The sequence below is a fragment of the Adiantum capillus-veneris genome, chromosome 13 (assembly GCF_014529385.1).
Source record: "Adiantum capillus-veneris isolate H3 chromosome 13, ASM1452938v2, whole genome shotgun sequence".
Taxonomy (NCBI): Eukaryota; Viridiplantae; Streptophyta; class Polypodiopsida; order Polypodiales; family Pteridaceae; genus Adiantum; species Adiantum capillus-veneris.
This window is the reverse complement of record NC_140943.1, coordinates 120,306,683-120,595,040: the sequence shown is the minus strand read 5'-3', so window position 1 is coordinate 120,595,040 and position 288,358 is coordinate 120,306,683. Positions and strand designations below refer to the sequence as shown.

The 288,358-nt window shown below is 43.4% G+C and overlaps 4 protein-coding genes across 6 annotated transcripts; 1 reads left to right on the top strand and 3 right to left on the bottom strand.

Moving 5' to 3' along the window:
• Nucleotides 1–37,746: 37,746 nt before the first annotated feature.
• Nucleotides 37,747–86,594, top strand: LOC147444767 (uncharacterized). 3 transcript variants are annotated; one of them, XM_086527297.1, is made up of 12 exons: nt 37,747–38,104; nt 38,181–38,268; nt 77,944–78,043; nt 78,136–78,209; nt 78,290–78,361; nt 78,443–78,523; nt 78,611–78,732; nt 78,909–78,981; nt 80,078–80,136; nt 80,246–80,593; nt 86,027–86,114; nt 86,195–86,594. In XM_086527297.1, exons 1-12 carry the CDS (start codon nt 38,025–38,027, stop codon nt 86,402–86,404), a joined length of 1,395 nt encoding a protein of 464 aa, XP_086383423.1. In that variant the 5' UTR covers nt 37,747–38,024; the 3' UTR covers nt 86,405–86,594. The 3 variants fall into 3 exon arrangements, with proteins under 3 accessions (XP_086383423.1, XP_086383422.1, XP_086383425.1); XM_086527296.1 differs by having other exon boundaries at nt 37,749–38,104; nt 86,024–86,114; XM_086527299.1 differs by lacking the exon at nt 77,944–78,043 and having other exon boundaries at nt 38,055–38,104; nt 78,079–78,209; nt 86,024–86,114.
• A 2,504-nt stretch (nt 86,595–89,098) lies between these two features.
• LOC147444766 (uncharacterized) lies at nt 89,099–90,586 on the bottom strand. Its single transcript, XM_086527940.1, has 2 exons — nt 90,282–90,586; nt 89,099–89,735 (listed from the first exon to the last, which is right to left on the bottom strand). The coding sequence occupies exons 1-2, from the start codon at nt 90,288–90,290 to the stop codon at nt 89,262–89,264; spliced, it is 483 nt and encodes a 160-aa protein (XP_086384066.1). The 5' UTR covers nt 90,291–90,586; the 3' UTR covers nt 89,099–89,261.
• Nucleotides 90,587–146,394: 55,808 nt separating this feature from the next.
• On the bottom strand, nt 146,395–266,343 carry LOC147444764 (nifU-like protein 5, mitochondrial). The gene is made up of 6 exons (XM_086527295.1): nt 266,078–266,343; nt 243,764–243,938; nt 243,246–243,421; nt 205,960–206,063; nt 147,335–147,446; nt 146,395–146,838 (listed from the first exon to the last, which is right to left on the bottom strand). Exons 1-6 carry the CDS (start codon nt 266,225–266,227, stop codon nt 146,770–146,772), a joined length of 786 nt encoding a protein of 261 aa, XP_086383421.1. The 5' UTR covers nt 266,228–266,343; the 3' UTR covers nt 146,395–146,769.
• On the bottom strand, nt 233,512–234,588 carry LOC147444765 (uncharacterized). Its single transcript, XM_086527939.1, has 2 exons — nt 234,368–234,588; nt 233,512–234,278 (listed from the first exon to the last, which is right to left on the bottom strand). The coding sequence occupies exons 1-2, from the start codon at nt 234,554–234,556 to the stop codon at nt 233,835–233,837; spliced, it is 633 nt and encodes a 210-aa protein (XP_086384065.1). The 5' UTR covers nt 234,557–234,588; the 3' UTR covers nt 233,512–233,834.
• Nucleotides 266,344–288,358: the final 22,015 nt, after the last annotated feature.

Sequence of the window (288,358 nt, the reverse complement as noted above, 5' to 3'; positions counted from 1 at the left end):
TCAGTCCTCACTTGGAAACTTCAGAAGCACAAACCAAATGGTGGATGTTTTGCGGCATAACAAGGGTGACAGTTTGGGGTCGAGATCACTTTCACAATAATGTTTTCTTAGCTATGGTTATTAAAGCTATGGATTTGGGACCTCAAAATTACTTCGTATTGAGGTCAATACATCATGGGTTCTTTGATCATGTCTTTTTTCCTGCACATTCCTTCCTCACCACAAGATATTTCTTTAAAAGGATCCCTAACTCCGAGCAAGATTTTCCAAGCAATCTCTAAACCGAGCAAAAGAGCAAGCTACAATAGCAAAAAATCAAGGAGCTCTCTTAATTTTTAGCACACAAACCAAGGGAGCAGGTAGAGGTGTTATTTTTCCCATGATTTCAATATTCTGTTGTAGCTTATATATTACATAATCACTTATATATATTACACAATCACTAATAAGTAGATACGAAGCTAGCAATGCCCAAAATTGAAATTTTGTGACATATCAATAGAAAGATATATAGTGCTATTATAATGTATGCAACTTTAGGACGATTGTCTATGAGTTGCAAGTCCTCTAATATGCAGGTCTAATGAGCTAGTGATGGCTGTAAAATAGAAATCTTTGCTATGAACTATAATAGCATAAGGACTAAAATAAACAATTTTAAAGATACTAGCAAGTTTGCACAAGCATGAGTCTTAAAAACACTTTTAATTGTGTCCATTCCAGAAACCTCTTTCTCAATTCTAGACCAATTTGAATTGTGTAAAGCTAGAAACCTCTTTCTTAGAGTAGTGGTAGAATGCTCCCATAAAAAAGAATAACTTTTCCTATTTTAGGTGTAGTTACAAATGTACGGCCCATGGAAAATAGCTATAAAGAAAAAACTTAGTATTAAAACACAAGGCTAGATCCACACTAACAAAAACAAAACGGCTTTGACAAATTTTTCTATAAAAAAGAGCTCCTCATTCTCTTAGTTTTTCTATTTTTTTCAACATCATAACTTTCTACTGGATTGGCACAACTAGGTTTGGTATGGGCGCAAGATTGTTGCCTCTACTAATAGGGTGAGTAATTTTGTCACAAGAAGCCATTATTCCTCCCCCTACTATTCCCCACATTGTGAAGTATGGCAACATCATGTGCTTCTATTGTCTTGTCTTTGCTTAGCTAGCTAGGTTTGACATTGGAGGTAGGGAGAATATTGGCCTTTGTAGCCCTCGTACACAAATGCCAGATGTTTGCAAACTTAGCTAGGTGCATTTGTGTGCAAGGGCTAGAAAGGCCGATAGTCCTCCTACCTCCAATGTCACGCCTCAATTGGGTCCATGTTTGGGAAAGGTCTGCCTCATCTTAACCTTGAGCAGATTGAAAATCAAGATTACTAGACTACAAACATTTGAAAAGGGAATAAAAATCGATAAAATATATATAAAATAGCTCCAAAATCCTATAAATTTGTAAATTTTTACTTGTACTTCTGGTTTGCATGTTTATAAGGAGGAAGTTGAATGGTTTAACCAAAAGAGAACAACCGACTTTCTTGAACATGACTCTCTCAACAAAAAATTGCATGGACACATACCGATAACAGTGTTTTCAGATGGTGTCCCAGCCAGGGCTTGCTAAAAACACACTTTTGTAATTGAAGAAATAAGGACATACTAAAAACTAATCGACTCCTAGGTCAAAATTTGAAGCATTTCTTAGTTTTCTCATTCTTCAAACCATGCTCAAAATCTAGCTAGAATGTTGTAATTCCAACTCGTAGGTGTCTACTTTTAGCTTGAACTTTCCTCCAATTTGGAGGTTGATCAAGGACTCAAGATGCACAACTTGACCATGTGTGTAGAGTAGGTAAACAATCTTTGATTTGCATCAAGCTTTCGTTTGATGCCTTCATCATATTTGCAGGAGTAGTTCATCCATAGGCTAGTTGCAAAGAGAGGGGACCATCACAGTGATTGTGGGGCACCCCCCTTATTTGTTGTGATGTAGCCATGCACATAGTGCTTTCCCATCTGCTAACACTAGCAAGAGACACCATCTGCTAGGAGATATAGCTATGGACTCAATTTGTATCCCTTTGGATTCTTCCGTCTCTTACGACCTATGCTCCTTAGGATTCTTCACCCTTTGTGCCAATTGTGCCCCTTTGGATTGTTTATTCTTTGCCCTGTGCCCCTTAGGATTCACCACTTGCACCACCTTCATGAAGCTAGTGTATATTCTTCATGAAGCTTGATATCATTCCAAAACCATAACACCTCCTACCTTCAAAGCTCACCGTTTTTGAGATTGTGTTATCATGATCACTATGGGAATAAATAATCTGCATGATAGTGTAAATCTTTCAAAATCTTCTAGGTGGATCCACATTTGGCATACATCTTGGCAAGTCACCAGCATATTGTTGCGCTTCTTTGAGTGTCATGTTGGACTCTCTCTCTCTCTCTCTCTCTCTCTCTCTCTCTCTCTCTCTCTCTCTCTCTCTCTCTCTCTCTCTCTCTCTCTCTCTCTCTCTCTCTCTCTCTCTCTCTCTCTAGCACCATGTGTCGGTGTGCGCCCTTAAAGTCAGCTCAAGGCACATGAGAAAACACACGCACACACGTACACACACTCAATTTCTCCCTCCCTCTCTCTGCGTCTCTTTTTTTAAAAACAAATCGCACCAATACTTATATAAGCAAGACAAAAAGTTCTTGAACAATCAAAGTACAAAGTCACCCATGATTCCAATTTCCAACACCAAGAGGTCGTGATCTGTCAAAGGCAGCTTCCTCAACTTAGGAATGCCTGATGATAGTAGCTCGTTGCGGCAACAAAGGCCACAAAATCCAGACGTTTTGGGTCTGCTAAAGGATTGTGGCCCATGTTTCTCCTCAAAGTCGTCCTTGAGAGCCTGCCAACCTTGTGGAGTCCTACGCCCACATATGATTGAGTGTTTGTGTTCCAATAGTGCAGACACAAACTGACGTAGCATTTGACACACCGTGGATTGCCCAACACCATAATGGTTTGCCATGTTGTGCAGTGGACCCCCTACACCCAACAAATGTAGCGATATTGCCATCTTCTTGCGCACAGACAAGGAACGTGTTGGAACAGCTTCTCAAATTTGTTGAGGGATTGCTCCTTGTTGCAACTCCTTCGACACTAGAGCACAAACATGGTAGAAGCAAGCTCTCGGAACTCTTAGGGTCTCCTCAAACCTCAGGTCATCCCCCTCTCTGAAGCGGAAGAATGTGTGCCAAAAGTGGTTGCTACGTGGCTTCGCATGCCATATTCCAACCGATGCGTTCTTTCAACATCACATGCCATGGACACAAGCTGTGATGCAATTAATGCAATACATTGCCACATATGCTAGATCCTCCTCCATTAAGTCAATTGCTTCATGGCTTAATTACTACAAGGAAAAGACGATGGAATTCCGCGTAGAAAGCCAATGCTGCAGTGCTAGGTTCACTTCCACGAGTGTCAAGCCCAAGGTGCTGACAGTTATAGGTTCATGCATTGTAGCTGGCTTGGATGAAAGTCACTATGCGGCCAAGGCATGTTCAGTATGGGGCAGTGTATTGCCACATGCATCCGGCCAGGAAAGGTGCAGAGATCTGCAAAGAGAAGAATAGTGGGAGGTAATAATTGTAGGCTGTTGAAGGAAAGGGAGATGTAGTATAGTAGAGTTTTGGGCACACAAAAAAGGGAGTTGATGCAGGTGAGTGACTTCAAGGAAGGAGAGATGTAGGTGCATGAGTTTTGTGCACATAGACACAAACAATGGCGAGAGAGAGCCACCCAAAGAGGTGCAAGAAGGTGCAGGCATGCTCAGGAGAGTGGAGTTCCTTTCTGAATGACTGTGGCTGGGATTTCTTCTATCTGAATTCGTAGTAGCTGCCTACGTCTAGGTTGTTGCAAGTGCCACAGCCAATGGCGGGGCTTTTCACCGCTCAATGGGAAGCCGCTCTAACTCTAACTCCTTTAGAATCGCTTCTGACAGGGCTCTACACCGCCGCTATCACGTGTGCTCTCTCTCTCTCTCTCTCTCTCTCTCTCTCTCTCTCTCTCTCTCTCTCTCTCTCTCTCTCTCTCTCTCTCTCTCTCTCTCTCTCTCTCTATCTCTCTCTCTCTCTCTCTCTCTCTCTCTCTCTCTCTCTCTCTCTCTCTCTCTCTCTCTCTCTCTCTCTCTCTCTCTAGCACCGCGCGCCGACGCACGTACTTTGCAACAATTCAAGGCAGTGCAGCGGCAGTGCTCGAAAAAATCTTTTTTCCAAAAACTTGGCAGACCTACAGGCTTCGTATGTGGAACAACAGAGATGAAATTTAAATTGATAAAATTTGAAAATTTTACACCGAATGACACTATTTTTTTCAAAATTTTGTAGGTTTTCTCATCTTCAAATATAAAATTTAGAGGTAAATTTCAAAATTTGTAGGTGGGATTACACTAAACCTAGGTTTTTTCGAGCACTGATTCAAGGCAAGGTTCTCTCTCTCTCTCTCTCTCTCTCTCTCTCTCTCTCTCTCTCTCTCTCTCTCTCTCTCTCTCTCTCTCTCTCTCTCTCTCTCTCTCTCTCTCTCTCTCTCTCTCTCTCTCTCTCTCTCTCTCTCTCTCTCGTTGGCACTTTACGACAGTTCAAGGGAAGGTTCAACTCTCCTCGTCGGATAGATATTTAAGGTCTCTTGGGATAGTTTCCTACGACGTTAAAATTCTCTTCTTCTCACAGGGGGGCGGGCGGGGGGGAAGGGGGGGCGCTAATAAATAAAGGAAAATGGAATAACTTTTCAATCACCCAACTATGGTAGATTGGTTATGCCATTTCCCACTTGAATAACAAGTATTGAGTTCAACTCTCCTCATCGGATAGATATTTAAGGTCTCTTGGGATAGTTTCCTGCGATGTTGAATTTCTCTTCTTCTTCTCTCTCTTTTTAGGCAAAACCATCTCCATTCAAAATTCGAGAAAAATTCCGCCAGTAACCTTTGCCTCTCAAAACTGACAAAGTTAGAATCTCCATAGAGAAACTAGTAAAATTTTGTTGATTTGCATGAGCAGCAATGTTTTAGAAAAATGTGTCTCAGCTTAATATCGTATCGTTTTCAATTTCAAAAATTCCGGTTGAGAGCAAGAGGAAAAGGAGATGTTCCGCCCCAAAATAGAGAAAAATAGTACAAAAAACCAAAAAGATAACCTAATTTGTTAAAATTTCCTCTTGGAATGAACTTTGTATGTTTGGAGAAATGTTTTTTTCCTGAATACTGATGACCAGCTATAAGCCTAAATATGGTGCCTATGGCCATTAAGTCCCTAATAGCTTTGCGAGAAAGTGACCCATTCACCCTTAATCGATCTGAGAGGATAGATGGAGTAATAAGTTTGTACTTTGAAACCTCAAAAAGAAGCTTATCATAAGTAACCTCATTAAAAAAAACCATAATATTCTGGATCTTCTCCTTTTGCTTTCCCTTGCTCCATTTCTTCTTCTTCTGCTTGCCCAATGCCGCCTCATCCGTTCTTTCTCTCTCTCTACCACTGCACCCCGGCGTGCATCCTTAAAGTTACTTTAGATGGTGCAGTTTAGATGGTAGTCAAGTGTTGTGGCAAAAAGTTTTCGAATACAAACCACCACAACAGCCTCTCTCTCTCTCTCTCTCTCTCTCTCTCTCTCTCTCTCTCTCTCTCTCTCTCTCTCTCTCTCTCTCTCTCTCTCTAGCACCACACGCCAACGTGCACCCTTGAAGGCAGTTAGATGGTAGGTAGGTGTCACAATAGAAACACTGCCGAATACAACCGTCGGGGACGAGAGCCTCTCTCTCTCTCTCTCTCTCTCTCTCTCTCTCTCTCTCTCTCTCTCTCTCTCTCTCTCTCTCTCTCTCTCTCTCTCTCTCTCTCTCTCTCTCTCTCTCTCTCTCTCTCTGGCCCCCCCCCCCATGCGCCGACATGCACCATTGAAGGCAATTTAGATGGAATCCATGTGTCATGACAGAAACGCGACCGAATACAAACCGCTGGGGAAGATGAGTTGCAAGACGGGTGTGCTGGGAAGTTGGCAACACATGTGGAGGCCGCGAAAAGGCGTGCGTGGAAGGAGAGTCGATTTCAGACGAGGTTCCCTATCCTTGCATTCCACCAGTGTTCGAGTAAATCCATTGAGGAAATTTAACCTACATATTTTGAAACTTAACTAAATTTTCTTAAACTTTTCAAGTGGATTTTCTCCTTCTCTATTATAAGGCTAAGTTGAGGCACACTTTTCTCGAACACTACATTCCACCCTCCTGTTCACACTACTCGCTTGGACTATAGGTTGCTCGGAAAACTTTGCTCGGTGTTTGGTAAAACTCGTTTCTTTATCCCTATTTTAGCTTGCCGCTTAGAGGTCATTTTGGCATATCACCTCATGCCAATGAGACGGATGGTATGATAACACACCAAATTTTTCTCTGATTTCTCTTGACATATACAATTAAATTTGTTCTAGGTTTTAGTTCCTAAGAGAATTTCAAAAGTAACTAAATTTATTTATATATTTATTTTACAATTGCATATAGTGATCCGAGTTAAAGATTTAAAGACTAACAATAATTTTTCTATTATATTATTTATAAAAAACACTCGTATTACAAAAGCTATTACTTGAGTGACACAAAACGTAACAAGACGGAGCTTTCATTTATCGATTTCATTAACTAGGAAAAATTAATTGGATCACAAAAAGGAGAAATTACATTACAAAAGGTGAGGAAATTGAGGAATGATATGTTCCTAGGCCTCATGGAAAGAATCTTTAGTGGGAAATCCCTTCCATTGCACCAAAAGCTCATGAACCACTCTCTGTAGCAGCTTGGGCTCCATGTCTAAGATTTGTTCTAGCTCCATCCTCAAACTCTCCCTTAGTCTCGACAATGGGGAATTATAGCATCCAAGGTAGCAAAAACATTGGATTGTTCATCTATCTCATCCTTTACTGAAATAAAGTTTATTGTTGCTAATCTAGGTGGGTTTACGTTTGGCCCTTGAGTATGAAATAGAGTTGTCGGGGGGTTTTTCTTGGTTAAATTTCTTCCTCTGTCTCCAAGGTTTTTAAATTTCTCCCCTTGATTGGGGCATTTCTGAAAGTGAAGAGGGGTAGCCAAAAAACTAGGGTTATTTTCTTGTGGAAATTTGGCCTTCTTACGGCCTAAATTTGTCTCTCAGTGTGGTTGGAAGGGCATTCATATAAAGAAAAGGGTTGATTGGGGTAAGAAGAGAGTTCATGATTCCTAGTTTTTGGGGTCACTCCCTTAAAAATACTTTTGTATTTTGACTTGGCCCGGATTAGAGCATCCACCAATGAGACTTCAGGAGCCAAATCTTCTCCCAGCTCAATGATGAAGCAACTCAGTGTTTGTTCCGCTATCATAAGAGGAGCATATCGTGAAAGTTGTACAAACTCTTCATAGTAAGCTTCAACATACCTGTTCCCCAGCTTGCAAGAAAGAAACGCATTTATCTTAGTGGTGGAGTAGTCTAGGGGAAGATATCATCCCTTGAGATGATGCTTTCACTTATTCCAACTCTAGGTCACCTCTGCTACTTCATTAGGAAGAGAATGGGATCTAGGAGGGCCTCTTTATTTTCCATGAGCATATGGAGGTTATTAACATTTTCACGAGGTGTATGCCATGTGTGCAAGAATGGTGGGTGTGTAAGAGTGGTCAAAGGATGCCTCCCCCCCCCCCCAAAAAAAAAGGAGATGGACAATTTTATGATTTTTTGCCTTCCATAACTCCCACATATGATCTCTGATTTGAACCGAGATCATAGATCTACAATCTATGGATTGATCTCTTTCCATAGATATGCTACATGATATGGTTTTACCTACCATATTTTAAACTCCACTTTTTTGGGAAAATTTTGAATTCAAATAAACTAGTCGTTTTGCCTGTTTCAATTCAAAAGTTATCCTTTGATTACTTTCTTAAAACTAAAGGTTTGACTTTCTTAAACTACCAAATAAAGAGGCCCTCCTAGACCCCTTCTCTTCCTAATGTGGCAAGATTGGCACTTGAGCTTCCACCATGTTTCTTTTGGTCCTTCTAGCTTGGCTCTCCCCATTAGCCTGTAAGCTACTAAATTGTAACCAACAAGAGCAAAGTAGTCTTCCATCTGAATTATCCATTATTTTATTGAGTAAGCACATCACCATCCGTGTCCAAAAATGGACGTGGTTTCACAGATATGAGTAGGGTCCTAAGATTCTTCTCACACTCGAGATCCTCTACGAGGGCTACACCAAGCGGCATTTTATTTGGTACAGGGTCAACTTGAGGTGCTGGTGGTGATCGTTTATCAACAAGAAGGTCATCTCTTAGGAGTTTACGAGGCACATTTTATGGCCATGGCAAAAAAAAACACTTTCTCTTAGCGATAGGTTTATATGTATATATAAATGTTCCATCTTGCGTACACAAAATTGAATTACCATTAATTTGAAAGGAAGGTTTATGCCTTCCTTGTCTATGAAAATAGTGGACCTACTAGCCAATGATGCTCTCAACTCATTACCCATGGGCCAAGTCTCGAGTTGCAATCTCTTAGTGAGGAAATTAGATTTTGAACTTACATTGCTAAGTCTTTTTTTTTCTCCTTTAAAATCTTAATTTCAAAATGGTCTTATTAATTTTGATTTTGTTGCAAAATCTCACTAGTCTAAGTACTTTCAAGGGAGCTTCTCTTGCTCTACCTTGCACTAAAACTTGTTTACTGTCATAATAACTAATATCTAATTCTCCTAAATGATTTTCTCATGTTAAACTGATCATTTAATATGGGGAAGTGCCAGGGGAGAAAAAGCTAGAATATTGGTTAAGCTGGCAGACCGGCCACAATAGGGATCCAAAGGGGGGGCCATCTGCAAAAGAGCAATGTGCAACAATGGGCTTAAAAGACCCTAAGGTTCAGCCCATTAAGACTTCCAAAATGCTAAGGTTCCAAAATTCAAAGGTTGTGTCCAATGGTCAAAAGCTTAGGAAATTGGATGCTTTGTGTGTGCTCAAAAGTCTTCATGCATCCCTACATAGGAGGGGGCGAGCCCTAGAAGTAGGAGATGAGAGACAAACTCACACACACTCACACAAGCTCCTTTTACACAAAGGGAATGAGGGATACATGTCAGCTCCCTAGCCCAGATGCCCACAAGGTGTACTCAAATCCTATTGGATGGCCTTGGAGGTGGACCAATGAGAATTAGGCTAGAGTAAATCTAGTTTAATTAATTTAAAAACACTTAATAAAAGAACCTATAGGAATTAATCTCTCTTGAAGACTATTGGACAGTCTCCCAAGGGGTCCAATGAGCATTCAGCAGCCCAATGGCTTGCCTGATTCCTATTGGCCAGGAGGCAAAGGGGTCCAATGAGAGTTTATTTGAATTAATTAGTTACTTAAAGCTCTCACCAAAAGGGGAAAGGGGGACACATGTCAAAACGCTATCACTTATGCTACTTAATTCTTATTGGCTAAACCTGGGGAGGTCCAATGAGGTGCTAGCAAGAGAAATTAGCAAGAGGGGTCGACCAAGAGAGAGAGGGGGCTGAATTTTACAAGGCATTATCGCCTACACACATTACACTAGCTCATGTGTGGAGTAAGAAGACTCTCTCTCTCCTTGTCAAGCTTTAATGGAAAGCTTATCACCTACTGTGAAAAGGGAGGCCTACACCAACAACTCTTGGCTTTGTGATGCAAATCCAACCAAGAGCCAAGCTTCAATGCATGCTCATCTCCTCTACCATGCTAATTACTAAGATAAGCTATGCTAATATGAGTGATTATGTGAGGAAATGTACATCTTTCTCATAAGAATACTCCTTCTTCCTCTCAATCTACTCTCATACCCTGCTAGCTCTCACCATCTTTGAAGGTGTGTGAGGTCTTGGGTCTGAGACTGTGAGGGAAGTGATGTTGTGTTTGATAAGTGTTTTGCTTAGTGTATGAAGTTTCCATATTCATTGCACTAGCTAGTATTGAAGGAGCACAAAAAATTGTATTGTAAAATGTCTCTCTTGATGGGAGAAACCATAATACAAAGCCTTTTGGAGGGGGGACGGGCTCCATGTAAATCCGGTCCTCAACTGTTTTCAATAGCTTAATTTCTCTCTCTTTTGAAGTATTGTTCATGCTATCTAACTAGGTGTTATGCTTTTTGTTGCTCTGTCCACCCAAGCACTCTTGTTATTCTCATTAGGAATCTATTCTAATGAAATGCTCACTATGTTCATGCTAATTTCCGTTACACACAAGTTACTAGGCCATTAAATGTTACATTGGTATCAGAGCACAAGGTTTCTCTTTTCTTGCTCAAGAAGGGAGGTCCTCAAGCTAGCTATAAATGGTTGGTATTATTAATTGCATGTGAGTAAGTAGAATATGGATTTTTCAGCCTTGTAGTGCGTCTACCTTCGTGCAGATAACAGGGCATCACCGTCGAGAGCTATGGTCTTAATAGTGGAGTCCTACAGGGCTTGCCTACAGCTTAACCACTATTGAGCTATTAGAAGCTTGACAGGAGCAGGTGTTGTGTTGGTGTTGAATGACCCTCTCTTCTATTCCTTGCAATTAATGGTATTCGAGCCACGCGTACAGTAGCTTGAGTGCTTTTTCTAAAGGGGTAAAGAGGAGTAGCAACTAGGGCTTTAAGTGCCAGAGTACACCTTAAAAGTTTACACCTAAAATGGGGTTAGAATGGCTGACAATAGTAAAGAGAGTGAAATTAATGTTGATAACTTTGATTTTGCTAATGAGCATGCTACTAATGATGCTTCTATGCTTGTTAACTACCTTGTTTCTAGGCTTCAACAATCAATGGGAAATCCCTCCCTCCAAAGTGAAGTGCAACGGAACTTCGTGCTCATGGGATTCTCCAAGCTCCCCACCATGATGAGAGAGCACCTAGGAAGCCTCCTTGCGAGACTTCCAAAAGAGGCCTCTCTCCGATTCAGGAAGAAGAAGAGGAACCATATGAAGGGCTCAAAAATTTTCTCCTTGATGATGCATCTCCTTCCCAAAGGAGAACTCAAGAGCCTCCATTGAAGGAACGAGAAAGAAATGAGTCTCCTACCACCTCGATGGAGATGGCTCCACGAAGACGGCAGACTAAATGCTCTCCATCACCTCCAAAACGGAGAAGACCATCACACACTTCTCCACACTATACTTCAAAGAGGGATGACAAAAAGCAAGAGAAGAAAAAGGGGAGAAAGAGGACACCCTCTTCTCCATCTTCTTCATCCTCTTCCTCTTATGAAAGTGATGGTGAAGACAAACAAGACCAAGGCAAGAAAAAGGCGAGAAAGCGGTCACCCTCTTCTCCATCTTCCTCAAATTCTTCATCTTCTGAAGAAAGTGATGGTGCAACCTTTGAACCATCAAAAAGGAAGAGGCCATAGGAAATCCTATGCCGCGTGGAAGAGGTCGTCCAAGCTCAAGAAGTTTAAGGAGGGAGGAAAGAGCATCTCTTTCCTTACCTACGATGGCACCTTTGGTGCTACGGACAAAGTCTGCTACGCCATGTAGCGATGCATTTTCAAAAGTCCGCCAGGCAATGGTGGTCTAGCCTACGGGCCAACGGTGAAGCTCCACGAACATGGAAAGCTTTAAGAGCTTCCATTATGAATCAGTTTTCGGCCACCGATGCCAAAGATAAAGTACTCACCGAATGGAGAAGCTTGAAGCTCTCTCCCTACGAATCCATTCACAAATATGTAGACACATTTTGGGACCTACATCTCAAAGCCATTGTCTTCAAAAAGATGGACTTTGGAGAGCAAAAGCAACAATTTTTTGCGGGCTTAACTGAAGAAATGGTAGAGTATGTCAACTCCCAAAGGCCACGCACCATATCCATGGTTATACATCATACTATGGTGGCTTCTCGAATCAATTTCCAAACAGGGGCTAAGAGGAATTCTAAGCCCACGGTAAACAAGGGTTCCAATGAGCCTAAGGGGAAGGAAAATGTCCAAAAGTCTCCTAAGGGTAATTCCAACAAAGCTAAGGAGAAGGGAGTTTACAAAGGCAAAAACAAACTCTCTCCCAAGCTTGAGCGTTATCGCAAGGATAACCGTTGTTTCAAGTGCGGGAGCAAGGGCATGCGTACCGCGCTTGTCCCCAAAAGAACACCCGCCATGAACCTCCTAGAGCTACCTTAGTTGAAATCCAAGAGGAGGAAACTCACCACAAAGGATCTCCTCTATGCCATGCTTGGGGAAAGGTAAGAGAACATGATGCTTTTATTCTCTTTGACCCTGGTTCTACTCACAATTTCACATCCACAAAGTTGGCCACCAAGCTAGGCATACAAGCTTACGAGATGGGAGATGTCCTACCCACAGACGGTGCTTTCAAGGGGCAAGAAGCTTCAGTCACTCCCTTAATTGGAAAATTGAGGCTCCATGTCCAAAGTTATGTGGACAAAGAGGACTTCTTTATCTCTCCTCTCAAGCATGAGGATGTAATCCTAGGGGCACCATGGTTTGATTGCCTGGCTACCAATGTTAAATTCCCTGAAAGAAAAATCTACTTTAGGTTCAGGGAAAAAGATATGTACATAGATGCTAAGGAAATAGGTAACATCATACCCATTGTACATACACACACTTTCAATAAGTCAATAAAGAGCTCTATTTCTGTGTACATGATTTTTGTTAAAGATGCTCAAAATGAACCTAATGCTTTAGCAAAAGAAAATAAAAGCAACCACAAGGAATTAGAGTCATCCAATTTTCTCAAGGGGTTTCAAGATGTCTTTATTGGTGACATCCCTTGTGAACTACCTCCTAAACGAGGCAATGATGACCATGCAATTGAATTTCTTCCAGGAAGTTCACCGCCTAACAAACCTCCTTATAGAGTTTCTCAAGCTCAACAAGAGAAGATTATGCGGCAAGTGCATGAGTTAGTTGAGAAGGGCATGGTTAGGCCTAGCTCATCTCCATTTCGCTCACCTGTGTTATTAGTGCAAAAGAAAGACGACACATATCGTATGTGTGTCGACTATAGAGCACTAAATAGGATCACTATCAAGAATAGATTTCCCGTTCCATGGGTAGAAGACCTATTTGATAAGCTACAAGGATCGACCTAAAAAGTGGCTACTATCAAATAAGGATAGTTGATCAAGACATTGTAAAGATCGCATTTCGCACTACATTTGGTCTTTACAAATACATTGTCATGCCTTTTGGCTTGACCAATGCACCAGCCACATTCAACCGCTTGATGGACAAGCTATTCAGGCCTCACCGAACCTTTACTGAAGTGTTATTTGATGTTATCATCATCTACTCTAATTCATCAGACAAACACAAGCAACACCTCTAGGTAATATTTCAAGTTCTAAGAGAGAATAAACTTTATGTTAATCGAAAGAAAAGTGAATTTTTCTTGCAAGAAATTCAGTATTTAGGTCACATTATCTCTCAAGATGGCATCCAAATGGATCCATCAAAGTTAGAGGTTATAAAAGGATGGCCTAAACCAAGGAATCTTCATGAACTAAGAAGCTTTATAGGTATGTGTGCATACTATAGACACTTCATAGAAAAGTTCTCACAAATTGTAGGACCATTACATGACCTAACAAAGAAAAACGTTAGGTATACATGGTCTGCCAAGGAGAACAATGCTATTGAAAAGCTTATCTCGTAACCTGTGCTTACACGATCGGATCTCTCAAAGCCATTTGAGGTCCAATGTGACGCTTGTGGTGATTGCCTTGGAGTTGTTTTGCTCCAAGAAGGGCATGCCATAGCCTATGAAAGTCGGAGGCTCGACCCTATTGAGCAAGATCTAGGCATATATGAAAAGGAGCTCCTCACAGTTCTACATGCCTTACACTCATGGAAGCACTATTTATTGGGGACTCCTTTCATTTTGCGAACGGATCACCAAAGTCTTAAGTACTTCATGACGCAGACCAAGCTCTCCCACAAACAAATGAGGTGGGCAAATTTTCTTTTGCAATTTCATTTTCATATTGCTCACATTGCTGGAAAGCATAATCAAGTAGCCGATGCACTCTCAAGATGGCCGAGAGTGAATGCAATTTCCATAGCAACTCACAATGATCTATCTTCTATGATAGATGAGTATGCTATTGATCCCAATTTTAGAGATGTGATTTCAGCCCTTGCATTAGGGAAGAAAGAGGAACCATTTACTTTACAAGATGGTTATCTTCTCTATGGCAAGATACTATGCATTACTAACTCACTCCATGAGAAAGTAATGTATGAATCTCATGCTCCTCCTTATGCGGGGCGTAGAGGGATTCAGTCTACCCTAAAGGGAATTGAAATATATTTCTATTGGCCTACCATGAAAGCAAACATACAAGAGTATGTTTCTAAATGTGTGGTATGCCAAAAGACGAAGTTTGATAGAGGGAAGCAACATGGATTGCTTCAACCTTTGCCAATCCCTAATTCACCATGGGAGAGCATATCCATGGATTTTATCTTTGGATTGCCTAATTCTATCCATAGGAATATGGAAGATAGTAGACACGTTCAGTAAACAAGCTCATTTTATACCTGTCAAAAAGACTATCAAAGCCCATCAAATGGCAACCCTCTTCATTTCACAAATTTTCAAGTACCATGGCTTGCCAATGTCCATAGTGTTGATCCTAGAATGACTAGTAATTTCTGGAAGGGTCTCTTTGAGAATTTAGGGACAAGGCTAAACTTCTCTTTGGCCTATCATCCACAAATGGATGGCCAAAGTGAAATAGCTAACCTAAAAATTCTTGATCTACTAAAAGCCTATGTAACGGAAGTAGATCAAATATCCCAATGGGATAAGTACTTACCCTTAGTGGAGTATGCTTACAATAACATTGTACATACTTCCACGGGAAAAGCACCTTTTGAGGTAATTGAGGGAAGATCAAAAAGTCCCTTGCTATTTAAGGTACATGGGAAGATCTTTGCTGCAGATGAGTATAGTCGAGACCTATAAGAATCTTTCCAAAAGATTAAGGATGCTATCTCTATCTCACAGCAAAGGCAAAAGGTTGCTGCTGACAAGCACAAAAGAGCCCAAGCCTTTAAAGAAAATGATTGGGTCTTATTAAAATTTCCCAAGGCTCGATTAAGGCACACGATGGGAAAGAATCCTATGGGACACCAAAAGTAGTATGCTAAGCTAGCAAAAAGGTACTATGGTCCCTTCCAGATTCTTAGGCCAATCAATGAGATGGCCTATCAACCCAAGTTTCCCAGCCATTGTCTCATACACAATCCTTTCCATGTGAGCCTACTAAATCTTACAAAGAGAGCCACCTCAAGAACCAACTATTGAAGACCCACTGAAGATTGAGGACCAAGAAGAGGTGCTGCAGCCCGAGTCCATTCTCCGACATGAAGACAAGGTACTAAGAGACGGTAAGATTATCCGACAATATCTTATTAAGTTTAAGAATTATCCTTTTGAAGATGCTAGATGGATGCAAGGCATACAATTAAAGAATAACCTAAACCTTGTCAATGCTTACAATGCTTCCCTAGAGTAAGCAAATGTACAAATGTTTAAAATGAACAAAGTTTTTGTCTTATAAAACTCTCTTTTTCTTTATTGTGCACAAAAATGAAGTAGTATGCATGCTTAGATCAAGTTTGCAGAGACGACGTCTCCCGAACACCAAGTAGAGCTTGTCACTCTACTATGGAAGATTGATAGGACTAATGTGCAGATATGCTTGCGGCAGCCTCAGGCTCTCAAGCGCCAAATGGACTAGTCATCGATTCTAGAACGATGTCGTAGGGTAACATAGGGATCCTCTACCCGCTAGGAAAAAGGACTAATGAATATGCTTTATCTTCTCTACCCCATAGTCGAGGACGACTATGATTTCAAGAGAGAGGTAATGTCATAATAACTAATCTCTAATTCTCCTAAATGATTTTCTCATGTTAAACTGATCATTTAATATGGGGAAGTGCCAGGGGCGAAAAAGCTAGAATATTGGTTAAGTTGGCAGACCGGCCATAGTAGGGATCCAAAGGAGGGAAAATAGGGATCCAAAGGGGGGGCCATCTGCAAAAGAGCAATGTGCAACAATGGGCTTAAAAGACCCTAAGGTTCAGCCCATTAAGACTTCCAAAATGCTAAGGTTCCAAAATTCAAAGGTTGTGTCCAATGGTCAAAAACTTAGGAAATTGGATGCTTTGTGTGTGCTCAAAAGTCTTCATGCATCCCTACATAGGAGGGGGCGAGCCCTAGAAGTAGGAGATGAGAGAGAAACTCACACACACTCACACAAGCTCCTTTTACACAAAGGGAATGAGGGACACATGTCAGCTCCCTAGCTCAGATGCCCACAAGGTGTACTCAAATCCTATTGGATGGCCTTGGAGGTGGACCAATGAGAATTAGGCTAGAGTAAATCTAGTTTAATTAATTTAAAAACACTTAATAAAAGAACCTATAGGAATTAAACTCTCTTGAAGACTATTGGACAGTCTCCCAAGGGGTCCAATGAGCATTCAGCAGGCCAGGAGGCAAAGGGGTCCCATGAGAGTTTAGTTGAATTAATTAATTACCTAAAGGTCTCACAAAAGGGGAAAGGGAGACACATGTCAGAAGGCTATCACTTATGCTGCTTAATTCTTATTGGCTAAGCCTAGGGAGGTCCAATGAGGTGCTAGCAAGAGCAATTAGCAAGAGGGGTCGACCAAGAGAGAGAGGGGGCTGAATTTTACAAGGCATTATCACATACACACATTACACTAGCTCATGTGTGGAGTAAGAAGACTCTCTCTCTCTCTCTCCTTCTCAAGCTTTAATGGAAAGCTCATCACCTACTCCAAGCTTGTGAGAAGGGAGGCCTACACCAATAACTCTTGGCTTTGTGATGCAAATCCAACCAAGAGCCAAGCTTCAATGCATGCTCATCTCCTCCACCATACTAATTACTAAGCTAAGCTATGCTAATATGAGTGATTATGTGAGGAGATGTACATCTTTCTCGTAAGAATACTCCTTCTTCCTCTCAATCTACTCTCATACCCCGTTAGCTCTGACCATCTTCGAAGGTGTGTGAGGTCTTGGGTCTGAGACCGTGAGGGAATTGATGTTGTGTTTGATAAGTGTTTTGCTTAGTGTATGAAGTTTCCATATTCATTGCACTAGCTAGTATTGAAGGAACACGAACAATTGTATTGTAAAATGTCTCTCTTGATGGGAGAAACCATAATACAAAGCCTTTTGGAGGGGGGACCGACTCCATGTAAATCCGGTCCTCAAATGTTGTCCATAGCTTAATTTCTCTCTCTTTTGAAGTATTGTTCATGCTATCTAACTAGGTGTTATGCTTTTTGTAGCTCTCTCCACACAAGCACTCTTGTTATTCTCATTAGGAAGCTATTCTAATGAAATGCTCACTATGTTCATGCTATTTTCCGCTACACACAAGTTACTAGGCCATTAAATGTTACATTTACCATTTGCACTTTGATAAGAAATAGTCTCTTTTACACAAAAGATGAGGTGGAAAAATATTCTAGCATGGTCTTATTTTCTCTGCTAGAGTTTCTACTTCTATTTCCTCTTGCATAATTTTGAGAACTTCTTCTTCTCCAAAGTTTCTTGCCATTTTCTATTTTTGTTTACTTTTGCACAATGTTTTTAAGAACTTCTCTTTCTTGATAGTTCCATGCCATTTTTTGTCCGTACCTCACTCTCTTCCTACAAAAGCTCTAGTAAAATCTTTATATGGCCAAGGATTGCTACAAAGGAGGCATGGAAGACCCTACAAAATAGTAAAAAGAACATGTTGCAAACCATAAACAGACAAATTTGCATACTTGACAAATCCCACAACGCAATCCATACTATACGCAAACAGAGAGAGACAAGGAGCAAGAGAGAGTAGAAGAGCACGTGCAAATGCACCTCCCGGAGCGGAGTGCTACATCGGCACAGGGAGAGAGGAGAGGGAGGAGGAGAGAAGAATAATGCAGACATTGGGTTCAATCTCCCCCCGTGCAAGAGTGAGCATTTTCCTCTTGCACGTAGTTACTTATAGATTTCTAAATTCTCAAAGCGAGTACAAACTGGCCGACCAAAAGCTGAGCACTCTAGTAGTGTGTGGTACTCTGACTCTCGAACTTGCAGTGAGCATAATGTGCACAATCAATTTGACTCTTCTCCATTTCCCCAACGCCCTGTCTCGCATCGAAGGAAATGGGAGCTAAGTCAAATGGTTGCGATAGTGCATATCATCGCGACAAGGGGATAGGCTCAAGCATGTAAGTGTGAGTACGGTTTCCTCTTTCAGCGAGATGAAGAACATGGTTTAGTAAATGGTGGCAATATGGGTGGTGTAATGTATGAAGCGTGACCCATCGGATTTCTCCCAAGCCGTAATGCATTGGCGTTGTAGAAAAGCTTCATTCACTTGGGAGTGAATTGAAGCATCATGTAGCAAGTGTAATGCATCCCACCTCCCAAGTCACTTCGTTATGTCTTGCATCCATCCCGTGCTCAAGATCTTGCTTTTATGCGTCTTTTGAACGTTTTTGCTTGCATCCCATGCAATTGTAGAAAGTCAATGTGGGGTTTTCATGCATCTTTATCATGTCCTCAACAACCCTTTCCATGCCCATAACCTCAATTGGAAGAGATCCCAAGTCAAGAAGTAGGAGCACATATGGTGTTTGTGTCTTAACTTGGAGAAAGTTTGTAAGAAAACGCTTTTGGACATTCTCAAACTCCTTCCAAGTAGACTTTGAGATGCTCCCACCCCACACTTCAACTCCATAAAGAAGAACCGGTGTCACCAATGCATCAAAAATATACTTCTTGAGAACCCAACACTTAATGTTTCCTTCATTACACATGTTCTCAAATGCATAATATGCTCTCTTTCCCGCTTCCAAACGACGCATAGCACATTCATGCCACTTGTGATTGGACGGAACCTCAAGGCCAAGGTACTTAAAGCTCTCAACAACTTCAAGTTTCTCATTGTTGTACACAATGCATGTCTTCTCCTTATGGTTGGTTTTCACAAGCATAACCTTTGTTTTGGATTCATTCACAATCAGCCCACTATGCAAGCAAAAGTTCCCAAGGACAACCATAAGCTTTTGTGCATCTTCTAAAGCGTGCTAGAAGCACTACATTATCCGCATACAACAAAAGCATGAGTATTGCATTGCAAATAGTGACCTCTTCAATGCCTTCTTCTTGTATAAAGTCAAGTACCATTTGTTCCAATTGATTGATGCATAGACCAAAGAGAGTTGGTGACAACGGACATCCTTCTTTAACCCCAATAGTGCTTACAAAAATTTCTTAAATTTCTCTTCCCATGCGCAATTGGCAAATGACCTTCTCATAGATTTGAGAAATTGCAAGCATAAACTCACTTGGCACTTGGAGTTATTCCATCCTTCTGCAAAAATTGTTATGTGGAATCATATCAAAGGCTTTCTTAAAGTCCACAAAACAACAATACAATCGCTTGCCTTTCAACCGACTTTCCTCCACGATAACATGAAGAGTGACAAGATGATCAATGGTGCTATGGCATTGACAAAAACCTGCTTGTCCCTTTGCACGCTTGTCATTCTGTTCATCCCAATCACTCAATTTCATCTCCATTATGCACCCAAACAACTTTGCCATAAGAGACCCAATCATTATAGTCAGGTAGTTATTTACATTCTTTACATCCCCTCCTTTATGGAAAGGCTTAACCCAATTAGTACTCCAATCACAAGGCATACCATGTTGAAGTGCAAGGTTGAACATATCACACATCCACTTATGGGTAAAATCTCCCGTCCATTTGATCATATCCGGCTTGATACCTTGAAGATATCCTGCTTTGCGAGTGGCCAACTTTTCAAGCCCACCGCATATGTCTTCAATAGTAAAAAAAGAGGGCATACATGGGAGTAAACCATAGAATGGCATTTTTTCAGCATTTGCTTGCTCATATAATTGCCTACAATGTGTGTACATATCCGCAATACTATAGTTACCAAAATTCTCAACCCGCTTGTCTCTCAAGTTTCTCCAAAATCTTCCACATGAATGTGCCTTTTCTTGGACTTGAAAAAGTTGTTGCTTTACTTCCCATCTTCTTCTCTTCTTTTGAATCAATGCCTTGTATGTATGAAAATGACTTTGATAGTTATCTTTGTTTGTAGTTGCATCAAGATTTATCAAGGACTTTCAAGCATCTTGACATTCTTTATCAAACCACCTTTTGCGTGATCTATCTTTGTTGATACCATGGAGATGCTTTATGGCAAAGCATTCTTCAGCACAAGAACAAATAACTTTCTTGAAAGCTTCCTCCAATGGTGCATCATATTGAAGCTTTATCATCCATAACTTTTTCTCAACCATTTCAATGTACATTGGTGCCCGTTTGAAATCCATACATAGTGATAATTTCTCTTCCCTTTGACTGAGATTATCATGCTCAGTTGCTTCTCCACATGAAAGATCAATACATAAGGTCCGATGGTCAGATTTGGGGGTCCATTGGCCAAACATAAAACTCTTTATGTGATACATGATGGTTTTGGAGAGTAGCATATAGTCAATCACATTGTCCCCATTATGTTTCCTACATGTAAATCCATTGTTTCCACTCCACAAAGATACACCATTGGCAATGAGTATACCCATGCTATTACATGTGTAAAAGTAACTTTCTATAGTGATCCGACTCTTTCTCATCCATTGAAGTACAATCATACAAGTGAACTTCCTCCAACTGCCTTGAAATGTATGGCATATCAAATTGTTGAGTATCATGTTGCAATGTTTTTGTGCGAGCATTCATATCCCCAAATACAATAACATCACCGTTGTCTTTGAAATAAGCAATGTCCTCTTCTAAATAAAAAAATGGCCAATCTCTATGTGTGCAGGCATAAAAGGGGAATGTAGCAATCAATTATGATGAGGAATGTAGCAATCAGCTACAAAAATGGGTACTCTTTTTGGTGTCATAATTTTCAGCCATACATAACATTTGTACTTCTCATCTTTCACAATTGATACAAAATCTTCCAATCCTTTCTTAACCACCATGCATGCTATCCCTCCTTGCCCTCTTTGTTGCTTGAGATTCTTTGACCACATCTACATTGTAATCCTCCAAGTCGTTTATCCTTTGTGTATCATGCTTCCAAGTTTCAACAAGAAGTACAACATCGGCTTTGCTTATTAGTTCATCAATGCCAATCCCTGCATTCCATGGGTATCCATTACAACTCCAAAAGCATATTTTCAATTGTAACTCGGTCTCATAGGTCACACATCCCTATTTGCTCGAGGGACTTGCCTCCTTCTTGGGCACATTTTCTTCGTGAGAGATCTCCTTGTTTTTCTTATTCTTTTCCTCATATGCCTTGCGATGCATGTATTGTTGCTTAATAGTGTGATCTTCACATACAAAACATTTGTATCCCTCAAATAGATCCAACTATCATCAAGGATAATCTTTCGTTTGGTCTCATCTGGCATGGTGCATACAATTGGCCGTTCTCCCAAGTGAGGAACTCCTTGCTTTCCCACTCTATGTGCTCCATAGGCCATAACTCCGGACATGCCAAAGTGGGTTTTGAAGAAATCTTCGATAACAATGGTAAGAGAAGGAGGTGTTTATAACTTCTCTTTGGGAATTCCAAGAATAACAATGTTCTTGGAACGTCGCTCCCGTTCCTTCAACTCCTCCACATCCACATTCTCAACATTCTTTGTTTGAACCATAGCTTGCATGAGTGAGGTCAAGAACCACATTGTTACCACATACATCAGCCCAAGACTTGTTTGTGCATATATTTTTCATGTCGCATACATCCTGGCTCATGGTGTTAAATTTCTCCTCTTTCAATACATGGTCATGCTCTACTTTGCTCATGTGCTCCTTCAAAGTATTCAAGTCCACAAGAGAGCGTTTACATTCCTTGACTTCCTCTTCAAGTTGCATCAAACGTATTGTTTGCATCTCAAGTGTCCTCTTGAGATTCTAATTCTCAACCATAAGTACCCTTAGTGTGCCATTCTCCATTGCAAGTGCCCATAAGTCTTCGCCTTGTTTATTTGTGGTCTCTTGCAACGATAACAAGTATGCCATGATCATGGTTTTTGATGTCGTTGGTTGGGTGGTTGTGTTGCTATCTCCACACTTAGGAGATTTTGGATCATTTTTCACAATGATTGTGGACCTTTTTGAAGAACAAGAACCCTTGCGACGAGTGCCAGAAGACATTGTATGTAAAATAAGAGATGAGAATCAACTTTCTTGAACCTGTTCACTTCAGAAATGCCAAATCGGAGTTTGGATGAAGAAGTTATGATCAAAAGAGTGAACTGTTGTCTACTAGGTCAAAAAACGACTGCGTTTTTTGTTGAAGGAGAAGAGGAGAGAGAGAGAGAGAGAGAGAGAGAGAGAGAGAGAGAGAGAGTCTAAAGCTTCACAAGTTTCCTACACATAGAAATGGAGAGAGAATGCTCTAGCCAAACAACCCAAAAATCGACACGGTTGAATTCTAGGTTAAAGGAGCCAGTTTAGAGATACCCAAATTGGGCAAGGAATTTTGATCACTCACCTGAATCATTTTGAGCTTGGAGGGACTCAATCAAAAGCTCTATGCAATAGGTATTCGCAGTCTAAACGCCATCACAAATGTCTAATGGACGAAAAAGATTGTGCAGTTTTTTCATTTATGTGTAACAAAAATGTGTGTCAATGGGACAATCTCTTAGGGGGGGTTAGAGTCACTACAACACGTTGGAAAGGGGGTACACACCCAGAACACCAACCAAATGCCTCTCTATATCCATTAGATTCACCTTCCAAATCCATTGGATTCACCTTCAAAATCCACAAAGTTTCACTTGTATATACTTGTTTTCCCGCACCAATACATGTATATACGATTTACAAGAAGCTCGAGCACCTCTCACACATCCATGCCTCTATCCCATACTACTGATCATGCAAAAACCTCTCTCTCTCTCTCTCTCTCTCTCTCTCTCTCTCTCTCTCTCTCTCTCTCTCTCTCTCTCTCTCTCCTGGCTTATACAAACATCAGTTTGGGGCTGCACTCAACCGCACCACAACCGGAAACACAAGCACTACACACGAGTAAAAGAAGGGAGGGGGAGCGGGGAATCAACACCAAAAGAGGGGGGGAAGGTGAATTTCTTCTTGCAAAGCACTTACAAAGGTTCCATAACTTACATAGAGCAAAATCTCTCTCACCTTCTCTCTCTCCACTCACTTGGCAAAAGGCCCTTACAATGTTTTAAAAAAACTCTTATATGGAGGTACACTTCCCAAAAAACAAAAGGAGTGGGTTTTTTCACCCATGCAGCTCTAGGAGCTCACTTTTTTTAATTAAGCCCTAATTTGATCTCCATTTCACACTTTGGATAGGGAGCCAACACCTCATCACCCTCTCTCTCTTCTTTCACCACTTGAGAACCCTCCCTTTGAGTCCATTTTGGTTGTCATGGCGCCTTTGATAACCCATTTGTGCACGCTTGCCTTCAATAAAAGTGTTGGCGCCTTTTGAGGCCCACGGGAACCCTGTTATATCAGATTTCCCAACATCATCTTTCTCGCATGAGCAGTGCCGCCTAGTGGTCGCCACCACTGCCACAGTGTGCCACCCAATGCCAACAAATGTCGACAAGCGCTCACAAATATTTCCCAAGGGCTGCAGGGAGACGGACGCCATAGCCATGAGCTCCTCAAGCTCCAAGGCCCATGGCTTGTGATGCTTATAGGGGTACCTCCTTGTAGGCTATAAACCATCCTCCTTTCTCTGCCAATTGCGCATATGGGACTAAGCCCAGAACCATGTGGCGCTGCCTGGGGTGGCCACCCCCCTAGGTCCCAAAATTTCAAAAAGATTTTCTAAAAAAACTCCAAAACACCCCATTTTTTGGTCAAATTCATCTACCTACCATTCATTGCCCAGTTGTCCGATGCCCGGGTCGTGAAATGCCATCCAAAGCTGTTGACTCCGACTCCAAAGCCTTTTCTCGGATTTTGGTTTTGCCAGGCCCTCCAACCGAGGCCGTAAAAACTGAAAAAGTCATCTGGCAGCACATTGCCATCTCTTGGCACAGCTTCCAACTGCAATATCTCGGCCTTCGAGATCCTGTTTGACGAGCCGTCAATTCAAGCTAACTCCATACAATGCACTTGACATTCTAGAACCTTGCCATAGTCGAAAAACTTTGAGCAGTCACATTTCCCAAAGCGGGCAAATCGGCCCATAGCTGACCCCCGACAAATATTTAGTTGGCCATAACTTTCTCTCTAGAGCTTCGATTGATAATCCAAGAAGATCGGCACGTTCCATAACTCGAGCTCTTTAATCCTTTTTGTTCACATCAACTCTGGTTCTCTATCCCCATCTGTTGTGTCCATCGAGGATCTTCAAACCTTCTAACTTTGAACTTTGATATCTTTCACACCGCTCTGTTTGACGAGCCGTTTGGACGGGCTTTTAAAGCACTTGGAACACTACATTCGCAAGCATTAGAGTGGCCCTTTTGACACTTGGACCTGCTTTCCCAATTAGTCTTTACCGAGCCTTCTTGGCCCAAAAAACCACATTATGCATACATTTCCACTAGCCTTTTCCTACCTAGGCCTTGTACACTAGCTTAAACACTCGGCCCCACACGTGTAGGCACCCTTTGCGCACTACTTCACATCGCTTTTAGCTCCGACCAACTTTGCATGCACCAATGTCACACGGATATCGATGACTATACCGATGGAAATAAATGGCTTATAAAATTCCAAATAATTGGTATGCACGTTTATATAGGCATCAATATCATATTGTCATTATAAACATTGGTATACAAAGCATTGATATATGTGCTAAAATATACCGATGCACATATCGACACCTATACAGAGGTACATACCAACACCTATATAAATGCATATACCGAGCCAAAACTTGCACCAAAAAAAAAAAGCAAAGAGGGATGGCAATTGGTGTTGCATGTACTGTAGCACAAAAACCATCCCTCTCTACTCCAAGGAAAGAGTGCAAAAGAAACCGCACTCCACCTTCATTTTTCCTGAAAATCGAGTAGATGTGTGAGTACATATTGACAATGTAACCATTACCATAATTAAGATTTTGGAACTGTAACCATGACTAGATTCACAAACCATAACAAAACAAGACTCGCAAATCATAACCATCACAAAAATCAAAAACCATAACCATGACCATAACAAGACTCACAAAACATAACCATCATAAAAATCACAAACCATAACCCTAACAAGACTCGCAAACCATAACCATAACCTTAAGCGGATTCCAAAACCATAACCATTCCATGAAGCAGATTCCACAACATAACCATAACCAAATTTTGAAACCATAACCATAATCTTAAGCAGGTTCCAAAACCATAATCATAACCAAATTCTCAAACCATAACCATAAACTTAAGCGGATTCCAAAACCATAATCATAACCAAATTCTCAAACCATAACCATAACCTTAAGCAGATTCCAAAACCATATCCATAACCAAATTCTCAAACCATAACCATAACCTCAAGTGGATTCCAAAATCATAAACATAACTAAAATCTCAAACCATAACCATAACCATAACCTTAAGCAGATTCCAAAACCATAACCATAACCTTAAGCAGATTTAAAAACCATAACCATAACCAAATTCTTAAACCATAACCATAACTTTAAGCAGATTTCAAAACCATAAACATAACCAAATCCTCAACCATAACCATAACCTTAACATGATTTCAAAACCATAACCAAATTCAAAACCTTACCCAAAACCATAACATGATTAAAACCATAAAAATAACCATAACAATGTTCATAATCATAACCAAAAGGATAACTGAACATACATGAATATATTTAGAACCATAACTGACGTCAAAGTATACATGAACCAAAATCGTAAATAGAACTAATTATACATCAACTATACTTGATGAAAACATATACATAAACCATACTCATCAAGGTAATTCCTCCCAGTTAATGGCCTCTCCCTCATCCTGAAGCTGGCAAAGAAGAGCTGATAATCCACGCTTGAATCTTCTCTTCTCTATGTGTTGGAGGACGCTTCATGGCAAGATCCTGTAATATAAACACTTAACCATAAGATAAACATTAGAAAAACATATGTACATATGCTATTTATATAGTGTATGATACTTACAAACTCATGTTGAAGAGTCTTGTAGCCTCCACTCCCAAGATAAGAAGATCCTACAAACTTCAGGCATACTTTGGCTGCATCTTACTACTACTGAAACCTGTCTGGATGCTCCTGCATCTCTCGCATGATCCCTATCCACTCCTCTGTGCCCAACCATGCTTTCATGGTGCATGAGGTGTCCATTGGAATCAAATGGAAGTCTACGCTAAGGGGACCACAAGAAGACTTTTGCTGCCAAAAAGATACCCTATTTTGATGAATTTTCTACATACAATTCCAATCCGAATTGGAAAAAGTATATATAAAACAGGGTCGTAGCTTATAAGCTGATTTTTTTGTTCCTATTTTTATTTTTTTATTTGGAGCCATGATTGAGGAGATATGCTAAAAATGGTGGACCCCAGTTTGCCCACATCATGCAGGGGCAAACCATTTCAAACTTTGTCAGTCCCTGTTCAAACTAGCTCTTCTCTTTCTTGTGTAACCCTTGGGGGTTCCCTTCACCTATAAAAGAGGACCTCTTCTTCCTTGAAAACCATTCATTAGGGAGTGAGAGGATTAATGCCTAATTGTACTTAGCCATAAACATAAGCCTAAGCCTACACTTGCTTCTTGAGCAAGACTAGTTAATCGTGTAAGAAATCTTTGGAAGATCAACTCTAATCAAAGAAGGAATTGAACTTAGTGCATCAATTAAGGCTTGAAGTCTTCCCTCTTCTTTTGAAAGGCCCAGGGAACTATTGTCTCCATTGGTAGCCGGCCCTTGGCCCGGTCTGTGACCTTCCTTGGGTTTGCCCTTGGCATTACATTACTCCCCCCTTAGAGAAGCGTTTTTGTCCTTGAAAACAAAAGTGGTGATATCTTTATAAGTAACACCAATGTTTTTCACGGTGGCATGCTTCATGGATCCAACTGTTCGTTTGATCGAAACACGTATCAGTAGGAGGTTCAATGAAACCAAGAGTAACATTTTGATTTTCCACATTGTTGTCCCTTTTGCAACCGCCTTGTGTAACCGGCTCTTATATAACATAGTGTGTAGACTCCATTTAGAACGCACATGAGCATGCTAAACGAGTTATCACAACAACAAAGATGTACCCGAAAGAGTACCTCTTTCACTTTCCATGAAAGTAACTGGCTGACGTAACTTATCAGCAAAATATAATTCCTTGACTTGTTCTCAATTTTCATTAGTAAAAAACCCCACCATGACTAGTGTTCAAGGTTAAGAACATGAATTATACATGAAGAGACTAAACATAGTCGCAAACATGCTTTTAACTTACGGTAAGCAAACTCCAACTAGAGCAATAAATGCTTACTAATTGGATTGGTTGGTGCTAATGCACGCACTGTGCATATCCATTAGCACAAGATTACACTTTGTAATATGCCTATCCCCTTGGATAACGGACAGTACTGAGGTGTTTTTTCCCACAGTTTACAGAAAATCTTCCCAGATGACTGGTAAACGGGGATCACAATGTCGTAAAATATTCCTAAGGAATCAACAATAACATTCATAACTATCTTGGTTAACTTGAAAGATCCACAAGCACCCAAACCAAGCCATGACCTCTATTGGTGATTGGTAGATCCAAACATAACCTCATAGAGATATTGCACATAGAGTGCAAAATGCTTCATAGCACTAATGTGATGAATATGCATGCCACTTCAAATCAGCCTTTGCTAAACGTTAGGGCCCACAACACCTAGGGTACATGCATTTAGCAAAAAAATAGATCCAAACCCGTATATCCATGATCATCCTTTCCAATACTAATGGCGAATGTGATGCTCCTAGCACACATTAAAGAGGAATGTAAATAGTTCTGAAAAGAAACTAAATACTTTCTGCTGCAATCGTTTGCAAGCCTTGATAAAACGTTTGAACCATAATAGAAGGTGAAACATTAATCACGTCTAGGTACAAACAATGAAACCTTTTCATTAACAAATCATAGCCTTTCTATATGCGTAAACAACCATCCATTAATGTTAGTAGCACTTGTATGTTTAACAAGTCATTCTGAGTATCCGACAATTTTTGGCCACTGAAATTGTTCCTGATGCGACGTGTTGAAAACGGTCTTATAAACAGATTTGACTAGCATCGAGGGACTTTGTCACTCATGACACATAATTGGAATAGCAGGCACCAATGTCAGTCCCAGAGACTCATATTCTCCACATGTGGAATATGTCTCAAGTAAGGATGTCTGAAAAAAGAACATCCTTCAAGTACAAGATGTACTTGGGTGTGGAGGTAGCTGTAAACACGCATGCGACGTGCATGAGAGAGACCCTCATTATCCATGCTCCACACTGGCTAAACCCAACTCCCTGAGTTCCTAGACCATGTTGTATCCCATGTGACAACATGTGCCAAAGCAAACCCTACAAGTGGGTCTATAACTGCGGAATGCAAAAATTTATTGTGGACACTACAACCCAAATTTCTTTGCTCTTACGTGACCTTGTCATCTCGCTGAAGAGCAAAAATGGATGAAAACATAGAAGTTTATTCATCCAACTTGAAAAAGTCAAGCAAAGCATATGCAAAAATGGAAATAAATCAAATCATATGTGTGCCTAGAGGTTGAACAGAGTGTTCACTTACTTGTAGTCAAAGGCACCTGCCTAAATTTCCCACTTGCAAAGGCCTGGGAGCTCGAACTGAAAATTAGTGATGTGCAAGTAGTATTGCACATGTAACCTTGGGTGTTGCCTTTGCAACCCAAACCCCTCGGTTAAAATTGACATTGTCAAACCGCGTGGTTAGACTTTGTAGGAAAAACTGCTCAACTAGCATCCAACAGTATCTGAATTCACTTTGAAAGTTGAAATTATCCAATACCCTTGGCAGCTTATGGACTTCTTTCCTTGAAAGTGCAAGTGCGATGGTTCCAAGAATTGGCCATCAACACTTAATAAGTGATTTAGTAATCACGAGTGGGGTCTTTTCCCAAAATTACTCATATAAACACTCTTCTAGTGCTAAGATAGAAGATCCATTGAAGTTGGAATCTTTTTCACAACTAGATCTTTTTCGGAACCAAAAAAATCCATAATCTTGGGTTTTTATGAACAGCCGTGCTATCTGAAATGATGGCTTCATCTATACACCTTGGAAGAGATAAGCTCTTACGAGTTTAAGATATTCAAAAACTCAACTTTATCTTCACACTTAAAGGCGTAGCGCTAAATAATGCCCTAAAAATCACTAATGGCAAGACTCTTACTTGTCCATTAGAATCGATGGGTACTCAACGAAATAGAATTGTTTGATCTTGAAAGCAATCACTGATGGATTACAAACAGATGGCGCTTAGCCCTTCCGAAAGAGGTGGTAATAGATGGTGCTTAGCCCTTCCTTGGCGCTTAGCCCCTCCTATTACCGTATTGACATAGAAAGATGTCAATAAAAGCATGCCTAGTTTCACCTTTCCTACAAAGAAGTTGGAAAGAGAGAGAAAGAGAGAATGTTGGGCTGAAGAAAAATCCTTATGCGAATGTGGTGTATGCCCCTTGCACATGATCCAGTGCAGACCATGTCTGTGCCTTAGCTTATCCTATAAGCGTACAAAATGTACTTGTATTGCCCTCGTAGAGAGAGGTATTGTAAGTCACATCTTAACCGACTTACCTTGTATGTGATCGTGACTGTAGCAGGGTGCATATGTATGGCACTTTGCCTATGAATAAACATAAACACAAAATGTTTTAAAATATCAATAATTGAGCACGTCCTTGATAGAGTATCTAGTGCTATAGCGGAAGCGTATGCAATGATGGGTGTTGTATGGCTATCATACTAGTATGCCATGCATACAAAGCTAAAAATAGAATAATAAGCCTTGGCGTTAATGACAGTCTCAACCATGTGAACCTTTGTTATATATACCTGGCACGATTACACTGGTGTGGATACATCACAGTACGTCGTTGAGTAATTTGTGAGCTTATATCCACGTAGTGTTGAAGATGTGAGCCATTATCATTGATCTAAAGTCAATCGATAATACCTTTGCACATACGAGAATTTGTGCTTCACATGAGGTCTGGCAAAGCATGTTGCTTTGTACAACGGCTTCGTATGGAGTCTACCTAAGCACTTTGCTTTGCAGAGCAGAGAGGTCTTTTGCAAAGTGAAAAGTAAAAAAAACAAAACAAACATAACTTGACATTTACTAACCTTGTCACCCACTTGTGGCCAGGCTTTTGGTAATTCGCTCAAATCTGGCTCATAGACTTTAACATTTAATGGCCTAGTAACTTGTGTGTAGCGGAAAATAGCATGAACATAGTGAGCATTTCATTAGAATAGCTTCCTAATGAGAATAACAAGAGTGCTTGTGTGGAGAGAGCAACAAAAAGCATAACACCTAGTTAGATAACATGAACAATACTTCAAAAGAGAGAGAAATTAAGCTATTGACAATAGTTGAGGACCAGATTTACATGGAGCCGGTCCCCCCTCCAAAAGGTTTTGTATTATGGTTTCTCCCATCAAGAGAGACATTGTACAATACAATTCTTTGTGTTCCTTCAAGACTAGCTAGTGCAATGAAGATGGAAACTTCATGCACTAAGCAAAACACTTATCAAACACAACATCAATTCCCACACAGTCTCAGACCCAAGACCTCACACACCTTCGAAGATGGTGAGAGCTAGCGGGGTATGAGAGTAGATTGAGAGGAAGAAGGAGTATTCTTATGACAAAGATGTACATCTCCTCACATAATCACTCATATTAGCATAGCTTAGCTTAGTAATTAGCATGGTAGAGGAGATGAGCATGCATTGAAGCTTGGCTCTTGGTTGGATTTGCATCACAAAGCCAAGAGTTGTTGGTGTAGGCCTCCCTTCTCACAAGCTTGGAGTAGGTGATAAGCTTTACATTAAAGCTTGAGAAGGAGAGAGAGAGAGTCTTCTTACTCCACACATGAGCTAGTGTAACGTGTGTATGTGATAATGCCTTGTAAAATCCACCCCCCTCTCTCTCTTGGTCGACCCCTCTTGCTAATTGCTCTTGCTAGCACCTCATTGGACCTCCCTAGGCTTAGCCAATAAGAATTAAGCAGCATAAGTGATAGCCTTTTGACATGTGTCTCCCTTTCCCCTTTTGTGAGAGCTTTAGGTAAGTAATTAATTCAACTAAACTCTCATTGGACCCCTTTGCCTCCTGGCCAATAGGAATCAGGCAAGCCATTGGGCTGTTGAATGCCCTTGGGAGACTGTCCAATAGTCTTCTAGAGAGCTTAATTCCCATTGGTTCTTTTATTAAGTGTTTTTAAATTAATTAAACTAGATTTACTCTAGCGTAATTCTCACTGGTCCACCTCCAAGGCCATCCAATAGGATTTGAGTACACCTTGTGGGCATCTGGGCTAGGGAGTTGACATGTGTCCCTCTTTCCCCTTGTGTACAAAGGGAGCTTGTGTGTGTGTGTGTGTGTGTGTGTGTGTGTGTGTGAGAGAGAGAGAGAGAGAGAGAGAGAGAGAGAGAGAGTTTCTCTCTCATCCCATATTTCTTGGGCTCGCACCCTCCTATGTAGGGATTGACAAAGACTTTTGGGACACACACAAAGCATCCAATTTTCCCTAATATTGACCTTTGGACACAACCTTTGAATTTTGGAACCTTAGCATTTTGGAAGTCTTAATGGGCTGAACCTTAGGGTCTTTTAAGCCCATTGTTACACATAGCTCTTTTGCAGATGGCCCCCCCTTTGGATCCCTATTTTCCCTCCTTTGGATTCCTACTGTGGCCGGTCTGCTAACTTAACCAATATTCTAGCTTTTTCTCCCCTGGCACTTCCCCATATTAAATGATCAGTTTAACATGAGAAAATCATTTAGGAGAATTAAATATTGAGTAAAGGTACTAAGTGCTCGCCAAAGAAACTATCCGCAGATAAAGAGAGAGTTATGGGGTATGGTTACGACCTTGAAAAATAGGAAAGAGTACCTAATTGGTGCATGTGTGGTTGTAAAAATAGATATTCTACCACTTCTTGGGATGATTACAAGCTGTTCAACGCCAGACATTGCTATGTTGTGGTGGATTGCCTACATTAAGTCCTTAGATCCCAAGTTTAAGCACATTGCAGGTAAAGACAATACAATGGCATATATGCTATCAAGGGCAAGGTATGAAGATCAGTCACACATGATTAATGAGGGAGATGATGTGGGCACAAAGTTCTATTCTATCTCTCATGTCAAAGGTAACAATGTCTGTATGTCTATTCCACTTGAATTGTTCTTGAAAGAGCTTTATGAAGGTGATTGGCTTCTTAATGGAAGCTAATTGAGTACTCTAACAAAACAAGACGATTGGTCTAAATAAGAATTCAATAGGATACACTAGAAAGCATATGGGTACTTTTTGAGGGATGGTTACTTGTGGAAGCATCATAAACAAAAGGGTGTTACACCACAAAGGGTTGTATGTAAAAAAGAGACTCAAGTAAAGTTTATGCAAGAGAGTCTATGAGCTGGACACAGGGGTGTGTGGGTAATCTTCTCCAAGTTGAAAGAAAAATAATTGTGGAAGGGTATGTATAAAGATGTATCTCAATTTGTAGAGTCATGTGTAACTTGTCAAATGTATTCAAATGTGCGGCATCGTGATGGGCTACACCCTACATATCCACTATCCATGAACTATAAATGGGTTGTGGATCTAGTCATGATGCATTTAGAACTCTGGCATATGAGATACTTAGTTCTTGCACAAGTGGACCTAACTAACCAGGTTGAAGGATGAGCATTAAGAGAAAAAACCATAGAAGATGTATGCAAAATTCTTCTTGATGAAGTGATTTGCAATTATGGTTGTGTGGGAAAGATCTTGCAGACAGAGGTGAACTGGATGCCAAGGAAGCAAGAGAGTTCTTTTCCAGATTAGGAATCAAGGTTTTCCTTACTACAGCTTACAACCCTGACGGCAATGGAAAGAGTGAAAGAGGGCATCCTCATATCAACAGATTTGGCCAAGGCTTGCGAAGGAAGAGTTGGTGAGTGGCCAAAATATGCTTTATGGATTGATCGTACAACACATAGCTTAGTAATTGGCTATTTGCCTACGGAACTGATGTATGGTCAAAAGCCAGTGATGCCAATTGAAGATACGATTCCCACATGGAATGTACTACCTTGGCAAGAGGGGCTTAGCAGGGAAGATCTCCTTGCATTGCATATAAGGCAACTAGAGAGAAGACCAGGAGACATTGAGGTTGTAAAAGAGTGACTAAAAAATGCAAGGATAAAGAACAAGGACTACTTTGATAAGCAACATTGGATTAGGAGCAAAGCAATTGACAAAGGTGACTGGGTTTTATTGTATGATAGTAACCTTGATAACCAGCACACAATCATGCGTAAGTTCTTGAAAATATGACTTGGACCGCATGTTGTAAAGCATATGCATGAAAATGCTACTTACATCTTGTCTGAACTAGATGGTACATAAGTAAAGGTTCCCATCGCACTGAAAAGGATCAGAGTGTTTAAGAGAAGAGGAGACAGTGATCCAGAAGATGTTGAAGAGGAAGAGAAAAACACATGAGAAGATCAAAGTCAAGATGAAGCATTGGAATTTATCAATGAAGATGAAAATATGGAAGATCTACAAGAGAATTGAAGCTGTAGAAAATCAAATGTGGCACATACTAGAGGATGTGCATGTTTAGAGGGGGTGGATGTCGTGCTGTGACATGTACATAGTGGGAACGAATGCTAAGAGATTTATTTTGGAATCTATCAATGAAGATGAAAATATGGAAGATCTACAAGAGGATTGAAGCTGCAGAAAATCAAATGTGACACATACTAGAGGATGTGCATGTTTAGAGTGGGTGGATGTCGTGCTGTGGCCTGTACATAGTGGGAACGAATGCTAGGAGATTTATTTTGTGACTTTTAGATACATAAGTATATTTTCCATAATGTACATATGCATATCTAAGTATAAAAAGCTTTCTATCTCATCCTATTATTTATCTCAAGGATAACATATTCTTACTTTACTATTACTAAAGTATTATGGAGAAAAGCGTCAATAAATGCGTCTCTTTAACTTGGAACGAAAAACATTGATTCTTTGTTTCTACTATCCCATTATCGTCTTATCTAGGGTAATTTTCAACATATATATTTTTTAATCTATTTTTCTCACATTCTTTTTTTAATAGCTACTAGGAAGGAATCATATCATAGTGGAACACTAGCTTGCATGATTTTCAAAGATACACCTATTTTAATGCCTTATTGCAAGGATGCTTACAAAACTTTGTCAAGGAACAATGTCATGCTTTCATATTGCATGAGGTGTCCATTGGAATCAAATGGAAGTCTTCACTAAGGGGACCACAAGAAGACTTTTGCTGCCAGAAAGATGTCCTATTTTGATAAAAAATTTACACATGGTTCCAATCCGAATTGAAAAAAGTATATAAAATGGGGGTCGTAGCTTATGAGCTGAATTTTCCGTCCCTATTCTTATTTTTTTAATTGGAGCCACGATTGAGGAGATATGCTCAAAATGGTGGACCCTAGCCTGTCCACATCATGCAGGAACAATCTGTTTCAAACTTTGCCAGTTCCTGTTCACACTGACTCCTCTCTTTCTTGTGTAACCCTTGGGGGTTCCCTTCACCTATAAAAGGGGACCTCTTCTTCCTTGAAAACCATTCATTAGGGAGTGAAAGGATTAATGCCTAATTGTGCTTAGCCATAAACATAAGCCTAAGCCTACGCCTGCTTCTTGAGGAAGACTAGCCAATCTTGTAAGCAATCTTTGGAAGATCAAATCTAATCAAAGTAGAACTTGAACTTGGTGCATCAATCAAGGCTTGAAGTCTTCCCTCTGCTTCTCTCTCCATCAAAATGGCAAATAACTCCCGAAGGGTTTGTCAAGTAAGATGTGTTTTACTTTGAGGTTTTGTTGGTTTCTTTTACGTCTCTAATCAAACCTATATCTCTAACTTTATCTCCTTCTCTAACCAAATCTCTCTCTCTCTCTCTCTCTCTCTCTCGCTCTCTCTCTCTCTCAAAAGAAGCATCAAGGGGCTCTGTAGGTATATCGGCGGAGAGCTGGATATTAGCCTCAAGCTATTATTGGATATATAGAACACCAGTTCCAACCAATAATAGCTTGAGGCTAATATCTAGCTCTCTCTCTCTCTCTCTCTCTCTCTATATATATATATATATATATATATATATATATATATATATATATATATATATATATATATAGAACACCAGTTCCAACCAATAATAGCTTGAGGCTAATATCCAGCTCTCCGTCGATATACCTACAGAGCCCCTTGATGCTTCTTTTGAGAGAGAGAGAGAGAGAGAGAGAGGAGAGAGAGAGAGAGAGAGAGAGAGAGAGAGAGCTGCTCTGTATGTATATCAGCGGAGAGCTGGATATTAGCCTCAAGCTATTATTGGTTGGAACTGGTGTTCTATGTGTGTGTGTGTGTGTGTATATATATATATATATATATATATATATATATATATAGAGAGAGAGAGAGAGAGAGAGAGAGAGGAGAGATGTGAGAGAGAGAGAGAGAAAGAGAGAGAACACGTGTGCTACTATTACAGAAGGTTAAACCATGAAGGTTCAAGCAAAACAATCGTAGCTGTCGTCATCATCTCTTGTGTACAATGCAACTCTTGACTGCCTCTTGCATGTAACCTCCGTGCCTTACTCTTTTTGCCTGCCATCTCTCTCCCTATTGCTGAGAGTACAGAAATAGAATGGCGCTTTTGTTCCGTTCCCTTCAACATAATTGCCCTTTCACTCGTGAAAGGCATCCAAGCCCCTACTCCTCGCTGCTCCTCTGCATGCACTGAGTGTGCCTTCCTCTCTTCACTTGCCATCTCTCTCCCTATTGCTGAGAGTACACACACATACTGGCGTTTTTGTTCCCTTCCCTTGAGCATAATTATAGCCCCTTCACTCGTCAAAGGCATCCAAGCCCTTGCCCCTGGTTTCTTCTCTGTGTGTGCGCCTTGTGCTCCGTCTGACCCTCCCTTCTCTCCTAGCACCACCATATCCCCTCCACTTCAAAGCCATGCCAACTCCTCCCTGGGCCAACATGCAACAACCGAGGCATACACCCTCCATTTAGCAATCTGCATGGCCAAATTAGGAGTAGCCCAGGTACACAAAACGACACACACATTGATATGGAGCACATGTACTTTTAGCTAGTTGGACATGTTTTCTGGTTCACGGTTGTAGCAAACAATGAGAAATCTTAATCACAAACTGCGACAACAATGCTAGTGTGTGTGTGCATGGACTAAGAGAACACACTGTCAATGAAATCCTTTTTTACTTGCCTCGTCGCCGCTAGTACAGATGACAATTATCAATGAACAGAGAACAACACACTTACCTAACCCATCACTACCACAAATGGCATCTCTCTCTTGGTGTCTCTCCTCCACGTGCCATATCCCTCTTTCTCCTCAAAGGTCTCAAAAGGATCTACGCAATCCTCTGGCCAGATTTGGCCAAATGAAGTAGGTGCAGAAAAAGACATGTACACCTACATCAGTGAGACGTGAATAGATTAGCTTTTCTTTGTAATGAATGTCTTTTGTTTCCAACATCCAATCAAACAAGTGAAAGCGTTACGATGGCTTTCTAAAACAATAAGAAAGTGATAAAATGATTAGGTCGAGATTAACTAGAATTATATAAGGTGAAGCAATGTTAAGGAATGTCTCTTTTATTAAGACGCAAAGAATCAAACAAAAAATAACATTTTTTTTTAAATTTGTAAGATTTTTTAAACTAAGTTTTGACATCATTACACGGTTTTTCTTCTCTTTATCATGGTTTGCTCATATATATATATATATATACACACACACACACACACACATGTGTGTGTGTGTGTATGTGTATATATATATGTGTGTGTGTGTGTATGTATATATAGAACTTATTAGAATTATGCAAGGTGAAGCTTCACTTGATCATTTTATTATACATATATAATATATTTACTTATATTATATATGTAAATGAGTTTTTTTATTATATATGTGTATGTGTGTATATATATGTGTGTGTGTGTGTAGAACTTACTAGAATTATGCAAGATGAAGCTTCACTTTATCATTATAAAAGAATAGAACGCAAGAGAAATCAAGCCATGTGAGGAAGTGAAATGAAAAAATAAAAATATACATTTAATACTTTAAAAACAAAATAACATTTAAGGTAAGTTTCAATCATCACTGAAAACATTGAAAGTATGTGTAACCCAACACTTCTCTAAAGCTTCTTTTAAAAAATAAAAAATAGTCCATTTTAAAAAATTATCTCACTTTTTCATTAGCAAAAAGAGAAGGCATCACTAAGACCTCACCCCTTTGGGACAGGCAAAAAAAGTACGTTATTTATTAAGGGTTTATTTTGAAATAGTCTCAAAATTGGTTGTGTCGAGATCGTTTGCGATGCCTTCAGCGCACTGGGAGGTTTCAAGATCGAATCTGGCTGTGTTTTCCGCTGAAAAGCGCTGGTGAGAAGCAGCTTTCGTCCGGGGGGAAGACCGCCCATGCTCGGTCGCTCCTCTTCTCTTCAACGAACGATTTGCTGCCAGCTCTGCGATTCGCCCTCTTCCCGGCAGTCTGAACCTCGATTGCCAAACCAGAGAGAGAGAGAGAGAGAGAGAGAGAGAGAGAGAGAGAGATAGATGATCAATCACAAGTAACGCGAAGCTTTTGAGGTTTCATGGCTAGAAGAGTGTGCCCATGTGGCATATGTGAAAATGTCAACCGCCCAGCTGCATGTGCTGCGTGCATCAATTCTAGGTTGCGACCTCTGCAAATTTGTGTTTTTTCCAGGTTGTATTGTATTGTGCTAATATGAGTCTGATCCTTGTTCCAGGCTGCTAGAAAGATACAAGCTCGTAAAAAGATTTGCGAGACGTCGCGATGTCTTGCGTATCCAGGTTGAGGCACGCCTGAAGGCTAAGGTATGATTCTAGCTCCTTTTGATTTCAGAAAGAGGCCAGAAATATGTATCATGTCATTCTAGGCACCAAGGCTCCGAGTTGAGGGCTAGGTGTCCTAGGGCTTCTTGTAAAAGAAAATGGAGACTTAAGGTTTAAGTTCAAGGGAATAATTGATAAAGGAGAAGTTTCAAAGTGAAAGTGATATACGTGTATCACTTTAAAAATGACACGAATGATGATAGACCAATTGCCATAATTAAAATTTGATAGGTATAAACGTTTTAATGTGTGTGTGTGTGTGCGAGAGAGAGAGAGAGAGAGAGAGAGAGAGAGAGAGAGAGAGAGAGAGAGAGAGAGAGAGGCCCTATGGCGCAAACTTTGCATACAAGAGAGTACAAGCTCTACACAATTTGTCAAAGTGGGGGCGTTCCCCTCCCCCCCAAGTGTGCTACCAGTCAGGTCCAACCTCTCTCAATACCCCCTAGACACTAGTAGAGAGCCACAAAGAAGCCCTCACTCACTAGATTTGGACGAGAACCTAGAAGATGACCTCCAAAACTCTAATAGACGAGCCTTGTACTTGTCTAAACTTTGAATACTCACGTCACTCCAATTGTCTTCTTGTGGGATGGACCTCCCAAGTATCATTGTCTTCAATAGAAGACATCTCGGCTATGATAGCCTCTCTCTAATGAGAGTGAGACATTGCCTCCTGTAGAGTATATTGCTCAGCCACTTGCAACATCAAAGCATAATTCCCATGCTGTGAACTTGCGATTCACATGACAAGTTGAAACATGCTTATTAATGGTAGAATCTGAGAGACTAGAATCTTGAAGTAGACCATGAGCCCTTCATGAGGAATATCACATGTTTACGTGGCTCGTGAGTAATACTTCTCATACAATATCTAAACTGTCTTTTAAGAGGAAAGCATCTACTACTTCTTTACCTAACTCTAAAGAGAAGCCCAAGTTTAAGAAGGGCAACTGCAAGCATCATTGCAAGATGCAAGTATTCAAATCTTATGACAAAGATGTCAAGCTTGACAATTACATTGGATGGAGGGATGTCTCCAAGCCTTTGTTTTTCATAAGGTATATGTATATTCGTGATGTGCAAGGGAATACGGAAATGGATAAAGGGAAGCGTCAACTTCTTAAGGGCTTAGGGATCTCATTGAGTACCAATCCTTTATGATCCTGGATCTACAACCACCTTCTCTCTCTTGATAGTGTAGAGCATCGTGCCTTACACCGGATCATCTAGGCAATTCGATCACATCTAGATTTGCATTGACTACCAATGCAACTCTTGTGCAAGGACAACTCAATCTTCGGATTGGCGAGTACAAGGATTGAGAATCATTTTCTGATGGCCCCTATCGAAGGATGTGACATTATCTTGGGTATGCTATGGCATTTTTGGATCCACTTGGTCCAAGATTATTTCAAGATTGGCTATTTTCTATTAAGAAGGAAATGAAGAAGTGCGTTTTTGCTTACTTGATTTTTGCATGAGAGGAAAAGGTCTAAAGCAAGTTCACTCTCAAGTCTTGATAAAAGTCGTTTATTGAAAGGTACATTGGCTGTTTCATTGTGTCATGTGCACATCTAACCCTATGTGCATGTGGACAAGCTAACTCCTATTTCTAGGTTTTAGGACAGCCTAGGAAATGTTCTGGCACCCTTTTGAGCCTGTACGCATCTTGTTAAAATCACAAATGCCCGAACATTGCATGGCCAATGTGAAACGGCCGTTGGCCGAGTTTCACCCCAGTCAAGAAGGGCAGGTCGTCACGAGATGGTCGGGCTAGTTGGCACTGAAATTCGAGTAGTAAAAGGTTGTCTAGGCTCAATTCAAAGTCATTTAGGCCCCTCGGCAAGACTTGTAAGTTAGTGGGTACTAGGAAATTAAACCAAAGGGAGTCAAATGGACACTTGACAGGTGTGGGAGCTTGAGGGCTACCCACAAAAGTGATCGGCACGCGAATCGGAGCACAAAATAGAGAATTACAGCTTGCTGTAATTTTTTGCAGGTTTAGGGTTTTGGCTAGTTTTGATGCCTACAGGTCCCAGGAGCTTTGGGGAAGCTAGGGAATCACCGAACAGTTGTTTTGGTGCAAATTGGAGGCGGAAAACAGAGATTTCAGCGTGCTGTAATTTCTTGCCAAGTTTTGCAAAGTCTTCTAAAGTGCGTGGAAAGTCACTGTTTACTTGGGATTTTGTCCGTGGAGACTTCTACTGTGGTTATGCTACCAAAATCGCATGAAGAGTAGGGGAATTTCAGCTCGATAAAAGCGGGACAGCTTGTAGAAGTTTACTGGTTTTTCTCTAAGTGTAATAAGAATAAAGAAATACCGAAAGGGACACCAGTCTTTGGGGCCAACACGGTGTCATTGTCTGCTTGGGAGCGCTCTAGGTGCCAAGGTGTGGTTTGTTTGAAGTGTTAAATTCCAGTCATAGGCTTATCAGTGAAGTTCCTTTGTGTCGTAAAGTTAGACAGAGTAATGATCGGGTGAAAGCTAAAGTCTACCTCCCTACGGACCGTTTCATGCCACGTAGACAAGCTTCTGCTACAGTCTAGCGTCAGTCTTAGCTTATGACCTAGATTGGCAATTGTGAGCCTCTAGCAAGACGTGCATGTCCAGGCCGGTCATAGTTGCATATTCTCATTTGCACAATTAAGTCACTTAGCATATAGGCATATGAACAGTCACTTAAGTCATTTATTAATAAGTGACTTTGACATGACATTTATTAAAAGTAGGTAGGACAAATGGCTAAGAGACCTGTAAAAGAAGCCCTATGGGCGCGAGAGAAGACAAAAGAGGCAGAAGATGAAGTGGGATTGACAGCCTCCTCTTCTCAGCAGTACCCAACAGCCATCAATGTTTTCAACCAGCCTTGGCGTTTTTCCTCGGCCTCTCCCATGAGTGTTTTTTAGCCCTAAACACCCTGAATTCAGTGATCAGCCCTTGCAGATCAGCAACGTTTTCAGATCAGCCAGCAGGACCAACGTTTTCAGTTTTTCAGCCATCGTCGTTCTCGACGATAGCAGATGAGCCCACAACCCCGTTTTTTCCATCGTCGTCGTCGTAGTACCAAGCATCTCTAGTAGTACCCGTTAGCACTTCAACAACACCGCAACACAAGCACCCCTCATCGTCGTGCACGTAGTCGTCGTCGTCGTCGTCGACGTAGTACCCCAACATCTAGCACCCCTTGTGTTTTGGCTTGGCTCTTGCCTAGCCTATGGTAGGGATCATCAGAACCTCCATGTCCATAGCACCCAAGTACCTTCGTACCCAAAGTACCCCGCAGTACCAAGTATTAAGTACCCGCAGTATCCAACACCAAGTAGCCGCAGTACCCAACGCTTAGCTTCTCAAGTACCAAGCCTTCATTGTAGTACCAAGTATCTCCAACATTACCCATTAGCTCCTCAACAACACTGCATCACAAGTATCCCTCATTGTCGTTGTCGTCGACGTAGTACCCCAACATCTAGCACCCCTTGCGTTTGGGCCTGGTTCCTGCCTAGGTCAATGTAGGGATCTTAGCAATACCAAGCATTTGTATCAAGTACCCATTAGCATCTCAACATCTAGCATCATTGTATCAGCATTTGTGCAAGTAATAAAGCAAGTACTTGCTTTGGCAACTGTCACGAGGACATGGCAGCTGTTAACTATGTCACGAGGACGTGGCAACTGCTAACCTTAGTGGGTTTCTTTCCAATGATTTTTGTTTAAATTTTGAGACCCTCTTTTTGAAGTAGCAAACGATCGGACATTGTATGGCCAATGTGAACGGTAGTTTCACCTGCAGACGGGAAGTGGTCGGCACTGGAATTCGTATAGTAAGAGGATGTCTAGGCTCAGACCAAGATCATGTAGTTCCTCACGTAGCACTTAGCAAGTTGGTGGATACTAGGAAGTGAACTCAATAAATGTCACGTGACACATCCAACCCTATGTGCCCGTGGACAAGCTACAACATGATCAGGGTTCAGTCAGTTTAGATTAGAAGTGATCTGGCACTTTTGTGAGTCTATTCGTAGACCGTGCATGCCTAGTCACTTAGTGTAGATGCATATCCTCTGGTTGCACACAGCATGATAATCAATATTCCCTTCAGAATCCATCAGGGGAATTTTCCAGTGCATTTAGCCTATTTTCCCTATTTTTGGTATTTTTCACTTATTATTTTTAAGTGCAAAAGTAGGTAGGGCAATTTTGCTAAGTTTGTATATAAGCAAACCCAAGTTAGCTCTAAATGGCAGAAGAGGCAACAGGAGCTCCCGCTCAATAGGCACCTTCTCAGCAAGAACCCCAGCAGATCCCTGGCGTTTGTGTTTTCTTCACCGTCAAGACCTCACATATCCTAGCATTTTGGATCGCCATCACCTCCTCGCTATTCCCTAGCGTTCTCAGCCCTGAACATCGCCGGCAACCCCAGATCACCTCAGCGTTTTACTAACGCTACAGTAGATGCCCAGCGTTTTGGTTTTCAGCCACAATTGCAGCAGAGGAGCAGCGTTTTCAGCAAGCATTAGAAGCAGCAGATTCAGCCCTAAATGATTGCAGAAGATCTCCATTTTCAGCCCATGAAAACGCAGCCAAAACAGTCATTTTCAGCCACCCAAAACAGCCCAAAGATTAGCAGATTTTCAGCAGTTAGAAGACCACAGATTTCAGCCCTAAAGTCGTCGTCGTCATCACCGTCGTCGTCATCGGCATAGTCCCAGGTTGCATCAGTCCATGGCATCGTCATTATACCACTTTGTGCAATCAATAAGTAGACCACTCTCGCCGACGAGAGTGAGGCCTTCGGAGGAGGGTTTTACAAACTCTCGGGTGTCGTATCTCTCTTCTCTCTTTCTCTCAGTCTCATACACTTGCACGCATAGTGTCCATGCACTTTGTTTGTGATCATAGCACTTTCTCATTAAGAACGGAAGGCTCTCCCTTCCATAAGAACTAAAAGGAACCTTGACACAGTTCGGAGCACTCATCTTGAGCAAAGCGCAAACAATCATTCCGCTGCACCTAACATTGGTATCAGAGCTTTGGCAGTGTTCTGTATCACTCAAGGAAAGAACCACAAGAATCACAAGCATTTTTTTTGCTTATTGCGGTCGCACGAACCCAAGTTCGCTTGGGCGTGTCGATTCCTAATCGTGTTTGTTGAAGAGTGACAGGAATCCCAAGAAAGAAGGGCTTGTCCCCTTGTGTCTCTTTTCACTCATTGAGAGCGCGGACCGTGCACTTAGCCGCCGGCCAATCGACATGAGGTCGGAAAAAGCAACCTTGGTGTGAGCACAAGGCCGCCAAGGGGTGCGCCCGCGGAAAAGAGGAGAACTCGGGTGAAGAGAAGATCCTTCTCCAACGCGGTTTGCAAGCGAAAGAAGACCTCAAGAACTCAAGAACCCAAGAACCCAAGTTCCTCGTGAACTTAAGAACCCAAGATCCGCAAGAACCCAAGTTCCTCGTGAACTTAAGAACCAAGAGGGTCCAAGACCCCAAGAACCCACAAGAATCCACGACTTCAGAATGGTCATCACTCGAAGCGGAGTGGATACTTCGTTTGGAAGTGATGAGCATGAGAGAGGCGACGAAGAGTTTTCTCCACCAAGAGACTTTTCCAACCCTCCCCCTTCCACATCTACGACAAGGATTGCACTAACTCCTATGGAGGCTTTCGACAAGAGGACGATGGATAGGAAGTTAGAAAGCGAAGCATGAATCGCAGCCCTCGAGCATTAGTACCAAGAACGAATGGCAGCCATAGCGCGTGAGAGCGAGCAAGCACGCTTGGAAGCCAAAGCAAGAGAAGCAAAATTTGATCGTGAGAACAAAGAAAGAGCAGCAATATTTGATCGCGAGAACAAAGAAAGAGAAGAAAGTTTTGCTCGCAAGAACAAAACAAGAATGCAAGAGTTCTTCGACTCTTTTCTCAAGTTAAGGCACAGATGCAAGAGAATTAGGAAAAGGAGACTCTCTCAGTCTCTTCTTCTCCAAAGCATGATCCACAGGATTTGCATGATTGTGTGAAGCATGATGATAATTTGAATGAAGTGATGAGCATGATGATTTGGATGACACTGACAAGCATGATGATTTGCATGATCAAGATGTGATTTCTCACAAGCATGATGAGTTGCATGAAGATGATGTGATTGTTCACAAGGATGATGTGTTAGTGGATGCTTTTTCTAGCGAAGCTAACCTCGTTGTAGATTCGATCAATCACGAAGAATCGATCTTGGCTTTCGAGTCGAGGTCCAAAGAAACCCCCCTAGGACGATTCGACCATTCAGGAAGAACCGATCTTGGCTCTCGAGCCTAGATCTCAAGAACCTTCACAGTAAGTATTATGTGTTCGCATGATTAGTTCGTACGCAGTGATTGAGTGTTTCATTCGTGATCTTTTCCTGTATTTTAGTCGATGTCTTTATGTGATTACTTGTCCTAGGTATGACATATTGTACGTTGAGCACGTTTCCATCATGAATGAGCACGAATGTATGTGGATTTTTCATGAAAAGCTAAGAAGTATGCAAGTAAGAAAGTCACATTCCATGTCTTCCTTGGCATGACACAGTTGCAGAAAGAGCACATGAATGTATGAGCATCAAGCATAGGCATTTCCATTATGAATTGCCACATTTGATTGATTTAGATCAGGAAAGAAAGATTGGATCTCATTGTTTGCGTGTATGGGATGAACGGTTTGGCACTCCGTCTATTTGTTCATCTAGATTGCATGCACAGTCTTTGAGGAAGACACGATTTTTTCCACTCACTTTACATGGAATAGGTATGTTCATGTTTTTGTGTTGGAAGTGGTTTCAGGAATTTTCGGCCATGGAGATTCTTGAAGAAGAAAGAAGCAGGACTCTAAACGAAGTTGAACCATCGAAGGAACTACAAAAGACTTTGTGTCGCTTTCGGCGCGGCCCAAAGAAGCAAGCGTTGCAGACCTTTATGAAGTTCAAGTACCACACAACCTACACATCAGAGTGGGCCGGCGAAGAGTCCCTTCCAGGATTCCGGATGCTCTTGGCGGTCTCCCTCGACGCCATAGAGTTTGGTACCAGTACCTCACTTTGAAAAGGAGGGGATGTCACGTGACACATCCAACCCTATGTGTCCGTGGACAAGCTACAACATGATCAGGGTTCAGTCAGTCTAGATTAGAAGTGATCTGGCACTTTTGTGAGTCTATTCGTAGACCGTGCATGCCCAGTCACTTAGTGTAGATGCATATCCTTTGGTTGCACACAGCATGATCATCAATATTCCCTTCAGAATCCATCAGATTCCATCAGGGGAATTTTCCAGTGCATTTAGCCTATTTTCCCTATTTTTGGTATTTTTCACTTACTATTTTTAAGTGACTTTCCAACAAAAGTAGGTAGGGCAATTTTGCTAAGTTTGTATATAAGCAAACCCAAGCCAGCATTAAATGGCAGAAGAGGCAACAAGAGCTCCCGCTCAACAGGCACCTTCTCAGCAAGAACTCCATCAGATCCCTGGCGTTTGTGTTTTCTTCACCGTCAAGACCTCACATATCCTAGCGTTTTGGATCGCAATCACCTCCTCGCTATTCCCTGGCGTTTTCAGCCTTGAACATCGCCGGCAATCCCAGATCACCTCAGCGTTTTACTAACGCTACAGCAGGTGCTTAGCGTTTTTGGTTTTCAGCCACAATCGCAGCAGAGGAGCAGCGTTTTCAGCAAGCATTAGAAGCAGCAGATTCAGCCCTAAATGATTGCAAAAGATCTCCATTTTTAGCCCATGAAAACGCAGCCAAAAATTTTCAGCCACCCAAAACAGCCCAAAGATTAGCAGATTTTCAGCAGGTAGAAGACCACAGATTTCAGCCCTAAAGTCGTCGTCGTCATCACCGTCGTCGTCATCGGCATAGTCCCAGGTTGCATCAATCCATTGCATCGTCATTGTACCGCTTTGTGCAATCAATAAGTAGACCACTCTCGCCGACGAGAGTGGGACCTTCGGAGGAGGGTTTTACAAACTCTCGGGTGTCGTATCTTTCTTCTCTCTCTCTCTTAGTCTCATACACTTGCACGCACAGTGTGCATGCACTTTGTTTGTGATCATAGCACTTTGTCATTAAGAACGGAAGGCTCTCCCTTCCATAAGAACTAAAAGGAACCTTGAGCACAGTTCGGAGCACTCATCTTGAGCAAAGCGCAAACAATCATTCCACTGCACCTAACAATAAAGGCATAAAGTTAAGGTGGGATCACCAACAGATAGTATCCGACAGTTGGGCCACATTGCACTTTTGGATGCGGTCCCAATGAGGATAGATGGTCAGATGACCAGTGGGAGCCCAACGGAAGCATCTCCTAAAAATTAGGGAACTGCTATTTTGCGCCGTGAAATGTGTTTGCGTCATTACCTTTGATATTACCAGGGGAACATTTTACAACTCTGCCGCGAAGTCAATTGCGCAACCAGTCGGGATATGTTTAGGCAGCAACCCCGAAACGGGCAAAAGCTTGTAATCGTGCCAAGTGGCAAAATTTCATGCACTTTGCCTCATTCAGAAAAATGGGCGCTGAAATTTAAGCTGAGAGAGGCCTCACTTTGCATTTTGTCAAAGGTTAAGAGCTATGGAGTGCTTTCTTTCCCTCTCATGTACAGTGTGGTGCTAGGAGTGATGCCCTGCACACTACACACTGCTCTCTCCCCCCCCTACGTGCAGTTATGTGATGCCCCACAAGAGGGCTCTTCATTTGACTAATGTACAGCTGCTGAGGCAAGAGCCTCCTTGAGCAGGAACAGGGGTAGCTAGCTGCTACTCCAAAGCAGGCACCGGTGAGGGTCATAACCTCACCGTACAGGCGCGTTTTCAATGCTGTGTATGCGCTGTAAATTGACTGTTTTTCAGCCATACGGACGCCAGAACCATTGGGAATAGTGCCCCACTGGCAGAGGACAATTAGGAGACTGTTTGGGGCTGAAAACAGGGCAAAAACCAGTAAATGCAGCGTGCTGAATTTACTGTTTGTGGGCAGGAATCAGAGAAGTTTATGCGAGTGGAAGTGAGTTCCAGCAGGGGAATTGGTTTTGCGCAAGTTTCGGGGTTGTTATGCTGCCGAAATTTGGCCAAAACCGGTGGTATCTAGCTCGATACAGATAAAGGATTCCCATGACTCTTCTTTGTAATTTACCCTCCTAAAGAATAAAGAAATACCAAAAGGGGCGCCAATTTTGGGGCCTAGAGGTTGTCGGCGTCTGCTCGAGGCATTCTAGCTTCTGAGCGATGTGTGTGCTTAAGTGTTAATTCCCGTCGCAGGTGTCCTTTGCACGTTCTCTGTGTGTGTGTGTCTAAAGTAAAGAATTTCGGGTGAGAGCCAAAGCCTATCGCTGTCACAAAGTGATGATGTGGCGGACAGCAGAAACCCTAATTTCTGCCAGAAACCCTAAAATTCCTGCAAACCCTAATTTTTGCCAAAAACCCTAAATTTCGGAAATCGCGGAGGCAGATTATTAAAAAAAAATTTAATAATAATATTATTATTTTTTTTGGAAAATGATGAGCTACGCGAATTTTGCTTTTGCTTTTTTTTATAAAAAAAGAGAAAAGACTCTCTAAGAGAGAGAGAGAACTGATGCTTTTGATTTTGAAAGCTTTTGGGGCTCTGCTTTTGGGCATCCCTTGTAACCTTTAAATTAGTGGTGAGGGCCTCACTTCTCAGAGCATCTGGACGCAGAGTCTGAGAGTGAAACCCTAACCGCTCTCTTGTACTTTGATGATTGATTAATACAAAAAGAAATACCGAAAGGGGCGCCAGTCTTTGGAGCCAATATCTCTAGGCACGGAACTCCGCCGGGCCAGTGCAAATCTATTGTGATCTGTGAATTGTTTTGAAGTGGTTATTTGGTGCTGTCGCGGTTGATTCTTGACTTGGAGTGTCCAAGTCTGCTACAGTGGTATCAGAGCACGGCCGATTTCTCTTCTACGGGAAATCCGATCTCCGAATTTTTTTTCAGCGGCACCTATGGCTTCAGGCAATGATCAGTCGACTCCCTCTGCATCTGGAGATGCGGGCTGGGATCACAACGAAGATTCAGGCAGAGAGTATGGCCCGCCTTGTCCTACTTAGGCGGAGCGGCGAGAGATAGAGCGTCGCCAGTTGATCAGCGATGCAACAATGATGATGCTCAATTTTGCCAAGGACCCGAAGATGGCAAAATATATGAACCAGACCTCTTTGGAAGAGGTACAGATGGAGTGGCAGAGAACCACAACACCACTCCCGAAACCCGCTCTCAAGAAACCTTCTGCCTCCAAGAAATATACGGAGAAGGAACTGGAGAACGTGGTTGATGCACGGATTGCTCAGCTTTTTGACACGCAAAAGAAAGCCAAAAAGCACGGCAAAAAGCAGAAGAAAGGCACTGACTTCCCGGGATATTTGGGTCGTCGGTCGACATTTGACAGGCAAAGAAATTGAAGAAGCGCGTCAAGTTTGAAGACCTACCCAGTTCTTCTTCTTCTTCTTCTGACAGTTCTTCTAGCTCCTCGGATTCGAGCGAAGAAGACAGAAAAGGTAAAAAGCGAGGCAAGAAGCAACGCTTTGGAAAGGGCAAGAGAAAGGCAAAGAAGGCTAAATCTCGCCCAGAGACTCACAGTTCTACTGAGGACTCGTCTACAGACAGCTCAGGTTCCGATGACGGAAAGTTTTATGCGAACAAGAAGAATTTTTACAAAGCCAACCAGTATGACTTTCTCGAAGATAAAAGCAAGAAAGTCCGAGAGTTTAAGGAAGGTGGCCACTCGATCAAGTTTGATACTTTTCAGGATACTCAGATGCTTCGAAGGCTTTGTCTTTTATACAGCAGTTTGACATCGCTTTCGCGGGAGGACGCTATTAGAGCACTCCAAGATTCGGAGAGCTGCCTCTTACTTTAAGGGGAATGCCCGTACTTGGTGGTCCACGCTTCTATTAAGCAAGACTGTGCGAGTTACATGGCTGAAATTCAAGAGGCTTTTTATTTCTTCTTGGTTGACTCAAGAGTTTGAGCGAGATATACGAGCTGCTTGGAACCATCTCCGGATGACCAAGAGCGATACAGTGAATTCTTATTGTGAAAGATTCTGGAGCTCTTTTCTACCCGCCTCTTCATTTAAGAAGATCTCGTTCAGAGAACAGATTGAGCGGTTTACCTTGGGTCTACCTACAGAGATCCGAGACCACTGCTTGGAACAGAAGTCAGCTTCTATTCAGGAGTTGATGAGTCATGCGAAGCGGGGCTTTGCAATTTACTCTGGCAGTCTGACCTACCCCACAGATGAGGCCATGACACAACGAGCCGAACAGACTTCTGGGAATGAAAGTAGAATGAAAAAGAGCAACCCAAAGTAAAAAAAAAAAAGGATGCACGACCCAAGCTTACTCCTGAGGAGAGAGCTCGCTTCATCAGAGAGGGGAAGTGCTTTGGATGCAGGGAACATGGACATATTTCCGCAAAGTGCCCTGATAAGGCACAGAAAGAACAGAATGATAAAGACGACGACAGGTCTGAGAGTTCGAGAGCAGCTGAGGAATGTGGCAGAAAAGGCAGATAGAAAAGCAGAACTGGTACCACATGGCGTGGGACCTGCACCGAATCTAATGAATGAAAGTACAAACTTTGCCGCTTTCGGGGCAAAGCGAAGGATCAGGAAGCTCTTTTGAAGGAGCCAAGGCAAAATTCTTTTCACTTGGAATTGGCGGCTTGATTTGGAACTACGCCCGACAGATTGGCGCCACAGGCGGAGGTAGTTCGACTGGCACCCGGATGGGATGTTGCCATTACACCGAGCATTGGCAAACTTCGTTTGCAATGACAGGGGTGTTCAGGGCACGTGAGTGACGTTCTACTCGGGATCCCTTGGTACCACAAGAACTACGCCGTGGTTGACTACCGGGCCGAGAAAGCGACTTTGATAAATGAAGGGCTTAGAGATTGTACTTGATGAACTTCAGTTTTCTTACTCATTCTTTTGGGAGAACTGAATGATGGATAAAGGTTGAATATGTTTTGACCTGAAGAAAAGAACGCCAAGATTTTTTTTTTCTTCACGCTCATGCCGATTGCTTTTGAGAGGGCTTGAAGATCATACCATTGATCTGATATCTGGAAGCACGCCACCGAATCGGCCACCTTATCGTGTGAGCCGAGTACAGAATGAAAAGATTTTGAACTCAGTGAAAGACCTCTTGGAAAAGGGTCTTGTCCAGCCTAGTACTTCACCGTATTGCTCTCCAGTGTTTTTGGTTTTGAAGAAAGACGGATCTTGGAGAATGTGCATCGATTATAGCACTCTCAACGAAATCACCATCAAGAACAGATTTTCCGATTCCTAGGATCGATGATATACTCGACAGGTTACAGGGATCCTCGTGCTTTAGCAGGATTGACTTGAAGAGTGGATATCATCAGATTAGGATAGCACCAAGAGATGTCTACAAGACAGCTTTTCGGACGACTTTTGGGTTATTTGAGTTTTTGGTGATGCCTTTTGGCTTAACCAATGCTCCTGCGACATTTAACCGGATGATGAACAGGATTTTTCGAGAGTACAGGTTGTTTGTTGGCACTTTCTTTGACGACATCATTGTTTTCTCCAAGAATGAGGCAGAACACAGAGATCATCTGCTTCAAGTCTTTCAGGCATTACGAGATCACACGTTAGTGATTAATGCAAAGAAAAGTGAATTTTTCCTACTAGAGATACACTTTTTGGGACACATTGTGTCAGCAGCAGGAGTGCGAATGGACCCGTCCAAGATAGAGACTATCCGTGATTGGCCCGATTTGAGGAATGTCCATGAAGTTAGAAGCTTCTTGGGACTGTGTTCGTACTACAGGCGGTTCATACGAAAGTTTGCAGAGGTTGCTTCCCCTTTGCATACCTTGACACAGAAAGGAGTACCTTTTTCATGGGGACCCACAGAGGTGACTGCCTTTCAGACATTGAAAGAGAAATTCACTACAGGACCAGATTTGACTTTGCCGGACTTGCAGAAGTCATTTGAAGTATTTTGTGATGCTTGTGGTTGTAGTCTGGGTGTGGTCTTGATGCAAGAAGGCCATGTCATAGCTTACGAGAGTCGTTTGTTCTCTAGGTCGGAGATGACAGCACAGATTTATGAGAAAGAGCTTTTAGCGGTTATCCATGCTCTTACTCAGTGGCGGCATTACCTACTCGAAGCGGATTTTATTGTCTTTACAGACCATCAGAGTTTGCGCTACTTCTTGTTACAGAAACAGCTTTCGGAAAAGCAGATGCGGTGGGCAAACATCTTGTCACAGTTCCACTTCAAGATTGTCCATGTGCAGGGACAAAAGAATGTGGTGGCAGATGCTTTGTCTCGGAAACCGTTGGTTCTGGCTATTTCCGCGATACATCATAGGAGCTTCGAGGATATGGTCGATCAGTGTGCCACAGATACAGATTTTGCAGATATTTTCACACGGATACGGGATGGGGAGACAATAGCTGGATACTCCCTTCGGGAAGGCTACTTGATGAAAAAGACTATGTTGTGCGTTACACAGCTGTTGAGGGAAAAGGTTATGACTGATTGCCACTGTCCACCTTTTACGGGTCACCGCGGCATTGCTACCACCATGAAAGGGGTAGAGAGAGATTTCTTTTGGCGGAGACTGAAGAAGGATGTGGAAGAGTTTGTGCGCAGTTGCTTGGTATGCCAGAAGGTCAAGTTTGACAGGCATAAGGCACAGGGATTGTTACAGCCTTTACCCATACCCACCCGCCCCTGGGAAAATATTGAAATGGATTTCATTTTTTTTAATCTCCCGAGAATACAGAATGATCACGATGATTTTCCGATTACATGGCACGTCTGAGACGATTCTCTCCGACATAGACCCCAGATTTATGAGTTGGTTTTGGAAGGCAATTTGGGAGAACATTGGCACGTAGTTGCAGTTCTCGTCATCGTTCCACTTGCAGACTGACGGGCAATTTGAGATTGCCAATTCAATGATTTTAGATTTATTGAAGTCTTGTATCTCGCGTCAGAAGACTCAATGGGAAAAGAACTTACCTTTGGTGGAATTTGCCTACAATAACATGATACACTCTTCGACGGGGAAGACGCCATGAGAGATTGTTGAAACTGCTGCGAATGTTCCATCCTTCCTGAGCACGAAAGATTAGAAATTTGAAGCGGATGAATATTCGCGAGATTTGGATACGGCTTTTACCAAGGTTCGCGAGACTTTACAGGAGTCTCAAGAACGACAGAAAAAGGCAGCGGATCGCCATCGTCGCGACTGGAAACTGAAGGAGGATGATTGGGTGCTCTTACTTTTGAGAAGACACGCCTAAGAAAGAAACAGGGAAAGGAGAGGCTTTTTCCAAAGCTTAGTATGTGATACTACGGACCTTTCCAGATTACTGACAAGATAAATGATGTCTCCTTCCGATTGAAATTGCGAGATACTTGGAGGATTCACAATGCATTGCATGTGAGTCTCTTGAACCCTGTTAAGGGTGATGTGCCTGATGATGGGGAGCCTGATGAGCAACCCAAAGTGGAAGAAAACGAGGAGATCCTTGTTCCTGAACAGATTTTGGCACATAATGATATGAAGAAAGGTAAAGTCCGAAGGCGGTTCTTGGTTAAGTTCAAGAACTTTCCTGCATTTGATGCGAAGTGGATGGAGGAGGAGGACCTAGCAGATACTCCTCGGATTGTGAAACTTTACCTCGATGTTTTGGTTTAGCATAGTCTACTCCAAACGGAACCCAGAATTCAGCTTGGCCGGAGATCTAGTGCAGTGGGATGCACAAGAGGGGAGTCACTCCACTCCTTTGTCAACAGATGCCTCGATTTTGATACTAAAGTCACTGATGTCTCTTTGAGCTTCAGGGATACTGAGAGCTGACAGTATTCTGCTGGATGACTTTATGAAATGGAATTCCTGATTATGATACTGATTTGTTCTTGACTTCTTGTGAGTGCATGAACTGATAGCCGAAATGACTGCAGCATTTTGGTCTGATTGATCTCGAATAGACATGGTTGCAATAGGGGTTAGTCAATCGGACATCGATGAGGTCCCGATTGGACCTAGATGTGATTGCTAGCTACATTGCCGATAAATCATGGTCTAAGATCCGAATGAATGTTGAATGTCATGTGATGTCCTGTGATGTCTGGTGATGTCCTGTGATGTCGTGTGATGTGACTGTCGATTTTGTACATGTGCTAGATGTGTGTTCCTAGTACGTAGGTACTAACAATCAGTGTCTGCTAAGACGGTTTATGGCTTTTGTCGGTTTTGCAGGCGTAATCGTGGTCGATTACAATGCTTTCAAGAGGGGGGTATGTCACAAAGTGATGACGTGGCGGACAGCAGAAACCCTAAAATTCTTGCAAACCCTAATTTTTGCCAAAAACCCTAAATTCCGGAAATCGCGGAGGCGGATTATTATTATTATTATTTTTTTTTTGGAAAATGATGAGCGACGCGAATTTTGCTTTTGCTTTTTTTTATAAAAAAAGAGAAAAGACTCTCTAAGAGAGAGAGAGAACTGATGCTTTTGATTTTGAAAGCTTTTGGGGATCTGCTTTTGGGCATCCCTTGTAACCTTTAAATTAGTGGTGAGGGCCTCACTTCTCAGAGCATCTGGATGCAGAGTCTGAGAGTGAAACCCTAACCGCTCTCTTGTACTTTGATGATTGATTAATACAAAAAGAAATACCGAAAGGGGCGCCAGTCTTTGGGGCCAATATCTCTAGGCACGGAACTCCGCCGGGTCAGTGCAAATCTATTGTGATCTGTGAATTGTTTTGAAGTGGTTATTTGGTGCTGTCGCGGTTGATTCTTGACTTGGAGTGTCCAAGTCTGCTACAATCGCCCTACGGGCCGGTTTCAAGGTTCCGTTGCCGGGACATCAATCACCTTTTCCTCAAAGAGTGAGCCTTGGTTGTTTTGGGTAAAGACGCAGAGTACATGAACGCGGGATTACCTTATGGCAGACAAAGGGAAGGGCATTATGGAAGAGGGTTCCTCTTTGAAGAACAGACAGGAAGTTCTTATGGTCTTCGAGATTGACGAGAGCTCACGGCCACGTCAGACTGTACCTCCTGTTAATGTGAATGTCCCTCCAGTAGTACAAGGCTTTATGACTGGGCAACTTGAGGATGATGCGTTCATGACTCAATTAGTTGCCGCGATGAATGTCTTTTCGCAACTGGTGTAGAATCCAAGGTTTATGAAGTTCTTGCAAGCGCCACCAGTGCAACAACAAAATAGGCAACCTACATCGCGTACAGAGCTTGTTGAGGCTCAAGCCTAAGTACTTCATGCGACTCAGCAGGATAGGGAACACTCGCATGTTGCGGAGTCGGGGGCTCCAAAACAGGTTCCTCCCGTGCTTGAACAGGTGGTTAGAACGCCTATTCCACAGGTTATACTAGTTCAGCCCGCCACCTTTCAGAGCCCACATGCTGTCTTGAATGGACAGGGAACTGGATACGAGGCAATGCACCCAGTTTTTCCACCACCCGCGGTACATCCTGGGTATTTCGGGGGTGGATCAGTGTTCCAAAGTATGGTTGGTTATGTGTTCCTAATTGGACTATTTTCTTATTTTTAATGATTAATTTCTTTTTTTAGGATATTTTATTATGTGCACTAAGAACTGTTAAAAGATTGTAGCTACAGGAACTGCCATCAGGAACGGACAACTCTGATGTGTCATTTGATGGGTGACGGTAAACATCGCGAAGGAGTTTCCGTAAGTTCGGTGGAAAGGGCCGGGTTATGAGTGCCCTTGATGCGTCACATGATGGGTGACGGGTGCATTAATAAGGGGGCATCCCGTAGGTTAAGGAGGAAATCCGAACTAAGTAAGAAAATACGCGTAAGAACGCAAGCACAAGAATAAAGATGGGTTCAATGAAGCTTTTTACGAAAAGCAGGAACAATCGTGGGAAGGCAGACGCTTTCCCGCGAGGAATCTATGTTTGCATTGCATTCGTGCATGTGGTTGCATCCATGGACACTTGGGAAGTGTTGTGAAATGCATTGGTTTTAACTTATAAGGTTTTATTGAGTTTTTGGGCAGGTTCAGACCAATTTTAAAATATGCCGGCCGTCCACTTAATAAGTGGGCAGCCACTTAGAAGATAAAGCAACAAAACCAGCCAGCGAATTCTCTCTCCCTATTTCGGGTAGAACAGCGCACCAAAAAAAAAAAAAAAAAAAACCCGACCGCGATCTCTACGCGAGCAGCTATTCGTGCCGTGGCCAGGGAGCTATAAAAGCACCACATGCCCTCACTCAAAGGGAGGTACCAACATCAGCAAGAGAAGACTCTGTCGCAAGAGATTGCGAGACTACGAAGCACGGAAGTCGCTTTTCCCGCGCAAGAGCGACAGGTATCTATTGTGGATTCGCTATACGAATTGTTGTCGCGTGTTTGTGTGGTTTGTTTTGCAGGAATCTCCCGTCTTACGGGAAGGTCCTTCACGGGAAGTACGGCTTCACGCCTAAGTCCCTTACGGGAAAGTACGGCTTCGCGCCTAAGTCTCTTACGGGAAGGAACGGCCTTGTGCCCAAGCTCTTTACGGGAAAGCACGACCTTCGGGTCTAAGATTACAAAAACGGAGGGGTTTCCTCGGGTTCTCGTGCTTGTATACGAATTCTTCCTGAATAAAAGAATTCTCTTAACGGGGGGGGGACCAGCCCATCTTCTGGTCCCCAATACTGTGTCGATCTTCTCCCTTCTCTCACATTTGCAAAGTATTTTAATTTTCAGATTTTCAAGTGCTCGTGTACGCTCTCGTTTTGTGACAGTGGTATTAGAGCTCGGACTCCTCTCTTTCTCTGCAAAGAAGGACGATTCCGGGAAGAACAGGAAGAACCATGTCGAGCCAAGGGAGAAGCGTTGAAGAGGAGCTTCAACAAGTGCAAGCTCAGCTTGCGGAGTTGCAACAAATTTTACTGTTGCCAGACGTCCAAAAGCTTTTGGGCGGAATGAAGAAAACGAATGGAACTGATGCAACCAAGCATCCAGACAACACTGTTGGCGTGAGACCACAGGAGGCAAGAGAAGAAGAACGTGTCGAGGTGCACAAAGGATCTTCGGATCGGAATGAACGGCCTACTCCAAGGAAAGGCCAGGAAAAAGCGCTCTCTTTGCTAGACGAGAGCAAGGACATCTCTATCTCAGCTCCATCTTACTCTCCTGATTATACTTCTCTACTTCTCGATCATCTCGTCAGAAGGAGGAAGCCGCTACTACTACTACTCTTCATCAACCTAAAGATAAGCCTCGATTCAAGAAGCATGGTCGCAAGTCTCAACATCGCATGAGAGTCTTCAAATCGGGCGACAAGGATGTTGGGTTAAAGGCCTAAATAACCCCTTTTTGTACATTTTTATACTTTGTCCATGTTCATATTGAACCTGGACACATTTTTTAAAGGTCACTTATAATAAAAGTGAGAAAACCCAAAACTCACTTATTGAGTTTTCCCCAAAAACGTGAGTCCTCTCTCTTCTGCTAGCGCTTCCTCTCCTGTTGGCCTTCGCCTCCCTTCTCTGCACACACATTGCACTTCCTCGTGTGCTCTTTCACTTGCACATACCGTCGCGCGCTCATTAACTGGTATCAGAGCCCGATTAGGGTTTGCCCACAAACCTGCAAACGTTGAATTTCAGCCAAGAAGGTCAACTTTCTCGCGAGATTTTGCAATTTCGTCGCCAAAGGACTCGTCCCCGGACACGAGAGAGCTCCCGGTAACCCAAATTGACCTAAAACAGGCTGAAATTAGGTCAAAAACAGGAAATTACAGGTTATGACAGCGAAAATACAGGTTTTGCAAATGATGTATTAAGGTGTTAGAATACTTTTGCTAAGTCCCCGCTACCCGAAAACCCTGAAATTGCCAAAAAACAAGCCTTAAAACAAGTGTTTTAAGCAAATTTCAGATTTACGCAGGTTTTTGCAAGTGTTTTTATGGTGCGATTACATTAGGGAAAGTGTAAATTGATGCAATCTACGCGCGTTTGACAAATGTTGTCTATGTATGACCATTTGTGGCTTAATTTCATGCAATTTTGATGCTACAAATTGAGGCTTTTGTGCTTACATGCTTCTAAAGGCTGTGTATTAGCCTTATGTATGTCTTCTGAGGCTAAAAACAACTAAATTTGTTGTTTTCGAGCACAAATTCGCTCGTTGAAATTTCTTGTGGATAAATTTCAGAAATTGAATTTTGTGCCCAAATCGACCTATTTTGCCCCAAATTGCTCCTGTGACCATTTGGAGCTGTAGTGCACATATCTGTGAGGCTATACTCTGATTTTTACGCATTTTGCCCAAAAATTCAGCGTATTATCTCTCTTATTTCGTGCAACTATGGCCTCATCTTCTTCGGATGTGAAGAACCTCTTCGAGATTAGGAGGTTCGATGGTACAGGTTTTGATCTTTGGAAAGATAGGATTCAGGGAATCCTATTTCTTAAGGATTGCGAAGGGGCACTTGAACAGGTGAAGCCGCAGAATACGACGGATGAAGCATGGGTTAGCATGAACAGGAAGGCCGTTACATACATTAAAATGGCCATGACCGATGAGACCGTCATTGATGTGAAAGGTCTCACGACTGCTTTTGATGTGTGGAGAAGTTGAAGGGAATGTATGAAAATACAACGCCTGTCAACCAGGTGCACTTGATGCGAAAACTTGTTGGCATGCAACTAGATGAGTCCAAGAGCGCGGCAGAGCACTTGTCATTATTCGCAGGTACTTTGTCGCAGCTACAGGATTCTGGCTTGCCTCCTTTTGATGATAAGCTGAAAGCTATCTTCTTGCTTATGACCTTACCTGAGTCATGGGAAACTTTGGTGGTTTCGTTGTCCAATAACCCCAATTTGACCTTTGATGCTGTTAGGGGTTCTATCTTGAATGAAGAAATCAGGAGGAAAGCAAGTGGAGAGGGAGGCAACTCTGCCAACATGGTTAGAGGCAGGACATAAAAGAAGAATGCTTATGTACAAAGGAGTAAGAGTAAGAGTAAAGAAAGGGGAAATGCAAGCAAAGGCAAGGGTGATGTGACTTGCTATCAATGTGGCAGGAAAGGTCACAAGAAACCCGATTGCAGGTACTATAAAGCTTAGAAAGGAAAAAGAACGGTGGAGACAAAAAGAAAGAGAAGAAGGAAGTCAAGGCAGATGCACAGGATAGCTCAAAGGACAAAGAGAAGGCCAATGCGGCTTCTAGTGTCGTGATTGAGGAGCTGTCAGATGTAGAGGACATCTTGTGTGCCACTTTGTCAGATGATGATGCTTATGACTTTGATGCCTCTCTAAATGTTCATTCGCTGGACATGCAGATCACCAAGAGTGATCCTATCGATGCTTTGTTGACTGTCAATGATGCATTGTCCCAGACTTGGATTGTTGATTCCGGTGCTTCATTTCATGTGACTCCTATCAAGGAGTGTTTCTCTACTTTTGATGCGGGCAAGCGTGACCATGTATACCTTGGAAACAATCATGCATGTTCCATTGAGGGTATTGGCACTGTGCATCTCTCCATAGATGGCACAAATGAGCTTGCCTTGCATGATGTTCGATATGTGCCGGGAATCAAGAAGAGTTTGCTTTCTGTTGGTCAGATGGATATGCATGGTTACAACATCTTGTTTGAGAGAGGATCATGGAAAATGACCAAAGGCTCAAGGCTGATTGTAAAGGGCACAAAGAAAGGGACACTTTACTGCATGCATGGAAAGGCAATGTTGGGCAAGTTTATTGCATTGGTTGAAATTAACTCTCACATGGAGTTGTGACACAAGAGGCTTGGCCATATGAGCCAAAAGGGCCTTTCTAAGCTTTGTACTTTGAACAAGCTTGATGCTAAAGGCACAAAGCTTGACTTTTGTAATGAATGTCAATATGGCAAGCAAGTAAAGCGTTCTTATTACTCTGGTGTCTCTCGTAAATCTTGTGTGCTTGATCTTGTACATTCCGATGTATGTAGCATGCCTACTAAGTCTATGGGTGGTGCATTTTATTTTGTCTCCTTTGTTGATGATCATTCTAGGAAAATTTGGGTTTATTTGCTTAAGTCTAAGGATGAAGCCTTTGCTACGTTTAAGAGATTTCATGCATTTGTGACCACCCAAACAGGTAGAAAGCTAAAATGCTTGCGTACAGACAATGGGGGGGAGTACACAAGTGCTGAATTTAACAAGTTTTGTGAAAATTTGGGCATTAAGAGGGAGCTTACTGTACCATACAACCCCTCTTCTAATGGTGTGGCTGAAAGATTCAATAGGACACTTTGTGAGAGGGTGAGATGCATGCTGTCCACATCTAATCTTTCTCATGGATTTTGGGGAGAAGCTTTGAAAACTGCAGTGCATATATGCAATCGATCCCCTCACATGTCTTTGAAAGGTGACATCCCTGAAGAGGTTTGGTCTGGCAAGCCTGCTTCATATGATCACTTATGCATTTTTGGTTGCGAAGCTTTTGTGCATGTTAGACCTAAGTTGAGGAGTAAACTAGATGCCAAGTCCATTAAAGGCCTCTTCATGGGATATGGTGAAGAAGGCGAAATGGATTACAGGATTTGGTTACCTCAGCTCAAAAGGGTAGTACGCAGCCGGGATGTTGTTTTTAATGAGGCAAGGCTGCTTCAAAACAATTGTGCCTCAAAGCATGACCATAAAAGGGTGAAATTTCAGCATGACCAGCCACCTGTTAGGCCTATTTTTGACCCTCAGGATGCACCACAAATGGCTGAAAATGTAGATGATCCAGTGGTGTTTGAGCCAGATGATGTTGGACAGCAAATTGAGGCTCCTGAAGGGCATTTGCAGCCAAGAAACAATGCTAAAAATGGTGCTGAAAATGATGTACAGCAGCCCATTGTTGATGATTTTGTAGTGCCACCTGATGTAAACCCATTGCCGGATAATGTGGATCATTGGGTGAGGCGGTCTACTCGTGTCACACCGGCAATCTGACTGGGAGAAATATTTGCCTCTTGTCGAGTATGCGTATAACTATACCATACACTCATCGACGGGGAAAGCACCTTTTGAGATTCTCTATGGTAAGCCTGTCACGAGGACGTGGCAACTGCTAACCTTAGTTGTTGGTTTCTTTCCAATGATTTTTGTTTACTTTTTGAGACCCTCTTTTTGAAGTTGCAAATGGTCGGACATTGTATGGCCAATGTGAACGGTAGTTTCACCCGCAGACAGGAAGTTGGTCGGCACTAGAATTAGTATAGTAAGAGGATGTCTAGGCTCAGAGCAAGATCATGTAGGTACCTTTGCCGCACTTAGCAAGTTGGTGGATACTAAAGGCATAAAGTCAAGGTGGGATCACCAACAGAAAGTATCCGACAGTTGGGCCACATTGCACTTTTGGATGCGGTCCCAATGAGGATAGATGGTCAGATGACCATAGGAGCCCAACGGAATCATTTCCTAAAATTTAGGGAACTGCTATTTTGGGCCGTGAAATGTGTACGCGTCATTACCTTCGGTATGACCAGGGGAACATTTTATTACTCTGCTGCAAAGTCAATTGATGCACCAGTTGAGAGATTTTTAAGCAGGAAGCCCAATGCGGGGAAATTGCATGTATGAGTGCCAAGTGGCACTTTTTGGTCAATTTACCAAGTTTGGGAGAAAAGAACTCGTAACTGACTTTCTGGAGCAGTTTTGGAAGCTGTTAACTCTGATTATCAGCCATTTCTCTCCATTTTTGAGCTTCCCATGACTTTATCTAGGACCGAGGAGCTCATTTTCAGCATTGGAAAGCATCAAATGCGTGTTTACAGGGCTGTTTTGCTGCGTTTTCAACGATACGCAGGTTTTGGCAGCCATGGAAATCTTTCCCTTTTTGCATCTATTTGTTCACAGATGCATTACAGGTCAAGGGCAGCAGAGGGGACGCTCGATTTATCATGGGAGGATGCTTCATTGAGAACCTCTCATAGGTTAAGAGCACTGGAGTGCTTCTGTTCCCTCTTATGTACAGTGTGGTGCCAGGAGTGATGCCCTGCACGCTACACACTGCTCTCTCTCTCCCCTACGTGCAGTTATGTGATGCCCCACAAGAGGGCTACTCATTTGACTGATGTACAGTTGTGTGGGTTCATGCTTTTGTGCTGAGGCAAGAGCCTCCTTGAGCAGGAACAGGGGTAGCTAGCTCCTACTCCAAAGCAGGCACCGGTGAGGGTCATAACCTCATCGTACAGGTGCATTTTCAGCGCTGTGTATGCGCTGTAAATTGTCTGTTTTTCAGCCATACGGACGCTAGGACCATTGGGAATGGTGCCCCACTGGCAGAGAACAGTTAGGGGACTGTTTGGGGCTGAAAACAGGGCAAAAACCAGTAAATACAACGTGCTGAATTTACTGTTTTTGGGCAGGAATCAGAGGGTACAAGCGAGTTCTAGCAGGGGAATCGGTTTCGTGCAAGTTTTGGGGCTGTTATGGTGTCGAAATTTGGCCAAATCAGATGGTATCTAGGTGGATACACGTGAAGGATTCCCAGGACCTTACTTTGTAACTTACCCTCTTAAAGAATAAAGAAATACCGAAAGGGGCGCCAATTTTGGGGCCTACAGGTTATCGGTGTCTTCTCGGAGCATTCTAGCTTCCGAGCCGTGTGTGTTCTTAAGTGTTAATTCCCGTTGCAGGTTCTCTTCGCAAAGTGCTCTGTGTGGGTTTAAAGTAAAGAATTTAGGGTGAAAGCCAACGCCTACTGTCCCACCACGGGCCGGTTTCATGGTTCTATCGCCGGGATATCAATCACTTTTTCCTCAAAAAGTGAGCTTTGATTGTTTTGTGTAAAGACACAGAGTGCATGAACGCGGGATTACATTATGGCCGACAAAGGGAGGGCATTATGGAAGAGGGTTCCTCTTCACAGGACAGACAAGAAATTCCGCATGTTCGCCTTGCCAAAAAGTGGTCAAATTAGGACTGATTTTCTGTTGCGTTTTTAGGGTTTGCAAGTATGAACCAAGATGAGATAGGGAGAGGTCTCATGGTGTCACAAGGCAGGCACCACGTGCCAATAGAAAAGAACAGACTGAACAGACTTTTAGCACTTCAATAACAACTGTTCAATAACAATTGAACTGTGAGAGAGAGAGAGAGAGAGAGAGAGAGAGAGAGAGAGAGAGAGAGAGAGAGAGAGAGAGAGAGAGAGAGAGAGAGAGAGACGACACGCGACACGGAGTAGCGAAATTCCACCCCAGAGAGTATTGGCCCCAAACCTTGGCGCCCCTTTCGGTATTTCTTTATATTATTGCTGATTCGCAAAGTACAACAGCCGGGGAGCACCTCCTCTGCAATCTACGCGCTGAAGAGTGCCAGAGAGGGCCCCCAAGGCTCATATTTAAAGGCCCAAAGCCTAAAAGCATCAAATATGAAAAGCTGACCCCAAAAATTCACTTTCCTAAAATTTCAGGATTTCCCTAAAAATCCGCCGCGAATTCTGGGACGTCCGTACAGGTGCCACATCATCATATTTTGATGTGCAAAGTCTTTTGAGTGTGTTCTGCTTTATTTTTATTGCCTTTATGCCACTTGGGACCCCATCAGACGGGATCCCCATAAGTTGGTAGGACTTCTTCTTCTGTTGCTTGTTCTTCTTAGGGTTTCTAGAATTAGGGTTTGCAGGTTTTAGGGTTAGGGTTTCTGGCAAAAATTAGGGTTAGGGTTTCTGCTCTCATCTGTAAGTTGGCTCCATTCTTTAGGCTTTGACACGTCAGCAGTTTGTTACACATGGTGGTAGGTTGGCCACTAGATATCCTGCGGGAGTGATGTGGGTCTGCCAGGTGACACGCTGCTTGCCGATTCTTTGAGGTGATTGCTTGGATTCTATAACGCATTGATAAATCATCTTGAAATTTGAGCTTACTTGGTCGTGGGTAGTACGTTACAGTGTTGCGGGATTATGCTCGTTTGCAGAGGCAAGAGCCTCTTGCACAAGTAAAAAGTTAAGGCACAGGTTGCAAGATGCTATGTGGTGAAGTTCAAGAACTATCCACCTATGGATGGAAAGTGGATGGAAGAGCATGAATTGTCAGAGTCACCAAATGTATTGCAGCTTTACCTTGAGGCCTTTGGGTTACAGCCTACGTATGCCCCAACCCAATGTCTGCAAAGCAGGGGTAATGATAGAGCTAGCACATCAAATGTACTCATGGATTCAGTGCAACAACAGTGTACAGTTTGACAAAAGTATGAAGGTCTCATTAAGTCATTTGTACATATGTTTTGACAGTCTTTCTTGCGGATGATAAAAGAGTGCTAACAACACAAGATCATCAGTGGCATGTATTTATGGTATGCAATCGAGGACGATTGCGGTTTCAAGAAGGGGGTATGTCACGAGGACGTGGCAACTACTAACCTTAGTTGTTGGTTTCTTTCCAATGATTTTTGTTTACTCTTTGAGACCCTCTTTTTGAAGTTGCAAATGGTCGGACATTGTATGGCCAATGTGAACGGTAGTTTCACCCGCAGACAGGAAGTTGGTCGGCACTAGAATTCGTATAGTAAGAGGATGTCTAGGCTCAGAGCAAGATCATGTAGGTACCTCTGCCGCACTTAGCAAGTTGGTGGATACTAAAGACATAAAGTCAAGGTGGGATCACCAACAGAAAGTATCCGACAGTTGGGCCACATTGCACTTTTGGATGCGGTCTCAATGAGGATAGATGGTCAGATGACCACAGGAGCCCAACGGAATCATTTCCTAAAATTTAGGGAACTGCTATTTTGGGCCGTGAAATGTGTTCGCGTCATTACCTTCGGTATGACCAGGGGAACATTTTATTACTCTGTTGCAAAGTCAATTGATGCACCAGTTGAGAGATTTTTAAGCAGGAAGCCCAATGCGGAGAAATTGCATATATGAGTGCCAAGTGGCACTTTTTGGTCAATTTACCAAGTTTGGGAGAAGAGAACTCGTAACTGACTTTCTGGAGCAGTTTTGGAGGCTGTTAACTCTGATTATCAGCCATTTCTCTCCATTTTTGAGCTTCCCATGACTTTTTCTAGGACCGAGGAGCTCATTTTCAGCATTGGAAGGCATTAGATGCGTGTTTACAGGGTTGTTTTGGTGCGTTTTCAACGATACGCAGGTTTTGGCAGCCATGGAAATCTTTCCCTTTTTGCATCTATTTGTTCACAGATGCATTACAGGTCAAGGGCAGCAAAGGGGGCGCTCGATTTATGATGGGAGGATGCTTCATTGAGAACCTGTCACAGGTTAAGAGCTATGGAGTGCTTCCTTTCCCTCTTATGTACAGTGTGGTGCTAGGAGTGATGCCCTGCACGCTACACAATGCTCTCTCTCTCTCCCCTACGTGCAGTTATGTGATGCCCCACAAGAGGGCTACTCATTTGACTGATGTACAGTTGTGTGTGCTTTTGTGCTGAGGCAAGAGCCTCCTTGAGCAGGAACAGGGGTAGCTAGCTGCTACTCCAAAGCAGGCACCGGTGAGGGTCATAACCTCACCGTACAGATGCATTTTCAGCGCTGTGTATGTGCTGTAAATTGTCTGTTTTTCAGCCATACGGACGCGAGGACCATTGGGAATCGTGCCCCACTGGCAGAGAACAGTTAGGGGACTGTTTGGGGCTGAAAACAGGTCAAAAACCAGTAAATACAACGTGCTGAATTTACTGTTTTTGGGCAGGAATCAGAGGGTATACGCCAGTACAAGCGAGTTCTAGCAGGGGAATCGGTTTCGTGCAAGTTTTGGGGTTGTTATGTTGCCGAAATTTGCCCAAATCAGATGGTATCTAGGTGGATACACGTGAAGGATTCCCAGGACCTTACTTTGTAATTTACCCTCTTAAAGAATAAAGAAATACCGAAAGGGGTGCCAATTTTGGGGCCTACAGGTTGTCGGCGTCTGCTCGGGGCATTCTAGCTTCCGAGCCGTGTGTGTTCTTAAGTGTTAATTAGTGTTAATTTTCGTTGCAGGTTCTCTTCGCAAAGTGCTCTGTGTGGGTTTAAAGTAAAGAATTTAGGGTGAAAGCCAACGCCTACCGCCCTACAGGCCAGTTTCAAAGCCTTTGCTTCCACCCATCCTTTTAACTAAGGATAAGATCTTTGCAGCAGATGAGTTTGTTTGGGATTTGGACACCGCCTATGGGCAAGTTAGGAGAGCTATTCTACGCTCTCAGGAAAAGCATAAGAAAGCTGCAGACAAGCACAAAAGGAATCTAGACTTAACAGTCGGACAGTTAGTCTTACTCAAGTTTGAGAAGGCAAGACTTAAGAAACAAGCGTCTCATAAGGGGAAGGTGTTAAAACTTTCTACCCGTTACTATGGGCCATTTAAGATCACTGAGCGAGTGAATGATGTCACCTTCCGATTAGAGCTACCGCTTAATTGGAAGATCCATAATGCTTTCCATGTCAGTTTACTCCGGTCGTATGTGGGACCGCCTCCAAGCCAGCCTAGTGCTGAGGAACCTCTTGAGGTTGAGGAAACAGAAGAAATGCTCCAACCGGAGCAGATAGTAAGTCATCAAGAGCGGCCTCTCAAATCCGAAAAGATAACATGGAAGTATTTGGTTAAGTTTAAGAACTACTTGAATCTAGATGCTCAGTGGATGACGCAAGAGGAATGAGCAGCTTATCCCGAGATACTGGGGGTATATGTCCAAGCACTACAGTTGAGGTCAACTGTTTAGAAGCCAGAGGGATGTTGCTAATTGGACTATTTTCTTATTTTTAATGATTAATTTCTTTTTTTAGGATATTTTATTATGTGCACTAAGAACTGTTAAAAGATTGTAGCTACAGGAACTGCCATCAAGAACGGACAACTCTGATGTGTCATTTGATGGGTGACGGTAAACATCGCGAAGGAGTTTCCGTAAGTTCGGTGGGAAGGGCCGGGTTACGAGTGCCCCTGATGCGTCACATGACGGGTGACGGGTGCATCAGTAAGGGGGCATCCCGTAGGCTAAGGAGGAAATCCGAACTGAGTAAGAAAATATGCGTAAGAACGCAAGCACAAGAATAAAGATGGGTTCAATGAAGCTTTTTACGAAAAGCAGGAACAATCGCGGGAAGGCAGACGCTTTCCCGCGAGAAATCTATGTTTGCATTGCATTCGTGCATGTGGTTGCATCCAGGGATGCCTGGGAAGTGTTGTGAAATGCATTGGTTTTAACTTATAAGGTTTTATTGAGTTTTTGGGCAGGTTCAGACCAATTTTAAAATATGCCGGCCGCCCACTTAATAAGTGGGCAGCCACTTAGAAGATAAAGCAACAAAACCAGCCAGCGAATTCTCTCTCCCTATTCGGGTAGAACAGCGCAAGAAAAAGAAAAAAAAGAAAAGAAAAAAAATTGGCCGCGATCTCTACGCGAGCAGCTATTCGTGTCGTGGCCAGGGAGCTATAAAAGCACCACATGCCCTCACTCAAAGGGAGGTACCAACATCTTCAAGAGAAGACTCTGTCGCAAGAGATCGCGAGACTACGAAGCGCGGAAGTCGCTTTTCCCGCGCAAGAGCGACAGGTATCTATTGTGGATTCGCCATACGAATTGTTGTCGCGTGTTTGTGTGGTTTGTTTTGCAGGAATCTCCCGTCTTATGGGAAGGCTGTTCACGGGAAGTACGGCTTCACGCCTAAGTCCCTTACGGGAAAGTACGGCTTCGCGCCTAAGTCCCTTACGGGAAGGAACGGCCTTGTGCCCAAGCCCTTTACGGGAAAGCACGACCTTCGGGTCTAAGATTACAGAGCGGAGGGGTTTCCTCGGGTTCTCGTGCTTGTATACGAATTCTCCCTGAATAAAAGAATACTCTTAACGGGGGGGGACCGGCCCATCTTCTGGTCCCCAATATTGTGTCGATCTTCTCTCTTCTCTCACATTTGCAAAGTATTTTAATTTTCAGATTTTCAAGTGCTCGTGTACGCTCCCGTTTTGTGACATTATGCGCCTAGAAGTCAGCCGTACATGCTAGGAAGAGTGTTTGGGGGTATGCAAGGTATGATGCCAAACCCTATGTATGGTAGTATCGGCATGCAGCAAGGTTTTCAGTGCAACCAGGGCCAGTTTGGGGTGCCACATGGTTATTTTGGCATGGCTGGTTTTTCTGGACAACAGCTAGATATCGCACCTCTGTCGCAAAATGTGAATGGCCAAGATGTGCCGATCAGCTGATTCAGAGGATAAAGAAGACCAGAAAGGCAAGAAGCCTAAACCCACGGTAGGTTTGGTGCCAGACATGGTGGGTGACAGGCCCAGTACAGATGCCAGTGAGTTATGCAGGACATGGGGTAAAGTTAGGGATCAAACGGCACTTATCTTCTTTGATCTAGGTGCCAAAGCCAACTTTATCTCACCAGAGTTAGCTATGAAGCTGGGCATCGGAGCTGAAAAGATGGGGTACACAGCACAGGTAGGGTTGGCATGTCCTGGCCACTCAGAGTGTGTTACTGCCATTATTGGAAAGCTGCGTCTGCATATTCAGTCGTATGTGGACACAGAAGAGTTCTATGTCATGCCGCTGGCAGGTTGTGACGCCTTGTTGGGGATCCTGTGGATGTTCCGAGTGCATGGAGTCTTGGATGCCTACAATAAAAAGATCACTATATAGCATAGGAGCAAAACTCACATCTGGGATGTAAAGCTTAAAGGAGAGTCAGTCCCTATTGTATCTGCTTCTGCTATCACTTCTGTAATAAAGGATCATCTTTCTGTGTACTTGATTTTTGCACGTGATGTCTCAGATAGTGATCAATCAAATTTATCTGTGTTAGATAAAGAAAGGTCAGCATTTTTGCAAAAGTTTAGTGACTGTTTTTTTGATTCATTACCGTCGCAATTGCTGCCAGAGAGACCTGAGGACCATCGGATAGATTTGGTGCGAGGGTGTAGCCCACCAAATAGACCTAGGTCCCTACAGGGTTAGTGCGGCGCAGCAGAAAGAGATTATGGGCCAAGTTGAGGAGTTATTAGAGAAGGGGCTGATTCAGCCTAGTTCTTCACCATTTTGCTCCCCTGTGCTCTTAGTGCAGAAGAAGGATGGCTCATGGCGCATGTGTATTGATTACCATGCGTTGAATAAGAATACCATCAAGAATAGGTTTCCTATTCCTCGAATTGATGATATTCTTGATCGTTTAGACGGTGCTGCAGTTTTCAGCAGGATAGACCTTAAGAGTGGGTACCATTAGATTCGTACAAGGCAAGAGGATGTGCACAAGACTGCGTTTAGAACGACATTTGGTCTTTATGAGTTTCTAGTGATGCCGTTTGGGCTAACAAATGCTCCTGCCACATTCAACAGAATGATGGATCGGATTTTCCGCTCACATCAGCAGTTTGTTGGGACATTCTTCGATGACATGATAGTGTATTCAAAGAATGAAGAGGAGCATAGGCGTCACCTGACCATTGTGTTCGAAGAGCTGCGCAGCCACAGGTTACTTGTCAATCCTAAGAAAAGTGAATTCTTCTTGGAAGAGATCCACTTTCTTGGCCACACAGTCTCAAAGGATGGTGTTAGAATGGATCCCGCAAAGGTCGAAGCTATTAAGACATGGCCAGACTTGAAGACTGTGCACGATGTCAGAAGCTTCTTGGGATTGTGGCCCTACTATAGAAGGTTTATCAGAAATTTTGCAGAGATAGCATCACCTCTTCACGCTTTGCAAAAGAAAAAGTTCATCAGATGGACCCAAAAAGAGATTTCAGCTTTTAGTCTCTTAATGGAAAAGTTGACTTTAGATCCAGTAATTGTTTTGCCAGATCTCAGGAAGTCATTTGTGGTCCAGTGTGACGTGTGTGGCAGTAGCATTAGAGTAGTGCTAATGCAAGATGGACGGGTAGTAGCTTATGAAAGACGAATTTTGCAAGGGCCAGAGAGGACTATGCAAGTCTATGAGAAAGAGCTCTTGGCTGTGGTTCATGCGCTTTCTAGCTGGAAGCACTACCTTTTAGGTGCTAATTTTGTTGTCCAAACAGATTATCAGACCTTGCGATACTTCTTGACACAATCAAAGTTATTTGAAAAGCATATGCGATGGGCAAATATTCTTTCCATGTTCCACTTCCAGATTATGCATGTGGAAGGCAAGAAGAATGTTGTGGCTGATGCGTTATCAAGGAAGCCACAAATTTCAGCTGTGTCAATTCCTTATCATGATGAGTTAGATGACACGAAGGAACAATATGCTACTGATGAAGATTTTGCAAGGATCTTTGAACAGTTGCAAGAGAGGCAACATCACGAGCACTGCCTCCTCAGAGATGGTTTTATGATGATGCATGGCAGACTTTGTGTCACTAGGCCATTGCGACATAAGGTCATGGAAGAGAGTCATGTCCCACCGTATGCAGGGCATCGTGGTATTGATGCGACAGTTAGGGTGGTAGAGACATTCTTCTATTGACCTACCTTGAGGAGAGATGTGGATACCTTTGTGCGAGCATGCATAGTTTGCCAAAAGGTCAAGTTTGACAGGCAAAAGGTACCGGGGCTGTTGCAACCACTGTCGATTCCGGATAAGCCGTGGGAAAGCATTGCTATGGACTTTATCTTTGATCTTCCAAGAACGCCAACAGGGAATGAGGGTATATGGACCATTATCTGCAGGTTCAGTAAGCAGGCCCATTTTATCCCTGTCAGGAAGAAGATAAAATATGATCAGATGGCACGCTTGTTCATGTACAATGTATTTAGGTACCATGGTATGCCACAATCAATTTTGTTCTGGAGAGGATTGTTTGAGAACATGGGTACTACGCTCAAGTGGTCTTCGTTTCATCCACAAAGTGATGGACAGTCAGAAGAGGCTAATTCTACTGTCGTAGATCTGCTGAAATGCTATGTGTCAGATAATAAGGGCAAGTGGGAACAGTATTTGCCTATGCTTGAATATGCATACAATAATACGGTGCATTCGTCTACTGGCAAAGCACCTTTTGAGATTGTTGAAGGCGGCAAAAAGGTTCCTCCCATTTTGCATACAAAGGACAAAATCTTTGAGGCAGATCGATATGTTGAGAACATGGATGAGATGTATAAGAAAATTAAAGTTGCCTTGGAAAAGACTCAGGCAAAGTAGAAAAAAGTTGCTGATTGTCACCGTCGTGAATTGCTGTTATCACCTGGTGATTGGGTTCTGTTAAGGTTCGAAAAGGCAAAGTTAAAGAAGATGAAGGGCAAGGAACGGCTGTTTCCTAAGCTTAGTATGCGTTACTATGGGTCTTTTCAAGTGCTTGACAAGATCAATGATATGGCTTACAGGCTGAAATTGCGTGATGCATGGAAGATTCATAATGCGTTTCACGTGAGTCTTCCAAGACCCTTCGTGGGTGATGTGCCAGATGAGGATCAGCCAGAAGTTGAGGAACTTGATGAGATCCTGGTACCTGAGCAAGTTTTGGCACATAAGGACATAAAAGCTAAAGGACAAGTTGTAAGACTTTATTTGGTGAAGTTCAAGAACTATCCGCCTATGGATGCAAAGTGGATGGAAGAGGATGAACTGTTAGAGTCACCAAATGTGTTGCAGCTTTACCTTGAGGCCTTTGGGTTACAACCTACTTATGCCCCAACCCAAAGTGTGCAAAGGAGGGGTAATGATAGAGCTAGCACATCAAATGTACATATGAATTCAATGTAATAGATGGAAATGACAAAAGTATGAAGGTCTCATTAAGTCATTTGTATCCATGTGTGTGACCTTTCTTGCGGATACATGCGATGATAAAAGAGTGTTCATAGCACAAGATCATCAGTGGCGTGTATTTATGGTATGCAATCAAGGACGTTTGCTACTGACTTTTACCGTGAGTTACTATCTGCAGAGCCTCAGTCAGAGCGTCAGGATGCATGTAGGAAGCAGGTGTGGGCAAAGATGCCTTGCCTTGTGACTGAGGAGATGCGTCAGAGACTTGAGCTTCCACTTCAGCTTGAGGAGTTGCACATGGCTCTTAGTGCACTCCCCCGTGGTAGCTGTCTAGGTGAGAATGGCTTGACTCCCAGTTTTTTCTTGGAGTACTGCGACTTTCTTTGGCTGGCAGAGTAGTAGTGGCCAACCAGGTGTTGTTGGCGACTATGTGGTACATCACTTCTTGCTGGATCTTCTCGAGTCCTTGTATTAGCTAGGTAGAGTGGCGGATCAAGATCTTCCTTTGGTTAGGACGTGACACTCAAATAGCCTTAGCCAAAGTGGCTTGGCAGGTCATCACTCTTCCTTGTTCACAGGGAGGGCTTGGGATCATTGACCCAGCACAGTAGAACAGAGCCCTTCTTGGGAAGTTCATAGTCCGAGGACTTCTTCCAGGTGAGGAGCCCTGGAAGGAGTTCTTTCTACAACGGCTTCGTGCTAGGGTGCCTCAGGCGGGAGGCCCCTGGCGACCTTCGATCAGATGGATCTTCACAGAGATGCGCAGAGTTGGCTTCAGTAGGAGATTGGAGGACCGCTTTGCTGTGAGTTTGCTTCGATCTTGGGAGCATTTGCGGCGAGGCCTGGAGCAGCGACAGCCTACTTGCACGGAGGAGCGCCTACGATAACCCCTTATCTGGAACCCCATGGTTAGCACTCAGAGAGGCCACTTGGTTGGTAGTCGGCCTCATGTTTCCTGGGGTCCCATGGCAGCGGGTCCAGCACGCTCTTAGGTGACTGGTTAGAGTTTTCAGGCTTGTCAGAGGAGTTGCAGGGTTTCCAGCTACAAGGCATGAGAGAGGTGCAGAGCATGTGCCGGGACATCTCAGAGGCAGTTCCAGCTAAGTGGCTCACACCTCTCGAGCCAGTAGCACCCAGGTGGATGGAAGCCTTCACACGACTGGAGGTTCTCATCTCAGTTCGGGCTTGCTCCGAGACTGTTCCCTCCCTTTTTTTCGAGTTACAGGGTGAGGGATGCTTACAACGAGTTGCAGTAGAGGCCCGACAGGTGGCAGAGTGTTGTTTTTAGAGGATCCGAGTGGTGGGCATCTGTGGGAGGACTTGTGTCATCGATCCAAACCCAGCAGCTCTTGAGACTGGACACTGGAGACTGTGGGCTTGGGAGTGTTGTCCATTGGCACGAGTACAGTGGGATCCTGGAGAGTGGCTTCGGAGGGTTCCTTTCTCTTTTGCAGACCACCCAGGTGTCCCTTTCTTTCAGTACACTGTTCGGCTGGGACGGCACATACTAGCAACACAAAGAGAGGCTCGCCCCGCTGCAGCACCTCATTGGCAGGAGGAAGGTCTCACAGCTGAGTTCTTGGCAGCCTTTTGGGAGAGGTTGTGGGACTCCAGACAGTCGAGGCGAGTCACCTTGTTTCAGTGGTTGGTCGCACACAGAGCTACAACAGTTGGGAGTTGGCTAGTGCATAGTGGTCTATCGGCCGCATGGGCAGCTTGTGACCATCTTGTGGAGAGTCAGCGTCACTGTCTTTGGGACTGTCCTTTGGCACAGCAGGTGTGGCTTCGTGTTCGTCGGTTGACGCCTGCTCTTTTCACCGCTCGACAATACACTTGGGGAGCAGTTGCTTGGTCCACCCTCACGGGCGCGACATTTCAGTTTGAGCTATCTTCCACCAGCAAGATGATAGTGATGCAGGGAGGGCGACCTACACTCCAGCCTGCCACAGAGCTTACTCCACAGGAGTGGTGCAATGAGAGAGAGGAGTGTTGGGAGCTCATCAGTGGCCTGACCCTCTGGTTCATCTGGCGGGCCCGTTGCTTCCGCATCTTTGAGGCTCGCCCTGTGCCACCAGAAGAGACTTCGTGATCTTTGGCTAGAACTGATCTCTCAGAGGATAGCTCGAGAGACTCCCAGGCAGCTCCGACCGCATGCAGGAGCGCAGAGAGGCTTTCCTTCGACTCTGGCGTCATGGGCCTTTTTACACCATGGTCCAGGGTGTACTCAATTGGCACTACCGACCACTTGTGTGGCTCTTCCCTCCTCCCATCTCTTGATTTAGCCTCTTTGTACATTTGATGTTTTTTCATTGGGAGAGTCTCCCCATCATGCTTGTTTTAGCCCTCTCTCGCAGAGGTGGTTGTAGCCCTATGGGCAGTTTCATTAACTAATAGAAGGATCTTTTTCTCGGAAAAAAAAAAAGTTAAAGGACAGGTTGCAAGACGCTATTTGGTGAAGTTTAAGAACTATCCGCCTATGGATGCAAAGTGGATGGAAGAGCATGAACTGTCAGAGTCACCAAATGTATTGCAGCTTTACCTTGAAGCCTTTGGGTTACAACCTACTTATGCACCAACCCAATGAGTGCAAAGGAGGGATAATGATAGAGCTAGCACATCAAATGTACATATGAATTCAGCGTAATAGATGGAGATGGCAAAAGTATGAAGGTCTCATTAAGTCATTTGTATCTATGTGTTACCATCTTTCTTGCGGATACATGCGATGATTAAAGAGTGCTAACAACACAAGATCATCAATGGCGTGTATTTATGGTATGCACTCGAGGACGTTTGCGATTTCAACAGGGGGGTATGTCACGAGGATGTGGCAGCTGTTAACTATGTCACTAGGACGTGGCAACTGCTAACCTTAGTTGTTGGTTTCTTTCGAATGATTTTTGTTTTATTTTTGAGACCCTCTTTTTAAAGTAGCAAACGATCGGACATGGTATGGCCAATGTGAACGGTAGTTTCACCCGCAGACGGGAAGTGGTCGGCACTGGAATTTGTATAGTAAGAGGATGTCTAGGCTCAGAGCAAGATCATGTAGGTCCCCTGTTCGCACTTACCAAGTTGGTGGATACTAGGAAGTGAGCTCAATAAAGGCATAAAGTCAAGGTGGGATCACCAACAGAAAGTATCCGACAGTTGGGCCACATTGCACTTTTGGATGCGGTCCCAATGAGGATAGATGGTCAGATGACCAACGGGAGCCCAACGGAAGCATCTCCTAAAAATTAGGGAACTGCTATTTTGGGCCGTGAAATGTGTTCGCGTCATTACCTTCGGTATGACGAGGGGAACACTTTACAACTCTGCCGCGAAGTCAACTGGGCAACCACTCGGGAGATTTTTAGGCGGCAACCTCGAAACGGGCAAAAGCTTGTAATCGCGCCAAGTGGCAAAATTTCATGCACTTGCCTCATTCAGAAAAATGGGCGCTGAAATTTAAGCTGGGAGAGGCCTCACTTTGCATTTTGTCACAGGTTAAGAGCTATGGAGTGCTTTCTTTCCCTCTCATGTACAGTGTGGTGCTAGGAGTGATGCCCTGCACACTACACACTGCTCTCTCTCCCCCCTACGTGCAGTTATGTGATGCCCCACAAGATGGCTCTTCATTTGATTGATGTACAACTGTGTGGGTTCATGCTTTTGTGCTGAGGCAAGGGCCTCCTTGAGCAGGAACAGGGGTAGCTAGGTGCTACTCCAAAGTAGGCACTCGGTGAGGGTCATAACCTCACCGTACAGGTGCGTTTTCAGCGCTGTGTATGCGCTGTAAATTGACTGTTTTTCAGCCATACAGACGCCAGAACCATTGGGAATAGTGCCCCACTGGCAGAGGACAGTTAGGGGACTGTTTGGGGCTGAAAACAGGGCAAAAACCAGTAAATGCAGCGTGCTGAATTTACTGTTTTTGGGCAGGAATCAGAGGGTTTATGCCAGTGGAAGTGAGTTCCAGCAGGGAAATTGGTTTCGTGCAAGTTTCGAGGTTGTTATTCTGCCGAAATTTGGCCAAAACAGGTGGTATCTAGCTCGATACAGATAAAGGATTCCCAGGACTCTTCTTTGTAATTTACCCCTCCTAAAGAATAAAGAAATACCGAAAGGGGCGCCAATTTTGGGGCCTACAGGTTGTCGGTGTCTGCTCGGGGCATTCTAGCTTCCGAGCCGTGTGTTCGCTTAAGTGTTAATTCCCGTCGCAGGTTTTCTGTCTAAAGTAAAGAATTTCAGGTGAAAGCCAAAGCCTACCGCCCTGCGGGCCGGTTTTAGCAACAGAGCAAGGGGGCCCTTGAGGGTGGTTGGAACCCAACATGCAGAGTCGTGTGTGTGTGTGTGTGTGTGTGTGTGTGTGTGTGTGTGTGTGTGTGTGTGTGTATGTGTATGTGTCTCTCTCTCTCATTCAGTTCTTTCAAGTGAAGTAAAGTAACCTTGTGTTTGTGTGGAGTACTAGATCGAAGCCTAATATTTAAACACTTCCGTTGCACCTGATAGTTTTTTACAGTTTTCTCAGATTTATGGGTCGTGACTCGTGGGGATTTGGGTTTCATTTAGTTCAGTTCAGTTCTTTCAAATGAAGTAAAAGTAACCTTGTGTTTTGTGGAGTACTGGATCTGAGCTAAATCCTTAATCACTTCCGTTGCACGTGACAGTTTTCTCAGATTTATGGGTCGTGACTCGTGGGGTATTAGGATTTGGATCGGGCTTGTTATTTGACCCCTTATATAGGGAGAGGGGGATTGATTTTGAGATCTTGTAGCACTCATGTGGAGCCTCGTACTCTCGAGTTTGCGAAGCTGTGCCCCGTAGGGTTGTCCGCACTCCCTCCATCTTCTCTCTCTCTCTCTCTCTCTCTCTCTCTCTCTCTCTCTCTCTCTCTCTCTCTCTCGCGCGCGCGCGCGTCAGATAGATATGTAAGGTCTCTTGGAATAGTTTCCTACGACGTTAAAATACTCTTCTTCTTCTCTCTCGGCCAAAAAGGTGGCTGTATACAGTGTACAAAAGAGACGATTGGAGATGCTCAATGGCCTATCACCCAGAGGATGTGCAAAACAAAGATAACAATGTGAGGCTACGTGTGCATCAAGGTGGCCTGTATGAGGAATGCAAAATGAACCATTGGGGAGGTGCATAATGCCATGTGATGTGACCATGGTCGAGGTTGGAAAGAACTGAAGATCTCGCCCATGTCTAAAGAAATATCTACACCTCTCCGCTGCCTTGAAGGAGCCTTCTGAAGTATCCCATTGGTTGCGAAAAGTATGTATCAGCTCAGTCCAAATAGCCGTCACAGTGGTGGATGTAGGAGAAGAGTGTGAGCCTAGAATGTGAGCACAACGAGCCTTCCACATGGTATGTATGTTGATGAGGTGTCTGATTACATTGACAGAGAGGGTGATAGAGGTGCCCAACTGGCAGGGACGTGGATCCCATTGTTGTTATATGCTGATGATATTGTGTTGATCTCTGACTCACCAGAGGGTATGCAACGACAGTTGGATGCATTACACAGTTTTGCAGAGGATAGTGGATTGTCTGTAAACCTTGGTAAAACCAAGGTTATGGTGTTTAACACCACACCACACCACACCACAGTGGATCAGGAGATCAACACCGACTTTCACATATAGTCAGGAGATTGTAGAGTATACAGATGCATACACTTACCTTTGTGCACAACTTGTGGGATACTACTAGAGACAGATATGCTAGACTGGCCCTTGAGTCTTCCAGACAGTTAGTTCTTCAGGGGGACACTTCATGCTGGTATGCACAATTGACATCATGGTTTCATATGCATGGCTTCGCCATGGACAGGGTGCCCCCTTTCTAGTACTCTCTTCAGACACTCTCGATGTCTCTTGCAAGTGTGGAGATTACTAGACTCATTCGTCAGGACCTGATCCAGATGGATACCAAGAGGACATGATAGAGCCGCCACAGGAGTTGGGCACGAAGATGGCTTTCTATAGAGAGCATCTTCTCCACCTCACAGGAGATGGGTTTGTGATTCGACCCAGCTACATGGATACACATATGTCTCATGGTTTGCGGTGTGCCATTGGTCAGATATGCACATCCTCACATCAGCTTGAGATTGAGACTGGTAGATTCAGAGGGATACCAGCAGACAATAGGATATGCTGCTTATGCCAGCTAGAGGCAGAGACAGAGCTACATTACATATGTCATTGCACAATGTACTATGAGATTCGGGGCGGTTTCCACTGCTTATTGAGAGAGGGTTTCGGTCCTTTCTCTAGGGTCATGAGTTATGAGGATCAGAGATGTCTTGGGCTATATCTACTTGAGTTACACAGATATAGAGACACTTTACTGGGGAGAGCTAGAGAGAGACAGTCCCAGAGACGGATTACAGATTTCTTTTCACTAGATATGGGACAGCCAGAGGAGCAGCCATCACTGCAGAGCTCGGCCCACACTCATTCGACCACTACCGGCACTCTCATCGACCGAGCACTGAAGCTACGAAGATCTAGATGGCCACGATTGAGGAGAGGGGCTACACAGCATCGACGGAGACTACAACAGAGGATTCGAGCCATACTCTCTCAACATCTAGAGTGCAGATGAGGATGAATTCTAGTAGTAGTAGTATTTTTGTTCTAGTCTTTTTGTACCCAGACATGATATCAGATTCACAATTTTGTAACAGTTTGGTCTCATAGGTCATTTTGGCCTTTTGAAGAGGTTAATATAACATTTCATTTCATTTCATCTCTCTCTCTCTCTCTCTCTCTCTCTCTCTCTCTCTCTCTCCAGGCTTTGTGAAGTGGGGCACTTCAGCTGGATGCCTCTAGGGTATGGAAGGCATGTCCTCTATGGGGCAGATGGCTTGGATGCAGTGTTTCCTGAAAATATAGTAAATGCGAGGAGGCTTCTTTGTTCCAACGTGTTTTGAAATATTTTGCACAACTCAAAATTAAACTAGTTGTTTGTGACTGCTAACTACAAATTACCTATATCAGCATGAAGCTGATCAACAGCATCATTGGAGCCTCATTCATAATGATCGCATCTCTAAACTGAAGGAGAAATTGAGAGATTGTGAGAATGAACTTAAAAAAGGTATGGTTTCAGAGGCTGTTTTGTGCGCTTTTCAGGATAAAGACTGGGGCTTAGCAGTTTGATTTGCTTAATGCTTTGGTTCTGCTACTCAGGTAAAGAAGAGCTAAGCAAGAAACAGCAGGTTTTAGATGCACAATCACATAATCTTGCTATAGCATCAGCACAGGTTTGAAGTCTTTTTGGCTAGTTTATTAGTTTTTGACTGCAAAGCTATCTCCTGCACTGACCATTTTTCTGAAACTGCAGTTGGCCAAGAAGCAGGTGGAGCAGCTGGGACAACATCAATCAGATGTTGCTCGTACCCATAGTTTGCAATTAGTTATGTCTGCAAAGCTATTGTTGCTGTTGTAATATGACCTTTGGCTCACTTCTTGACTCTTGAACGATTTCTTTTCGCAGGCAAACATAAACACGGAGCTCCAGCAAAGGAGAAGATCATTCTTTCGTCAACTTTGCAAAATTTTTCCACTCAAAGTCATGGTAATTCCTTGTATTACTTACAAAGAGCCAGTATTCGTTTATTTGATTTATCTGTCTGTGTTGATTCGTTGCATTCATTTTGCATAGTCCTCTTCCAGTGTGGGAGGCAACTTGAGCACCACACAGCTATGGACAATTTGTGGGGCTCGACTACCAATACGAGATGATCCTCAGTCAGTCACTAAAGAAGACCTGGGATCGTCACTAGGGTAATTTTGATGCTTGTTTACTTAACAAATGGCATAACTTTTAACAGTTTGTTGGACTTTGCATTCTGTTCATGTTAATTAGTATTGCACTTGGTGATGAACTGCAGTGTTTTCTTGTTCATAATAATAGCCTTGGGTGGAAAAATGATTATTTGTCAAAAATTTTCCTTTTGCAGATACATGCTCCAGCTTGTATACCTTGCAGCCCACTATCTTTGTGCTCCTCTTCTACACGAAGGGCGTTTCAGAGTATGGTCTACTATGTTCTCTTTATTAGGAGTCCTATCTGGCATCCAAATTGATGAATATTGTATAACTGAGGATCTAAAGATAGTAACTTTTTCTAAGCCTGATGAATTTTGTTTGATTGTCCTTTGCACTTCGTGCGTGCAAGGCATTATGGCATACACACACTGCGCTTTTTTTTTCTCTTGGCTGCACAAGCAAGCTCTCCTTGCAAGCTATGTAGTAACTACCTTTTCCAGTGGTGCTGTGATCAACTGGCACAACTTCTTTGGTTTTTTGGTAGGAGTTGAGTAGTGCCAATGGGGTGTGCATGGGACCAACCTTGCAGATACTTCGGTTTTCATGTGGGCATTGATGTATCACCAGCAGTTTGAGTCGGTCTTAATAGTCTATTTGGAGGAAGCTTTGCCATTGGTCCTCTTATGCATTTGTCACCGGTAGGCAGAGTTTTGACGTTCAGTCAGGTTCTTTTAGCGACAACCTGATTTACTGCCTCCTGTTGGACTTTGCATTGACGAGTTGTCACGAATACGTCGTTTAGTGCGCAACTTACTCAGGGGTTGTTCTAGCTCACTAGTTGTTCTAGCTCACTAGTGTACCATTATTATGTCCCGAGAGGAGGGTGGACTGTGCACTATCGCTGTAGAGATCCAGAGTAGTGTGTTGCTTTCAAGGCTCATAGTCCAAGGTGTGTTTCCTGGGGCGAAGCCTTGGAACCGTTTTACATGTACCATACATTATGCTGCACAATTCCGGAATTTGGCTCTTTAGATATCACAGGCCTTGACGGCATGGTCAATGACGTTTGCGAGATTTCCGAATGGCTGTCGCCAGTTATTGTAGGTCAATGTCTTGGCAGATTCACCTGCAAGCTGTGTGGCATAAAATGACCTGACATACTTACGGTTTTTGAATGCGAGCTATTTGTACGTCTGTCATGTCTGACATCATTTTCTAGTCGCTGTTAGCAACAAAGTTCTATGTGTATTTCTTGCTGGCACACACTGTGGCCTTTGCTTCTGTTTTGTGCTATGATTCAATCAAACTATTATTGCTGGAAGAGTCGGTCTAAATCCTGTTTGTTTCCTTCTCATGTCAGGGTTCATTTTCAAGCAATTGGCAGCGATCCTCATATTGGGATGCCAGCTGCTCAAAGAGGCAAGTTTGGTGATTTTTGAGTGTGCATCTTACTCATGTTGAGGTGGAGAAAGTCAAGTAATTTTCCTGTTTTTTAAAATAAAATTCTGGTTTTGTATGTCATCAACAGTGGAGAATACCCTTTGTTTATTCTGGCAAATGGCAGTAGTTCATCAAACGAACATACTTTTTCTGATAAAGGAACCAGTATCATGGGGTTTTCAACTATTGAAAGCATTGGAGAAGATAGGCCTGGAGATGGCTATGATAACAGCCCAAGATACGGAAGTAGCTCTGTGCAAAATCTAGAGATGCATACTGCAGTTCAGAAAGGAATCAAGCTTTTGAAGAGGAGCGTTGTGTGTGTAACGTCTTATGGATTCAATGAGCTTTTACCTGCGTCACCATCTAATATGACCACGTTTCAAGCATTTGCTGAACTAATGAACCTTCTGTCTTCGAAAGATGTCAAGCTAAGGTATGCTCTTACATGTCAACTTTTGAAGATCCGGTCTTTGGATTTGTTGTGTATTAGAAATTTACAAAATGCAGTTTTGTCTCAGGAGTAAGTTTTGCACTGTTGTCTCATGACCTTCTTGTTTATGATTTTTCTGTCAAGAGTTCAGTAATGGCACAAATGTTTTGGGCATTTCTTTTTTTTCCGAGAAAAAGATCCTTCTATTAGTTAATGAAACTGCCCATAGGGCTACAACCACCTCTGTAAGAGAGGGCTACAACAATCATGATGGGGAGACTCTCCCAATGAAAAAACAGCATATGTACAATGAGGCTAAATCAAGAGATGGGAGGAGGGAAAAGCCACACAGGTGGACGGTAGTGCCATCTGAGCACACCCTGACACAAACTGCTGACGTGTCAAAGCCCTGAAGAAGGGAGCCAACTTGCAGATGTCGGCCGAGGGGCCTAAACCCTAAGAAGAACAAGTAACAGAAGAAGAAGTCCTCCCAACTTATGGGGACCCTATCCAATGGGGCCCCAAGTGACATAAAGGAATTAAGAAGCAGGACCCACACACAAACAGAGAAAGATTTGCGTAGCAATTGATGACGTGGCAGCTATATAGAGAATCCGAAAATTGCGTTGACATGATGACGTGGCAGTCTGTACGGATTTCCGTGTTTTGCGTTGACTGCTGACGTGGCAGTTGTACGGAATTCCGTGATTTATGTTGACAGCTTTTTGGCATTGCTTTTTGTCACGTGCACATAATACTATGTGTACGTGGACAAGCTACTTCATAACATGGGCTTGGTTCAGTTTAGTTAGATTAGGAAGTGATCTGACACTTTTGTGAGTTTGTTCGCAGACCGTGCATGTCCAGACACTTAGATTAGATGCATATCCTCTGGTTGCACACAGCATGATCATCAGATTTCCATCAGAACCCATCAGGAGCATTTTTATAGTGCATAGACCTATTTTAGCCAATTTTCACTTATTACTTTTAAGTGACTTTTGTTGGGAACTAGGTAGGGCAAATTTACCAAGCATGTATATAAGTAAACCTAGCGCTAGCACTTTCTGGCAGAAGAGGCAGCAGGAACTCGGTTCAATAGGCACCTTCTCTGCAAGACCCCCACCAGGCCTAGCGTTTTTGCATCAGAAGCAAGGACCTAGCGTTTTCATCACACAGACCAGCCTTGGCGTTTTTGCATAGCAAATCAGCCCTGGCAATAGCAACACAGCAGGTTCCCTAGCGTTAGCAGATTTCCACCGCAGCAGACAGTTTGCAGCCCTAGCGTTTTTGCATCAGCATAACACTTCAGCGTTTTGCATATTCACCGCGACGGAACCCTAAGAAGCATCAGCGTTTTCAGTTTTCAGCAGTCAAACTCCGCACTAATTCTCCCGAACCTCGCAGATCTCACCTTCCCGCAGCAGATCCTTGCCACACGGTCAGATCCAGCGCAGTTTGCTGATTCAGCCCAGAAAACGCAGATTTCAGCATCTGCGGTTTTAGCATGTCGTCGTCGCATTGTCATCGACACAGAGTCAGAATTCAGCAGATAAAGATTTGCAGATTTCAGCCATTAGCATTTTCAGATTTCAGCCTGTCTCGTCGTCGTCCTCATCGTCGTCGACATCGTCGACAAGTCCATTGCATTGTAGAGATTTGTGCAATCAATAGTAGACCGCTCTCGCCATAGAGAGTGGGGCCTTCGGAGGAGGGTTTTGACAACTTTCTGGTGTCGTATTCTTCTCTCTCTATCTCTCAGTCTCAACACCTTCATTTACAGTGTTCACCACTTTGTTTGTGTCCATTGCACTCTCTCATTAAAGGAACGGAAGGCTCTCCCTTCCGTAAGGAAAAGGAACCCTTGAGCACAGTTTGGAGCACTCATCTTGAGCAAAGTTCAACATTCACTTCCGTTGCACCTTACACTTTTGGACCAAAAGCTTTTGAGTTTGAAGGCTTTCCATGTAAAACTGCTTTTGGGGCCTAGGGCCTTTAAATATGGGCTCATTCTTTAGCATGCTTCCTGGAGAAGGTGCAGAGTCTGGAGTATCGGCTTGTACTGTGTTGATGCAATATAAAGCAATACCGAAAGTGGCGCCAAGGTTTGGCCAATACTCTCTGGGGTGGAATTCCGCCACTTCGTGTCGCGTGTCGTCTCTTTTCAGTTGTTATTGAAGTACTAAAAGTCTGTTTAGTCTGTTCTTTTCTATTGGCAGGTGGTGCCCGTCTTGTGACAGTGGTAGGAGAGCATCAGGCGTATGCTTTTCTGAAAGCATACCGGTCCCACCAAAGAGCAGACAGAGCAAGATCGCACTTCCAAAGCTCATTGGAAATTTTAGGTTCGTGCTTCGGCCCCGGACTTATTAGTCACTCCCACCCTTACTTCATTGTGCATCGGGCACGCTCCCATCTTCACCGCTCATGTCTTACAGGGCATAAGCCATAAAGATCACTTGTAAGAGAAGGATCCAAGATTTGTTTTGAGTCATTGTTTTTCTCAAAAGCAGTGCCATGTAGATGTTGATGTCTATAGCTACCAAGCAGCACACTCCAAGGACTTCGCAAGCTTTCAAGAAAATTTTTGCCCGAAGTTATATGGTTTCTGACATCTTCCTTTGGAGTGCAACTTCTGGTAGAGTGGGGTATCCAAAAATGCTTGCCATGGAGACCCTAACAGATTATAACTTGAAATTTCTCGACATCTCCTAGTAGATGTCTCTTCTCGAGCAGATGAACTTGGAGGTTTAGTGCGATTGCTATCTTGGGACTACCATTGCCTCCAAAGAAACACTGTTTGTCCAAGAGCTGATGGACCCTGTTGGGCTTGGCTACGACCCTATGGAATGAACCTAACCCTAATTTTTTGGTGCAGATTTCAGGATGGAAAGTCAGTTGACTTTTCGAGCTCGACTGATATCGAGATTGCTTTTTAAGTTTGACTCTGTCCACAATGGCCTGTTGCAAAGAATTTGCAATAGTCATACATACCCTACTCTGGATACCTCCAGGTCCACATGCAGCTGACCAGAAAGCCTCATATCGTCCACGCAAAAGCTGACCACAACGCCTAATGCGGCTCTCACACAGATGATGCTCTTGTAGCATAAGAAGGTCAATCTCTCGTCCCACAGGACATCGCTGAAGCTCCTGACGTAGTCGGCCCCTCTGACGTTGAAACTGGGGCCCACCTAATCCCTGTACGTTCCATGAGACGATCCTCATGGGGAGCGAGAGAGAACTGATGCTGCCGCAATAGCTAACCGTGCTATCTTCGAGGCAGGGTTGGATGGGGAGTAATCCGCATCCGAGCGTCCTCGAGATAGGCGTGACTGCAAAGAGTGTCTAGCCCAAGCCGAAGTAGACTGAGCCGTGCGTAAAGCAACCTCCTCTGTCCAGGAGTCCTCATGTATGTGTACATAGCATGGCGGGCTGTGTGTGTCAGCAAAAAATTGAACCACAATGTGTCTACATCCTGCTGCGTATGGAGGAGTCACAACAAACTTGGCCAATGCCCAAGGCTATCCCTCTCTCGCCAAGCGACTCGTGGCAAAGGCGCTGCCAAGAGATCTCCTAGCAATCGAGGAAGGCCTGCCCCTGGGACGGCTGCGGGACTGGAGCAGGAGGAGGTGAGGGAGCAGGGGGAGAGGGGGATGGGCAAAGTTAGGAGGGCGAGATGGAGAGGTAGAGGGAGGAGGGGCTGTCGAGGGTGAGGCTGAGATGGAAGCTGGAGCAGGGACCTCGTCCTGCTGAAGAGGGTCGAATCGGTTTCCCGTGGGAACCCACTGCTGTTGGGCAGGAGCCTGAGGACCACTTTGAGTGCCAGGTTGGCGCGGTGGCCCTTGTCGACGTCCACCATGAACCTGCTGCTAGCCCTCCTCCGCTTGAGCCCCAGGCTCGGAGGGTGGCTCTACCTGCGTACTCTGTGACTTTGCCTGCTGTTGCTAGCCAGCCCTTGAGGGCTGGGGTTGGGCCTGTGGTGTAGGTTGGGGTCTCCTCCGTGGACAAGCCTTCGCAAGATGGCCCATCTGCCGACAAATGAAACACTGATTCGGGAGGCCCGAATACTCCACGCTTTGTCGAAACCAACCCCCACTCACCTGAGGAAGTAGGATGACCTTCAGGAGAGTGTGGATGTCCCTAACCGTACTGAGGAATGCCGGCCGCCTTGGCAGCTACTGAGGCTGCCGTGCGAGGTGTCTCCAGGACAATCCCAATCTCTGAGCCTATCCTGGACAAAAGTGGTAGGTACTCCCTCCTCAAACCAGGAAAGCAGATGGAGATGGGAAGGTCTGCCTCTTCTACCAGAACATCTGAAGCTGGGTCAAAACCATGTCTCCACTATTGAAAGTGGGCTCGAACTGCTCGGATGGTCAAGGGGCTCATCACGATGACCTTGGACGCCATCTCGGATGTGTCAAACTCTATTTGATAGTAGCCGCGTTCGAGGAACTGAACGTCCAAGTGTGAGAAGGCGGACCTGGAGAAGATCACGCAGCTCTCCTCTGTTGGGTATGGTGCCGAGAATGACGAAAGTTGCCTGCAGGCGTTCCACCTCTGCGACTAGGCTTGCTTGCTGTGTCGGTGAGAGAGCAAGTCGAATGGTGGGCTTAGCGGGGTTGGGCGAGGGGACTTCATTGGAGTCCCTTTGTGGCGGAGCTTGAGCCTCCATCTGTGTCTGCTGTGAAGAAAAGGCGGAGAAGCGTCGACGAATGGGGAAACTCCTGCTGGACCGAGCACGTCGAGGGTGTTGGCGAGGCCCGACAAGCAGGAATGGAGAGGCGACGTGCTAAAGGCAGTGTGCAGGTGGGCGGGGCAGTGGGCAGGGCAGCGGCGGGGGGCGCCGGGCGACGGGTGGGGTTGGGTAGCGGGCGGGGCTGGGCAGCGGGCAGGGCAGAGCACGCAGGGAGCGGGCTGGGGGGCTGTGCGCAGGAGGTGAGGGCGGAGGGGCTATGCGAGGGCAGGGGGGGGGGCAGCAGCAGCGAGCCATTTTTCCTCCTGAACCTGTAACATGAGTTTTCACTAACACACCGTTTTGGGCATTTCTTCTGTTTATACGATTGTAAACAAAAAAGCAAATAAGAAACAAGCTTATGTTTGTCTACTGATTGTACATATCTGTCGTTTCTCCCCTTTTTCGATGACAATCCTATTACTGTTATGAATGACTTCATTTAGCAATGTTATTGTAGATGTTATTATCTTTGAATGACCCCTATTGCAGTACATTTCTGTCGCTTTTCCCCTTTTATTCATGACAATCCTATTACTGTTATTGATGGCTTCATTTAGCAATGTTTTTGTAACTGTTTCGATCTTTGTATGAACCCTATCATACTCAGATATTTCTGACCTTATGAAGGGATGCATGTCACTAGCCAAGCTTTGCATCTTACACAATGCGGGTTGGCTAAGTTACTTATGTTATGGCAGAAGTTCGCAACACCATATTAGCAGTCTTGCTGATAGTGCTCTATCAACGGTGAGCATGATGGACATTCGAAGAGAGGGCAAGGACTGCAGAGTATACCCTTCACTCTCTAGTATCTTTCCGTTTATTAGAGAAGTAAATGGAATCACTTACTCTTTTCTCTTGACATTCAGGAGTTTAAGGTTGTCATTGGAGGGAGCTCAAACATCAACAGCAGCTTTTATTGCATTGGAAGGGACCTTGATCACACAGAAGGTAAAGTTATGGAGAGTGTTCTTGATGAGTGGGATATGGTTGAGCACATCACACTCCCGCCACCTCCATCCCACTCAGAAGATGTTGAGCATTGGACACGAGCTATGTTCGTTGATGCCAAAAAGTAAAGAGTAGCTTGGCTAGTAGTGTGTATAAAGATGTCGATTTTGGAGGGCTCAAAGTAAAGCTGATTGTGTATTGACTTCTGGCCTGCTTGTATTTTTTGTAAATTAATGAGAGATTGATGTATACGGATTTTTCTCATGTAAAAAGTTCTCAGCATTTAAGATGATAAAAATGGGTAACCGTTTTCTGTTCCGCGGGCAACCTGTGTTGCATGCGTGCAAGAGTTCTCGGAGTGTGAGTTTATAAATGGCCAGCCATCTTCTTTCATTAGAAAGTTGAGGACTAGCATGCATGCGTGCATACGCATATGCCCATGTATGCATATCGATTGTGCTTTTACAGACCATAAAGAGCCCTAGAAAAACACTCCTTGTACTAAACATGGGCTTTAAAAGACAATAAAGAGCCCTGGAGACACTCTTTGTACCAAACATGGGCATATTAATTGGTGCTTTAAGAGACTATAAAGAGCCCAATAGACAGTGCTTGCAAATAAGAGATCCTAATGACTCAGCAGATCCTCCAGAGTTTCACAACTTCTATTGCTTACGTTTCGACTGCTGATGTGTGGGAGCTGGTGCTGGGGCAGTGGTTTTTCATTATGTGTGCAGAAATGGCTGCCATCTGACGGCTATGGAAGGACCCCCAAACTCGACGGCTTGCGACAAATTGTCTGAGACAATAAGAGCACTGAGGATATTAGAGAAATCATCTGCAGAAACAAAATCAACCATTGAGATTCATGGGCAGAGACCTCAAAAGTCAGGGGTCGGGGGGCGGGCTGTCCAACTGCCTGTTCCTGCCGAGGGCTACAGGTGGATTTGAGAGCAAGGTGAAGCGTTGGTGTATGTGAAGAGGAGGAGAGTATCTACTAAGATGGACCCATCAAGTGATAACCTGATGCTTCAAACAAAGCATACTACGCAACAATGACCTTCCATTCGATCATGTGAACTTGCAAAATCAATTTTTAATGGCAATGATAACCTGATGCTTCATACAAAGCACACTACGCAACAAATAACCTTCCATTTGATCATGTGAACTTGCAAAATCAATCTTTAATGGCACGGCCTTCTGGTAGAGAAGGGGGATGTATGCTTACGCACGCACACACACATGGAGTAAATGGATGATGGAGCTTTAAAGCGTAAACTTGCACCTTCCTACCATACAATCCTTGTGAGTCCGTTTGAGAGATCATGAGCACAATTATACTACGGAGGGGAAAGCAATGGGAGGTGCATCCCTACCTATGTGTAACCTAGATAGAATATCTCAAATGAAATTTTTACAAAAATGACCCTAGAAATATTTTCGATAGTTCCATTTAATAGCTTTATGCCATCATAAAACATATAGAAGGATTTGGATCGGAACTACAAACATACAGCCTTTCCTTGGTTCCAAACCTCGCCTCCTAGTGGTTTTTGTGATTTCAAAGTTTTGGGAAGGGCTTTGATTGAAGTGCGTTCCAAAATGGGAATGAAACATAACACTCTTAAGCAAGAGGAGGCAATGCATTGATAGGAGGAGAATGCATATCGCTGATGTCCAAAGAATGATAACCCTTCTCAAGAGCACAACCTCTTGTTTCTTAGAAAGATTGATGAAAAAAATAGCTCCACATTCACTTGTTCAAAAAGAAATCCTACTTTTAGTAAATTTTGTTGTCATGCTCAAAATATATAGGTAATTGTGATTTGATGGGAGCATCAAGTGATATAGCATCAATAGCCTTAAGTGAGATGAGTAAACATATAAATTCCGAGTGTATAGTAGCTTCAATCATAAGACAAATGAGAAAAGAGTTTAGGAATATGCATTTTATAGGAGGAGAGACAACCCTTGTCCTAGGCCTCGTGTGTAGTATGTCTGACGTAGCCATCCTATGAGGACATGCCACATAGTCATAAGCTCAAGTCTCCCATTGGAGTGTGTAGAAGGTGGGACAATCATGACACTATGAATTGCTATTATAGAGCTTGAGGACCAAGAAACCTAAATGCTTCCAACTTGCTAAGAAGTGTAAGTGGGTAGGAAGGTCCAAGGCATTGTTGAGAGCACAACCACCTTTAATCCTGCGATTCCATTGACATATGTGGATGTTAAGGAAGATGAGCTAGGTAAGGAAATAGTGCTACTATGAATTATCTTATGAATTTCAAGTATTCATTGGATTTAATATATAATCCTAGATGATTGTTAGCATTGGATATGCCATTTGGAGTTGTACTATTTTGGACATGGAATATCCTATGGATTTTAAATAATCATTGGATTTTAAATAATCATTGGCCAAATGAATGAGATGACCGAGGTTTATGCCAAAAACAAAGGTGTTTTTGGATTTGATTACAACTATAATGCTCAAATTTCTTCAAAATCAAGGTCCAATGAAATTATAACTGATAATTTTACACTACAACCGACACATGTGAGCACTCTTATAAGAAATCATAGCTAAATATGTCAAATCTTGTAGATTCAGTATGGTGGTTAGTGTTCTCTCTCTCTCTCTCTCTCTCTCTCTCTCTCTCTCTCTCTCTCTCTCTCTCTCTCTCTCTCTCTAGCTTTTCTCATCTTAGTTTACACAGCCACATCTAAGCACTAGAGTTTGTAAAAACTTCAAAAAAAAGGTAGAGTTTGCAAAAAAACACCACACAAGAGAAAATGTTATGACCAACTTGATGGCATTTTGTGTTAACTTTGATGGTTCACTTTTGTTTATCGAATGAAGAAAGAATTATCTCTCCTTGTAACAATGCCGCTAGATGTGATGATATAAAAAATCAAGTGGTAGAAGCAATCGGCGATGTCAAAATGGTGAGCTATTGGCACCACTCAAAGAAAGAAGAACTACGTGACTAAATAGAGGGGTAAGCGAGACGTGGAGACACGAGGAGTGTCAACCTGCCTTAATTGACAATAAGGGATGACGTTATGCTTGTTGAGTGAAGTGTATTCACATGAATGAGGAGTGGGAGAACAACCTTGGGGGCCATGATGCAACTTAGATGCATCAACGTTGTCCCATTCATCCACATTGTCTCTATGGTCACTATGGTTGTTGCAAAGCTCCATATCACAATTTGCGACATGATATGATGCATTGTAAATAGGACCTGACTTGGACTTATTGCAAGGACATAGATTGAGGTGGCGTGGACACATATGTTGTGGCATCTTCTGAGAGGAAGGGTGTGATCCATTCATGGTATGGGAGTGACCATCTCTTTTTTTGAATCGACGCCAAAAGAAGAAGGCCCTTTTCCTTATGGAGAAAGCTTCATTCATGTCCATGTCTTTTACTCGTGTCTCTCGACGAAGGCCCTAAAACATCAAGGTGATAAGATGTCAAAAACTATCTTACCAAAACCCCGAGGGATTCATTAGTAACAATAAGGGGATGTCAAGTGCGCATATACAATGCCCCTTCTTCACCCCTAAATATGGGACCATGCTTTATAAAATGCACCTTTTCTTCCTTGTTTAAACCCACTCCCTTACACTCACATGTTACCATACGGTACCTAATAGTGAATCCTCGAGGTACCTAAGAGAGTGGAAAAACAGTATACAAACAAGGAAAATGGAGCTTCAACTTTTAAAAGCCTGCACAAACATGATCACTCAAAGAATCTACATAACCATATTTGAAATGAATGCTTTGCTACTTAAATAGGGTTCTAGCTGGCAATGCATATTGTGGTGTGTATTAGTGGACATAATGATGCCTAAATAAGCCACAATGCAGCCAAAGGCTTGGCCTAAGATGTTTTAATGTTCAAATTTGTTATGAGGAGAAAGTCCAAGAGCAATAGCTCAAGAATGGCCTCACTCTACACAAGCCTTGAAGAGCTCACATAGAGAGTATACCTGCTGCATTGGTCGGCTCTATCTCGTCGCCGCCGCCGCCGCCGCTGCCATCCTGCAAGAGAGCATAAGCCTGTAGCACGGGTGCATGGAGAGGTAGGTGAGGGGAGAGGGCAACAGTAGTGATCAGGGGAATGATTACGATGTGAGTGAGGGGTAAATAAGGAAGATGATAAATTGTAATGGAGAGTTTTTGTGTGTGTGTGTGAGAGAGAGAGAGAGAGAGAGAGAGAGAGAGAGAGAGAGAGAGAACTGTGGTGGGGCTGAGGCGTGCAGGGGGGGCGGGGCGGCCTTCTTATGAGACCTGTAGCTCGCTGGCTTTTTGTGGGTGGGTGGTGGTGATGCAGGTCACGAGGGGGTCTGGCTGGCTGTCCCGACAGATTATTGGCGACAAGGCGTGGACGGGGGGGAGACTGGAGGAGTGCTATGAAAAGCTGCGCAGGAGGACAAGAAGAAGGAACATGCTCTTCTCTTTTCTCTCTCTCTCGTTGTGTATGTATTTTGTCAGGAACACACATGCTACAGCAGACGAAAGGCAAAGGAGCGGAGTTGGGTACGACTCACGAGAGAGAGAGAGAGAGAGAGAGAGAGAGAGAGAGAGAGAAAGGGGGGGGGGGGGGGGGGGGGGGGGGGGAGGAGGAGGAGAGAGAGAGAAAGAGTAGCATGCTCGAGTACCATATAGCGGGACCAGTAAAATCCCAAGGGTCCACCAACACACTTAAAAATGAGACCGTTTTTAGCCAACGGCTTGTACCTTTCCTATCTACAGTAGGTATCCTAATACATCTGCAATAGGTAGCAATGTAGCATTGTGCTACATTGCATCGCAATCCGCAACATGTAGAAGAAACTCCACTTCCACGGCTACAATCAGAAATGCTGAACCCAGCCGCTCGGTGTCCTTTGCACACATTGGTGGCTAGGTTTTCACCTCCTTTCTTCTTTACTAGTGCCGGCTCTCCCTATGGCTTAAGGATATTAGTGGCATGAAGGGAAAAGGTTTCTTTTATAATGGTCCTACTAAAAGAAATTGAAAAGTTTTTAAAGCAAACTCAAACTTGGGCTCACCTAGAAAGAGAGGGAGAAAAGTAAGGAGTGAATTCTTATTCGTTATCTTCCTTGATAGTTCCTTAATACAAGGAAAAATGTTGATATTTGTAGCTCTTCTACTTTTAGGGAGGTTGTCCCCTTCAAATTCCTAAGTTTTTTTACATATTGTGTGACTTTAAATGAGCAAAACTTTTTAAATCACACTAATCCTCTTGGTGCATAGATGGACCCAGCTCTTAGCAACGTTCTGCAAATTTAGAGCCCGCCTGTGAAAATGCTCGTTGCCTAGCTTTTGCTTTGGTGCTGGGAATAGCTTAGCCTATGTTGGGATTACTAATGCTCACCTTCACCATTGTCCATAGGCTAAAGATTAACAACCTAACAATTTTTCATTTTCTGCCTTAGGATTACATTGATTGTCATCATGGTTAGAACCTTGACTTTTTTTTCTGGACGAACAAATATAGACCATAATGCTAATTTTCCATTCCTTGATTTTTTTGTCCAATAAGACTTATCATCTGTCATTCACTCTGCTATGTTGACTCATGAGGGGTTGATGTATCATGGGAATTTTGGAAAGTGGCATACAACCTCTCCATTATCAATTGAAGAACCATGGGACCAAGACACTTGATATTCCAGCTTTGTCCTTTAGGAAAGAGAGCACTTCTACAAAGCGGGCTTTCGACTATGTAAGCCCAAACAATTCAAGTAATGGATGAGTAGAGTAGAGCCTTGTCTGTTTTTTGTTCCATGTGTACTTGCACATATATAACTCTTTTCTCTGTAGCTTGTGAGCCTTTCTACCTCCTCTATTTAAGAAGGAACCGCCAAATTGAGTCGAATTTTAAGAAATCCTAGCTCTTTTTGGTAATACCTATGAGAAGATCAACCTAGTACTTATGCCACAAAGACCACAAACTCTTGATAAGGTCTAAGATTTTAGCTTTCACCTTAAAGTGACTAACAAGCATGCTAAGTAGAGGAATATCCTCCCAAGTAGGGGCCCTTGTTTGTCAACTCTCCCTGAAAAAATCTTTCTGGAGAAGATAGCCCAATCACTATTAGGCTCAAAGAAGAATTTCACCATCCACTTGGCAATCAACTTATCTCCTTGGCTAGAAATGTCTAGGATGTTTAAACCTCCTTCTTCTTTGGGTGAATGCACGATTTGATGGTACCAAAAGTGGTGTTGTTGACACTCCTTTGGAGGGTGATTCAAGGAAACTGTAGGGACAAATCACTATGTAAGGAAAAAAGGAACATCTGACATGGAGCTGTAACTATCTCCACCCATCCCTCCCTCTCTCTCTCTCTCTAGAGCGTTTTCTGCTTGCATGCACTCTCTCTTGCTCTTTCCTTTGCCTCTGTAGCAATAGCACAACCTTGCTCCAACGCATGTTACATAGCTCTCTCTCTCTCTCTCTCTCTCTCTCTCTCTATGGTGCAGCTTCCATCCAAAGCAGTTGGTTTCCAACCAAAGATATGCAATTACAGGTCATATCATCAAACCTCTCAATGTAGTTAGCAACCTCACTCACATACATGCCAAATAGTGTAGGACATAGTGGGCAGCTGTGTTTCACCCCAATAGTGGAGTGAATCAAATAAAAAATCCCCTATGGAGTGCGTACATTCCCCAACCACTGACTTGTGTAGAGCCATGATCCCCCAAATCAACTCTTATGGTACCACTATGGCCGGTGGGCGAGACCTCATGGAAAGCGCGTAAACCCATATCTACCCCTTGCTGACCATCAACGATCCCACATTGAGATGGATCCAATGGTGCATCAAAACAGCACGGAGGTGCCTCTTCGTGAGAGTTATCGCGAGGACGACTTTTTATTAACGCAATCAAAAGAAAATTATATATCGGCAATGGTGTGGGCGGTCCTTGAAAGGGTTGGTTGAGACCCCATTGGGTGTGGTTCTCCTCTTCTCTCTCTCTCTTTCTCCCTCTATACATGTCTACTGCTCTCTTTCATTCCGTCTCTTCACGAAAAGTAAAAGGAACCATCATTCATGATAAAAGCAATCAATAAAGCAAAGAAATAAGTAAAGATTTGTGGAAGTGTAAAGCCTCTCTCGTTTTCTTTGATAAGCGACAAAATTTCTCTAGAGAAATCAATGCTAAATCTTGCTTTGATTTGTCAGTCTCATTCTTTTTCTTCTTCCAACAAATACAATATGTGTACCTCTTCTTCTTACAGTAATGACACTTAATGTCTGGGTTAGATTCAACCTCCCTTCCAAGGAGATCAAGAACAACATGATCAAAATTCAGAATGTCATGATGAAGGGCCAATTGATCCAATTTGCGCCACTCAACACAAAGGCTTGAGAAAAATGAGAGAGTATTGGGATAAACACAGCAAAGAGAGCATTGAGAGAAGTTAAAGAGTATGAGGGCTCAATCGACATACATTGATGACACACTAAAGAAGAAGACATGCAAAAGTATGGCAAAGTGTTACACACAAAAAAAAAATCTTTAAGGAGCTCCTACAACACCCTAAATTTAGGACAGTACAACATGATGGATTGAAGTTCGATCAAGGATTTATAATGAACATTCTAAGTAAATTATCCTTTGCAAAAAGACCCAAATTAAACAATGAACTCTTCTTGAAGTAATCAATACTCTTGGGCATGCTTAATGGAGGACTTGTAGGTGATAGTGGAGCACATAGATGTCTAAGCATGGCAAAGGTAGCACAATATTTTTTTGAACTTTTTTGGTTGCTTCCCATGCAATTGTAGGAAGTCGATGTGAGGGGTTTTGACACATTTTTATCATGTATCCCACCTTTATTGCATGAGGAAGACCAAAAAGTCTCATTCTGCCAAATTTTTGCAAAACTCATTTTCTACAAAAATAGGATGTGTGGGAGAAGAAAAAGGTTGTTTTGGACATTTTTGCTCAAGTTACTTTTGCAAGATATTCAAAGTTTTTGTAATCTGCTATTTTTAGGCTATGAGCATAACAGAGAAGGAGAGAGAGAGAGAGAGAGAGAGAGAGAGAGAGAGAGAGAGAGAGAGAGAGAGAGAGAGAGAGAGAGAGATCTAAGAGAGCCTTTTTGTGTATGCTCCACCATAGCCCATCACTTGGGAAAATAAGTAAGCTTTCATTGCATCATATCGGGTGCTGTCTCCCCCCATCCCTTCTTCTTTTCTATCGTGCAACAATGTCAATGTGTGTAGGCATATGTGAGTCCCCATAGCCAATTGGTGTGTGGAGAGAGAGAGAGAGAGAGAGAGAGAGAGAGAGAGAGAGAGAGAGTTATGTGTGTGGTTGAGAATTGAGAAGCAATTACGCCGATTGGAATGCAGTAAGCTGTAATTTTGTGTATGATTGTGTGCTTGGGTGTGTGCAGATGAGTGTTGTGAAATTTTACTATTTGATGTGTTTTTTTGAGAGGATCGAGGTGTTGTGATTGCACCAGATCTATAGAGAGGCATATGTGTGTAATTGGGTCCGTTTTCTCTTTTCCCCTTCCAACAGTGCCGAAGAAGTCGATGCCGAGAAAAATGGCTAGATGTTGATGCCGATTTTTGCCGTCGGACTGAAACACCTTGTTGATGTTAAGCACCAATGCAAAACGTCGAGAAATCCGATGCACTCTCTTCTTGGGGTAAATCCCCATGTGTTCGGTTAGGCCAGGCGACCCACTATACTTATTCATTATGTACATAATAGAATAAGGGGGCTCACATATTGAGAGTGAGTTTTAGCCCCTGCAACCACAAGGTCTTCTCTTCTCCTCTCTTCTCCATTGTTGCACACACTCACACACGCTCCCGTTCGTGCACTTCAATTGGTATCAGAGCTTGTGGCGATTGCGGAGAGCACGACGATATTGTGGCGGAGATTGCAGTGAAGCTACAAAAATTTCAGCATTGTTTTGCAACAAAATTTTGTCTAAGAAAAAGATCAATTTTCAGCTTCATCCCCTTCCTACTATCCAGAAACGTCGTGATCTACAACTTTCTAGTTGAAAGTTTTTCCAAATTCAGCACTGATTTTGTTGTACGTTTGGCAGACTGCTTGCACGCCTAGGATACACAACTGCAAATTTTTACAAATCTATTTTGACTTGTAAAAACAACCCATTTCAAGCCCATTCTCCTTACATGACCATTTTTTTGAGATTTACAACTTTGCAGAAGGAAGTTTTTGCAAATTCCAAACGGTTTGAAAGGTATGGAGTGACCGACTACATGGTGTTCGGAAAGTTGAAGATTATGTATGCCTATTGTGGTGATTTGCTCCATTCGAAGAGCTTGGATTGAGCTTTGTCATTCTTTTGTTTTGCGCATTGATGTTTTGCTCTCAGTGAAGAGAGTGTGGGTTGAGATTTTCAACAAATTTATACACATACATTAAGAACACTTTGTGGATGTATGCATTCTTGTGGACTCTCAAGATTCGAAAGTGGATTCATCACAGGTTATGTACATTAACTTGTGCAATTGAGCAAATTTTGAAAAGTGTGAGGCACGGATTTGGAAAGAGTTTTGCAAGCATTTTTGACATGATTGTGAGCTGAATTTTTGGATGATTCGGATGCTCATTTGATACACATTTGGTGCATCCTTGATGCTGGTTTATATGGCCATGTAAAAGCACATGATGTGTGCTTTTCGACGGATGACATTCTTCGCCTTGCAATGGCATATGTGGGCTGATTTTTCACTGTTTTGAGCATCAATTTGTGCCATATTTTGGTTGGTTTGAATCCAAGTTTATGCTAGTATATGTCTCGCTTGTAGAGTGCAGTTGATGCACATTGTATTTCGGATTACAGGATTGTGTTCCAGGTTTAGAGAGTCGAGACTTTGGGAAAACTCATGTACGCTTGAGTGCGGATTTTGCGCATGATTTGCTCATGGTTTTGAGCATGTCTATGGCATGTATGGTTATTATGGTTAGATAGCCAAATATTACTGAAACTCTGTCGGATTTTTTTTGCGAGTTTATTTGTTTATGCGCATGGTTTGCAGTCGTGTTTGATTACATTTGGCACTCAGTGGTTGCTTTGCCATAGTGTTTTGACATCGCAATGTGAGAGTGTTTGCTCACTAGATTATGCCATTTGACATGCATAAGGTAATCTCTTCAGGAGGGAGATTTTTAATGATAGATTCATCGGTTACCACATAGTGCTCTTGGATTAGAGCGGGGTTTTTGACATCATTTGAGCAGTTTTGCTTACTTTTTTTGTTATATTGATCGCCATATTTGTTGACAGTTCTTTTAGACAACTCCAGATTTGGTTGTATTTTGACAATGCTTGGTGTATGAGTTAGCCAGACTTTGGCTACTTGCTGTGACACGTACATAGTGGGAACGAATGCTACAAGATCTATCTTGCAACTTTTTAGATACATAAGTATATTTTCTATAATGTACATATACATCTCCAAGTATAAAATAAGATTTCTATCTCATCCTATTATTTATCTCAAGGGTAACATATTCTTACTCATGTTAGAAAGTACCATGGGAAAAAACGTCAATAGCTCCGCCTCTTTAACTTGGGGCAAAATTCATTGGTTCTTTCTTTCTACTGTCTCAATATCATCTCACACCCTAGCTAGATCCTATATCTAGGAAAACTTCCAATATATATATATTCTATGTATTTTTCATATATTTCATATATTTCTTTTTAATAGCTACTAAGAAAAAATCAAATCCTAGTGGTACACTAGCTTGCAAATCCTAGTGGGACACTAGCTTGCATGATTTTCAAAGATACACCTATTTTGATTTATGTTTGCAAGGATGCTTACAAAACTTTGTTAAGGAGCAATGACATTCTTTCATATTGCATGAGGTGTCCATTGGAATCAAATGAAATTCTAAGCTAAGGGGACCACAAGAAGACTTTTGTTGCCAGAAATGTACCATATTTTGATGATTTTCTTTACACAAGGTTCCAATCCAAATTGAAAAAAGTATATAAAATAGGAGTCGTAGCTTATGAGCTGAAATTTTTGCTCCTATTTTTACTTTTTTATTTGGAGCCACGGTTGAGGAGATATGATCAAAATGGTGAACCCCAGTCTGCCCACATCATGCAGGGACAACCCATTTCAAACTTTGCTAGTTCATGTTCACAATGGATCTTCTCTTTCTTGTGTAACCCTTGGGGGTTCTCTTCACCTATAAAAGGGGAACTCTTCTTCCTTGAAATTCATTCATGAGGGAGTGAGAGGATTGATGCCTAATGGTACTTAGCCATAAACATAAAAATAAGCCTAAGCCTACACGTGGTATTAGAGGAAGACTAGCCAATCTTGTAAGATATCCTTGGAAGATCAACTCTAATCAAAGAAGGTCTTAAACTTGGTGCATCATTCAAGGCTTGAAGTCGTCCCTCTTCTTATCTCTTCATCATAATGGTGAATAACTCCCAAAGAGTTTGTCAAGTAAGATGTGTTTTACTTTGATATTTTGTTGGTTTCTTGTTGTTTTCTTTTCCATCTCTAATCCAACATATATCTCTAATTTCATCTCCCTCCCTAACCAAATCTATCTCTCTCACTCTTAGAAAGTCAGTCTCCCTACAAATTCTAGGTTCTCCTTGCTACAGGTACATCTCTCCCCGCAATATCCTTATTGCCAACAATAGGACTTGGGAGGGAATTTCTCTTTCCTTCACTTCTCTCCTAGATGAATAATCCACATAATGTGAATTTTATCGCTTCCACCCTGTGCGATCTATTACAATTAACGTATAAATTAGTTGTAAAATACATTTTCAACAACGTATAGTGTTTCTCTTTGGCCCAGAAAGGTTCAATGAAATACTTCTTTCACCAGATCCCATCATACTAACCTTATAGACTATAACTTTTCTTTTGACGTAAGTGTAGTTATCTTGTTTGTACACACAATTAATCCTAATCACTAGACAAAACATATATATTATGGTAAGCACAAAATTACAATTCGTAGCCTATTTGATCGACAAATATTGAATGCCATTAATTCATCTATTAGCCCTTTCATATTACCCATGATACGATATAACCATAGCCTTGACGTTTTCATCTTTGTGTTGTTTTGATATTCTCTTTTGTGTCCTTTCTTTGTGTGTGCGAGTGCAAGAGAGAAAGAGTGGAGTTTCTTTGATTGCACTTCCTTCTAAACCCTAGACTTCATGGCATCTATGGTATAACTCCTTCATAAAGTCTTTGGAGTTCTCTCACAAACTCTCACAACCAAAAGCCCGACGCTTTTCTGGCTAAACCGCAAACTTCTTGACATATCATTTTTTGGTGAACCCAATGTGAAACTGCCAGGGTGAGAGTTTGTGGGTAACCATGGGTGATCATGTGGAGCAACATGGTATGCATTTTGATCCAGTAACAATGCAAATGTTTCAAGAATTTGCGATGTTCATGCACAACATGCCACTGAAAGAAGGGAGATTTCAACAACCAAAGCCATACAAGCGGTCATCAACAGAATGGATCAGTTCAATGGAAAAGATGTAACAAGTACTTGCACGAGTATGTGAAGGAGATGGAGCTGCATCGCATGTCAGAAGGTGTGATGATTCAAAGCCTTTGAGCTATTTTTTGCTCCAAAAATTAGGGAACATGTTAGGGCAATTAAAGATGGGCATGGGAGAAACTGGGAAGAACTCAAAGTAGCTTTAAAGGAGGAATATTTCATGGAGGACTCTGAGAGAGTGACCAAAAGGACATTCTTAGAATGCATAGTTAAGCCAAAGCAAGGACTATCAATAACAAAGCTACTTAGGGAATTTGAGTGGCGCTATGCACAACTCACAAGGATAGAAAAGGACACACTAGATGTAGAGAAGACAGATCTGTTCTTACAAGCTACAAGTAAAGAGTTTCAAGAAAATTTGGAGCTTCTTCTTGAAGATAAAGATGCTAAGAAAGGACTAAAGACTAACTGGAATGAAGATGAAGGTGTTGTCTCACTACTTGCCAAACGACAAAGAAGAAGGGACAAGATGGTAGTAAACACTACAAGTCCTTCCACTTCAACTTCTGACAAAATGGTAAAGCCTAATTTTATAGCTCCTAAGTTTGATGAGTCTATGTTAGATGAGCTTGTGAAGGGAATGCGTGACTTGAAGGTGAAGCTTACAAAGCTTGAAGAAAAAGACCAACCATCAGTGCCACTTCCTAGGCAAAGACAACAACCCAAAGAAGGTTTTGTTAATAGATGTATTTGGTGTGATAGTACAGACCATGTAAGAAGGGAATGTGATAGTTTTAGTGATTCTTTTACAAAAGATGTTGTCTTTTTTAAGGATTGTAAAATACAATTAAGAGAGACAAGTCTACCCTTGAGAGCTAACTTTGGGAAGGGGGAATGCAAACCTTAGTCGAAGATATGGCAACTAACCCTGCCACCTCTTTAGTTGAGGCAACTACTTATGGAGTAAAAATTGAACATCTTAGTGATGAAGAGGTGAGTGACCATCATGGTCGACTTTGGCAAATTGTCATGCAATTAGCTAAAAAGGAAAATATTACAAAAGAGATTCTACATGAATCAGGTGATTGCATACGTCTAGAAACAAGATGGAGTGATCCCGCGGATTTAATGTCTATCCATGCCTACATTACAAAATGCGAAATCCATGAAGCCATTGTAGAAGAAAAGCGTAGGTGTGAAAATGGTGATGAAGGGCCTTCAAAAAGAGCTACAAGAAGTGGAGGGAGGAATGATGCAGCATCTTTGCAAGCACCACCAACACAAGAGGCACCTTCACCAGAAGTGACCATGGAGGAATCTACAATAGGAAAGAAAAAGGAGCCAACAAAAGGTAAGCCAAAAGGACCAGCGTACAAACTACAATCTGACATTGAGCTTGCTACAGACTTGAAGAAAGTTCTAGAGGAGAGGATTTTGAATAGCAAGGTTGATTTTACTTTGGGGGAGGTGCTTGGCATAGCCAAGCGTGAATTCCATGAAGAAATTATTGACATCATCAAGAGAAAGAAGCAAACACTTGGAGAGCCTATTCGCCCACAACTGAAGGCGATATTGTGAAGACACAAGGAGTATAGGTGCATGCTAAAGAAGGCGATGAAGCTATGGTTGAATGCTACCAGTCTTCTTGGAATGTAAGTTAAGTGAAATTTGCTAATGATGGGGAAGAGTCTCAAAGTATTCCTAGGAGCCACTATTCTAGAAGCCATTGGGCATTGGCTACTATAAAGACATTGATCAAGGTAGGTGATCTTGAAGAACCATTTTTTGCCTTAATTGACCATGGTTTTTAAATAAATATAATGTCAAAAAGTGGCCAATGGACACAAAACATGGCTGGATGGTCAGAGTGGAAAACAATTCTTTAGATAAATTGTATGCATCATGTCCGAGTGTAAAGGTGACAATAGGTGTGATGTAAAGGTTGAGCAAAACTTCTTTATACAGGACACATCTTCATATCATCTTATCCTTGGACAACCCTACATTGTGGGAGTTCGAATGGAAACAAATGTAATGGATGATGGTTCAGCTTATGCTAGGATGCGAAGCAAAGATGGTAAACGTGCTATTCAATTTCTCACAGTTTGTGTGAACCATGAAAGAAACCATGACAACCTCAGAGATCATCCTCTACCAAAGGTGAGCAAAGAGTTTCATGACCATAAGGAAATGATGGGTTTTGGCCAAGTACATTGTGAAGCGGGATTACAGTGGTACATAAAGAAAAAGGGTCTCGCCTGATCCAAAAATAAGTGAAACTTTTGAAATGGGCTCCTTGGTAACAAACAATGGATCAGTATGTTTTACAAAACTTGAAGATTTGAAGAGATGTGAGAGGCAATATGTACATACTGTACAGATAGGCATGAAAGAGAGTGGGTGGTTATAGCCTACTGAAAATGTTTTGGGTTTGTATGAGAAAGTTTCTTTTGTAGATACTATGGGTGAACTTGATGCTATAGATTTTGCATTTGAGCCACATGAGATAGGATGTGTTGATCCTTCTATCGTAGCTCCTATGGTAATTTTTATAATACCTCATGTGCCTTGGAATCTACGGCCTATTATGGTTCCAAAGGCTCATTTGCCAAAGTTAGTAGAGCTATTGAGCGAAAAGATCAAAATGGGGATTTTGGAGCTTTGTTGTGCTCCATACACAAATAGGTGGTTCACAGTTCCAAAGAAGAATGGTGCTCTACGCTTCATCCAAGATATGCAACCAGTGAACAAGGCGACAATTAGAAATGTAGGTACAGGTCTAATTGTGGATGAGTTTGCAAAGGCGTTTGGAGGGAGGGCAATCTACTCGATGGGGGATCTCTACTCAGGGTATGATCAATTTCAGCTTGCAATTGAAATCAAAGACTTGACAACCATGAGGACACCTTTGGGTTTGGTAAGGATGTGTACCTTGCCGTAGGGAACAACCAACTCGGTTGCACATATGATGAATGGGATGAATAAGGTCTTACGTGACTTTGTTTCTCAAATCACAATGCCTTTCATTGACAATTTGCCTATCAAAGGATGTGAAGAAGGTGGGAAAGATGAAGATTTGGAGATCAAGAGGTGCCACAGGTTTGTGAAAAATCACATAAATGATTGTGATAAAATTCTATCTAGGTTGGAGGAAGTGAATCTTACTTTGTCAGGGAAAAAGTCTATGTTTGGTGTCAATGAAGTGCTCATTGTGGGACACATGTGCGGGCCACATGGTACGAAACCTTGTCCAACAAAAGTAGATGTCATCCAAAGAATGAAAGAAATATGCACTCGCATCACTGAGGTTAGAAGGTTTTTGGGAGCATGTGTCTTTTATGTTATTTGGATTCCACATTATGCACATGTAGCTGATCCTCTTAATCAATTGCTTAGAAAGAATCAAAAGTTTAAATGGACAGAAGCACATGTAAAATCCATGAAAAAGCTAAAAGAGTTGCTCCAGTCAACACCAACTTTGAGAAAGGTAGACTATGAGTGTCAAAGGCCAGTAATTGTGACAGTAGACACCAGTCCTATAGGGATTGGATGGGCAATAGGGCAGGATGATGAACAAGGACATAGGTATGTGGTGAGATTTGGAGCAAAGGTACTAAGTGCTTGCCAAAGAAACTATCCACAGATAAAGAGAGAGTTATGGGACCTATGATTACAGCCTTGAAAAATGGGAAAGAGTACCTAATTTGTGCATGTGTGGTTGTAGAAATAGATTTTCTACCACTTCTTGGGATGATTACAAGCTGCTCAATGCCAGACATTGCTATGTTGCAGTGGATTGCCTACATTAAGTCCTTAAATCCCGAGTTTAAGCACACTGAAGGTAAAGACAATACAATGGCACATATTCTATCAAGGGTAAGGTATGAAGATGAGTAACAGATGATTGACGAGGGAGATGATGTAGGCACAAATTTTTATTCTATCTCATGTCAAAGGTAACAATGTTTGCATGACTAATCCACTTGAATTGTTCTTGAAAGATCTTTATGAAGGTGATTGGCTTCTTAATGGAAGCTACTTGAGTACTCTAGCAAAACAGGATGATTGGTCTGAACAATAATTCAAGAGGATACGCAAGAAAGCATATGGGTACTTTTTGAGGGATGGTTACTTGTGGAAGCATCCTAAAAAAAAGGGTGCTACACCACAAAGGGTTATATGTAAAAAAGAGACTCAAGTAAAACTCATGCAAGAGTTTCATGAGAGTCTATGGGCTGGACACAGAGGTGTGTGGGCAACCTTCTCCAAGTTTAAAGAAAAATATTGGTGGAAGGGTATGTATAAAGATGTATCTCAATATGTAGAGTGTGTGTAACTTGTCAAATGTATTCAGATGTCCGACATCAAGATGAATTGCACCCTACATATCCACTAGCCATGCACTATAAATGGGTTGTGGATCTAGTCACAATGCCTTTAGCAGATAAGATACTTAGTTCTTGCATGAGAGGACCTAAGTAACCAAATTTAAGGGTGAGAATTAAGAGCTAAAACCATAGAAGCTGTATGAAAATTCCTTCTTGATGAGGTGATTTGATGTTATGGTTGTGTGGAAAAGATCACTGCAGAAAGAGGTGAATTGGATGCCGAGGAAGTAAGGGAGTTCTTTTCCATATTAGGAATCAAGATTTCTCTTACTACAACTTACAAACCTGAAGGCAATGGAAAGAGTGAAAGAGGGCATCCTACTATCATCAAAGATTTAGCCAAAGCTTGTGAAGGAAGAGTTGGTGAGTGGCCAAAATTGTTGCCATATGCTTTATGGGCTAATCGTACAACACATAGCTCAGTAACTGGCTGTATGCCTATGGAGCTAATGTATGGTCAAAAGCCAGTGATTTTGATAGAAGTTACAATTCCCACATGGAATGTACTACCTTGGCAAGAGGGGCTTAGCAGAGAAGATCTCCTTGCATTGCACATGAGGCAACTAGAGAGAAGACATAGGGACATTGAGGCTGCAAAAGAACGACTCAAAAATCCAAGGTTGAAAAACAAGGACTACTTTGATAAGCGACATCGGCTTAGAAACAAAGCAATTGACAAAGGTGGCTAGGTTTTAGTGTATGATAGTAGCCTTGATAACCAACACACAATCATGCGTAAGTTCTCAAAAAGATGGTTTGGACTGTATGTTGTAATGCATGTGCATGAAAATGCTACTTACAGCTTGTTTGAATTAGATGGTACAGAAGCAAGGTTCCCATTGCAAGAAAAAGGATCAAAATATTTAAGAGAAGAGAAGACAATGATCCAGAAGATATTGAGGAAGGGGAAGAGCAAGCCACAAGTGAAGATAAAGCATTGGAAGCTATCAATGAAGATGAAATCATAGAAGATCTACAAGGGAATTGAAACTGCAGAAAATCATATGTGGCACATACCAGAGGATGTGCAGGTTTAGAGGGGGTGGATGTCGTGTTGTGACACGTATATAGTGGGAACGAATGCTACAAGATCTATCTTGCAACTTTTTAGATACATAAGTATATTTTCTATAATGTAAATATGCATCTCTAAGTATAATAATAAGCTTTCTATCTCATCCTATTATTTATCTCAAGGATAACATATTCTTACTCATGTTCGAAAGTACCGTGGGAAAAAGCATCAATAGCTCCATCTCTTTAGCTTGGGGCAAAATTCATTGGTTCTTTCTTTCTACTATCTCATTATCTTCTCACACCCTAGCTAGATGCTATGTCTAGGGTAACTTCCAATATATATATACATTCTATGTATTTTTCATATATTTTTTATACTTCTTTTTAATAGCTACTAGGAAGGAATCAAATCTTAGTGGGACACTAGCTTGCATGATTTTCAAAGATACACCTATTTTAATGCATTATTGCAAGGATGCTTACAAAACTTTGTCAAGGAGCAATGTCATTCTTTCATATTGCATGAGGTGTCCATTGGAATCAAATTAAAATCTAGGCTAAGGGGACCACAAGAAGACTTTTGTTGCCAAAAATGTATCCTATTTTGATGATTTTTTAACACAAGGTTCCAATCCAAATTGGAAAAAGTATTTAAAATGGGGACCGTAGCTTATGAGCCAAATATTTTGCCTCTATTTTTACTTTTTTATTTGGAGCCACGGTTGAGGAGATATGGTCAAAATGGCCTGATTTTTCCAATGAAAGGAGTCTTTTGATGTTTTTTTTTTTAAATTTTGACTTCAATTGATGTCCCAAATGACATCTAATAGTTTAGAGACTTATCACCTTTGATTTGATTGATATAATTTTTTTGATTGTTTTGTGCACATTCAACCATACATAGTTGTTTTTGCACTGATAAGGAGCATACCTGTGAAATTTGGTGGGGTATGGGTGTCCTAGGTGGCTGTAGCAAGCAAAAATCTAGCAAAAAGCTCAAGGTAAACAAACTCTCTCTCTACCTCTCTCTCTCTCTCTCTGTGACTATGACTTAGTGCAAATGAGGTCTAATTTGCCCATTTTTTCCTATATGTGCTTGACTTACCTCGAGTGCCATCCATTGCCAGGTTGGTTTTTTGGTGGTTGGTGTCTTTTTTTATTTTGATTTGGGAATCCATTTATACTTGAGTTGGTTTGATGAAGAGTCAATCTTGATGGAAATGGGATCGTGCTACCTAGGGTGGATGAAAGAGAAACATAGTGCAAGTGTGTGAGTGTGTGTGTACTCATATGCATTATTGTCATGCCACAACAGCGCTTGCATTTTCACATAAAGTTTTTGTGTCTACCCTGCGGTTTTTGACTAGGTACTAGTCTTTTGATGATTTGATCAACTTTTTTGTACTTTTTGCTATGGTGCCTTTCAAAAAAGTTGTTTGAGATGATTTCATAAGCATCAAGAAAAATGTAGAATGAAATGTTGTTTTGTATCTCACTCACATCTCTTTATGCCTATCAAGAGTAGATTTAGCAAGTCCCCAACTTCAAGCCTCTACCAAGCATTAAACCCCGTGTCTAGTTGCTTGACTTCTAAGGTGTAACTGGAATGGATCTAAAGACAAGAAGGCTATGTCTATGACTAGGTCACTTGCCACCTAAGGATCACTTTCCCTGGCAATGGCACCAATGTTAGCAGGTCGTCGCAATCGAACATTTGCAACATAATTGTCTGGCACTAACATACTATCAATACTCAGGGAAGCGACTTGGATGGGGCATAGAGACTCTTTGAGGGTGTTAACCTCAAGAAGTGAACCTACAAAGAGAAGCTATCTATAGCACTTGAAAATCTATCACTCTCTACTAATGCAATTTGCTTATGTTCTGTCTCACCACTCTAGGTTGTCACATCATTTCGGCACTTGAACGAACTCAAATGCAACAAAACTTTGGGAGAAGGTATAAGAGGTCTAGGGGCACTATCCTACCAAGTATGGTTGCAATACAACAAGGTACCAAAATCACGATCCATCATGATCAAGGTCCTAAAAACTATGATAGAGCTATCCAAAAAGGTCACCCTATGGTCGAAACGTCCAAAAACAGCCATTTATTCACTCAAAACATCAGATTTATTTTGCTGACCAATAGTCACGAAGCATAGAAAAATTGAGAATGATTACATTTAACTTAAAGATCACAAGACAAGGAACACAATGCGTTTTTTGGAATCAAATTTGGAATACTAGAGCTTGAGAAAAATCAATTACAAGGTGCTTTTGAGTAGCCTTTCTCAGTTGTATGCTCAATAACTCTCCCCAAACTTTAGATAATGATACAAAGGGTGTGTTCAAACTTAAAATTTTGAACTTTATACCTAGGGCTCTTTTGGCCAGTGGCCGACTTACTAGGCTTAAAACTCAAAATCAGAGATTACAACTCGAATTTTACAAAGATATGGCTCAGTAATCATCCAACGCAATAATCATAGTTCCTCTTTTTACAAGGTTTTGTTGGAAAAATAATAAGATTACAAAAATGATGGCTTGGACAAGATGTGGCTGAATAGGAGGGTGCCTAATGGGCCCAGTACTATAACGGATAACAAAAAAGGAATGTTTTCATGAATCAGTTGGTTGCCCTTGGCTAGTAGGGCCATTGTGGATAGAATAGTTTAAAAATGATGACATTTAATTTCAAGGATTTTTTTTTGTAAAGTGATAGAAAAAGGAGACTTATCAAATTAGAGAATGATATGCACATAGACACACTCGACAAGCCATGTAAGGAGTCTTGCTCCAATCTAGTGGCTTATCTCTTGGATAGCTTTGAAGGCTAGGGAGAGAAATGGCACAATTTTCAATGTGTGGCATATGATATCAAGGGAAAAATTAAAAGAACTTATTGGCTTGCAAAAATAATTATCAATGAGCATGGTGTGAAATCTTATACCTGTGTGAGGTAGGGGATACCAGTTGGGGAAAATGCAAAAAAGTGACCATTAATATGTAGGAAGTGGGAAATAATAGAAAGTTGAAGGGTGTGTTTGGCGTTCATGAGTGGAGTTAGTTTTTAGAAAAAATGTTGCATTACAATATCATGGAGCAGCCTACATGGGGATCAAAAGCGTTTAAAAGTAGCACACATGCAACGTTGAAAAGCAACAAATGTGCATCACTTGAAGGTAGGCAATGAACCTGTAGCACTAAAAGACAATGGACATACAATGCTTGAAGGTAGTGGACCTATAACACTAAAAGGTAGAGGACCTACAATGCTGCAAGGTAGCCAACTTGCAGTGCTTCATCAAAATAGACAATGGATTTGGGTTGATTGTGCATTGTAGTGTAGCCCACATAAAAGGTAGTGGACCTATAGCACTAAAAGGTAGCGGACCTACAATGCTTGAAGGTAGGCAGTGAACCTACAATGCTGTAAGGTAGCCAACTTGCAGTGCTTGATCAAAATAGACAATGGATTTGGGTTGATTGTGCATTGTAGTGTAGCCCACATAGGAAACGAATTGTAGGCCTATGCAATAGGAGAGGACTTAGGCTATAAAACAACAGAGGAGGCAGTCTACACAACAAGAGAGGAGGCATCCCATGCAATAGGAGATTTCGGGGGTAGTAATAGAGGTAGTTGGGCATGACGTGGTTTCGATTGACATTTGTGTGAGTAGGTAAAGATAATTGTTGTATGGAAATCACTTGTTTTCATTGCAAAGGTATATGTAAGAGAAAGTGATGTTGATTATGCACGTCGTTATTGTACTCGCTAAGTGCATTATGATGTTAGGGTTATTGTGTGCTGGCAAGGATGAATCATCTCGCACGAGAAATAGAAGCGACTCCCTCCACTTCAAGGAGAGTTCGAGGGAGCCCAAGGCTCTCACAAGAAGAGAGGATTGCTCAAACGTAGCATAAAAAACCTAAGAAAATGCTAGAATTGTGCGTAACATTATCTACAAGCGGGGACAATATAGTTGTCTCTTTATACCCAAGGGTAAAAGCTTTTCTTGAGGAGGAAGAAAATGTTGGCATGTGCTCAATTGAGCATAGTGGAGTTGTCTTCCATCTCCACTTCCAGATCATTGAATGGAGCATGTCAACATCCATTGTGGCCATGAACAAAAAAATAATATAGTAAATAGGATGGGATACTAACAAGGCCTATCAATGGAAACATTATACGTTGTACACTTAGGTAGAAGAACATGCATACCTTCTGTGGATGGATCAACCGCATTATGGAAGCTTCTCCCACAATGTTACACCAGACGATATCAACAAGGGCATTGAATTGTATACATATTATGGGGCTGACATACTTAAATAGGATTTGTTTGACGTATATAATTATTTTTTATCGTGCACTTATGTATTGGAAGTTTCACTTGCAACACCCAATTGGTAATAACTTCCTCTTGACACTTCACCACACACTCAGATCCAAAAAGTATTATCCATCTTCATCTTAAGGATAACACCTTTCCAAGGTTGCGACATGCCCCTGAAGAAAATTTGAGCACTATGACAGTGCGTGATTTTTCCATCCACAACATATCAAGATGTGGTTGAAATTTGCAAATACATAATCTCCACTTGATTGGTTTCTGAGAGGATGGCAAGAAACACATAGGTTTGTTCATCTTTCTTTGTACTCATCCCAACCAAGAACTGCCTCTAAAATTGTTAATTGCTTTTGTCGTCCTTGCTTCTGTGTGTGTAGGAATCATGTAGATTTATCAAAGCCCCAACAAGGGGTTCTTATCAACACCACACTTGGAGAAGTGCACGCAACTGGCTCACCATCAGATGCCTGTCAAATTTTGGATGCAGACATTGGAGACTCAAATGGCAAGGAAACTATTGTCGTGCAAGATAGAGACAACAAAAACAACGAGGAAATAGGCATTGAATTCATTCCTCTTGTTACTAGGAGAGGAATTATTACTATTGCTAGTTAGAATGATGTACATAAGTTGTTATGAAGTGCTGTTAAAATGTGTTGTCTGATTTTCTACTACTTGTTCTAATACCCTTCCTGTTGTTGGCAGCTCTGATGGAGTCCATTAGCCCTTGCAAAAAATGAAGAGACACAACCTCCAAACGTGGAAGGTCTAGAGAAGGATGCAACAATGGAAAGGCTTTGGGAGATACTGTTACAAATGTGGTTCTAACTATGTGAGAATGTCGTTGAGGACTCTACGTCCCTCCACACATTCATCAACAATTCCATAGATAGCATTAAAACCATGATAAGTGAATATGAAGTTCATATAATAGACATCCAAGTATTCCAGCTCGAGTAGCAAGTGCATAGTTTGCAAAAGAAAATTGCAACTTTTAAGGTTCAACTGAATAGACTAAATGCTATTTTAACTTGTTTGAATAATATGAGTCCTAAAATTCATCATTGACATATTGTGCAATTTTAGTTTCCCCGTCTGTGTATTTTTTGTCATACTTTCATTTTGTTTCCAATTTTAATACTATTTGTGTACCCAAATTGTGATATCCTATTACTAGTGGTCGAATTTCCCTTCCCCTCCATCTTTCACGTTGTTTTTACTACATTTTTTAGATGTTGAGGAATCTTGATACAAATGAATTCTATTTACTTTGTGCCAATAGGAGTGAGTAGGGAAGAAGGGAAAAATATGAGGTAGAAAATATGTACAGAATTAATAATTACCAAATAAAAAGAAGGAAAGAAATTATATTACCAAAAGTCACCATGAATTTTTAAGATAGCCAAAAAAGATAAAATTTAACAACCTTTGGTGCAATCTATGCGTCATTTCATACATGCGATGAATTTGCAACTATTGGCGACGAGGGTTTGCTAAAGAGTGGTAATAGTTGTGTTGTGTCATATGCAGAAAGAGAAAAAAAGATAAGTACGACTACATAAGTGCATTGTTAGTCATACAAAAAGCATAAATTTGTGAATTCTTTACACAATGAGTGATTTTCTAGTAGAAGAAGAGTCAAAATTTTAGAGTTGGATCATCAATTGGGTGTCAAGATGTTTTTACTTGGTAATAAGGTAGAAACTAGTCCTTGTAGGTGTTAGCAGGTCGTCGCGACGTGCGTCTATAGCATAACTATCTAGCACTAACATAATGTCAATACTCAGGGAAGTGACTCAGATGGGGCACCGAGACTCTTTGGGGTTGTCAATCTCAAGAAGTGAACCTTAACAAGCAAGCACACCAACTCAACAAGCAAATCAATGACTCAATGATCGAAAAATCTACCTATGTCCTTTCTCACCACTCTAGGTCATCATGCCATTTTGGCACTCGAACGGACTCGAAATGCAATGAAACTTTAGGAGGAGGTCTAAGAAACCTAGGGGCACTATCCTACCAAGTCTGGTTGCAATCCGACAAGGTACAAAAATCATGATCCATCATGAAAAAGGTCCTAAAAATTGTAACAGATTAGTCCAAAACGGTCGCCCTATGGTCTAGGAACACTCTCCTATGGTCAAAACGACTAAAAATAGTGATTTAAGCACTGGAGTCGTCAAGAACACAACAACAAGTGGCAAATATCACAAGGCCTTGCCAACCATGTTGCATGGCGCCAATGCAGAGTGTGACAAGGGTCTAAATGGATTCTATGCATGTGACTACGCGTGAACGTACGGTCCAACTCTTGACATCTTTTAAAAAAAAGTTTGGTGCATCCATTAAAAAAATAATAGTATCTTTCCAAGTTAGTGTAAAAAGGGCCCTTTTAAAATGGGCCCTTATAAATATTGCATGCTCTCATAAATCACTCATTTCTTAAGCACAAGTGAGCTCTTACCATACCTAATGGTGCACCCCAAACAAACCGCAAACAAGCATCCTCCCGCCAACAGAAGCACCCTCCAAGGATGTGAGAAGCCGGCATGGCTTAAAGGCACAAGAAAACGGCCACGAACACCTGCCGTTCCAGGCACTCTTCTAGCAGTGGACATGGTAGTGGGCCCAGGAGACATCGAGGGCAAAAGGGACTTCACTTGCTCAACAACAAACGCCTCGACGTAGAATAAAGCAACGCGCCCAGTGTTGGCGAGAAGAGCATGCCCAACAAGCACCAAGGACTGATAGGAAGGACGAGCCATGCCACAATTCGCAAGCAGGACCATCCAGAGCTCGGGTGGTCCATACAAGTACTAAATCAGAGACAGAGCCACCATGGTAATGAGCTGATATACCGTGCACACACCGGGTGCCCATTGGGGGGAAGACATTGCCTCATGGCTAGGGAGCTCTCCCCACATCACAAGATCGGGAGGCAAGGGAAGAGGATGACTTTGAAGAGGCTACAGATCCAGCCCCAAAGCATGTAAATAGGTGCAAATCAAAGTTTTTCAAGAAGCCAAAACACGGCCAACCAGATAATGTGCAAGTGCCCCCAAGACAACCTCAACGGCGTCGAAAAATAGCAAGGCATTTGCAGAAATCTGACACTACAAAAGACTATGGAGCGTTTAATTCAACGCGCCCCCTTTGCTCGCACGGTCAAGGAGGTGCTTCAAAGCTATGGAAATCACTATAGGATGCAAGTAATAGTGCTGGAGGCTATTCAAGAAGCTGCAAAGGCCCACATCATATCGGTGTTGGAAGATACCAACCAATGCGCCATACATGCAAAGAGAATGACAATACAACCAAAGGATATGCAGCTTGCCCACTGATTGCGACGGGACTTCGAGCATTAGCCGAAGTTACACGTCCTTTTTTTATTGAGCACCCTTCTCTTTGTAATCACTGACAAAATGATTATGAGTTGTCTACTGTCTCCATAGTCATTTGGATTTTTGGACCATCCATCTGTTTTAAGTTAAGTGTTTCTGGCCATGAAGAGGTAAATCTAAATCAAATATCACTAGTTTTGGTAACCTAAGGGGCAAACAAGGCTAGAAAATGCAAAAAAAGGGTGGCTACAAGGGCGCGCAGGTGAGCCATCCAACAGTTTTGGATAGCTCACGTGCACGCCCTTGTGGCCACCCTTTTTTTTTGCATTTCCTAGGTTTGTTTGCCACTTAGGTTACCAAAACTATTGATATATAGTGAAACCGGTTGTTTATGTAGTATATGTAGTATGATACTAGATTTTTATATTGTCCAATGTGATTTGGTCTTTTGGTGGAGGGAACTAGAAAGTTGAGTTGAAGGAAGGCATAATGTGCTTGAAAAGTTTAATCTCATGTTTATCTCACCTTTTCCATGTTCCTGGGGGGCAAACAAGGCCATAAAATGCAAAAAAAGAGGTGGCCACAAGGGCGCGTAGGACAACCATTCAAAAATGTTGAATGAGCCATTTGCGTGCCCTTGTGGCCACCCCTTTTTTTGCATTTTCTCGTCTTGTCTGCCCCTATGATACCAAAAAATAGTTTAGATTAAGTGAAAACAAATCTTAATGCAACATGACAGTACAAATTCCACTTCTTTTCACTCAAATGTGTTTTGTATTGTCCATAGAGTTAAGATAAGTTGAAAGCAGATATCACATGCATCCCACTTCTGCTGTGTTGTTACTTTAAGCAAATAAGACACAACTTATTGAAACACATCACCAATTTCAGCAACATACAAGATTGAGAGATCACATTGAAAAGAATGTACAAGATAGAGAAACCGTTCAAAGTATATTTTATTACTTCTAAAAAGTTGATTTTACATCATACATCTGAGGAGGTCATAATTTTCTTGACCATTTCTTGGCGCCTCTCTTGCGCGTAAGGAAACTCCCCAATCAGGAGGGACTGCGCTATCACCTTAGGGTCAGTTGAGCCAACGGAAGGATGTATCCCTATCTAGGCAAGCCCATGGAAGCCAGTGCCAAATGTTGTGAACACAAGGGATCTACGCACTAGGAACACAAGATGGGTAGTCTGAGCAATGGTGCACAAACACAAAACCTTGCTAAGAGCTTTCAACGACCACATCATCAAATGGACTTGGGGAGTCAATTCATTATGTACAATGGCAACATTGCCAGGGAGGAGTTGTCCTAGGTAATGTGCAAGGAAAGATTGAGGTCCAAAGCCTGTCCTCCTGCCACCCGTCCTTGACGCAAACTCATCAACCTCCAAGACGTCCTATCATAAACTAGTCAAGGTTAAGAAAAAAGACAATGAAGGGTGAAAAAAATAACATAAAAATTAGGATAGAGTTTACCTCCTGCTCCTTGTCATCCTCCTCCTTGTTGCCCTTTCCACCCAAGTCAATTCTCCCTTGCACCACACCTACGAGCTTTGGATCATAAGAGTGGGGGTTATGCAGTGGAGTAGGCATCCTAGCGGCCTCAACCTTGGTTTGCGCGGCCTGGAATTCTTCTTCATCCACCTGCAACTTCTCTGCTGCCAATACCTCCACACAAACAAGTGCAATAGTGTCGGTAATAGAGTCCCCAAGTGGCAAGAGCTTGCTGTCAAGGGCATCTGGTGCACTGTCTAAGGGAAATTTGGCACTAGTGCATAGCACGCTCAAGCATTCATCCATGCGCAGAACAAATGCTTTCTCTAAGGCATGCATAAACACATACTCCTCCCCATCCGCTACCACTGAGGAGAAGTCGCTGGTTTCTACCTCTGGGATAGCCTCATCCGTCAATGATAGTGGCACTAGAGTGTCACTAGGGCTAGTCACAACGATGGATTTCTCAACCACCTCCTTGAGCCCCCTTGGGTACTCAAGCCAAAGTGTCTGTCCTTCTGCTGACACGGAATATTTTATGATGTGCTCCTCCATGAACACTAAAATCTCGACGAATGTACCCATATGAAGGGAAATTGTGGCGTCAAGGTCGGGGAGACGAGTAAAGAAAGTGTGGAGGTCCAACTCCCCTTTGTAATTGGTGTCCTCGAGGAAGAGGATGCAGAGAGTGTGGAGGCATCCATGTCTAGCTTGGGATGCAAACAGAGAGTGGAGGAGCTCAAGTGTTGCGAAAGTGAAAAGTGTGAATGAGTTATGCAACCCTCCTTTTATAATGGTCCCTTTTTTAAAGAAGGCACTTTCACCAAAAAATGCACTTTCATCTCAATGTAAAAAATTATATTAAAAGTCATAATTCGTTGAAGCAAATCGTGTTGATTACATCGGGGATTGTTTCCAAAACTACTAGAGTTACAAAGCTATAAGAGCGATAGCATAGTTCCATCCATGCCCAAGTCCTCCTCGACCTTCAATTTGTCTTCCATTCTCTTCCCAATTTGTGGACATTCATTACAATAAGTAGCCAATGATCTCCAACCTATGATATATTGAAAATGTGGTGGAAGGATTCTCACCTTGTGACCTTGCAAACAAAATTGCGCTTAACCAAATGTTCTCGCACATTACTGAGAGTCCAATGTTTGTTCACTTGGACAACCTCCAAAGCTTCATTGGGCATCCTCACTGCAATGTCAAAGCTTGCAATAGTGTCGTCTACACTCTGTAAGGGAGTCCACACTCCAAGCTTGCACATCCAACGATCATAGTGAAATTGTTATATACAAGGAGGTGCAGGATTTTAAATAGAACATCCTAATACCTGAAGCTCCAACCTTAAAATGGTACCTATCCCCATTGTGCATGCCCTCCACAAAACCCCAGTCCTCTTCAAAAAGCCTTCCTAATTCTTCATAATGCACATCTTTACATACAAGCATATTGTGGTAGTCTCCATAAATCCAAACTCCTTAAAAATGTGCATGAAACAATGAATAGGCAAACACCAACTCAAGCCCACAGACCTAGAAGCTTTAGAGTATTTCAAAGAGTTTTGGACATCTATTATTATCTTTTCCTTGAAAGATGCTACCGACCATAAATCTGGCTATGGCCATTCCATACTTAATAAGGAAGATACTTTGATGGGTTCAAGCTTTCCAAACTCTTGTGTAGAAGTAGGCATAATATAAGAGTGAGAATAGAAGAAAATCCTTCTTTGAACCAGTTTGGTTGGGCAAAGATGTGAGAATTTTTTTGCTCCAATGTCTGCATGTATAACATTGAATGTGCCGGAGAGACTATGTAGTGGCTACTCCTCCACCAACTTGGATGGAAATATGACTATAAATGCATGGCAAATCTTAAGTATGAATCCACAAAAAGATTACACTGTGATTTCACACCTAGCTTTGTATTCTCAAAACATATACATACAATGTGTTGGAAATCGAGGCGGTTGTTGCAATAGCATGCTTGACATTGAGAAAACATGTTGCACAATGGCTACAGTCCCCTTGTCTTTGCGGTTCTTGAATCCAAGGAGCTTTCCTTTCCAATGATGATCCAAGTTTGCACAATTTCGCACACGGTGAGGGCCAATAACAGATGGTTGCATGTATACCCAAGCACCTTTGGTGAACTCTTGTGGCACCCACTTATCATCTATACCTCTTGTGTTGTGGCATGCAAGTGTTGTGACCTCATCATTTGGCCGCCTTTGCGGAGTAGAGCTGGCCATGGTTGAACAAAGACAATTAGGAGGAGGAGCAGGACCTTCCTTGTTACTACAATGTAGGTGGGAGTAAGTGATAGGAGAAGGTGGATAACCCTTGCTTGGTGTGGCAATGGGAGGTGGTAGGGGAAGAGAGAGGAGCTTTCTTGCTGCAGCAATGGAGATGGTGTAGAGAGAGAGTGTTGGAGTAGAGGGTGAGTGTGATGGTTGCAACCAAATAGGGGTTGGAAAAGGGGTCTAGAGAGAGAAAATCACTTTTTAGATGAGGACTAGTTTTGGGGGGGCTTTGGATAGTAAAAAGTGATATTTCAAAAGTTTTTGAAAAAAAAAACGAATTTTAGAGTTTTTTGGTGCACGTTTTGACTTTTTGAGTTCAAAAAATGTTTTTTTGACTATAAAATAGGTTTAGGGAGGTTTTAAGAAGATAAGATTTGAGTTTTGAAATTTTTGAAAAATTTCTAAATTTTGGGATTTTTTCAAAACCGGATAAAAAAGGAGGGAAGTTGGAGGTTCCATATGGCCCACCGCACTCCCCCCCGCCCCGCCCCGCCCCGCCCCGTTAGGCTCCCCACCTTTTTACTAGGCAAGAGGCCATTAAGAAGTGTAAGACTACTTTGTCCCCCTACTTTTTTGAGGTCATAGAGTGTGTCCACCACCTCTTCTCATTGGCTGGCCTCTAATTAACCTTAATCCCAAAGGGCCCCTAGAGGGTTCATATTTTCCTAATGGGATGTTGGCAATCCATGGTGTTTGAAAATCTGAGATATGAAGAGGGTTGTCATTTGGTGTGCGTTAATAGTATTTTTGACAGGAATAAATTGTGCGTTCTTGCTAAAACTATTGACTATTGTCCATATTCCTGTATTCCCATGGATAGACTTGCATAATACAAAGATAAATTCCATGGATATACTCTCCCATAGTGAATTAAGGATTGGTAATGGCCGGAGTAATCCAGGTTGCTTCCCTTTATCATACTTGGTCTTTTGGCATACCACACATTTTGAAACATACTCTTGTATGCCCAATTTCATGGTGGGCCAATAAAAATACGTCTCCACTCCTCGAAGAGTAGGTTGAATCTCTCTATGCCCCGTATAGGAAGGAGCATGTGATTCATATATCACTTTCTCACGAAGGGAGTGAGTAACACCTAGCCTGTTGCCATGGAGAAGATAACCATCCTGCAAGGTGAATGGTTCATCTTTCATCCCTAAGGCAAGGGATGACATTATGTATTTAAAATCATGGTCAGTAGCGTACTCATCTATCATGGAAGATAGATCATTGTGAGTTGCTATAGACACCACATTTTGCCTCGCTCGTCGATAGTGCATCGACCACTTGATTATGCTTACCAGCAATATGAGCAATATGAAAATTGCATTGCAAAATAAAATTTGCTCACCCCATTTGTTTGTCGGAGAGCTTGGTTTCCGTCATGAAGTACTTAAGACTTTGGTGGTCTGTTCGTAAGATGAATGGAGTGCCCAGTAGATAGTGCTTCCAAGTGTCGAGGGCATGTAGGACAGCTAGTAGCTCCTTCTCATAGATTCCCAATACTCGCTTGTCTTAGAATCGAGTCTTCGACTCTCATATGATATGGCATGCCATTGGACCTCAAATGGTTTTGAGAGATCAGGTAGTGTAAGTACAGGTTGAGAGGCGAGATTTTCAAAAGCACTTTTCTCTTTAGCAGTCCATATGTACTTAATATTTTTCTTGGTCAAGTCATGTAGTGGTCCTACTATTTGGGAGAATTTAGCTATGAAGCATCTATAGTATGCACACATACCAATAAAGATTTGTAGCTCATGTAGATTCCTTGGATTAGGCCATTCTTTTATTACCTCAAGCTTGATTGGATCCATATGGATACCATCTTGAGAGATAATATGACGTAAATATTGAATCTCTTGGAGCAAAAATTCACTCTTCTTTTGGTTAATGAAAACTCATAGATTGGAAAACTACATGGAGATGTTGCTTATGCTCCTCCAAATATTTGGAGTAGAGGATAATATCGTCGAAGAACACTCCAGTGAACTTACGATAGGGTCTAAATATTTTCTCCATTAGGCGGTTGAACTTGGATGGAGAATTTTTCAAACCAAAAGGCATGACAAGATATTCATAAAGACCAAATGTTGTACGGTACATGGTCTTTACGATATCTTCATTCACTATCCTTATTTGATGATAGCCACTTTTAAGGTCAATCCTACTGAAGTAGGTCAAACCTTGTAGCTTATCAAAAAGATCTTCTACCCACGGTACGGGAAATTTGGTTTTGATAGTGATACAATTTAGTGCTCGATAGTCCACAAACATGTGGTATGTATTGGTGAACAAAAGGGAGAGAAGCTAGGCCTCACCATCCACTTGTCTACCAGCTCATGCACTTGCTTCATAATCTCCTCTTGTTAAGCTTGAGAAACTCTATAAGGAGGCTCATTAGGCGGTGAGCTCCCAGGTAGAAGCTCTATATTATGGTCATCATCCCCTCGTTTTGGAGGTAACTCCATAGAGATATCATCGATAAATACATCTTGGAATCCATTTAGAAAATTAGACAAGTCTAATTCTTTTTTATTCCTACCACTTTGTTTCGTTAAAACATTAGTATCCTTTAGAGACTCTTTGACAAAAATCATGTAGAAGGAAACCGAGCTTTTCATTGACTTATCAAAAGCAGGAGAGTTTACAAGTGGTATAGTACGAGCGGGCTCATTAGCATCTATATACATGAAACTTCATGTTGGCAGCCATGCGGTTGAACCATGGTGCCCCTAGGATAGCATCCTCATGTTGGAGAGGAGAGATGAAAAAGTCTTCTTTGTCGACGTAGATTTGGACATGAAGCCTCAACTTCCCAATCAAGGGAGTAACAGAGGCTTGCTGTCCCTTGAAATCCCCATTGGCAATTACAATATCTCCCATCTTGAAATATTGTATTCCCAGCTTTGTGGCCAACTCCGTTGATATGCAGTTGTGAGTAGATCCAAGATCAAATAAGATGAAGGCAACATGCTCCCTGACCTTCCCCCAAGCATATCAAAGGGATGAATTATCCCAAGCATACTCAACATGTAACACTCTCTTACAATGCGTACGCGTGCATGTGCGTGTGCGTGCACGTGTGTGTGTGTGTGTGTGTGTGTGTGTGTGTGTGTGTGTGTGTGTGTGTGAGAGAGAGAGAGAGAGAGAGAGAGAGAGAGAGAGAGAGAGATAAACTACATGCACGTATTCACTTGATACTTTAAGTCCTTCCATTCATCTCCAAAGATTCAAACTAATCAAAGGGCTTATTAAAAACTAGCGGCATATTCCATGTGTCCTCCATTAGGTTTTTAAACTAGAAGTGTAGTAGATCAAAGAGTAAATTAGAAAACCCTCAACTGGCTTAAGAGGTTCGAAATAAAACCAAAAGCATCCCATTTTGCTCTAGTATGCTATCATAAAGGGTTCAAATCCAGATCAGACCCAAAAAGGAGCTAGCAATCCTTTAAAATCCAATCAATCCTTGATCTATTTTGGCTTGTTCAATCAAATTATGTAAAAATAAGGCATCTATGAGTGCCAATTTGTAGTCATAATAAGAACAAAGAGGAGAACCAATATTTTACAATTTTTAGTCATAATAAGAACCAAGAGGAGAACCAATATTTTACAAAAACATACAATTTAAATGAAGCTCACAACCCTATATTACAAAAATCATCATTAGGTAATATACCCTCCAAAACATTACGTGCTTTTATTCGATACTCTTCGTATCCTTTCACTTTGGTGAAAAGAACTAGCAAGATAAGACCAAGGTTAAGACCCACTTTAGCTAAGGCTCTCCTATAGTATTGAATCTCCCACTATGCATACTGGGTACAATCTTTTGAGGAGCTTTATTAGATGGTATCTCCACAGATGCCGTTGTCGAGAAATTTGCGGTCTTGCCAGGAAAGCACCGGGCTTATGGCTGTGAGAGTTTGTGAGAGAACTCAAAAACAACTATAAGAAGGAGTTAAACCATAGATGCCATGAAGATTAGGGTTTGGAAGGAAGTGCAATCAAAGAAACCCACTCTTCCTCTCTTGCACTCACACACACAAAAAAAGAACACAAAAGAGTGTCAAAACAACACAAAAATGAAAACATCGAGATTATGATCATATCGTATCATGGGTAGGATAAAAGGGTTAATGGATGAGTGAATGATATTTAATCTTTGTTGTCCAAATAAGCTACGGATTGCTCTTTGGAACTGTAGCTTTGTGCTTACTATAATGTATATGTTTTGTCTAGCGATGGGGATTAGTTGTAAGTACAAATCCTCTTGATTCATAATAAAATAACCACACTCACATCAAAAGAGAAGTTATAGTCAATAATAGGTAGTATGATGGGATCTGGTGAGAGAAGTATTTCGTTGAGCCTTTCAGGACCAAATAGAAACACTATGCGTTGCTGAAAGTGAATCTTTTGACTAATCCAAATGTTGACCCTAATAGATTGCACAGAATGGAAATGAAAGAAATCGCCTCTATGTGGATTATGGTTATTCATCGATGATATACTTAGTATGTTCAAAGATAAAGGTGTGAAGGAAGTGAAAGGAGAAGAAGAAGAGAGTTTCTCTCCCAAGCCCTATTGTTGCCCTTAGGCAATAAGGATACTGCGGGGAGAGAAGTACCTGTAGCAAGGAGATTCTAGAGTTTGTGGAAGAGAATGAGAACCTTAAGAGAGAGAGGTGCTTGTGAAAGATGAAGATATGGTTACTAACCTTGTGCACATAATTGTTTCCCGCAAGAAGGTTGTGCCTGTTACATTGACAAGATTGTTGCTTGAATACCTTCCAATGAAACAATTAGGACACAGCAAGAGAGATGAAAGGAGGAGTAAAGATAGAATTAGAGATAGATCTAAGTGTGGTGGTGGTATTAAAGATAGATAATGAGAGATAGAGATAGAGTTAGAGACAAGTATTAGACTAGATATGCAAATGAAAGAAAAACTAGCAACATATATCTTACATGAGAGCAATCGTCACCACCTTAATGGAGAGAGAAGATGAGGAAAGACTTCAGCCTTTCTTCAAGGGAAAGTATGGCACTAAGATGAGTGTGTCACTATGGAATTGAGCTATTCTCACTCACTCCTAAATTGCCCCCAATGAAGAGAAGGTTGTCCTTTTTATAGGTGAGGGAGCCATGTTTTACATAATCACTTGATTAGGCTAAAGAATTAGCCCAAATCAAATGTTCTTTGGATATTTCTTAAAATGGGCAATATTAGGACTCAAAATATCATGAAATTCAACATTTTTGGTCGTTGAGGCTCCATGTGGGTGCATGATGTATGTGGGCCCCACCTAGGCATCTTCTGTGTGGCTCCGGCAGGGGGTCCCAACTTGTGTGTCTTGTCCTTCAAGGCATCTTTGAGGTGTCACATTCACATGCTTGTGTCTTTTATCCTCCAAATATCTTATTTTATGGAAAAATATCAAGATTACCCCTTTTCACTTGATTCACTTGTTTACCATCTCTTCTTGCAGTGTAGTTGTGAGAGGATTTTTCACTCTTTTCCCTGTAACTTTTGACCTGTAACTCGGATTGACATGCTTCAAAATGCAAAATTGGCCTACTAAAAGAGCTTGACTTGGTTTTGGCCGTTTCTCCACGCACTTAGGTCGGGATTTTCAAATTGGGATGGTCCAAGAAGCTTTGGATCTTCCTTTTCATAAAGTCTTCTAGTAGGCCCTTCCCTCTTGTATGTATCCAAGAAGGTATGCATTATTGAAGGGTTATATTATTAAATAAATGTGAAAAGAAGAAAATTAATTTATATATGGTAGGGTATAGCTGAGATATTAGAAGAAATATACAAATGCTTTTCTCCCAGACAAAAAGATGCACAATCATTGATACTTTTCTTGCAGTACTTTCTAATAGTAATGTATATTTATATTACTTCAAAGGTAAATACTGAGGTATGGTAGAAAGATTTTATTTATGCACATGAGTATTATATGAAGTATACTTATGCGTCAAAAAGTCACAAGATAAATCTTTTAATGCCCGTTCCCACTATATACGTGCCACAGCACGACACCGTCTAAAAACTGGAGGAAAAGGCAAATTGTAACGATGTGTAGGAAAAAAAGGACGTGATAGGAGAGAGGGATAGATGCCATGTGTGTGGGGGAAGACGTAGACAGAGAGAATTTTTTTTTGGGACGCAGGCAGAGAATGATTTTCTTTCCGCATGGACACGAGGGCATAGACAATCAACATTGTTTTTCTTGAGGCGCAGACAAGAGACGGATTTTTTTCTGCATGAAGAGATGGACAATCAACATTGCGATTTCTTCTCCCTGGTGATTGTCATTTTGCAAGAAGAGCGCACACACGTTCACGAGGGAAGGCTGGGTATGGGAGAGCGCAAGTTGAGAGCGAGAGGCCAGCGGAGCTGACGGGCCAACAAAGCAAGAGAGTTGGAGAGACTGAAATTCCGGGTGTGGTGCTGGCACAATGGTGACGTGCAGCAAGCTTGGGCAAATCCAAACTAGGTGGACTGTGTGCGCCCTCATGAGCAAGGCATGTGTGTTGAGTGATGTGCGTGTGCTGCCCAAGGGAAAGATGCAAGGCGCAGATCGAGGCCGGGCAAGGGCTACTTGTGTGTTGGGTGGCATCCGTGCGATGCCCAAGGGGGACATGCATGGAAGGCGCATATATATGCAAGCAAGAAGAGGTGCAGGCAGGGAAAGGCGGATGAGTTGGGAGTAGCCTTTTTTGGCAGAGCGTGTAGCAAGAGAACTAGGACATGTGTGATGGCCAGCAAGAGGGTGGAGCTGCAATGTAGGTCGACGGTGGCATGTAGCATGGACGCCTTGGTGAACTCCAGCTGCAAGGCAACATTCCATAATCTATGAGGATGCGAAATAGAACAAAGAAACTGGAAAGGCACCGCAGTAAGGGCAAGGGGGAGATGGAGCACGGCGCAAACTGCAACGATGGCGAGGGGCGAGGGTTGCGCAAAGGCGATGATGGCGACAGGGTAACTTTTCCTTTGAAATTCTCAAATTCCTAGATTCTTGGGAATCTCCATCACAAATTAATGAGTTTTGGAAAAGTTGACCCAGTATGTGCCTATAGTATTGAATCTCCCATTATCTAAGAGTAACCAAAAGACATCTAAGCCAGATAGAACCAAATGTTAAAAACATTCAAAGCTTAGTAAAAGCCAATTTGCTTACCAAATAAGGTGCTACTAAATAGAAAAAGATTAACCTAAAATGTAGCAGCGTCATTAGTACTCCCCATTTGTAGGCACCACAATTTCACTCTCTCCCTCTAACTTATTTGTGAAGCAACTAGATACACACTCTCTCCTTAAGTGTAGTTGTAAACGCTCAATATATATAAGCGAGCTACATGCAAGTAACGAAGGCTAAGTGAGGGTGAAAGACTCTCACCTTTATATAGGGAGATGGGTTGAAGAGTGCAAACTACAAGTGACCATTCCATCCAGAAAATTGAAGTATCTGTTATAGAAATTTTTATATGATCTCTCTTATTTATTTGATTTGAAAAGCCTTTAAATTTTTTGTGGACTTCTTTACTATTTTTAAGGAGGTGTGCACACATTACAATTTACCATTAGAAGAGAATCAAAGCAAGAGTGCAATTATTAGAAGATAAGAGTGAGATTTCAAAAAAGAAGAGATAGTCCATGGTAATCTTCTTTGTTTTATTACCTTCATTGAGGAGTTCTTACTTTGAGTTCTATTCATGTAATAAAGTTTGGTTTCTATTTTAGGATGTGAGTGTTGTTGATGCAAACTAATTGTCTTCTCCCATCAAAAGAGCAAGGTTGTGATATGTACTTTAAAGACGTTTTCTAGATCCTTAAAATAATATTAAGATCTTTTGTTTTGTTTTTTTAACGATTAATCCTTTTCTTCTTTCAGGCACAATCACTGCCTAAAATTGATCAAGAGACGATCATAATGAAGTGGCTGGTAGCAAAGGCGGTGGAAGAGACTTATCGTCTCTTGAAAACCATTTACATGACCATGCATAAGATGCTTGGTTTTTTGTTTAGAAAATTGAGTGAACTTAACACCACAATTATGTGTGGAGATATGGTCACTTGGTTATTTAAAGAATGCATAGAGTATAGAAATGTCTATAACATTCGATATTTAACTTCAAATAATGTCAATGTTAGACTTGATTAGTGACACTATGCATGGACTTTTTATAGCTAGTATATTTGATCCACCGAGTTTATATTGTTTTCACAATGTTTGAGCTCTCTCTCTCTCTCTCTCTCTCTATATATATATATATATTAATTGGGATAAACAAAGTTATTTTTTATTCAATTTATTGCTATATTGTATTTTTTTTTCTAAATTAGACTAGGAGTGAAAAATAGTAATTAAGAGAATTCTCTAGGTGGGATCTAACTCGCAATTTCTCACTGTGTGGTCATTGACTTACCAGAAACTTGCCATGTGAAAAATGTGCACTTGGTATATGGTGAGTCACTTACCATATAGTGAGAGATTTGCTACTTGAATATCTAGTAAATTCTCACACTTGCTATTTTGCACTCTTGTTTGTTTAAGCTAGCAAACATCTAGCTTTATTATAATTTTATCTACATTGGACTGGTTTCAAAGCTCCTAGTGGGAGTTTGGGGATCAAATTCCTTATTTGTTGCTCCCTAGTCATTACATAGTGCTCAAAGTTGATGGGGTGCTACCCTTTGATGCTACTTTTGGGAGTGTGAACCAACGACCAACGAATCTGCGTAAAAAAAACAACGCGGTTGAAGAACTGTGATGAAAAATGAGGCAGCACTTGAAGGAGCAATGTTACAATCCACCTATCTTCTGGATCTACATATGAAGAACGATGGGGTCAAAGAGCCTTTGGCAATGTGCACTATGGTATGAAGCTCTCGGCCCTAGGATTCTTGCACATGGTGTGGCTGCCATGTTATTTGGTGAGGCTCCCTAAAATGTGTTCTCCGCCATGGAATCTTGTGGCGATGTTGCATATTGAAATGAGCGCTAAGACATGGCTCTTCATGAGCTCTACAATGCTCACTCTCAAATGAGAGTCCGGCCATCACAGTCCACTAGCTGAACTTATTTTAAATCAGTCCCCCTATACATCTTTAGATCATCCACCACCATAACAAATTAATGATAATACGTACGAGAAGTCATATGTGTGAACCATATGTTGAGGGCATAGATCCCCATGACCAACCAACATGCAAAGAGAAAAACTAGGTAGTGGGTTAAGTGAGGGATGAAGGATAGGGAACTCATGGTGATGTTATACAAAGATGGGAACTTTTTTTGCTACGAATCTCGAGACAAAGAGATTACCAAGGTCTTTGACTTGTACTGCAAGGATTCTCAAAGGAATTGATGGCTCTACCTTTGCTATTGAATTGCTTAGCTATTAGTCCCAGTATGGAAATGTCAAGGTGTTCCTTGTTCACTTGTATGAATAAACTTGTGCTCTTCTCTCAGGAAATATCCAGACAATTAGAGAGATCAATTGGGCTAGTGCAAGCTCGAGGGGGTCACTATGTATAAATTGTGTATATCATGTTCGTTCAAAAACTATTTTTAAAACTTCTTATCTATGAATTTTTTACAAATAAAATACACCCTTTTTCTATTCAATCCGTAAATTTTTTTCCCAATTCTATTTATGATATCCTTCTGTATGGGAAAATGTGAGAAAAAAAAAATTACTCCTACTCCACTGACGTGATAGTCACATAATTATTTATTGGCCCCCTTCGAAAGCACAAGGCAACCAATAATTTTTTTTATATTACAATATATAACCCTTGGCGATGTTTTTCATGCCCTGCAGTCCTCAACTATAGGCTTTGAACACCAACCTTAACCAAGCAAAAGACTTAGTTGTATGCATCTTCTTGCCAAGAATTAAACCTTGAGGCTTGGGTTATGGACCTCCCCAAAGTGCACACTCAATAAATCAATGCACAATGTATGTGATGGGGTTGATCCCTATAGCACGTATGAATGCAAAACATAAAGACATAGCAACCCCCCGCCCCCCCCCCCCCTCCCTCCCTCTCTCTCTCTCTCTCTCTCTCTCTCTCTCTCTAGCGCGAACCCTAAGCCTTGTAGCGCGTCTCCCTTTGCGCGAGGGCGGCCCTGTGGGGGGGCGTTAATGCATGAGCGTTGCTTGCAGACCGAGCTCGACCCCCTGCCAACGACGCCTTGCCTACAACCAAGTTAAAATCGTGGCCAAGTGTGCGTTTTTTGCACACTCTCAAAACCCTAGCATTGCTTCTCTGCTGCCGACTGTTTCTCTGTTGTTGCCGACCAAGCCAACCCGTTTTGCCGACTTGCCTACACAAAGCTATTATCACTACCCTAAGGCCTCCACAAATCAAATAAAGCTAAGCCTAGCATCGTTCTGTTGCCGACCAAGCTACACATATTTTCTCTGTTGCCGACCAATCAATTTTGCCGACTTGCCTACACAGAGCTATTATCACTACCCTAAGGCCTCCAAAAATCAAATAAAGCTAAGCCTAGCATCGTTCTGTTGCCGACTAAGCTACACATCTTTTCTCAGCTGCCGACCAAGCAGTTGCCAACCCGTTTTGCCAACTTGCCTACACAGAGATACCCTCCAAAACAAAGTTAAAAGACTATGAAAGGAAAACAAAGATTTGAAGCAAAGACTCGTAGCCATTGAGTCTTGACTCACCACAATGGAGAACTCCCAGGAGGAAGAGATGGAACAATTGGCAATCAAGCTCAATAAAACACAAGCGGAGGTAGAAACCAAGGTCAAGTCTCAAGTGCAAGATGCCATTTTCAGCAAAGTTGAAGATCGTGTGGTGTCTACGTTACGCAAACGACAGCGACAAGATGATATTGCTATCAATGTTTGCATTGGCGGGCTCCCGAGCGATTGGCAAGGAAAGGAGGACCCAAGTTCTACGAGTCTTCCGCTCGCATCCGAACAACAACCCCCATGATACAGTGGGATCCAGCAACAATCACTACTCTTGCTCACGAGCATCGTACCAACCATGCAATCCTCACCTTCAAGACCAAAGCGGATCGAATCCAGCTCCTTGAGCAATCGAGACTTCTCAAGGACACAAAAATTTGGTTTGCTGAAGATCTTACACCCACCCATCTCAAACAGAAGAAGGCCGAACTCCAAAAGATGCGAGCAGCGCGCATAGCAAGAAATGGGCAGTTTATCAAGGAGGTAAAGCCATCATCCAGGAGTTTCAAACTCCCAAACCGGCTCCCCCCTCCTCACCTACCCCATCTTAGGTTTTGTTCACTCCATTTTATCTTTTCTCTTTTCCACCCGTCGATGGACCTTCAGTCCTTAATTGATATGTATCCGAAGGCACTCTTTGTAATGTTTTGTTTCAGGTCCCATAGGTCATATTTGACCTCCATGGACGATAATTCAATCTCTCTCTCTCTCTCTCTCTCTCTCAACCCTTTTGCCCGTATTTGTGAATATTCAACCCATGCACCCAAAGCAGGCTCCCTTAGTTAACCACTTCAATCTCTTTTGTTGTAGTAGTAAGCCTTGCATCCATTGCCAATGCTAATTCTACATTACAACCATTGATTCCATGACTCGTGATATTCTTGATGATGATGGTGATGAGATGTTGCCTCCCCTTATTTCTGGAATTGTCATCATCCTTGATTGCGACAATGCTAGTCCTAGCCTCTTAGTACTTCCCAGTGCCCACCAAAGTCATTACCCATGTCTCTTATCGTGGGCACTCACCAACTGGAAGGAGACTAGAAGAAACCTAAATGCCATGGTCCTGCAAGGTTACAAGAAAGGAGTGCGACCTATATTGAAGGATGTCCACCGTCTTCTATGAACCAGGCAAACAAGTACTAGTCTGAAAACCTCTACTTGAAGGGTTCAAATGCATTTGTTTCATTTTAAAGTGAGTAAAGCAAATCAAGAAATTTTATCAACCATGCTTGCAATATGAGCCCCGTATAAGCTGTAGTACTAACGAAAATCAAGCAATCAAATCACCATGCTATAGTTGCTTAATACCTCTCTCTCCCTCGCCAAAAAAGTAAGAGCGGCAGCTCTATTCCTCTTCCACATTGTTAATGACTACCTTGCACTTCTGTGTCCTATCCTTACTGGCCTAATAACGTTTCAATTTTGAGTGAGAGAGAGAGAGAGAGAGAGTGAGGAGGAAGAGATGTCGGGTTCCTGCTCTAGGCCTCCCTAGAGTTTCCGCATCGCGTCTAGCCGAGCCCAATCGTGGTGGGCTTCTTGTACGCAGCACCTGGGGCTTATTCTGCAATTGGGAAGGAGACAATAGTCGGCCGCGACTCTTCTATGTGACCTCGACATCGCCTTCTTCTCCACACGACAATAATTTACGTCTTCATTTGATTTTTTTGCACAATGGCTCTCCCCATAGTGTTTTGCCTCAATCCTCATGAAGCTTCAATGTTGCCTATGGTGTCTATAAGGATGCCTTGTATGTGGGTGATATTATCAACTGTCTTACTGAAGCTTTAACCTCTCACCCTCTGGTCAAGGGAGTGCATAAAGTCACCATTCTTGTTGGAACTGTAGTGTCGCAAGTGTCTGTTTTCAAATCACGTGCTAGTGTGCTCTATTTCACTAGCAAACTGCCTTCTCTGAATGAAATTACTGGTTTCTTAGATCAGGGCTTCAAAAAGGTTGTGGTCGATAAAGTTTTTCACAATGGCTTAGGGCTATATGAAGTTTTGTTTTTTACTGTTGAAGATTAAATGGAATTTCAAAATGCCTCTACTATCACCTTTGTGGGCAGGTTGTCCATGTTCTTCCATGGCAACTTGTCAAAGAAATCAAAGAGGAGATGCTATCTAACAAGCCTGTCTGGGTTGACTTCATTGATTTACCTGCCTTTTTATGGCCATGTTACCATATACATGTGGTAGTGATGTGTGTGAACACACTAGGACCGTCGGGGCATTTTTTTCCTCTTTAGGAGCTTTTTTCCCACGAGCATTGTATATACGCCCATCACTCTAGGGCTATCTATCTTTCCATTGCACACTAAGTAACACACTCTCTATTGTGTGCCTTGAGCTTCCTTCGTCTTCTCCAAGCTGTGTGTGTTTCTCTGCAACCCTAATTCCAACAATTGGTATCAGGGCAGGTCACGTCCTCCCAGGCTTAGTCGCCAACTGCTCCAGCACACGCCTGCTCACTTTCTCCGATTTCAGTGAGCTTTGGCAGGCATTTGCAGGTCGACAAAATTTTTGGGCATGCTCAAAGAGCTCGGTCTGCTCAGAATTTTGATTTGGGCTCATTTTGGCCTTCGTTTCCACTACAGGCAGTACTGCACATGCTATTTCGTCATTTTGTGCAGAATTTCTATCAGTGCCGTTTTCTGCATAACAGGTGCCTTATAGTCTTCTACGGTTTGTGCTATATAGCACAGGTTGTTCCCGCTCCATTTCTCCTATTTTCGGGCAGTTTTCACATCAGGTGCAGCATTTACCATGGCTGACAACAACAACACAGATGTGTTCAAGATGTTTGCTGCTGAGGACAGGTTGGATGGGGACAACTACCCTATGTGGGCTTATATGATGCAACATGTTCTTGTGTCAAAGGGTGTCTGGAACATTGTGCAGGGGATTGATGTACGTCCTAGTTCTGAGGATGTAGGCGATGTTGAGGATGTTGCAGGTCTTGCTGCAAGGATTGCAGCTGTTAGAGTTGTTTTGCCTACGGCAGAATTAGCTCGTTGGGATGTTAAGGATGCACAGGCTCATGCATTGATTGTGTTGTCTGTGAAGCGCACCATTGTTCCTCACATCCGTTCAGCAAAATCTGCAAAACACGCTTGGGATATTTTAGCAGGTCTTTATGCAAGCCGCAATGAGGCTAAAATTGCTTTGCTGCGTAAAGACCTCGAGTCGAAGATTATGCATGAGGAAGATGATATGGACACTTTCCTTTCTAGTGTCAAGGATATCAATGAGCAACTCATTTCTGCAGGTGAAGTCATTTCAGACAGTTCCCTAGTGAAGACTGTTCTTGATGCCTTACCAGATTCCTACCAGACTTTTGCTAGTACTTGGAGACTGATGACCCAAGGAAATCCTGAAGTTGTCAAGTTTGATGCATTATGCACATTGCTGTTGCAAGAGTCACTGTCCAGAAAAAACAGGACTAGACAGCGTGCAGTTGAACAGGCTTTTATTGCTTCTCAAAGAAAGGGTGGTAACAGTAATGCAGCCACTTCTTATGGTTCTGCTGCGAGTGGCAAAAATTATGTTCCTAATGCTTCTGCTGGCAGCACTTCGTCTGGCAATTCTAGTGATAAGGGAAAAAAGAAGATGCGTTGCCATTATTGTAAAGCCAATGATCACTTGATCAAGTCGTGTACTAAGTTGAAGGCCAAAGAGGCTAAGAAGAAAGAGGGTGGTTCCACTGCAAATGCTGGTTCCACTACAAATGCAGCCATTGTTGAGTCTTCTGTGAAAGGAGACTGTGATGCTGATGTTGATGCAGAATGGGCTTTTAGCGCAGAGTGCACTTACAATCCTGTTGTCCATGATGCATGCTTGTCAGTTGCTGCAGATTCACATGTGTGGTATTTCGACAGTGGTGCTACAAAGCACATTACCTCACATCGTGAATTTTTTACCTCTCTCGAGTCTGTCCCTCATGGGAATTCAATCACTTGTGCCAACAACGCCTCTTATCTAGTTCAGGGAGTTGGAAAGATTGTGCTCACTGCTGCTAATGGCAGTTCCTTCACACTTGTTGATGCACTTTATGTACCTGGGATCAAGAAGAATCTCTTGTCTGTATCCGCACTTGCTAGACTTGGACTTGTAGTCAAATTTGTGGATGACAGATGTACAGTTCATGATCTCAGTTTTGGTGATGAAATTGTTGCATCTGGCCTTTTGTGCCGTGGGCTGTATAAGCTCACTTTGTATGACAAGTGTGGACAAAATTTTGCAAATGCTGTTGCAGATTCAAGGGCTATTTCAGATGCAAAACTTTGGCATGCACGTTTTGGTCATCTGAATTTTGCCAGTTTGCTGCGTTTGCAGAAATCTGAAATGGTTGCTTCTTTACCGCCTCTTGAAGCACCTGTCAAACATGTTTGTGAAGGCTGTATTTTGGGTAAGATGCAGCGTTCTAAGTTTCCAAAGGATGGTTCAGTTAGGGCCACATGCAGGTTGCAGCTTGTGCATAGTGATGTTTGTGGGCCCATGCAAACTCCGTCCTTGGGCAATTACCTGTACTTCGTGACTTTCATTGATGATTACTCCAGGCTTGCATGGGTATTTCCGCTTAAAGCGAAGTCCGAAGTTTTTATGTGCTTCAAAAAATTTCTGGCTGTGGCTGAAAATGTTTCGAAATATACTATGGGCACCCTCCGTTCCGATCGAGGGGGGGAGTATATGTCTCATGAATTTAATGCATTTCTGGATAGTCGTGGGATAAAACACCAATGTACAGTGCCTTATACACCTCAGCAAAATGGTGTTGCTGAGAGGAAAAACAGGTCACTGACGGAAATGGCACGATGTATGGTCAAAAGTCAAGCTTTGCCGCATTCTTTTTGGCTTGAGGCCATCATGTGTGCCACTTATGTACTTAACAGGTGTCCTATGAAAGCTTTGCAGTATTACTCCATATGAAGCATGGCATGATAGAAAGCCTTCTATTGAGCACATGCGTGTTTTTGGCTGTTTGGCATATGCTTTGGTGCCACAAGTGCAGCGCAGAAAATTGGATGATAAGGCTGTCAAATGTATTTTTGTTGGTTATAGTGCTGAAAGCAAAGGTTACAGGTTGTATCATCCGCAAACAAAACGTATTCTGGTTTCTCGAGATGTAGTGTTTGTGGAAGATTCTGTTCAGCCCTTGCTGTCATGTACTAGAGACAGTAATGTAAGCTCACAGGACATTTATGACACTTTGTTGCCTCTTTTCAGTGGTGGAAATACGAATGTAAGTTCCAATGAGGCAAATGTACAGCCTATGGGGGTTTCTAAAAATGTTTTAGATCAGCCTATTACTGATGCAGATGTACATGATGTACTTGATGAGGAAAGGGCTGAAAATGAGCAGGCTAGAGGTATGCCAAAATGGCTGGTGCACACTTTGCGTGACAGTAAATTGGATGCACCTTTGTCGAGTTGTACTCGTTGAGGCTCTCACCATGCATCTTATGCATCAGATTGTTATGCTTTGGCTGTGTCTAGTTTACATGATGTTGAGGAGCCTCTATCTTTTGATGAAGCACAGAATTCAGAAAATTGGATGGCTGCCATGCAATCAGAATATGATGCACTTATAGAAAATGACACATGGACTTTATGTGATTTGCCTCCTGGCAAAAAGGCCATTGGTACGAAGTGGGTTTACAAGTTGAAACGCAAGCCAGATGGTGAGATTGATCGCCATAAGGCTCGACTTGTTGCAAAGGGTTATGCACAGCAAAAAGGCATAGATTATGAAGAGACTTTTGCTCCCACTTGTCGTATGACTACTGTGCGTTTTCTATGTGCATTGGAAGCTCATTTTGGTTGGGATGTACATCAATCAAACATTGTTACTGCTTTCTTGAATGGTGACATATTTGAGGAAGTTTATGTAACGCAGCCTCGCGGTTTTGTCATAAAAGGACAATAGGACAAAGTGTGCAAATGTAACAAGGGTTTGTATGGGTTGAAGCAATCTCCTCGTGCTTGGTATGAGAAAGCTGACACTCATTTGGTCAAACAAGGCTTTCGTAACAGTCCAACAGAAATCACATTGTATGTAAAGCGTGAGGGTGATGTATTTCTCATCGTGGTTCTTTATGTTGATGATTTGCTGATCACTGGACCAAATGAGAGACATATTGCTGAATTTAAGGCTGATTTGAATGCTACTTTCAAGATGAAAGATTTGGGGCTGTTGCATCATTACTTGGGTATACAGTTTAAGCAGTGTGATGGTGGTATTGCCTTGTGTCAGAAAAATTACATAGAGACATTGCTATGTAAGTTTGGACTTGAGGATTGCAAACCTATTGCCACTCCCATGGAAACATGTTTGAAGTTGAGTCTACATGATGCTGGTGATCCTGCTGATGTCACTCTTTACCAAAATGTTGTTGGCTGCCTCATTTATGTATGCAACACGAGGTCGGATATTCAGTTTGATATCACAGGTCAGCAGATTTATGCATAGCCCAGGGTCTAAGCATTGGCAGGCTGTCAAGAGGATTTTCCACTACCTTAGTGGCACTTTACATCTTGGCTTGTTTTATCCCAAGGGGGGATCATTGCCGCCAGACTTACATGCTTTTTCGGACTTAGATTGGGCTGGTTGTTTTGACACGCGAGTGTCCACAAGTGGTTTTTGTTTCATGGTCGGCATTCCATGTATATCATGGTTGAGCAAGAAGCAACCTACTGTGGCCACTTCAAGTTGTGAGGCTGAGTACAGGGCAGTCTTCACAGCTACGGTTCAGTGTGTGTATGGCTCAGACGCCTTATGGCTGATTTGGGTGTTGGACAGGACACTGTCAACACTATCTACACTGACAAACAGAGCGCATTGGCAGTTGCGAGGAACCCAGTTTTTCATGCTCGCACAAAGCACATTGAGGTGCATTATCACTATGTCAGGGAAAGGCTCTCAGCAGGAGAGATCAGCTTGGCTTATGTGCCAACACAGGACAACCTTGCAGATCTTTTCACAAACGCATTGTCTCGTGAGAAGCTTGAAGCTTTCCGCAAAGCTTTGGGCTTACTCCCCTTTGTGGACTGATCCTGTCCTCAAGGCATGGCACTTCCCTTTACTCATGTGCCAGCTCTCGTTCACCGCATCACTCCAAGGGGGATTTGTTACCATATACATGTGGTAGTGATGTGTGTGAACACACTAGGACCGTCGGGGCATTTTTTCCCTCTTTAGGAGGTTTTTTCCCCCGTGCGTTGTATATACGCCCATCACTCTAGGGCTATCTATCTTTCCATTGCACACTAAGTAACACACTCTCTATTGTGTGCCTTGAGCTTCCTTCGTCTTCTCCAAGCTGTGTGTGTTTCTCTGCAACCCTAATTCCAACAGGCCATGCATCAAAGATTTAGCTGCATCACTTGGTAAAGTTTTGTTCTCCCCTACCATCAACTTAATCGTGCCTGTGTAATGTGGAATACTGATAAGGCCATGCCAAAGACCATGGAAATAGAACTAGAATCTGTTGGCAGGTTGGTTATCTATCTTAAGTGGGCCAACCTCTCAGGATCCTGCTACCATTGTGGACACTTGGGACACTTCTCCAAAAACTGCCCCACTCTAGCCACAGGAACTGTGAACCTCATCCCTTCTTATCTAGGTAGCAAACATATGGTGCCCAAAGAGCAAATTTTTGGTAAATCTTCTCCTGCTCAATTGGAGAAGTCTCCTCCTCCCCCTTCACCTCAAGGAGGCACCCCTGAGTATCCTGCTCCTCCTGGGAGATATAATGCTGTTCTTCAAAACACAAGGGGGGAAAACATCTCCCATGCACCGAACCAGACATCTTCAATACCCTCCACTTAAAAAAATACTAAACAATCAGAAAAAGGTAAAAGGGTGGTAAACAATGAGGGTACCACCTCTCTAAGAGGACCTTTAGAAATCAACCAGGCATCACTGGCTATGCATCTCCAAATCTTTTTGATGTCCTATAGGACATCCCTTCACCTGACACCCTGGCTGCCATTGATTCAATGATACTCCAACACTTAGATGCAAAAAATGACGTCCCCCAGCTAGGGACATCCCATGTTAATATAGAGGTGCATATGAAAGATGTCACTAGTGTGATGAGGAGACTCAAGTTGTTATGGATTCCCCTGCATCTTAAATGAAGATAGCATCCTTTAATGCAAAGGGTTTGAGCCACCCCTCAAGGCTCCTAGTTTTTCAAAATTGGCTTCTACAAACTGATCTTGATATTTACTTAGTTCAAGAACATAAAATGCATGCTAAAGCAGGTCTGACTATGCAGTTTAAAGGGTACACAATGTTCTTTAGAGGGGAAAAAGGTAGCTACTATGGTACCTTGACCTATGCAAGAAACTCTATGCACCCTCAATGGCTACTTGACCATCACTCAGGTAGATTGTCCCTTATTCAGGTTACCACTGACCTGGGGCCCCTGCAAATTGCAAATGTATATGCTCCTAATGATACTTCCCAAAGGATACATATTTGGGACTGGCTAGCTAATCTCCAATGGACCCAAGGGATTTTACGAGGGGACTTCAATATGGTGCAACATGCTGACCATTCTACATCAATTTTCTTTGTTATGTCTGTTGTAGAAAGTAATAATTGGGACTTACTTCAAAATTCAGCCTCTTTGACTAATGCTTGGACTGCTGCTACTTAACCCTCACCTGGTTTTACTTTTCATTCACTGTCTCATCAAGGGTCTTGGTCTAGGTTAGACAGACTCTACTTTGTGGGTTCAGATTGGTTGCCTAACTCAGAAAAAATGCAGGTGGACCTTTCCACTGCTCTTTCATATCATTTCCATGTTGTTCTGCACTTGTTCAATTATGATTTGGATAGTATGCATGCATTTGGCCACTCAACCCAGCAATGTATTAGGGAAGTGGAGAAGTTTGTGGCTAAGTAGGGTCCTGATCAATTGATTCAGGCTAAGACTACTGCCAGAACAAATCTGATGAATTGTGTCAAGCTCAACTTCAAAAGCTAGCTCAAGCTAGAGAGGTCATTTTGGAATGGGAGCTAGCACAAACCAAAAAACAAAGGTACTTATGTAGACAATGGGTGATTACTGATGGGAAGGATGCATCCAAAGGATTTTACAAGAAGTCAAAGCATATAAAAAAAGGCAGAGTTTGACAATGTTGCACCATGAGGATGGGCCGCCACTGTCTAAGGGCTCTAACATTCTGGCCGTGACATCAAAATACTATGATGATCTCTTGAATGTTGGGCCTGATGTATCACAAACAAGGGATAATGCAATTCAAACTCTGCTAGAAGTGGTGGATCCATGCATTGAGGAGTCAATTGCATTGAGATTAGAGCAGCCACTAAATGAGGCCGAGGTTCTATATGCATTAAAGAAACTGCCAAATGAGAAATGCCCTGGCATATGTGGTCTTTCCAAAGAGTTTATGGTTTCATTTTGGCACGCTCTGAACAAAATTGTATGCTCATTTCTCAATGCTATTTGCTATCCCAATGCATGTATCCTGCTTTGAAGCAGGGCATTATCAAATTGATCCCTAAAACATTGTTTCCCAAGACCTTAACAGATTGGAGGCCCATCACCATGATGGGAATATTGTACAAAATGTTGGCTAAGGTTATTGCTATTAGGGTAGCCCTTGAATTGAGAAGATGTATTCACCCAGCTCAAACAAGCTTTATAGGTGGTAGATCTATCTATAAGAATATCTTGAATGTCCAATTGGGAATTGAACATGCTATCAGCTCTAAACAAGATATGGTAATGTTCCAGATACATTTCGTCAAATCATTTGACACAGTACATTGGGACTTTGTGACCAGCACTCTTAAGAAAATGGGATTTGGGCCTAGAGTTAGTGGATTCATCAACTTGTTAGGCAGTGGGGCCTTCTCTAGAGTGGTGATCAATAGCAGGCTGTCTGACAAAATTCATATTGTTAGATCAGTGAGGTAGGGATGTCCAATTAGTCCTCTTTTCTTTGCAGTTGCTACCCACCCTCTGTATGCATATTTGGATGCTTTGTCTTCATCTGGTTTTTTGCAAACATTGCAACTAGGGTCTAAGCATATTGCAGGGAAGGTTTTTTCAGACAATACCTTTCTCCTTTTGAAAGCTAGCAATGTCAATATTGTGAGATGTACTAAAACATTAGATTTGTTTGCTTCTGCTGCTGGCCTGAACCTTAACTTGACAAAATCAGCCCTGATAGATATCTCAACAAGGGACTTTGATGCACTCATTTGGTCAAGGAAAAGGTACCCTAAAGAGCACATATTCCTACATTTGGGCTACCCAATAGGTGTGGGAGTGACTTAGAATCAGCTTCAGCAGTGGGTAGTTGAGAAAGTGCAAGTTAAATTTGCGACCTTACATTGTACTGGATGGCCCATTCATGTGCACTTGAGAATTTTCCAGTCTGTCTTTGTGCCCTATATGTTGTTTTACTTGCCTCTTTTGGATTGGTCAGACAAAATGTTGCAAAAGTGTGTGTCATTGATGGCTAAATTCATGTGGAATGCTACATCAGCTCTGCAGCAGCTTTGGTTGCCTATCATAAAATCTCACAGCCTTACTCTAAAGGGGGTCTGCACATTATGGACTTCAAGATACACGCACAAGCTAGAAGGCCATGTTTGATAAAACATATGCTGCATAATGACACTGATTGGTCTCTTTGTTTGTGGAAACTCATTGATTCTACAGTGTTTTACTTTCATGGAACTTGGCATATGTCTAGCTGGGACAAACTGTTTACTGCTGCTCCAATAAAAACTAGTTTTGACTTGTCAAATATGCTTGTGAGATCTTGGAAAAAGACATGCTCTATTTTGCTGTGGAAAGGTAGGATTAGGTACACAAGTAATTCACTAGGAGCTGAAAATTTGTTTTGGAGCTTTCTCTTTAAAACTCCACCTACACAATTGATGGGGAGGTCGGCCCTCTCCCTTTTCAAAAAATGGATAGTGCAAATCAATCAAATGATGGACTCTAACTTGCAGTTGAAACTTTTTTCTCCTCTGCCAGGAGACAATTCAGGCTTGGCAATCATTAGATGATTATGGCACCAACTTGGAGCACATGTATACAGCTTGGAAGTGCTGGGACATCCAAATGTACAAGACAAGCACAAAGAATGGCTATTGTCTGGTTATGCAGCTAACTCCCCATCTTCAGTCTTTTATGTAGCAGCTCTACCAAACTCATGTATCTTTGAAAGATGTAATAAATACTGGTCTCTTCATATGCATGTAAAATGGTGGGACAAAGTGTTATCTGACATCTGGTCTATCCCTAATCAATTTAAAATTAAGTTTTTTTTGTGGAGAGTCTGTACTGGAGTGCTTCCTACTGCTCTCAACTTGTCTAGGAAAGGTTTCACTAATGGGAAATGCAATGTATGCAAGAAGGATGAGTCGGTCAGACATGTTTTCTGGCATTGTAAACTTGTAATTGAATGGTGGAAATGGTCAGTAAGTATGTGGTCAGATGCTTGGGGGGTACAACTCACAAAATTCAAGTTGACATTCTCCAAAGTTAATACTCATCAGGACTCTGCCTTGGAATTTGCAATCTAGTCGTACAGAGTTTGGTTTTTGTGGTTCATTTGGTCTATGAGAAATGCACAAGTGTTTGAGGATGCTTCTAAGTTCAATCATACAGTTCCTCTGTTTGTCATCAGGGATAGGATGGCAGAAGATGCACTAGTACTACATGACCAAAGCTTAAGAGAAAGAGTACTTCAAATCATTGGGAAGTTGAAGGTCTAGCACCTTCCACATATGATTGTAAATATGTAAGATAAATCAATTCCCAAAAAAAAAACAAGAGAGAGAGAAAGAGAGAGAGAGAGAGAGAGAGAGAGAGAGAGAGAGAGAGAGAGAATATAATTTTAACATTGAAGTCACAATTTTCAAGAGACCTCAAACATATGTTGTTTAGGGAGAATTGAGATAATTAGTCTACCGCACTTGGGTCGGCATCTATTTTTAATATACATTAAAAATAGAAAGATTATTTTTTATGTCAAGAGAAACAAACCAAGGGTTGTTATATCCTCTTTGAATTCCCCATTAAAAAGTAATTGTGCACGTGTACACATGCACATGCCCCATTACTATACTTCCATGGGAAAACCCACAGTGCAACTAAAACAGCTTGAGCACGTAGAAAAAGATTCAGAAATATTCGGACGTCCTCAAAAAGCGACCGATAAGAGTTCACCACATTGGAATGGACGTCTGGAACTATTTTACACACAAAGCTCAAGGATGCATGCTAGTATGGACGTGGTAATCTAGTCACGGACGTGCAAGCCTTTTCGATGGGCGACCTTCTCCCCTCTCCCAAAGAATGTGCACACCCATAAGGCAAGGCACCAATCACTTTTTAAACAGGAAAGTGTGCCTGGAGAGTTGAACTCTTGCCACGTGTGGGCATGATAAATGAGCTATCCAAGCTAGCCAATCGTTGTCATTGCCCAACTTCAAAGAAGTATAATTGATGTCTGCCTGTTTGCGAATTCATAACTATCCAATAGAAAAAAGGTGAGCACCCATGTAGGGCATATGTAATGGACGAATGACACCCGTTTGTGAAGCCGCCCTAATCCCATTGTAATAGGACTTATTTTTCAAAAAATTTGCAATAACTTTTGTTCGAAGAAAAATTCGGTCATTTTAGAGTTCCCTTGTGCAGACTGTTCTTGATGCCTTACCAGATTCTTACCAGACTTTTGCTAGTACTTGGAGACTTATGACCCAAGGAAATCCAGAAGTTGTCAAGTTTGATGCATTATGCACATTGCTGTTGCAAGAGTCACTTTCCAGAAAAAACAGGACTAGACAGCGTGCAGTTGAACAGGCTTTTATTGCTTCTCAAAGAAAGGGTGGTAACAACAATGCAGCCACTTCTTATGGTTCTATTGCGAGTGGCAAAACTTCTATTCCCAATGCTTCTGCTGGAAGCACTTCATTTGGCAATTCTGGTGATAAGGGCAAAAAGAAGATGCATTGCCATTGTTGTAAAGCTAATGATAACTTGATCAAGTCGTGTCCTAAGTTGAAGGCCAAAGAGGCTAAGAAGAAAGAGGGTGGTTCCACTGCAAATGCTGGTTCCACTACAAATGCAGCCATTGTTGAGTCTTCTATGAAAGGAGACTGTGTTGCTGATGTTGATGCAGAATGGGCTTTTAGCGCAGAGTGCACTTACAATCCTGTTGTCCATGATGCATGCTTGTCATTTGCTGCAGATTCACATGTGTGGTATTTCGACAGGTGCTACAAAGCACATTACCTCACATCGTGAATTGTTCACCTCTCTCGAGTCTGTCCCTCATGGGAATTCAGTCACTTGTGCCAACAATGCCTCTTATCCAGTTCAGGGAGTTGGAAAGATTGTGCTTACTGCTGCTAATGGCAGTTCCTTCACACTTGTTGATGCACTTTATGTGCCTGGGATCAAGAAGAATCTCTTGTCTGTATCCGCACTTGCTAGACTTGGACTTGTAGTCAAATTTGTGGATGAGAGATCTCAGTTTTGGTGATGAAATTGTTGCATCTAGCCTTTTGTGTCGTGGGCTGTATAAGCTCACTTTGTATGACAAGTGTGGAAAAATTTTTGCAAATGCTATTGCATATTCAAGGGCTAGTTCAGATGCAAAACTTTGGCATACACATTTTGGTCATCTGAATTTTGCCAGTTTGCTGCGTTTGCAGAAATCTGAAATGGTTGCTTCTTTACCGCCTCTTGAAGCACCTGTCAAACATGTTTGTGAAGGCTGTATTTTGGGTAAGATGCAGCGTTCTAAGTTTCCAAAGGATGGTTCAGTTAGGGCCACATGCAGGTTGCAGCTTGTGCATAGTGATGTTTGTGGGCCCATGCAAACTCCGTCCTTGGGCAATTACCTGTACTTCGTGACTTTCATTGATGATTACTCCAGGCTTGCATGGGTATTTCCGCTTAAAGCGAAGTCCGAAGTTTTTATGTGCTTCAAAAAATTTCTGGCTGTGGCTAAAAATGTCTCGAAATGTACTATGGGCACCCTCCGTTCCGATCGAGGGGGGGAGTATATGTCTCATGAATTTAATGCATTTGTGGCTAGTCGTGGGATAAAACACCAATGTACAGTGCCTTATACACCTCAGCAAAATAGTGTTGCTGAAAGGAAAAACAAGTCACTGACGGAAATGGCACGATGTATGGTCAAAAGTCAAGCTTTGCCGAATTCCTTTGGGCTTGAGGCCATCATGTGTACCACTTATATACTTAAGAGGTGTCCTACCAAAGCTTTGCAGTCTATTACTCCATATGAAGCATGGCATGATAGAAAGCCTTCTATTGAGCACATGCGTGTTTTTGGCTGTTTGGCATATGCTTTGGTGCCACAAACAGAGCGCAGAAAATTGGATGATAAGGCTGTCAAATGTATTTTTGTTGGTTATAGTGCTGAAAGCAAAGGTTACAGGTTATATCATCGCAAAACAAAGCGTATTCTGGTTTCAAGGGATGTAGAGTTTCTGGAAGATTCTGTTCAGCCCTTGCTGTCATGTAGTAGAGACAGTAATGTAAGCTCACATGACATTTATGACACTTTGTTGCCTCTTTTCAGTGGTGGAAATACGAATGTAATTTCCAATGAGGCAAATCTACAACCTATGGGCATTTTTGAAAATGTTACAGATCAGCCTATTACTGATGCAGATGTACATGATGTACTTGATGAGGAAAGGGCTGAAAATGAGCAGGCTAGAGGTATGCCAAAATGGCTGGTGCACACTTTGCGTGATAGTAAATTGGATGCACCTTTGTCTATTCGTAATCGTTCAGGCTCTCGCTATGCATTTTATGCATCAGATTGTTATGCTTTAGCTGTGTCTAGCTTACATGATGTTGAGGAGCCTTTGTCTTTTGATGAAGCACAGAATTGAGAAAATTGGATGACTGCCATGCAATCAGAATATGATGCACTTATAGAAAATGACACATGGACTTTATGTGATTTGCCTCCTGGCATAAAGGCCATTGGTACGAAGTGGGTTTACAAGTTAAAATGCAAACCGGATGGTGAGATCCATCGCCATAAGGCTCGACTTGTTGCAAAGGGTTATGCACAACAAAAAGGCATTGATTATGAAGAGACTTTTTCTCCCACTTGTCGTATGACTATTGTGTGTTTTCTATGTGCATTGGCAGCTCATTTTGGTTGGGATGTACATCAATCAGACATTGTTACTGCTTTCTTGAATGGTGACATATTTGAGGAAGTTTATGTAACGCAGCCTCACGGTTTTGTCATAAAAGGACAATAGGACAAAGTGTGTAGATGTAAGAAGGCTTTGTATGGGTTGAAGCAATCTCCTCGTGCTTGGTATGAGAAAGTTGACACTCATTTGGTTAAACGAGGCTTTCGTAACAGTCCAACAGAAAGCACATTGTATGTAAAGCGTGAGGGTGATGTACTTCTCGTTGTGGTTCTTTATGTCGATGATTTGTTGATCACTGGACCAAATGAGAGACATATTGATGAATTTAAGGCTTATTTGAATGCTACTTTCAAGATGAAAGATTTGGGGTTGTTGCATCATTATTTGGGCGTACAGTTTAAGCAGTGTGATGGTGGTATTGCCTTGTGTCAAAAAAGTTACATAGAGACATTGCTATGTAAGTTTGGACTTGAGGATTGCAAACCTATTGCCACTCCCATGGAAACAGGTTTGAAGTTGAGTCTACATGATGCTGGCTATCCTACTGATGTCACTCTTTATCAAACTGTTGTTGGCTACCTCATTTATGTATGCAACACGAGGCCAGATATTCAGTTTGGAGTCTCACAGGTCAGCAGATTTATGCATAGCCCAGGGTCTAAGCATTGGCAGGCTGTCAAGAGGATTTTTCGCTACCTTAGTGGCACTTTACATCTTGGCTTGTTTTATCCCAAGGGGGGATCATTACCGCCAGACTTACATGCTTTTTCAAACTCAGATTGGGCTGGTTGTTTTGACACGCGAGTGTCCACAAGTGGTTTTTGTTTCATGCTTGGCAGTTCATGTATATCATGGTTGAGCAAGAAGCAACCTACTGTGGCCACTTCAAGTTGTGAGGCTGAGTATAGGGCAGTCTTCACAGCTACGGTTCAGTGTGTATGGCTCAGACACCTTATGGCTGATTTGGGTGTTGGACAGGACACTGCCAACAATATCTACACTGACAGTCAGAGTGCATTGGCAGTTGCGAGGAACCCAGTTTTTCATGCTCGCACAAAGCACATTGAAGTGCATTACCACTATGTCAGGGAGAGGCTCTCAACAGGAGAGATCAGCTTGGCTTATGTGCCAACACAGGACAACCTTGCAGATCTTTTCACAAAGGCATTGTCTCGTGAGAAGCTTGTAGCTTTCCGCAAAGCTTTGGGCTTACTCCCCTTTGTGGACTGATCCTGTCCTCAAGGCATGGCACTTCCCTTTACTCATGTGCCAGCTCTCGTTCACCGCATCACTCCAAGGGGGATTTGTTACCATATACATGTGGTAGTGATGTGTGTGAACACACTAGGACCGTCGGGGCATTTTTTCCCTCTTTAGGAGGTTTTTTCTCCCATGCATTGTATATACGTCCATCACTCTAGGGCTATCTATCTTTCCATTGCACACTAAGTAACACACTCTCTATTGTGTGCCTTGAGCTTCCTTCGTCTTCTCCAAGCTGTGTGCGTTTCTCTGCAGCCCTAATTCCAACAAATAGCGAGAGCTCTCTTTTTCTTGTCTTGTGGGTTGCTTCTCCACCAATGCTCTTCACACGTGGAGTTGCACCAAGCGCTCTGATAAGAGAGACCTACCCCCCAATAAAAAAGTTGTGTGCAAGGATGGAGCATTTCAATTAACCTCTTATCATTGTTAATGAAGAGGTGGCGTAACATCATGAGACGTGACCTCCCTCACTTCAACCTTTTTGGCCTGCCCAAAGGGCAAGGCTATAGTGATGCCTTCTCTTTTTGCTGACTAAAATAAAAAAAAGATTGAGTTATATTTTCAAGCATTTTTTTGTAGGCTAAATAAGCTGATTCGTTGTAATAAGATAGTGGACACTCATTTAAATGAAGAGTGTGTAAATCTAATGATAGACATGTCTTGAGTTTTTAAATATGAATCAATGTTCATTTATCAAGGAAAGGATTTTGGGATACCTTTAAAATCATGAAACGTTGACACTCTTAGAGGTTAAATGATAAAGCCTTAGAGGCTCCACAAATCCCAAGACTCACCTTTTTATTTTGAAAAGCTCTTTGACCGGTTGAAACTTGAGGTGATAGACTAATGTTATCATTTTTGTTAGTTGAAACTTGAGGTGATAGACTAATGTTATCATTTTTGTTAGTTCAAACTTTAAGGAAGGCATCTATCCTCTAGAGCTTTAATCTTTAGAGATTTTTTTAAATTTTTTTTGAGATTTTAAAGCTAGAACTTAAGGATGTAGGCCTTTAACTTTTAAAGTAAGGTCTTCAATGATCCAAGGAGGACCTAGATTTGTTTTTTAAAGAAGGTAAAACTTTGAATTAAAGAAAGTGAAAAGGTTACATGGACCCACAAGTAGGGGGAGGGTCACTCTTAGACACTAGAGTTTTAGGACTTAGAACTTTAGATATTTAAAAGTGGGATTTACAGCTTATGATTTAAAGTTTTAAATTTGCAAAAGGGGTTTTAGAGCTTAAAGATGTAGAATTTTTGAAGTGGGGGTTTAGAGCATAGGGCTCTAAAGCTTACGGTGTAGAGCTTAAGGGTGCTTTTTTAATTCAATTCTCTATGCTTATGTTTTATTAAGAGAAAAGCTTAGAGATTTTGAGATTTTAAAGTCGGGTCTAGACTCAAAACAAAGCCTAAAATTGACGCCTTTTTTTTTTGTCAAGGGCTATTAGGTCTCCCCAATCTCCAAAAAAAAAAAAAAAATTCAAAACATATCAAGTCCATAAGTAAACGGTGAGTTTAGGAAATGAGACAAATGAAGCTCAAAAGTCAAAAGACAAATGAAGGTGGAAACTCAAAACACATTTAGTCTCCATGTAAATAGGTGTTTCTCTTCTCATTCATTTTTCATATAGCGTATTCTTCTCCTCTTTAAAGTTTCTCTCTCTCTCTCTCTCTCTCTCTCTCGCTCTCTCTCTCTCTCTCTCCCCGTTTTTCTCTTGCAATGTTGTATCCATACTCCTAGCTAATATTGTTGCAAATCTATATGCTTCGTTTGCTTGTTCTTACTTGCTATAAACTAACACATCGTTTTTCTTATTGTTGAAGGGAATCTTTGAACTAGGAATACCTTTTAATTTTTTTGTCAAGGGTTATTTTGTCTATCAAAACAAGTGCTTTAAAAAAACCTCATGTCATTTGACATGCTAGAATCCCAAAATTGCCTGTCATTTTTTGTGTTTATATCCTTGAGTTAACGTTATATATGAAAAATTATATAAGTTGATCGCATTACACAAAGCATATAAAAAGGGGCTTGAAAAATTGCATGTCAAAAGGAAATTTCTAATATGTTTGGCAAGCTTGGTACTTGTTTTTCTGAATTTGTGTGCATTTTCTTCTCATTGAATATCACATCAAAGCTACGAATAATTTTATAAGAAATTGAATCCCATCGACGATACTAGCCGACAAATGAAGCTGAAAAGTCAAAAGACAAATGAGGTGGAAACTCAAAAGACATTTTGTGTCCATGTAAATAGGTGTTTCTCTTCTCATTCATTTTTCATGTAGCGTATTCTTCTCTCCTCTTTAAAGTTTCTCTCTCTCTCTCTCTCTCTCTCTCTCTCTCTCCCCGTTTTTCTCTTGCAATGTTGTATCCATACTCCTAGCTATTATTGTTGCAAATCTATATGCTTCGTTTGCTTGTTCTTACTTGCTATAAACTAACACATCGTTTTTCTTATTGTTGAAGGGAATCTTTGAACTAGGAATACCTTTTAATTTTTTTGTCGAGGGTTATTTTGTCTATCAAAACAAGTGCTTAAAAAAAACCTCATGTCATTTGACATGCTAGAATCTCAAAATTGCCCGTCATTTTTTGTGTTTATACCCTTGAGTTAACATTATATATGAAAAATTATATAAGTTGATCGCATTACACAGCATATAAAAGGGGGCTTGAAAAATTGCATTTCAAAAGGAAATTTCTAATATGTTTGGCAAGCCTGGTACTTGTTTTTCTGGATTTGTGTGCATTTTCTTCTCATTGAATATCACATCAAAGCTACGGATAATCTTATAAGAAATTGAATCCCATCGACGATAATAGCCGGATCACCATTCTCAATGGAAATGGACTTTGTAGACGTTGACTATAGCTTCCTTTTGAAGATCCTTGGATACATGAAAAAATGCCTCACAACCACGTGTAAAAGTCAAATGTCTGACCAACTCGCTTAATAAGGCTGGTCTTTAAGAAAGCCAATAATAGGAAAGGTAGGAAGATTTTTATCCCATCATTTGCAAAGAGACTTCATCACAGTCCTTTGAAATGCATCTCAGGTAACCAAATCCTATCAATCAAACAATATAAAAGGTACTGATATGTTCAGACTCAAAATATATGACGACCAAGAGACACATGGGAGGGGTAAGTGATTTACAAACATTTCATAAAGACAAAATTGTGAAAGATGAGGTGATTAGTTTGTGTAAGCAAGAATTATTGACTGGTAAGTCTGCAGTAAGCCAATCATCACCTCCAAAGACTACTTGCCAGTGCTTATGCATCCAAAGAGGGAAAACAATGTAGAATAGAACCGATTTCCTACCAGAACCAACATACAACTGTTATTCAAGCATGATTGTCGCTTGCTTCGAGCTCTCAATTCATTAAACTTCCAAAGCAAATAAAATGAAAATAGAAGAAAGCAAAATGTCTTTATTATATCCCCCATATAACTTTAAACAACATGACAATAATATGCTATGGAAGAAAAATCGCTCTCGTTAGATAACTCACTAACTAGAAGGTGCTAATTACAAAAGGAGTCTATCTTGCCATGTTCGAGGGATACCCGGGGCTCTCGAGTCTGAGTTAGTTGAACAACTACCAGAGTTTTCATGACATATTTTACACTGAACATCTTACAGTTGCTGTATCGTTACTGCCTAAACTGCCTCTTAAGTGGCAAAACATGCTTCTGTCTCTACATCAACATCAAATGCTCATTCTATAGCATCAGTGTATCGGCACGTGAGGCAATCAATGTTGTGACCATGCTCTTTTCTCATTTGGTGCTCCATGGGCCATGGCCACTCGTGTTGCATGTGAACATAATTGCATGTCGCAAAGTACATTGTAAGTCAAGCTTGACCTGCCCCTGCTTCGTCCTCGGAAGTATCCCCATCTTTCACTTCCTGCACACCTTTCACCTGTTCATCACGTAAAAAGAAGACGTTGGAGTCTCTTTATGACTTTGAAAGCCAATATTCGACTCATGGTGGTCATCTCAAAGACCATACAAGGATCAGCTCCATTATTTTCGGGCATCCTCATTTATGCCATCGATGCCCAAGGATATGACTAAGGATCAACACATGCTCCCACACACAGATAACCCCACACATTCATTTATTCATAAAAAGATCTGCATATGGAAACACACACACACATCGACGCACAATCATTCATTAATAAAAAGATCTGCATACGGAGTTTCTGTCACTGCCCAAGAGACGTAAGGCCGACTCAGCCATAATGAAGTCGAGCACCTTTCAAAGCATTTAATAGAATGAATACATACATAAAAAAATATACATGATAGTATAGCCATCAACTAAGAGTGCATTGAGCAGACACAGAATTGTTTCAACATTCTGAAGCATACAAAGAAGAAACTTACACACTAGACATTGTACACAAGCATACCTCTGGTACATAATGCATGAGCATATTCTGTATCCCACTTTTAAGCGTGACAGAAGAGCTTGGACATCCACTGCATGCTCCTTGCATCCGCAACTTGACGATTCCACTTTCCCTGGAGAAAAACCACTTGATAATTTTGAGTTTTTTTTCCATGCAAAGTGCTCTCTCTCTCTCTCTCTCTCTCTCTCTCTCTCTCTCTCTCTCTCTCTCTCTAGTTCTTTATGTACCCAAACATGCTATCAGATTCACTATTTGTAACAGTTTGGTCTCATAGGTCATTTTGGCCTTTCTCTCTCTCTCTCTCTCAATTTGATAGGCCATACATTTCAAGGGAGTTGGAGGAAGTTCACTTGTATGATTGTATTTCAATGGATACAAAAGAGCTTGATCACTACGGGTATGCTCAGTATCTTTGTGGAGTGAAACCAATGGATTTCAATGTAGAAAACATAATGGGGATTGTGTGATTGACTATATGATACTCTCCGAAGCCATCATGTATCGCATAAAGAGTTTTACGCTTGGCCAATGGACCCTGGAATCAGACCATCGGACCTTATGCATTGACCTTGCATGTGGAGAAGCAACTAAGCATGATAATCTCATCCAAAGGGAAGAGAAGTTATCATTATGTATGGATTTCAAACGGACACCTACGTACATTGAAATGGCTGAGCAAAAGTTATGGATGACAAAGCTTCAATATGACACATCATTGGAAACTAAATGGAAAGCTTTCAAAAAAGTTATTTGTTCTTGTGCCGAAGAATGCTTTGCCATTAAGCATGTCCATAGTATCAACAAAGATAGATCACGCAAAAGGTGGTTTGATAAAGAATGCCAAGATGCTCGAAAGTCCTTGATAAAGCTTGATCAACTATGTACAAAGAAAACTATCAAAGTCATTTGCATACATACAAGGCATTGATTCAAAAGAAAAGAAGAACATGGGAAGTAAAACAACAATTGTTTCAAGTCCAAGAAAAGACACATGTATGTGGAAGATTTTGGAGAAACTTGACGGGCAAGCGGGCTAAGAGTTTTGGTAACTTGAGTCTTGTGGATATGTATACACATTGGAGGCAACTATATGAGGAACCCAATGCTTGAAAAATTCCATTTTATGGTTGACTCCCATGTATGTCCTCTTTTTTTTACTATTGAGGATGCATGCAGTGGGCTCGAAAAGTCGGCCACTCGCAAAGCGGGAGATCTTTAAGGTATCAAGCCGGAAATGATTAAATGGACGGGAGATTTTACACATGAGTGGATGTGTGATATGTTCAACCTTGCACTTCATCATGGTATGCCTTATGATTGGAGTACTAATTGGATCAAACCTTGCATAAAGAAGGGGATGTAAAGAATGTAAATAACTACCAAACTATAATGATTGGGTCTCTTATGGCAAAGTTGTTTGGGTGCATAATGGAGATAAAATTGAGTGATTGGGCTGAAGAGAATGGCAAGCGTGTAAAAGAACAAGCAGGTTTCTGTTGCTAAATTGGCTTTATTTGACAGGAAAATAATTCTAAATGAATTATTGGATTTATAAGTGAGAGGGTTTTCTTGCTTGGAACACCAAGAAAAATAATTCTAAATGAATTATTGGAATTTTAAGTGAAAGGGTTTTTCTCACTGGAGACATCCGAGTACAGAGTATTCCTAGTGCGTCGTTCGGAGTAATGAAAAGAGCACTGAGAACGGGAATATTTGTAAGGCCACCAAGAACAAGTACTTCTGATGCGTCACAACGGATGGGTTACAGGGAGCATCAGTAAGAAGTGTCCAACCATCCGGGAACGGACATCTCGGATGCGTCATAGGATGGGTGACAGAGCATCGTGAAGGGGATTGTACCGTAAGTTCGGTAGGAAAGGACTAGGTGATGGGTATTCCTGATGCGTCACAAGGTGGGTGACGAGTGCATCGGAAAGGGGATATCCATAGTCGAGAGGAAATCCGAACTGGAAAGAGGATTACACGTAAAGCCGCAAGCACAAGAATAAAGATGGGTTCTGAGAAGCTTTTCTTAAAAAGCGGAATATTTTAACGAGTTTTTCTTTCCCGTGAGGAATCTATGTCTGCATTGCATTTGTACATGTGGTTGCATCCAGGGACGCCTCGGAAGTGCTGTGAAAAGCATTGTTTTTAACTCATAAGGTTTTATTGAGTTTTTGGGCAAGTTCAGACCAATTTTAAAAGATGTCGGCCACCCACTTAATAAGTGGGCAGCCACTTAGAAAATAAAGCAACAAAACAAGCCAGCAAATTCTCTCCGAGCTGTCAAATGTAGAGGACATCTTGTGTGCCACTTTGTCAGATGATGATGCTTATGACATTGATGCCTCTCTTAATGTTCATTCACAGGACATGCAGATCACCAAGAGTGATCTTATTGATGCTTTGTTGACTGTCAATGATGCATTATCCCAGACTTGGATTGTTGATTCTAATGCTTCATTTCATGTGACTCCTACCAAGGAGTGTTTCTCTACTTTTGATGCAGGCAAGTGTCACGGGGACGTGGCACCAGTTAACTATGTCACAAGGATGTGGCAACTGCTAACCTTAGTTGTTGGTTTCTTTCCAATGGGTTTTGTTTTATTTTTGAGACCCTCTTCTTGAAGTAGCAAACGGTCGGACATTGTATGGCCAATGTGAACGGTTTCACCCGCAGATGGGAAGTGGTCGGCACTGGAATTCGTATAGTAAGAGGATGTCTAGGCTCAGAGCAAGATTATATAGGTCGCCCTGTCGCACTTTAGCAAGTTGGTGGATACTAGGAAGTGAACTCAATAAAGGCCTAAAGTATTCGACAGTTGGGCCACATTGCATTTTTGGATGCAGTCCCAATGAGGATAGATGGTCAGAAGACCAGTGAGAGCCCAACGGAAGCATCTCCTAAAATTTAGGGAACTCATATTTTGGGCCGAGAAATGTGTTCGCGTCATTACCTCTGGTATGACTACGGGAACATTTTATAACTCTGCCGTGAAGTCAACCGAGCAACCAGTCGGGAGATTTTTAAGCGGCAAACCCGAAATGGGAAAATGCTTGTAAATCACCAAGTGTCACATTTTTGTGCACTTTCCAATGCAAAGAAGAGGTAGCGCTGAATTTATAGCTGGGAGGCTCATTTTGAAGCTCTCTGTCACAGGTTAAGAGCTATGGAGTGCTTCCATTCCCTCTTATGTACAGTGTGGTGCCAGGAGTGATGCCCTGCACGCCACGCACTGCTCTCTCTCTCTCTCTCCCCTACGAGCAATTATGTTATGCCCATCTAGTGGGCTTTTAATTTGACTAATGTACAGTTATGTGGGTTCATGCGAGATTGCGAAGGCAAGAGCCTCTTGCACAGGTACTGGGTTAGCTAGTGGCTAATCCCCCGCAGGTACAAGTAAATTCGGAGAGGTTTCACGTGAGAAATCTCGTCCGATTCAAAGGGCAAGTAGCCCTACAGGTGCGGGTGCTCTTTGCATCTGCTTGGCTGTCAAATGAATTTGAAGCCGACGTCATGACAGATTGGCACCAGCTTACTTCAGCTTCATGCAAGAGCTTGCTCGAGTACAATAGAAGGTTTTGTAAAGCGTTACTCTCAGTGACCTCCTACAGATTTGAGCCATTGAAAGAGTAGATAGAGAAGTATTGTTGTGGGCTGTCTAAAGGGCTTCGTGACTAAAATACCAAGAACAGAGTGGCTACCCTCACTCAGCTTATGGAAGTTGTGAACACTGGTCTTGCCTTGTTGAAAGGAGAAGACAGTGGGTTTCCGAGCAACAAGAAAGGAGGGCAGCAAAAGAAAAATTCAGCGAAGAAGCCCTTTGCGAACTTTATATGCGAGCAGCCTGGTCACTTTGCTATCAATTGTCCACAAAGGAAAAGGCCAGCTGACTCAGAGGATAAAGAAGACCAAAAAGGCAAGAAGCCTTAACCCACGGCAGGTTTGGTGCCAGACATGGTGGGTGACAGGCCCAGTACAGATGCCAGTGAGTTATGCAGGACATGGGATAAAGTTAGGGATCAGACGGCACTTATCTTCTTTGATCCAGGTACCAAAGTCAACTTTATCTCACCAGAGTTAGCTATGAAGCTGGGCATCAAAGCTGAAGAGATGGGGTACACAGCACAACCAGGGTTGGCATGTCCTGGCCACTCAGAGTGTGTTACTCCCATCATTGGAAAGCTGCCTCTGCATATTCAATCGTATGTGGACATAGAAGAGTTCTATATCATGCCGCTGGAAGGTTGTGACGCCTTGTTGGGGATCCCGTGGATATTCCGAGTGCATGGAGTCATGGATACCTACAACAAAAAGATCATTGTATAGCATAGGAGCAAAACTCACATCTTGGATGTAAAGCTTAGAGGAGAGTCAGTCCCTATTGTATCTTTCTGTGTACTTGATTTTTGCACGTGATATTTCAGATAGTGATCAGTCAAATTTATCTTTGTTAGATAAAGAAAGGTCAGCATTTTTGCAAAAGTTTAGTGACTGTTTTTCTGATTCATTACCGTCGCAATTGCAGCCAGAGAGACCTGAGGACCATCGCATAGATTTGGTGCCAGCGGGTAGCCCACCAAATAGACCTCCGTACAGGGTTAGTGCGGCGCAGCAGAAAGAGATTATGGGCCAAGTTGAGTTATTAGCGAAGGGATTGATTCAACCTAGTTCTTCACCTTTTTGCTCCCCACTGCTCCTAGTGCAGAAGAAGGATGGCTCATGGCGCATGTGTATTGATTACCGTGCGTTAATTAAGAATACCATCAAGAATAGGTTTCCTATTCCTCGAATTAATGATATTCTGGATCGTTTAGAGGGTGCTGCAATTTTCAACAGGATAGACCTTAACAGTGGGTACCATCAGATTCGTATAAGGCCAGAGGATGTGCACAAGACTGCATTTAGAACAACATTTGGTCTTTATAAATTTCTAGTGATGCCGTTTGGGCTAACAAATGCTCCTTCCACGTTCAACAGAATGATGGACCGGATTTTCCGCTCGCATCAGCACTTTCTTGGGACATTCTTCGATGACATGATAGTGTATTCGAAGAATGAAGAGGAGCATAGGCCTCACTTAACCATTGTGTTCGAAGAGCTGCACAGCCACAGGTTACTTGTCAATCCTAAGAAAAGTGAAATCTTCCTGGAAGAGATCCACTCTCTTCGCCACATAGTCTCAAAGGATGGTGTCAGAATGGATCCCGCAAAGGTCGAAGCTATTAAGACAGGGCCAGACTTGAAGCCTGTGCACGATGTCAAAAGCTTCTTGGGATTGTGTTCCTACTATAGAAGGTTAATCAGAAATTTTGTAGAGATAGCATCGCCTCTTCACGCTTTGCAAAAGAAAGAGGTCACTTTCCGATGGACCCAAAAAGAGATTTCAGCTTTTAGTCTCTTAAAGGAAAAGTTGACTTCATATCGAGTAATTGTTTTGCCAGATCTCAAGAAGTCATTTGTGGTCCAGTGTGACGCATGTGGCAGTAGCATCGGAGCAGTGCTAATGCAAGACGGACGGGTGGTAGCTTATGAAAGCCGAATTTTGCAAGGGCCAGAGAGGACTATGCAAGTCTATGAGAAAGAGCTCTTGGCCCTGATTCATGCGCTTTCTAGCTGGAAGCACTACCTTTTCGGTGCTGATTTTGTTGTCCAAACAGATTATCAGACCTTGCGATACTTCCTGACACGATCAAAGTTATCCGAAAAGCATATGCGATGGGCAAACATTCTTTCCATGTTCCACTTCCAAATTATGCATGTGGAAGGCAAGAAGAATGTTGTGGCTGATGTGTTATCAAGGAAGCCACAAATTTCAGCTGTGTCAATTCCTTATCATCATGAGTTAGATGACATGAAGGAACAATATGCTACTGATGAAGATTTTGCAAGGATCTTTGAACAGTTGCAAGAGGGGCAACATCACGAGCACTACCTCCTTAGAGATAGTTTTATGATGATACATGGAAGAATTTCTGTCACTAGGCCATTCCGACATAAGGTTATGGAAGAGAGTCATGTCCCACCGTATGCAGGGCATCGTGGTATTGATGCGACAGTTAAAGCGGTAGAGACATTCTTCTATTGGCCTACCTTGAGGAGAGATGTGGATGCCTTTGTCCGAGCATGCATAGTTAGCCAAAAGGTCAAGTTTGACAAGCAAAAGGCACCAAGATTGTTACAACCACTACCGATTCCGGATAAGCCATGGGAAAGCATTGCTATGGACTTTATCTTTGATCTTCCAAGAAGCCAACAGGGAATGATGGTATATGGACCATTATTTGCAGGTTCAACAAGAAGGCCCATTTTATCCCTATCAAGAAGAATATAAAATCTGATCAGATGGCACGCTTGTTCATGTACAATATGTTTAAGTACCATGGTATGCCACAATCGATTATCAGTGATCGTGATCCTTGTATGACAAGTTTGTTATGGAGAGGATTGTTTGAGAACATGGGCACTACGCTCAAGTTCTCATCTTTGTTTCACCCAGAAGCTAATGGATAGTCAGAAGAGGCTAATTCTACTGTCTTAGATCTGCTCAAATGTTATGTGTAAGATAATAAGGGCAAGTGGGACCAGATTTGCCTATGCTTGAGTATGCGTACAATAATACGGTGCATTCGTCTACTGGCAAAGCACCTTTTGAGATCGTTGAATGCGCCAAAAAGGTTCCTCCCATTTCGCATACAAAGGACAAGATCTTTGAGGCAGATCCATATGTTGAGAACATGGATGAGATGTATAAGAAAATTAAAGTTTCCTTGGAGAAGACTCAGGCAAAACAGAAAAAGGTTGTTGATCGTCACCGTCGTGAATTGCTATTATCACCTGGTGATTGGGTTTTGTTAAGGTTCCAAAAGGCAAGGTTAAAGAAAATGAAGGGCAAGGAACGGCTGTTTCCTAAGCTCAGTATGCATTACTATGGGCCTTTTCAAGTGCTTGACAAGATCAGCGATATGGCTTACAGACTGAAATTGCCTGATGCGTCCAAGATTCATAATGCGCTTCACGTGAGTCTTCTAAGACCCTTCGTGGGTGATGTGCCAGAAGATATGCCAGATCAGGATTAGCCAGAAGTTGAGGAACTTGATGAGATCATGGTACCTAAGCAAGTTTTGGCACATAAGGACACAAAAGTTAAAGGACAAGTTGCAAGACGCTATTTGGTGAAGTTCAAGAACTATCCGCCTATGGATGCAAAGTGGATGGAAGAGCATGAACTGTCAGAGTCACCAAATGTATTGCAGCTTTACCTTGAAGCCTTTGGGTTACAACCTACTTATACCCCAACCCAACATGTGCAAAGGAGGGGTAATGATAAAGCTAGTACATCAAATGTACATATGAATTCAGTCTAATAGATGGAAATGGAAAAAGTATGAAGGTCTCATTAAGTCAGTGGTATCTATGTGTGCGACCTTTCTTGCGGATACATGCGATGATAAAAGAGTGTTCATAGCGCAAGATCATCAGTGGCGTGTATTTATGGTATGCAATCGAGGTCGTTTGCGATTTCAAGAGGGGGGTATGTCACGGGGACGTGGCAGCTGTTAACTAGACCCTCTTCTTGAAGTAGCAAACGATCGGACATTGTATGGCCAATGTGAATGGTAGTTTCACCCGCAGATGGGAAGTGGTCGGCACTGGAATTCGTATAGTAAGAGGATGTCTAGGCTCAGAGCAAGATCATATAGGTCCCCCCGTCGCATTTAGCAACTTGGTGGATACTAGGAAGTGAACTCAATAAAGGCCTAAAATCAAGGTGTGACTATCAACAAAAAGTATCCAACAGTTGGGCCACATTGCATTTTTGGATGCAGTCCCAATGAGGATAGATGGTCAGAAGACCGGTGGGAGCCCAACGGAAGCATCTCCTAAAATTTAGGGAACTGCTATTTTGGGCCGAGAAATGTGTTCACGTCATTACCTCCAGTATGACTAGGGGAACATTTTATAACTTTGCCGTGAAGTCCACCGACCAACCAATCGGGAGATTTTTAGGCGGCAAACCTGAAACGGGAAAATGCTTGTAAATGCGCCAAGTGTCACATTTTTGTGCACTTTCCAATGCAAAGAAGAGGTAGCGCTGAATTTATAGCTGGGAGGCCCATTTTGAAGCTATGGAGTGCTTCCTTTCCCTCTTATGTACAGTGCGGTGCCAGGAGTGATGCCCTGCACGCTACGCACTGCTCTCTCTCTCCCCTTTTCATTTGACCAATGTGCAGTTATGTGGGTTCATGCGCGATTGCCGAGGCAAGAGCCTCTTGCACAGGTACTGGGTTAGCTAGTGGCTAATCCCCCGCAGGTACAGGTGAATTCGGAGAGGTTTCACGTGAGAAATCTCGTTCGATTCAAAGGGCAAGTAGCCCTACAGATGCAGGAGCTCGAGGTCTTGCTACAGGTGCGGGAGCTCGAGGTCTTGCTACAGATGCGACCGGCACGCGAAACGGAGCCAAAAACAGGGAATTACAGCCTGCTGTGTATTTTTGCAGGTTTAGGGTTTTGGCCCTAAATGGTCCCTAATACCCCCAGGAGGTTCGAGGACGCGAGGGGATTGCTGTACAGGTGATCTGGCGCATTTTCGGGGCAGAAAACAGAGAATTCAGCGTGCTGCAGATTCTCGCAAGGTTTTGCAAAGTGTCCGTATGCGTCGGGAAAGTCATCTATTGCATGGGGATACTGACTGTGAAGCGTCCGAGTACAGTTATGCTGTCGAAATCGGGCCAGAACAGGTGTTTCTTAGCCTTGATTGTGCGGGGCAGCTCGTAGGAGATCACAAGCTTTATTCCTCTGTCAAAGAAGAAAGAAATACCGAAAGGGGCACCAATTTTGGGACCTACAGGTTGTCGGCGTCTGCTCGGGGCATTCTAGCTTCCAAGCCGTGTGTGTACTTAGGTGTTAATCCCCGTTACAGGTTATCTTTGCAGAGTGCTCTGTGTGTGTCTAAAGTAAAGAATTTTGGGTGAAAACCAATGCCTATGGCCGGTTTCAGTAAGCGTGGCCATGTATACCTTGGAAACAATCATGCATGTTCCATTGAGGGTATTGGCACTGTGCTTCTCTCCATAGATAGCACAAATGAGCTTGTCTTGCATGATGTTAGATATGTGCCGGGAATCAAGAAAAGTCCGCTTTCTGTTGGTCAGATGGATATGCACGGTAACACCATCTTGTTTGAGAGAGTATCATGGAAAATGACTAAAGGCTCAAGGCTGATTGTAAAGGGGACAAAGAAAGGGACACTTTACTACCTGCATGGAAAGGCCGTGTTGGGCAAGTTTATTGCATTGGCTGAAATTAACTCTCACGTTCTTATTACTCCGGTGTCTCTCGTAAATCTTGTGTGCTGGATCTTGTACATTCTGATGTATGTAGCATGCCTACTAAGTCTCCTTTGTTGATGATCATTCTAGAAAAATTTGGGTTTATTTGCTTAATTCTAAGGATGAAGCCTTTGCTGCGTTTAAGAAATTTCATGCATTTGTGACCACCCAAACAGGTAGAAAAATAAAATGCTTGCGTACGGACAATGGGGGGGAGTTCACAAGGGCTGAATTTAACAAATTTTGTGAAAATTTGGGCATTAAGAGGGAGCTTATTGTGCCATACAACCCCTCTTCTAATGGTGTGGCTGAAAGTTTCAATAGGACACTTTGTGAGAGGGTGAGATGCATGCTGTCCACAACTAATCTCTCTCATGGATTTTGGGGAGAAGCTTTGAAAACTGCAATGCATATATGCAATCGATCCCCTCACATGTCTTTGAAAGGTGACATCCCTGAAGAGGTTTGGTCTGGCAAGCCTGCTTCATATGATCATTTATGCATTTTTGGTTGCGAGGCTTTTGTGCATGTTAGACCTGAGTTGAGGAGTAAACTAGATGCCAAGTTTATTAAAGGTCTTTTCATACGATATGGTGAAGAAGGCGAAATGGGTTACAGGATTTGGTTACCTCAGCTCAAAAGGGTCGTACGCAGTCGGGATGTTGTTTTTAATGAGACAAGGCTGCTTCAAAACAATTGTGCCTCAAAGCATGACCATAAAAGGGTCAAATTTCAACACGACCAGCCACCTGTTAGGCCTATTCTTGACCCTCAGGATGCACCACATATGGCTGAAAATGTAGATGATCCAGTGGTGTTTGAGCCAGATGATGTTGGGCAGCAAACTGAGGCTCCTAAAAGGGCATTTGCAGCCGCGAAACAATGCCGAAAATGGTGCTGAAAATGATGTACAACAGCCCATTGTTGATGATTTTATCATGCCACCTGATGTAAACCCATTGCCGGATAATGTGGATCATTGGGAGAGGCGGTCTACTCGTCAAAGATGGCCTATGAGCAGATATGATCCCTCCTTGCATTACATTATGTTGACAGATGAGGGAGAGCCTCTTACGTATAAAGAGGCAAAGACATGTGAGCACAGCGACAAGTGGGAGCTTGCTATGCAGGAAGAGATTAAAGCTTTCCATGCTAATCATACTTGGGACTTGGTGGAATTGCCCAAACGAAGAAGGGCTATTCCTAACAAATGGGTGTATAAAATCAAGACTCTTGATACAAAACCCAAGTATAAGGCAAGGCTAGTTGCAAAGGGATATGTTCAAACCAAGGGCATAGACTTTCAGCAAGTGTTCTCGCCTGTTGTGAAGATGACCACTTTGCGTGTATTGTTTGCTATAGTGGCTGCTCTTGATTTGGAAATGGACCAAATGGATGTACAAACCGCTTTCTTGCATGGCGATGTGGAAGAAGAGCTTTACATGAAGCAACCCGAGGGTTTTATCATTCCTGGCAAGGAACATTTGGTATGTATGCTCAATAGAAGCTTGTATGGGATGAAACAATCATGTAGACAATGGTACAAGAAGTTTGATCGCTTCATGCTTAAACATGGTTACAAAAGAAGCCATGCAGACCATCGTTTGTATACCAAACGTGATGAGGATGGCAACCCTATCATTCTTGTGCTCTATGTGGATCATATGTTGATAGCTGCAAAGAAAAGAAGCATTGTTGATGCTCTTAAAGGGCAGCTGAAATCTGCATTTTCAATGAAAGACCTTGGAGCAGCTGAACATATACTTGGAGTGCGTGTTACAAGGCAAAGAGACAAGTGCCTATTGTATTTGTTGCAAGAAAAGTACATTGAAAAGGTGTTGGACAGATTTAACATGGCTGAAGCAAAGCCTCTTGGTGTGCCATTACAGCCATATGTCAAAATCTTCAAGAATGATTGTCCCAAGTCAAAGGAAGAAGCCAATGACATGCAAAGTGTGCCTTACGCTTCAGCTTGTGGTTCACTTATGTATGCTATGGTTGCTACTAGGCCTGACATAGCCCATGCCGTGGGAGTTGTGAGCCGGTTTATGGCTAATCCAGGCAAGGTTGCATTGGGATGCAGTGAAGTCCATTATGAGGTACTTGAAAGGGACTAAGAACAAATGCCTCTGCTATGGTAAAGGACCATTGGACTTGAAGGGATTTTGTGACTCTGACATGGCTGGTGATGTGGATACACGGAAATCCACAAGTGGCTATGTGTTTACTCTTGCAAGAGGTGTTGTTTCATGGTGTTCTAGATTGCAAAAGATTGTTGCATTGTCTACGACAGAGGCTGAATATATTTCAGCCACTGAGGCTTCCAAAGAAGCCATTTGGTTAGCACGTCTATGCAGCGAGTTTGGTTTGCCTGACAAGGCATCTATGCTTGGTTGTGATAGCCAGAGTGCAATATGTCTGGCAAAGAATGCCATGTTTCATGCACGCACAAAGCATATTGATGTGCGGTATCACTTCATACGAGAAGTGCTTGAGGATGGCCTTATTACATTGGTTAAGGTCCACACATCACAAAATCCAGCAGATGCTCTTCCTAAGTGCTTATCAAAAGCACAACATCAGCTATGCATACAGATGGTGGGAGTCACGTAGCTTAGAGGCGCCATTTATGCCTTTAAGTGGGAGGTTGTTGGGTTAAAGGCCCAAATGGCCCCCTTTGTGTTTAGTTTTAAAGGTTATTAACCTTTGGCAAAGTTCACATTGAACTTGGCCACTGCCTTTAAATTGGTCCTATACATTTTAATAAAGGGAATGTGAGTTAATTTTTAACTCACTCGCTTATTCCCCAAATTGAGTAGCGCTCCTGCCCTCTCTCCCTCTTCGTTCTGCTAGCGCCCATCTCTCTGCAGGCACTCGCCCCTCTCCAAGGTACACACCCTGCACTTCCTCGCGTGCTCTATCACTTGCACACACCGCTTCGCGCTCATCACTCGGCACAGTGAGGCCCCAAGGGTTCTTTAAAAACTGTACAAGGGTTGCCTATAAGCAGAGCCCCAAAAGCAATCATTTCAAAGACACTTCTTCCCAAAAACATTTGCTCTCAAAAGCTAGCGCTAGGATCTCCCAAAAGCAGCCAACATAATTTGCAAAGATGTGTACATCTTAACACATGGCACGAGCAATGCAAACGTGGAAATTCCATAATGTCCTGCCACATCATCATCCGTACAAACTCCCACGTCAGCATGTCAGTGCATTTTACAAAAATTCTCCTTAGAGTTCGAGCTTTGGGATTTTTAGGGTAAGACCGCTTAACCGGTGCTCATAAGTTTTTTAAGTTGGTCAGTTCAGTCTCTCTTGTCCACTTGGCCATTTCTCTTCCAATTGGGCATGCCACGTCATCACTTTGTGACATTCCTCCCTCTTGAAAGAATTGTGATCGCCCTCGATTACGCCAATAAAAACAGCCAAAGGACAAACTTTCTTCATTAGACACTGATTCTATGTACTCATGCATCAGACTCCACCAATCCAGCACTTCTACAAAGACATCAGTCACGGATCAATCGCATATCTGTTGAGGGTCTCAAATACAAATTCAGATCATTATAACCATTTAGCAATCACATCTAGACCACGCTGATCTTTAAACGAATGTCTTGATCTACTAAATCTTGTTACTATCAGATTTAAATCCTTCCATTTCACATTTCAACCACGCAAATCATGCCCTTGACCATCCCCACTGTCACAAGACGGGGACCACGTGCCAATAGAAAAGAATAGATTGAACAGACTTTTAGCACGTCAAAGAGAGACGACACGCGACACGGAGTGGCGGAATTCCACCCCAGAGAGTATTGGCCCCAAACCTTGGCGCCCCTTTTGGTATTTCTTTATATTGCATCAACACACTACAAGCCGGAACTCCACGCTCTGCACCTTCTCCAGGAAGCATGCCAGAGAATGAGCCCTTAGCACATATTTAAAGGCCCTTGGCCTATGAAAAGCAGTTTACATAAAAATCTTCAAACTCAAAAGATTCTGGTCCAAAAGCAATGTCAAAAAGCAGTCAGCGCAAAACGCGGAAATCCGTATAGCCTACCACGTCAGCATTGTCAACGTAATTTCCGAAAATCTCTCATATCCCAAGTTTTTTTTTTGATGCAAGTCTTTCTTTGTGGGTCTTGCTTTATTTTTATCCTTTATGTCACTTGGGGCCCCAGCCCCCATCGGACGGGGTCCCCATAAGTTGGGAGGACTTCTTCTGTTACTTCTTCTTCTTAGGGTTTAGGCCCCTCGGTCGGCATCTGTAAGTTGGCTCCATTCTTCAGGGCTTTGAAACGTCAGCAGTTTGTGACATCTCCCCTTCTTGAAAGAGAGTAATCTAAATTACAGTATATCTGCAAAACAACTTAAAATTTCCGAGGGTCATTCCGAGGGACAATCAATTTTCTCTTTTTGTTAAGGAGTTAGCTTCTCCTTTCGGCTCTTTTGATCAAGGAGTTGGCTTCTTCTTTCAGCTATTTTGATCAAGGAGTTGGCTTCTCTTTTCGTCGTGATTGGAACTCTTGATATTCCGGCGAAGTAAACTTAGCCATCACACCAAGACAGCATTGATCGTCCACGGGTGTCTTGATGCACTAGAATTACATACACAGGCAATCTCATCCAATTAGAAATATTCAGTGGTTGGTACGACACAATGCAACACAAATGCTCACATATGCATGTTACAAGACATAGAAACATAAAGTCGCCGATGAACACTCCTCCCGCATAACCTAACAAGGTCCGAGCCGGGAGATATTCAATGACTCCCTCATCACTCCTCCTGCATAACCTAAAAAGTATTGGGCCGGGAGATATAGAGGTCTTTTACAACCAAAGCTCCCCATACCGCAGCCTACGTCGTTTGGAGGTGTTGAGAGTAACCACTGCTCAGACTTCTTAATACTCTTCCCGTATAACCATCCAGGTCCGGGCCGCGAGTCACAACAACAATTATTTTACAAGCATACAACCAAACGCTCCCCAGGCATCGGCCTGCGTTGTTCGGAGGCTTCCTAGCATACAACGGAACGCTCCCCACACATCGATGAAACCAGTATTAAAACCATAGTAAAACAATTCAAATCGGCACAAAGACAAGGTTCAAAACAGATACCATCCATTTCAAACAAATTCCAAAAAGGATCACCAAACAAGTTCTCAAACAGATTTCAAACTTAAAAAGCAATCTCAACATCAATCGAGCTCGAAAAGTCGACTAACTTTCCATCCTGAAACCTGCACCAAAAAAATTAGGGTTAGGTTCATTCCATAAGGTCGTTGCCGAGCACAGCATGGTCCATCAACTCTTGGACAGCCAGTTCTTTGGCGGCGATGGTAGTCCCAAGATAGCAATCGCACTAGACCTCCAAGGTCATCTGCTCGTGAAGAGACATCTACTGAGAGATGTCGAGAAATTTCAAGTTATAATCTGCTAGGGTTTCCATGGCAAGCATTTCAAGATACCCCACTCTGCCAGAAATTGCACTCCGAAGGAAGATGTCAGAAACAATATAACTTCGCGCAAAAATTTTCTTGAAAGCTTGCCAAGTCCTTGGAGTGTGCTGATTGGTAGCTATAGACATCAACATTTGCATGACACAGCTTTTGAGAAAAACAGTGACTCGAAACAAATCTTGGATCCTTCTCTTGCAAGTGATCTTTATGGCTTATGGCCTGTAAGACATGAGTGGTGAAGACGGGAGCGCGCTCGATGCGCGATGAAGTAAGGGTGGGAGTGGCTAATAAGTCCGGGGTCGGAGCACGAAGCTAAAATTTCCAATGAACTTTGGAAGTACGATCTTGCATTGTCTGCTCTTTGGTGGGACCAGTATGCTTTCAAAAAAGCACACGCCTGATGCTCTGTTAGCACTGTCACAAGACGGGGACAACGTGCCAATAGAATAGAACAGACTAAACAGACTTTTAGCACTTCAAAGAGAGACGACACGGAGTGGCGGAATTCCACCCTAGAGAGTATTGGCCCCAAACCTTGGCGTCCCTTTCGGTATTTCTTTATATTGCATCTGCACAGTACAAGTCGGAACTCCATGCTCTGCACCTTCTCCAAGAAGCATGCCAGAGAATGAGTCCTTAGCACATATTTAAAGGCCGTTGGCCTATGAAAAGCAATTTACATGAAAAAGCTTCTGGTCCAAAAGCAATGCCAAAAAGCAGTCAACGCAAAACACGGAAATCCGTACAGCCTGCCATGTCAGCAATCAGTGCAAAACACGGAAATCCGTATAGCCTGGCACGTCAGCATTGTCAGCATAATTTCCGGAAATCTACCACGTCATCATTTTTTTTTTTGGTGCTAGTCTTTCTTTGTGGGTCCTGCTTTACTTTAATCCTTTATGTCACTTGGGGCCCCATCGGACGGGGTCCCCATAAGTTGGTAGGACTTCTTCTTTTGTTACTTGTTCTTCTTAGGGTTTAGGCCCCTCAGCCGGCAACTGTAAGTTGGCTCCATTCTTCAAGGCTTTGACACGTCAGCAGTTTGTGACACCCACAAGACAGTCCATCCACATAGCATGCAGTTCACAAAATCATACACTTAGTTCACAATGAAGACCGTGTTTCGTCCAGAGCTCCTGATGCACTTAGATCACCGTGCAACCATCTCATCCTTCTGGAACTCTTGATGTACTCACAACAGTATCCAGGCATCTCATCCAGATAAACATCTTGATGCACGAGAATCTCATTCAGTTCACATTTACTTACACATTACATCTAGATCTCACTGATCTCTAGCATGTCTCTATGCACTAAGTTCAAATCACATTCATTCTTCATTCATTTAGCCATCACATCCAACTCTTACTTATCTCTGACAGATATCTAGACGCACTAAGTTCTAATCATTCATCAAACAAAATGTTGGAGACATTTCATCTTTCTCTACATGTCTCTAACGGTTACACATGAAACAGCACATGTTTTAAGCTCAATCAAGGAAATTTCCAATTCACTGCACATCTATTCATAAAGTCCCTAAAATCTTAAAGAGAAATTAGTGACTTTATTCAATCTAGGCAATTTGTGACGAGTGGAGTAGCTCCCCTCTTGTGCAATCTGCACCGCACCAGATTCAACTTGCTGATTCATTGATAACTTTGGTAGACACTGCTAATAGCCCAAAAGCTTCAAGGTAAAGCTCTCTCTAAAGAAAATTTGCGAAGTTCTCCTCCTCCATCCACTTTGCATCGAGGGACGAAAAGTACCCTTGATTAAATTATTCGGTGCACTTGGCTCACCTTTTTTATCTTTTCTTGTGCCCTTTGACCTATTGGTAGCCCTGCTAGCCTCCTTGTCCTTGGCACCTCAATCTGGATCTGAGGAATTCTCTAATCCTCCAGCTGATTCCCTTTTACTTTCTTTCTTTGTAACCTGGGACCTATGGGTAGCCTCGCTAGCCCTCCCTGTCCATGGCGCTCTTCAATGTTGCAAAGGCCTCTAAAATCTCTTCAACGGATGAGAATTTGGATATGAGGCAGAGACAAAGTTGATCATCTCGACCAGCCCTACACTTTGACACAAACAGATTTTGATTCCAATAGTTTTTTAAAATTAGGGTTTTCAGCAGTAAAATAGGGTTTCTGCAACATGTGTCAAAACTATGTTTTGTGTGAGGATGAAGGAAGATGGAGTTACAAGCATGGGAGATAGAAGAAGAAATGAGAAGAACCACTTCTTGAAATTTTGATTGAGCTTTTGAATTTTGTTTGAGGATATTGTTTGGGAATTGTTTGAAGTATATCAAATCTTGTTTGAACCTATTAGACCTTGTTTTGGTGTCACTTAAATTTGTTTGATTTCGGTTGCAAAGTTGGTTTCAATGCTGGTTGATAACCTCTGGGGGCGATGCAGGATGCAGTTTGGGAAGTGTCTAGTACTTGGAACCTTTAAAACGACGCAGGCTGCAGTCTAGGAAGCGTTTGGTTGTAGATGGAAACCTCTGAATGATGCACACTACGGTCTGGGGAGCGTTTGATTGTATATGGAACCCTCTAAATGACGCAGACTTCGATCGGGGGAGCGTTTGGTTTATTTGTATCTCTTTATGTTATGTGTTTGCACATGTGAATTTTGTGTCGATGCATCAATAATTCCAAATTGGATGAGATTGCCACGGTATGTGATCTTAGCGCATTGACATCCCTTCAAAGGATCAGCACAATCTGGCTATGATGGCTGATATTGCTACGGCGGAATAACAAGAGCTCCGATGCGAATGAGATGACTGGATGAAAATCTGATTGTGGAACTGTATGGTGTAATGCATGAAAGAGAATGTGCTATCACGCAATGATGGCCATTGGCATGTATGCATAAAGGTAGTGATTCCCAAACAGTCGGATTGAGTTTTGAAGGTCTAATTGCAAGTGATTACTCTTCTTTCGACAGGGGGGTATGTCACAAGTTGATGACGTGGCATATGGACCATGGACAAAACATGCCGTACAAGAGCAAACCCTAAAACATGCTCACATGGCAGATGGTATGAACACCCAAAAATTCCGCCGCAAACCGCTAAACAATACAGATGCTTCACAAAATGCGAAAGTAAAATCTGGGCCCTTAACACAACACCCAAACTCTTAGGCTCGATCGGAACTCTCATAGTAGTCCTTGAAACCTCGCTTATCTAGATTCTAGTAAACCCTCACTGACGCTAGCTAGATCCATCCCCTACTTCCCTCTATACAAATAACAATATGCTCTGTTGTGGCTAAGGGATTGTGTGACAATGCTAGACTAGCCTCATCCGATGTCTCGAACTTAACCATGTAGCAACTTTTCCCCAAAGGAGACACAATCACAATCTTGGAAATAGGCGGAGGGAGCGTTGCGGAAGTCCAAAGTCTGTCACTCACAACCTCTCCTACCACTTTGCATACCAAACAACATGCCTCTAATGTAACCACTGAACTATGAGTGTAGCAAAAGGGTTTAAGGATTCAACTCAGATCTAGTACTTCGCCCAAACACAAGGTTACTTTACTTTACTTGAGAGAACTAGACTGAACACAATGAAAAGAGGGTCAGAGAGAGAGAGAAGAGAGAGGACCATGCATATCGGGTACCAATAAGTGCTCCATGCTGATGATCTACAAAAACGCTACATAATGATGCTGATGCAAATACGCTAGGGCTGATCAGGTGCAAAAACGCTGGCTGATCTCAAGCAAACGCTAGGGCTGATCTACTGATGATGAAGGTGCTGGCCATGGAAACGCTGATGGATGCTGAGGGAAAACGCTAGGGTACTGTTGGGTACTAGGTATTGATTTTCTGATGCTACCAAGGGGTTGCTTATATAGGTTCTTTCGCGATTTTCCCTCGGTACTTTTTATAAATGTCATGTCAAAGTCACTTATTAACAAATAATTTAAGTGATTGTTCATATGCCTATATGCTTAAGTGACTATACTATGCAACTATGACCTGCCTAATCATGCATGTCCTACTAGAGACTCACAAAGTGCCAGGCTAGATCCTAAGCTAGTTGAGACTGACACTAAACTGTAAGAATAGCTTGTCCACGTGGCTCCGGTGCAATGCGCATGTAATAGAATGGAAGTGAGTGTATCTGTTGGAAGTCCGATCCCAAATGGATAACCCATCAAAATCCATGATGAAGAAAAGACTCGCCTCTAATGAGCCAACCAGCCCTGCCAGATAAAAGAAGGGTGCCGAGTTGATTGCCCACAATAACAGCAACCCCTCCCTTGCCATTTTCGCATTAGTTGGAATTGCTTGCTACTAAGGAGATTCTGCCACACTTGTGGCGTCGCACATACGACGGACCAGCCATAGGTTCCATCGGTGAAGTGCCCCCTATCCCCCCCCCCCCCCCTTCGTTATCGCTCGGAGCCCCCCCCGCCCCCCTCGTGCGCGTTCCATTTCAGCCCGCCCCCCTCTCACTGCTTCAACCCGCACACAGCCCCCCACCTCCATCGCCCCCCTCTCACTACTTCAACCCGCACACAGCCCCACCCCCCCCCCCCCCCCCCCCCCTTCCCCCCTCACTCTTCACATCCTTCCCCCTCCCTGCTCGCTCGGGCCACCTCTCCCAAGTGGCTTGCAGTAAGTATTGCCGCGTCTGTCCTCGTACATCGTCATAACAGCACACACACATGGAGGATTCTGCTCTGCCACAAAGGGACTCGACGGAAGCCCCCTCGCCCAACACCGAAGAAGCCACCATCCGACTTGCTCTTTCGCCGACTGAGCAAGCAAGGTTAGAGGCAGAGGTGGAACGCCTTCAGGCCACCTCTATTATCTACAAGATAATCGGCACCCGGTCTAGCAAAGGAGAGGTGCGTGACCTCCTCCAAGCCCGCCTTTTAGCAGAGGTGGGAAAGATCGTTGACGTTCAGCTTCTCGGGTACGACTACTATCAGATAGAGTTTGAGACCTCCAAGATGGCGTCCAAGGTCATTGCGATGAGTCCCCCTTGCCATCCGAGCAATCAGAACTCATTTTCGACAGTGGCATCATTGCTTCGATCCGGCTACCGATGTTCTTGTCGAGGAGGCAGACCTGCCCATTTCGGTCTGCTTCCCTCGCCTGAGGAGAGAGTACCTCCCGCTACCTTCCAGGATAGATTCTGAGATTGGGACCGTGTCGGAGACAAGCGCACGGTAGCTTCCGTTGCTACCAAGGAAGCAGGCATACCTACGGTACGTGTCCTGGTTCGACACACCCACCCCCTCCCGAAGGTCGCTCTACTACCTCGGGTGAGTGGTGGTTGGCTGCATCCGACAGATGGGCCATCTTGCGAAGACCCACAAAGGAGACCCCGACCTGCGGACAGACCCAACCTACTAAGGCTGGCCAGTCTCAACAAGAAGAGACGCGGGGAGCACAGCCGGGTACCAACCGCAGCGGATATCCCCTCCACCTCAGCCTCGCCACCCGCAACCCCTCCACCTACTGTTCCCACTTCTCCAACCCCACCATCACCTCCTCTACCTGCCCCCTCCGCCTCTCCCATCCCTCCCGCTAGTTCCCCCGCTCCATCAACACCACTCCTCGACAACTCAGAGGTCTCTTGGCAGTGCATTTTCCACGAGCCGCTTGGCGCAAGAGGAACAACCTTACCTAAGGACTCCCCTGTTGGTACAGGCGTCACCCTTTGCAACAGTCCCTCATGGGCTAACCAGTTTTGACATTTGTCGCCGTTGGGACTTCTTCGGATAACTTCACACATTTGCTCGGCAACCCTTCTCCCGACCTTGAGGCGGCTTGCTTCAAAGTCCATGTACTTTTTCTAGCAGCTTGAGGGGCAAAGGCCCTGGACACAGAGGTGGGTTTCTCCTTCCCATTTTGTGGCACAGATCAAACTGAGTGGACTATGCATACAATGCTCGACTGGCTCCATGTTTAGGCTCTCGAGTTCTCCCACCACACGGGAGACTTGGGAGTGACAGACTTGAAACAGACGTGGCCGTTGGCCAAGTTCTTTTTGACACCACCAGATACAACAGGATGTAGACACATTGTTGTACACTTTTTTGCAAACACTCATAGTGCACCCTGCTATGAATATGTTCGTGAGGACTTTTGGACAAAGGATGTAGCTCTACAGACTGCACAGCCTGCTTGGGCATGGGTCCGACAGACACTCCAGTCACGGCTTTCTCAAGGTCACTGGGATGCGGATTACTCCCCATCCAAACCTTCCTCGAAGATTGTGCAATTGGCTGCAATAGCAGCTTTTGCTTTCTCTCATTGACTCCATGAGGATAGTCTCATGGAATGTGCAGAGGCTAGGTGGACCCCAGTTTCTATGTCAGAGAGGTCGACTCCGACAGGAGCTTCAGAGATGCCTTGTGGGTGGAGCGATTGATATGCTTATGCTCCAGGAGCATCACTTGCGTGAGAGCCACATCAGGCGCAGTGGACAGATCTTGCATGGTCGCTATGAGACCTTTTGATCAACTTCTTTTGGGCCAAGTGGCATTTAGGGAGGTGTATGTATGACTATTACGGACTCATGGCAATAGGCCATTGCGGGCACAGGCGTCAATGTGCCAGGCAGGGCCCAGTGGGTCACTATGCAGATGCATGGCTGCCTTGTGGGTTTGCTGAACATTTATGCGCCCAACCATGCGAGTGAACGGGCTGAGTTTTGGTCACATTTGGTGGAGTCTCTACATCATGCAAAGTAATGGTGCATGGGGGGGATTTCAACATGCTTGAGGACCCCTCAGACAAGATTGGGGGTAGTCATGGTACTATACATGGGACTGAGTTGGCTGCTTGGGTGAGGATCTCGGATGTATTGCACCACACTGGCTTTGCATCGCCCTCAGACAGCCTCTTTTTCTCCCGATCTGACCTCAGAGTGGGACGAGTGGATCTATCCAGAATAGATTGTTTCTATGCTAGTGATCACTTCTATGACTTGGGTGGTTTAGTAGGCAATTTGGTAGGGACTACTTTCTCTAACCACGCGCCAATGATCGTTACCTTGGGAGACAGGCAGAGACGTGACAGTGTTATGTTACCCACCCCTGAGAGGATTTTGCTAGATACAGAGCTCAGAGAGCAGATTGTTGCACTGTGGACCGAGAGTTTGGATGCACACAGGGGCATCGCTGCTAGAGTGGCCAATGGCCTCAAGAAGCTTAGTCGCTTCTTTCTCCAGGAGTCGATAGCACGACTGGCCGCGGGTTGAGAGGAGAAGCGGCTACATTGGGGCATTGCCTGCTTACAGAGGATGCAAGAGCGGCACCCATGTAGTCCCTGGATGGAGGACCAGATACATTAGGCTCTTGTCGATGGAGGACCAGATACATTAGGCTCGACAAGAGCTGATCACCATTGAGTAGCGGCATCATGAGTTTGCCTACCATCGACAGGCATCTCAGTGGACCCAGATGGGCGACATAGTTACTAGAGAGTTTTTCGAGATGATGGGTCTTTGCCATGCGCATACCAATGTTTGCCAATTGAGGAGACAGGATGGGACGGTTGCCACAGAGCCTGAGGACATATAAGCAGTAGCCCCCCCAACCTATATATAGGAGAATAGTGAGTAGGTAGGGCAGACGAGAAGCCCCAACCACCATCCACAAAAAACCCATAAATGAGAAAAAAATATGGAAAAGGACTAGATTAGGTCCGGTCGGGCAAAGTGCTAAGAAAAACCCTAAATGTGTCTGAAGATCCCTGTCTAGCAGGTGTACATGTAACAGACTTGGACACTCCAAGTCAAGATTCTACCGCGACACGACAAGAATTCACTTATAAACAGTTCACAGTTCACAATTGATTCGACACGGCCCGGCGGAGTTCCGTGCCCGCCAAGAGATATTGGCCCCAAAGACTGGCGCCCCTTTCGGAACTTCTTTTTGTATTAATCTGTTGCACAAAGTACACAGAGTGGTTGGGTCTCACTCTCATACTCTGCGTCTAGATGCTCTATGAAGTGAGAGGCCAACTACACTTATAAAGAGTTACAAGGGATGCCAAAATTAGAGCCCCAAAAGCTATCCCAAAAGCATTTCAATAAATAAAGCTTTTGTTTTACTCTCAAGCCTTGCTTGAAGAAAGCAATTAAAATAAAGCTCTCTCTCTCTCTCTTGCTTGCGTGGAAATAGAAAAGCAAGAATTTGCGTAGGCTTTCCAGCTGCTGTACTCCTGCTTTTTTTTCGTATGCTCGCCATATGGCTGTCCGTACAGCCTTCCACGTTTTCCGGCGCACTCTACAGAGGTGTCCGTACAGCGCCTACGACGTCAGCAATGCAGTGTCAAAACCTGGAAGCCTTTTTCCCGGGATTGTCCACGCCAAGGGGAGGGTGTGTGCGTGTGTATACCGGCTGCCACATCACTGGTTTGTGACATATCCCCCTCTTGAAAGCATTGTAATCGCCCTCGATTACGCCTGCAAAACAGACAAAAGCCATAAACTGTCATAGCAGACACTGACTGTTAGTACCGACGCACTAGGAACACACATCTAGCACATGTACCAATCGACAGTCACATCACATGACATCACAAGACATCACATGACAAATCACATTCAAATTGATTTGGATCTCAGACCATGATTTATCAGCAACGTAATTAGCAATCGCATCTAGATCCACTCAAGACCTCATAGATGCCCGATTCACTAATCCCTATTGCAACCATGTCTATCGAGATAGTTCGGACCAAAATGTTACAGTCATTTCATCTACCAGTTCCTGCACTTAAACAAGTCAAGAACACATCAGTATCATATTATCGGGAATTCCAGTTCATAACGTCATACAGTAGAATACTGTCAGCTCACAGTATCCCTGAAACTCAAAAAGACATCAGTGACTTTAATATCAAAAATCAAGGCAATCTGTTGAAAAAGGAGCAGAGCAAATCCCCTCTTGTGCATACATGATGCACCAAATTCCGCCCAGTTGAGTTCCGGGTTCTATTTGTAATAGACTCTGCTAAACCAATAGCTTCAAAGTGAACGTTCACAATCTGAGGAGTATCTGCTAGGTTCTCCTCAGGTCCTCCTCTATCCACTTCGCATCCGATGCAGGATAGTTCTTCAATTTAACAAAGAACCGCCTTATCACTTTACCCTTAATCTTTCTAAAACCGGCCTGTTCCATCCAAATAGGGCGGTAGACCTTAGACTTAAACTTTATTTACTTTCACCCATTTAATTTGTGGCCCACTTTACCTGTACTTTCAAGACATAACAAAGGGGAAAGGGATACAGGCTGCTAGAATGCACCTGTATGAGAAGACCGACACCAAACTGGCCCCTAAATTAGGCGCCCCTTTCGGTATTTCTTTATTCTTTAACAGAGGGAATAAAAGCTGTGGTTCCCTACAAGCTGCCCCGCACAACCTTTGCTGAATTTTAATTGTTCCGGCCCGATTTCGACAACATAACTGTACTAGGACCCTTCACAGTCAGTATTCGCACGCATTGAATGAATTTCCCGACGCATACGGGCACTTTGCAAGACCTGGCGAGAATCTGCAGCACGCTGAATTCTCTGTTTTCAGCCCCAAAAATGCGCCAGATCACCTGTACGGCGGTCCCCTCGCGTCCCCGAACCTCCTGGGGGTATTAGGGTCCGTTTAGGGCCAAAACCCTAGACCTGCAAAAATACACAGCAGGCTGTAATTTACTGTTTCGGGCTCCGTTTCGCGTGCAGGTCGCATCCGTAGCAGGTCCTCAAGCTCCCGCACTTGTAGGGCTACTTGCCCTTTGAATCGTACGAGATTTCGGACGTGAAACCTCTCCGAATCACCTATACCTGCGAGGGATTAGCCGCTAGCTAATCCAGTACCTGTGCAAGAGGCTCTTGCCTCGGCAATCGCGCATGAACCCACATACCTATACATTGGTCAATTGAAAAGCCCACTAGAGGGGCATAACATACTGCCATAGGAGAGAGAGAGGGCACTGCGTAGCGTACAGGGCATCACTCCTGGCACCGCATTGTACATAAGAGGCAAAGGAAGCACTCCATAGCTCTTAACCTGTGACACGAAACTGCAAATGAAGCCTCCCAGCTATAAATTCAGCGCCACTTCTTCTTGCATGAGGAAAGTGCACAGAAATGTGCCAGTTGGCACATTTACCCTATTTCCCGTTTCAGGGTTGCCGCCTAAAAATCTCCCGACAGATTGCCCGGTTGACTTTACGGCAGAGTAATAAAGTGTTCCCCTTGTCATTCCGGAGGTAATGACGCGAACACAATTTCAAGTCCCAAAATAGCAATTCCCTAAATTTTAGAAGATATTGCCATTGTATCTTTCTAGGTCATCTGACCCTCTTTGTACACTACAGCCACACCCAAAACTGTAATGTAGCCTCTGTAGCAAAGGATTCCAGTTTGGCTAGTCAATGACCCCACTTGGCTAACCATAGTGCTCTCTTGCCCTCAGGCCTGGACTCCCTCTGAACAGTTCCACACTAGCTATGCAATGCAAGGCAGTTAAATTTCTCGAGGGGTGTTTCCAAAAAGTGAAAATAAATAAATAATAAGAAAGAAATCAACAAAAAGGATAGATAGTAGTCACACGCTGGTGACATACCCCCCTCTTGAAATCTCAAACGTCCTCGTTTGCATCCATGTCGTACATGCTCACAGTCAACACTGATGTATTCAACACCTGTCGACACATATACGACACATACATGCTTATTGTCAACCCTGGTGTATTCAACACCTTGTCGACACATGTATTGCCTGCGTGTGAACGCTGTCCCAATGACATAGTGGTAGCTTCGCACTCTGCCATTGCTTTGAGTCATTAACTTTCCAGTGACAAAATGGTAGCTACGCATTTTGCCACTGTCTTTTAGTACACGTTGGATCCAGTAACACTTTCGAGCATACCCAAACCGACAGTTTATGAATGCAAGCCTCTCCAGAACAAACTTGTCATGCGTGGATCACGGTCGCTAACAATCGACTGTGGAATGCCATGATACTTGAAAATATTGCTCATAAACAAGCGTGCCATCTGATCTCGCTTTATCTTCTTCGTGACAGGAATAAATGACCCTGCTTGCTGAATCTGCAAATGATAGTCCAAATACCATCGTTTCTTGTCTGCGTTCTTGGAAGATCAAAGATAAAATCCATAGCAATACTTTCCCATGGTTTACCTGGAATAGGTAGTGGTTGCAATAACCCTGGTGCCTTTTGCCTGTCAAACTTAACCTTCAGGCATATTAGGCTTTCCTTTAAGAGATTAAAAGCTGAAATCTCTTTCTGTGTCCATCTATAGGTGACTGCCTTCTTTTGAAGAGCATGTAAAGGTGAAGCAATCTCAGCCAAATTTCGGATAAACCTTCTGTAATAGGAGCATAGTTCCGAGAAGCTTCGGACATCATGCACCGTCTTCAAATCTGGCCATGACTTCATCGCTTCAACTTTTGCAGGATCCATTGTGACACCATCCTTTGAGACAATGTGTCCCAGAATGTGAATCTCTTTCAGAAAACATTCAATTTTCTTTGCATTGATGAGCAACCTATGACTGCGTAGCTCTTAAATAACAGTGGCAAAGTGATGCCTATGCTCCTCTTCATTCTTTGAGTAGACTATCATGTCATCAAAGAATTTACCAACAAACTGCTGGTGTGGACGGAAAATTCTCTCCATCATCCTATTGAACGTAGCAGGAGCATTTGTGAGACCAAAGGGCATCACTTAAAATTCGTAAAGGCCAAACGTTGTTCTAAAAGCAGTCTTGTGCACATCCTCTCATCTGATGCGGATCTGATGGTACCCACTCTTTAGATCTATCCTGCTAAACATAGCTGCTCCTTGTAATTTGTCCAGGATATCATCAATTCTAGGTATCGGGAACCTATTCTTGATGGTATTCTTGTTGAGTGCACGCTAATCGATGCACATACGCCATGAGCCATCCTTTTTCTGCACCAACAACATTGGAGAACGGAATAGAGATGAACTGGGCTGAATCAGCCCCTTGTCTAACAGCTCCAGTACTTGGCTCATTATCTCTTTCTGCTGAGCCGCACTAACCCTGTACGGAGGCTTATTTGGTCGGCTACTGCTTGGCACCAAATCTATCGCTTGGTCCTCGGGTCTCTCTGGCGGTAATTGAGACGATAATGAATCCCAAAAACAATCACTATACTGTTGTAAAAACATTGACCTTTCTTTATCTAACACAAATAAATTTGATTCATCACAATCTGACACTTCACGTGCAAAAACCAAGTACGCAGAAAGATGCTTTTTCATTACAGAAGTAATAGCAGAAGCTGACACAGTGGAAATAGACTCCCCTTAAAGCTTTACATCCAAAATGTGAGTCTTTCCCCTGCTCTGTACAGTGATCTTTTGTTGTAGGCATCCATGATTCCGTGTACACGAAACAACCAAGGAATACCTAGCAACACATCACATCCGTCCAGTGGCATGATGTAAACTTCTTCAGCATCTACATAAGACTGGGTATGTAGGCACAACTTTCCGATGATGGGTGTCACAGCCTCAGGACATGCCAAACCTGCCTCTGCTGTATATCCCATCTCTTCAGGTCTGATTCCCAACTTTGAAGCCAATTCTGGGGAAATAAAGTTGGCTTTGGCCCCTGGATCAAAGAAGATAAGCACTGTTTGATCCCTGACCTTTTCCCATGCTCTACAAAGCTGACTTGCATCTGAATTTGGCTTGTCGCCCACCATATCTGGCACTAGACCAGCCATGGGCTTCTTTCCTTTCTTGTCTTCCTTGTCTTCAAAATCAGCTGGCCTTTTCTTTTGAGGACAATTGTAAGCAATGTGGCCAGGTTGCTCACAGATCAAGCATTTGTTCTCTGTCCTCAGGACCTCCTTTGGTCTTCCAACTTGCGAGGAAAACGTCTTTTCCATTTCTTTGCTGGTCCCTTTTCTGATTCAACCGTAGCTTTGTCTTTCCCTGCGTTGGCGGGCTCCTGAGTCCCTTTAGGAACCTCCCTTTAGGAACCTTGACACCAGTATTAAATTCACAATCTTCTCCCTTGAGCAAACCATTGTCAATGTTTGCTACCTCAATGAGCTGCGTCAAAGTAGTGACTTTGGTCTTCGTGTAGTACTTTCTCAATCCTTTGGGTAGGCCACAACAATATTTTTCGATCTGTTCTGTCAATGGCACAAACCTATAGGATGTTCCTGAAAGTAGAGCTTTCCAAAACTTCCAATTGTAGTCATCCAGTTTCTTGCAAGTAGCAGCATTAAGCTGGTTCCATTCTGTCATGACATCTGCTTCAAAGTCATTAGATAACCATGCTGCTGCAAAAATCTGCTTGAAGTAAATCCATGTGGACAGAGCTTGCCCTTGAAGCAATAAAGTTGTCTACCATTGTCCCGCATTCCCTGTCAAGAAAGTGGCTGCCTTGCGGACCTTTGAAGGCTCTGTAAAGTTTCCCCCTCCATAGGCCTTTTCAAACTGCTGGAGGAATGAGAGAGCCTTCTTCCTGTCATCAAACCCTGTAAAGGTCGTGAATGTCACACATTTGCCACCTTCGTTGTACGGAGTTGGCTTCTCCAGCGGCATTAAGTTGTCATATGGAAGTGACTGAAACATGGGAACACTGTTAGGGTTCATCTGTGTTCCTTGGCCGCTATTAAGTTGACCTGGAAATGCCATATTTGGCTGTTGATTTGTAATTCCAGTCATACCAAAATTTGCTTGTGGCATCCCAAATTGGCCCTGAGTGCTCTAAAACCCTGGTTGCATACCGATGACACTATACATGGGGTTAGGCATCATCGTTTGAGCACCCCCGAACACTGTTCCTGGCGTCTAAAACTGATTTCCAAGTGCATGACCAGCCATGCTCTGGAATACCCATCCATCTCCGAAATAGCCAGGGTGTACTAAAGGTGGTGGGAAGACTTGTTGCATAGCATGTAGGTTGCTTCCCTGCCCATTAGAACCAGCTATAGGCTGCTGAAAGGTGATTGTGGAGACCGCATGTTCTCCGTCAAATATACAGGTGTTTCCATTGACTCTGCAGTATGAATCACCTGTGCTTGACCCTTAACAGGCTTTTGAGTATGATCCGGTGACCCAACTTGCTGAGACGGAAGAGGAGGTTGCAGAAAGGCTAAAAACCTAGGGTTCTGCATTACTTGTGTGAACATAGCCACAGCAATAGCCAATTGGGTCCTGAATATATCATCATCCATCTGTGGTGGTCTTGAAGACTCACCCACTTCATATGTTTGTTGACGCTGTGAAGAGGAAACCTCTTCAGTCACATCATCTGGTGTGTCAGCCATAATGGCAATTCCCTATGTTTGGTCTATGATCCCTTGTGTCTTCGAGCCCAAACTGACCAAGGCTCACTTCTATGGGAAAAAGTGATTTAATCTCGGCGATAAAACCATGAAACTGGCCTGTTCGATCCAAATAGGACGGTAGACCTTAAGACTTAAACTTTATTTGCTTTCAGCCATTTAATTTGTGGCCCACTTTACCTGTACTTTCAAGACATAACAAAGGGGAAAGGGATACAGGCTGCTAGAATGCACCTGTATGAGAAGACCGACACCAAACTGGCCCCTAAATTAGGCGCCCCTTTCGGTATTTCTTTATTCTTTAACAGAGGGAATAAAAGCTGTGGTTCCCTACAAGCTGCCCCGCACAACCTTTGCTGAATTTTAATTGTTCCGGCCCGATTTCGACAACATAACTGTACTAGGACCCTTCACAGTCAGTATTCGCACGCATTGAATGAATTTCCCGACGCATACGGGCACTTTGCAAGACCTGGCGAGAATCTGCAGCACGCTGAATTCTCTGTTTTCAGCCCCGAAAATGCGCCAGATCACCTGTACAACGGTCCCCTCACGTCCCCGAACCTCCTGGGGGTATTAGGGTCCGTTTAGGGCCAAAACCCTAGACCTGCAAAAATACACAGCAGGCTGTAATTTACTGTTTCGGGCTCCATTTCGCGTGCCGATCGCATCCGTAGCAGGTCCTCGAGCTCCCGCACCTGTAGGGCTACTTGCCCTTTGAATCGGACGAGATTTCGGACGTGAAACCTCTCCGAATCACCTATACATACCTGCGGGGGATTAGCCGCTAGCTAATCCAGTACCTGTGCAAGAGACTCTTGCCTCGGCAATCGCGCATGAACCCACACAATCGCGCATGAACCCACACAACTGCCATAGCGGAGAGAGAGGGCAGTGCGTAGCGTGCAGGGCATCACTCCTGGCACCGCATTGTACATAAGAGGGAAAGGAAGCACTCCATAACTCTTAACCTGTGACAGAGAACTGCAAATGAAGCCTCCCAGCTATAAATTCAGTGCCACTTCTTCTTGCATGAGGAAAGTGCACAGAAATGTGCCACTTGGCACATTTACGGCCTATTTCCCGTTTCAGGGTTGCCGCCTAAAAATCTCCCGACAGATTGCCCGGTTGACTTCACGACAGAGTAATAAAATGTTCCCCTTGTCATTCCGGAGGTAATGACGCGAACACATTTTCAGGTCCCAAAATAGCAGTTCCCTAAATTTTAGGAGATACTGCCATTGTATCTTTCTAGGTCCTCTGACCCTCTTTGTACACTGCAGCCACACCCAAAATTGTAATGTAGCCTCTGTAGCAGTTTGGCTGTTCATTGTGTCCAACCTTAGTGCTCTCTTGCCCTGAGGCCTGGACTCCCTTTGAACAGTTCCACACTAGCTATGCAATGCAGGGCAGTTAGATTTCCCAAGGGGTGTTTCCAAAAAATGAACATAAATAAATAATAAAAAAGAAATGAACAAAAAGGATAGATAGTAGTCACACGATGGTGACACTTTATATCTTAATGTGCCAATATCTGTTCTAGAACAAGGATCTCGTTTTCTTCCCCTTCGGGTTGCTCATCAGGCTCCCCATCTTTGGGCACATCGCCTTTAAAAGGCTTCAAGAGACTCACATGAAAAGCATTGTGAATTTTCGAAATCTTCGAAATCTGGAAAGGTCCGAAGTATCACATACTAAGCTTTGGAAAAAGCCTCTCCTTTCCTTTTTTCTCCTTCAATTTCAAATCACGACGATGACGATCTGTTGCCTTTTTGTGTTTTTCTTGAGATTTCTGTAACGCCTCGCGGACCTAGGCAAAAGCCGTGTCCAGGTCACGCGTGTACTCATCGGCTTCATAAATCTTATCTTTCGTGCTTAGGAACGATGGAACCTTCGTAGCACCTTCAATAATCTCAAACAACGGCCAAAAGAAGTATCTCTCTAACCCTTTCAAGGTGGTAGCAATGAAGCGATGACCCGTAAAAGGTGGACAGTGGCGGTCATAACCTTTTCCCTCAACGGTTGTGTAACACACAACATGGTTTTCCTCATCAAGAAGCCATCCCGAATGGAATATCCCGCTACTATCTCCCCATTCCGTCTTCGAGTGAAAATATCTGCAAAATCTGTATCTGTGACATATTGATCGACCATATCCTCGAAGCTTTCATGATGTATCGCGGAAATAGCCAGAACCAATAGCTTCCGGGACAAAGCATCCGCCACCAAATTCTTATGTCGTTCACATCGACAATCCGGAAGTGAAACTGTGACAAGATGTTCGCCCATCGCATCTGCTTTTTCGATAGCTGCTTCTGTGACAAGAAGTAGCGTAAACTCTGATGGTCTGTGAAGGCAATAAAATCCGCTCCGTGTAGGTAATGTCGCCACTGAGTAAGAGCATGGATAACCGCCAAAAGCTCTTTCTCATAAATTTGTGTTGTCAATTCCGGCCTTGAGAACAATAGGCTCTCGTAGGCAATGACATGGCGTTCTTGCATTAAGAGCGCACCCAGACTACGACCACAAGCATCACAATATACTTCAAATGACATAAGCAAGTCCGGCAAAGACAAAACTGGTCATGTAGTCAATTTCTCTTTCGATATCTGAAAGGCAGTCACCTCTGTGGGTGCCCACGAGAAAGAGACTCCTTTCTGTGTCAACATATGCAAAGGGGAAGCAATTTCTGCAAACTTTCTAATGAACCGCCTGTAGTATGAACACAAGCCCAAGAAGCTTCTAACTTCATGGATATTCTTTAAATCGGGCCAATCACGGATAGTCTCTATCTTGGCCAGGTCCATCTGTACTCCTGTCGTTGAGACAATGTGTCCCAAAAAGTGTATCTCGGGTAGGAAAAATTCACTTTTCTTCGCATTAATCACCAACTTGTGATCTCGTAATGCCTGAAAGACCTGTAGCAGATGTTCTCTATGTTCTGGCTCATCCTTGGAGAAAACAATGATGTCGTCATAGAAAGTGCCAACAAACAGTTTGTACTCTCAAAAAATCATGTCCATCATCCGGTTAAACGTCGCAGGAACATTGGTTAGGCCAAAAGGCATCACCAAAAACTTAAATAACCCAAAAGTCGTCCGAAAAGCTGTCTTGTAGACATCTCCCGGTGCGATTCGGATCTGACTGGGATCCCTATAGTTGGTCAAGAATATCATCGATCCTAGAAATCGGAAATCTGTTCTTCATGGTGATTTTGTTGAGAGCTCTATAATCGATGCACGTTCTCCAAGATCCGTCTTTCTTCAAAACCAACAACACTGGAGAGCAATACGGTGAAGTACTAGGCTGGACAAGACCCTTTTCCAAGAGAACTTTCACTTGGTCCAGAATTTCTTGGTTCAGGGCTCGGCTCACACGGTAAGGTGGCCGGTTCGGTGATGTGCTTCCAGGTATCAGATCAATGGTATGATCCTCAGGATGAGCGGGTGGTAACTCGCCTGCCAGGCCCTCTAAAAAGGAATCTGCATGAGTGTGGAGAAAATCTTGGCGTTATTTATCAACTTCAAACATATTTGTCCTATTCTCATCACTCAGCTCTCTCAAAAAGATCCGAGTAAACAAACAGACTGGATTTCATTAATTTGGAAACGGCCGAAGCCGATACAATAGAGATAGACTCGCCCTTAAGTTTCACATCAAGTACAATAGTTCAGCCCTTCTCTGTAGTCAAAGTCGCTTTTCTCGCCCGATAGACGACCACGGCGTTATTCTTATGGTACCAGGGAATTCCCAAGACGACATCACAACCTTCCAAGGGCATTATGTAGAAGTCCTCATGCCCCAAAGACCCCCGACAATGCAACCGAAGTTTGCCAATGACAGGTGTAATGGCTACGTCCCTGCTGGTTGCCGCTAGAACTACCTCTGCTAGTGGTCCCATCCGATCGTGTGTGATCTCCAGCCGTGCCGCCAATTCAGGTGAAATGAAGTTGGCCTTGGCTCCACCATCACAGAAGATCAGGGCGTCTTGGTCTTTCACTTTGCCCCAAGCTCGACAAAGTTATGTACTTTTGTCAATCGTGCTTGGGTCAGTACCCATGCAATCTAGAACCAGTCCTACTTTCATCTTGCCTTTTCGTCCACGTTTCTCAGCTACTTTCGAACCCTCAGGCCTGTCTTCATCATTGTCCTTTTGTTCTTTCGGTGCCTTTTTAGGGCACTTCGCGGAGATATGCCCAGTTTCCCCGCATCCAAAGCACTTCCCCTCTTTGATGTAGAGAGCTCTCTCGAAGAGTGAGCTTGAGTGGTGCATCCTTTTCTTTCTTTTTTGGGTTGCTCTTCCTCTTTCTACTTTCATTATTCGAAGTCTATTCGGTCCTTTGCGTCATGATTTCGTCTGTGGGGTAGGTCAAACTACCTGAATGAATGGCAAAACCCCGTTTCGCATGACTCATCAGTTCCTGAATGGGCTCTGATAGCCTTCGAAGCATCTTGATATCCGAAAAACATGTCAAATTTAATTGACTGTCCACCTTTAAACTCTCAGACTTTCTTGCTTTTATCTTCCAGAAAGTCAGATTGGTTGGCTTTATAAAAATTCTTCTTCTTTGCATAAAAGCTGCTATCGTCAGAGTCCGAACTATCCGAAGACGAGTCCTCTGTACAATTGTCAACAACTGGGCGAGATGTAGACTTCTTTGCCTTTTTCTTGCCCTTTCCAAAGCTTTGCTTTTTGCTTCGCTTTTGCCCTTTTCTGTCTTCTTCGCTCGAGTCAGAGGAGCTAGAAGAATTGTTAGAAGAAGAAGAAGAAGAAGAAGAATTGGGTACTCCTTCAAATCGCACATGCTTCTTCTACTTTCTTGCCGAGGCAAAACTAGACTGACGACCCAAATAACCCGGGAAGCCAGTGCCTTTCTTCTGTTTTTTGTCGTGCTTTTCGGCTTTGTTCTGCGCGTCAAAAAGCTGAGAAATCTGTGTATCAACCACCTCTTCTAATTCTTGCTCTGCAAACATCCTTGGAGTAGGAGGTTTCTTCAGTGCCGGTTTGAAGGGTGGTTCTGTGGTTTGCCGCCACTGTGAATGCACCTCGTCGAAGGAGGTCTCGGTCATAAATTTTGCAAATCTCGGGTCCTTCGCAAAATTTAGCATCATCTTTGTTGCATCGTCGATCAATCGTCAACGCTCCATCTCTTCAAGCTCCGCCTGAGTAGGCCGAGGCGGATCATACTCCTCGCGTCAATCTTCTTCGTGATCTCTTCCCGCATCTCCGGATGCAAAGTAAGTCGACTGATCTTTGTCTGAACACATAAGTGTCGCTAGAAACACGATCGGATTTCCCGATAGAAGAGAAATCGGCTACGCTCTGATATTACTATAACACACTTGAACACTCCAAGTAAAGATTCTACAACGACACGACAGGAATTCACTTCTAAACAGTTCACACTTCACAATTGATTCGACACGGGTCGACGGAGTTCCATACCTAGAAATATTGGCCCCAAAGACTGGCGCCCCTTTCGGTATTTCTTTTTGTATTAATCTGTTGCACAAAGTACACGGAGTGGTTGGGTCTCACACTCAAACTGCGTCCAAATGCTTTGAGAAGTGAGAGGCCAATTACACTTATACAGAGTTACAAGGGATGCCAAAAGCAGAGCCCCAAAAGCTGTCCCAAAGCATTCAATAAATAAAGCTTTTGTTTTACTCTCAAGCCTTGCTTGAATAAAGCAATTAAAATAAAGCGTTCTCTATCTCTTGCTTGCGTGGAAACAGAAAAGCAAGAATTTGCGTAGGCTTTCCAGCTGCCGTACTGCTTGCTTTTCTTCCGTACACTGGCCACGTGGCTGTTCGTACAGCCTTCCGCGTTTTTCGGCGCAATCTACGGAGGTGTCCGTACGACGCCTACCACGTTACCAATGCAACGTCAAAACCTAGAAGCCTTTTTCCCAGGACTGTCCATGCCAAGGGGAGGGTGTGTGCGTGTGTATACGGGCTGCCACATCACTGGTTTGTACGGGTGGCCAACCCACAACCAAGGGCCAGTGCACGTGATGTGTGTGAAGCCTGTAGGCAGGGTGCAAAGCATCTGGAGATGAAGAATCTAACACCCCCCCTCAACGACAGACGCAGAGTCGCTAAGGAACAAGATACAACACGCCTGGTAAATTTGGAGTGTGAAAAGGAGGAGCGCCATCCAAACAAAAACCGACGAACCGTCCAGCACCAATGTGATGATGACCGAAGCTAGGTGAGGCTGATCAAGTCGCACAAGGAAGCTGATGGAGAGACTAACAACTGAACAAGTCGCTGAAGAGGATATATATGAGGGAGAGATAGAAGACGAGTAGGGAGCTCATCGGTGGAGGTCAGCAGAAGAGAGAGACGAAATAGAGAGAACCCCCCTGAAGCAGAGCACTCTGACACAAAAGGATAGAAGGCCAAGGTGGTAAACCAGGGAAACTCCAAAGTGATCTCGATCGTAAGAGGGAAGGAGGAGGTGGATGAAACTAGAGGATAAAGCCATCGCCCTATGAAGGACTAGAGATGGCGGTGGCTTTGTGACACACAATCTGCCATGCATCATCATGAACCCATCTTTGAGAAGATAGTGTTCATGACGTTGTCCATCCATTAGCTGCTCGAAGACCCTTGCAAAATCTTCATCATTTTCATAATGTTCCCTCATATCATCAAGTGCATGATGATAAGGAATTGACACAACTGAAATTTGTGGCTTCCTTGACAAGGCATCAGCCACAACGTTCTTCTTGCCTTCCACATGCACAATCTGAAAGTGGAACATGGACAAGATATTTGCCCATCGCATATGCTTCTCAGATAAATTTGCATGTGTCAAGAGGTATCGCAAGGTCTCATGGTCCGTTTGGACAACAAAGTCTGCACCTAGCAGGTAGTGTTTCCAACTTAAGAGCGCATGAATCACGGCCTACATTTCTTTTTCATAGACTTGCATAGTCTTTTCCGGCCCTTGCAAGATTCTACTCTCATAGGCTACTACCCTGCCATCCTGCATTAGCACTGCACCAATGCTACTACCACAGGCGTCACACTGGACCACAAATGACTTCCTAACATCTGGCAACACAATGAATGGATCTAAAGTCATCTTCTCCTTTAAGAGATTAAAAGCTGAAATCTCTTTCTGTGTCCATCTATAGGTGACTGCCTTCTTTTGAAGAGCATGTAAAGGTGAAGCAATCTCACTGAAATTTCGGATAAACCTTCTGTAATAGGAGCATAGTCCCAAGAAGCTTCGGACATCATGCACCGTCTTCAAATCTGGCCATGACTTCATCGCTTCAACTTTTGCAGGATCCATTGTGACACCATCCTTTGAGACAATGTGTCCCAGAAAGTGAATCTCTTCCAGAAAAAATTCACTTTTCTTTGCATTGATGAGCAATCTATGACTGCGTAGCTCTTAAATAACAGTGGCAAAGTGATGCCTATGCTCCTCTTCATTCTTTGAGTAGACTTCATGTCATCAATGAATGTACCAACAAACTGCTGGTGTGGACGGAAAATTCTGTCCATCATCCTATTGAACGTAGCAGGAGCATTTGTGAGACTAAAGGGCATCACTAAAAATTCGTAAAGGCCAAACATTGTCTTGTGCACATCCTCTGATCTAATGCGGATCTGATGGTACCCACTCTTTAGATCTATCCTGCTAAACATAGCTGCTCCTTGTAATTTGTCCAGAATATCATCAATTCTAGGTATAGGGAACCTATTCTTGATGGTATTCTTGTTCAATGCACGGTAGTTGATGCACATATGCCATGAGCCATCCTTTTTCTGCACCTACAACACTGGAGAACAGAATGGAGATGAACTGGGCTGAATCAGCCCCTTGTCTAACAGCTCTTGTACTTCGCTCATTATCTGTTTCTGCTGAGCCGCACTAACCCTGTACGGGGGCTTATTTCGTGGGCTACTGCCTGGCACCAAATCTATCGCATGGTTCTCGGGTCTCTCTGGGGATAATTGAGACGGTAATGAATCGGAAAAGCAGTCACTATACTGTTGTAAAAACATTGACCTTTCTTTATCTAACACAGATAAATTTGATTCATCACAATCGAACACTTCACGTGCAAAATCCAAGTACGCAGAAAGATACTTTTTCATTACAGAAGTAATAGCAGAAGCTGATACAGTGGGAATAGACTCCCCTTTAAGCATTACATCCAGAATGTGAGTCTTTCCCCTACTCTGTACAGTGATCTTTTTGTTGTAGGCATCCATGATTCCTTGTACACGAAACAACCCAGGAATACCTAGCAACACATCACATCCGTCGAGTGGCATGATGTAAAATTCTTCAGCATCTACATAGGACTGGATATGTAGGCGCAACTTTCCGATCATGGGTGTCACAGCCTCAGGACATGCCAAACCTGCCTCTGCTGTATACCTCATCTCTTCAGGTCTGATTACCAACTTTGAAGCCAATTCTGGGGAAATAAAGTTGGCTTTGGCCCTTGGATCAAAGAAGATAAGCACTGTTTGATCCCTGACCTTTCCCCATGCTCTACAAAGCTGACTTGCATCTGAATTTGGCTTGTCGCCCACCATATCTGGCACTAGACCAGCCATGGGCTTCTTTCCTTGTCTTCCATGGGCCAGGTTGCTCACAGATCAAGCATTTGTTCTCTGTCCTCAGGACCTTCTTTTGCTCTGCCAACTTGCGAGGAAAACGTCTTTTCCATTTCTTTGCTGGTCCCTTTTCTGATTCAACCGTAGCTTTGTCTTTCCCTACGTTGGCCGGCTCCTGAGTCCCTTTAGCAACCTCATTGGAAACGTGCATCTTCGCTGAATTTTTCTTGGCTGATCCTTGCTTGACGCCAGTATTAAATTCACAATCTTCTCCCTTGAGCAAACCATTGTCAGTGTTTGCTACCTCGATGGGCTGCGTCAAAGTAGTGACTTTGGTCTTCGTGCAGTACTTTCTCAATCATTTGGGTGGGCCACAACAGTATCTTTCGATCTGTTCTGTCAATGGCACAAACCTATAGGATGTTCCTGATAGTAGAGCTTTCCAAAACTTCCGATTATAGTCATCCAGATTTCTGCAAGTGGCAGCATTAAGCTGGTGCCATTCTGTCATGACATCTGCTTCAAAGTCATCAGATAACCATGCTGCTGCAAAAATCTGCTTGAAGTAAATCCATGTGGACAGAGCTTGCCCTTGAAGCAATAAAGTTGTCCACCATTGTCCCGCATTCCCTGTCAAGAAAGTGGTTGCGTTGCGGACCTTTGAAGGCTCTGTAAAGTTTCCCCCTCCATAGGCCTTGTCAAACTGCTGGAGGAATGAGAGAGCCTTCTTCCTGTCATCAAACCCTGTAAACGTCGTGAATGTCACATCTTTGCCACCTTCTTTGTACGGAGTTGGCTTCTCCAACAGCGTTAAGTTGTCATATGGAAGTGACTGAAACATGGGAACACTGTTAGGGTTCATCTGTGTTCCTTGGCCGCTATTAAGTTGACCTGGAAATGCCATATTTGGCTGTTGATTTGTAATTCCAGCCATACCAAAATTTGCTTGTGGCATCCCTAATTGGCCCTGAGTGCTCTGAAACCCTGGTTGCATACCGATGACACTATACATGGGGTTAGGCATGATCGTTTGAGCACCCCCGAACACTGTTCCTGGCGTCTAAAACTGATTTCCAAGTGCATGACCAGCCATGCTCTTGAATACCCATCCACCTCCAAAATAGCCAGGGTGTAAGGTGGTGGGAAGACTTGTTGCATAGCCTGTAGGTTGCTTCCCTGCCCATTAGAACCAGCTATAGGCTGCTGAAAGGTGGCGGGCGGAACTGGTACAGCTTGAAAGACTGGCATTTGAGCCACCTGTTCTTGCACCTTAGGCACAGGTTGTGGAGATTGCATGTTCTTCGTCAAGTGTACATGTGTTTCCATTGACTCTACAGTATGAATCACTTGTGCTTGAGCCTTAACAGGCTTTTGAGACCCAACTTGCTGAAACGGAAGAGGAGGCTGCAGAAAGGCTAAAAACCTTGGATTCTGCATTACTTGTGTGAACATAGCCACAACACTAGCCAACTTGGTCCTGAATATATCATCATCCGTTTGTGGTGGTCTTGAAGACTCACCCACTTCATGTGTCTGTTGACCCTGCGAAGAGGAAACCTCTTCAGTCACATCATCTGGTCTGTCAGCCATAATTGCAATTCCCTGTGTTTGGTCTATGATCCCCTGTGTCTTCAAGCCCAAACCGACCAAGGCGCACTTCTATGGGAAAAAGTGATTTAGTCCCGTCGATGGAACCATGAAACCGGCTTGTACAATCCAAAAAGGGCGGTAGACTTTAGACTTAAACCTTATTTGCTTTCACCCATTTAATTTGTTGCCCACTTTACGTGTAGTTTCAAGACACAACTAAGGGGGAAAGGGATACACGCTGCTAGATTGCACCTGTATGAGAAGACCGACACCAGACTGGCCCCTAACTTAGGCGCCCCTTTCGGTATTTCTTTATTGTTTAAAAGAGAGAATAAACACTGTTGTTCCTTACAAGCTGCCCCGCACAACCTTGGTTGAATTTCAACTGTTCTGGCCCGATTTCGGCAACATAATTGTACTAGGATCCTTCACAGTCAGTATTCCCACGCATTGAATGACTTTCCCGACGCATACGGGCACTTTGCAAGACCTGGCGAGAATCTGCAGCACGCTGAATTCTCTGTTTTCAGCCCCGAAAATTCGTCAGATCACCTGTACAACGGTCCCCTCGCGTCCCCGAACCTCCTGGGGGTATTAGGGTCCGTTTAGGGCCAAAACCCTAAACCTCCAAAAATACACAGCAGGCTGTAATTTACTGTTTCGGGCTCCGTTTTGCGTGCCGGTCGCATCCGTAGCAAGTCCTCGAGCTCCCGCACCTGTAGGGCTACTTGCCCTTTGAATCGGACGAGATGTCTCACGTGAAACCTCTCCGAATTCACCTGTACCTGCGGGGGATTAGCCGCTAGCTAATCCAGTACCTGTGCAAGAGGCTCTTGCCTCGGCAATCGCGCATGAACCCACACAACTGTACATTGGTCAATTGAAAAGCCCACAAGTGGGGCATAACATACTGCCATAGGGGAGAGAGAGGGCAGTGCGTAGCGTGCAGGGCATCACTCCTGGCACTGCACTGTACATAAGAGGGAAAGGAAGCACTCCATAGCTCTTAACCTGTGACGGGAAACTTGAAAATGAGCCTCCCAGCTATAAATTCAGCGCCACTTCTTCTTGCATGAGGAAAGTGCACAGAAATGTGGCACTTGGTACATTTACAATTTATTTCCCGTTTCAGGGTTGCCGACTAAAAATCTCCCGACCGGTTTCCCGGTTGACTTCACGGCAGAGTAATAAAATGTTCCCCTTGTCATTCCGGAGATAATGACGCGAACACATTTTCAGGTCCCAAAATAGCAGTTCCCTAAATTTTAGGAGATACCGCCATTGTATCTTTCGAGGTCAACCGACCCTCTTTGTACACTGCAGCCACACCAGAAACTGAAATGTAGCCTCTGTAGCAAAGGATTCCAGTTTGGCTAGTCAATGACCCCACTTGGCTAACCATAGTCCTTGTCTAACCTTAGTGCTCTCTTGCCCTCAGGCCTGGACTCCCTCTGAACAGTTCCACACTAGCTATGCAATGCACGGCAGTTAGATTTCCCGAGGGAAGTTTCCAAAAAGTGAAAATGAATAAATACTAAGAAAGAAATCAACAAAAGGAATAGATAGTAGTCACACGCTGGTGACAAAGGGAAACCCAAAGGGATGCCGATGAAGCAAAGTCGAAGTGCTGTCCAAACCTGAAATTCCAGCAAAAGGGCGCTCAAAACACCGCGAGAACGCAGGGGTTTGAGCAAAAAACGCAAAGTGATGAAGACTGGATGCCGAGGTTGGTAGGTGAGGGCTGGCAATGGAGAGGTCGGGCAATCACCGGCAAGTAGTCACAACTGTTCAGCTTCCAAGCGGGAAGACCAAGGGGTAAAGAGCGCGGCTCCGGCTGTCCAATATCGGCAAGAGGGAAACGTTGAACTGCAGGTCAAAAAGCGATGGTCCAATGGTGTCCTGCCTGGCACAAAAAACACTAGGAATGTTGGTTGTTGTCCTGCCCAAAAACACTAGGGATTACGGCCGTCCTGTCCTGATGCTAGATACACAGGCTGGCTGAAAAACGCTGATGCGAGGGAGTCCCTTGTCACGTGACACATCTAACCCTATGTGCACGTGGACAAGCTACTTCATGGCAAGGGTTCAGTTCAATCAGTTAGTCTAGAATAGGAAGTGATCTGGCACTTTAGTGACTCTATTCGCAGACCGTGCATGTCCAGACACTTAGATTGGATGCATATCCTCTGGTTGCACATAGCATAATCATCAGATTTCCATCAAAACCCATCAGGAGAATTTTTACAGTGCATAGAGCTATTTTCCCTATTTTTGACATTTTTCACTTATTATTTTAAGTGACTTTTGTTGGGAACTAGGTAGGGCAATTTTGCTAAGTTTGTATATATAGAAACCTAGCGCTAGCACTTTCTTGCAGAACAGGCAGCAGGAGCACTTGCTCAACAGGCACCTTCTCAGCAGGCAAGGCCTAGCGTTTTCAGCAGAAGACAAATCAGCCAGCGTTTTGCTCTTGCAGTTTCCTAGCGACAGCAGTACCCAGATCAGCCCTGGCGTTTTTGCATTGCAGAGCAGCCCGGCAACAGCAAGACAACAGATCCCTCCCGTTTTTGCAACAAGGACAAGAATTCAGCCCTAGCGTTTTTGATTTGCAGATCAGCCCCGGCGTTTGCAGATCCACCGCGCCGGAACATCAAGAAGCACCAGCGTTTTCAGTTTTCAGCAGTCAGATACTGCAGTAGAACCCCCAAACCTCACAGATCTCACCTTCCGCAGACCCTCGCCGCACGGTCAAATCCAACGTAGTTTACAGGTTCCCGGAAAACGCAGATTTCAGCATCTGCGTTTTCAGCGCGTCGTCGTCGCATCGTCGTCATCGGCATCGTCACCGACATAGAGTCAGAATTCAGCAAATAAAGATTTGCAGATTTCAGCCATTAGCATTTTCAGATTTCAGCCCGTCTCGTCGTCGTCGACATCGTCGGCAAGTCCAAAGCATTGTAGAGATTTGTGCAATCAATAGTAGACCGCTCTCGCCATAGAGAGTGGGGCCTTCGGGGGAGGGTTTGACAACTTCTCGTGTCGTATTCTTCTCTCTCTATCTCTCAGTCTCAATACCTTCATTCACAGTGTTCACCACTTTATTTGTGTCCATTGCACTCTCTCACGAAAGGAACGGAAGGCTCTCCCTTCCGTAAGTAAAAGGAACCTTGAGCATAGTTCGGAGCACTCATCTTGAGCAAAGATCAACATTCACTTGCACTGCACCTTACATTGGTATCAGAGCTTTGGCAGTGTTCTGTATCACTAAGGAAAGAACCACAGAAAATTTTTTTGCTTGTTGAGGTCGCACGTAACCCAAGTCCACTTGGGCGTGTCGATTCCTAATCGTGTTTTTGAAGAGTGACAGGAATCCCAAGAAAGAAGGGCTTGTCCAACCTCCCCTTATGCCCCTTTTCACTCATCGAGAGCGGACCGTGCACTTAGCGACCGGCCAATTGACGTGAGGTGGGAAAAAGCAACCTTGGTGTGAGCGCAAGGCCGCCAAGGGGTGCGCCCGCGGAAAAGAGTAGAGCTCGGGTGAAGAGAAGATCCTTCTCTAACACACATTGCAAGCTACAGAAGAACCTCAAGACCCCCAAGAACCTCAAGAACCCAAGAACCTCAAGAACCCAAGCACCTCAAGAACTCAAGAACCCAAGCACCACAAGAACCCAAGTTCCTCGCAAACTTAAGAACCCACTACTTCAATGTATGGTCATTACCCGAAGAGGAATGGATACTTCGCATGGAGGTGATGAGCATGGAAGAGGCGAAGAAGAATTTTCCCCACCAGGAGGTTTTTCTGACCCTCCCCCTTTCCCATCTATGTCACGGATTGCACCAAATCCTATGGAGGCTTTGGTCAAGTCGATGATGGACATGATGGTACGACAAGGTAGACAACGAGAAGTGTGGCACAAAGAAGCTTTCTCTTGCTGGTAGGGCAGTGGCCAACCAGGTGCTCTTAGTCACCATGTGGTACATCACATCTTGCTCGATCTTTTGAAGCTCTTTTATCAGCCAGTTGGAGAGACTGTGTCAAGAGGACGTAGCAACTGCTAACCTTAGTTGTTGGTTTCTTTCCAATGACTTTTGTTTAATTTTTGAGACCCTCTTTTTGAAGTTGCAAATGGTCGGACATTGTATGGCCAATGTGAATGGTAGTTTGACCCGCAGACGGGAAGTTGGTCGGCACTAGAATTGGTATAGTAAGAGGATGTCTAGGCTCAGTGCAAGATCATGTAGGTACCCCGTCGCACTTAGCAAGTTGGTGGATACTAGGAAGTGAACTCAATAAAGGTACAATGTCAGGTGGGGTCACCAAAGGAAAGTACCGAGCAATTGGGCTACATTGCATTTTTGGATGCGGTTCGAGTGGGGATTGATGGTCAGATAACCAGTGGGAGTCCAATGGAAGCATCCCCTAAAATTTAGGGAACTACTATTTTGGGCCACAAAATCTATTCGCGTCATTAGATTCAAAATGACAAGGGGAACATTTTATTACTCTACTGCAAAGTCAATTGATGCACCAGTTGAGAGATTTTTAAGCAAGAAGCCCAATGTGCGGAAATTGCATGCATGAGTGCCAAGTCGAACTTTTTGGCCAATTTACCAAGTTTGGGAGAACAAAACTCGTAACTGACTTTTTGGAGCAATTTTGGAGACTATTAACTGTGATTTTCAATCATTTCTCTCCATTTCTGAGCTTCCCATGACTTTACCTAGGACCAAGGAGCTCATTTTCAGCATTGGAAGGCATCTGATGCGTGTTTACAGGGCTGTTTTGCTGCGTTTTCAGCGATACGCAGGTTTTGGCAGCCATGGAAATCTTCGCCTTTTGCATTTATTTGTTCACAGATGCATTATAGGTCAAGCGCAGAAGAGGTGGTGCTCGATTTATGATGGGGGGATGCTTCATTGAGAACCTGTCACACAGGTCGAGAGCTATGGAGTGCTTGCTTTCCTCTCTATGTACAGTGTGGTGCTAGGAGTGATGACCTGCACACTACACACTGCTCTCTCTCCCCCCTACGTGCAGTTATGTGATGCCCCACAAGAGGGCTCTTCATTTGACTGATGTATAGTTGTGTGGTTTCATGCTTTTGTGTTGAGGCAAGAGCCTCCTTGAGCAGGAACAGGGGTAGCTTAATTGCTACTCCAAAGCAGGCACCGGTGAGGGCCATAACCTCACCGTACAGGTGCAATTTCAGCGCTGGTTCTGCGTTGTATTTTGACTGTTTTTCAGACATACGGACGCCAAAACCATTGGGAACAGTGCCCCAATGTTTAGGGCTAAAAACAGGGCAAAAACTAGAAAATACAGCGAGCTGAATTTACTGTTTTTAGGCAGAAATCAGAGGGTTTATGCCCGTGGAAGTGAGTTCCAACAGGGTAATAGGTTTCGCGCAAGTTTTGGGGCTGTTATGCTGCCGAAATTTGGCCAAAACAAGTGGTATCTAGCTGGATACAAGTAAAGAATTCTACTTTGTAAATTACCCTCTCAAAGTATAAAGAAATACCGACAGGGGCGCCAATTTTGGGGCATGCAGGTTGTCGACGTCTGCTCGGAGCATTCTAGCTTCCAAGCCGTGTGTGTGCTTAAGTGTTAATTCCCGTCGTAGGTTCCTTTCGCAAAGTACTCTCTCTCTCTCTCTCTCTCTCTCTCTCTCTCTCTCTCTCTCTCTCTCTCTCTCTCTCTCTCTCTCAAGTAAAGTAAAGAATTTCAGGTGAAAGCCAAAGCCTGCCGCCCCACGGGCCGGTTTCAGGCTGATCAGGAACTTTTTGTGGACATGGAGAGACACGCAATTGGCTTTGGCCAAAGTCTTTTGGCACGTCATCACCTTACCTTGTTCTCAAGTGGGGCTGGGTATCATTGATCCAGCGCGGCAGAGTACAGCCCTCCTTGGGAAGCTCATTGTCAGGGGTCTTCTTCCAAGAGAGCGACCCTCGAAAGAGTTTTTGTTACAATGGATCAGAGATCGAGTTCCACAATCCGTGGAGCCCTTCCACTCGCTGGATGTCCACAAAGATACGCAGAGTGGGCCTAAGCAGGAGATGGGAGGACCGTTTCGCGTTGAGCTTACTTCGGTCTTGGGAGCAACTGAGGGGGGGACTTGAGCAGCACCAGCCCACATGCATTGAGGAGTGCTTGAGGCAGCCTATCACATGGATCCCATTGGTCAATACACAGCAAGGTCACATGATTGGCAGTAGACCCCATGTCTCTTGGGGTCCCAAGGCAAAGGGTCCATTCCGCACCCTCGAGGGCTAGTTGCAGTTTACAGCACTCCCTGAGGAGAGTCGGAGCATGCAAATGCGCGGTATGAGGGGGGGTACAAAACATGTCACGACATCGTAGAGGCTATACCAGCAGAGTGGCACGCATCTCTCAAGCCGATGGCTCCCAGCTGGATGGGGACCTTTACCCGTCTTGAAGTCCTCATCGCAGTTCGAGCATGCTCCGACTCAGGCCTTTGCATGTTCAGCGAGAGGGTCGCCTCCACAGAGTTGCTACTGAGGCACCAAAGGTAGCACAGTGCTGCTTTCAGCGGATTCCAGTTGTGGGCATCAGAGGGAGGATTTGTGTGCTGGATCCCAACCCGACAGATCTTGAGACGGGATATTGGAGGCTCTGGGCTTGAGTCACCCTCTGTCGCGAGTGCGGTGGGACCCTCGGGAGTGGTTTTGGCAGGACCCTTTTGCTTCACTTGGTCACCCACGGATTCCTTTTTCCCAGTACAACTGGGCGCCACATACTGGTTGTACTGGATGCTCGGAGAGGGGCTCGCTCTCCTAAGACAGGGCCTTGGCAGGAGGAGGGTCTCACAGTTGAGTTCTTGACAGTCTTTTGGGAGCACTTGTGAAACAGCAGACAGCCGAGGAGAGTCACCATGTTCGAATGGCTTGTTACCCATCGAGCTACAACAATGGAGAGTTGATTGGTCTACAGTGGACATTCGGTATGTTGTGCCGCATGTGATCACCCACTTGAGTCATAGAGGCACTATCTATGGGACTGCCCCATGAGACAGCACGTTTGGCTTTGGATTCTTCAACTGATGCCAGCCTTGTCGTTAGCTAGTCAGTAAGCCTGGGGTGTTGCTGCTTGGTCCACTCTCACAGGCGCAGCACTTCGTTTTGAGTTGTCCTCAGCTAGCAGGATGATTGTGATACAAGAGGGCTGATCTACACTCCAGCTTGTCACAGAGCTTATGCCCCAGGAGTGAAGCAATGATAGAGACCTCAGTTGGGAGCTTATCTGCAGCTTGACTCTCTGGTTCATATGGAAAGCTCATTGCTTCCGCATCTTCGAGACGCGCTCCATCCCACAGGTGGAGACTGTACGAGATATATGGCTGGGGCTGAACCACACAGTTCGAGGTCAGTTCAAGAGGTTGCAAGGCAGCTCTGACAGTATGTGGGAGTGCCGCGAAGCATTCCTATGACTTTGGCGTACAGGGTCTTCCTACACCATGGTCCAAGGGGCTCCTAGATGGTAGTACACGCGACCTGTGTGGTTGTTTCCTCCTCCCATATCTTGATTTAGCCATCATTGTACATAGCTCACTTTTTCATTGGGAGAGTCTCCCCTCGAGCTGATGTAGCCCCCTCTCTTGCTGGGCAGTTTGTAGCCCAATGGGCAGTTATAACTTATATTAACTAATAGAAGGATCTTTTTCTTTTAAAAAAAAAACCCTTGAAAGGTAGCCACAACTTGAGATCAGGTTGGTGTTGAGAGTTATACCCTCTCGTGATTCAGATAAATGAGCGATCTCTCGAGTGCCATCAAAACAAAGATCAAGATGGAGTGGGTATTGAACCCCACCTTTCGATTCATGTGCTTGTACTCTTAAGGAAGGGACAATCCCACCTCTATCCTAGTCTCGTGTTGATTTTCTCTCACCTTCTGTTCTCATATCTCCAGTCTGGCCTAAAAAGTGATGTTTATTTACATTAAGTACTTGAATTGTGAGACCCTTTCATTTTGTGACAACAACACACGTTATGACCTTCACCATCCCCCCATTATCCATTGGTGCCAACAACACTTACTTCTCACTCTCTTAGATGACACACTACTTGTAGCCACTTCCGAAGAGTGGTCTGATGCAAAGATAATAAAACTTGCATGAGTTAAACTGACTTGAAGTCTTTAAACCAACCACTCAACATGGAGATAGAGGAGGACTCGTGTACAAGAGAGTCCATGGCCCTCAAACCCCACTATCGGTGCCCGCATTTGGGTATTTGTTTATTAATTGAGATTGAGCGTAACAGATGGGAAAATCTACAAGTCCTTGGGGACTTCATAGTGACATAAAAACCCGTTTCATGCGTCTAAACCCCGAAACTTGTGAAACCTTTCGACGAAACCTGGCGAAATGCAAAGCCTTCCAAAAGCAAGTTTATAAAGTTCCTGTTTTTAAATGTATACTATCTAATTTGGAGTTCAGCGATGTTTTTGCTTTTTTTTTGTGAATCAATTCTCTCTCTCTCTCTCTCTCTCTCTCTCTCTCTCTCTCTCTCTCTCTCTCTCTCTCTCTCTCAAAGAACAGTTGCTATATATTGAGTATAGAGAGACTTCTAGAGATGCGCAAGAGAGCCTGTCTTCTACAAGAGGTACAAACTGTGGCAGCAAACAGCATGCCATACATAATGTGCATCTGGGCAAATCCAGAAACAATGGTGGAGAGTCTCCTCCACCTATGTCGAACAACACTGACAAGCAGGATCATGTCTTGCCCGAGCAGCCCACGTCCCAACCGGGAGACCAGCATGTGTTAGCATCCAAAGGAAATACGAAATACGACGGCTGACATGAAGGCTCCAAATGCAGGACCAATACTAATACATGAATGCATGAGAGAGCTTCAGCTCCAACCAATGTTGTAGCTGGCGTGGAATGATATCTCTGCCAATGCGCGTTGTACTCAAAAAATGACACCGTCTCCTCTGCAATATGTCTCTGCCACATCCACTCTCCCAAACCTTCCCAAACCCACAACCTCCATAACACTGCCTCTGAAGAAAACACGGGGTCTACACATAAGCGTTTACCAAACGCACCTACCACTCAAGTTGCTCATCCAAAGGAGAAGAGCCCTGAAATGTCAGGCGCATGTACCCTCTACTATGTCCGTGATGTGTAAGCGAGAAGACAAGAGTGCCTCTGCGCACCAAGCATGGATGCCTGTCATCATCAAAAAAAAGCCCAACAGCCCTCATGCATGGGCAGATCTCAGTCACCCAGGATAGCTTGTCGCCAATCCGGAGGAAGAGCATCCTCAAACTCTAGCATTCGAGTGGCAACTCCCCTGCGTATACCGAACTCAATGCTAATGAAATCCGCATCAAGCAAACCTGCCTCTAACCAGATCCGTACAAAAGTTGTTGGCCCATCATCCCATCTGGCCCAGTCCGCTCCCCTAACTGACGTCCCTCATGATCACGACCATATGCATTCCAAAACAAGGGTTGTCTCTCAATCTCCTCGATGCATCGCGGTCTTCGGCGAATCATACCCTGACGTACAATCGGCCAAATTCATAAAAGTGATCTCATGAAAGGAGATAACTGAGTATAATCCAAAGGAGCATCAGAGATGAAACATATAGTCGTGCGCCAAGGCCCCTCTGCATCTAATGATTCAAAACGTGGCACTGCACGGGACAAAGCATGATACAAAAATTGTTTCCAAGGCTCAGCCCTAGGAAATAAGCCTCTAACTATAAGTTTAGACAGCAGAGCACCACTCTGCATCTCTGGATCAATGATACCCAACCCTCCCTCTTCGCGAGGCAATATAACGATACACCAGCTAACTCTGGGACGGGTGTCATGCATGCCATCCGAACCTCCACAAAAATAGTTGTGCACCAAACGCCGAAGCCGAATGAATACCCCAGAATGCATAGTCTAGCAAGAAGCGTTGTACCAAACAGTTGCTAGGAGAATGTCACAAAGTGATGACGAGGCGGACAGTAGAAACCCTAATTTCTGCCAGAAACCCTAAAATTCCTGCAAACCCTAATTTTTGCCAAAAACCCTAAATTCCGGAAATCGCAGAGGCGGATTATTTATTTTTTTTAAAAAAATTTGGAAAACGATGAGCGACGCGAATTTTGCTTTTGCTTTTTTTTATAAAAAAAAAGAGAAAAGACTCTCTAAGAGAGAGAGAGAACTGATGCTTTTGATTTTAAAAGCTTTTGGGGCTCTGCTTTTGGGCATCCCTTGTAACCTTTAAATTAGTGGTCAAGGCCTCACTTCTCAGAGCATCTGGACGCAGAGTCTGAGAGTGAAACCCTAACCGCTCTCTTGTACTTTGATGATTGATAAATACAAAAAGAAATACCGAAAGGGGCGCCATTCTTTGGGGCCAATATCTCCAGGCACGGAACTCCGCCGGGCCAGTGCAAATCTATTGTGATCTGTGAATTGTTTTGAAGTGGTTATTTGGTGCTGTCGCGGTTGATTCTGGACTTGGAGTGTCCAAGTTTGTTACAGTGGTATCAGAGCACGGCCGATTTCTCTTCTACGGGAAATCCGATCCCCGAACTTTTTTTCCGCGGCACCTATGGCTTCAAGCAATGATCAGTCGACTCCCTCTGCATCTAGAGATGCAGGCTGGGATGATAACGAAGATTCAGGCAAAGAGTATGGCCCGCCTTGGCCTACTTAGGCGGAGCGGCGAGAGATAGAGCGTCACCAGTTGATCAGCGATGCAACAAAGATGATGCTCAATTTTGCCAAGGACCCGAAGATGGCAAAATATATGAACCAGACCTCTTTGGAAGAGGTACAGATGGAGTGGCAGAGAACCACAACACCACTCCCGAAACCCGCTCTCAAGAAACCTTCTGCCTCCAAGAAATATACAGAGAAGGAACTGGAGAACGTGGTTGACGCACGGATTGCTCAGCTTTTTGACACGCAAAAGAAAGCCAAAAAGCACGGCAAAAAGCAGAAGAAAGGCACTGACTTCCCGGGATATTTGGGTCGTCGGTCGACATTTGACAAGGCAAAGAAATTGAAGAAGCGCGTCAAGTTTGAAGACCTATCCAGTTCTTCTTCTTCTTCTTCTGACAGTTCTTCTAGCTCCTCGGATTCAAGCGAAGAAGACAGAAAAGGTAAAAAGCGAAGCAAGAAGCAACGCTTTGGAAAGGGCAAGAGAAAGGCAAAGAAGGCTAAATCTCGCCCAGAGACAAACAATTCTACTGAGGACTCGTCTACAGACAGCTCAGATTCCGATGACGGAAAGTTTTATGCGAACAAGAAGAATTTTTACAAAGCCAACCAGTATGACTTTCTCGAAGATAAAAGCCAGAAAGTCCGAGAGTTTAAGGCAGGTGGCCACACGATCAAGTTTGATACTTTTCAGGATACTCAGATGCTTCGAAGGCTTTGTCTTTTATACAGCAGTTTGACATCGCTTTCGCGGGAGGACGCTATTCAGAGCACTCCAAGATTCGAAGAGCTGCCTCTTACTCTAAGGGGAATGCTCGTACTTGGTGGTCCACGCTTCTATTAAGCAAGACTGTGCCAGTTACATGGCTGAAATTCAAGAGGCTTTTTATTTCTTCTTGGTTGACTCAAGAGTTTGAGCGAGATATACGAGCTGCTTCGAACCATCTCCGGATGACCAAGAGCGATACAGTGAATTCTTATTGTGAAAGATTCTGGAGCTCTTTTCTACCCGCCTCTTCATTCAAGAAGATCTCGTTCAGAGAACAGATTGAGCGGTTTACCTTGGGTCTACCTACAGAGATCCGAGACCACTGCTTGGAACAGAAGTCAGCTTCTATTCAGGAGTTGATGAGTCATGCGAAGCGGGGCTTTGCAATTCACTCTGGCAGTCTGACCTACCCCACAGATGAGGCCATGACACAACGAGCCGAACAGACTTCTGGGAATGAAAGTAGAATGAAAAAGAGCAACCCAAAGAAAAAAAAAAAAAAAGGATGCACGACCCAAGCTTACTCCTGAGGAGAGAGCTCGCTTCATCAGAGAGGGGAAGTGCTTTGGATGCGGGGAACATGGACATATTTCCGCAAAGTGCCCTGATAAGGCACAGAAAGAACAGAATGATAAAGACGACGACAGGTCTGAGAGTTCGAGAGCAGCTGAGGAATGTGGCAGAAAAGGCAGATAGAAAAGCAGAACTGGTACCACATGGCGTGGGACCTGCACCGAATCTAATGAATGAAAGTACAAACTTTGCCGCTTTCGGGGCAAAGCGAAGGATCAGGAAGCCCTTTTGAAGGAGCCAAGGCAAAATTCTTTTCACTTGGAATTGGCGACTCGATTTGGAACTACGCCCGACAGATTGACGCCACAGGCGGAGGTAGTTCGACTGGCACCCGGATGGGATGTTGCCATTACACCGAGCATTGGCAAACTTCGTTTGCAATGACAGGGGTGTTCAGGGCACGTGAGTGACGTTCTACTCGGGATCCCTTGGTACCACAAGAACTACGCCGTGGTTGACTACCGGGCCGAGAAAGCGACTTTGATAAATGAAGGGCTTAGAGATTGTACTTGATGAACTTCAGTTTTCTTACTCATTCTTTTGGGAGAACTGAACGATGGATAAAGGTTGAATATGTTTTGACCTGAAGAAAAGAACGCCAAGATTTTTTTTTCTTCACGCTCATGCCGATTGCTTTTGACAGGGCCTGAAGATCATACCATTGATCTGATATCTGGAAGCACGCCACCGAATCGGCCACCTTATCGTGTGAGCCGAGTACAGAATGAAAAGATTATGAACTCAGTGAAAGACCTCTTGGAAAAGGGTCTTGTCCAGCCTAGTACTTCACAGTATTGCTCTCCAGTGTTGTTGGTTTTGAAGAAGACGGATCATGTAGAATGTGCATCGATTATAGCACTCTCAATAGATTTCCGATTCCTAGGATCGATGATATTCTCGACAGGTTACAGGGATCCTCATGCTTTAGCAGGATTGACTTGAAGAGTGGATATCATCAGATCAGAATAACACCGGGAGACGTCTACAAGACAGCTTTTCGGACGACTTTTGGGTTATTTGAGTTTTTGGTGATGCCTTTTGGCTTAACCAATACTCCTGCGACATTTAACCGGATGATGGATAGGATTTTTCGAGAATACAAGCTATTTGTTGGCACTTTCTTTGACGACATCATTGTTTTCTCCAAAAATGAGGCAGAACACAAAGATCATCTGCTTCAGGTCTTTCAGGCATTACGAGATCACAAGTTAGTGATTAATGCAAAGAAAAGTGAATTTTTCCTACCAGAGATACACTTTTTGGGACACATTGTGTCAGCCGCAGGAGTGCAAATGGATCCGGCCAAGATAGAGACTATCCGTGATTGGCCCGATTTGAGGAATGCCCATAAAGTTAGAAGCTTCTTGGGACTGTGTTCGTACTACAGGCGGTTCATACGAAAGTTTGCAGCGGTTGCTTCCCCTTTGCATACCTTGACACAGAAAGGAGTACCTTTTTCGTGGGGACCCACAGAGGTGACTACCTTTCAGACGTTGAAAGAGAAATTGACTACGGGACCTATTTTGACTTTACCGGACTTGCAGAAGTCATTTGAAGTATTTTGTGATGCTTGTGGTCGTAGTCTGGGTGCGGTCTTGATGCAAGAAGGCCATGTCATAGCTTACAAGAGCCGTTTGTTCTCTAGGCCGGAGACTACAGCACAGATCTATGAGAAAGAGCTTTTGGCGGTTATCCATGCTCTTACTCAGTGGCGGCATTACCTACTCGGAGCGGATTTTACTGTCTTTACAGACCATCAGAGTTTGCGCTACTTCTTGTCACAGAAGCAGCTTTCGGAAAAGCAGATGCGGTGGGCAAACATCTTGTCACAGTTCCACTTCAAGATTGTCCATGTGCAGGGACAAAAGAATGTGGTGGCAGATGCTTTGTCTCGGAAACCGTTGGTTCTGGCTATTTCCGCGATACATCATAGGAGCTTCGAGGATATGGTCGATCAGTGTGCCATAGATACAGATTTTGCAGATATTTTCACACGGATACGGGATGGGGAGACAGTAGCTGGATACTCCCTTCGGGAAGGCTACTTGATGAAAAAGACTATGTTGTGCGTTACACAGCCGTTGAGGAAAAAGGTTATGACTGATTGCCATTGTCCACCTTTTACGGGTCACCGCGGTATTGCTACCACCATGAAAGGGGTAGCGAGAGATTTCTTTTGGCGGAGACTGAAAAAGGATGTAGAAGAGTTTGTGCGCAGTTGCTTGGTATGCCAGAAGGTCAAGTTTGACAGGCATAAGGCGCAAGGATTGTTACAGCCTTTACCCATACCCACCCGCCCCTGGGAAAATATTGAAATGGATTTCATTTTTTTTTATCTCCCGAGAATACAGAATGATCACGATGATTTTCCGATTACATGGCACGCCTGAGACGATTGTCTCCAACAGAGACCCCAGATTTATGAGTTTGTTTTGAAAGGCAATTTGGGAGAACATTGGCACGCGGTTGCAGTTCTCGTCATCGTTCCACTTGCAGACTGACGGGCAATCTGAAATTGCCAATTCAGTGATTTTAGATTTATTGAAGTCTTGTATCTCGCATCAGAAGACTCAATGGGAAAAGAACTTACCTTTGGTGGAATTTGCCTACAATAACATGATACACTCTTCGACGGGGAAGACGCCATGTGAGATTGTTGAAACTGCTGCGAAGGTTCCATCCTTCCTGAGCACGAAAGATTAGAAATTTGAAGCGGATGAATATTCGCGAGACTTGAATACGGCTTTTGCCAAGGTTCGCAAGACTTTGCAGGAGTCTCAAGAACGACAGAAAAAGGCAGCGGATCGCCATCGTCGCGACTTGAAACTGAAGGAGGATGATTGGGTGCTCTTACTTTTGAGAAGGCACGCCTAAGAAAGAAAAAAGGAAAGGAGAGGCTTTTTCCAAAGCTTAGTATGTGATACTACGGACCTTTCCAGATTACAGAAAAGATGAATGATATCTCCTTCCGATTGAAACTGCCAGATACTTGGAGGATTCACAATGCATTGCATGTGAGTATCTTGAAACCTGTTAAGGTGATGTGCCTGATGATGGGGAGCCTGATGAGCAACCCAAAGTGGAAGAAAACGAGGAGATCCTTGTTCCTGAACAGATTTTGGCACATAATGATACGAAGAAAGGTAAAGTCCGAAGGCGGTTCTTGGTTAAGTTCAAGAACTTTCCTACATTTGATGCGAAGTGGATGGAGGAGGAGGACCTAGCAGATACTCCTCGGATTGTGAAACTTTACCTCGATGTTTTGGTTTAACATAGTCTACTCCAAACGGAACCCAGAATTCAGCTTGGCCGGAGATCTGGTGCAGTGGGATGCACAAGAGGAGAGTCACTCCACTCCTTTGTCAACAGATCCCTCGATTTTGATACTAAAGTCACTGATGTCTCTTTGAGCTTCAGGGATACTGAGAGCTGACAGTATTCTGCTGGATGACTTTATGAAATGGAATTCCTGATTATGATACTGATTTGTTCTTGACTTCTTGTGAGTGCAGGAACTGATAGCCGAAATGACTGCAGCATTTTGGTCTACTTGATCTCGAATAGACATGGTTGCAATAGGGGTTAGTCAATCGGACATCGATGAGGTCCCGATTGGACCTAGATGTGATTGCTAGCTACATTGCCGATAAATCATGGTCTAAGATCCGAATGAATGTTGAATGTCATGTGATGTCCTGTGATGTCTGGTGATGTCCTGTGATGTCGTGTGATGTGACTGTCGATTTTGTACATGTGCTAGATGTGCGTTCCTAGTACGTAGGTACTAACAGTCAGTGTCTGCTAAGACGGTTTATGGCTTTTGTCGGTTATGCAGGCGTAATCGCGGTCGATTACAATGCTTTCAAGAGGGGGTTATGTCACAAAGTGATGACGTGGCGGATAGCAGAAACCCTAATTTCTGCCAGAAACCCTAAAATTCCTGCAAACCCTAATTTTTGCCAAAAACCCTAAATTCCGGAAATCGCAGAGGCGGATTATTTATTTTAAAAAAAAAAAAATTGAAAAACGATGAGCGACGCGAATTTTGCTTTTGCTTTTTTTTATAAAAAAAAAGAGAAAAGACTCTCTAAGAGAGAGAGAGAACTGATGCTTTTGATTTTAAAAGCTTTTGGGGCTCTGCTTTTGGGCATCCCTTGTAACCTTTAAATTAGTGGTGAGGGCCTCACTTGTCAGAGCATCTGGACGCAGAGTCTGAGAGTGAAACCCTAACCGCTCTCTTGTACCTTGATGATTGATTAATACAAAAAGAAATACCGAAAGGGGCGCCAGTCTTTGGGGCCAATATCTCTAGGCACGGAACTCCGCCGGGCCAGTGCAAATCTATTGTGATCTGTGAATTGTTTTGAAGTGGTTATTTGGTGTTGTCGCGGTTGATTCTTGACTTGGAGTGTCCAAGTTTGTTACAGTGGTATCAGAGCGACGCGAATTTTGCTTTTGCTTTTTTTTATTAAAAAAAAAAGAGAAAAGACTCTCTAAGAGAGAGAGAGAACTGATGCTTTTGATTTTAAAATCTTTTGGGGCCCTGCTTTTGGCCATCCCTTGTAACCTTTAAATTAGTGGTCAGGGCCTCACTTCTCAGAGCATCTGGACGCAGAGTCTGAGAGTGAAACCCTAACCGCTCTCTTGTACTTTGATGATTGATTAATACAAAAAGAAATACCGAAAGGGGCGCCAGTCTTTGGGGCCAATATCTCCAGGCACGGAACTCCGCCGGGCCAATGCAAATCTATTGTGATCTGTGAATTGTTTTGAAGTGGTTATTTGGTGCTGTCGCGGTTGATTCTTGACGTGGAGTGTCCAAGTTTGTTACAGAGAACCTGGTATAGTTACAGGGAATGGCCATTTTCAGGTCCTCGTTCCCCGTTCTCATCCCAATTTCCCGTCCCAGAGCCCCGTTCTGTGTTTTAATCGTGAGTATCCGTAACAGGAATGGCAATTCATGCATGTTGCCGTTCCTGTTCCCCGTTCCGATTTCCCGTTCCAGGTAACTATGGAAACTGGTTCACAATCAAGGCTCTGCCCGCAAGAGAGAGATGCATAGACGACCAATGACAAAGCTTCCTCTTAACTAATTGTAGAACTGGCTCAAATTGTTGTTCCAGCGATACATCAATGCCGACCTGAAAGCCCAAGTAACGGCATGACTGTCCAGGAGCTAACCAAGTAAACCCATTCTGCACACTCCATTGTGGAGCTTCATCAACACCAATTAGAAAACCAATCGATTTATTCCAATTGATAAGAGCTCCGCTAGCAATGCAAAAAACAGTAAGAGCATCCCACAATCTATCCAGCAAATGAGGTGCATACTGAGAGCAAACCAAGGTATCATCTGTGTACTCTTGATCCAATAAATTTGGTTCCCCTTGCACTGGCATGTGAAGACCGTGCAATGAAGGAGTCTTGCCACGCAAGTATAAAGACAACCTCCGCAAAGAACAAGAAAAAGTAAGGAGCCAAAGGACATCCCTGTCGCACAGATCTCGAGAGGTGAAACCAACGACCAATACGACCATTGATAGCAACTACATTACCAGAAAATCTGTATAAAGAAGAAACCCCCATAATCCACCGTGTAGGAAAACCCATCCATCGTAGCGTGCCTTATAGAAAAACCCAATCCACACGATCATGGGCCTTCTCGAAGTCAAGAAGTATAAGAGTCACCGGCTGCCCAGACTGTTGTGCCCACTCCAAAGTCTCATAAAAAGTGAAAATGTTGTCCAGGATACATCTATCCTGAACAAAAACAGTTTATGAAGCATGAATGAGATCAGGCATAAATGGTCGCAATTGAGCACCAATCATACGGGCTAGAATCTTGTACACAGAAGACATGAGAGTAATCGGGCGTCACTCGTGTATATAAGTAGAGTCCCCACCTTTTGGTATAAGAGATACTAGCCCATATGAAATAGCAAGAGGCATCTCCCCTGTATCAAAAAATATGTTGCAACTCTCGCAATAGAGTGTGACAAATCAAATCCCAATGTACCAAGGGTCTCTCTCTCTCTCTCTCTCTCTCTCTCTCTCTCTCTCTCTCTCTCTCTCTCTCTCTCTCTCTCTCTCTCTCTCTCGCAGCTTTTAGATCTTATGTTTTTCCGCTTCTTATTCAAGCTTTGCTTTATTTCATAGTTTAATTGTAAACAAATGATAGGTACCCGAGACCATCCACATTGAGAGTCAAAGAATGATAATTTCAAATTGCCCTGAGAATGCATTTCTATTTATCTAGTTACATGTGTGTGTATACATATATACGTATACATGCATGCAAGCGCATATACGTAGATTGTAACAAACTTGGACACCCCAAGTCAAGATTCTACCGCAACACAGCAGAGATTCACTTCAAAATAGTTCACACTTCACAATTAAGTCGACACGGCCTGGCGTAGTTCCGTGCCTAGAGATATTGGCCCCAAAGACTAGCGCCCCTTTCAGTATTTCTTTTTGTATTAATCTGTATTCAAAGTACAAGAGAGTGGGTAGGTGCTCACTCTCAAACTCTCCATCCATATGCTCTGAAAAGTGAGGCCCTGCCCACTTATTTATTCATACAAGGGAAGCCCAAAAGCAGAGCCCCAAAAGCATTCAACTTTAAAAGCTTTTAAAAATAAAGCAACACGCCCAAAAGCAGTCCAAAAATCAGCCAGCACTGAAAAAGCAGATTTCCGTACAACTGCCACGTCAACTTGTCAATGGATTTTACGCCGGAAAATCTGGGTTGCAATTTCAGCCATTTGTGACATAGATAGTCCATACGGATATCGATAGAAATACCTACATATGCATACATATTACAAGAAAAATAGGAACCTATGTTTCATTTTTCTCCTATGTCGTAACGAAACGTTTCAAAAACTTGAAACCCCGAAACAATTGAAACCTCGAAACGTTTCATGTGACATTGCTTTTGAGGGGGGGGGGGGGGTTGCACGCGCGTGTGGTATGTATGTATGTATGCAAGTCTTTTGCCGATTAAAGTCTTCTACATATCTTATATTCTATCTATGAAATGACTAGCCAATTTCTTGAATATTGGTAAGAATGTTGTTCTGTCTCTCCCAATTGTGTGCACAAAAAAATTTCAACCATACCCCGTACAAGTTTAAGCCTGGGTTTCGTTCCTTTTCACTCAGTCTTACCCTCTCTTTCAGTGGACTTTTCAACTAATAATTACCCTCATACTATCATTGATAATTTTGAAAAGATATAGATTGTCCTCAAGAAAAACAAAAACATCAAAAAGTAATTATTATGAAAAGCACTTACGCATCAAAGCCGTAATATTCTATATCACCACCATCATCTTGCACGGTAGGACGTATTCTTGTCTCAAGTAACTCTTTGATCATTGCGACAGTCTCATCATCATCCTGCACACCTTCAAAAATACTTAATTAGCATTCCATTCCTCTCTCTCTCTCTCTCTCTCTCTCTCTCTCTCTCTCTCTCTCTCTCTCTCTCTCTCTCTCTCTCTCTCTCTCTCTCTCTCTCTCATGGAAAGATCATCTGTATAAATTTAAGTACAATAGAACCCTTGAGATGCTAGAAATAGCCTCTCTCGTAGAATGTACAAGGCTATAAAAACCAAAGTTGGATATGGAAGAATCTACCAAATGCAACTCCTCAAGGTGGGATGTGAGAGGAGTGCAGGATGAACCACTGCGGTGGGGAGAAATGCCACTAAATGTGACCTCTGACAAAACTGAAAAACATCTCGGAGTGAGCCACTCGCCTGGCTCAACGGCTACCCTCAAGGAACCCGCTGTTGAATCTCACTAGCTCTATAGAGTTTGGATAATATCCACCCAAATGTCTGCAAGGAGGTCCAAGGAGCTCGCCAAACACTCCACAATGTAATAGCAACTAGCATGCAGAACCTCATCTCAAGACCTAGGAGCATCATGCCCATGAGATACCCTGAGACTATCAGCATAAAAACCGGATCAATGGCAGCAGCATCAAAAAACAAATGACCGCCAGGACAATGCATCACCCACGAGACTGCTCCCCACGTAAGAAAGCCAAACTAGATCCTTGCTTTAGAAAGAAGTAATGCAAGAGCTCTCCACACAGTGATGTGAAGCATCCGCAAAGGCAGTAGCTAGGAGTCTCCACAATCCTACATGTACAACATATGTATAGAGGATTGAATCCCATATGAGCACACCAACAGCCAACTCGAAGACCACTATGAGTAAGCAGCCAATAGAAATAAGGTGCCACTCTCACAACCCACAACGTAGACCAAAACTGATATAGAAAAGCATGCGATAAACCTGCATGTAGCCACTTCCTCTGTCGTTTGGGCATCTTCTTATTCGCAAATAATGTGCGGCCGATCGTGCCAAAATACTCTAAAAAGGTGACTGGAGCATGTCCCTGTACATCCGACAGCCAATGCCACTCGTGACTCACCAAGATCCCAATATACTTCAGATGAAGGGCCGGCTTCCACGTCAAACTTGATCGAGTGGTCCAATCCAAAGAGGCCGCCAACCTTTCCTCATCCGATTTCCTCAAATGTTCATCTAACTGGGACACACGGTTACCATACGACATCACAAGTTTACCTTGTTGAGACAAAGCCTAAAAATCCTCCTTCAATCACTTTGGGTATTGTAGAGGCAAGAAGCGAGTCTTTAGATCCTCCTCAAACTCTTCCCAGCTAAGCTTGAGAGGGGAAACGAGGAGAGACTTGGCAAGGGCTGCCTTGTGGGCCTCCTCCTCCTCCTCCATCCACTCATCCTTCCAAGTGATAGCATCACCTGTGAGATGCATGGAAGCCAAGAGAACTTTGTTATTATCAGACTTTCTAACAACCAAAAAATAAGATGTAAATTGATGCGACCCAGAATAGATATACCTAGAAGAATACATAACAATCGCATCCACCTTACCATCATAATTACTGAACGTAATTTTCTTGGGAATTAGTTCGATGAGATCACGTATGGCTGCCCTCCCTTGCCGTCAAGCCTCGGCTTCGGTCGCCAATTGACATTTCTTTCGCTCCGCCACTTCCACACGCTCTTATCGTCGTGCCTCATCTTGCCGCATCATCATCTCCATCATCATCCGCATCATGGAATCCATGGGATTAGGTGGTAAGGGTAGAGGGGTAGATGAAGGATCTAGTGGAATATGAGGAGGGCTCCTTGGAGGATCCAAAGGAGAAACTTGCTCACCTTCTGAATTGGGAGAGGTCTCCATACTGCTACGAGTCTTGACTATGCAAGGACTTTTGCTCTTGTGCTCAAGGAAGGTCATAGACTTATCTTCAGGGCAACTATCTACCCTCTCATCGGCGCAGTGCGCACCCCGCATGCAACACCCGGTATACACCTGGTTGCTATTTTCCAACGCTCAAGGAGCACGGTCCTAAGCACCATGGAAGGACTGTTGTTCCAAAAGTGGGAGGAGTGTCCCGTATTAGAGCTTGGAAAATTTTGCACTAATCCGCTAATAACCATAAAAAAATAAAAATCTCTCATGTTTGAGGTTCTGTTTTGCAGTGTTACCAATGTCAGGTGCAGCGGAATTGAAATGGTTGACAAGATCTAGACTTTACACTTCCACAAATCTTTACTTCTTTCCTTGCTTGAATGTGTGTTGCTTAGCAAGAATGATGGTTCCTTTCAAAGAGAATGAGAAAGAGAGGTAGAGGTGTAGAGAGAGAGAGAGAGAGAGAGAGAGAGAGAGGGAGAGAGAGAGAGAGAGAGAAATGAAATGAAATGAAATGTTATATTAACGTCTTCAAAAGGCCAAAATGACCTATGAGACCAAACTGTTACAAAATTGTGAATTTGATACCATGTCAAGGTACAAAAAGACTAGAACAAAAAGAGAGAGAGCAGACACGACACCCGATAGGGTCCCAACCAACCCTCTCAAGGGCCCCCTACAACGTTACCGATGTGGTAATTGCTTTTGCTTGCGCAAATAGAATGTACACACATGCAATACCTCAAATGCAAACACTAACTCGAAGGGGGAATGTCGCCGCAGTAACTCTTCGAAATGAAGCACCTTCGGGGCTGATTTGATGCATCTCTAGATTCGTCTCGATGTGGAGTTGTTGATGCCACCAAGGGATAGATCTAAGGTTGATTTGTGCTCCCGATGTGAGAGGAATGAAGGGCTGATGGTGAAAGCGCGAAGCAGAAGGTACCAGTAGGTGCGCATTGCGATGTAGTGCAGGATTGGGGCAAGAAGCAAGAGGCGGAGTGCAGTAGAGAGGAAGCGCTAGAGATCGAAGCAAGGAGAGAGAGAGAGAGAGAGAGAGAGAGAGAGAGAGAGAGAGAGAGAGCTCACGTTTTTGGGGAAAATTCAATAAGTGAGTTTTGGGTTTTCGCACTTTTATTATAAGTGACTTTTAAAAAAATGTATCGAGGTTCACATTGAGGTTCAATGTGAACCTGGACAAAGTAAAAAAATGTACAAAACGGGGTTATTTAGGCCTTTAACTCAACAACCTCCACTTAAAGGCATAAATGACGCCTTTAAGTTAACCAACTCCCACCAGCTGTATGCAATGCTCATGCTGAGCCTTAGCAAGACTCTTGGTGAGAACATCTGTAGGGTTATCCTTCGTATAGATCTTAGTCAGGTGACTAGACCATCTTCCAATACCTAACGTATGAAGTGGTACCGCACATCTATGTGTTTGGTACGCGCATGAAACATGGAATTTTTGGCTAAGTAGACAGCACGCTGGCTATCACAACCCAACACGGGTGTATGAGCAGGCATGCCAAGTTCTTTTGCAAGTCTGCCCAACTAAATGGCCTCTTTTGAAGCCTCTGTGGCTGAAATATATTCAGCCTCAGTAGTACTCAATGCCACAATTTTCTGCAACCTAGAACACCAAGAGACTGCACGACCAGCAATGGCAAATACATATCCGCTGGTAGATTTCTTGGTATCCATGTCACCTGCCATGTCTGCATCACAATTTCCCTACAACTTTAAGTCACTTTTGCCACAACAAATACACTTTGAGTGTATACCTTTCAAATATCTCAAAATGCATTTGACAGCCTTCCAATGCGCTTTGCCAGGATTTGATATGTATCGACTAATAACTCCCACTACATAAGCAATGTCAGGACCAGTGGCAACCATAGCATACATAAGAGAACCACAAGCTGATGCATATGGGATTCCCTTCATTGCTTTCAATCCCACCTCATCCTTTGGGCAATCTGCTTTGCTAAGCTTAGTGTATGGAGGTAAAGGTACTCCAAGAGGCTTAGCATCAGCCATATTAAACCTGTCAAGTACTTTTGTAATGTACCTTTCTTGAGATAAAAACAGCAATTTCAGCTTTCTATCTCTTTTAATACGCATGCCCAAAATATGCTCTGCATCACCCAAATCCTTCCTAGCAAATGTTGAATTTAGCTTACGTTTTAGAGCATCAAGACTGGTCTTATGTTTCCCTGCAAGCAGCATGTCATCAACATAGAGAACAAGAATGATGGGACTACCATCTTCATCCCTTTTCGTATACAAACAATGATCTGCATGGCTGCGTTTAAAGCCTTGAGACAGCATAAAAGTATCAAACTTCTTATACCACAGCAGTGATGACTGTCTCAAACCATACAAAGCCCTTTTCAGTTTGCATACAAGTTCCTCGCGTGTAGGAACTACAAAACCTTCAGGTTGTTTCATGTATATGCCCTCTTCAATGTCACCATGCAAAAACGTTGTCTTTACATCCATTTGATTCAATTCCAAATCAAGCACCGCAACGAGAGCAAAAAGGACACGTAAAGTTGTAAGCTTTACAACAGGGGAAAAGATTTCTTGAAAATCAATTCCTTCTTTCTGTGCATATCCTTTTGCAACCAATCTTGCCTTGTACTCGGGTTTTTCATCCACAATCTTAATCTTGTACACCCATTTGTTAGGAAGAGCCTTTCTTTCTTTAGGCAATGGCACAAGATCCCAAGTATCATTTGCATACAAGGATTTCATTTCCTCTTGCATTGCAATGTATATGCCCTCTTCAATGTCACCATGCAAAAACGTTGTCTTTACATCCATTTGATTCAATTCCAAATCAAGCACCGCAACGAGAGCAAAAAGGACACGTAAAGTTGTAAGCTTTACAACAGGGGAAAAGATTTCTTGAAAATCAATTCCTTCTTTCTGTGCATATCCTTTTGCAACCAATCTTGCCTTGTACTCGGGTTTTTCATCCACAATCTTAATCTTGTACACCCATTTGTTAGGAAGAGCCTTTCTTTCTTTAGGCAATGGCACAAGATCCCAAGTATCATTTGCATACAAGGATTTCATTTCCTTTGCATTGCAAGCTCCCACTTACTGCTTGACTCACATGATTTGGCCTCTTTATATGTAAGAGGTTCACCCTCATCTGTCAACATTACATGATCCAAAAGAGGGATTAAATCTCTGCGGTTGTCTTCTCAAACGAGTTGACCTACGTACCCAATGATCTACATTCTCAGGCAATGGTTCTACATCATAAGGCAACTCATTTTCAGCTCTATCATGCTGCTGAAAATCATTTTCAACCAATTCAGGTGGCTGTCCATCCTCATTAGGAGCATCAATATCATGCCCTACCTCTTCTGGCTCAAGGTTAACCCGCTGATTATCAATTTCAGCTTGCGGTAATGCATCAAGAGACTCTTTTTCAACATCAATGGGTGGCACGGAAGACTGAAATCTGACTGTTTTCTTGTCAGCGTCAAATTTTGTAGCATTCTTGAACAATTTTGCCTCATTGAACACTACATCTCGGCTGCGAATTACCTTTCTAAACTGTGGTAACCACACTCTATAGCCCATTTCACCTTCTTCCCCATAACCTAGGAAGACGCCTTTAATGGACTTCATATCAAGCGTTGTTCTCAAGTCATTGCGTACATGAACAAAAGCTTCGCAGCCAAATACTCTCAAATGATCATAAGAGGCAGGTTTGCCAGACCAAACCTCCTCTAGAATGTCATTTTTCAGCGTACTATTGGGAGAGCGATTGCAAATATGAACTGCAGTTTTCAATGCCTCCCCCCAAAACTCTTGGGAAAGATTAGCAGTGGACAACATGCAACGCACTCTCTAGCATAAAGTACGATTATACCTCTCAGCCACACCATTAGAAGACGGATTATAAGGGGCCGTCAACTCCCTTTTAATCCCATTTTCATCACAAAAACGCTGAAATTCAGCAAATACATACTCTCCTCCATTATCAGATCTAAGACATTTAAGCTTAGTACTCTTTTGCATAGTAGCAAAAGCATGAAACTTCTTAAAAGCATTAAGAGTCTCACTCTTACTTTTCAACAAATGCACCCATCCTTTCCTAGTACAATCATCAATGAATGTAACAAAATACAATGCAACACCAAAAGACTTAACAGGCATAGTGTATACATCGGAGTGAATCAGATCAAGAGGATTAGCTTTGTGAGAGACACCACAGTAATAAGAAGATTTCTTTTGCTTTCCATAAAGACAATTGTTACAAAAATCCAAGTTTTTGCCTTTTACATCAACCCTCTTCAGAGGGGAAAGCGCATCAATTCCCTTTTGGCTCATATGGCCACTTATGCCATAATTCCGTGTGTGAAGCAACTTCAGCAACAGTAAGAAACTTGTCAGGCAAAGCTTTGCATCGAAGATAGTACAAAGTACCTCTTTTAGACCCTTTTGCAACAAGCATAGAGCCCTTGAGCAACTTCCATGAACCCCCAGCAAAAATGGTCGTATAACCATGTGCATCTAACTGCCAACAAATAGCAAACTTTTCTTAATGCCTGGTACAAACCTGACATCATTCAACACAAGCTCTTGACCATTGTTAAGAGCCAAACGCATGGTACCCATTCCCTCAATGTTGCAAGCAAAATTATCGCCAAGGTACTACTTGCCATAATTGCCTGCAGCATATGTAGCAAAACATTCCAAAGATGGAGTCACATGGAATGAAGCACTAGAGTCCACAATCCAAAACTAAAATAGGCCATCATTAGCACTAAGCAATGCATCAATGACATCTTTCTTTAAGATAAGCATGTCTTCTACATTAGCTATCACCAAATCTGAGGGGCAAGAAGATGCAACGAAAATTTCCTCAACGTCTGACAACTCCTCAATGACCACACTAGCGGATACATTTGCATTCTCAACATCCCTGAAGGAATCACCTGCTGATTTTTCCCCTTTCTTCTCATCTTTCTTCTTCTTATCTTGCGTTTCCTTCTTCCTTTCTTGCTCTTTCTTGAAATACCTGCAATCGGGCTTCTTGTGACCCTTTCTGCCACATTGATAACAAGTGACGTCCTTGTTTTTTGTCTTGCTCTTACTTCTATTTTGAGTGATGTTGCCTGCATCACGCTTTTGATTTCTACCACTTGCATTGTAGGCAGAACTGCCACCTTCCCCACTAGACTTGCGTCTAGTCTCTTCATTGAGAATAGACCCTCTCAGTGCTCACATCGTCATAAGTGAGGGTGGGACTTTTGCTCAAGGAGACAACCAAAGTTTCCCAAGTATCTGCCAATGTCATAAGCAAGAAAATAAATTTCAGTTTATCATCGAATTGTTGAAGCCCACTGTCCTGCAACTGACTCAGCACACCTGTAAAAGCACTCAAATGCTCAGAAGCTGACTTCGAGTCATCAAGTTGCATATTCGCCAACTTTCGCATCAAATGCACCTTGTTTACATGCATCGTATTTTCATAATTGGACTTTAGCTTTTGCCATATTGCATAAGCACAGTCCAAACGCTTGATGTCCGTCAAAATGTCATCATTGATAGCCATTTTGATGTAGGCCAAAGCCTTCTTATTTAACCTGGCCCACTCTTCGTCAGACAAACCTGGTGGCTTATTCTGTTCCAATGCATTTTCACAATCCTTTAAGAAAAGGATACCTTGCATGCGTTCTTGCCAAAGATCGAAGCCTTGACCATCGAACCGTTTGATTTCCATCAAACTTTTAGTGTCAGATGCGGAAGAGAAGAAGCCATCTTAATTCAACCGCAAGTGTGTATACAAAGGAGATGCAATAGGCTGAAAATTTCAGCAAATAGTAGCAAACACAAGACTTAGCAAACAAAGAGCCGCAGTTTCTTTACATGAAACAATCCAAATCTGAAATTTCAGCTGAAATGTGCAATTTCAAGCACCTGTATTCAGCTTTTAACTCAATTTGTCACGACAAACATCAATACATGTGATCCCACAACTTTGGTACACCTGCGTGTTGCTATTTTGGCCTGTAATAACCTATAAATCACTTGTTTTTATCTAAAAACAATCTGTTTTGACAATTTTGGTGACCTTTTCGATCCCGGAACCAAGGGGCTTCGCGATGGAAGCGAAATTGACCAAGGGAGAGCAATATTTACTTGTTGTCTAGCAGACTGCGCAAGGCTGTTTTGAAACCCTAGGGCTCTGATACTAGTTGAAAGCGCAAAGCAGAAGGTACCGGTAGGTGCGCGTCGCGATGTAGTGCAGGATTAGGGCAAGAAGCAAGAGGCGGAGTGCAACAAAGAGGAATCGCTAGAGAGCAAAGAAAGGAGAGAGAGAGAGAGAGAGAGAGAGAGAGAGAGAGAGCTCACGTTTTTGGGGAAAACTCAATAAGTGAGTTTTGGTTTTTCCCACTTTTATTATAAGTGACTTTAAAAAAATGTGTCCAAGTTCAATGTGAACCTAGACAAAGTATAAAAATGTACAAAAAGGGGTTATTTAGGCCTTTAACCCAACAGATGGTTGGCTGCAGAAACGCAGATCTGGCTGCAAAGACATAGCAGATCTGGCGCGCTAAGCAAGGCTGAAAACGCAACTGATGATGGAGCAAATGATGGACAGCGATGGGAGCACTCGATGCAACAAGGGAATGACCGAGAAGAGGCTCAATGGGCTGCCGAAGAGTACGGGCTGCAACAGAGAGATTAGTGTTAGTGGATATGAGGCTTCCCAACAAGGAAAACTGGGCAAACACCAAAATGTTGGGCTGCTGGCTGATGTGGAGCAAAACGCCAAGGCACTGCTGAAGAAAAAACGCTGGGCTGATTTGCATTGTCACTGGAACTTATGACAAAACAATAGGCTTGTTGCTTTTGTACTGACTTTTTGGGTGCCAAGTCGGGAAAATGTGCCAAGATTGGGAAAATGAAACCGGTCAGTAGCCTTACTCAACGGCGGTAGACTTTGGCTTTCACCCGATCTTTACATTGTTTAACTTTACCTGTACTTTAAGACACAAAAGAACTTCACGAGGAAACCTGTGGCTGGAATTCGACACTTCAAAACAAATCATGACTTGGGAGCTAGAGTGCTCCCAAGTAGACAGTGACACCGTGTTGGCCCCAAAAATTTGCGCCCCTGTTGGTTTTTCTTTATTGCAATTAAACATTGGAGACAGGTGATCTGGCGCATTTTCGGGGCAGAAAACAGAGAATTCAGCGTGCTGCAGATTCTTGCCAGGCTTTGCAAAGTGTCCATATGCGTCGGGAAAGTCATCTAAAGCGTGGGAATACTGACTGTGAAGGGTCCTAGTACAGTTATGCTACTGAAATCGGGCCAGAACATATGGAATTCAGCCCAAATTGTGCGAGGCAGCTTGTAGGGAATCACAGGTTTTATTCCCTCTGTTAAATAATAAAGAAATACCGAAAGGGGCGCCAACCTTTGGGGCCTACACGTGTCGCTGTCTGCTTGGAAGCATTCTAGCTTCCTGGCCGTGCTTTTGTTTTGAAGTGTAATTCCAGGCTCAGTTACAGGTTCCTTTTAAGTCATTGCTTTGTGTCGTGAAGTCAAGTGTTAAAGATCGGGTGAAAGCTAACGTCTACCGCCCTACGGGCCAGTTTCATGGTTCCGTTGCTGGGACCAAATCACTTTTTCCTTAAGAGGTGAGCCTTGGTTGGTTTGCGGTGAAGACACAAAGCACAGGAATTTGAAATTACATTATGGCTGACAGGATAAACAATGCTAGAGAAGAGGGTTCCTCTTCCCAGGATAGACAGGCTATTCCTTTACAGCATGAAGTTGGCGAGAGTTCACGACCGCCACTGTCTACGCCTTTTGTTCGAGTGGATGCACAACGAGAACATGTTCAAGGGTTCATGACTGGGCACTTTGAAGAGGATGCGTTCAAGACACAACTAGTTGCTGCTGTGAATGTCTTCACTCAGTTGGTGCAGAATCCCAAGTTTATGGATTATCTGCAAGCACCATTAGAGTCACAGCAGGCAAGGCAATGCCCTCAGCGTACAGAGCCAGTTGAGGCTCAAGCCCAGGTCCCCCATGCGACTGAGCAGGATAGAGAGCATTCACATGTTGCGGAGTCACGTCAGGCTCCTAGACAGGTCCCTTCTATCCATGAACAGGTGGCTAGGATCCCTACTCCACAGGTTTTGCCAGTTCAGCCCGCCACCTTTCAGGGTCAAAATGTTGCATTGAATGGACAGGGAACCAGTCTCCAGGCAATGCATCAGGTTTTTCCACCACCCACGGTACATCCTGGGTATTTCGGGGGTGGATCCGTGTTCCAAAGTATGGTTGGTTATGCGCCTGGAAACCAACAGTACATGCTTGGAACAGTGTTTGGGGGTATGCATGGCATGACGCCAAACCCCATGTATGGTAACATTGGCATGCAGCAAGACTTTCAGAGCAATCAGGGCTAGTTTGGGGTGCCACAGGTCAATTTTGGCATGGCTGGTTTTTTTGGACAGCAGCCAGATATAGCACCTTTGACACAGAATCTCAATGACCAAGGGGCACAGATGGTCCCTACTACAGTGCCCATGCTGCAGACGCTTCCCTATGACAATTTGGGGCCAATAGAAAAGCCTAAACCATACAAAGAAGGTGGTGCAGCTGTGAAGTTCAGCACCTTTAATGGTTTCGAGGATAAAGCGAAGGCTCTCACTTTCCTCCAACGGTTTGATACAGCTTATGCATGAGGGAATTTTACAGAGGCTTCTAAAGTAAGAAAAGCTTCCACTTTCTTAAAGGACAATGCGCTCACATGGTGGACGACATTGTTAATGCAAGGACAGGCACCCGCCACTTGGGTTTACTTCAAGCAAATGTTTGCATCTGCTTGGCTGTCAAATGAATTTGAAGTCGACGTCATGACAGATTGGCACCAGCTTACTTCGGCTACCTGCAAGAGCTTGCGGGAGTATAATAGGAGGTTTTGTAAAGCGTTACTCTCAGTGACCTCCTACAAATTTGTGCCATTGACAGAGCAGATAGAGAAGTATTGTTGTGGGTTGCCTAAAGAGCTTCGCGATTATTGTACCAAGAACAGAGTTGCCACCCTCACCCAGCTTATGGAAGTTGCGAACACTCGTCTTGCCTTGTTGAAAGGAGAAGACAGTGGGTTTCCAAGCAATGAGAAAGGAGGGCAGAAAAAGAAAAATTCAGCGAAGAAGCCCTTTGCGAAAAGGGCTCCTGCAGCGTCACAAGGGTCAGAAAAGGCCACCAAAGACAAGGATTCAGCCGGGACTTTTGGGGCGCAGGCAAGGAAGCAAAAAAGGAAGTCTTGTAAGCGCAAGACGCAAAGGTCTTGATGGCTAAAAACAAGTGCTTTATATGCGAGCAGACTGGTCATTTTGCAGCTAACTGTCCACAAAAGAAAAGGCCAGCTGACTCAAATGACAAAGAGGACAGGAAAGGAAAGAAGCCTATGCCCTCGGCAGGTTTAGTGCCAGACATGTTGGGCGACAGGCCTAGTACAGATGCCTGTGAGTTATGCAGAGCGTGGGGTAAAGTTAGAGACCAAATGGCACTTATCTTCTTTGATCCAGGTGCCAAAGCGAACTTTATCACGCCAGAATTAGCTATGAAGTTGGGCATCAGAGCTGAAGAGATGGGGTATACCGTAGAGGCAGGATTGGCATGTCCTGGCCACTCAGAGTGCGTTACTCCCATCATTGGAAAGTTGCGTCTGCATATTCAGTCGCATGTGGACACAGAAGAGTTCTACATCATGCCACTGGAAGGATGTGATGTATTGTTGGGGATCCTGTGGATGTTCCGAGTGCATGGAGTCTTGGATGCCTACAACAAAAAGATCATTGTACAGCATAGGGGCAAAACTCACATCTTGGATATAAAGCTAAAAGGAGAGTCAATCCCTATTGTATCTGCTTCTGCTATCACCTCTGTAATAAAGAATCATCTTTCTGTGTACTTGGTTTTTGCACGTGATGTTTCAGATAGTTTTCAGTCAAATTTATCTGTGTTAGATAAAGACAGATTAGCATTTCTGCAAAAGTTTAATGGCTTTTTTTCTGATTCATTACCGTCTCAACTACCGCCGGAGAGGCCCGAGGATCATGCGATTGATTTGGTGCAAGGTTGTAGCCCACCAAATAGGCCATCGTATAGGGTTAGTGAGGCGCAGCGGAAAGAGATTATGAGCCAAGTGGAGGAGCTCTTAGAGAAAGGGCTGATTCAGCCTAGCTCGTCACCCTATTGCTCTCCAGTGCTCTTAGTACAGAAAAAGGATGGCTCGTGGCGCATGTGTATTGACTACCGTGCGTTGAATAAGAATACCATCAAGAATAGGTTTCCTATTCCAAGGATTGATGATATTCTTGACCGCCTCGAGGGTGCGGCGATTTTCAAAAGGAACGACCTTAAAAGTGGGTACCATCAGATTCGAATTAGGCCTGAGGATGTGCATAAGACTGCGTTTAGAACGCCATTTGGTCTCTATGAGTTCTTAGTGATGCCATTTGGTCTTACGAATGCTCCTGCTACGTTCAATAGGATAATGGATAGGATCTTCCGTCCATATCAGAACTTTGTTGGCACATTCTTTGATGACATGATAGTCTATTTGAAGAATGAAGAGGAGCATAGGCATCGCTTGACCATCGTGTTCGAAGAGTTGCGCAGGAACAGATTGCTCATCAATGGCAAGAAAAGCCAGTTCTTTTTGGAAGAGATCCACTGCCTCGGACACATTGTGTCAAAGGATGGTGTCCGAATGGATCCTGCGAAGGTGGAAGCAATCAAGACATGGCCAGCTTTAAGGACTGTGCACGATGTCCGTAGCTTCTTAGGCCTATGTTCTTAGTAAAGAAGATTCATTTGCAACTTTGCAGATATTGCGTCACCTTTACATGCTTTGCAAAAGAAAGAGGTCACTTTCAGATGGACCCAAAAAGAGATTTCAGCTTTTAATCTCTTAAAGGAAAAGATGACTTCAGATCCAATCATTGTTTTGCCAGATCTCAGGAAGCCATTTGTGGTCCAATGTGATGCTTGTGGCAGTAGCATTGGTGTAGTGCTAATGCAAGATGGCAGGGTAGTAGCCTATGAGAGCAGAATCTTGCAAGGGCTAGAGATGACCATGCAGGTCTATGAAAAAGAGCTATTGGCTGTGATTCGTGCGCTCTTAAGTTGGAAACACTATCTGCTAGGTGCTGATTTTGTTGTCCAAACGGATCATCAGACCTTGCGATACTTTTTGACACAGTCAAAGCTATCGGAAAAGCATATGCGATGGGCAAACATTCTCTCCATGTTTCACTTCCAGATTGTGCATGTGGAAGGCAAGAAGAATGTTGTGGCTGATGCGTTATCAAGAAAGCCACAAATTTCAGATGTGCCAATTCCTTATCATCATGAGCTTGATGACATGAAGGAACAGTATGCGAGTGACGAAGATTTTGCAAGGATCTTCGAACAGTTACAGGAAGGACATCATCATGAGCACTACCTCCTCAGAGATGGCTTTATGATGATGCATGGCAGACTTTGTGTCACTAGGCCATTGCGACATAAGGTCATGGTAGAGAGTCATGTCCCACCGTATGCAGGGCATCGTGGTATAGATGCCACAGTGAAAGCAGTCGAGACATTCTTTTATTGGCCTACCTTGAGGAGAGATGTGGACGCCTTTGTGCGAGCGTGCGTGATTTGCCAAAAGGTCAAGTTTGACAGGCAAAAGGCACCAGCGTTGTTACAGCCATTGCCGATTCCAGATAAACCATGGGAAAGCATAGCTATGGATTTTATCTTTGATCTTCCAAGAACACAGGCAGGGAATGATGGAATCTGGACCATTATTTGCAGATTCAACAAGCAAGCTCATTTCATTCCTGTTAGGAAGAAGATAAAGCCAGATCAAATGGCACGTCTCTCTATGTACAATATCTTTAAGTACCATGGTATGCCACAGTCGATTGTCAGTGACCGTGATCCACGGATGACAAGTCTATTCTAGAGAGGCATATGGGCACTACGCTTAAGTTCTCATCGTCGTTTCATCCGCAGACAGATGGGCGGTCAGAAGAGGCAAATTCTACTGTCTTGGATCTGCTTAAGTGCTATGTGTCAGAGCACAAGGCGAAGTGGGAGCAGTATTTGTCGTTGGTTGAGTATGCGCACAATAATACAGTGCATTCTTCAACAGGCAAAGCACCTTTTGAAATTGTCGAAGGTCATGTGAAAGTTCCTCCCATTTTGCATACCAAGGAGAAGATCTTTCAGGCAGATCAATATGTACAGAATATGGATGAAATGTACCAGAAGATAAAGCATGCCCTTGAAAGGACACAGGCAAAGCAAAAGAAAGTTGCTAATCTCCACCATCGTGAATTGTTGTTTTTACTTGGTGATTGGGTACTGTTGCGGTTTGAAAAGGCACGCTTAAAGAAGCGAAAAGGTAAAGAAAGTCTCTTTACAAAACTTAGTATGCGTTACTATGGGCCTTTTCAAGTAACAGAGAAGATCAGTGAGGTCAGTTATAGGCTGAAATTGCCTGAGAACTGGAAGATTCACAATGCTTTCCATGTGAGTCTTCTCAGACCATTTATTGGTGATGTGCCAGAAGATATGCCAGTTGAAGAGTAGCCAAAAGTTGAAGAGCTTGATGAAATTTTGGTCCCAGAACAGATCATGGCACACAAGGAAAGAAAAGTCAAAGGCAAGATTACAAGGCGGTATTTGGTGAAGTTCAAGAATTATCCACCTATGGATGCAAAGTGGATGGAAGAAAGTGAAATGTTAGAGTCACCAAATATATTGCAGCTATATCTTGAAGCCTTTGATTTACCACCTACGTATTCTCCAACTCAAGAAGAGCAAAGGTCAAGAGGAAAGAGACCAGCGCTAGAGGGGGGTGATCCAGGAGCTAGCACTTCTCATGTATCTATGGATTTAGTGCAATAGAAGTGTACCCTGCTTGGCAATTGCCCTTGGGGAATTGAAGTTTTGTCCAAAAGTCTGTTCAGTGCTATAGAAGTAAGTATGTCTTATCAGTTGTCAAGAGTACAGTAATTGTTTCTAATGAGTACAGGTTGACGCATGTTTAAACTGCTGGTTAATTATGCTTGGAAGGATTCAAAATGTATTAAAAGTTATGGACTCTATTAAAGCCAGTGGAACAGTGTGAAAGCTATCCACTATGTCAATGGAAGAGTCTCACAGGTAGACCGTACATGAGTTAACAAGCATTACATACACAAGAGTGTTAACTACAAGCATGTATGTCTCGTACCATGTCGATCAGGTGTGTACACACGGAAAGGTTGACAGCCGTGATACGGTGTCCATGAAGTGCTGTACACACTAATGGATTGATATTCATGCAAACGAGGACGTTCGCAATTTCAAGAGGGGGGTATGTCACGAATCTGTGGCAACTTTACTTGTTGATTTCTTTTTGGGGGAATTTTATTTGACTTGTTTTAAAGCACCCCTCTGGAAATGCCAATGCCCGAGTTGCATGGTGTGAGGCGAACAGTGAGAGTCTAGGCCGGACGGCCAGTAAGCACTGAAGTTGGGCAAATGGACTAAGGTTAGCCACGGTGGGGCTATGAGTGTAAATCACCTGATAGCTGGCCGACATTGCCTTTTCCGATGTGGTTCCAGTGATGATTGATGGTCAGACGACCAGTGTGAGTGCCGTGGAAGCATCTCCTAAATTTTAGGGAGCCTACTATTTTGGACCTGAAAATGTGTTCGCGTCATTAGCTCTGGAATGACAAGGGGAACATTTTATTGCTCTGCTGCCAAGTCAACTGACGCAGAGAGGTGTCACTTTGTGAGCACTTCTGCCACTCTAGGCGAGGCTACAAGAGAAAGGGGGCGCCATTTTCAGTTGTAGGTGGATTGCAACAGGTCTCAAGAGCTATGGAGTGCTTGCTTACCTTCGTATGTACACTGCGGTGCCAGGAGTGATGCCCTACACGCTACGCACTGCCCTCTCTCTCCCATACGAGCAGTTATGTTATGCCCCACTAGTGGGCTTCTCATTTGACCAATGTACAGTTGTGTGGGTTCATGCGCGATTGCCGAGGCAAGAGCCTCTTGCACAGGTACTAGATTAGCTAGTGGCTAATCCCCTGCAGGTAGAGGTGAATTCGGAGAGGTTTCACGTGAGAAATCTCGTCCGATTCATAGGGCAAGTAGCCCTACAGATGCGGGAGCTCGAGGACTTGCTACGGATGCAACCGGAACGCGAAACGGAGACCCAAAACAGGGAATTACAGCCTGCTGTGTATTTGTGCAGGTTTAGGGTTTCGGCCCTAAACGGTCACTAGTACCCCCAGGAGGTTCGGGGACGCGAGGGGACCGCTGTACAAGTGATCTGGCGCATTTTCGGGGCAGAAAACAGAGAATTCGGCGTGCTGCAGATTCTCGCCAAGCTTTCCAAAGTGTCCGTATGTGTCGGGAAAGTCATCTAATGCGTGGGAATACAAACTATGAAGGGTCCTAGTACAGTTATGCTGCCGAAATCGGGCCAAAACAGATGGAATTCAGCCCAGATTGTGCGGGGCAGCTTGTAGGGAATCACAGGTTTTATTCCCTCTTGTTAAATAATAAAGAAATACCAAAAGGGGCGCCAACCTTTGGGGCCTACAGGTGTCGTTGTCTGCTTGGAAGCATTCTAGCTTCCTGGCCGTGCTTTTCGTTTGAAGTGTAATTCCAGTCTCAGTTACAGGTTCCTTCTAAGTCATTGCTTTGTGTCGTGAAGTCAAGTGTTAAAGATCGGGTGAAAGCTAACGTCTACCGCCCTACGGGCCGGTTTCATGCACACAGCATGATTATAAGCATTCCCATCAGAATCCATCAGGGGAATTTTCCAGTGCATTAAACCCATTTTGCCTATTTTTGCAATTTCTCACTTATTTATTAAGTGACTTTTGTTGGGAACTAGGTAGGGCAATTTTGCTAAGATAATATATAAGCAAACCAAAGCTAGCACTTTCTAGCAGAAGAGGTAGCAGGAGCACAAGTTCAATAGGCAACTTCTCAGCAGAACCCAAGAGGCCTAGAGTTTTTGCTCCACAGCATAAACCTAGCGTTTTTGACCGATCATTTTTGCAATTTCTCACTTATTTATTAAGTGACTTTTGTTGGGAACTAGGTAGGGCAATTTTGCTAAGATAATTATAAGCAAACCAAAGCTAGCACTTTCTAGCAGAAGAGGTAGCAGGAGCACAAGTTCAATAGGCAACTTCTCAGCAGGAACCCAAGAGGCCTAGAGTTTTTGCTCCACACATAAAACCTAGCGTTTTTGACCGATCAGCCAAGCAAGCCAGCATTTTTGGATTTGGATCTTGCCGGGCGGAAGAAGCACGGGCCCCAGCGTTGCAGCTTTACCGTAGTCAATTCTTTTTTTTTTTTTCTTTATTTACTTTGCATCTGCAGGCACTTCAGTTTTTTTGCAGATCTTCGCAACGGAATCCCCACAAGCATCAGCGTTTTCAATTTTCAGCAATCAGTACCCATAGTAGATGTAACCGGCCTGTTCAATCCAAAACGGGCGGTAGACTTTAGACTTAAACCTTATTTGCTTTCACCCATTTAATTTGTCGCCCACTTTACCTATACTTTCAAGACACAACCAAGCGGGAAAGGGATACAAGCTGCCAGATTGCACCTGTATGAGAAGACCGACACCCGACTGGCCCCCAACTTAGGCGCCCCTTTCGGTATTTCTTTATTGTTTAAAAGAGGGAATAAACGTTGTGGTTCTTTACAAGCTGCCCCGCACAACCTTGGCTGAATTTCAACTCTTCTGGCCCGATTTCGGCAGCATAACTATACTAGAACCCTTCACAGTCGGTATTCCCACACATTGACTTTCCCGACGCATACGGGCACTTTGCAAGACCTGGCGAGAATCTGCAGCACGCTGAATTCTCTGTTTTCAGCCCCGAAAATGCGCGAGATCACCTATACAGCGGTCTCCTCGCGTCCCCGAACCTCCTGGGGGTATTAGGGTCCGTTTAGGGCCAAAACCCTAAACCTGCAAAAATACACAGCAGGCTGTAATTTACTGTTTCGGGCTCCGTTTCGCGTGCCGGTCGCATCCGTAGAAAGTCCTCGAGCTCCCGCACCTGTAGGGCTACTTGCCCTTTGAATCGGATGAGATTTCAAACGTGAAACCTCTCCGAATCACGTGTACCTGCGGAGGATTAGCCGCTAGCTAATCTAGTACCTGTGCAAGAGGCTCTTGCCTCGGCAATCGCGCATGAACCCACACAGCTGTACATTGGTCAAATGAAAAGCCCACTAGCAGGGCATAACATTCTGCTCATAGGGGAGAGAGAGAGCAGTGCGTAGCGTGCAGGGCATCACTCCTAGCACCGCACTGTACATAAGAGGGAAAAGCAAGCACTCCATAGCTCTTAACCTGTGACAGGTTCTCAATAAAGCATCCCCCCAGCATAAATCGAGCGCCCCCTCTGCTGCCCTTGACCTGTAATGCATCTGTGAACAAATAGATACAAACAGGGGAAGATTTCCATGGCTGCCAAAGCCTGTGTATCGCTGAAAACGCAGCAAAACAGCCCTGTAAACACGCATCTGATGCCTTCCAAGCAGAACTCGGGTGAAGAGAAGATCCTTCTTTAGCACAGATTGCAAGCGAAAGAAGAACCTCAAGAACCGCAAGAACCCCAAGAATCTCAAGACCCGCAAGAACCCCAAGAACCCAACTTCCTTGTGAACTTAAGAACCCAAGAACACAAGAACCCACAAGAACCCAAGACTTCAGTGGATGGTCATCACTCGAAGCGGAATGAATACTTCGCTTGGAGGTGATGAGCATGAGAGAGGCGAAGAAGAATTTTCCCCACCTGGACGTTTTTCTGACCCTCCCCCTTCCCCATCTACGCCAAGGATTGCACTAACTCCTATGGAGGAGTTGGAGCATATGTTTATGGACAGCAAGTTAGAACGCGAAGCAAGAAGAGCAGAAAGAATGGCAGGATTTGATCGTGAATGTGAAGAAAGAAAAGTAGAAATGGATCGCGAAAACAAAGCAAGAAAAGCAAAGAAAGACCGACATTTGAAAGAGATGTTGCGACTCGTTTCTCAAGTTCAGGCACAAATGCAAGAGATTCGGAAAACGGAAACTCTCTCGATCTCTTCTTCTCCAAAGCATGACACACAGGATTTGCATGATAATAAGCCTGATGAATTGCATGATAATGATGAGCATGATGATTTGCATGATCAAGATGTGATTTCTCACAAGCATGATGATTTGCATGACGATAATGTGATTGTTCACAAGGATGATGTGTTAGTTGATACTTTCTCTAGTGAAGCTAACCTCATTACAGATTCGCAATCACGAAGAACCAATCTTGGCTCTCGAGTCGAGGTCCACAGAACCCCCACAGGAAGATTCGATCAATCACGAAGAACCGATCTTGGCTCTCGAGCCTAGGTCCAAAGAACCCTCACAGGAAGTACTATGTGTTCGAATAATTAGTCAGCACGCATTGGTTGCGTGTTTCATCCATGATCGTTTCCTGTATTTTAGTCAGTGTCTTTATGTGATCCCTTTTCCTAGGCATGACATATTGTACGTTGAGCACGTTTCACTCATGGAAGAGCACGGATTTATGCGGATTGTTCATGAAAAGATGAAATGTTTGCATTCAAGGAAGTCACATTCCATGTCTCTTTCTTGGCATGACACATTCGTAGCAAGAGCACAAGAAAGTATGAGCACCAAGCATGGGCATTTCCATTGTGAATTGCCACAGTTGATTGATTTAGATCAGAAGAGAAAGATTCGATCTCATTGTCTGTGTGTGTGTGGTGAACGGTTTGGCACTCCGTCTCTTTTTTTATCTACATTGCATGCACAGTCTTTTAGGAAGACGAGATTTTTCCCATTCACTTTACATGGAATGGGTATGTTCATGTTTTTGTGTTGGAAGTGGTTTCAGGAATTTTCAGCCATGGAGATTCTTGAAGAAGGAAGAAGCATGACTCTAGACGAGGATGCAGCATTGAAGGAGCCACAGAAGATTTTGTGTTGCTTTCGGCGCGGCCCCAAGAAGCAAGCATTGGCGACTTTTATGAAGTTCAAGTACCGCACGACCCACACATCAGAGTGGGTCGGCGAAGAGTCCCTTCCAAGATTCCGGATGCAATTGGCGATCTCCTTCGACGCCGTGCAGTTCGGTACCAGTACCTCACTTTGAAAAGGAGGGGATGTAACGTGACACATCCAACCCTATGTGTCCGTGGACAAGCTACAGCATGACCAGGGTTCAGTTCCGTCAAGTCCGTCTAGAATAGGAAGTGATCTGGCACTTTTGAGTCTGTTCGCAAACCGTGCATGACCAGTCACTTAGATTAGATACATATCCTCCGATTGCACACAGCATGATCATAAGCATTCCCATCAGAATCCATCAGGGGAATTTTCCAGTGCATTAAACCCATTTTTCCTATTTTTGACATTTTTCACTTATTTATTAAGTGACTTTTGTTGGGAACTAGGTAGGGCAATTTTGCTGAGGTAATATATGAGCAAACCAAAGCTAGCACTTTCTGGCAGAAGAGGCAGCAGGAGCACAAGCTCAACAGGCAACTTCTCAGCAGAACCCAAGAGGCCTAGCGTTTTTGCTCCACAGCATAAACCTAGCGTTTTTGGACCAGATCAACGAGCGTTTTTGGATCTTCTAGATTCCCAGCGATAGCAAGAAGCACAAGCCCCAACGTTAGCAAATTCACCGCAGCAGAAGACCAATTTCAGCCCTAGCCTTTTTCCATCTCCAAGGCACTTCAGCGTTTTTGCAGATCTTCGCGACGGAATACCCACAAGCATCAACGTTTTCAGTTTTCAGCAGTCAGTACCCGTAGTAGAACCCCCGAACCTCGCAGATCTCACCTTCCCGCTGCAGATCCTCGCCGCACGATCAGATGACGCGAAGTTTGCAGATTCAGCCCGGAAAACGCAGATTTCAGCAAGATTGTACCATATGTACTATACGGGTCGTGACTGTACGTACTGTACGTCGTGCCGTATGGATAAATTTTTTAGGTACGTAAAACTACGTACCTTTGTAAAAAAAACAATAAATGAGAGGAAATTTAAGAAAATTTTATTTTCCTCGTTAGAGGGTTAACCAATCTATACCCTGCAAAGTACTTGGGGACACATTATTACACACATTATCTGTTGCTAAGTGGACTATTTTCTTATTTTTAATGATTAATCTTTTTTTTAAAGGATATTTTATTGTGTGCACTAAGAACTGTTAAAAGATTGTAGCTACAGGAACTGCCATCAAGAACGGACAACTCTGATGTGTCATTTGATGGGTGACGGTAAACATCACGAAGGAGTTTCCGTAAGTTCGGTGGAAAGGGCCGGGTTACGAGTGCCCCTGATGCATCACAGGATGGGTGACGGGTGCATCAGAAAGGGGGCATTCCGTAGGCTAAGGAGGAAATCCGAACTGAGTAAGAAAATACGCGTAAAAACGCAAGCACAAGAATAAAGATGGGTTCAATGAAGCTTTTTTCAAAAAGAAGGAACATTCACAGGAGGGCAAATGCTTTCTCCCGAGGAGTCTGTGTCTGCATTGCATCTGTGCCGTGTTCTGCACCCGGGGACGCCTGGAATGTGTTCGTGTAGAATTATTTTCACTACCTAAGTGAGTTTTTAAAGTTTGAATAGGTTCACACTTTATTTTATAAAGTGGCCGGTCACTTTTAAGTGACCAGCCCTTTTATTAATAAAATAAAGCAAGGCTCTCTAAAAAGCCAGCGCTAATAAGCTACGCAGGCTGAAAATCAACGATCTCTCTCTCTCCTCTCTCTAGAAAACGCAGATTCAACCATCTCTCTCTCTCCTCTCTCTAGGGGCGCCACGGTCTTGCTTTTCGGCTCTATTCCCGCTGGGTGCCAGGCCCTATAAAGTAGCAGCCAACGTTCCAGTTTTATACACGTCGGAAGCAGCAGAAGGAGCTAGCGCTGGGATTCTAGAGCAAGGGTTGGCGACGGAAATTGCAAGTGTTCGTGTGACGACTGAGTACGGAGGTCGCTTTTCCGAGCAAGGAGCAACATGTATAAGTTGTTGATACGCATTGAGAATTATTGCTTTGTGTGGTTTGTTTTGCAGGAATCTCCCGTCTTACGGGAAAGCCCCTCACGGGAAGTACGGCTTCACGCCTAACTCCCTTACGGGAAAGTACACCTTCGCGCCTAAGTTCCTTACGGGAAGGAACGGCATTGTGCCCAAGCCCTTTACGGGAAAGCACGACCTTCGGGTCTAAGATTATAGAACGGAGGGGTTTCCTCGGATTCTCGTGCTTGCATAAGAATTCTCCCTGAATAAAATATACTCTTGACAAGGGGGGGGGGGGGGGGGGACCAACCCATCTCCTGGTCCCCAATACTGTGTCGATCTTCTCCCTTCTCTCACTTTTGCAAAGTATTTTATTTTTTTTTCAGATTTCGAAGTGCTCGTGTACTCTCCCGTTTTGTGACAGTGGTATCAAAGCTCGGATTCCTCTCTTTCTCTACAAAGAAGGACGATTCCAGGAAGAACAGGAAGAACCATGTCGGGCCAAGGGAGGAGCGTTGAGGAGGAGCTTCAACAAGTGCAAGCTCAGCTTGCGGATTTGCAACAAATCTTACCAGTGCCAGATGTCCAAAAGCTCTTGGGCGGAATGAAGAAAACAAATGGAACTGATGCAACCAGGCATCCAGACCACTGTTGGCGTGAGACCACAAGAGGAAAGAGAAGAAGAACATGCCGAGGTGCCCAATGGATCTTCGGATCGGAATAAACGGCCTACTCCAAGGAAAGGCCAGGAAAAAGCGCTCTCTTTGCTAGACGAGAGCAAGGACATCTCTATCTCATCTCCATCTTACTCTCCTGATTATACTTCTACTTCTCGATCATCTCGTCAGAAGAAGGAAGCCGCTACTACTACTACCCTACATCAACCTAAAGATAAGCCTCGATTCAAGAAGCATGGTCGCAAGTCTCAACACCGCATGAGAGTCTTCAAATCGGGCGACAAGGACATCAAGTTCGAAACCTACAACGGACGGAGAGATATCTCCGAAGCACTGTCCTTCATCAGACAGTTTGAAGTCGCCTTTACCAATGGGCACTTCACAGAAAGATCCAAATTACGCCATGTGGGGATGCACCTCAAGGAAACGGCAAGTAATTGGTGGTTAGCCAAGATTCTGGAAGGTTCTCAGGCCAGAACTTCGGAGAGCTTCAAATCTGAATTTTATGAACAATTTCTTCCATCTGACTTCGAGCAGGACATACGGAAGGAATGGGACTGGCTTGCCCAGAAGGCACATGAAAGAGTAACGACCTATGTGGACAAGTATTGGTCGGTTCTTCTGAAGGTCACTCCCTTCATGAAGATTGCCGACGAGGAAAAGAAATGAAAATTCGAAGCGGGTCTCCAACCACAGCTTCGAAAAAGTATGAAAGTGTATCCGCATGATACTCTTCAAAGGATGATGGAGTCAGCAATCATTGCTGAGGATTTGCACTCAACTGGGACGGCCACAAAAATGGAGCATAGCACTTACCGTGCAAGACAAAGAGGGGTCTACGAAGACCAAGGGGGCAAAGGAAGAAAACGTCCTCCATCTAGGGACAATGATCATTCTAAGAAGCCAGAGGGCAATGGCAAGCGAACTAAGTATCTTTCTCCTACTCAACTTCAAACTTTCAGAAAGGAAGGAAGATGTTTCTACTGTGGCGAGAAAGGGCATATGAAACCGGATTGCCCGCTAAAGCAGCAACGGCAAGAACAAGCCTCTACGAGGCAAGAGAAGGCAAGGAAGGAACCCGCACCGCCAAGCTCGAACTCAATTCCAGATGTTCAAGGAAACACAGAAACGGAGAAAGGGAAGCGTCAACTTCTGAAGGGCTGGGGTCCTTTGAACAACCAGCGAGTACTGATTCTTTATGATCCAGGATCCACGGATAACTTCATCTCCCTGGATACTGCGGAACGTTTGTGCCTCACACCGGCTCAGCTTGGCACACAGGTTACATCCGGATCGGCATTCGAGGGGTTGACAACCAATGCAACTCCCGTGCAAGGACAGCTCAATCTTCGGATTGGCGAGTACAACGACCGCGAATCATTTTTTATGGCACCCATCGAGGGATGTGATATCATCTTGGGTATGCCATGGCACTTCCACATGACACCTATTCCCGATTATGTGGAAAAGACCCTCACTTTTGATCATGGGGGTAAGAAAATAAAGATTCATGCTGATGTAGGAGATTGGCAGTTCCCAATTGTAAGCCATATCTCCATTAAGAAAGAAGTGTGTTTCTGCTTACTTGATTTTTGCACGTGAGAAGGATAAAACTAGTGGGGACTCTCTCTCTAGTCTAGAAATTAAGCGTTTTCAATTTATTGAAAAGTAGAAAGATTGTTTCACGGAAACACTTCCTGATGAACTCCCTCCGGTACGCCCAAAAGATCATCGCATAGATCTCATACTGGGTAGCTCGCCTCCCAATCAACCCCCTTATCGGGTGAGTCTTGCTCAGCAAGAGGAAATTTTGAAGCAAGTTAACGAGCTTCTAGAGAAAGGGTCAGTACGGCCAAGTGCTTCACCCTACTGCTCTCCAGTTCTACTGGTGCAGAAGAAAGATGGCACGTTTCGAATGTGCATAGACTATAGGTCTTTAAACAAGATCACGATCAAGAATCGCTTTCCGATCCCTCGGATTGATGATATACTTCATAAGTTGCAGGGTGCAAGTGTCTTTAGTTCCATAGACTTAAAAAGTGGGTATCATCAGATACGGATCGCCCCAGAGGATGTCCATAAGACTACTTTCCCCACAACCTTTGGACTATACGAATTTTTGGTAATGCCTTTCGGCTTGACCAATGCTCCTGCGACGTTCAATCGCATGATGGACCGCATTTTCAGCCCGTATCGAGTTTTTACGGGAGTATTCTTTGATGACATACTCATCTTCTCTAAGTCAGAAGAGGAACATCGGAAGCACTTGGACTTAGTGTTTCAAGAATTGCGAAAGCATGAGTTGCATGTGAATGCAAAGAAGAGCAAGTTTTTTCTCTCAGAGATACACTATCTTGGCCATATAGTCTCTCACAATCAAGTGAGTATGGATCCTGCCAAGATCCGAGTGGTAGAAGATTGGCCTATTCCCACTACGGTACATGATGTACGTAGCTTCCTGGGATTATGTTCGTATTATCGAAGGTTTGTCCGAGGATTTGCCCATGTAGCAGGACCACTTCATGATTTGACAAAGAAGAACGTTTCTTTTAGATGGGGATCGAGACAACAAGGAGCTTTTGATCGGCTCAAGTACTTGCTAAGCCATGGACCTATTTTGATAGTGCCTGACTTAAGGAAACCATTTGAGGTTCACTGCGATGCTTCAGGCGATTGCATCAGAGCAGTGTTAAACCAAGAAGGCCATGCAGTGGCCTACGAAAGCAGACGGCTTAAGGATGCAGAGTTGCATGCATCAATCTACGAAAAGGAACTCACGGCTGTGATTCACGCCTTATCCAACTGGAAGCATTATCTTCTAGGAGCGGATTTTGTGATCAAGACACCAGAGTTTGCGGTATTTTCTTACGCAAAGGAAACTATCTGAGAAGCAGATGAGATGGGCAAACTTTTTGTCTATGTTTCACTTCTAGATCCTTCACACGGCTGGGAGTAAGAATGTGGTCGCGGACGCATTGTCTAGGCGGCCAAGGGTGAACGCTATCACTTTGGTGTATCACCAAGAATTAGAAGCACTACCGGATTTGTATCCGAATGATCCAGACTTCTCCACCATTTGGGGAAAGCTACATCGTGGAGAGAATGAGTTTCCCTATTTCATTCGGGACGGTTATCTCCACCACCATCAGGCCATATGTGTGGCGGAACCATTAAGAAAGAAGATCATGGATGAAGCACACGCTTCGCCTTATGCGGGTCATCGGGGTATTCTCCCTACAACCTTAGCAATGGAAAGATATTTCTTTTGGCCTAGCCTTAAAGCACACATTGATAAGTATGTCGGGAAATGCTTGGTTTGCCAAAAAGTGAAGTATGATCGGCATAAGACGCCTGGGTTGCTACAACCATTGCCTGTGCCTAATGAACCTTGGGAAAGTATTGCCATGGACTTTATCATGGACCTCCCTCGAACTCAGACTGGAAATGACGCGATCTGGACCATTGTGGACAGGTTTAGCAAGCAAGCACACTTTATACCAGTTAAGAAAACGATCAAAACAGATCATATGGCTAGGGTCTTTCTGGCACAGATCTTTAAGCATCATGGAATGCCTAAGTCTATTGTGAGTGATCGAGATCCTCGCATGACAGGAAATTTTTGGCGTGCCTTGATGGATAATCTTGGTACGAAACTGAATTTTTCATCTACCTACCATCCTCAAACGGACGGGCAAAGTGAGATAGCCAATTCCACAGTATTGGATATGTTAAAAGCTTATGTTTCAGACCGACAATCTGACTGGGAGAAATATTTGCCTCTTGTCGAGTATGCGTATAACAATACCATACACTCATCGACGGGGAAAGCACCTTTTGAGATTCTCTATGGTAAGCCTTTGCTTCCACCAATCCTTTTAACTAAGGATAAGATCTTTGCAGCAGATGAATTTGTCCGGGATTTGGACACAGCCTACGGGCAAGTTAGGAGAGCTATTCTACGCTCTCAGGAAAAGCATAAGAAAGTTCCAGACAAGCACAGGAGGAATCTCGACTTAACAGTCGAACAGTTAGTCTTACTCAAGTTTGAGAAGGCAAGACTTAAGAAACAAGAGTCTCATAAGGGGAAGGTGGTAAAACTTTCTACCCGTTATAATGGGCCGTTTAAGATCACTGAGCAAGTGAATGATGTCACCTTCCGATTAGAGCTACCGCCTAATTGGAGGATCCATAATGCTTTCCATGTCAGTTTACTCCGGCCGTATGTGGGACCGCCTCCGAGCCAGCCTAGTGCTGAGGAAGCTCCTGAGGTTGAGGAAACAGAAGAAATACTCCAACCGGAGCAGATAGAAAGTCATCAGGAGCGGCCTCTCAAGTCCGGAAAAATAACACGGAAGTATTTGGTTAAGTTTAAGAATTATTCGAATCTTGATGCTCAATGGATGACACAGGAGGAATTAGCAGCTTATCCCGAGATACTGGAGGTATATGTCCAAGCACTACAGTTGAGGTCAACTGTTTAGAAGCTAGAGGGATGTTGCTAATTGAACTATTTTCTTATTTTTAATGATTAATCTTTTTTTTTAGGATATTTTATTGTGTACCTTCGGGTCTAAGATTATAGAACGGAGGGGTTTCCTCGGGTTCTCCTGCTTGTATAAGAATTCTCCCTGAATAAAGAATACTCTTGACCGGGGGGGGACCAGCCCATCTTCTGGTCCCCAATACTGTGTCGATCTTCTCCCTTCTCTCACTTTTGCAAAGTTTTTTTTTTTTCAGATTTCTAAGTGCTCGTGTACGCTCCCGTTATGTGACATTATCCACTAGAGATTCACTTACCTTCAAAACAAGTACCAACCTTCAAGAAACAATATACATAGAACAACGTAAAAACATTTCTACCTGTTGACAAGAGAACTCAGAACAATGGCAAACCTTTAAGCAAGAAGCTTCAAGCAATTGAACAAAAGGTAAGTTGCTGACAATAAACTCAGAACTGTACAAACATTGCTTCAAGACTCAAGTAGCCCACATGGCACAAACTGCTAATAAGGACGGAACCAAAATAATGACAAATGTCAAGCCAAAATGGCTCCTGATAGAGCATACATAAAAAACAACATCCTACTGAAATATGTGAAAATGTCTAGACTCTAGACTAGTAACCAGTCACTAGTGCCTAGTGAAACTCATCGTCAGAAGAAGAAGAAGATGATGTTGAAAAGAGCATGTCGCCATCTGCCACGACATTGCCCTCGTCATCAAACTTTGGCTCTATCACCATAGCATATGTGGCCTCGTCTGCACCAACTGGGTCTGGATCACTATCCTCCTCTCCCTCTGGAGTGTGAATGAGACGGACTGCCTCATTCGCACGCTGTCGAGGAGTACGTATGGGTAGCTTGCCTTTGCGAATGCTCTTCCGTCGTGCACTCCCCTCACCTGTATTCTGGAGGCGTAATGGAATGCTGTAAGCACGTGCACGAGACCTTGTCACACGCCGATCGACATCCTCTAGCTCTCTATGAAGCATGCGTACTATCTCCTCCTGCTCATCTCTGATATGCTGGTCCGCCTCCTCCACAGTAGTATCAACTACCAACGTGATACGTGAGGGATCAACCTGTTGTACAATGTACATTTTGTTAACAATAGTGTAAATAAGAAACATATACAAAGGATGTCATACTACATCGTCATGACTCATACTACCTGCTTGGGTGTCCCCAAAGCGTGATAAGAGCGCACAAGCCTCATGTTGGCCCTGCAATACACTAGCTTCTCCAACTGAGAAGTGCTAAGGCGATTCCGGATCTTGGTATGGATCAAAGAGTAAGCGCTCCAATTGCGCTCACAAGCACCCGCTGAGCAATCCTGCATTAAAGCAATTGCTGGTGTCATTGGCAGGATTTAAACGCATTGTGCAAGACCCAAGATAGAGAAATAAAGTGAGATTTAAAAGATACCTGCGAGAGCAAACGTAGAGCCATAGTAGTCAGGCATGGAAGACCTTGGCGACCATAACTCTGCCACCAAGTGAGAGGACAATTGGTTGCCTCTGGACGCAATGCTACCTGACGTGAAAACGATGGCCCCAAGTTGTTCATGTACTTGCACATCTCTGCATCTATTGCTAGCTGATCGTGCTCCTCAAACGAATCATTAATGTACTCGTCCTTTAGTGTGAGGAGATCACTCTCATGAAACAACTCTGGGGTCTTGTAAAAAGGATGGAGTAAAGCAGTCATCCCTTGAATAGGACGGCTCATAAACTTCCACCTACTATCTATAAAGAATAGGATATCATCTCGCCTGCAAAAAAATCAGCAATGATCACACTCAAATTTGCAATGGATTCATGGCCTAGATGTGAAAAGAATGTCATGCAAAAATCTGACACTCACCGCTCGTGAATCAAGGCTTGGCATGCCGTGATGTGGCTCTTCATCTGCATGAAGAGATGGTAGACAAGGCCTAATGTCGAGCCCTCCATGTCCGTGACTCGTAGCAAGACATACATTGGCTGCAAAGCCACTATCAAGGTATGGACCTCTGTCCAAAAAGACTCATCCAACACACGCCTCTGAATGGCTTTGGTGTTCTCATTGTTTGCACGAGCCATGTTTCTCCACTTTGGGTCCACAACTGTCTACAACAGTGGATCCCTCACCTTGGAGAGTCTTTGCAACACCAAATACATATATGCAAACCTGGTCTTGGAGGGCCGCACCATATAAAGGGTACTATGGCTACGAAAGATGGCTAAGGCCTGATGCTTCTTTCGGAAGAATGTGGTCAATTTGGTAGCCTCTGAAATTGTTGGCTGCACCCAAGGCAGTTTGCCTATGTCCTCCATCAACAAATCTAAACAATGGGCTGCACATGGAGTCCAAAAAATGTGAGGAAATTGTGCCGTTACCATTTCTCCCATAGCTTTGCAGTTGGCTGCATTATTTGTGACAACTTGAACCACATTCTCTTTACCAACGTCATTGATGGCCCTTGAAATATGCTCAAAAATGAATTCACCTGTGATCTTATCTCCTGTCTTTCCTGCATCCACAGCACGCAAGAAATATGTACCAAGACAAGAAGACACAAGTATGTTAATGATGTGTCGCTTGCGTACATCACTCCATCCATCAGAGATGGTGCATCCAAATTGCTGCCATCCAGCCTTAACAAGCACCAACGCCTTATCTATCAAGGCCTTCTGCTCCTCCAGTGCTGTGGTGCGCATCTTTTTGTAATCGGGGCCATACCATGTATCTGTGGCACCAGCACCTACCTGGGCAATGGACCTCACCATCCTCTTCCATTGTTCAGTCGTCAAGACATTGAAACTGATGTTGCACTCAATGAGAGTACGAGCAATCTCCATCTCGGCCACTTTCTGACGCTCTTTTACCCAAGACACAGAATGCACACGTGAAGGCAAGGTGGTCTACCTACGCACATGCACATCACCAACCTCCTCATTCTCCTCTTCCTGCATGATATGAGCCCTCTTCCTGTTTCCAATTTGCTGAGACCCTGAGCTCTCCTCCACCTGTGTAGAAGAGTCACCAAGCTGTCCAAGAAGAGCATCTTGCAAACGGCCTTCTGTTTGTTGTGCCACTTTTCCTTTGTCTGTTGTTGCAAATGAAGGGAATTTCTCAACAATCAATGCTTCCCGCACACCTGGAGGTACCTTCTTGCACTTGCCACAATTATTTGTGCAATTGATGCCAGTTAGATGCATCACAACTCGAGTGATTGTACTCGACTGCGTGAAACCACAGTACTTGCGTGACCACTTGCGACAACCTGATCCAGCCTACCCAGGAGTATTCACAACTTCAATTACATTGGTGTGCTCTTTCCACAAAGGGTTCGTAGGTTTCGGCATGATGAAAACAGCCTGCTGAAAACATGCAAATAATAAGGTCACAGGTGAGAGTCGAGACTTGTGTATTCTCTCGCAGAGAGAGAGGAGAGAGAGAGAGAGAGAGTTGTGGTGTGTGTGTGTGTGTGTGTGTGTGTGTGGGGGGGGGGGGGGGGGTACCTGGTTCTGCACCAAAGCTTTGCACTCTCTCTGTAACGCTCTGCAGCGGATGTGTGCAGCGAAAAAGACACGCCAAACAGCTCCCACATAGCCTAAAAGGGCTGCAATTTTTTATTTTTATTTTTAAAGCACCGTACTGTACGGATCCGTACGGGCGTACCGTACAGTACGGATCAACACGTACGTGTTGGTACAACCTTGGATTTCAGCATCTGCGTTTTCAGCGCGTCGTCGTCGCATCGTCATCGACACAGTCAGAATTCAGCAGATAAAGATTTGCAGATTTCAGCCCTTATCGTTTTCCGATTTCAGCTCGTCTCGTCGTCATCCTCATCGTCGTCAACATCGTCGGCAAGTCCAAGCATTGTAGAGATTTGTGCAATCATAAGTAGACCACCTCTCGCCATAGAGAGTGGGGCCTTCGGAGGAGGGTTTGACAACTTCCCAGTGTCGTATTCTTTTCTCTCTATCTCTCAGTCTCCGTACCTTCACTCACAGTGTCCATTCACTTTGTTTGTGGCCATTGCACTCTCTCATTTAAGAACGGAAGGCTCTCCCTTCCCTAAGAAAAAGGAACCTTAGCAAAGTTCAACATTCATTCCGCTGCACCTAACACCAAGGCCGCTCGTCTGTCTCCGGCCGCTATTCGTTGAGCTTCGCGTGCTTGCTCACGCTCAAGCTCAATAGCTGCCCTTCTTTCTTCGGCCGCCAAGCGCGCTTGCTCGTGCTCACGTTCCAAGGCTGCCCTTCTCTCTTCGGCCGCCAAGTGCGCTTGCTCACGCTCACGCTCCAAGGCTTCCCTTTTCTCGTCGGCCGCCAAGCGCGCTCACGCTCCAAGTCGGCCTTTCTGCTTTTCTTTCTTCGCGTTCGTGGTCCAATTCTGCTTTTCTTTCTTCGCACTCGTGCTCCAAGGGAGCGCGCTATGCTTCTTGTCATAACATCATGTCCATCATCGTCTTGACCAAAGCCTCCATAGGATTTGATGCAATCCTTGACGTAGATGGGGAAGGGGGAGGATCAGAAAAACCTCTTGGTGGGGAAAATTCTCCTTCGCCACTTCCATGCGAAGTATCCATTCCGCTTCGGGTAATGGCCATACACTGAAGTCTTGGGTTCGTAAGTTCATGAGGAACTTGGGTTCTTGTGGTTCTTGGTTCTTGGTTCTTGGTTCTTGAGGTTCTTGAGGGTCTTGAGTCTTGAGGTTCTTGAGGTTCTTGAGTCTTGAGGTTCTTCTTTAGCTTGCAATCTGTGTTAGAGAAGGATCTTCTCTTACCAGGGCTCTTCTCTTTCCCGCGGGCACACCCCTTGGCGGCCTTGCACTCACACCAAGGTTTCTTTTTCCCACCTCACGTCGATTGGTCGGCCGCTAAGTGCACGGTCTGCTCTCAATGAGTGAAAAGAGAAACAAGGGGAGGCTGGACAAGCCCTTCTTTCTTGGGTTTCCTGTCACTCTTCAAAAACACGATTAGGAATTGACACGCCCAAGTGGACTCGGGTTACGTGAGATCGCAACAAGAAAAAAAAAATCTTGTGGTTCTTTCCTTGAGTGATACAGAACACTGCCAAAGCTCTGATACCAATGTAAGGTGCAGCGGAAGTGAATGTTGAACTTTGCTCAAGATGAGTGCTCCGAATTGTACTCAAGGGTTCCTTTTATTTATGAAAGGGAGAGCCTTCCGTTCCTTTAGTGAGAGAGTGCAAATGATCACAAACAAAGTGGTAAACACTGTGAATGAAGGTGTTGAGACGGAAAGATAGAGAGAGAAGAATACGACACCAGAATGTTGTCAAACCCTCCTCCGAAGGCCCTACTCTCTATGGCGAGAGCGGTCTACTATTGATTGCACAAATCTCTACAATGCAATGGACTTGCCAACGATGTGGAGGACGATGAGGACGGCAACAAGACGGGCTGAAATCTGAAAATGCTAAGGGCTAAAATCTGCAAATCTTGTATCTGCTGAATTCAAACTCTGCCAGTGACGACAACGCGCTGAAAACGCAGATGCTGAAATCTGCGAATAGCAGGCTGAATCTGCAAACTCTTGCTGATCTGACCGTGTGGCGAGGATCTGCTGCGGGAAGGTGAGATCTGTGAGGTTCGGGGGCTCCGGTACGGAGTCCATATGCTGAAAACTGAAAACGCTGATGCAGAAAAGGGGTTTGTCGTCGGGAATCTGCAAAACACTAGGTTGTCTTGCTGATCCAAAAATGCTAGGCTTGATTTGCTAGAAACTGCTAACGCTAGGGCTGATCTGTCGCGGGGGAACAGATGCGGTGAAGATCTGCTACCGCAAGGACCATGTCGCGATGTCGTAAGGCTGAAATCTGCAAAACGCTAGAGCTTGAGGCTAATCCAAAAACGCTAGGGCAGATTTGGTGATGTTGCTGAAAAACGCTAGCAGAGCTTGCAATGTGCAAAAACGCTAGGGCTGATCAAGTCTTCTTCTTCTACTTGGCTAAAAATGCTAGGTCCTCTTGCCGGTCCTGCTGAGAAGGTGCACTTCAGTGCGTGGCTATTGCCTCTTCTGCCAGAAAGTGCTAGCGCTAGGTTTCTTATATACTGCATGAGTCAATTTTCCCTACCCAGTTTCCCAACAAAGTCGCTTATTAATAATAAGTGAAAAATGGCTAAAATAGGGAAAATAGGTTTGTGCACTGTAAAATGCTCTTGATGGGTTCTGATGGTAATTGGATGATCATGTTGTGTGCAACCAAAGGATATGCATCTACTCTAAGTGCCTGGACATGCACGATCTGCGAACAGACTCACGAAAGTGCCACAACACTTCCTAAGCTAGGCTAACTGAACCCTTGTCATGAAGTAGCTTGTCCACGTACACAGAGGGTTAGATGTGCACGTGACACTAAGAGCCATTATTGAAAAGGGTAGACACCATGGCAAGCGGACATACTGTAGCTTTGTGGATTTTCGCAAAGCATTTGATAAAGTGCCACAAGCCAGACTCATTCACAGATTGCAAGACATGGGGGTGCCCACAGAGCTCATCTAGGGGATCTTAGCTTTATACAGGACAGTGGTAGGACAGGTACGCACTACTCAAGGCATGTTCGACATGGTTAACTCCACCATTGGGGTGAAGCAGGGTTGTCCCCTATCTCCAACTCTCTTTGGGGTATATGTAAATGAGTTTTCAGATTATGTACAAGCAGAGGGTGATAGAGGTGATCAGCTTGCAGGGACATGGATTCCGTGGCTATTATATGTTGATAATATAGTGCTGATCTCGGATTCTCCAGAGGGGATGCAGCGTCATTTGGATGCATTGCATGTATTTGCATGGGACAGTGGATTGTCTGTGAACCTTGGTAATACCAAGGTAATGGTGTTTAACACCACGGTGCAGTGGGTAAGGAGGTCCGCCCCCACTTTTACATATGGTCGAGAGACTGTGGAGTATGCAGATACATACACTTATCTTGGGGCGGTTTTCAGTGGCTGTCACGTGACACATCCCAACCCTGTGTGTCAGTGGACAAGCTACACCATAGCAGGGATCCCGTCAGTCAAGTCAGTTAGATTAGAAGTGATCTGGCACTTTGAGAGTCTATTCGTAGACCGTGCATGCCCAATCACTTAGCATAGATGCATATCCTCCGGTTGCACACAACATGATCATCAGTATTCCCTTCAGATTCCATCAGAGTCAGTTTGGGGATTTTTCAAGTGACTTTATCCCATTTTCCCTATTTTTGACATTTTTCACTTATTTATTAAGTGACTTTTGTTGGGTAGTCAGTAGGGCAAATTCAGTAAGTTAATATATAAGCAAACCCAAGTTAGCACTCCACAGCAGAAGAGGCAACAGGAGCTTCCCGCTCAACAGGCAACTTCTCAACAGTACCCCCAGCGTTTTTGGACCTCCTCCTTCGCGGGGATTCCCAGCAGAACCATCGCGTGAAGTCTTCCCCCTTCTGGCGATAATTCCCTTGCAGATCAGCCCCATCATAGTATCGCCATCACCCTCATATGCTGGCGTTTTTGTCCCTGCAGACCAGCGTTTTTCAGCATCCCATAGACCTGCTGTTCAGCGTTTTCAGCCCCTTTCACTAACGCTAGCAAGGATCATTTGCGTTTCTGAATTTCAGCCCCAAACTGCAGCAGATACACAGCGTTTTCAGCAAGCCTCAGCAGCAGCAGATTCAGCAAAAGTTCCCCCAGTTTTAGCCCAAGAAAACGCAGCCGAAACAGTCATTTTCAGCCACCAAAACAGTCCCCGAATTCAGTGAATAGAAGAACTCCGATTTCAGCCATCAAGTCGCCGTCGTCACCACCGTCGTCGTCATCGGCATAGTCCCATTGCATCAGTCCATTGCATACGCATTGTACACCTTTGTGCAATCAAAGTTAGACCACTCTCGCCGACGAGAGTGGGGCCTTCGGAGGAGGGTTTTACAACCTCTCGGGTGTCGTATCTCTGCCTCTCCTTCTCTCAGTCTCATTCACTTGCACGCACAGTGTCCACTCACTTTGTGTTGTGATCATAGCACTCTCCATAAGACGGAAAGCTCTCTCTTTCCCTAAGAACTAAAAGGAACCTTGAGCAATAAGGATCACTAATCTTGAGAAAAAACAACATTCATTCCGCTGCACCTAACAGTGGCCCAATATTTTCCCTGAGGCGTGCAACAAATACGCGATTGACCAGAGCCTATGCAACATTGGGGAGACTTGAGGTTCATTTCCAGAAACCTCGGACAAAGCTTTGGCTCTTTGACACTTTGGTCACTTTGGCCATGTTGTACGGAGTGGAGATATGGGACCCCTCAGTTGATCATCATGGCACAGCTGGCAGTACTGATGGATGGAGATGTATGGAGAAGCCCTTGGTGTCTATGATTTCTTGGATGATTAGGGCCAAGACCTCATTACCACGACATTATTAGGGCGGAGCTCGCTGCTCCTCCATTGGTAGTGGAGGCACTCACTCAATAAGTTTCATTTATGCATAGCACTTGGGCTCTCCCTACAAACAGATATGCTCGATTAGCACTAGAGTCTTCGCGACAACTGGCATTGCAGGGAGATAGATTATGTTGGTATGCAGAGATGGCATCTTGGTTTCAGTTACATGGCTTTAGTATGGATCGGCTACCCCCATTTCAGTACTCCCTGGATGCACCCTCCATCTCCCTCACTAGGGCAGAGATTACCAGGCTCATCAGACAGGACTTGATTCAGTTGGATACAAAGAGGACATGGATACAACCTACACAAGAGCTAGGTACGAAGATGACTTTCTATAGAGAGCATCTTCTCCAACTCACGGAGGATGGTATTGTGATCAGACCAGGATACATGGACACTCATCTATCCCATGGGATACGATGTGCTATTGGTCAGATACACACATCCTCACATCAGCTAGAGATTGAGACGGGCAGATTTAGAGGAGTACCCGCTGAGTCCAGGATTTGTCGGGTGTGCCAGATAGAGCAAGAGACAGAGCTACATTACACATGTCGCTGCCCAGTATACTATGAGATACGAGGCCGCTGTCACTGTCTATTCAGAGAGGGTTTTGGGCCACTTTCTAGAGTCATGAGATAGAGCAAGAGACAGAGCTACATTACACATGTCACTGCCCAGTATACTATGAGATACGAGGCCGCTGTCACTGTCTATTCAGAGAGGGTTTTGGGCCACTTTCTAGAGTCATGAGATACCACGATCAGAGATGCCTCGGATTATGCTTATGGAGATTCGCAAACACAGAGAGGACCTCTTGAAGAGGGGCACAATGAGAGAGATCCAGCTTTTATCACATGTTCTATGCAAAGAAGAAACACTTTCACAAAGCCAATCAATATGATTTTTTCGGGGACAAGGGCAAAAAGACCAAGGAATTTAAGGAAGGTGGACAATCAGTAAAGTTTGAATCCTTTTCAAGATTCCAAGATGCTCCCAAGGCTTTAGCCTTTATTCAACAGTTTGGCATAGCATTCTGTGGAGGGCACTACTCAGAGCACCCCAAGATCAATAGTTGGCCTCAACCGTCGTCTGCTCTTGTATGGTATCATATAAGAGCCTCCCTCGTCCAAAAGGAGCTCTCTCTCTCTCTCTCTCTCTCTCTCTCTCTCTCTCTCTCTCTCTCTCTCTCTCTCTCTCTCTCTCTCTCTCTCACACACACACACACACAAACTAAACCCACCAATATTACCAACCACAACCCGTTCAAAGACTCAAACAACCACAATCCAATACACATCACGTGCATGTGTAGACCATGTCAGCTATTTAGAGCATTTTTGGTGAGTTATCATGCATCCTTCAAATTTGACAGTTGCTGCTTCACGGTGCTACACATTACAAAGGGCCTTGCTCAACAAGATATCCAGGCAACACAGGAGCTTGAGTATGTGTGTGCAACTATGCACTCTCCTTGGCATATATATACACATTGAGGGTTCAAACATGTAAAAGATGAATAACTTCTTGCAAAAAAGTGATATGCAGGTATTCACAGCCTGATAACCCAATTAGCTTGTAATTCTACACTTCACATATGCATATTGATGCCTCACCTCTTGAATGGCAGTATCAGCTGGTGAGGAAACTTTTGCATCATAGAACAGAGGTTGTTTTGAAGTGTAAAAGTCCATGATAGCTGCAAACACCTCTGGCTTTAAAAGATCCCAGTTAACATCCTCAGCTTTTGTGACAGTTACAAAGTCTGAGCCAAAAAATACACAACTAACTCCTGCAAAAAAATCAAAAAACAATTTACGCACGTCTCGAAGGAGCAAACAAGAGTTGAGAAGTTGAGATTCTGACATATTCATGCAGCTGTTATGACGCAAGTGCATCATGATGTCTCTTGGGCCAACTACCACTTGGCAGGAAAACCCAGCTTCTCAGAACGTTGAAACTAACATTATTGACACACTTTATTGGTGCAAGATTACGAGAGAGGATGTGATACATTGATAAAATTTGCTATTCAGATTTTCAGTTTTTGGTGACATGCTGACAAATGTCATGGTAACAGAAATACTAAAGGGGGAAGTAACAAATCTGCAGAATAGAAAACACTATCACATACCATCAATTCTGAAAAGTGCCTTGGCAAGTGGTGAAGACATCCCTGCTCTACTATTGGGAAAATCTGCACTTCCCACTTCCATTACAGATTTTCCAGGATTAAACATCAATGAAAGCGGATTTGGAGTGGTTTGAGTTTGTATGAAAATACTTTTGTATTGTCCAATGGAAGCAAGCTGAGAAATACAACGATAATAACATGTGACAAAATCCCAGAATGAAGTAGCATGGGAAAACCCCATCCTAGAAAACGTACTTTAACATGTATTAGCATACGAATCACAATATTCCAAGGGTTAAGCAAACAGAACTAGTGCAAAATATGACAAATAATTCAAGAATAAGCTCCCTAAAAGTACCTGCCTATTTAATTAAACCCACAAAAAAAGAAGCTGAGACCACCAATTTGGAAAACACCTTTTCTTTCTCAGAAATCTACCAAACCTTCTGCAACTAGCTAATGATTGCTCAGAAGATAGTATTCCATGGAAAAACCAAGCATGATCAGGATATTATGATTTGTGTGTGACCAACTTATCAGTCTGCTGCACAGCTCACAGTGTAACTGACTTGCCCACAAATCCACAACTTCCCATAGACATAAACATGGATCCAGAAATGCTCGAATTCAGCCTTAAAGGTCATATGCAAGTTATTGCTTCTGGAAAAATCCACCAGCAACTTTAATCATTAGGTCCATTATACATAATACTCACTAGATATTACCAGCATTCCAACTAACACGATATTGTGACTTAAACCATTTGATGAGCCCTCAAAACCACTTGATGAGCCCTCAATTCCTTGAGACTTGTTACAATCCAGATAGCAACTATTTGGTAGTCTCGCAGCTCATGTTTAATATTCCCTTTTTTTAAGGTTAATTTGACCTCCATTTAATTACATATATGTTAGCCAGCACAAAGTTGAATATAAAGCCCAAACGGTTGTCTCAACTTTCTCACTTACTCCAAATCCAATGCTATCAAACTTCACAGACTTATCATTAGGTGTACAATGATTGCCAGACTCTATACCTAGATGAATCATGAATAAGCCCAGACTCGCTTTTAAAGGAAAGTGCAAGGTAGAGACTCATGGTAATCATCCACAAGACAATATAACCATCAGCTCCATCATGCATTTACCTAGATGAATTCAAGATAAATTCACCTTTTAAAGGAACGTACAAGGTATAGACTCACGGTAGTCATCCACAAGTCAAATAACCATCAGCTCCATCATGCAAGATATTGACTAAATACTACGCCATCCCCACTACCGTCTTCACTGCCCAACAATGGGTGTAGAATTAGGTACTCATATATGCTCCCACACCCCCACACCACACACACACGAGCACAATACAAAGATTTGTGTCCTTAGCTTCTATCGTAACTCTAGAGATGCACGGCAAACACAACTGTAGTTTAGCCTAACATCATAGATAGTCGATATGTCAAGTGCAACGGAAGTGTTTAGGATTTAGCTCAGATCTAGTACTCCGCACAAACACAATGTTACATTACTTCACTTGAAAGAACTGAACTGAACTGAATGAATTAGAGAGAAGCAGAGAAAGAAAAGAGAGACGACACAGCATGTCAAGTCCCAACCACCCTCAAGGGCCCCCTTGCTCTGCTACCAAAGCAAGTACTTGCTTTATTCTCAAATGCTAATACAATGATGCTAAATGATGAGATGATGAGATGCTAATGGGTACTTGATGCTACTGGGTACTGCAGGTACTTGGTACTTGGTACTGCGGGTTCTTGGTACTTGGTGCCGCAGATTCTTGGTACTGCAGGTTCTTTGGGTACTGAAGGTACTTGGGACAAGGTCCAGATGATCCCTACGCTGAGCTAGGCAGGAGCAAAGCCAAAACGCATAGGGTGCTAGATGTTGGGGTACAGCGTCGACGACGACGACGATGTCAACGACGATGAGGAGTACTTGTACTGCGGTGCTGCTGAGGTACTAATGGGTACTGTTGGAGATGCTTGGTACTGCGGAGACGACAACGATGACGGCGACGACGAGGCTATGGGCTGATCTGCTATCGCCGGGGACAGCAATGGGCTGAAAACCGAAAATGTTGCAAATGAAGATGCCTGAATTCGGAATACACTAGTGGAAATGCGGCAAGGACTGCAGCCGCGACGAGGCTATGCTGAAAACGCTGAGGGCTGAAATCTGATGGCAATCACAGGGCTGAAAACGTTGATGGCTGCTGGAGAAAACGCTAATTGATGGCTGCCCAGCTCCTCTGCCTTCTACCGGTGCCCAAACGCCACTTTTATAGGTCTTTTCACCATTTGCCCTACCTACTTTCAATAAATGTAATGTCAAAGTCACTATTAATAAATAACTTACGTGACTGTTCATATGCCTGTGTGACTGTTCATATGCCTATATGCTTAAGTGACTTAATTGTGCAAGTGAGGGTATGCAACTATGACCGGCCTGGACATGCACGTCCTGCTACAAGCTCACAAGGGTGCCAGGCTAGGTCCTAAGCTAAGACTGACGCTAAACTATAACAGCGACTTGTCCACGTGGCGCAAGTGCAGTGCGCACGTGACATCCTATCACAAAGTGGATGACGTGGCAGCCGGTACACTCACACACACACACACACATCCTCCCCTTGCGGGTACTGCCGGAAATGCAAGCTGCAGCGTAAGGACAGTCCGAGAAATGCGGCGCTGAAATCGCGGGACCTTACAGGACTGCTGGCGTGGCAGAATTACGTACGGACTGCAGGCTTTTTGCAGGCTGCTTTTCTACGCACAAGCTGGGAAAATCCTACGCAAATTTGAGCGCTGCTTTTGCTGCTTTATTTTATGCAAGCAGTAGAGTGAGAGAGCTTTCGTTTTTAAGTTATTAAGCCTTATGAGAGGCAGGCTTTTAAAATACCCAAGCTTTTGAAGCTTTTGGGCTCTACTTTGGCATCCCTTGTTAACATTTAAATAGGTAGGCAGGGCCTCACAACTCAGAGCATCTGGACGCAGAGTCTGAGAGTGAGCGCATGCCTACTCTCTTGTACTTTGAACACAAATTAATACAAAAAGAAATACCGAAAGGGGCGCCAGTCTTTGGGGCCAATACCTCTAGGCACGGAACTCCGTCGAACCAATGTCGAATCAATTGTGAACTGTGAACTGTTTTGAAGTGATTATTTGTGGTGTCGCGGTAGATTCTCAACTTGGAGTGTCCAAGTCTGTTACAATGGTATGAGAGCACGGCCAATTTCTCTTCTACGCGAAATCCGATCCTTTTTACACGGCACTTATGGCTTCAGGCAGAGATCAGTCGACTTCCTCTGCATCCGGAGATGCGAGAAGAGATCACAACGAAGATTCATGCGAGTATGGCCCGCCTCGGCCTACTCAGGCGGAGCTCGAAGAGATGGAGTGTCGACGATTGATCGGCGATGCAACAAAGATGATGCTTAATTTTGCAAGGACCCAAAATTTGCAAAATAGATGAGCCAGACTTCTTTCGATGAGGTGCACACACAGTGGCGGCAGACCACAGAACCACCCCTCAAACCGACTCTCAAGAAACCACCTACTCCCATGATGTACACAGAGTAAGAATTAGAAGAGGTGATTGATGCACGAATTGCTCGGCTTTTTGACGCGCAGAACAAAGCTAAAAAGCACGACAAAAAGCAGAAGAAAGGCCCTGACTTCCCGGGCTATTTGGGTTGTCAGTCTACTTTTGAATCAGCAAGAAAGCAGGAGAAGCGTGTTCGATTTGAAGGAGTACCCAATTCTTCTTCTTCTTCTTCTTCGGAGAGTTCTTCAAGCTCCTCTGACTCGAGCGACGAAGACAAAAAAGGCAACAAGCGAAGCAAAAAGCAAAGCTTCAGAAAGGGCAAGAAAAAGGCAAAGAAGCCTAAATCTCGCCCCGTGGTTGACGGTTCTACAGAGGACTCGTCTTCAGATTGTTTGGACTCTAACGACAACAGCTTCTATGCAAAGAAGAAGAATTTTTATAAAGCCAACCAATATGACTTTCTGGAAGATAAAAGCAAGAAAGTCCGAGAGTTTAAGGAAGGTGGACAGTCAATAAAATTTGACACATTTCTGGTTATAGAGATGCTTCGAAGGCTGTCTTTTATACAGCAGTTTGACATCGCTTTCTTTGGAGGACGGTACTCACTCTAAGGGGAATGCTCAAACTTAGTGGTCCACGCTTCTATTAAACAAGACAGCGCCAGCTAAATGACTCAAATTCAAAAGGCTTTTTATTTCTTCATGGCTGACTCGAGAGTATGAACGCGACATACGAACTGCTTGGAACCATCTTCGGATGACCAAGAAGGATACAGTGAACGCTCATTGCGAGAGATTCTGGAGCTCTTTTCTAGCCGCCTCTTCATTCAAGAAGATCTCGTTCAAAGAGCAGATCGAGCGGTTTACCTTGGGTCTTCCTACAGAGATCCGAGATCACTGCTTAGAACAAAAGTCAGCTTCCATTCAGGAGTTGATGAGTTATGCGAAATGGGGTTTTGCCATTCATTCAGGCAATTTGACCTACCCCACAGATGAACTCATGACGCAAAGGGCCGAATAGACTTCGAAAAATGAAAGTAGAAAGAGGAAGAGCAACCCAGAAAAGAAAGAAAAGGATGCACGGCCCAAACTCACTCCTCAAGAGAGGGCTCTCTACATCAAGGAGAGGAAGTTCTTTGGATGCGGGGAAATTGGACATATCTCCGCGAAGTGCCCTAAAAAGGCACAGAAAGAACAGAACGACAAGGACGATGAGAGGCCTGAGAGTTCGAGAGCAGCTGAGGAACGTGGACGAAAAGGCAAGATGAAAACAGGACTGGTTCCAGATTGCGTGGGTACTGACCCGAGCATGATGGACGAGAGTACAGAACTTTGCCGAGCTTGGGGCAAAGTAAAAGACCAAGAAGCCCTTATCTTCTTTGATGGAGGAGCCAAGGCCACCTTCATTTCACCTGAATTGGCGGCGTGGCTCGAGATCACACCCGATTGGATGGGACCACTTGCAGAGGCAATTCTAGCGGCACCCGACAGGGATGAAGCCATTACACCTGTCATTGGCAAACTTTGGTTGCATTGTCCGGGGTATTTGGGGCATGAGGACTTCTACATAATGCCTTTGGAAGGTTGTGATGTTCCCTTGGGAATTCCCTGGTACCACAAGAACAACGCCGTGGTCGACTATCGGGCAAGGAAAGCGACTTTGACCACAAAGAAGGGCAGAACCATTGTACTCGATATAAAACTTAAGGGCGAGTCCGTCCCTATTGTATCAGCTTCGACCATTTCAAAATTAATGAAATCCAATATGTTTGTTTACTAGATCTTTTTGAAAGAGTTGAGTGATGAGGATAGGACAAATATGTCTGAACTTGATAAAGAACGCCAAGATTTTCTCCACGCTCATGCCGATTGCTTCTCAGAGGGCCTGCCAGGCGAGTTACCACCCGCTCGTCCTGAAGATCATACCATTGATCTGATGCTTGGAAGCACACCACCGAACCGGCCACCTTATCGTGTGAGCCTAGCCCAGAACGAAGAAAGTATGAACCAAGTGAAAGACCTCTTGGAAAAGGGTCTTGTCCAGCCTAGTACTTCACCGTACTGCTCTCCAGTGTTGTTGGTTTTGAAGAAAGACGGATCTTGGAGAATGTTCATCGATTATAGAGCTCTCAACAAAATCACCATCAAGAACAGATTTCCGATTCCTAGAATCGATCATATACTTGACCGACTTCAAGGATCCTCGTTCTTTAGCAGGATCGACTTGAAAAGTGGATATCAACAAATCCGAATCGCGCCAGGAGACGTCTACAAGACAGCCTTTCGGACAACTTTTGGGTCGTTTGAAATTTTGGTGATGCCTTTTGGCCTAACCAATGCTCCTGCGACATTTAACCGGATGATGGACACGGTTTTTCGAGAGTACAGACTATTCGTTGGCACTTTCTTTGACGACATCATTGTTTTCTCCAAGGATGAGGCAGAACATAGAGTACATCTGCTTCAAGTCTTTCAGGCACTACGAGATCACAAGTTGGTGATTAATGCGAAGAAAAGTGAATTTTTCCTACCAGAGATACACTTTTTGGGACACATTGTCTCAGCAGCGGGAGTGCAGATGGATCCATCCAAGATAGAGACTATCCGTGATTGGCCCGATTTGAAGAATGTCCATGAAGTTAGAAGCTTCTTGGGATTGTGTTCGTACTACAGGCGGTTCATTAGAAAGTTTGCAGAGGTTGCTTCCCCTTTGCATATCTTGACACAAAGGAGTCCCTTTCTCGTGGGGACCCACAGAGGTGACTGCCTTTCAGACATTGAAAAGAAATTGACTACGGGACCAGTTTTGACTTTGCGAGACTTGCAGAAGTCATTTGAAGTATATTGTGATGCTTGTGGTCGTAGTCTGGGTGCGGTCTTAATGCAAGAAGACCATGTCATTGCTTACAAGAGCCGATTGTATTCAAGGCCGGAATTGACAGCACAAATTTATGAGAAAGAGCTTTTGGAGGTTATCCATGCTCTTACTCAGTGGCGGCATTACCTACTCGGAGCGGATTTTACTGTCTTTACAGAACATCAGAGTTTACGCTACTTCTTGTCACAGAAGTAGCTATCGGAAACAGAAGCAACTATCGGAAACAGAAGCAGCTATCGGAAAAGCAGATGCGGTGGGCGAAAAGACACCGGAAGGTACACATCGAGGAACCTTTGGTTGTAGTCTTCCATGGTTTTTATGGCGAGCATTTTCAAGTTACCCCATTCTCCCAAAAGCTGTAGTTCGAATAGGGAGGTCATGTAGCTTCACGCAAAAATATCCTTGAAAGCTTGCCAAGCCCTTGGAGCATGCGGCTAGGTAGCAATTGAACTCCACCATTGCATAGCATTATCTTTCAAAAATCCCGCACCTCAAGAGATCTTTAATTCTTCTATGTAATTCCCAAGGCATAGATGTTGTCGAACTGTTGCAGGAATTGCAAGGCTTTCTTGATATCTTTCACTCTAAAAAAAGTGAAAAATTTTATTGTAGTTTCTCCACCCTTGAAATCCTTTGGTTGATTTGGTGCGTACTCCAATCATTGTATCCGGGTGGAGGTGGTGGCAATCACCCTTCATGTGTCCAATTTGTCCACACTTGAAGCATCTTCCTTCACTAATATAAGTTCTCGATTCTGCAAGAGAGTAATATTTTCCTTTCTTGGGCTGATTGGGTTTTGCTTCTACATCTGAGGCAGTTCGTTTCTTCTTTTGACAAGAAGAAGAAGAAGTAGAAGTGGGCTGATTATTAAGAGCTTTCTACTTAGCATGATAAGTGCTTTGTTCTAGCTTCCTGGGAGTTCTCTTCTGGTGCATAGCATCAGCTATGCAAGCTGATTCCATAAGTATTTGTAAGTTGCCTCGTGGATAAAGCATCATAGCCTTTTGCAAGGCTTCAAAGTTCATGCAACCCGGCTTCAACTTCCTCATCTTCTCCAAATCTTCAATCTTCTTGAATGGGGTCACTTTAAAGAGAACGTCCCAAAACTTATTTAATTGAGAAAGTCGATCCCATTCTTTCTTTACTTCTTCCTCATAGTCGAGAGGAAAGAATTGAGTATAGAATTCCTTCTCTGATTCAAAAAGTTGATCCCATTCTTTTTTTACTTCTTCCTCATAGTCGAGAGGAAAGAATTGAGTATAGAATACCTTCCTGAAGGCAATCCAATCTTGAGGCTTGTGTTTTTCGAGGATAAGAGTCAACCACCAATGCCTTTTAGGTACATACTGACATGGCAAAGCTTAGAACTTTCTTTAAAATTCTTCCACAAATGTGACTTCAAACCGGCGGATGAAAGCTAGAGCTTTGTCGTTGTCCCGCCGTCCGTTGTAGGAATCGAACTTTACATCTTTGTCACCTGACTTGAATGATTTCTGTCTACGGTGCTTTGTCTTATGATGCTCCTTCTTTCTATGTCTAGACTCCTTGTTGAGAGGAGTTCTTTCCTTCTCCTGCAGCGGATTGTCGAGGAACATGTCTTTTGGAGAGACTATGTCATCCAAATCTTTCATAAAAGAGAACTAAAGAGAATCAAGAGGATTCAGTCCTTGAGCCTTTATATTAAACCGCACATGACGTTCTGGAGGCTTATTCTGACTCTCGTGCATGCGGGAGTAACAACTAGAGGATTTTACTGAGGCTCTTGTCTCTTTGGATTTTGCCGGATTTCTCCCGACTCCAACAGCACTTTCTCCTTCCCTTTTTCAAGGGTATGAAGAATCTTTTGAACTTCTGGAGAGGATTGTTTATGTTTGATGTGGAACCTCTGACCGGTGGTTTAAGGAGCATTTAGTTGCAAGCTGGAAACCTCTGAACGACGCAGGCCAGTGGTCTGGGGAGCGTTTACTTGTATTTGGAGCCTCCAAGCGATGCAGACTGCGGTCTAGGGAGCATTTGGTTGTATCAATCCTCTAAACTCATGGCCCGGACCTTTTTAGGTTATTTGCGGGTGGAATGAGGAGGTTAGTCATTGAGTACCTTCATGCCTAAGACCATTTTGTTTTGGGGGAGTTTTCAACGGCGCTGTTTGTTTTTATGTCTTGTGTTGCATCATGATGTGTCAACCAGTGAATATTCAAAAATTGGGTGAGATTGCAAGGGTATGTAACTTTAGTGTACTGAGACACATCAACGAGATAAGGGTGTGATGGCTAATTTTTCTCGGTTAGAATATCAAGAGCTTCGACATGGAATGAGAAAACTGAATGACCCTCAGGATTGACTTTATGATATTTTTTATCTAACTTGAGTTGTTTTGCAGAAATAATCGCAGAAATAATCGCGAACGATTGCTCTTCTTTCAAGAAGGGGGGATGTCACAGTTGATGTGTCAAGCCACTAAAGATCCAAAGGGTTAGGACAACCTAACCCTAACCAACGTGCAGATCCCAACCGAGTGGCCTAAAACCTCTGTCGAGTAGCCTAAATAATAAATGGGTTAGGACTAAAAATCCGAACTCTCCACAACTTACAGGAACCAGCTGAGGGGCCTAAACCCTTAAAATAAAGCAGGTCATCCACACACTACACAATTTGTGTGAAAGTTGATGACATGGCATGTTGAACGAGACTTTCACGTTTTACACTGATGGTTGATGACGTGGCAGTGTTGTATTGATAGCCCACAAGGCTGCTTGCTTTTGGACCAGATGCTTTTAGACTTGTTGCTTTTCATGTGATTGCTTTTGTACAAGCCAGGGGCCTCTAAACATGTGCTGTGGGCTTTCTCTCTGGCATTTTGTCGCGTGGAGATGTAGAGCAGAGCCACAAAGTTGTACTTTACCATTGCAGTCTGGGAGTGGAATTGCGCCACTCCGTGTCGTGTGGATTCTCTCTTTCTTTTTGTTTAATTGTTTGAAGTGCTAAACCTTTGTCTCAGTTTGCTCTTCTTCAGTTTGTATGTGGTGCCCATCCCGCTACAACAACCCACATTGAGACTCGAGAGAAATGATGATGAGATACAGAGACAAGAGACAGCTATACCCCGTTATACCTGAGATTTAGAGATAAAGAGGTATTCCTCCAGTTACCCGCCCCTTGAAGGACAACAGTCCCAACTTACCAAATTCTTCTAGAGATATAATTCAACATCCTCTCCTATCACTCAAAGAGGACTGACAATACATGTAACAAACTTGGGAGACCCCAAGTCTGGAATTTGGCACACAACACGAGAGAGAAATTTCAAACAAACTTAATCACAATTAATGAGAGATGACACGGCCCGGTGTAGTTTCGTGCCCAGAGGTATTGGCCCCAAAGTCTCACGCCCCTTTTGTTATTTGTTTTTATATTAATGCTTGGTCAACAAAGGTTCTTCTCTGCTCACTGCTCTCAGCAAACTGAGGGAAGAGAGCCTCCAGGTACAAATTTATAGGCCCTAGGCCTTCTCAAAAGCAATACATGAAAAGCTTCAAATCTCAAAGCATCAGGTCCGAAAAGCTAGCGCTCCCAATAGCCAACGCAAATATTGGGTTTCCGTACAGTCTGCCTCGTCAGCCAGCTTGCCAGCGCATTTTTTCGGGTCTGCGGTATAGCCTGCCTTGTGAGCGTAAAATGCGAAAATCCTGCCACGTGAGCAGCTGCACGATTTTTTCTTTAGTTTTTGTGTCCTCGTGGGCCCCATCAAACGGGACCCCCATAAGTTGGGACAACTTATAAATTGTAAAGGGTTTGTCCAGGTAGCACATGCCACATCATCATTTTGTGACATACCCCCCTCTTGAAAGAATTGTAATTGTCCTCCATTACGCCTGCAAAATCAAACACAAGCCAGAAACTAGTTCAGTAGACATAGATTCTAAGAACCGACGCACTAGACGACACAAATTCAGCACTTACACAAAGACGACAGTCATTGAACATCCACATCGCATTCAAATCAAATCACATAAACTCCATCAAGATCTCGGACCATGATCTCTCGGCAACATTTTTAGCAATCACATCTAGATCTACACCCGATCTCACTGATGTCGGATTGACTAATTCTTATTGCTATCATGTGCATCTCATATGGAAATCTCAAGACCGAAATGGTGTAGTCATTTCGTCTTTCAAACATCCACTCAGACACGACTCACATGAGGGAGCACACATAAATCAATCATTTCGGGAATTCCCATTTTGAAGTAGTCATACTGCAGAATACTGTCAGCTCGTCAATATCCGTGAAATCCAAAAGAAAATCAGTGACTTTATTCCATCTGGGTAATCTGTAGCAAAGGAGCGGAGTAACTCCCCTCTTGTGCAGTCCTGTCTGTACCAGATTCAACCTTGTCGATCTGTGGGATCTCTCGGAAAAGTCGGAGCTAGACTGAAAGCCTCAAGGTAAAGGTCTTATATCCGAGGAGTATCTGCTAGGTCCTCCTCCTCCATCAACTTCGCATCCAATGGCGGATAGTTCTTGAATTTCACTAAGAACCGCTGTATCGCTTTACTTTCACTTTCCTTTCCTTGTGAGCCAGTATCTATTCGGGAACGAGTATCTCCTCACTCTCTTCTACTTCAGGTTGCTCGTCGGGCTCCTCGTCGATTGACACCTCACCCTTGAAAGGTTTCAAGAGACTCACATGAAAAGCATTGTGAATCTTCCAAGTATCTGGCAACTTCGATATGAAGGATACATCATTTATCTTCTCTTGAATCTAGAAAGGGTCATAATATTAAATACTTAGCTTTGGAAAAAGCCGCTCCTTTCCCTTTCTTTTCTTGAAGCGTGCCTTCTCAAATTGTAACGAGCACCCAATCATCTTCCTTCAGTCCCGTTGATGTTTATCAAGTGCCTTCTTATGCCGTGCTTGAGACTTCTCAAGAGCCTCGCGAACCTTGGCAAAAGCAATGCCCAAATCTCTCGTGTAGTGATCCGCTTCAAAAATCTTATCTTTGGTGCTTAGAACTGGAGAAACCTTCTTAGCACTCTCGATTACTTCAAATGGCGCCTTCTTTGTCAATGGATGAACCATGTTCTTGTAGGCAAATTCCACCAAGGGCAAGTACTTTCTCATTGAGTCTTTTGATCCGAAATGTAAGACTTCAATAAATGCTATCTCAGATTGCCCATTTGTTTGTGGGTGGAACGAAGATGAGAACTGCAACTTCATGAACATTCTTCAAATTGGGCCAATCACGTATAGTCTCAATCTTGGCCGGGTCCATCTGTACTCTCGCTGTTGAGACGATGTGCCTCAAAAAGTGTATCTCCGGTAAGAAAAATTCACTCTTCTTGGCATTGACTACTAACTTGTGATCTCGCAATTCTTGAAAGACCTGTAGAAAATGGTGTCTTCTGTTTTGCCTCATCCTTGGAGAAGACTATTGCCCATACCCACCCGCCCCTGGGAAAGTATTGCAATGGATTTCATTTTTTATCTCTCGAGAACACAGAGTGGTCAGGATGGTATCTGGACTGTTATTGACAGATTTAGCAAGCAGGCTCATTTCATTCCAGTGAAGAAAACAGTCAAGCCGGATCACTTAGCGAGACTGTTTGTGGCCCAGATCTTCTGATTACATGGCATGCCCGAGACGATTGTCTCCGACAGGGACCCTAGATTCACGAGTTTGTTTTGGAAGGCAATTTGGGAGAACATTGGCACGCGGTTGCAGTTCTCGTCATCTTTCCACCCGCAAACTGACGGGCAATCTGAGATTGCTAATTCGGTAGTACTAGATTTATTGAAGTCTTACATCTCGGATCAGAAGACTCAATAAAAAAAGTACTTACCTTTGGCAGTTCTTGGTTAGATTCAAGAACTATCCTGCATTGGATGCGAAGTGGATGGAGGAGGAGGACCTAGCAAATACTCCTCAGATTGTGAACCTTTACCTTGAAGCTTTTGGTTTAGCATAGTCTATTCCAAATGGAACCCCGAATTCAGCTTGGTCGGAGATCTGCGGTCAGGAGATTTTTAGGCGGCAACCCCGAAACGGAAAATAGGCTGTAAATGTGCCAAGTGGCACATTTCTATGCACCTTCCTCATGCAAGAAGAGGTGGCGCTGAATTTATAGCTGGGAGGCTCATTTTGCAAGTTCCTGTCACAGGTTAAGAGCTATGGAGTGCTTCCTTTCCCTCTTATGTACAGTGCTGTGCCAAGAGTGATGCCCTGCACGCTACGCACTGCCCTCTCTCTCCCCTATGGCAATATGTTATGCCCCACTAGTGGGCTTTTCAATTGACCAATGTACAGTTGTGTGGGTTCATGAGGTTTCACGTCAGAAATCTCGTCCGATTCAAAGGGCAAGTAGCCCTACAGGTGCGGGAGCTCGAGCACTTGCTACGGATGCGACCGGAAGGCAAAACAGAGCCCGAAACAGTGAATTACAGCCTGCTGTGTATTTTTGCAGGTTTAGGGTTTTGGCCCTAAACGGACCCTGATACCCCCAGGAGGTTCGGGGACGCAAGGGGACCGCTGTACATGTGATCTGGCGCATTTTCGGGGCTGAAAACAGAGAATTCAGCGTGCTACAGATTCTCGCCAGGTCTTGCAAAGTGCCCGTAGGCATCGGGAAAGTCTTATATGCGTGGGAATACTGACTGTGAAGGGTCCTAGTACAGTTATGCTGCCGAAATCGGGCCAGAACAGTTGAAATTCAGCCAAGGTTTGCGGGGCAGCTTGTAAGGAACCACAACGTTTATTCCCTCTTTTAAACAATAAAGAAATACCGAAAGGGGCGCCTTAGTTAGGGGCCAGTCTGGTATCGGTCTTCTCATACAGGTCTTCTCATACAGGTGCAATCTAGCAGCCTATATCCCTTTCCCCCTTGGTTGTGTCTTAAAACTACAGGTAAAGTGGGCGACAAATTAAATGGGTGAAAGCAAATAAGGTTTAAGTCTAAAGTCTACCGCCCTTTTTGGATTGAACAGACCAGTTTCATTGTCTGTCAGTGGTGGTAGTGGTAGGCCACGAAGTTGACGCGGTTCCGACTATGGTGCAAGTATATGGGTATGATTTGCCTATGCAAACTCGACATTACTGTGTCTTGCTCGCCAAAAGCCGACCTGATTCTTGACGAGGCCCTTGGTTCTTGACGAGGTCCGAACCTCCTACTCTGTTTTGACAGACTTAACCATTCACGCAGGGGCCTTGATTATGTCTTCCCCTAGTACTCCAGCACAGAGCCGCAAGAGCTTTCTTGCGATGGCGGCTGCTCCAAAAAAAGACCCTTTCGCCCGTCAAGATGTACAGATTACAATCTTGGAGACGCAAATCCAAGAGTTAATCAAGGAGAACGCATCGCTTAAGCAACGCTTGCATTTGCTAGAGGAAGCAAAAGAATCAGAGAGTCGAGATTTACTTGCAAAAGCTCACAAAGTCGAAGTTTCCCTCACCGAAATTGTCATAGCGGTACAAAAAGAATTGCACGAGGTAACTCACAAGAAGCTCGATACACAAATACAAAAAGTGCTACAAGAAAACCGGCGGCAAGAGTCTCTTGGCCTCAAGGTCAGGATTGGAGGGCTCAACTCTCCATGGTGCACCGAAGAAGACACACTCGAAGAAGCCAACACCAAGCTCAATGATATCCTCCAACCAATCCACATCAAGCCCGATTCCATCTCTTGGATCAACGATACAAACAAGGCAGTTCCACCCCAGCAATGTACTCTTACATTCAAGGACAAAGAAGCACGGATGAAACTACAACAACAATCTCGCCTCCTCGAGGGAAGAACACTTTGGATTGCCGAGGAACTGACTCCACATCAACTCAAGCTTAAAGCTAGCGAGCTCAAGAAGATGCACGAAGCTCATAAACCATGTAAATGGGCCGTCTACCGAGGTGGTAAAGCCATCATCCGGGAGTTTCGAACTCCTAAACCAGCATCTCTGTCTCTTAAACCCCCTTAGGATCTTCTATTTTCCTTTTGCCTCTTTTTCCTTCTAATGGACCCTCAGTCCCTAAGTGATATGTATCTCTTTGAAAACCCTGTTGTAACGCTCTCTTTTTTTATCCCATGGGTAATATGTGACCTCCGAGGACGATAATGAAATCTCTCTCTCTCTCTCTCTCTCTCTCTCTCTCTCTCTCTCTCTCTCTCTCTCTCTCTCTCTCTCTCTCTCTCTCTCTCTCTCTCTCAGCACCTTCATTCGCAATAGCATTCACTTTATTTGTGATCATTGCACTCTCTCACTAAAGGAACGAAAGGCTCTCCCTTCCGTAAGTAAAAGGAACCCTTGAGCACAGTTCGGAGCACTCATCTTGAGCAAGATAAACACACTTCCGTTGCGCCTTACACCCTGGGTTTCGTATCGTAGTTACAGGGAATGGCCATTTTCATGTCTCCGTTCCCCGTTCCCATCCCGATTTCCCGTTCCGTGTTTCAGACATGAGTATCCGAAACAAGGAATGGTGTTCCATGCATGTTGTTGTTCCGCGTTCCCCGTTCCAATTTCCTGTTCCGGATAACTATGTAAATTCGTATACCAAGCATGGAGTATTGGGTCTATCAATTGTGGAAAGCATTGTATGGACTGAAGCAGGCTAGACGACAGTGATACCTCACACTTGACCAGTTTCTTGTGAAGGTGAGGTTACGGCGTACCTCATCAAATTCAAACTGTTTTGTCGTCTCTGATGGCTCTTTGGTTGCCATAGTGATTGTCTATGTGGACGATCTCATTTTCACAGGCTCATCAAGTCGATCATGAAAGCTATGGAGACGTTTCGAGATGACTGATCTTGGGCTTCTTCACTATTTTCTTGGATTCGAGATTTTTCAGACACCATACGGCATCTTCTTTTCTCAGTGGAAGTATGCGAAGGCTATCCTGGAGAGATTCCAGATGGGCTGCAGACCGATTGACACTCCTCTTGAGCCCGGAGAGGACATTTCGCTTCACGATCCTTCCACAGGGATTGACTTGGAGCAGTACAGGAATGTTGTTGGCTGCCTCATATGGCTGACTTATTCCCGACCAGACATCTATTACACAGTTTCTGTCCTCGGTTCCTTCAACACCCGACCTCGTCAGCGACATTGGCCGTGTGCCCAACGTACTTTGCAGTACATCAACGGCACCTTGGACCATGGTGTGTTATATGGTCTTTCCAAGGGTTGCACCTTACTTGGTTGGTGCAATTAAGATTTGGCAGGAAATCCAGATACTCGGCGCTCTACTACAGGAGTAGTTTTCACACTCGGCTCGAGACCCATTTCATGGAGCAGTAAGCGACAACCCACCGTTGCGCTATCTTCCACAGAGGCGAAGTGTAGAGCAGCTTGCTATGCTGCTTGTGAGGCCATATGGCTACGGAGATTATTGGGAGAGTTGTGTTTTCCCCAGACTGCTACGACTCGTCTTTTGTGCAACAATCAGAGTTGCATTGCTATCGCCAATAATCCTATCTCACGCTCGGACAAAGAACATTGAGGTGCAGTACCACTATGTTCGAGAGTGGGTTTTGGCTAGAGATCTTCATTTGGAGTATGTCCCTACAGCGGACAATGCAGCAGACATCTTCACAAAGGTTGTACCTCAGCGGACCTTGGCTTCTCACCTTCGACTCATCTGTGTTGTCTCTGCATTCGGCGTTGAGGGGGATGTTAGAGTTACACCACCGTTGCTTCGCCATTTTGTACGGCTAGTGATTGTCCCAGGTTGGCCACCCATCGCACATCATGTAGATTGCATGGGGGACACTTTAGCACGTGTCCGGTCATTTTCTGAGCCTAACTAGGTGCACACATTTTTAGCCCATTTTGGGCTTTTATGTTTTTTGCACCAGTTACACATTTTGCCCTATCTCAACCTAAGATTCTGTAAATAAAATGCTTAGGGTCTTGTAGTCATTCAAATTGTGTATTGAGAGCATTATTTGCAGAGCACTTGTGTTTTCTCTCTATCTCCCTCCCTCCAACATATTTGACGCTCGTGGCTCACACCCTCTCCGATTCACTCTCACAGCAACTCACCTGGTAAGCCCTCAAAGAAACAATCAAACTGAGCTTGCAGAAAATCTTGTCGTTCTTTTTTGAGGTTTGACCTCAATCGTCATTCAATTCTTTCAAGAAAATCGAGTTCAAAAAACTGGATTTCATCAGGTGGGATGGACTCGCCTTTCAGGTTTCCATCAAGTACAATCTCTTTGCCTTGCCCTAAAATCGACCACGGCACTGTTTTTGGGGAACCAAGGGATTCCTCGGAGGATGTCACACCCTTCCAAAGGCATGATGAAAAACTTGCATAGTCACAAGGGACGCATCCCAAGGAGTGGGGACGGGGGACGGGGCTCAAATGGATTTTTAGTGTAAAAAAGAGGACGGAACGGCAAGTGGGGACGGAAAAGTGGGGAGGGGAAGCCCCAAAAAGGGCGTCCCCTGTGACCATGTGAAAAAGTCCTTGTGCCCTACATACCCCTAACAATGCAAATGTAATTTGCCAATAACAAGTGCAAGGGCAACATCTCGTCCCGGTTCCGCTAGAACAACCTCGGCCTGTGACCCCATTTTGTTGGGCGTAATTCCAAATCGAGCCGCCAATTCGGTTGAAACTGGCCTTGGCTTCTCCATCAAAGAAAATAAAGGTTTCCTGGTCTCGCACTTTGCCCCATGGCGTGCAAAGTTCGGTAATTTTGTTCATCTAATCAAGGTCAGCGGTCCCCACAAAATCTGGTACCAGTCATGCTTTCGTCTTTCCTTTTCTTCCGCACTCGACTACTGCTCTGTAACTCTGACTTATCTTCTAGTGGCCTTCTCGTTCATCTTCTTTTCAAGAGTTCTGTCCAACTCTTTCTGCGAGTATAGGTTCTGCTTGTTTGCACTCATCTGTCCTTTCAGCTTTTCTATGACCTCAGAGTAGAATCAATGGCTTCACGCCATCTCGAGTAAATCTCATCAATCGGGTAATCCTTCAAGTGTTTTGTAAATCTCTGTCTCTGGAGTACTTGATCAATCTTTTCACACATATGCCAACCTACAGTCGACGTTTGTACTCCGTTCTGGCAAACTTTTCTGCCGAGAATTTGCCCAAATCTTCATTCTTTTCTTCAGTTCCCGTGCCACATTTCAACTTTTCTCTGCCTACCCACTAAGAAGTGTTATCTCTGTCAGATTCTCCGCAAGAACCCATGTGTAATTCCGGAGTTTTGTATGGCTTATTCCCTCTAAGACAGAGCGATTAAGACAGGAGCGCGCCCGATGTGCAATGTACGAGGGTGGGAGTGGCTAATAAGTCCAAGGTCAAGCACGAAGATTCTTTCACAAAAACCTGTGCGCTGTAAAAAGGATCGGATCCTCCGTAGAAGAAGAATCTTTCTAAGCTTTGATACCACTGTACAGCTTTGACACTCCAAGCTAGAAAATAAAAAGCAATACACGAACAAAAACTTCATAATCACTCAACTTTAATAGAGAGAGAGAGAGCGTCGACACACCCAACGTCGTTTCGTGCCCAAAGGTATTGGCCCAAAAGTCTGGCATCCCTTTCGCTATTTCTTTTTTATTAATCATTGCAAAGTACAACTCCCGAGGAACCTCTGCTCTCAAACTCTGCGTCCAGATGCTCAGCAAAGTGAGGCCCCAAGGACTCATATAAACTTACAAGGGATGCCAAAAGCTACCAACGTGAATCGCGGAAATCCTACAAGCTTCCACGTGGCACAGCCAGGTGAAACGCAAAAATTCGTACAAGCTGCCAGGTCAGTAAGTCAGCGTGAAATCCGAGACTTCCGTACAGCTCTACCGTGTCATCATTACTTGTGCAAGTTAATTTTCCTTTGTCCCTTTGGTCCCTTCACACGGGGTGCCATAAGTTGGTGACAACTTATAACTTATAGTCTCTCATTTTTACTGTAATTTGTCGAGGTTGTCATGCCACGTCATCACTTTGTGACAAGTGCTACAATCAAGCCAACGTTTTGCAGAACCAAACCCTAGCGTTTTGCCGAAACTAGCCCTAGTGTTTTCCAGTCTCAACAGATCATCCTAGCGATCTCAATTTTAAGCAAACAAGCCAGTGTTTTCAGTGCTCAACCCACTTCCTCACCAGAGATGCCTCACCAAAGATGCCTCGCCAGAGATGCGCGAGATCTGCTAATGGCAGTTGTCCAGATGCGGTCAGGTACTTCGGCAACTCAGCATTGCAGAGACATGCAGCTTAAAGAGAATGATTGGGTGCTACTCAAGTTTGAGAAAGCATGCCTCAGAAATAAAAAAGGACAAAGAGAGGCTTTATCCAAAGCTGAGTATGTGATACTATGGTCCTTTCCAGATCAGTGAGCAAATCAATGATGTTGTTTTCAGATTGAAGTTGTCAGATCATTGGAAAATTCACAATCCTTTTCATGTGAATCTTTTGCGTCCTATTAAAGGACAAGTACAAGAAGATATGATTGCTGACGCGCAACTTGAAGTTGAGGAAACACAAGAAATCCCCCTTCAACTCGATTAGATACTGGCACACAAGGAAAGAAAGATTAAAGGAAACCTAATCCGGAAAAATATTGGGTCAAGTTGCGAAATTATCCGGCTTTGGATGCCAAATGGATGGAGAAGGTACTTACTCCTCAATTATTAGAGCTTTATCTCAAGGCTTTTGAATCGGGTCCTACATTGCCACCAAGAGTTCAGGATGATTCAACAGTTGAGTCTAGTACAAGACATGTTGCATAAAGGAGAGCTACTCCACTCTCGTCACATATCAACACAAATGATTGATAGTTGTTTTTTCTGACTAGTTTTTATCCTTTCGAGGGGGCTAAGCTGACGACACTCTGCCATCACTATATATTTTGATGGAAGTTGCCACAACAATGACTTAACTCTCATTTTGACTGATGTCTTATCATTTGATTGAGTATGATTGGACGGAATGACTGCAGCATTCTATCTTGATGATGTACTGATTCATCAAAGACATCCGTGGAGTTCGAGTTAGAATTGAATATGATGATTAGTATGGATAAATCTAGTGCATCAAAAGTTCCGATTTGGATTAGATAAGTTGGGTACATGGTATAAGTGCATCAAGACATTCGTAAGAGGTTTGTCAGCTCTGGATGTGAAGGCTAATATTTCTACTCCAGGCTATCAAAAGTTCTGATGAGGATGAGATGGCTGGATAGATATTCAATTCATTCTAGTGCATTAAAGACATCCGTGGAATTCAAGATTGAGCTAGATTTGATTACTAATCTGATAGATTCTAGTGCATATGGAGCATGTGAGATTTTGAGATTGAACTAGACAATTATGCCTAAACTTGTTCAAGACAGATACATGTGATGCATGCCATCTAGTTTGTACCATTGATGCATGTTCATGATTGATTAATTAATTGATAAATATTGTTGTGTTACCCTAGTTTTGTTTGCAGATGTAATCGAGGACAATTACTATTTTCTCAATGGGGGGATGTCACAAGTCAGCCAAAACAGTGAGGCACATAACACAAATCAGCCCTACAGTAGGGCACCCTTCTTTTTATAAGACAAGGGATCGGATAAAGGAAAAGCCAAAGATCGGATAATTGAAAAGCCAAAGGTCTAATAAATGAAAAGCCAAAAGGTCCAATAAATGAAAAGCCAAAGGTCGGACAATTGAAAAGCCAAGGGTCAGGGACACTCAAAAGGCTAGGCCAGCACCTATATAAAGACTCCTTCGAGAGCATGTAAAGAGGAAGAATGGATCATCACTTTTTGGGTAATATTTTTAAGCTTTCTTGAAGATGACGAAGGTTTGAGTACTTGTGAAGATCTAAAAGGACTTGAGCACTTGTGATACCAACTTGTATTGGCATCTTTTGCAATATAAAACAAATACCCTGCGGGGGCGCTCGTCTTGAGGCCCAACGCTTCTAGGAAAAGAACTCTCTCTCTCTCTCTCTCTCTCTCTCTCTCTCTCTCTCTCTCTCTCTCTCTCTCTCTCTCGCGCGCGCGCTTCACTTGCGCTACGTTGACATGTTCTGCCACAATCTAGCATGATCCGGTAGCTTAGGACTGAGCCTGGCACCTTTGTGAGCCTCTGGCAGGACGTGCATGGCCAGGCCGGTCACACTTGCATACCCTCTCTTGCACAAGACAACATTTCATCATGTAGGCAATTTGCCGCGCAAACCACCTCTTAGGACCTTATGATTTAAGAAGTTAATTCAGCATTTTGATTAAATGAATCGTGGGGGTTGCCTTATGTCTGCTCAACCCAGCCTTTGGTGGGTATAAAGGGCAGCCCATGGCCAGCGTTTCCAACAAGAAGCAGAAAGGGGAGAAGACCAACATTTTCCTCTCAATTTTCCTTAGCGTTTTCAATCACGTTGCTCAGCATTTTCAGCCGTTGCTCAACATTTCCAGCCAGGTTGATCAGCCTCATCAACCAGAACAGCCAACGATCTCAGTCCCTTAATCGCCAGCAGTTTTCAGTAGCCTCGTCGTGGTAGCAATCCCCTTGCCATCGACACAGTTAGCAGTTCAGCATTCAGCCATAGCCTCGTCTTCGTCATTGTCGTTGTCAACACAGTAACTAGTACCAATACCCAGCATGAGTAGCATCACCACCCATTAGCATCACCATCTCAACATCAAGTCATTGTATGAGCATTTGTGCAAGCATAAAGAAAGTACTTGCTCTGGCAACACAGCAAGGGGGCCCTTGAGGATTGGGACCCGACATCCCTGTGTCGTCTCTTTTCTCTCTCGTCTCTTCCTTTCTTTTCAGTTCAGTTCTTTCAAGTGAAGTAAAGTGTCCCTTGTGTTTGTGCAGAGTACTAAATCCGAGCTAAATCCATAAACACTTCCGCTGCACTTGACTCTCTCTCTCTCTCTCTCTCTCTCTCTCTCTCTCTCTCTCTCTCTCTCTCTCTCTCTCTCTCTCTCCTTAACGTACAGAAATGTTTCATGATGTGGAAGGCAGTTGCATGGCTTTTGCAATGCAATTTCCGAGGTCACGCCCCTTTTATCAAGGCTCTCCGACAGACCTAGCCTACATGCTTACTTCATTGGGATATAGACCAAGCACTCTACAGATGATTCCAAATCCCAGTCATCAATTGGACCTTTCCCAGAGGCATGGAGTTTTTACTACGACTTGCAGCATCAGTCTTTGAACCATGAGGAAGGCTCGTTGTGCTCACCTTCTTGGCTCACACTCTTCCTCTACATCCACCACTTTGACAGCTATTTGGACTGAGCTACTACATACTCTTCGTAGCCCACTGAGGTACTTCGGTGGGTTCCTCCAAGGTAGCGGAGAGACATCGATACTCTTTTCTTTGCACATGGGCAAGATATTCAATCCTTTTCAGTCTAGACCGTGGTCGCATCACCCAGCACTATGCACCTCCATAGAGGTTCATTTTGCATTCGTCATACACGCCACCTTGATGTATACATAGCCCTCACATTGCACACCCTGTCTGGTAGATATGACATGAGAAAGAAGCAAAGCTCCTTGAGCACACATGCCTTGACTAAAGATGAAGCTTTGGCGTAAGTCTCAAAAAACTCCCCCAAAGGGCTTTTGACATTAGACATATATAACCAGGCAGACGTGTTCCACGCATGACTTGGCCATCAAAACTTTGCCAACAACGGAAACCTGAATGAGCATCCAGTGTGAACCTACATCGTTGCCCAAAAAAAGAAAAAGATGATAGCAACTTTCGTAAAGGATCCAAGGAAGGTACTTCCTTCAAATCATGGAAACACACAGATTGCACTCTGTACTCCAAAACATTCATACCAACCAGATAACGATGCTCCCTTCCTCTTCAGCTTACATACTACCATCGGCGAGAAAAACTTAGCATCAAATGAGAGTACCCGGGATGAAAGACCATGAGCTCCACCCAGCATTCGGTGCGCCTCCAAGTATAATTCTCGAACGTCGCGACACGACGAGGGAAGAGACGGTGAGCATTTTAGTGCACGCCGCATGTACACGAAACCCTTGCAACGCCAAGCTATGGCCATCTTTGTCTGCTGCTGTAGGAAATGTTACGTATACGAAAATTAAAACGGCCTCTTGCCCTTAACATTGCGTAGCAAGGTTAAGGCTGGGTTCACATCGGCCGGCGGAAGTCGTGAGCAAAAGCTATGAGCCAATCATAAGCTCTCTCTCTCTCCCTGCCTTGTGCACATAAGGTGGTGGAAGGTGATGACATGCCAGCCACGTCGAGGAAGAGAAAACCTTTTTCTCTTCCACCCTCCCTTGTTCCTCTTTCGAACACCCCCCCCCCCCTCTTCCCCCTCGCTCGTGAGCACTTCCACTCTAACACCATTTTCCTCCAACCTATGGAGCATTGCCATGCAAGCAAAGGGAGCTTGTGCAGCTACAACCTTGTGTGAATACTAGGGAGGCGGAGGAGATCAAGCTATATGTGTTCCGCCTGGAAGTGAGAGAACCTTGTTTGTCTTCCATCGTCGCACTATGAACCCAGCTTAAGACTTGTGAGAAATTCAAAAGGAATACCTTCGTCCATGTGTGTGTGTGTGTGAGAGTGAGAGAGAGAGAGAGAGAGAGAGAGAGAGAGAGAGAGAATTGATTGAAAAAGAGGAAGAGAGAGGAGTGATGTGCCTTTAGGACGGATCGCTTAAGCATAGGCATGGTAGATAAAAAATACACCTATAGAGATAAAGAGAGAAATAAAATATATGATAGAGCTTACAATGTATAAACCAATGTAGCATTCATTGTTAATACATATCATTAACAAAACTAATTAGATACTATCATTCAATAAAAAGAGAAAGAGAGTTGATTGCATAATGTTTGTGCATCACAAGCAGTTAGAAATGGTAATTGAATTGTCACTCACACTACAAGAGGTACTTAATATTAGCGACGCTCGCAGTGCGACGCTCAAAAGTAAAAACCCACGGCGTCGATATGGGCGTCGCTATGAACGTCGTTAAGTTACAAGTAAACTAGCGACGCCCATAGCGACGTCGACATGGATTTTTTAAAAAAAAATCGAGTGCGTCCAAAAACTCAGATCTCAGATCTGAATTTTTGGCGCGCACTCAAGCAAGCTAAGGTAACCCGCGCTCTCCCTCTCTCTCTCTTTCTTCTCCACACACACACACACACACACACACACACACACGAAGAGAGAAAGGAGAGCCAGGTATGCTCCTTCCCTCTCCTCAGTCTCATGTTCGCTTCCCCTCTTTCTCTCTCCTTCTCTCTCTCTCTCTCTCTCTCTCTCTCTCTCTCTCTCTCTCTCTCTCACACACACACACACACACACACACACATTGTGTTTTTGAGAGAGAGAGAGAGAGAGAGAGAGAGAGAGAGAGAGAGAGAACACATGCATAAACAAAGAACACACACACACATGCACAAACAAAGAATGCATACACACACATTGAGAGAGGAAAAGAGAGAGAGAGAGAGAGAAAGAGAAAGATATAAAACAAAGAGAGAGAGAGAGAGAGAGAGAGAGAAGAAGAAGAAGAAGAGAGTTTTAACGTCGTAGGAAACTATCCCAAGAGACCTTAAAGATCTAGTCGACGAGGACTTGAACTCAAGATCTGTTATTCAAGAGGGAAATGGCATAATCAATCTACCACACTTGGGTGATAGAAAGGTTATACCATTTTCCTCCTTTTATTAGCGCACACACACGCACCCACACACACACACCCGAGAAGAAGAGAGTTTAATTTAACGTTGTAGGAAACTATCCCAAGAGACCTTAAAGATCTATCCGACGAGGAGTTGAACTCAAGACCTGTTATTCAAGAGGGAACTAGCATAACCAATCTACCACACTTGGGTGATAGAAAGGTTATATCATTTTTCTCTTTTTATTGGCACACACACACACACCCCACACACACACACACACGAGAAGAAAAGAGTTTTAACGTCGTAGGAAACTATCCCAAGAGACAATAAAGATTAGGTTAGATGTAGACTTACGTTAGATTAGATTTAGGTTTATTTTTAGTTAGATTTACATTAGATTAGATTTAGGTTTATTTACATTAGATTTAGATTTACGTTAAATTACATTAGATTTAGATTTATTTTGAGTTTAAGATTAAATTAGATCTAGATTTATGTTCGATGGACTAGTTTTTTTTAGATTTAGGTTAGGTTTTAGTGCATGTCAATGAAGGTGCGCTCATGATGGTAAGCATTGTATGAAAAACGCTTGCTCATATGAAAAACATTGAAAAAGACTCCGTTTTCCTACATTAGAAAAATTCCTGCACTCACAGCCTCGACAGTCCATGCGGACCAGCAATTCCACCTGCATGTTCGACTGCTGCTACCATACAATAAGCCATCATGATTAGCCAATGGAAGAGCAAATTGAGCCTACACAAAAATTACTGATGCAAGATGACGATTCCAAGGTTCATACACACCACAACCCGTCAAATCTAGAGTAAGAATTAAGTGCTTTGATCAGGCATCAGCTACATTGCAAGAATGGCGTACCTGCATGCTACAGACAAAGATCTACTGTGAAAAGATGTTAAGATGCTATGAAATTCTACAGCTAGAGAAGAGGCAAAGGGGTTTTGTCCACTACATGCACTATCATGTAGACGTGGGTGTGTAGATTTCTTGTACCCACAAATATAGGCATTGTCCAATAAAGACGAGATTATAACCCGGTGGTTTGATCTTCGTGCACCTCTAGACCAAGGTGTGCGGGGATTGGACATGACTAGAGAATGTGAGGTAGTTTACAGTGTGAACAAAGAGAAAGAGAGAGAGAGAGAGAGAGAGAGAGAGAAAAGACGGAGAATGCCAATAGAAGATTAAATTTGTTGTCCAGGTTATAAGGTTTTTACCCTCGTTATGAGTAGTGACGAGGCTGTGGGGCCGTCCAACTGAAACACCTATCTCTCAACGAGGCTCTGATGTCCTTGTAATCAATGCAAGCATGCTGTGCGACGGACAAGACGCATTTCTTTGCAACACGTTCACAAATTTGGCGAGTTCGATCCATCTATTATAGATCGATTTGTTGCTAATTATAACTCGTTGGACTCTGACGCAGGCCAACAGGCAGCAATCTTGCAACACAATAGACGTGTTCGCAGGAGCTTTGGTCAAGCAGCATATGTGAGACCACAAGATGTAGCCTCTGACAGCTCGAGGGATGATCATGCAGACCACGTTCCCAACGAGGCAATGTTTGAGCCCGAGATTGATGAAATGATCGAGACAATCATGGATTCAGAAAGGCTTATCTATGATGATATGAAAAGAGAAGCCGATACGCCATTGTATAATGGAGCATGTGTGTCTAGATTGAAGGCGCTCCTAGTTCTTCTCAACATGCAGACAAAGCTTGGATGGAGTGACACTAGCGTCACAACGCTTTTTAGGTGATCTATTACAATTAGTTTACTTTATTAAAAAACTCTAGATGTATAATGATCTGATAGATTTTTACACAATTGTACCGTATTTTTTTCATTGTGTAGATTGCTCAAAGAGCACATACTGCCAGTTGAGAATGTGATGCCAAATTCCAGAGAGGAAGCAAGAAAGATTTTGCGAAACTTGGGGATGGATTACAATTAGATTCACGCTTGTCCTAACGACTGCATTCTTTTCGGAGGGGAATACATAGACATGGAGAAGTGTCCGAAATGTGATTCTGAGAGATATCGAGTAGATCTCCACGGAACAAAAATTCCGCAAAAGGTTTTGTGAATTTTCCTCTGCTTCCTCGCATCAAGCATTTCTTTGAATGTAAGTCCATGGCTGCCCTGGCATCATGGCTTGAGGAGAATAAATCTTCGGATGGTGTGCTACGGATTCCTGCAGATTGCAGTGCATGGAAACATATAGATGAAACATGGTCGGATTTTGCCAGGGAAGCTCGAAATTTGCACTTAGGCCTGGCTATGGATTAGTTATGTGGCTCTGGCAGGTGATATTTCATCCTACAAAGTCTGCATCAAATTGGTGGTACGTCATAGAGGTAGCCCCTCGTAGTGCACGGACGTATGAAGTCTACCATGTGCCAATCACAACGGCATCCATGGAGGAGATCGGAGAAGATGCTCAGTCAGAAGCCGCTGAGGTGGTGCCAAACGAGCATCAAGCTGCTACTCTCTATGGGGTGGGTGCATGCAGAGGATCTACAAGATGAAACGGAGGACATCTGTTTAAACAGAGAGCTCTATATAGATATAGGAAGTTATGATGAGCTTTGCGAGGATGAGAGAGAGACCTCTTAAAGCCATAAATATTGTATTTGAACAATCTAGCTCCGTTTTATAATGTATATTGTATTCACGTGGCTTTTTGTCCATTTCTGTCTATATGCGTCATTGCATCATTGTATTTAATGGTGATTGCATCATTACGTCATTGTATTTAATGGTCTTTGCGTCCACTCCATGTATGATTGCTCTAAGTATGTTCTCACCAACAGGGACGACGAGTACTGCGCTTCGAGTGGGATGGAGACTGAAGCTGCAATCGCGAAGCTGGTTTTCTCAAAATAGATGTTGCTCGTTCCACCACTAGATCTAGCTGATCGAGTGAAAGAGACACCAAGAAGCACTACTACTGCTTCTCAACGTCTCTTTCACCCAATCAATTAGATTTAGTGGTGGAACAAGCAACTTCTATGAGTAGACATTCGTGATGCAACTTCAGTCTCCATCGCACCTGGAGCGCAGTGCTTTTACAAATTCAGAGAAATCCCACGAAATCTCTCTACACAGGAATCCCTCCCCCTTTATGAGTCCCCTCTCTCTCTTTCTCTCTCTCTCTCTCTCTCTCTCTCTCTCTCTCTCTCTCTCTCTCTATCTACATGTCCATGTTTTCTTCTCCATTCATTCAATACTAAGATTAAATGTTCGTGTGTTTAATGCAGGTATGGATGATGACGAGTTTCTTTCTTCTTTGTCACCCAAGTAGAGGAGGTGGTACGAGGAGCGTCATCGCTCTGGAGCACCATCACGTGTTCCTACTCCTTCAGCGTCTCCCTCTGTTTCGAAGCATTCAGCGCGCTCCGAAGCTTCGGTGTCGACGAGATGATCTTCACACTCGTCTAGGCACTGACGCTCTAGTGGTGGCGGCGACGGTTGTTGTGGGGATGCCGCCGCCGATGCCTCCACACCGCCTCGTGTTCGACGAGGCTCTTTACCCTCCCCTTCTTTGCCCGCCCCCACACCAGCCACAACATCTCCATCTACGCCAAGTTTTGTGTGGCTGACTATTCCTAGCAGCTACACACCACTACCTACTCCTCCGGGAGCCACCCCAATCGTCGACACTCCTCACTTCGGGGCCCAGACTCCGGTGGAGACACCTAACGTCCGTACCCCCATCGACACGCCGCTAAAGACCCCTGCCGAGACACCCAAGTTTACGCATCACCGATGAGAGGGCTTGCCTTACTCCGTTGACTTCAACGGCGGCATCATCATGGATGATGACGGCAAGAAGGTGATCTCACGCATGCGCGGTCTTTTCTCTCAGGTGTTTAGACACTACATACTAAACACCTGGAGTGAAGTACCAAGTAATTTAAAAGACATAGTCATCAACATACTTCATGACGAGTTTCCCGTTTCAACACGAGATGACCGTTTCAATGAAGACCTGATGAAGGTTTGAATGCGCGAATACTGCAAGCGCAAGCGTTCTGAAGTGCAAAAAGCAATAAAGCCTGGGTGGAACAGACCAGATTGGGTGGCCAAAGAAGATTGGAAGAATGCGAAGAAAGTAGCGTGCAAGAATCCTGACAAGTGGAAGCAACAAAAGGAAGCAGCCAAAGCGCGAGTAGAGGCGGGGAGCTCGCACCACTTGGGGAGCGGTGGGTGGGCATCATTTGAGGCCGATTTTGTAAGTGTTTTTGCATTGCTCTTTAGGTTTGATAGTTTAGGGTTTAAGGGTTTTTAAATTCTAACATAATGGATTCTTTGTTTGTTTTGGCAGTGGTGGTCGATGACAGGACGTGACCCCACACTGTACGAGCGCGAGTACACAGGCAGGAAGGGCTTAAACGCCCTGATGGACATTCTGAGTTCTCATGGCGGCATGGTTAGTATTATAGTTTCCTCTTTTCTATTTGTTGTATTGTTTTGTAAATAATATGTTTATACTTACAAAAAGCTGTCTTATTGTTTTTTTTTTTGCCGAATCCGACAAATACGCCGCTTGGACGCGATGAGACGTCTGATTAGAGGACGTCAGTCTAGTCATAGCTAGTAGCTAGATATAGCATTAGTTTCCTTTTGTCATAGCAGATGTATCATGAGATGACGTGTATACGTATTTTTGTCACTATTGAAAAACCATGTATATTTTTTGACTAGTGACAATGGTGTTGTAACTATTTACTTTTGCAAAGTTTAACAATCAACTGATTTTGCCTATGATGTCTACAATTGTTATGGATTTACTTTTGTAAGTTTTGTATCTTTATTCTACAAACAATATTATGGATGATGGAGTTAATGGTTATATTGTCTTGTGAGTGACTACTTTGGGTTTATATCTAAGCTTGCACTTTCTTTCAAAGGTGAATCTGAGCTTATCTTGGATTCATTTAGGTTTACTCTATTATTGGAACATTCAATATGGGTGATGGGTTGAATGCCCTGCCACCAAAAAAATTTACTATCGGGCGTCGCTATATAAGGCTCTGCAGCGTCACTAAGCGCGTTGCTATATAAAGCCTGTAGACGTCGCTATGAGCATCGCTATACGACACAGATAGCGATGTTCCCGTATCGATGCTCGTAGCGACGTCGGGGAGTATAAAAACCCAATGTATTTGCGTCGCTAACAACGTCACAATTGCACACAACCTCTTGTAGTGGCATGCAAGCACTTTAAGTGGCTAATTCTAAACCATACACATCATTCACTTTCCACATATGATGGTTGCTTAAGATTCTACACGACAATCACATGGGTTACACATGTGAAAGGGTTTCACATAGATGTGAAGTGAAAAAAGGCCCACACCCCAACAAACCTCCCTTTGTGGGTTTTGTTGCACACACAATCTTGCCCTCAAAACGCGTTAAGGGTTGGCACACAATACACAAGCCTCTCTTTCAACACAAGTAAGTGGTAGGCAAACGCAAGCTTCCCCTACACACACAAGGGTAAGCATACAAGTCTCCCAAACACAAAGGTAAATCTTTCTTTTTCTAAGGTACATTTTTCTCTTGAAATATACATCTTATGTTTGGTTCCTCATGCGCTAGAGAAGCATACAATAATATTTATTTATAAGAAATTTTAGATATTTCTAATTGTCCTGTAAATAAAATGTTTGTCCAATAGTTTCTTTAAACATGGAATCCTATAAAAAAAAATCAAATGCATAAGACCATTGAACAAAAATTTCTATTAAAGTAAGATATTCACAAATCCAAAAGTTGAATCTAGTCTATTCTAGATTTTTATAGAGCTCTATTTGTAGTAGTTAAGATGCTAAAAGATCACTATCAAAGATTTAGACTCCAAACAAAAGTTCACATGTTCATTTAAGGATAGAAGGTGAGCTTTCAGCTACATAATGATGCTTATATGATTAAGATATATACATTACATCTCTCAAGGAGAGACATGTCCATATAGTCATATTTGGTTTTGTAAAATTCATTCAAAGTGCAACATTAGCCCTACTCAAGGTATATGAGAGCCATTGATTAAGAATCTATGTATGTGTTGTGAAAGTCTATCATTAATGTTTATTTTTGTGGTCCAATGATTTTTCTTAGTTACTAATGTATTACAAGTTCATGCACCTATCCAACTTCATGTTCAAGTATTTAAGTTCAAGTACCTAAATCATTTTGTGATTGCATGATTGTCGTATTTGAGGTATATATATATATAAAGTATTTTAGGTACATATGATATTCAAATGGTAAAATGATCTCCTTCCTCTTGAGGATAAGGTTGTTGATGTTCATCGCTTTAATCTTCCATATCTTCTTTGGAACTATACGCAATATCCTCAATGTAGTTCAACATCAATAAAGCTTTGCGTTATAATAGTTAACCTAGAAGAAAGTCTTTTAGGGATCAAGGTATGTCCTCCCATGGAGGTACTATACCTACAATGAAATATGCTTAGATTAAAGCTTTCCCCAACAACAAGACATGCTGCTATGAACAAATACCTCTTAAAGTAACATTAATTTCTTTCTTTTTCTAAACAAGACAACAAACTATCATATATGATGCAAATTGAGAAATCCTAAGACATGAATATTTTCCATGGTATAATGATAAGGAACATTTAAGACATCAATGTATTCTAATGGTGTGTGTGTGTGTGTGCACACACACACTATATGTAATGACATGATGGTGGTGGATGATTGATTCTCTTAAGCACCAATAGGATAGCCATCTATAGTAAAATGTTGTCTCTATTAAAAAGTGGATCCCATGCAGTATGTAACCTCTCTCCCTTCATATGTTTATAGTCAAGGACACCTATGATATAAGGGTAGGGTAATATCACCATTTTTCATTTGTTTGTGAAGCCTAAAACCACTATAAAGTAATCAAAATTCATTTTGATCACTTGAAGATGCAATAGTGTAATCAAAATGAAAACCTATAGTTGGATGAGTAAATGGCTCTCTCTAACACGTGTTGATATCTTGCTTAGATCGGGCCATCAAGTATGCAAGAATGACAAGATTAATGCTAAAGTATTAAAAGATCCTTAGAACATTCACAAGTTGCATGACACACCATTGGAAACTAATTGGGAAGTTTTCAAGAAACTTATTTCCTCTTGTGCTGAAGCTTTGCCATAAAGCATGTCCATGGTATCAACAAAGGTAGTTCACGCAAACGGTGGTTTGATAAAGAATGTCAAGATGCTCGAAACTTCTTGATAAAGCTAGATGCAACTATGGACAAAGAGAACTATCAAAGTCATTTGCATACATACAAGGCATTGATTCAAAACAAGAGAAGGACATAGGAAGTCAAGCATCAATTTTTTCAAGTCCAAGAAAAGGCACGTCTATGTGGAAGATTTTGGAGAAACTTGAAGGGCAAAGGGGTTGAGAGTTTTTGTAACTTGAGTGTTATGGATATATACACTCATTATAGGCAACTATATGAGCAACCAAATGCTAGAAAGGTGCCATTTTATGGTCACTCCAATGTATGTCCTCTTTGTTTACTATTGAAGATGTGTGTGGTGGGCTCAAAAAGTTAGCCAGTCGCAAAGCGGGAGACCTTCAAGATTAAATGGACGAAATCTTTTACACACAACTGGATGTGTGATATGTTCAATCTTGCACGTCAATATGGTATGTCATAAAATATAATATCTACCAACCCAAATGATTTTCTCATATTAAACTGATCATTTAATGTAGGAGAATAAACGGGAACAAGGGTTAGAATATAGACATGTGCTTACATATCTATCTCAACACGGGGCCAATGGTAAAGGGGTCCAAATGAGAGATGGTCTATCAAAGAGAAAGGCTAGCCAATGGAGCTTAAAGACCTTAAGGTTAGCTTCATTGAAGACCTCCAAAGGTTAATGTTAAAATTCCTTTGACCTTAGGTAAGCTAGAGCTGTGCTTGAGGTGGGAACCCGGCCCAAGCTTGAGATGCTTATCGTGCTTGCTAACTAAGATGCTTGAGGTGCTTGTCATGCTTGATGACTAAGATGCTTGAGGTGCTTGTCGTGCTTGTCGACTAGAGAGCTTGAGGTGCTTGTGGGAACACTACCCAAGCTTGAGGTGCTTTGTCATGCTTGTTGACCAAGGTGCTTGTGTTCCAAAAGTCAACAAAATCCCTACAAAGGAGGGGGCGAGCCCTAAAGCCAGGGGGATGAGAGAGAAAACACACACACACACACACACACACACACACACAAAAGGTAAGCTCAAGCCTCAAGAGGCAGCAAGGACACATGTCAAGCCCCTACCCATGTTGCCCTCAAGTTGTGTGTGAATCCTATTGGTCCAATGAGCATTTAGATTAATTAAATAATTATCTAAGCAATTATCAAGAGCCTCTCCCTCAAAGGGGAAAGAAGGACACTTGTCCAAAACCTACCCTTGTTGCTTGATCTGCCTCTTGCATGTGATTGGCTAGGGAAGGTTCCAATGAGCTTCAAGCATGAGCTACAAGGGGGGGTCGACCAAAGTGAGCAAGGGTGTGCTTGGGGGTTATACTCCCTCACAATTTCTCTCATTTGCTCTCATCTTCACTTGGTGAAGTGCAAGAACTCCATCTCCTTCTCCAAGCTAGTAGGGAAGTTAAGAGCCTACACGAACACTCTTGGCTATGGAATTCAAATCCAACAAAGAGCCATGCTTCAATGCTTAAGCTTGTCATCTTCTCCATCTTCATTACTATGCTATTATGTATACTAGCAAGAAGAGTGATGATAAGTGAGGAACTATTTCTTTCTTCTATGAATGTTTCTTCTTCCTCTTCCCTACCCTCATTCCCCGCTAGCTCTCTCCACCTTTGAAGGTGTTTGAGGCCTTGGGACTGAGGCTTGGGATAGTTAATTCTTTTTACAAAGTCTATGTTATGCTTGTGATGCATGAATATTTCCATCTTCATTGCATCACCTAGGTCACCAGGAACACAAAGATTGTATTGTACCAAGTCTCTCTTGATGGGAGATTCTATAATACAAATGCCTATTGGAGGGGGGATCGACTCCACATAAATCCAATCCACAATTGTTGTCAAGTTATCTAAACTCTCTCTCTTGCAAAAGTATTGTTCATGCCAAGTTAATTAAGTATTATGATTATGTTGCTACCATCAATTAAGTTCAACCTCTATGTTCTCAAAGTAGTCTCACAAAAATGCTCTCTTTAATTCTCCTAATTCCGCTATTCTCAAAGTTCATAGGCCATTTCCATTACATTGGTATCAGAACGACCAATTTCTCTTTCTTGCTTAAGAAGAGAGGTCCTTAAGTTGTCCACGAAAGGTTGAACGTATTAATTGCAATAGGGTAAGTGGGACAGGGATCTATTATCTTGGTTGAGAAGGACTTAGTTCGAGGTACACAGTTGGGAACTATAGTCTTAATAATGGAGCCTCTCGGGGCTTGCCTTTGGCTTTACCATTATTAAGGTATGAGCAAGCTCAACAGGAACCATAATCGACCAAGCAATGTTAGACCCTCTCCACTAGTCTTTGCAATCAACAATGTCTAAACCATAAATATAATTAGCAATGGAATTCAAAACTCCAAGCAAACTTTTTCGAGCAATCATAAAACCGAGCAGATCCGAACATGATTGATATTAAAAAAATTTCATAAAAGGCATTTGCATAGCAAAAGGCATACAATAGTTTAGCTATCCCTAAACACCTCTCCTCCCCCTTGTGTCTCTGCCCAACCACAACTTATTTGAAAATTAGAATATCCAACTTTACTCTAAGGTATCCCTACATCATCATTTTAGATTGGCCACCATGGCTATCGATTTGTCAGTCTTGAGCTTCCCCAATATTTCTACCCATCCACGAGTGTCAATACTAGTAAGAATGGTAGTAGCACCACTCATAGCCTCTCAACTCATTCCTCATGAGGATTTGCACTAGCACTGATAGTGAGATGCCTTGCGCCCTACCTTCGCTTTTTGCTTGCAATGGTCTCTTTTGAAATGTGTGCCAAACAACACTAGTTGCATCCACCCTATCGCTTACATGTATCCACCACCTTATTAGCTTTTGTATATAGGCGCACATATTCCCTTGCAAGGGCAATAATTGCTTGACTAATTGTTACAAACAACGAGTACAAAACTAAAGACTAATAGGACTCACCACCTTACGATACTCTTTATAGAGAGACATATTTGTGAAGATTTTAAGGGCACCTTGAGTTTTTCCTCTCTCTCTCTCTCTCTCTCTCTCATGCCACATAGAACAGCAACACATATCGTCTTTGCCACCACTACGTCTTTATTCCCATTCATGTCTACTTAGTAGACGACATGTTCTCGTGCCTCTTTTAAGCTACATAAGTCACAATTGGCTGTAGTTGAAACCGGTGTTATAAAAAAATCGGGATCTAATGTATTTTAACTGGATGAAATTCTAAAATCCTAGTACCTTGCCTTGAAGAAAAACCGACAGAATTTCAAGTTTGTCCTTATTTTCTTTGGTTAGCAAAAATGTATTTTTCTAGCCCTAGTTGAAAGCCTCTCTCTCTCTCTCTCTCTCTCTCTCTCTCTCTCTCTCTCTCTCTCTCTCTCTCTCTCTCTCTCTCTCTCTCTCTCTCTCTCTCCCCCCCCCCCAAAAAAAAAAAAACTCTTGAAACAGTCCACACCAATGTGGATTGTTTTGAAAGTTTTTTTAAAAGGTTTTGGATGTTTTTTAAATGCCTCTACCCTACCGAGTCTTGCCAACACTCTCTTTGTCTGTAGTGTGTACCATGCGTCTACCGTGCCGATTCGACATCACTGCATATTCCCCTGCTAAAATGCCCAATTTTTTTCCCATGCATGCCAACCAAGTTGAACCCCTCAACAAGCACTACATGAGTGCCTACGTACTCCTCTTGCATTCACTACTCCAATACCAGTGTCACAATCACACCAAGGCTAACATGCCACTACTCATGCACAATCCAAGTAGCTTCATTGCCTTCTCCTTTGACCTCATTACAAAATCATGTCCTTGATGCGCAATTTACATTCAAATCGGTATCACGAAACCTACATCAACATGAGAACAATGTCACGCAAGAAGTGCTTGCAAGAAGCTGATTTTGTGTCTCTCTCTCGCTCATGTATCTCAATGAGCCAAAATAAATCTCTCTCTCTCTCTCTCTCTCTCTCTCTCTCTCTCTCTCTAGTTGTTTAAAAACACTACACTACCTCTAACAGGTATATGACTATACACTCGGTGAAAGCTTAACCTACACATAAGACGACATGGATGAGTATTTTGCTAAAAACCTTTCCCATGTAGAGATTACTTTTTAATCAAAAACTTGGCTTGGACCTAATGGGTAACATAGCTATGATTACTTAGGTACCTAATAAAGGACACAAAGTATGTGGGCTTAAAAATGGAAATCGAATGCCCCGTAGGGTTAATTTGGTAGAAACATTCCACAATAATCTACGTAAAAACGCTAGGTCATAACACCCTCCAACTATGGCATCACCCAGATCAGAGCACCAAGTGGGTGGGTGAGACCTGGGAGGGCTAGTGTTGTGGCTACGAGGATGGGAATACTACCTGTGGTGACTGCATATGACCTTGTTGAGCCTGAGTATACGGTGGAGGGCTAGTGTGGTCTCCACGTAGGAGGGATGTACGGTGTTGTCGGCTCTCAGGAACAAAGGATAGTCAACCTAGCACTATAGAAAGGTGAGCATACATCTGCTCACTTAGTTTCCTAACAACATAGCATGTGATAACCCTCTATTATGTATTGATGGTATCACCTATCTAAAAGCCATAGTGTGGTCTGAGTTATCAAGATTTAATACAAAGATGGAAATTGGTTGTTCTGTCGGGTCCTCTGAGGTATGAATAATATTAATTGGAAATGGTTTTTTTGCCTGTCTTTGAGTATTTAATGAGGTAGGATTCTCTCTGGAATTGATAAAGAAATGACAAGAACTGGTGGTAGGGCTTGTGGTACTTTATCAGGGAACTTGCAACAAAAAATGCTCTGTCTGTCCCTTTCACTCATTAGGCTGCCATTGGAATGGGAAGATTCAAATGATATCGAGTTCTACCAAGATATCTTATACATCGTATTGAAGTTTTTAAGGCATAAACCACAGACGCATGTTTTTTCCAACTGAATCATTGAGTAGGAAAATTCTTGTTGAATATTGTATGCAAAGCTTTCATCAATGTATGGATTCATTTCATTGAACCTGAGTCATTTCACTGTAGATGGAGAGGTTTGCATGGTAAGGCTTCTCGAAAAATACTTGACCTGCTAGAAGTAAGGCATAAAAATAACTTCTTCGCATAATAAACTCTGATTGTTTTGATGTATCACATTTAACTAGAGGAGAATGCTCCAAGGCATGTCTAAATGACTGATTGTTGACCGCTGGGTCAACAACACAACATAACTCAAGTTTTGTACCAAAGACTTATCTTTTGCGAGTTATGAAATGCTGCAGATTATGGCTATAAACGTCATTTGTAATGAGTAGTTATTCTAGTTTCAGAAGCCGGGGTGCAATGGCACTTCCAGATTGTAAATACAAAGCCATTTGACCCTTTCAACTCCATTTTTGGTTAAACCTAAGGTAGCCTTAGTATATAAGGTACCTAGGTCATTTTGTAAAGAAGACTTTTTAATCATAATCAAAACTTTAGCGCTGCCGTCTACTGTGTGTGAGAGAGAAAGAGAGTGAGAGTGAGCTTCATCCTCTCGCTACGCCCGGCTCGCTCAACGCATTGGAGATCTGACTGCACCATTGTTGTAGGCTCAGGGAGAGCTACGCGATAACGCCAGGCATTCCACACGAGACGAAGTGCACACGTCGACGCATCTACGAGCTATTTGTGGCCGTAAGTGTATCAAACGATGTCTGTTTTCTGCGTTCTAGTAGTCTATAGAATCGTGGCGACATAAGCTACGCAGAGGTACTCATAAATTTCAGTTTCGGGCACTTTCAAAATTATGCTTTGTCATCCTACGCGTTTTCCGCAGATGGGTTTAGAGTGAGGGTTTTGAGTGTAGAAGCTTAGGGACAGGTGTATCCTAGTGAGGGGATGGTGTTCCTTAAGTTTCGTATGAATCTGGCATGATTAGGTGAGTTACCTTCCGTATGTGTGTATGTGGCTAAGTGGTGTAGTTGAGAGCAGCGAGGTTCTTGATTGTGGTTTAGTTGGCCTTCTGGAGTGTTGTATGTGTAGGATGGTCTCAGCCTAACAAGCTAAAGAGATTTCCTCCGTGTGCCTATCGTGTCATTTGTGTCCTCGATTGACATTATGTTGATCTAGGTAGTGTTTGCATGCACTTCATGGGTGTGTGAGTCGTTCGTCCAACATTGGCGCCGCTGCCGGGGACACAAAGACCTAAGTAGGTTTCCTACTAACACTCGTGTGATGGTTGCTTGATTTAGTTTCGGCTAAAGAAAGCGTTTTTCTTAAGTGGATCCGGAAGAGGATATTCCGCGATCAAGTGGATAGCCAAGAAGCGTGTGTCTTGCCGAGGGTCTGCGACTAGATAGGTTTAGTTAGGATTTGTGGATAAGAGTAGTTGTTGGTGGTCGAGTGATTTGTGAGGTGATAAAAGCGTTTACTAGTCCGTGTGTGGCAGTGAAGCGTTTTTCTACTCATAGGTGCAAAACCCCATATGATTTGTAGGAGTAGCTTTAGGTAAGTGATCCGATTCTGATCTAGAGCTATTCAGCACTGAATTATTTGCTAAAGTGCTTGATTGCATTTGAAATCACAGAAAAGTGTGCTTTTGAGGGTAAAAATGCGTTAAACAAGCTTTTGTGGATATTTTTGTATGACTGACTGATGCTGTGCATATAAAAGGGCATTTGCAAGGGTTCTGTGAAGAAAACCTGCAATTCTGTAAACATAGACATCCTATGCGTAGGATGTCTCAAGGGGGTTCTGGAGACCAAATTTTGAAATTCTGAGTTGACCAGTGTGTTCAGAGGGTAGATTTTACCCTAGTAACATATTGACTTGAGTGTTTTTCCCTATTTTTGTTGACCAAAAGCCAAAAGGCGGAGTTAGAAAACGTAAAATTTCAGAAAAGGCTTAAATTGAGTGATTTTTGCATGTTTTTGCAATTGTGAAGCATACTTGCATTTGCTGAGAGCATAAGGAAGAATTAGGGACACGTCGGTCTCAAAAAAATAAGCAGTAGACATCCTACGCGTAGGATGTCTACAGGGTGATTTGGGTACTTTTTGGAAAATCTGAGGTTACCAGTGTGTTCAAAAGATAGGTTTTACCCTATTTTCACCTGGAAAGTAGAAATTTGACCAAATTTTGATAGATCAAAGCCAAAAGACGAGAATTGCCAAACATCCTATCCAAATTGTGTCCAAGGCCTAATTTTGAGACCAAACCATAGGATGACTCTAAAGGCATGTTCTAAATGTTGTATTGAGTGCATGTTGTATTTGGGTTCATTCTGAGCAAAAAGACATGCTACGCGTAGGATGTCTACTGCATGATTCTGAGACCAAAATTCTCCTGTGACCATACCATGCTGTCATAAAGCCTTAGATAAGCCTCCTAGTCAATTTTGGCTCAATTTGGAGTTGATTTGACTCGGGAATTCACCAGAACAGACATCAGGCTTCTGAAATAGATTCTTGATCATTTGACCAACCTATAGGTGTCAGAATCAAAAAGTAAAAAGAGTTGTGAGTTTAGCACATCAAGGGGAAACTACAGTGCAAGTTTGAGCTGAAATAGAGCAAAAAGACATCCTACGCGTAGGATGTCTCTAGATTGATTTAGGACTCCAAACCAACCTATGAGCACACCATTGTGATCAGCACAACAAGGATAAGCTGGGGTGAAAATTTCAAGTCATTCTGAGCAAAAAGACATCCTACGCGTAGGATGTCTCAAGGCCATTTTTAGGTCCAAATGAAATTCTGAGCATACCATTGTGTTGTTGGACTTAAGGGGAGTCTATGGACCAAATTTTGTTAAATTCTGAGCATATAGACATCCTACGCGTAGGATGTCTCTAGGCCACTTTTAGGGTCAACTGTAATTTTGACCATACAGGAGTGTTCACAGTATCACGGAGATCCCAAATCTTCTTTCAAAATTGAATTTGGACTCATTTTGACCATTCTAAATTGCATTTCACTATTTTGGCCATAACTTTCATAAACGGTATCGGATCGGAAAAGTTTTTATATCAAAACGTAGCTTGAGAGCAACTCTACAGATCTTAGAGCAAAACATGACCTAAATGCATGCCTGCGTTTGAAAAAAAAACATCGTTTAAGGCCTCAAAATTCATCCGGAAGTTAGGGGTGTCTAAAAGCGACAATTTGCGAGAATTGTGACGAAACGGTTGTGGTTTTGGACATAGTTTCGACTTTTCCCTAACCGCAACACTTGAACATAGTGGACTAAGTCTACTTGAACCAAGCAAAAGCTCTTAAGCCCAGAAATCATGTCTACCCTAGATTCAAACAAAGCTTACACAAGCTTGGAGATCCCGACGATGGAGAAATATCCTCCCACAATGGATCTTCCAAACTTGCAATTGATAAAGATCCATCTTGTTGAGAGAGTTTGGATGATTGGTCATGAGAGTGAAGGACTATATAGATACATTGATGACAATGAGGTCAATCTTTATAGGTGCTCAGATCCATACCTAGAAGAGCTAACGGATTACAAGCTCTTATATGTCTGCACATACGGAGTCGACTGTCGATGGAGATCTATAGTTGTCGACAAGTATGGATGAGAATACAGAGTTGTAGAAAGCACAAATCCAGAGACTGTACTAGAAAGAGGTGGATATTTGGTCAATGAAGGACCATAAATGCCTCCACCAAACACGAGAATTCCTATAGGAATTCCAAGAAGAGAGCCACCAGGATTCCCTTCAAGAGCGATAACGAGGGAAGGATTGGGAGAGTCTCTGGTTAGACTTGTAGACAATCGACGAGTTAGACCATCCCAAGTCCAGAAATGGGTAAACATAAAATACTCCGGAGATAAAGATCCGAGAGATCATGTAACGGCTTTTAGAAGAGTGATTAGAGCAGAGGAAGTTTCAGATTTTGCAACACAGTTTGCGGGATTTGGATTGACTCTAGAAGATGATGCAGCTACATGGTTCGACACGGTGGAAAAATGGGATTTTGAGACCCTAGATGAGTTGTTTGAGGAGTTTATTGAAGAATTCTCGCCAAAAGGCATTGCTCACAACACGGTCTCGCAAATCCATAGATTCAAACAGAAAGAGGATGAATCAGTACGCAAAGCATCATTACGGCTCAAGAGATATGTTAAGCTCTGTTCAAGAGCGGAATTACCTACGCAAGCACGACTGATGCTGATCTTTATCCAGGGAATGAGACATGAGGGCCTTCAGAAGGATCTACATATGATAAGGAGGATGACGCTAAATGAGTTGATCAAAGAAGCTCTTTATCTAGTGGATAATTGTGAGGCATACAAAGAAAAGGACTTAAAGAGTCAAGGAGATGACACATCCTCTCAGCACAGTGTTTCACAGATAAGTGAGTCCATTGCCAAGCCAACGGCACCTATTGATCAAGAAAAGCTTATCGACGACTTGGTCAAGAGGTTGATTCCTCTTGTAAGGTCTGATTCGGGAGAGCCGAAGTGGTGTGAAATTGAGAGAAAGTGGACAAACCATACGGGGGAAGAGTGCTATTATAGCATGGAAAATGCTAAGGAGAGGTATGTACCACCTGTTCCAAAAGCACCTACTCCACCTAGATACATTACGGGGAATGCGCCAGGACCAGTGGGAGTTTTAAGGCCACAGCTTGTCTTAGGACAACAACCTCTGCTGCCAGGTGCTAGAATGCCGGTAGACATGAGATACATGCCAATGATGGAAGCATCAAATAAACCAACTCCAGTACCAGCTGCAATGTGGTATAGCAACCAAAGTGAGTACTACCCTTCGGAGCAACAAAATGTGAGAGAAACACATGGAGTAGTGAGGCCGGTACAACCTCCACCTCCTGGGTTTCAATCGAAAGAAGGACATTGCGATTCATTGCAAATAGCGGCTTATCTAGGTCAAAGCTTGCTTATAGCCAAGAGGAAATGCTAAAAGAATCTCCTCAACCAGAGACAGATTGTCACAAAAGTCGTAACAACCACTTGGTCAAACAATGTCCTCATACGGAGATCACTGAAGTAAATGCCTATTGTCTTGAGTGTGGCATCACTCACTTGATCCCCGATTTCCCGAAAAACCCAAACCAAATCAGGAAAAGCACGACAAATGTATTAGGGATTGTTCAACTACCTAGTAGCTCATAAAATGAAAATGTCGTACCAGTTCAAGTGGTTACGAGAGCGCAAGCTCAAAAGAAAGCTGATGAGAATCCAGAGACACAGAACACGGAAAGTGACACGAGTCCAAAGACAGATGATGGACCAAAGACAGACGCACCTAGTCAGAAAACCAAGAGCAAACGAAATAGTTGGAAAGCTAGAAAGACTAGGATGAAGGCACGCAGGGAACGAGAGCAAAAATCCCTAGCTGAGAAGCTTACCGAAGCTGAGGAGAAGATAAAACAACATGGGGAAAAGGAGGCACCTTCTCTTACACAGATGATTAAACCTCTAGAAGAACCATCCACGGATGAGAAACCAAGAAGTGCTAGTTCCGGAGGATCTGTGTTGGCAGAGAAGGCTAATGAGACATTAGATGCCCTCTTGAAAGCCTATGGTGTGAGGCTCAAAAACAACCAAACCCAAGAACAGAGGTGGATGACATATCCCTATGCGGAATTAGAAAAGCAAAGGTTGGAAATGTGCCATAAAATGATTCAAACAGCCCAAGCTTTACTAGAACCACCAGTTGCAAAACCTGAGGATGTGATCCGTGTCATGCCTACACAAGTAATCCCACCAAACCAGGAACTAAAAGAGCCAGATTCTAGTCATGATCAGAGACCAAACCTCAAAGACCCAGCATTAGAACCAAGGATAGTACTGAATACCACGGATAACTCTTCTGAAGGATTTCACCAAGCTATACCTGAGGATTGTAAAGAGATAGATGGTCTTGACGAATTGTGGAAACAAGTCAGAGAGGCCAATGAAGCCGATGACCTAAGAAGACGAGTAGACAAGACTGGTGATGAACGAGGAGTATTTCTACCACCAATAGAGGAATTTGAGACTGGATCTCAAATGAATCTAGACGTGCAATTGTGTTGGGGCGACAAAGGATCTGTACAATCTATGCATAGTCAACCCCATTTGCTAAGAACACTACCGTCCTACATGGGAGAGTACGAGACCAAGTCAGACGTGGTTGTAATCCCATCACAGAGACTGTCTCCCAACAAAGCCATCGATTCAAAGGGGCTAGTAGATATTCTATCTACCCCAGTTACCTGTACAATAATGTTAGCCGAGTTGCTCAGAATAAGACCAAACATGTGGGCTAATGTGGGTAAGTGTCTAGAGAAATTTGGTGTAAAAACCCCAATGACTCAAATCGAGGAAGGCATTAAAGAGCTTGAAATGCCTCAACTAAATACTAGGCCAGTGCCATTAAACAAGGTAGGCGAGTATTACGAGGGAGAAGATGGAAACACCACCCTTCCTATGGAATTCAATGATGTTAAAACCATGGCAATCCTTGACAGTGGAGCTGGTGTGGCCATTGCAACCAAAGAGGTTTGGAAAAAATGGGGAAAACCCGCCTTGATATCCACACGAATGACCCTGAAGCTTGCAAACAGACACATTGAAAAGCCCCTAGGACTGCTAGAAAAAGTGCTTGTTAGTTCTTGTGGCATTGAATATGAACACACTTTTGCTGTTGTTGACTTTGTCAAGAAGAACAACTATGACATCATTCTGGGAAGACGATTCATGCGGCAATTGAAAATGGTCCAAGATTGGGGTTATGACCATATATACCTGAGACATATGGAAACCATGACAAAGATAAACTTGAGGGACCATAGCTATAGGGATGTGAAGAAAACACCGGTTGAGGAGTTTGATTCCGCCACTGTAGCAGGATCAGAACTTCCAGCTTGGTTAGGTAAGCCTAAAGAACTGTGGATGTGTGGAGCTTCACAATGTGGTAGCTTGAAACGTGAGGAATGTATCTTAGAGCGAGTTATAGAGGATAGGGACTATATCCCATAACCATTTCCTGAAGAAGAGTTAGAGCCTTTTGGATGGGAACACATCTTGGCTACTCTGGACGTGTGCGCTGTGGAGGATGCTCCCACAACAAAGTTTTGTGATGAAAATGGCTATGATGTCGTTCCTTATTTTGCAGTGAGTGTAATCCGGGAAAACGAAGAGATCCAGACATCAACAAGCTCTCGAAATAAGGAGCAAACAAAGAAATGTGGAGAATCAAAAGATGAAGAAGACGACGAGTTCTATGACTCTGTAGAACACTTCGAGCTTCAAGAAGATCAACAACCCGGGAATCAATGTCATCGCTACACAAATAAAGTGCATCAAAAGTGGATTCCAAAGTCCTCGGTGAAGACACAGCCACCACAAGCATCCTCATACATGGCTCCTAATAAGGATGCAAAGACTCAGCTAGGAGGAATACGACCAGAGCAATGAGCTAACAATGCTCTAATCAATGGACTAGAAAAGTCCTCCAAGAAACTACCACCCACGAGCAAACAGACAGTAACTTTCCACTACCAGCCAAAAAATCAAGGGAAAGTACAAGAAGTCAACCTTGCTGAGGATAGTAGCGATAGTGATGAATCTTACGACATCCCCTATCATCAACTTAGGCCATCACTATCACCAACCCCTTCAGCAATAACCATGACAGGTCAAAAGAGAAGGACAACAAGTCAAAGCCAAAAAGCTCGATAAATCTGGATACCAAAAAGCCAGATCGGCCAAAAATAGATATGGATCAAGAAGACAAAGATCTCTAATGACAAATCACAAGATCCAACACCAAAACAAAAACAAAGAAAGCGTGCATGAACGGGTAAGAATATCACAAAGTAGCAAGCTTTCACAACTCAGGTTTGGGCTCCAAAGAAGTTGATTCAAGCACAAAAAAGTCATGAATTCATTTGGATTTCAAAACAACCACAGTATCAACTTTCAAAGCCTGAATCCTGTCCCCAACCAAGTGTACAAGGGCTGAAGCAAAGACCACTGTTGACTCACACAACAAAAAGGTGGATCCCAAAGAAGTCTCTTCAAACACAAACGAAGCACGGGAAAGTATGGGTTTCCAAACGAGCGTCAGCAACAAAACAGCCAATAATCGCAAAGAAATGGGTCCCAAAGAAGAACAACAAAACTGCTGTCAGTGCATCAACGCTTGAATTCTTACAATTCTTCCTACGATTACAATACAGTTAGAAGAGAGCAAGTCGCTTCAATCCAGCAACGATACAGGAGGTTCAAAGACCATTACATTGTTTAGAATAGGAAGCCTCGCCAATAAATGCCAATAA

What these genes read in the sequence shown, in the direction of transcription:
- LOC147444767 (XM_086527296.1), top strand. Translation starts at nt 38,025, where the DNA reads ATGGCTAGAAGAGTGTGCCCATGTGGCATATGTGAAAATGTCAACCGC. An exon ending in AGGCACGCCTGAAGGCTAAG is followed by an intron (nt 38,269 to 77,943) that starts GTATGATTCTAG and finishes TACCTATATCAG; the next exon opens with CATGAAGCTGATCAACAGCA. An exon ending in GAGAGGGCAAGGACTGCAGA is followed by an intron (nt 86,115 to 86,194) that starts GTATACCCTTCA and finishes CTTGACATTCAG; the next exon opens with GAGTTTAAGGTTGTCATTGG.
- LOC147444765 (XM_086527939.1), bottom strand. Translation starts at nt 234,556, where the DNA reads ATGACACCAGCAATTGCTTTAATGCAGGATTGCTCAGCGGGTGCTTGT. An exon ending in CTTTGGGGACACCCAAGCAG is followed by an intron (nt 234,279 to 234,367) that starts GTAGTATGAGTC and finishes ATTGTACAACAG; the next exon opens with GTTGATCCCTCACGTATCAC.
- LOC147444764 (XM_086527295.1), bottom strand. Translation starts at nt 266,227, where the DNA reads ATGGCCATAGCTTGGCGTTGCAAGGGTTTCGTGTACATGCGGCGTGCA. An exon ending in CTCATGGTCTTTCATCCCGG is followed by an intron (nt 243,939 to 266,077) that starts GTACTCTCATTT and finishes TGTATTTCTCAG; the next exon opens with CTTGCTTCCATTGGACAATA. An exon ending in GAATATTACGGCTTTGATGC is followed by an intron (nt 147,447 to 205,959) that starts GTAAGTGCTTTT and finishes GTTTTTCTCCAG; the next exon opens with GGAAAGTGGAATCGTCAAGT.